This window comes from Trachemys scripta, chromosome 12 (assembly GCF_013100865.1).
Source record: "Trachemys scripta elegans isolate TJP31775 chromosome 12, CAS_Tse_1.0, whole genome shotgun sequence".
NCBI lineage: Eukaryota > Metazoa > Chordata > Testudines > Emydidae > Trachemys > Trachemys scripta.
In genome coordinates this window covers 11,945,356-12,233,713 of record NC_048309.1, presented here as the reverse complement: position 1 = coordinate 12,233,713, position 288,358 = coordinate 11,945,356, and the positions used below count along the sequence as shown (strand labels likewise).

The window sequence follows — 288,358 nt, the reverse complement described above, 5'->3', positions numbered from 1 at the left end:
TGCAGTAACCTAAAATATCATTATTTTAGTTTCATTATCTTCATTATTTAAACGAGAGGTGTGCTGGTATTTTTAACAATAGCACTCTTTTCAAAGGTCTCTACAAACATTTGCTCTAATCCCCATGGTCCTCCTCTGAGGAGGGTAAATAAGTCTTGTCATCCACACAGTTTGTGTGTCTCAGGGTTTTATACTATCACCACAGTATCTGAGTGCCTTCTGTGGTAAATCAATAGCAAAGTCCCTAGTGGGCATAATAGAATCTCTTGGACTTCTTCCTTTTTGGGGTAAAAACTCTGCTTGGTGTAGTTTGTTTTTGGTTGGTTGATTTGTTCATGTTACCGTTTGTATTTCTGTGGTGGGGCAGGGAGTAGGTAGAGGGGGAGTCAATGTTATCACACTGAGTGTCATTTTTGCTGAAGTGGAAATGCTTTTTCCAAGAGGAAAATTTTGTACATTTCCTGAAAAAGATCAAGCTCTGGATTTGCCTAATCTCTTCTGGGAGTTTGTTACATAACCAGATCCCCTCAGTCAAGAACGCTTTGTCAACTGCATTGTCCCAGAGAAGTGTAACTATTCAGATAGCTTTTAATGTAGCTGGGCCTTCTCCATTAATTAGACCTATTAGCAGAGCTGGGTTTAGAATCTCTTGGCTTCTAGTACTCGCTCACCAGAAAACTCTGCATCCCCTCACTTTCATATCCTCCTCACAAACATGTGGCAAATTTTTGCCTCCTTTCAATTTGTCAGAATAATCCAACCCAGGCCTTCCTGCTTTAAATTACAGCCTTTTCCAACCAGCCGACTCTCAAAACTGGATTTTCTTTTAATCCCTCTTTAATTTTTTTTATATATCTTGTCATGACAAATTATGTTGTTTGATGTCATCTCAAACGATGTGGTGTAAAATTAAAAGAAAAACCACTTTGCAATGTATCAAAATGTTTAAAAAAAAAACACCAAATTTTTGTCATTTGTCTTGCTCACAAGTAATTCCAAGTGGCAACACGCTGTGAGGTTTTCTGTAAATGCATGTACAATAAGAGGCAACCACACACTTCGCTGACTCAACTGGCATGTTTTGAAATATTTATGACATGAGTGCAGAGACTTCTGTTTAGTCAGCCATCTTCATTAAGGGTGGAATTTTCTAGCGAAGTTAGGCACTGTTGCAATTGTTGTTATGGGTGTTCAAGTGACTTAGGATGGGATCCACAAAGGTACTTAGGCACCGCAGTCCCGTTTTTGGGCTCCACTGTGCTCCACAAAACTCCTCCTCAACTGTCACCTAACACTATAGGCACCTACATTCACTCGGTGCTATATTTCCGCCTCTATGCATGCATATTGCTGCCTCGCTCCAGGTGTCTGGGCGCCTATCTCGTGCGCAAGCCCCAGTGCAATCCATGAATTGGAGGAAGATAGGCCCTCATCCTCCCTTTTAACAGTTAGCCCAATGATTAGGGTACTGACCTGTTATGTGGGAAACCCCCAATTCAAGTCCCTCTCACGCCTGATGGGGGAAGGGATTTGAACACTGCTCAGGTGAGTGTCCTAACCACTAGGCTATAGTCATTGTAACTCTCAATCACCAATTAATATTTAATTATTCAATTAAAGTGGAACAACTTCAGTGGGACAGCTTGAGGGAGCACCACATCAGCATATTCCATACCCCAGTAGTTAGAGCACTCACCTCAAAGGTGGAAGTGCCCTATTCAGGTCCCTTCTCCTCATCAGGCAGAGTGGGGGACTTGAACTAGGATCTTCTGCATCCTGGGTGAGTACACTAACCACTAGGCTAAAGATTATAAGAGAAGGTCTTCTCCTCCAGCTGTTTTGTGTGGCATATCCCTATCAGATTGGGCCCCGCATGCAATTTAGGTAGAGGAGCACCTATCTTTCCCTGGTTTGTGGATCACTAGCAGAGCTCGGCACCTCCCTGTAACCGGGATTTAGGAGCCTATCTCAAAAGGGCGGGGCTTAGCATAAATACTCCATCTCCCATAGGCTGGCTTAATGGACTGCCCGTCTAGTGTGCTAGCTTTATGGATTGCAATTCTAAAATCTCTCCCCATTTGCTGAGCATCACAATGCCTTTTTGAATCTAAACCTTAGCACCCTCATTGAAAGTCAATGGCACTTAGGTTTCTAAGGCACTTAGGTGCTTTTGAAAGTTTTACTCCCAATTCTGATTGAAAAGTCAATGGAAGATGGGTACCTAACTCCCTTAACTGTGTTTTTTGATTTGGTTGGTTTAGTGTTTTTTTGTTTGTGTTTTGCTAAAAAAGCTCACCCTACTTGTTTCTGAACCCTCACCACTAGAAGGCAGTAAAACAACAACTATAGGTAATAACATCATATAGGTAACAACTATAGGTAATAACATCTGGAGCAGAGCAGCTCAGAACCTGGACATTTTCCCCCATGAATGAATCTTGAATGAAATATATGGTGGGAAAAGGTAAAAGGAAGGAGATAAAATGGGAGAGGAAGGGAGAATGTAAAGAACTTTGCACAAACACTTACTTTCCTTTTATTACTTTTCCCACAAAAACACTGTGAATTTTTTCACAGGAACATGTCAGTGTTTTGATCAATTCTAATCCAGGCTGTCATTACTTATATTTTAAGAGCTTAAACTAAATGAAAATGTTCGTTTCATTTCAAATGTTGTCATTCAAAAAAGAAGAGCTCTGCTGCTCTCAAACCAACTTACATCGGACTCCTCCAACTTCCTCATCTTCCCACAGTAGCTTCAAGTGTCATCTAAACTGTTTTTCCAACTGGAGCCAGACAGCTCTGGCATGTTCTTGTTATTAAGAAACTTGTGAAGGGAAAGCTTTGATCACTAAACGCTTTCAGGAGTGTTAATTTGTTGTCTGGAATAATGTCACAAAGCAAATGAATTCTGGAAAGTCGAAAAGTACATGGTAGCATCCAGAGGGATCAATGCAATGTTCCCAAAGATGTGCCATGTGATAAGACATTTCTTGTTAGCCATTGTGTTAGCTCTTTTCTCATGGCTAATGTACTTTGTTACCAATAGAATTCTTTGATTTATGCTAAGGGAAGAACCAATGTATAGAAGATGAATTATCTGCAAATTCCTTGGTGGAATTTCCTTGGTGTTTAGTTGATGATGCTAGAGCATTGTATTGTAGGCCACTTAACCTGATTGTGGATGTCCACCCCCAAGTCCACACCAGTTATAGTGCCTGGTTGTATGGAAAAATCATATTGTCAGAATTATGAAGACAGGGTGTAAATAAACTGGGTATACTGTGATATAAGTAGATGCTCGGATATGTCCTACCATGTTTTATCTGTGCTATTTAGAATTTTACTCTTATTATTAGTTTTGAATCTCCTGTCTTTGTCCTCAGCCCCAATTGCTCTAACCTCTCCTGGTGATGTTGCAGAATGATGTTGCAAGAGCGCAGGACATAACATCCATCACTCCTGTGTATTTGGCTCTTCAATGTTGATTTCCTCTGCAGTTTGGTCATGGTTGAATGTATGCAAAGGGAATGCTGAATAAAGACATGAAGGTGCCACAGAGGCTGCAGCAAGGGGGTTGTTTGTGAATTTAATTGGTCAAAAAAGGGCTACAGATATAATGAAGTCTCACGGATACCTCACTATTATGACAGAAGCTCCTTTGCAAACCTTCTGGAAATGCTCTGCAGCCCATAAGTAGCCAACCAACAATTGTTTGAGAACCACCATGTTGTAGGATGCTCCTAAATATTGCTATGCTAACGTGATTTTGGATTACAGTCCTCTCATTGGTGAGATTGCAGAGCTGTTTTGTTCTTGCTTTGTATTAATTACAGTATAGAACAATTGTGAATTACATTGATAAATAAAGGTGTTGAGAGAGGCATTTCTGATGTCAGAAGCCATCTTGCTGAAATAATGTGACATCCTTTGTGACAGTAGTAATACTTCATCCCAGTGGCATAGATCGTAAAATGCTTTTCCTCCTCTTTCATGCATAGTTATTAATCAGAAGCAGATTTGTACCATTTAACCAAAATGCAGTAGTTTAAGATGGAAAATGTATTTCTCTGATTATTGATCCATCCTTATATTAGGAGTGGAACTGGTTTGCATCTTCTTCTTCATTGAACTTAAAGCTTTGCAAACCTTTTATGATAAAAACTGAAACCTGGCAAAATTCATTACAATCTTGAACCTGAGACAAAACTTGGTGTGATGTGCAGATGAGTTGTAAGTGGGCCAGAAGCCTGAGTTTTAAGGGAAAGCCATGTGTGAATTATGTCTCTTTGTCATAATTTCACAGAAATTCAAGGGGCTTGAAAATTGGACTCAAAATGGGAAGCGGATTCAACCTCAGCAATGAATGCTTTGGGCCAGATTCTCTAATCGGGTCTGGCCCCTTTGTACCACTTACGGTATGTTTATATTGCAATCAAGGGGTGTGATTGCAGATCCAGTAAACATACCTGAGCTAGCTTGAATCTAGCCAACTCAGGTCCCGGAGCAGTGAAGCCGCAGCAATGCGCACTTCACCACAGATTGTACAAGCCTGCCCAGAACAATGGGTAATTACTCATATGGTTACCTCACACTGAAGTTACAGTACCCAGGCTAGCTAGCTTAAAGCTTGCTACACTTGCACCCTGTGATTGCAGTATAGAGAGGAGGTGGAAAGGGGATGGAAACTGGATAGCAGCAAATACCCCTGTCAGAGGGGAGTTCCCATCTTGCAGAAACATACGTATTCTGTGCCCATGCTCCGCAGTGTCCATTAAGGACATTAGAGCTCTTATCGAGGCAGGGAATTGGAACTGTCTCCCTGACCCCCATTCTCCGCATCAAATAGAGCTCAGGTGCAGGAGAGAATCAAACCCAGTGATTATCATCTGCCTTATTTCTCTGTGAGAAATCTAGTGCAAGGGCTAAGTATTATTTTTACCTAATCTGTGGATTTCTCTTATGCTCCTCTCTGTGCTATCTAAGCACTAAGGCCTGGAACTATGAAGGGACGTAGGCATTGCTGTTAGGTGAAAATCATAGGGAACACCATTGCGATGCACAAATCCTGAGTTAGGCACCAAAAGTCCCTGTACAATGAATGGGGAGTGATAGGCACCTTAGACGTGATCCACAAAAGCCAGCAGCACGCTAGGTGGGGAGCCACTTATGGCAACCCTGGGACATGCCAATGAGAGGGGTGTGAAGTTCAGGGCCGGCTCTAGGTTTTTTGCTGCCCCAAGCAAAACATTTTTTGGCTGTCCCCCACCCCAGCCCTGGGCTCTCCCCCTCCCAACTGCACCCTCCTGCTGCCCCAGCCCTGGGTCACTGGTAACTCGCTCCCAGAGCGGGTCATTCAGCAGGAATTTTGGATGTGCACAGAACACAGACAGGATTGGTTCCCATATGGTTACAGAACTGCAGTAAAGTGGAACAATTTTCAGCGTGTGTGACCGGAGGATATCTGGATGCACATTATAAGACTGTCCTACATAAATGAGGAAAAGTTGAGGTTCCTTTATTATTCTTTTGTTCCATTCTTTGTTTCTATGGGGAATGCACTATCACGGGCTTCCTTTTAAGCAAATAAAACTAAAACTTAAAAAAAAAAAAGCAATGGCTGTTGAAAATAGCAATTCCAGTCCTAATAACCACTGGGAAGCATTTCTTGCTCAATTTATTCTACTTTTTCTACAGCAAGTTACAGTGGATCAGATATTTGATTTGGGGAAATGAAGTAACAGCTGCCCAAACTGAGCTTGAGCACTCCTGAATTTTGAGGTGTTCAAATCTGGAAAGCAGGTGCTAGATTCCCTTTCTGAAGCTATATCTGGAGAGGAAAAGTCAATTTCTGCTTCCATGGCTCAGAACTGGAAATCCTCCTAAGTGCCTGGTACTGTATCTAAAGCTGCCCAGGTCCAGAGCCTCCCCTCCCTTACTTTTCATTTTAAATTCTAGTGGGATACATACCTCCCTTGCTAGGCTTCAGATAGAGAGGTGCACTGTCCATTTAGTCCCCCCAATTCCTTCTTTGGGGGAGAGCCCAGGGCTGGGGCGGCAGGAGGGTGCAGGTGGGGGCCAGAGCTGGGGCGGCAAGGGGTGCGGGGCGGGGGAAGAGCCCAGGGCTGGGGCAGCAGGAGTTGCGGGTGGGGGGAGAGCCCAGGGCTGGGGCAGCAGGGGAGTGCAGATTGGGGCCAGAGCTGGGGCAGCAGGGGGTGTGGGCGGGGGGCGGGAGCCCAGGGCGGGGGGGTGAGGGGGCGGCAAAAAACCTAGAGCTGGCTCTGTTCCTACCATTCACAGCAAGCTGCAGATTCTGATCCTGGTGCTCTCCTGAGAGGTGAGAGACCCCTGTTCAAATTCTTTCTCCCCCTCTGGCAGAAAGGGCAAACCAACCTGAGTCTCCCACATCCCAAATGAGTGCTGTAACCACTGGGCTAAAGTTATAAAGTGGTGGCTGCCTCCTCCAGACAGATTTTTAATTGGACCCTGAGAGGCATCCAGTGCACAACTGAGCATGCCTGCCAGATCAGGCTGTCCATATGACCTAGGTCAGTGGTCCCCAACCTTTTTCATCTGGCAGGTGCCAGATGATGAGCCACGGAGGAACGTGGAGCATCTGCCGAAATGCCACCGACAAGCGGCGTCATACAGAGGTGTCGCCGCTGAAAATCAGCGGCATTTCGGCAGATGCTTGTCCGCCGGCCAGTACGTGGGCACACTTGGACGCCCCAGTGGGCACCATGGCACCCGTGGGTACTGCGTTGGGGAACCCTGACCTAGATGGACAACTGCCTGTCCTCCCCAGTTCATGAATCGCTTTGGGACTTAGGCAGGAGATAGGTATCTGGATACCTACTGGGAAGCAGCAGTGTGCATGGCCAGAGACAGAAACATAGGTGCTCAGGGAACTTTTTCTCTGGAAATTTAGGTGGTGAGTGAGTTTAGATGCCTGCAGGGTTCAGCAGGAGTTTTGTGGATCGCAGTGGAGCCAAAACTGAGATTTAGGTGCATTAAGTACCTTTGTGAATCTAGCCCATATACACTTAACCTAACCTCCAGTGCTAGAGAGTCCCACAGTCTGTCATTTCAGTGATGTAATCCCAATGATACTTGGACAAAACTGGTTAATCCAAAGTACATGACCACTTGTGAACGTACCTGTACCACACCAGATTTTAGTTAACTCTCTCTCTCTCTCTCTCTCTCTCACACACACACACACACACACACACACACACACACACACACACACACACACACATACTTTCAGGCCTAATCTGATGGTATCTAGTTTGCAAATTAATTCCAGTTCTGCAGCTTCACGTTGGAGTCTGTTTTTGAAGTTTTGTTGTAGAAGAATTGCCACTTTTAGATCTGTTATTGAGTGTCCAGGGAGATTGAAGTATTCTCCTACTGGTTTTTGAATGTTATGATTCCTGATGTCAGATTTGTGTCATTTATTCTTTTGCATAGAGACTGTCCAGTTTGGCCAATGTACATGGCAGAGGGGCATTGCTGGCACATGATGGCATATATCACATTGGTAGATGTGCAGGTGAACGAGCCTCTGATGGTGTGACTGATGTGGTTAGGTCCTATGATGGTGTCCCTTGAATAGATATGTGGGCAGAATTGAATATTTTTTACTTCATACATCAGATGAACTGGGTTCTAGCCCACGAAAGCTTATGCCCAAATAAATTTGTTAGTCTCTTAGGTGTCACAAGGACTCCTCGGGTTTTTTTGCTGATACAGACTAACACGGCTACCACTGAAACCTCTCCCCAAAGAATTCATCCAGAGTTTTACACCAAGTCCAGTGCACGTTGGATCAGGACTTTAATCCATGCTGTATTTATAAAGTATTGATCTGAATTATGAAGATGGGACTCGTGGACCTCAATATATAGCCTCAGTGCCTTGATCTGAGGAGCCCCGAGCCAGAAGGAGTGTGACAAGTATTTGGAATCTGAGCCTCATAACTCATGCTATAGGTCCATCAAGCATTTGCAAACCAAATTTGTTTGATGGTAGTTGCTCTAAAGATGGTCAGGCCTGTTTTTTAATAAACAAGGGGCTTGGGAGGGCACATGCTGATCAGCCTGAAGCTTCTGTTTAAAGAAAAATTATCACAACAAATCATGAATTACGGTAATCCAGCCTTGAAGTAGTAAAAACCATGGATAACCCATTCAGGAGCAGAGGGGCGGTGGAGCAGGAAGGAAGGCAGCCTACCAATGTCCTTCAGACGATAAAAGGACATCTTAAGAGTTTTATATGCTTTTTAGAGGATAAAGTGGAGTCAAGCATAACTCCCACACATTTTACCACCAAAGCAGGGTCAATTTGATTTCCATCAAAGGAAATCACAAGCATTTAAAGGATTTCAGTCTCTAGTTAGAAGCAAGAATCAATCTCTCCATTTAGTTGGGATGAAGTTTGTGCAGACGTCTCCAGCGTTAAGGGTTTGGGGCTGACATTCATTGTCTCTGCATGAGGGAAGACAGGATTCCTCAAGGTGATGGCGTGAGGTGGAGTTAGAGTTCTTTCAAGTGTTTCCCTTCACCCCAGCAGCATCACATCAGCCTTGCCCAGGATTTGTCTTTAGCCAGCTACTTTCCATCGGGGTGCCATTTATGGCTAAGAATGAAAAGAGCTGGGAGATGGTGCTGTTTCCATTTGATGTAAAGGAGCAGTCAGACCAGGTCTGGTCTTTATCCATACCCTGTAATAGTGTAAAATATTCATGGGAATAAAGTGAACAAAACACATGTTTATTTTAAAAGTGTTGGGTGAGATCCTCACTTGCTGTATGTTGGATGGCTTCATCGACTTCAGTGGAATGACGTCAATTACAGCAGCTGAAGAAGTGGCCCATTATTCATAAGCAGAAGTGAGTGCTAAAAAACCTCACTGCTTGTTACCAGAAATTTACCCCACTCCATGTAGGTGACCCAGTCCCTGGTTCAAATTATCTGCCAAGACTACAGCAGCCACATTGTAATTGTTACTACATGGATCTGAATGGGATTGCTGGAATGTGTGATGAATTAGGAGAATAACTTGAATATGCATGAACATCTCATCCCTTGAGTGCATAATAATAGAGGTCCATCTGTTTCTATTAGGAAGACATATGTGTGGCTCCCACCACTGTCTTGTGCTGAATAAGTGCATCAGCTTTTCTTCATAGCTTGGGAGCTCTTTGGACACTCTTGGGCCTAAATTCAGCTCCCAAACCTAAAATCTGGGGTGCTGAATGCAAGAAAAATGAAATTTTTGAATCTATTAAAACGAGATTTGTAAGTAAGGTCATTTAAAATAATAATAATACCTAGCTCTTAGGACTTTTCATGAGTAGATTTCAAAGCACTTTACAAAGGAGGTCCATATAATTATTCCTATTTAACAGATGGGGAAACTGAGACATACAGCACATGTTGCCTAACGTCACTCAGATAGCCATGAATAGAATCTATGTTTCCTGAGTCCCACGCTAATTACTCTACCACTAGGTCACATGGCCTTGCCTCCAATAGTGGGAGGAAGTGGCTGCACATATTTAGGATGACCAGCATCTGTGGATCTTCTCTTTGTAACCTCTACAGGCTACCTCCATTTACTGGCAGCTTTGGAGCAAAGCTGTTTGTATGATATTCTAGACTGTAATAATGCAAAAGCATACAAATTTACTACTACACATTAGAAAGCAGAGTCAGTCCTATGGGTTTTTGTCATACAGCTTGAATCATGTTGTTCTACCACTCAAAGTCATGTTCACAGATGCCTATTACTTAGGATGAGGACCTAGGCGGCGGGACACCTGGGTTCTAATCCCATTTTTGCTATTCTTTCACTGTGTGTCTGTCTCTGGACAAGTTACTTAACCTCTCTCTGCCACAGTTTCATCATCTAGTAAGGAAGGGACTATATGACACACAAGGCAGCTTAGAAACTTACTTAATGTTCTTTGAAATCCTTTGATGAAAGGTGCTGTAAAAAAGCAAAGTCTAGCGCAGAACTTGCATTGCACAATGTGAGAGGGTAATTGAGTTGACAAAACGCATTAAAATGCTGCAGCGTTTTTATCATATTGTATAATCTGTAAAATATATAACTAATATTATGCAACATAAAATGTTGGCAAACCACCAAAACTTCATCCTATTTCAGTTACTGGAGAGTGTGACCTGGTAATAGGCTCATACTTGTTCAGCATCAAATAATCCAAGCGTGACACATTGAGAAATTCCCCATCATGTACCAAATGCCCAACCACTGCATTGACTGCTACACCTCACAGAGAGGCCGGGATAGGAGTGAGATTTCTACCATCATGGTCTCATTCTGTGATCAGTTCACACAGGGGCAAAGTTCTCATTAACTTCTATAGTGAAAGATCAAGCCCTTAGTGAAAGGAAAATGGGAACAGATTGACTAGGGTTAAGGTCATGCAATACAAACTCCACAGTTAGACAATCATTGGGGGACACCCCAGAGACATATTTGGATAATTTGAGGTTTGGGGTGATCACGGTCACTTTAAACATACCTAACATACCTTTGGAAGATATGACAATGTTTGGATTTTGTTTGTGTGGGAAGGAGGGGAGATAAGTGGATCATTAAGGTTATACTGTTGGTGGTGAAGGACTTCAAGAGAATTTAGCAAGCGCTTTGGAATTATGACCACATTTTGTAAATACGCCATGAAATTGAAAATTTTACTTTCCTGGGATATCATAAACCTTTCCTAAATTGCACTTCTGCGTAAGAGGTAGATAAAATGGCTGGTGCTAGATCTTGATATGCATGAGATTTTTTTTTCATAGTTTTGATGGAAAGCCCACTTTCAAATAAAAAATCCAATATTTTAGCAACATGTTCTATGTAAATGGATGTTTGAGGTCATAATGAAATGTAATGAACCCCGTTTTCAAGGGGTTTTGCTTTTCAGTTTTAACTATTGCGCTGGTCTCGTCTTAGCATTTCTGGAACACTGCACATCTTCACCGCTCTTGCAAACATTAACCCATACTAAAATACACTGGGAAGGCACAGCTGGAATTTTTAAATAATAGCTCATTGACAGAGAATTTTTTTATCTGAAAGATAATAGGGTGCCAAAGTGCTTAGCAGTTTATGGTCCCAATCCGATTGGATCCACAAAATCAGATCACTCATCCTGCATGGAGCTCAATTAACTTTAATGGGACTCCGGGTGAAAGGTTCTGTCTGTCTGGATTCCACTGAGGGATCAGAGTCTTAATACAGGAATCACTTCACCCACTACTGAAATGCAGCCACTTCTGGGGTGAAACACATCAACATTTTGATACAACTATTTCTGAAATTTCTTCTAATGCCAGGCCTGCACTACAAAAAGAAGAGTTTTAAACCTGGACCTGTTCTTTTTGGTACCAGACCTTGATCGCTGTACAATCTGATGCTGAATTTTGTGCTTTTCCCGAAATGCTTTTACTTTTATCACAAATATAACAGAGAATATGTGCTGTGTCCAAACATTGAGCACCCAACAAGAAAACTTTGACACACAGAGATTTTCTGTAGGAATTGATACATCCATGTTATTTTCTAACCAGCTTCTACAACGGCCACGGAGCCATTCTAACGGCCTCTGAAGAATATGTCCCAGTTCTAATTATAACCCTCTTGTTTTTCCCAAAATGTAATATGAATCCAAGAGTAACTTTGTTGAACTATAATGTGGGTCAACAATGTTTCGGAGGTCAAAAGGTCACATTGAAATCCCATCTGTTTTAGTTCTCCTTTGGAACCATGAAAGCACTTTAAACTTGAGATGTTCTGTAACATTCCTGAATTATCAGTAATGTGTAGTGACACCAAGAACTGCGGTCTAGAAATGCCACGTTTCTCTTTGTTTTGATTTAAATGGATGAAGCATCAGCTTTAGGAAATAAATTCAAATCAGCTGGACACAGGTCAGTGGTTGTACGCAGAAGGGAAGCGTATGGTAGGTGCCTCTGGCCCATAAAAAGCTTGTCCTACTGAGAGCTGGCTCCAGGGCTTATTAAATACCAGCCATTTTTTACTAGTAAAAGACCAAACAAAATGTGTTTTTTCCTCTTTGATGATTAAATTGGGTCTGAAGTGAGAGGGATCATTTATATAAACACTTACTTTTATGCATGTGCTGTCCTAAAGGATTAGCACATCTGCATGCTTATGTTTAAAGGCTAGGTTTCTGGGGACCGAAAATCCAACATGTACACTGAGTGGATGGCTAGGACTTTAGAGTGCACAGAATACACCTGAGCGATTTCACTTCGGCCAGGATTCAGCAATGACTTATTAGAATCTGTCCTGTAAGGGGCTTAGCACCCTCTATTCCCATTGACTTCATCACACTTCATGCTCAGATCCAAAGCGGCCGTAAGTACAGCAAAAACCTCATCACTCGCAGGAGTGCCTGGGTGCCCCGTTTCAGATCCGTTAATTTGGGGACATGGCAAGTGAGCAAACAAACTCACTTAAAAATATTTAGCTGTATAGCAGTGCTTAATTCATTTCTTTGGACAAGTGTAGCTGAGCTGTAATTATTACTGACCAGGCTTATTAATCTACTACAGTCCATTTTACATTCCAGGGTAGAAAGAGTATGGGCTGATTGATGCAAGCCTTCACTTGACCTCTCTGCTGTGAAATGTTAGCAGGGAAGTGCAATGAGGCTGTGGGGGAGAGGGGGAGAATTGTTTTGCTAATTAGCGGGAGGAGAACTGGTGCAATTTAACTTTCTCTGACCATAATTTTAAGATTTGCATTGTACTTCTAAAGGCATTGCAGCTTTAAGGGTTGCTGGGGAGGTAGTTGCAGGAAGAATTTCCCCTGAGGAGAGAGGAAGGCAGTATGCCTCTGGGTTCAGGCTTAAATACAGCAAATGCTACACCTTCAAAAAGGAGGAGGCAAGTGCTTCCCACAGTGCTGGTCTTCCCTGTAAGCTGGTACAAGAAGAGGGGGCAGTGTTATGGTTATGCACCCCCTCCGTGAAGGGGCTAATACTTCTGCTAGGACAACAATCTGTATCTTGCACTCAGGGAGCACAAGCACCAGCTGCTTCTGTAGATATTTACAAGGGAGTTGAAAGGGCTCCCTGTACCTGTTCCTCCTTCCAATTGGAATCTGGCCCCAATTGTTTATACTCAGGTCTCCTGCAAGATAGGTTTAGTGCAAGAGCATTTACTGTATGAGCATCCCATATGAATTATTCAGATGCATTGTTAGGGTCTCAATGTGTCCTTACTTTGTTTCTATGATGGTTTTTATTGTTGATTGTGCAAATGCCCTTGGTGACCTCCCTGTGTCACCTTTGACCTCTCTGCTGTATCTCCTCCCCCCCCCCCCTATCTCACTCATGTAAGAGAAAGAAGAGAACTAAACTCTAGACTACAGTGTGATAATTGAGTGGAGTCACGCTAGCTAAACAGAGACAAATCTGCAACTGATTATGAGCTTTTCTTCTCCATTAATTGTCAGAGGCAAAGAGATGTTTGATGTTTCATGTCTTTTATTTTCTCCTTAAACGGATCCTGTTTGCCGCAAGGTCTTGGATGCTGGAAAGGGACTGGGTGATACATTGTAAAGTCTCTCTGTGGAGCTGTCGGGGTGCTTAGACCTAATCTTTCAGGTGCTCATTTGCTATTCTGATGTCACATTACAGGTCCTTTGGTCTGGGGGAGGGGGGCTTTTCTCTATATCTGATTACAAGTTAAATCATTGTCACACTGACTGTGTCAGGTAATTTCCTTACCCCCCAGTTCAGAGTATCTAATGATAGTAACTATTACACAGTACACTGTGTAGGTGATATACTTTCTTTTCCGAGATCAGGAAAAATGGATTTAGCCGTTTGCTAACGCAGCATTCTCTGCTGATCAATTTGATGATATCAGTTGGCAGTGAGTGATATGAAGGTACAACATGACTTGCATCATAACCCCCTTTTTTCATAACATTCTAAAAACTTATTATGATTTGAAGCTTTCTGGGCTTGGTCCTAGCCCAGCAGTGAATATTTGTTAGGAGTTTTAGGAAAATCCCTTAAACTGTTTTTGAGTACGTGCAGAGTGGGGAAAAGGGGCAGGGAGCCGGAGGGAGTGTTAAAAGTGAGACCAAATGGGATATTTCCTACCAAGACTAAATGAAAAATTATAAAAGTTTTCATTAAAAATTCAAAACTTTGACCAAAATGAAAATTATTCTGTAAACAATTTTGGTTTTGTAAAACAATATATATATATGTTACAAAACCATATATACATATGTATATATATACATTTTTTAAAATCAAAAGAATATTTTGATAAATTGCAACCAGTTGTGGTTATTTTAAATCTAATAACAATATTAACTTTACACGTTCAAAGCTCTTTACAAATATTAACCCTCACAGCAGGGGCAGGTGAATTTTTAGATGGAAAAATTGATGCTGAGCAAGATTAAAGATCAATTTTCAAATACGTCTTCTGATTCCAGCAGCCTGACTTGAGACACCTTGAACATGTTTATCAGGGGCGGGGGGCGGGGAGCATCCATGGAGATTTGTGGGCGCTCAGAACATCTGAAAATTAGACCCCAGTGGGTAAACCCTGATTCCATTAAAGTCAATAGCAAATGTTTCATTTATTTTAGTGGGACCAGAATTTCAGCAACCTGGAGAACACAGAACCAGGGACCACTTTTGATAGATGTGGCCTAATGATTTGCTTAAGGCAATATGGCAAAATATTAGCAGAATCATGATTGGAATTCAGGAATTCCTGACTGCCAGTCCTATGCTCTCCCCACAGCTAGGACTGAAATGACTACAGAGACACTTTGTGAGGCTCATTATTATTATCTTAGATCTAACTAGGAAGTTTAAGGAAGATTTCCCGTGGACTAGGGCCATAACTAGCAGCTCTAATTAAAAAAAAATCTACACTAATAATTAGGAGATTGCACTAGGGAGCAAGAAAGTGAAACAGCTCATACTGTACTGTATTTTGTAAGTTACGAATTGCATCAATTATTTACTTAAGATAAATCTTCAACTCTAACTTGTTCTGTTTTAGCCGCTGCACGGAAACCATGTTAGGCTCAGAGAAGTAACAAGAACCAGATTTAAGGTATTGCATCTCACTTGTCAAATTTGTACAGTGAATCCCAGTAGAAATGGCACTTGGTTTAAATCCCACTTACGTCATTGCTTAGGTGGTGGTCGTTGTTAGTAGTAGTATTAGTATGGCCAATTTGAAGTATGGCAATGTCCCATAGCAATAAGTGTCTAAGCAGACAATTGCTGTTTCTGCTGCATGATGTCACATATAATAATTGGTCAGTTGTTACTCATTCCCTCGTTGCCCATTATTGTTACCATTCTTTTCAAGTGCTAGTCAACATCTGTCCTGTGACACAAATGTAAAACTTGGATAGGCATCTGGTTATTTTCATGTACATTTATGGCGATGGCAAACACAGTTGCAGCAATTGCATGTTCGCTGCACATACGTTTTTGTTCTGAAGATGAGGTCAGAAGACAGATCATGGGACCTCAGCCAGGTCTATAAATTTGCCTGGACAATTTTTCATGTTCAGTTATGTCCAATGTAGGCACAAATGTGAAAATCAGGTAGTTTGGTAGCTAATTGTTTAATTTGCATGCACAGTTGCTATTTGTGCACAAAATTTCAGGTTTGGGGGCATGCAAATAAGTTCATGTGCCGCATTTGTCTGGCTGGACTTTCTCATAGCACTTCAGCACTATTCAAACAGAAGTGCAGAGATCCATGACTATTAGAGGTAGGGCCTAGCCATCATGAACAAATTAAGCTATTTTAATTTGAATACAAAGGAATTGTTGTGATGCATAGTTAGCTAATATCCTGCTCCTCGCTGGTGTTGCCAATTCTTGTGATTTTTATCAGCAGTCTCTTCATAGTTGATGTTTTACTAAAACCCCAGGTCTTGGAATCTAGCGATTTCATGTGAAATCTCAGCCTCCATTTTTGTAATAAATAAATAAAGTTTCCAGCCCTCATGGTTGTAGAGAAAAGCTTGAAAGTATGACCTGAATGTACCTTTAAGGCTCAAAAACCAGAAAGCAAATTATTAGTTACAAATAATGAGATTTTATTTTTACGAGAACCTCATGATTTTGCAGTACCTGACCCATGGTTTTTGAACATTTTGGGTTGACGATCCTGCTTCACTATGGGGTCTAAGTGCCTTTCAGATGACTACCCCATAGGGCCCTCTCCATTCCCCTCAGGTACTCAATACTCCTATTCACTTCCAGGGAAGTTTTTCCTATAGTTCAAGAAGGGCAGCTCAGGAGCCATCCTGTCAAATTCAGTAGTGGCAAATTTGGGGGACAGATTTTACATTAATGAGTTCTCCCTCCCCTTTATATGCAGAAAGATTCACAAGATATTGAGTGAAATTATGCACAATGGAAATCCAAGGAGCATCAGCCTTGCCATTACTTTTCTGGAATCCAAAGGGGTATCATAAATATCATGGAGGGGCAAATCCGGCATTGCCTTCCCACTTACTTTCATCAGCCCATTGGCGTGTGCCCCGTAGTTAGCTGAGTTATGCCCCAGTGCTGTAAGTAGATGTGACACTTTACAGAAAGATTTAAGGAGGCAAAGGCCTAGATTCAGAAGAGTACTTAGGTGCCCAAATGCCAGATTTAGCTGCCTAAGTCCCAGTTTTAGGCTCAACTGTGATTCGCTAAACTCCTGCTGAACTCTGTAGGCACCTAAACTTGCATATGTTTTTGCAGTAAATAATTCCCTAGGCACCTGTGTTACTGCCTGGAGCATTCTGCTACCTCCCTAGGCATCCGGACACCTATCTCCTGCCTAAGCCCCAGAGTGATTCATGAATCAGGGGAAGTGTGAGGGATCCCAGGTCTGCAGCTCCCTAGACAATCCTCAGATCACAGTTGCTACCTGGCAGAATACTGGTACCAGCAGGGAGTGTGGGCTGATGGACCCTAGCTCACCACAAGCACTGCCCACGAAGCTCCCAATTGGAGCAGCTCACTATTTAAGCCAGAAGGAGGCACAGGAAGTTGTCTGAGCAACCAGGTGAATCTCTGGCTGGCAGCCTACTACATCAGACCCTGCCTTCTCACCAGACTCCTGAACCCTGCCTGGTTCTGCCATCCCGCCTTGTTACAGAGCCCTGCTTCTATGCCCGACCCCTGGCTATTGACCCCAGCTCTGACCCTTGCCTCAGTTCCTGACTGTCTCCACTGCTGATCTCCGGTTCCTGGCTTCTCATCACTGCTCTGACCATTAGGTATGACCACCCATTTCCCAGTCTATGACAGGAAGATTGGAATTCAGCTGTCTAACTTGCATGCATGGCCTGATCCAGTAGGTATGCTCAGAGGTTGCCTGCCAGACTGGGTCCCACAAAGCAGCTGAGGGAGGAGGTGTGAGGGCAAAGGAGATCCCTAATAACTTTTACCCCACTGGTTGGAGCATTCACCTGGCATGCAATTTGGGAGACCCCTCATTCAAGTACCCCTTCTGCCTGATGAGAAGGGATTTGAACAGGGGTCTGTCCCCTCTAGGAGAGTGCCCTCACCACTATGCTATGCAATATTCTGAGTGTCCTTCTACCACGCCTGTTGTAGCTGTTTCACTGTGGATAAATACTTAGTCACTGGAGCAGGAGAACTGGATTCTGGGTCTCCCACATCCAGGGTGAGTGCTCTAACCACCAGGCTATGGAGTCATTTTCATGCTTGTCTCCTTCTGGCTCAAATGACTTTTTAATTATTTATCCACAGTGAAACAGCTTCAGCAGGAGAGACTGAGGGAGGCCCCCTTCTCCCCCCACATCAGAATATCCCATAGCCCAGTGAATAGGGCACTCATATGAAAGGAGGCAGACTCCTGTTCAAATCCCTTCTCTCCTTCAGGCAGAGGGGAGATGTGAACCTGGGATCTAGCCCAAATCCTTTCTTTCTTTCTTTCTTTCTTTCTTACTTGTTGTGGGCCCTTGGGAGTATTTTAATACATAATCATATTGTCTGCTATTTACTTAGCAGCATCAATGTGCCCAGTGCCATCCTGGGAGAGCTTACTAGCTAAATTCGATACAATACAATGAAGCATGGAGATTAGTAATGGAACACTGTCAGACGGTGAAGTGTCCTTTTTGGTAGGGAAAAGGCAGGACTTTTTTGTAAAGAGAATGCCCTATTCAGGCTGCTGGAGTCTGACAGGCCCAGCAGTTCCCTAGCTGCTAGATGAAACACTTGCTGTGCCATCAAATGTCACTTCACAGCATCTCCCTCCCTCATGGCCTGGATTATACAGTCACAGAATGGACTTCTGGTGACACTGCATAAATCAGTGGGTTTGAAGGAGGAGTTTTAGGTCACTTCAGACACAGGAAGAGAAAGAAGAGGCAGAAAGCACAGATTTGGACTGTGCTTCTAAAACTGGAAGGAAGCTCTTACAACAGGTTACCAATGATTGTCAAAACGGACCCAGAGTTGAGCAGCAGTGCCCCCAAATTATTGTTGAGGTAATTTTCGATTCTAAAACTGCAGAGTGTTTTCTGGGAAGTTGGGTTTGGGAATCTATCACATAACTGGTAAATAAGGCCCCGATTCAGCATGGTACTCAACACCTGCCTAATTTTCATCACATAAGTTGTCCCATTGAAGTCAAGGGCAGGGGACTACACAGGCGCTTAACAGTAAGCATGTGCTTAAGTACTATAACTGAATCAAGGCTTAATTTACCCCTTTTTATCCAAGCTGTTAACCAACTTTCAGGGTCTAGCAGGGTGGTTCTCAAATTTTTGTACTCATGACCCCTTTCACATAGAAAGCCTCTGAGTGCGACCCCTTCTTATAAATTAAAAACACGTTTTATATATTTAACACCATTATAAATGCTGGAGGCAAAGCAGGATTTGGGGTGGAGGCTGACAGCTCGTGACTCCCCATGTAAGACCCTGTGACCCACTGAGGGGTCCCAACCCACAGTTTGAGAACCCCTGGTCTAGCAGGAGACAGTTTCTTTGCTCACAGTTGAAAGCCCTTTTCCAACCAGTGTTTAGCCCAAAACTCACTCCCTGGGCTTTTCTCAGGGCCATATGTGCAGTTCTTGTTCTGGCCATGTCCTTGGCTTTCTGCCATTTCTCTCTCTCTCCTTCTGTGGTGGTTCTTTCCACTGCTTTTCACACTCACACAGACAAACTCAACCCCACCAATCTATACCAATCATAAACCCCTCCGCCCACATACTTCAGATCCCTCAGTGGCCTTATACTGCCTTTGTTTTGGGCAGTGACTTGTCTGTGTTTGGGGTGGAGGCTCCTATCCTTTCAGCTATCTGGCTCCATAAAGGAGCTTAATTTATCTTGCATTCATGCTGAATGCAGGATGCCTATTATGCCCACCAGTTTCAATAAGGTTTAACCCAACTCATACCAATATCATAGCAAAAGATAGTGTTTTAGACATAGAAAGTCATTGAATAAAAATCGTAAAATGACATGCAAGAACAACACCCTCTGTAAGGTGTCTCAGGTCAGGCAATCAAAGCCTAAGGTGCCCCAAATTAGTAGCTGCTTTTTAAATACTTACCTATCTGTGTATCTTCAGTAAAGCTGCATCCCGAAAAGTTGGATTGCTGAGCCATATACCATTACTCACAGAGGTTCATGTAATTACAGTAATCCTTTTCATATGGCATCTTTCACAGCCAAAAACATAATTTGACTAAAATTGATACACCCAACCACACACCTTATTAAACTGCCCACTAATATTAACAGCAGCGACAAGAATGTGACCAGCTTTGCACAGCTTTCCTTTGCTTCCGATCATCTGATATGCCTCACAGGATTAGGCCTGCAACTTCATGTTAGCACTGGATTTGGTTTCTTGGGCTTTTCTCCTCATTCCATTCTAACGTTGGCTCTTGGGAGTTGAGGGCCAAATTCTGCTCTCAGTTACACACATGCCGTCCTGTTGACTTCCATGGATGCAAATGAGAACAAAATGTGGTTCATTGAGTCCAGCATGTTTGTATGTGGGTCTTTTCTTTACTATTGTGCAGTATTCAGATGTTTTTTGAAGGAGACAGAGGGAGCTTTGATACATTGATAGGACAGTTATTCTAAGCAATTGGGGCAATGTGAAAACAGGGTGATGTATGGAATGGGGGAAGAAGACAAGAGGGGAGTCGTCAGGAGAAGAAGTAAAATGAGGAGTAGCTTGAACTTAATATGTAAATAAGGAAAGCCAGTGCAGAGATCGATGAAGAGGGAAGACCAAGTGAGAGTGGTAAGGAAGGAAGACTATCTTGGTGGCTGGGTTTTGGTTAGACTGAAGGGTGCAGATGGGAATGCGGGAAGGTGGTGATGAGGAGGTTTCTGCAGTCAGAGTAGGAAATGAGCAGAGCAAGGGAATTCCTTGTTGTGTGGATGTGGGAAAAGTTCATTTCCTGACTGGCCAGTGTAGAACCAGATCCATTCTCCAGTCCAGGCCATTCCATTGAAGGCAGTAGTATTACCCAGATGAGTGGAAGCAGAATATGGCTCACGATGTCTCTGATGAGATGGTCACCAGGAAAGAGTGAACATTTATCAAGCATTATCCTACAGTGAGATACTGCAGTTATGTCCTATTCAGTTTCAGACCAATACTCTGTCCGATATCTCAGACTGCACTGCATGTTAAGTGTTGCAAAGGGTGACATTGCAGTGGCAGCCAATGTACTTTTGCTAGATGAAGGCAATAAAATAAAATTAAAAATCCTGCGTGAGAGAGAATTTTGTAACTGAAGCTCCTTGTTTATTACATGTTCATCAGTTATGTATATTTTAGCAACTGATGCGTATTAATATTTGGGAGATGCTAGGTCAGGGTTGTAGCTTTTTGTTCTTCCAAAGGAAATCTCTCTTTTAATCTCTCTAGTAGTGTAACTTTTTAAGAGTGGGTATAAATTTTACTTGATACACTCTTCCAATGCTGAATAGTTCTTGAGTGAACAGCGCCATGTTACTTTCAGAGACCAAGCTAACCAGCCTACACATGTAAGGAGGTGAAAGGAATTATTGTTTGGGAGAGAATGCAGAACATCCTGTTATAGTCCCAGCTGAGGTGGCCAGGAGCCAGAGTTAACATGAGGGATGTTCCTTCCTTTTTGTGGAATTATTGTTCAAATTGCTTTGCCTTTTGAATTTAAATTGCTTTTCATTTTATTCTGAAATATGAAACAAGCAAACAAAAAAGGTAGATGACCCACTGCAATTTAGACTCCTGTGAAATCTCTACTGACCCTTTGAAGAGGATGGTTAGCGTATGGAGAGCCAGCTAGCACTGTGTAAAATCTGTCACAGAACATTTGACAAACAGATAATTGCATTCTATATGCTAATAAACCATACTAATAACCAAGGTTCTTTCTTTTACTCTGTGTTTCTTCAGAACCTAATACATTGGGGCCACAATCTGAACTGAGCCTCTAGGTGCTACTGTAATACACATCATACTAATGTGGGGATTGATCATATGACACAGACCTGCCATAAGACTGGCCCATGTCTGCTCCTCACATACATGCAGTCATTTGTAGTTTCTCCTTGTAGCTGGCCAATATTATGTGAGCAATAGCAATAGATGGCATTACTTCTATTGACAAAAACGGGGCATGCTTTAATGTTAGGAATTAACCTCAAACAGTGTGGCACTTCATATGCTGAGTTCTGATGATTAAAGGAGAACTAAGGAACAAACTTTGACAATGAAGCATGAGCTCCCCCTGCATGCAACTGTCAGAAAAAGAAAATCCTTGGATTTTCCTGATTTGTTTCTCCTTATTCCTCAACAGTTTCCTCCCACAGTATTGCCCAGTGAAGAAAATTAGATTTTAATTATTACGCTGCGCCTATAGTTTGTTTTCAATAACCAAAATAAAATGGGTCATTTGGAATCTTTCATTAGACTGAGCCCTAATCCTGACTGAGCCCTGCACTGACTTTATTGGGTCTCATCCCAGGGGTATGCTCACATGGACCTAATTGCAAGATCAGGTCCCAAGTTTATACAGATTTTGTTCTGATCTTGCTGCCATTAAATTCAGTGGCAAAACACTCACCTAAATCAATGGGAGTAAGGAAAGAGACTTTTGCATGTGCTTTACTTGCTACAACTAGTTCCACTTAAATCACTGGGACTACTCACAATGCATAAAGCTAGGCAGGTGCATACGTCTTTGCCAGATCAGAGCCTAACTACTGACTCATCTGTTCTGCCTGAGAAACAATATTCTGTTAATATTACAACTGTGAGCAGCCTGTTGATCCGATTCCCAAGAGGCTGTTCTGTGAAAAAGCCCTTCAATAGTCCATGAAGCACATTATAAATAGAGCAGCCTAAATCAGGGGTTCTCAAACTGGGGGTCATGACCCCTCAGAGGGTGATGAGGCTATACGTGGGGGTTGCGAGCTGTCAGCCTCCACCCCAAACCCCGCATCACCTCCAGCATTTATAATAGTGTTAAATATTTTTTAAAAAAAAGTTTTTAATGTATATGGAGGGTCACACTCAGCTGTTTGCTGTGAGAAAGGAGTCACCAGTATAAAAGTTTGTGAACCACTGGCCTAAATGGTCCTACGTGATTAATGATTCTGGGTGCCCAACTTGCAATACCTTACAAAGGCCTGATTTTCAGAAAATGCCGTGCCACCTGGCCCAGGAAAATCAGGCTGCTTTAAGGTGTCCCAAGTTGGGCACCCAAAAGTAACTTGAAAATTTAGGCCACCAGCTTAACGTTTTAATAATATGCATTTTAATGAGGTGCTCCTGAACAGTGCCAGAGGGACAGCCCCTGAAACAGACTCCTCCCTTCAAAGCATATATGGATACCATCAATTGCTTTTGTATCTAGCTTTCCAGTGTGCTTTAGCTTTGCCCCCTAGATGCCAGGGGACTACACTTCCCCTGCTCAGTCAGCCCATGCCTCCATGTTGAAATGCCAACAAGAGTGGCAACAAGCATAAACATGTTGACATCTTTCTGCTAGAAAACTAATGAGACCAGCAGCTCAGTATTTGAAGTATTCAAGGTATTTCCTATTGTACATATAGGGAAGTACAAGGGAATTCTGCAGATACTGATGTATATATTTTTTCTTTTTTTGATGAAACAACCACATTTTAAAAGTAGCCAGCTGTTTTACCCCAGTGGTTTAGTCATTGGCTCTGGCTAATGCTTCTCTTTTGCATGATACCCAGTGTCTACCAAATTCAACCTAACATCAGTGCATAGTATGACTGGAACCCATCATTCCGTTCCAGTTAAGAAATTGACTAATAGTCTCGACTCCAGTGGTGTTTGTTGATATAGAAATGTCACAGACCTGCCTTGTGCTGCCTAACAGAAAAAGCTGGAAAAAATTATTGTAAGGACCCTATCAAATGTGCTTGGCTAAGTAGCTGAGCTATCTTAAGAATTGCCTCTCCCCTTGTGGGTTCCAGGACTAGCTGCTCCAAGAAGCAGTCATTAATGGTGTCTAGAAACTTTATTTCTGCATCACATCGCAAAGTGACATGTACGCAGTCAATATGGGCAGAACTGAAATCCCACATTACTTTATTTTATTTTTATTATAGATCTGGCATTTCTTATCCAGGTTCTTTCCTGAGGCTATCTGAGGAATTCTGAAATAGGATTTGGCTTTATAAACTTAAAATAAGAAAAAAATCCTGCCCTAACTTGCCCCCATGGTACTGCTGTTAAACAACTCAGAGATGATTGGACGTCCATGATGGGCTAAGTGAATTGAACCATGAACATTTAATAGACCTGGATTAACGCAGATTCTGTATTCTTCCCTCCTCTGTCCCACTACTGCTGGTAGGCTTTGCCCCCACCTTACTTTACTTTGTTGCCTTATGATGATTTGTTGTGCAAATTCTTGTGCACCTGCAGATGTTAGAATCTTTAACTTGTGGATGGACATGTTTGTACCTTTGAAGTGTGGGCAGAGGACCCGAGTATCAGCCATTAATGACCTTAAGGCGATTTTCTTAAGAATGGGGGGTTCGTCCCTATTTGTGGCCAAATTTCTCCTTCCCTACCTAATAATGTATAGACTACCATGTGGCTCTCTAATGGCCCCCATCCCAAATGTAACTGCATTTCTGTGTTGTTATATGTATATAATTTGTCAAACAGTTTAGGATCGATCCGGATAAATGGTGTTATATAATAGGAAATGTTGTTATTGCAGGCTTCCGTGAACATGTGTGTATTTCTCTTCTAGTCCACCTTGCGTTTGTCGGTATTGCAAGAAATGCAACTAAGCCCATGTTCTAAAAAAGGTTCTTGATTTAACTTTAAGAAGCACCGATTGCCAGCTGCTGAACTGTTCATTGTTCTTGTCGACCATCTGCTCTGCCCCAATAATTTAAATCACACGTTTGTATTTATTTTTAACTATACTATTTCAATAAGTCATCTTGGAATGATGGTAACATTTGAAAAGTGACAGTGTCTTAAAAAATTGGACAAAGAGTGGCAAATCTGGTGTTGAAATTCCAATGTTTTACTAGAAGACTCAAGTTTGTCACAACTTTTCTCTAAGGCAGAAGTGTTGTGCTGGATTGTTGTGGAAAACAATGGGCCAAATCCTCAGCTGGTAGTGTACGGCCTACCTCCATTGACATTGACTGAGGAGCTAGTTCCGTATTTGTAAAGGGAAATTACTCAGTGCACAATAAAGGCAGGTTTTATTCTAACTGAAATAGACAGAAAATACTCCTGCACAAGTTGTCATGCCTGCCCCAAAACCAGGAATCGACAGGGCTGGAAGGGTCTCCTGGCTTTAAATTCCATGGCGATACTGGCCTTGATCTCTCTGGTTTCAGAGTAGCAGCCGTGTTAGTCTGTATCCGCAAAAAGAACAGGAGTACTTGTGGTTCTCTAAGGTGCCACAAGTACTCCTGTTCTTCTTGATCTCTCTGCACCAAGGTTTTCTCCTTTTCTCACTTCACTTACATGGGATCCTCTCATTTGTTCTTTCTCACACTCTCTGCTCCCTCCCACTTCCTAGCTTAGGAGGCTTCCAAAATGCACAACTAAATCCAAGCTGGCTTTATACCTGAGTCTTTGACATTTTTACTTAGAGCAAGAACTTGGACCCATTCCATTCAAAACACCAGAGGCTCACTCTGTTCTAGTTGCTTTCTGAATCACTCTTCATTCATCATTACACATCGCAATTACAGTATATTTTATTGATCACATACCAATGTTGCCTCTCATTTCTCAGGATATCTTATGCCCGTTAATAAAAAGCCTCTTGGAAATCCCAGTTTCTCAGTTTGTAAGAAAAGCAATAGGGGGCCACCTTAATGAGACTATTAGAGTGAAGTTACAGTCTTAAGCTCAGCGATGGAATGCTCACTAGGAGTGGTGCAACTGCCCACAATCTGTTGTACTAGATACATATGTGAGTCTTTGTGCAGGAGTATTTTATGTCTATTCAGTTAGAATGTAAGTCTTTGTAGGATAAGGCCCTTTGCTCTTTGGGAGACATGGAACTAACCAAAATAATTCTTCTGGCACCATGATCTTCAAACTCTTGCCTTGATCCCGAATTCTTTATTCTGGTGTAAATCATATACTGAAATCAACGTGCCGCACTGGTTTAAGAGACGAGAATCCAGCTGTGAATGCCTAGTTGAGAAATAAATGATGTGAATTCTGACTTTGTGCTTATGGGCCAGATCATTTAACAGATTTTTCCCATCTTAAAAAAACTCAACGACCTTATGAATGATGATTATTCTTCTTGAGGGAGTAACAGAACCCAGTATTGGAACTCAGGGTGGAGATGCTGAAACTATGTAAGAAGTGATTGGCATTTTGTCTAGTGTTTGTTTATTTATCTTGTTTGTTCCGGCATCATTTTGTTCTTTAAAAAATGTCAGCAACAGTTAAATGGAAAAAAGTGATGTATCTGTCATTGATTTGGCTCCCTAGAGAACGCAATATCAGTAAGGGCCGATCTTCTCTCTGCCAGCAGAGGTCAGCAAGCTCACCTCCAATGTATCAGAAAGCAGCTCTAGGACATTGATGGAGTAAAGTGAATAAGCAAAGGAATAAGAATGATCTGAGAATGAAAGAATCCAGGTTCTTGTATTTCACTGGACTAGAAAGAAACCAACGAAGACATCTGAACATGTCCACATAGTTATTTATAAGGAAAGTCTGTTTTGTGGGAAAGTAGGGATCTTCACAGGAATGCTTAAAGTAATGTTGAAGTGGAAAATATATAGGGGTAGATCGTCAACTGGTGTAAATCAATGTTTCTCCATTGACTATAGTCTATTTTACTGCCAAGGGACTGGACTGTTAAGGGTCTGATCTACAGTTTTCAATTAATGTTTTATGAGACTATTTTAATAAAGGATCAAGGTAATAGGCTCTTCTTTCACCCAACATTCAGGTACTAGAACCAAACACCTGCTTTCCCATTGCAAGTGCTCAGAAATTACAGTGATGAGCATAGTGAAAATATCAAGACAGCGTAGAATGTATACATCAGATCTAACCTAGAGCTAACTGAGGATAGGTGTGTGTCATGACAGCAGTACCTAAAGAGGTTTTAGGGTTGTGCTTTAACTAAACATTAGAGCGGGTAGAAAAATTTTCAGTGGAAGGTTTTCCAACCAAAAATGCAGTTTTTGTCAAAATCAAAACATTTTGTGGGGGACGATCCAGTGGCTGGAAGCTGAAGGTAGACAAATTCAGACTGGAAACAAGGCACAAAATTTTGACCATAAGGGGAAACTAACCACTGGAACAATTTATTAAGGGTTATGGTGGATTCTCCATCACTGGCAAGGTTAATATCAAGATCGAATATTTTTCTAAAAAATATGTTCTAGTTCAAATGGATTCAAATTCAGGCAAGTCCTGTGGCCTGTGTTATGACATCAGATTTAGGTGATCACAGTGGTCACTTCTGACCTTAGCATATGAATCCATTTACTGAAACAAAACAATTTCACGTTATTGAAATGAAACATTTTGAGGGTCCCAAAGCAGGTGTTTTTTTAATTATTATTATTTTCATTTCATATGAAATTTTGGCATTTTGGTTTTTTATTCCAATTTGGGGTTTTTTCCCAAAAAAGTCAGAATTTCCCACATAAAGGAAATTCCAGTTCCCAACCAGCTTTACTAAGCACATAGTATAAAATTTTAGATTATCACTTACTTGCTGTGGCTCCTGTAATCAGGCAAACAAAGTTAACTTCTGAAAAGTTCACAGTATCTACAGGTATGGAGAAGAGATTTAAAGAGACATCAAAAAGAAGTCTAGGGGACTTGTTTGCTAAGCAATTTGTGCCTGCTTGCCTTATTGAAAAATAAAATGGGAATTAGTGTGGAAGATTAAGGAAAGTGCTTTCAAAGGGGAGTAAATACTGCTTTCCCTATGGGCATAGAGAAAAAGGAGGACTGTGGGTCTCCTTTGTTCCTTGTCATCTAGATCTCCCTCCAGCAGCAGGATATGGGCACGCATTCCATCAGATCTTCACACTAGCCGATGGAGAAGAGCTGAGGATACAGATGATCCTTGCTCTACCACAAAATAAGCTTCATTTTTAAATAACAATCAGGCCAAGTTCAGATGTCTTAGTGGGCCAGGTTTTGTCTCTCTTTATTCTTGCTAGGCTCTATCTTGGTCCCTTAGTCTATAGACACCGACTTCCTGATTTCCCGAGGGGTATTCGACCCCCGCTCCATCCTAGCTTGCCGGGGACTGTGACTGAGCGAGCCGGAAACGTGCTGGGGGGAGGAGGGCCCTGGCTTTCAGTCCCCCACACTGCACCTCTTCAGTCAGTGGAAGCGCTAACAGAAGGAGGGTAGTGTGGACATCAGCCTCCACTGTAATTAATATGGTGGCTGTGAGTCAACCTAACATAGGTCAACCCATCTTTGTAGTGTAGACGTAATCTAACTCTGAATGATAGCGTCCATACAGAGGTTTAATGTGGTTCAACTACTCCATGTTAAATTCACACCTTTAATTAATGCATATTAAATTTTTGTGATTGTCCCCTTGTAGACAAACTCTTAGGGACAAACAGTACTTACCCTAGAAGCCAAGATCTCCTGAGTTCTAATACTGGTCTTTCACTGACATGCTATGAAACTGGAATTCTGCTTGAAAGGGGAAAATGTAACTTCTTTTTTATTTGTAAAATTACAATGGCAAAATTTTATTTTGAAACAGGAAGCAAAATGAAAGGAAACTTTGGATAATACAACATGAAAAAGCCTATTTAGTTTTTACTGCAGTTGAGCCAAACCCTGAAGTTGTTATTCAGACAGATCTGTCACTGAAGTCATAGAAGTTTTGCTTGAATAAGGAAAGTAGAGGGCTAAGTTCTGGGCCAGGGTTCAAAAAAAGAACTAGATAAATTCATGGATGTTTGTCCTGCGTCCCGACCAATCTCTGGTCGGGACGCAATTTGTCCTGATATTTCGCTTCACCGGCAGCACTCGGCTTTTCTGTTTTGTTTTGTTTTTTGCTCTGCCGGCAGCACTAGTTTTTTTGAGTTTGTTTGGCTCCGCCGGCAGACCCCCCCGGTGTCCAGATATTTTGTTCCTCTCATCTGGTCACCCTAATCAATGGCTATTAGCCAGGATGGGCAGGGATGGTGTCCCTAGCCTCTGTTTGCCAGAAGCTGGGAATGAGCTACAGAGAATGGATCACTTGATGATTACCTGTTCATCCCCTCTGGGGCACCTGGCATTGGCCACTGTCGGAAGACAGGATACTGGGCTAGATGGACCTTTAGTCTGACCCAGTATGGCTGTTCTTATGGAGGTTCTCAAGCAAGCTGGTCAGATGCTATGTGCACATAACTGCATGATTAATTTGCATGCACATTTGTCATGACAGTGCATGCAGATCAGCTAATTGTACACAGAAGTAGCTAAGTGGACACTTTATGCCTTCAGTGATTCATGCACGTTATTGCAGTAAATGCACATGCAAATTACTCACACAGTTGCAGGCCTAAATTGATTGAAAACCTAACCTCTCTATCTAATGTAATAATTTTAAATAAGAACCTTAAAATGTTTTAAAGACAGAATGAAATAATAACAGGAGTGGGCAACGTCCATTGCTTCTATTATGCTTTCCGGTGCCTAGGGCTGCATTCCATTCTGTCTTTTGTTAGCAAGATCAGGGCTATCAGCAGGTCATTAGCATCACAGTCATCACTTCTTCAGCAGCCTGGCTGCTCCTTTCTTGCTAAGTCCCTTATCTTTCCCATTCTGCACCTGAGGCACTAGCACCAGGTTTATTTATGTATGACCTGTTCTGGGGCAACTAATATGCTTTAAACTGGTCATCTCCTTTCAAACTGACCTGTTCTTTTAATGCATATTTCTTTTAAAAGGAGACCGAGGCTGAGGTGGTGAGGACCCACAAAAAGCACATGGGGTGATCCGATCTGGTAGCTAATGGAGTCATGGCTCCCCAGGTGTGAGGGTGTGGTCAGGGATTTATAGAGTCAACTGTCTATAGTCCATGGATTTGGTGCTCTTTGTGGAAGTGGGGGAGGGAAGGCTGATTTCTGTTTCATCTAGGTGTACCCACAGCGGGGGAGAATACGTAATTAACACGTAACCCAACAATTGCCCCAATCTCAGTAGGCTTTTCCTTCCTGCTCCCCTTCTAAAACACCACAAAAAAGTGCATTGACATGTTATTTTTATTAGAAGAGCTTGAGAGATGTCCCTCTAAAACTTCTGAGGGCTATTATCCACTTGAGGAGATAAAATACCCTCAAAGCTTCTGGCAGCTCTTATTAAATCCCGAAATGACACAGAGGGAGTGCATTCCCCTATCACTCTGGCTCCTTCTTCAAAGACGTCTCCACAGCAGTCTCTCGCTCTCTTTTTAAAAGCTTCTGAAAACATCTGGGGCACCAGCTAGTGGAAAGGGTCCCCACTCACCATCAAAGCATTTCCATGTCCGGGGGAGTTGTGATCCAGAAGTCTTCCCACTCTGCACCATCTTCTGTCCTTTCTTCCCTCCTTACCCTCCACTTTGTGTCCCCAATTTAATTTGCAGCAGCAGCTATGAACTCTGAATACGGGCATGTGGCAAAGAACCATTATGACAGTTATTTATTTCAGCGGTGCCTAAAAGCCTAGCTAAGATCCTGAGTAAAAATGGGTGAAATAGTTTATTAGCCAAAAAATGTAGTTTGGGGTCAGCCAAAACTGTTCATGAATTCAGCACAAATTCATCAAATAGTTTTGGTTTAAAAAAAAAAAGGGGAGAGGCTAGATTCACAAGGAAACTTAGGTGCCAACAGCCCCGTGGTTGGGCACTCACCTGGAATGTGGGAGACCAAAGGTCAGATCATGACTCTGGAGTAGCAACTTGAACCTACGTCTCTCCTCTTCCAGGTAAGTGATCTAACCTGCTGCCTATTGAGATTTCTGGGCAGGGGGGTCTCTCAATCTCGCCTGTTGAAGCTGTTCCATTTTGTATGAAATACTTGAATAGCCATTGGGCCAGAGAGAGAGAAAGAGAGTCCCAATGATTCTATAGCTGGTGAATGCCCTAACTCCCCCAGTCTACTGGATCAAAAGGGCGTGGGGGCAGAGCAAATACCCACCTCCTTCCATGTTTTTTTTAATCTAGGCCTTCATTTTCTTGGCTTTTGTTAAAATGTCTGGAAATGTAATGTTTTGTTTCAGATCAAATAAAACACTGTGTTCTTAAAATTTTTTAACAAATACGTTTTAAATTTTGCTGTTTTTTTTTTTAATTCTTGTTTGTTTTTTGCTTTGGTTTTGTAGGTGAACTGAAAAATCAATTATTCACTCAGTCCTAGTGCTGAGCACTGTGTAGACGTAACAGACAGTCCCTGCTCTGAAGAGCTTAGAGCCATGCAAAGGTCCATCCCACAAGCTCTGAAAACCTGCCAGAGATAGGCCCAAGCTTTGTGGTTCAGACCTGGATTAGGATCTGCATCTGGACTTCCCCAAAGTCTGAGGTTTGGGGGGTCATTAAAGAGGTCTGGTCAATCCATGAAGCTTGGATCTGCATCCATATTTCTTCAAAGTTCAGGGTGTTTAGACCTGGGGTTTTACTTCAGGCTCATTTCTAGAATTCTCCATGCCAAGTCACTTGTGTTACCTGTGCACTTCCCAATTCCATGCCAGCTGAAAGCAGGAAGCACTGCAAATCTCAAGAGAAGTCCATTGTTGTTTGCAATGTAGTTGTAGCTGTGTTGGTCCCAGGATATTAGAGAGACAAGGTAGGTGAAGTAATATGTTATTGAACCAAATTCTGTCAGTGAAAAAGGCAAGCTTTCAAGCTACAGAAGGTTCACCAACAGAAGTTGGTCCACTAAAAGATATTACCTCACATGCTGTCTCTCTAAGAGAAATTCAGACAGCTTGGATAAGCAGCCAGATTTCTGATTCTTGGTGAAACCTAGTGTTCAGATCAATTGAGGAAATATGCACAAAAATGGAACTTAACAGAACTTAACTTCCCTTCCTGGTTCTGTCAGTTTGTGTAGGCTTGGCCAAGTCTCTTATCATATGTGAGCCAGATTCTCAGTTGGTGTAAATCAGAATCGTTCTGTTGACTTCTGCTGATTTACACCAAATGAGAATCTGGTCGCATTCTTATCTTTACCATGAGGATATTAAGTCTTCCCTTCTTCATGGGGTTGTTGTAAGAGTTAATGTAGTTATTGTGATTATTGATTGAATGTTATTAAAGACATAAACCCTGCTCCAATGAGTTTATAATCTAATATTTACACAGTGTTTTGCAATACTTAGATGAACGTAGCTATAAAATTGCTTAATAGTTATTTTTATTTTCTCTTTGCTAGTTAAAATTGGAAGTAACAGGGTAGTGAGCGTAGTACTGCATAGCCATGGAATAACATAAGCCTGCTTGCTTGCTCTGTCTCACACTCACAGGCTCTAATGAAATAAGTATTTAGTTATGATGCAAAGAACATTATTTCAGCGGTAAATATTAATGCTGTTCATTGTGAAATACCGATAAAAAAACATATACTGAAAATACATTTGGGGGAGCTGGGGAGGGAGGAACAGTTTGTCTGTTTAAAAAATGCCAGTAGAGATTAGCACATATATAGAGACAGAAAACAAACACAGACAAGAAAAAAACAAGGACAAACCAGAACAATTTTAGTGAGTAAGTACACACACTGCAACATGTGTCATATATCAAAGAGGCACAGATTGTAAACCTATGTCCTGAAGTTTGCGGTAAGTAGAAAGGCTGACAATAAAAGTCTGATCATCCCTCTTATTTTGTTTCACAAGCCATCCGGGGTATTGATTGCAGAATTGAGCTCTAAGCATCAAAAGAAGTTTGAGGTCATCCTAGAACATATTTGTAAGTTTCTCTGGTATCCAAGAGGCTGATTACACAGAGCGTTTTTCTAGGTGGGAGGTTCCTAGTCTATTTGAAAGACTATGCCTTTCCTTGCTACACGTACATACTTGATACTAATTGAGTGGGAGCCCTCTTCCATCCACTGAGTGAAAATTTATCCACTGGAGCAATTCTGCCAGATTCTCAGCATCTGTAATACAGTTCAGTTCCCATTTCCATTTCCCTCGTATTTTATCTTTATAGTAAGAAATAAGCCAATTAGTAACTGATGGAAACCTGAAGGAAAAGATAGAAGGACCTTCCTTAGTGGTGTAGGTAGTTTATATCTGTTTCGACTTGTTTTCTGTGTACTGCACCTTTCTATTGGAAGATTCTGTAGACAGCTCATTTGAGAGGCTGTTGAATGCAGCTTGTTCTACAGGAAATACACACGCTATGCTCTTTCATGGTGACTTTTATTATTTGAGTGGTCTCTAATAGAAAATAAAGGTTGTTTTTTTGTATAGAAAACATAAGCATCTTCAACACATTAGATTTACTCTCTCCTCTGCTATTATATAAAATGTAACAATAGAGATTGATCTGAATGAAACCCAAGGTCTGAACAACTACAAACACTGGGTTACTTTTAGTCTGGATCTGAACTTGTCACTCAGGCCTATCTCTATTTATTACTTAAAATGCTAATAATTTCCCCCTCTTTATACCTTCCATGTGAAGATCTCAAACAGCTGAAATAGATTGACTAATGCATCGTCACAGCCTGGGATAGAGCCCATGTGTCCTGGTCCTGGTTGTGTGTTCTAGCCATATTGACCAACCAACCTCTTCTGTTCAATTCTCTGGTTGCAAAATTTAGCTGTGTGGTGCATTCTGGAATACGCACCACAACCAAGGTCATGTAGCACTTTTTGTGTAATAGCAAAAGGTGTGGATATTTTGTACATGGTACTGTAAATGTAAACAGCATAACAGAATAAGGTCCAGGCCTGGATCTCAAAGAGCTTGCCATTTAAAGCAATAAGTGGTTCCATTATAGTGTTAAACAGTACAGACCAAAGAGTGTGCTTTTTGTGGATACATTATCATATCTATGTACACAAAATGGCATTCCCGCGTATGTGTCTGCATGCCCACGAGTTACAAGTTTAGCCTACTGTTGCCAGCAAGCAAGCCACACAAATGGGTTCAGTGGGTACAAATGCTGACAGTAGTGCACAGGGAGGCGGCCAGCCAGCCTTTTGAAATGCTGCTCAGTGTGGGAAGTAGAAGTGTGTGTCAAGTCCCATAGATCTGTCTGACTCCTTCCAAATCTCAGCTGATGGAAGTAGGGGCTTTAAGAAACTGTGGATACGTCTATTCGGCAATCACTGGGTGTGCTTACGGCTTGAGCAGACATACCTGAGCTGAGCAGTGAAGCCATGTCCGCATAAGCATCAGTGCAGGCTGTACAAAGCCTCCTGGACCGGCCTAGGCTGAAACCCAGGCTACTGCAGCTTCCCTGTTCTGGGACCCGAGCTAGCTAGATTAAAGCTAACTTGGGTCTGCAGTCACCCCCTGGGAATGCAGTATAGGTATACCCAGAGGTAATGTGACAGACCACCTGACCCACACAGCTGGCTCTCTGCACACACATTTGTTTGGAGGTATCTGGAGAGTTCAGGAAACGTGTTTCAACTAGTGCTAGAGCCTGATGAAATACTCTGTGGAAAATCTGAAACGGGACTGTAAAAGGCTGTCACCCCTCCACCACCTGTCTCCAGATGCTTGCCTATCATTGCACTAATATCTGGTGGCAGCGCTTTTTAACGGAGCAGCCGGGCACAGGCAGAAAGTGGCAGGCATCTTTTAAGAATTTTAATGTGCACTGCTGTTAATGCAGAGTTACTCCACTGAGGTCAGGATGTTAGATTACACTGGTGTAAACGAGAGTAGGATTTGACCCTGTACAAATTGCAATCCAAGGTCCGGATCCCCCAGAGCACTAAGACCCCTCAGCTCCCATCGACAGCAGTAGCAAAGTCAATCGCTTGCAGGCCTCGGCCTTCAAACCATAGGTGTGGCTTTGAAATAATCCAGGCTGCTCATTTTACCAGAGCACATCCAAACTAGCATCTAGCAAGGTACAATGCAGGATTTTTAAATGTGGGTTATTACAGGACACTTTTGCTGTGTAGTTATGAGCATTATTTTATTGCTGTCAGAGCCTCATTTCATTGCTGACTTGTTGGATGATCCCTGCTTGGAGGAAATTAAAGCCTTTTCTCCAGCATCTGACCCTTTGTCCCATAGCTGTGTTCCCTTCCCCCACCCCCTGACCAATGCGCTTACTGAGTGAATCCAACTATGTTGTCAAGGTCCCTGAGCTTCAGGTTTCAACTCCCTGCCCCTGGCTTTGAAAAGAGCTCAGATAAATACCTTCTGTGGCATGTTTTAAATTTAAATTATCTATTGTTTTCTGGAATATCCCCTTCGTGTGAACATGGGCCAGTGCAAAGAAGGAAACATTCAATGCGGCTCTTAACTGGGCTGAAATATACTAGCAAAAATTAGCCAAAATTTTTTGTGTTTCCTGCCAAAACTATTCAATGACAGGTTTGGGGGTTGAGCTTTTTTTTTTAGTTTCACACAAAGCTCAGTCTTTTAGGGTTAGCTGTCAACAAGCAGCTCTTTGTTTTCAGCCGAATTTAAGATTATTGCTGAGCTATAAAAGGGGAGAAAGGTGATACCAGAAGTCTCTGCAGCAGTAAATCCTGGATTATTCAGGGACATTTTTGTTGTTGGCAAACGCTAAGTGAGACATATCTTGCCAACAGGAAGGCCCAACATTGGTTAGATTACTCAGAGGAACCTGCAGCATGTCTCAGGTTTAGGTGGCATCATATACTTTTAAAGCGATATTTCCTGTCAGATAAAAAAAGAAGGCTAATATCCTTTCCAACGGGGGAATAAAGATGCTCCCCTTGTTAAATTTCCCAGGCTGGAGAGCTGCCGACTAGTGGAGGAAATCCAGGAGCATACGTCGCTGTGATAAAAGCCCATGATGACAAACAATACATTGTGGTGGCATCGGGATCTGTTTATCACACATTTCTGGGCTTCTTAGATTCTCTGAGTGCAGTTTTGTCACTTCCCCTGAGATCTCCTGTTTTGGCAGGACTGCGAGGATTGTAGGAACGGGCTCATATCTGTTCCAAGTTCCCTGTGCTGGTGCAGTGTGTCTTCCTAGAGTGTCAAGAAGTATAGTTGTTGTCAGTCTCTTTTACATGTTATCTCTAGGGGCAGGAAGCTTATTAGCTGTAATGATTTGCTTTTCCTTCCTCTTGTTACTTGGATTTGAGTCTCATGCCCCACATCTACCCCACATGAATAACAATGATGGCTTTGATTATGCATCCTTTATCACATTGGTTAATACTATGCAAAAGGTCTTAATGAGATAAACGGAGTTACTCAGGGTATGTCTACACTGGCCGAGTTACAGCACTGGCAGTTACAGCGCCGCTCAGAGAGCGCTGAAGGGAAACCGCTGTTGTGTGTTCACACTGTCAGCTGCCTGCGCAATAGCATGTTCACACTTGCGGCACTTGGAGCGGTATTTGGAACGGTGCACTCTGGGCAGCTATCCCACAGAGCATCTCTTCCTCTGTGTGAAGGCAGAGTGGGTCACGGGGCATCCTGGGTTACCCTTAATGGGGCAAGAAGCAAAGCAGCTCTGCAAAAGAACCTGCGGCAGCAGATTGCCCGGTATCTCCACGTGACGTGAGGGCATCAATCAACACCCTGTTCCGCTGCTCAGACTAGGCATGTGGTGGTACGCGCATCATACAGACAAGCCTGTTTTCTGCAACCCTCCTGCCCCCAACAACTCACTTCAGTGATTCCCAAAATCAAAGCCACTTACCAGGGGCCTCCTCTCCCATAGGCATTGACTCCAGGGCTGGACCACCAACGGGGAAAAAATTGTGGGTGCTCTGCACCCACCGGCAGCTTCCCACCACCCCACCTCAACTCGCCTCTGCCTCCTCCCCTGAGCACACTGCTGAGTCCTGCTTCTCCCCCCTCCCTCCCAGCACTTGCCCCGCAAAACAGCTGTTTCGTGCGGCAAGCCTGGGAGGGAGGCGGGAGGAGGGAGAATGCGGCGCGCTTGGAGGAGGAGGCGGGGCCGGAGCGGGGATTTGGAGAGGGATCCAATGGGGCAGGGAGGGGTGGAGTTGGGGCAGGGGTGGAGTCGGGGTGGGAGGGGGGTTGTGAGCACCCACCGGTGCCGAAAAAAGTTGGCGCCCGTGTCCTCTCCTGTTCGCGCTTTGCCAGGCTCTGACAGCTGTGACTGGCTAGCCTCCTCCGGGGTAGAGAAGAGCTCCTGGCTGCATGCATCTCTGACCTCCAAGTTGTCCTCTGCTTCTGGGTCCCCCTCCACATCCTCACCCAAGATTTCCTCCTCCTGGCTTGGTCCACTCTCGACTGACACGCGACCACTGAAGTATCCACAGTGGCCTTTGCAGTGGAGGTGGGATCGCCACCAAGTATCACGTCTAGCTCTTTGTAGAACTGACAGCTCATGGGCGCAGCACTGGAGCGGTGGTTTGCCTCCCGCACCTTGTGGTAGGCATTCCGCTGCTCCTTCACTTTGACTCTACACTGCAGTGTGTCCTGGTCATGGCCCCTTTCTGTCATGCATCATGAAATCTGTCCGTGGGTATCATAATTCCTACAGCTGAAGCGCAGCTGGGACTGGGACAGCCTCCTCTCCTCAAATGCTGATGAGGTCCAGTAGCTCGGGATTGCTCCAAGCAAGGGATCGCCTGGTGCGTGGAGCAGGAATGGTCACCTGGAAAGATGCTCTGAGACCACTGCACATGTCACCGAGCAAACAGGAAGGGGACTTTCAAAATTCCCAAGGAATTTAAGGGGTGGGGCTCATGGTTGTTCACTTGAGGGCAGGGCAGTAGAGTTCAAACCGATGACCAGAGAGGCGAGAACAGGCATTGTGGGACACCTCCCGGAGGCCAATCGCAGCGCTGTAATCAACCAGGGTGTCTACACTGGCACTGCGGCACTGTAGCCACGGTGCAGAAAGCTGTATGCCTCTCGTCGGGGTGGTTTTTTTACAGTGCTGCAACTGCGCACTAAGTGGCTTTGCTGTGTACACCTTGGGATTTGCAGCGCAGAAAGCTGCTTTACTGTGCAGAAACTTGCCAGTGTACACAAGGCCTCACATAAGTAAGTGCGATAGAAGGTTTGTAAAACTGGATCCAATACTATAAATATGGAAAACCGCACATGGTGGGGTAGCCTGATTTTCAGAAATGGCCTGTGATTTTACTCCTGCATCTCTTCACCTGTAAATTATTATGGGTGCCTTTTATATTCCTCAGATGTCTTAGTGCCTACTTTGTGGGCAAAGTTGGGTACTCAGCTGCCCAAGTGCTATGAAATGCACCTGCAATTTATATCCAGGTACAAAAATCACAGGTCAATTAGAAAAGTATGTCCATGACATGTAACTCTGAGTCTGAAAAGCACTTGAGCATATGCTTGATGTTAAGCATTGACCTCAGCGGGACTTAACTGTGCTCATAAGCACCCATCCTCCTGAGTCAAGTTTATAGTGAAACTCCATTTTCCCCAGTTGTTTCAAGGCTCTGCAATGTAACCAGTGCAATGCTGGTTATCATGAGCTCTGTGAATAATAAAGACTTCACTTTGTAATCATAACGTAGAATATCAATGACAGATACAGCCTGATGATCTGGTCCTGGCCCATTGTCCTAATGAAATAGTAGCTGTGTGGGTAGATAAGAGAAAAGGTAAATGTGGCTTCCATGTGAGAAAATGCCCACACTCCGCTCTCTGCACACACATCCATCAGAGAAGATAGATAATAATACTGTTTAATTTAGGAAAACAGCCACTTTTCTAGCACAGCAGTAATCCCCTTATAATTAGGGTTTGTGGTGGAAGTGTTAAGACACTCAGCGGCTGGACAGCACTGTTTACCAGGATAAGCTGTCTGTAGTTGTGTGCAACCTGATGATTTTCAAAGAAATGCCTGAGATTCTTCAGTGAGTGTGGTGCTGGTGAAAGGTAACAGAGTGACTGCTCTGGAGAAGGAAGTCTCCTATCCACAAAACTGGACTGCAGTGGAGCAAGCTGCCCTGTATCGAGTCCTGACAATATGCCTGAGTCCTTATCTGTAGTGGTGAGACAGGAATTCAGTCTCTGTGGCCCTTCTGCTGAGATTCCCTACTTGGGGGGCAACTTATAGTTGAGCTTTTGTGATGTGTACGCAGAGAACCAAACTGAAATTGACCAACTCATTTTACATTGGCCTCCAAATAGACATAAGCTGGAAATGACTTTGGGTAACTGGAATGGGCTTCATCTGGTATACATAGGGAGTTAACCATTCACTTCACTTCTCAACTTTTCCTGTTTACATTGAGTTGGAGGTGCCCCTCATTCTTTGCCATGATTTCCGGGTCATGGCATGGGTTTGTAGCTCTTGGTGTTCCAATGCTTTTCTCTTCAGACTTCTCTTAACCGAGTCTTTCCATGGTATCCTGGGTCTTGCATGTCCTTTCTTGTTGTCTTCTTCCTCCTGTGCTTTCTTTGCTGTTCGTTCTTCTCCCATTCTTATCATAGGTCCAGCCCACTTCAAATGTATGCTCTCCAGCCTATCACTGAAAGTCCCAAGTTTGTCTTCCCCCTTATTTCTTCCATGCACAATCTGTCTACCCTCCGCTTGCCTGCCATTCTCCTCAGTATATTATTTTCTACTTACCTGTATCTTCTTTTCCTCCCTCTCCATATGGCCCATTGTTTCCAAACCACAGAGTAGGCAGGGACAAACATACAAAGTATACCCTTTTCCTTTCAGTATGTTACTTAATTGCCAATCCCATGGTACTCTGGTCACCTTTTTCACTGCTGCTCATGCACATTGAGTAGTTCTTTCTAGTTCTCCAGATTTCTCTCTGATGGCACTAAGCGTATTTCCCAAATACGCACATATTTCTTCTGATTCAGCTTCTTTCCTGATATTTTAATCAATAGCTCTTCTTTCACCTGATCTACTTGCATAACTTCAGGTTTTTTGTGTTTACCTTCAACCACGATCTTCAGACACAGATGCCCACTCTGATATCGACAATTCATCTTTGCTGTCAGCCAAAAGGGCCAGACCATCAGCATCCATTAGTTTTCTCCGTGTCTCCACAGGCTTGGTTCTTTTACAAACTAACCCCATAACTAGGATGAAAAGAAGTGGACTCAGCACACCACATTGTCTCAATCTCATGGTCACCTCAAAATTCAATGTATTGTTGCCACCTTAGCTCTTGACCTTCAATACAGCTCCTTTATCATCTCCATTTCCTACAGTCCCCCTTCCATATGCCAAACACAAACTCCCATAGAATTATGTCAGCAGCTTTCTCAAAATCGGTAAATACTACATAGCAATTACACCCTCCATTCATCATCTTCATTAAGACTTTTGTCTCATTGCAAGTATTGCACCTATAGTACTCCTTCCCTTTCTACAGCCATGTTGCTCCTCTCCTATATTTTTCTCCAGCTTGCACCTCAGCCTAGCCTCCAAAACCCTCTCAAGGATTTTAAAAGAAGCTGACTTAACAGGATGTTGCTCCTAAAAGTACTGGAGGAGTTTGAGTAATGCCACTATTGCCTCAGCTCCCATGAAGGGAAAATCCCAACCGTAACGTCCACATGATAGAGGGTGGGAACGCTGACTGACAGAGGCAAATATGAATTTGGGGGCTGAGTGTTTGCCAGTATGAGCGATCAACCCCCAAAAGTGCTCATGGTTAACTGGGCAGCTTCCTAAGAGCAGGAAATGGCTCTCAAATTCAGGTGGATCAACCATGGAAGCTTTTGATGGGAACGGACTTAGGAGAGAGTAAACACCAAATGAAAACTGCTACAGGGGCAGCAAAGTGGGAGAGCTCCAGTGTCCTACTTAGCTCCCAAATTCTTTGTATATCGTGGATTTTTTGCACTTGAGCCATTTAGAATATACTACTGCATTCCGGGTAGTCTTTTGGGCAACAGCAACAAATTGGTAAAGACTTGGGAATTGTAACCTGGAACGTAGGTTTACTTACAGGTAGGTCAGGAGAATTAACCATATCTAAAATAATTAACAGCTCTGAAATGCACAAAGCCTAGAGATGGACCCAAAGTGCTGCATTCCCAGCACATATTATGGAGGCAGGTCTAAGCCACAGAGTTTGGATTCTAGGAAGCTTGGAAGAACTATTAGATCATCTAATCTGACCCACATAACACATACTGTAGAATTTCACCCTGCGGTGGAGGGAATTATTCTTCTCTACTATGGAAGCAAACACTATCAAGACCAATAATTTGTAATTGAGACAGAACTATTAAAATCTTAATTACAATGCAACTATCTCTAAAGTTGGGGGCTAGGAGGAGGGCCTCAGTTCTGGTTTTGCCCCATCTCTAATTAGAGCTTATGGTAACCACTAACCAGATCAAATACTCCATATGAAATTATCCTGCAAGGTACCATAGAAAATAGAAGCTTATCATAAGAAGGGGTTGGGCAAACCTTGTGAAGTTTGAAGCTTTGTGGAACCTTGGGAAATCTCTCCTGGGTTTGCAGATCTCACTACTCTGAGCTCACAACTCTCTCTTCTCCTGTAATTTAAAGCCATGCTTTTCTTTTTTTTCTAAGGATGATGCAGTTTAAAAAAATGTTGTTTTTGCCAAAGGGCCAATACTAAGATCAAAGAGCCCCTGCATACTAGGCTAGTACAAGTGACAGGGTCTGTATCTAGTTTGTCATTAGATTTTTTTTCTCTCTCTCTCTCTTCATTTTCCCCCTAAGCTTGAGCCAAATTTTTGAGCTTCTGTGTTCAGCTAGGTCCAAAATTAGGTGAGAGGATTTTGCCCATCTTTAATAATCAGAGAGCAGACCAAATTCATCTCTACTTTACCTCCACTGGAATAGGTGGAGTTACAGCAAGTATGAATTTGGGCTACTACAAATTTAATATCATTGGCCCTTTGATTTGCTGGTCTCTAACATGCAAAGGAGCTCTTCAAAGGTTTGTGGTGCAATATGACCTTAAGTTCAACCTTAGTTTTAATGACTGCTTGGAGGATGACAGACCACGCTCTTTGGGAGCGCTGCCTTACGGCGTGAAGCGTCAAAACCACTTGGCAAATGTTAGAGTATGGTAAGCCTGGGCAGCCTGTAGAGCTGCCGTGGCAGCTGTCAGATGCATACCAGAGAAAGCCACGCTCCTGGCTGAAGTTTGCAGGGTGGGGAGATTGCAGCACAACTTCAAGCAGAAATGTTCCTTTGATGAAGATCCAAAGCCAATGGCTGGTTCCTTTCAGGCTGTGCCTGCTGTGCTAAGGGGATGCTGAACATTAGCTTGAGGGGACAACATGGATGTTTGATGGGGAGACGAATCCCCACAGTGATGGCACTGGAAGTCATTTATTGGTTGACCCACTGGCAGTCTATGGCAGAAGGTCAGTTCAAACAGACTGTATCCCTCCTAGAGAAAAAGGCCAGTCATGGAATGGCAGGGACTGGATAGGGCTCGGGCCTTGTAGAATCATAGCAAAGAGTTGGAATTGACAGGCCATTTCTGCGGCTGGTATAAATCGAGATAGCTCCGTTGAAGCCAAGGCAGGGGTGGAGCTGGGATTGAGAATGTGACCCTTAATGTTGAAAAGTGTGTTTCTTGGAGTCCAGTTATCATTCCCTGTTCCCCCTCCCCCCAAAAAAGAGTACTGTGTATGGGACTTTTTCTGAGAACCATGACGGCCAAATGAGGCTCTAGAAAAACCCACAGAGTCTATAGCATGACTTTATGATGTGGGGATCTGATTTCAGAATGCATTATATACATTATATACAGGAGGACCCAGTGTAATAGCAACACCACAAATCACTCCTCTGGCGTCCACATTCAAATTCCAGTTCACTCTCAGTAGCGCACATTTTATTATAGGGCTGTGAGAATGTCACCACGCATGAAGGAAAGGGCAGGAGTGAAGGTTAAAGAGGAAAGGTGAAGGTTAAATTCAGATATTTGTGGGTTTATGGAGCAGCTTGCCCTCAAATCAAAGCCAGGCATTCATGTAGAGCTATGTAAACAGGCGTATAAAGGCTTAGGTGAAGCTTGCTAGGGAAGCAGAAGCTCTAAATGTGCTTGCCACTTTCAATTTGCTTTTGTTCTCTTAAAGCCTTGCACTTAGGTTGTGCATAGTTTCTTGTTATCCTGGACTACATGACACATCTAAAGGGAAAGGGAAAGAAGGATGTGAACCCTGGTTAGGACTAATAAACAAGCCCTAGAATTCTCTTTTGTCTATTGAAGTAGGTTCTTTCTCTTAGGGTACATCTACACTACAGGGGGGAGTCGATTTAAGATACGCAAATTCAGCTACGTGAACAGCGTAGCTGAATTCGACGTATCGCAGCCGACTTACCCCGTTGTGAGGACGGCGGCAAAATCGACTTCTGCGGCTTTCTGTTGGCGGCGCTTACTACCACCTCCGCTGGTGGAGTAAGAGCGCCGATTCGGGGATCGATTGTCGCGTCCCGATCCCCGAGAGGTCGATTTCTACCTGCCGATTCAGGCAGGTAGTATAGACCTAGCCTTAGACTCCATTTGGGCATTGGGGAGTTTAGGAGTGGCTCAACCTCCCCAGGTTTGGAGCTTCAATTCAGATAGGCAGCCAGGAGCTCACATCCATCTCTGAAGTTTCTATCCAAATTATTCTGAACTTCAGGAGAGTGAAAATTAAGCTGGGAATTTTGCAGAGAGAGTCGATGGTCTGAGCATGGGCTTAACTGAATTTAAATCCCCATTCTGACCCTTGCTATTTCCTCAGCCTTGGGCAAATCACTTCACTGCTCTATGCCTCGCTCTCCCATTGCTAAAATGGGGATAATAATACTCTACTTACTTATCTCTCTGGTGTGATTCAAGTGCTATATCAGTGACAGTTATTAATGCTACTTTTCTTTCTTATAGCTACTTTTCATCTGAGGACCTCAAACTGCAAAAAGGCATCACAGCATCCCTGTAGGGAAGGTATTTATTATTAAACTCTTTTTTTAGAGGCATTCAGACTTGGGGACAGAGGAGTTAACTGAATTGTCCAAGGTCACACTACAAATCTGTGACAGAGACAGGAATGGAACCCAGTTCTGCTGACACCAGCAGTCATGTACTAACCCACAAGGTCATGTTGTTGTAAGTCTGAAGATACCTGAAGTTGACAGAAATGTAGAGCTGGCAGGAACAAAATAGTGACAGGAAGTTGAATAACAATTTCTTCTGCACAATTCAGACATTATGTTAAAAAACTAAACCATAGTAACATTGCCGGTTTAGTGAGATTCATACATGGTGCTGCATTTGTACTGTTGATGCTGTAGATGGGGAAGGAGATTTTGAGAGACAAAAATAGTATAAAATCTCAATGGGTGTTAGGCACTTAAACTACTTTTTAGTGTGGCACAATTTGGATCTGCACTTTTGCATCTAAAATAAATAAATAAATGATCTGCATATGTATCTGAGTATTTGTCCTTTTGCCCACCAGATTTGCACGCACATTCGGGCAGGTAGAGATGTAAGTACGGTACTCAGATTTGTGAGTGCAAATTAGGGAGACCAGCCTTTTGAAAAGTCAATCCTCAAATTCGCTGGATCTAATTGGCCACTGGACTAAGTGGCCCCAGTTCCATTGACTTCAGTGGTGTGTTGGCCTACTTAGTCTAACAGCTTGTCCCTCAGTATCCACATCTATAAAATTGTGCAATATAACACCTACCTCTCGGGATTGTTGTGAGCTTCAGTTAATAAGTATTTACGCAGCACTCTGAGATCCTTAGATAAGAAGTTGAATCTAGATGCAAACTACTCAAAAACAATGGCAATACAACTGTATGCACAAATCCAGTAGTTCCATGTGCGATTATCTAAATAGACACACTTGTGTGCAGAACTCCCTAGTTAGCATACACAATCACCGTAACTGCAGGCACAATTGTGTCTCAAAATCCAGTTACCAAGGTCTCTGTATGTAAACAAGAGAAACAATATTTTGCCTTCTCCACTGTTCCAAAGTCACCAAAATTCTGGTCCATCCTGCTATAGATTAATGTCATATTATTAATTATGCTGCCCTGTGGGAGGGGCAGACGAAAGAGCTACTTGTTGATCAAGATGCTTCAGGCGTAGGAGAGGAAACAATATCAGACAACGCTACACTGTTTGAAATGACATGCTGCTCTGGGAACAGGCTTCGGCAGGCAGCACCCGGAGGAGGTAGCGCTTGCTGCAATTCCAAGATCAACCATTTCCAGCCAAGGGAAAATGTGTCTGAGCCTCTTTGGCTGGGAACAAGGGAGGGAAAGGGAGAGTGGGAGAAGGAGAAATGGTCACAAACCGATAGTGAAATTTTCAGTCATACCCATTATTTGAAATGGAATTGTGATTTTCATCAGCAAATGATTCTTGGTTTTACAAACCAAATAGTCCAGTGTTTCTCAGCTGTCAGGCTGTGACCCCCCCCTGGGCTCATGAGGCATTGAAAATCTCACTCCCCAGGCAGTCTAATACTCTGTCAATGTCTCAGAACACACATACAAATTGCATAAGGTATCATCGTTATCCGAGACATTTTTTACTTTTATCATATAGATAAGGCAGGGACTCAAGAACATTTTTGACTTTGAATAAGAAATCGCCAACCTAACAAGGCTGAGAAACACTGAAATGAACAATTTGAAATTTGCTGCCAGGGAATAGTAGAGAATTCAAGCTCAAAATTCACTTTTCACCAGTATTTTCACCAAAGCTCAAGCATTGGAATGTTCACAGAAAATGAACAAGATCAAATCAAAATTCAGTTTTCAATTTGGCCTGATGCCCATGGGCAGTTTGCCTAGCTCTGTGCTAAACAAAAGTGCTGGGTGACTGTTTCGGTTGTAGGTAAAAACTGAGGGCAATATTCATACGATGCAGAAAAATGCATTTATATCATTGCTGCTCTAGGAGCTTTTCCTGACTGGGTGCTCAAGAGTTTTGGAAGAATGCAAGGAGCTTTCTACCCTCCCTGCATGAGGCCAGTCACAAAATGATCCCTTGTGCACAGGGGATAGGTTAGCAATCAAAAGACAGGACATGCACATCTAACTGATTTGCAGGAATAATGGAAATAATTGCATCATATTGGAAATAAAACTGTACAAAAGGCTGATCCCTTGCCTGTGAGTCTAATGCTGCCTGTCGAGTTTTAAACCCTGGCCACCCTGCTCTTTAATACGGAGGTGCAGCCCACACAAACAACCCCTGCTAGCATACAGTGCTCCCGTGGTCTTTGCTTTGCTCCAGACCAGTGGTTCCCAAACTGGGGTTCGCGAACCCCTGGGGGTTCGCGAAATATTGCAGGGGGTTCTCGAAAAAAAATTCCCTAATGGCGGACAGAGCTGTCCCTAGGAACCCCGGGCAGCACAGGGTCAGCAGCCCGGAGCCCCTGGACTTCCAAGAGCTAAGCAGATCAAAGCAAGCATACCTATCACACTGAGGAGATTTAAACTTCAAGACTCCTTATAAGAAATGGGAAGGGAGGTGGATATTTTTTGCTGTTTTTAAAATTAAATAGGGAGCTAGTATTGTTTTTAAAATTATTATGACAAACAAGTTTAAGCTTTATTGTAACATGCTTTGTTTGCCTGGACTGCTCAAGACCTGAATGCTTGTGTAGGAGGAACTCTTTGAGTTGGCTTCTTAAATACTTTCATGCTGTTTCACATCTGATACTCCTTGATGAAACATAGGAAACATTTGTCTTCTAATAGGTTTATTCAAAGTGATACATGCTACGAAAGTGGGATCTCGAAAGAGTGTTGCCACTTTCATAATGTAATAAAAATACTGTAATGATAAATACGAACATAAAAACGGCCCTACTGGGTCAGACCAAGGGTCCATCTAGTCCAATATCCTGTCTTCCGACAGTGGCCAATGCCAGGTGCCCCAGAGGGAATGAACAGAACAGGTAATCATCAAGTGATCCATCCCCTGTCGCTCATTCCCAGCTTCTGGCAAACAGAGGCCAGGGACACTTAATAATAAATAGTGTGTAATAAGCATGTCATAAAAACAAATTTTATATTTCCAAGATCACTGCTTTTATAATTTATACTCAGGTAAAGGAGAAAATCCCTAGAAATATTCATTTTTAGGAGGGGGTTCGCAAGACCTGACATTTTAGTGAAAGGGGTTCACAGGTTGTTAAAGTTTGGGAACCACTGCTCCAGACGAAGTACTGGAGGCTAAGAACTGTACTTTTAATGAGTGGCTGCTCTACGTTTTAAGATGAGGGTGGCTGCAATGTGCTCCATTTTATATTGGTTAAGTGTTGCTCTGGGTCCTGCCAGTTTCCTAACTTGGCCTTCAGTTGGGAAAAGATCCAAAGACCAAACCACCAACAAAAATATTGATAAATCACCTTTTTTTTTCTTTTTACTTCACTCATCTCAGGGGGAAAAAGAGAGGTAGGAAAAAAACTGGATCAGGTGTCCTTCATTAGCGATTGTTAAAAAGAGTAAAACCAGAGGTCTCTGCAGTCACAATGGACATTCTCTTTTGCCACGGCAAGAAAAGCAAACATGTTTGTGACATGCCACCTCGTTATGTTCAATGTAGCCGACAGAGCAACACGACAGTAGCCAGAAATGAACTGTGATGGATTTACGATGCGTTTAACCAGGTGCCAGATCAGTATGAACTGAAACGCTAAAGAAAGAGTAATGTGGTTTACTAAATTCGGATATTAGCAGGGCACATTCTGGCCTCAGTGGAGGTGGCCAGCTACATCTGCCTGTTCTTTCACACCTTGGGGAGTTTTTAATTCACCATGCGGGGAGTGGGGGGGAGAAGTTAGCTGGGGGGAAAAAAAGAGAGAGCGAGAGAGAGAGAATTTATCTCAGATCTCCAGCTACCTTTTATTTACCAAACAAAAAAAACCTTCCCTGTGTGATACATTTCTTAAATTATAGGTTTACTGTTTCCTGGCATCCTAATAAAGTCGAGATGAATGATGAGAGAGTCTGCTGGGAGAATGAGTAAACATCTCCTACTGTCTGGAATGTAAGACAACTACTGTCTTATCCTTTGTTACAGGTTGTTAAGATAAAATTACCCTATATATCACCAGCACTGTCAATGAAATTAGAAAGAGCATTCTACCTCCCAGGTGGATTTTTTATTTTGTTGGTGGGGAGTGGAAGGGTGTTATTTCTCAGCTACAAAAGAGAAAACAAGAAAAATGTATGCTGGAGTGAAAACATATGGGATTGTCAATGGCAAATTTTGCTCCAACTCAGTTGGAGCAGTGGGGGGAAGTGACCAAAACCAGAGATGAGCTAAAGCAAGAAAAGTAGATCAGATCTGGCTCAGAATGTCACCAAAGCTTGGGTGAATGAACCCAGAGTTTTAGATTCAGCCCCTCGTGAACAAAAAACAGTCTTCAAATAAGCATCTCCTTTTCGGTTATCTTTAATGCTCATTCAACTGAGAGGACTCGCTATGGAGCAAAGTGTGCAGCCTTCGCTCATGCTGCTGGGCATTATCTCACACAAGCATTTCCACTGAGTATGAGGAAGGGTTGCACAATGTAACCCTAAGGAGTCTATTACATTCCTCCCTTCATTCTGTGGTGTTACACAGAAATACAGGGCCAGAATCTGCCATCCTTACAGTGGGTAGGACCTTACTGCACAGACAGTCCCACTAATTTCAATGAGTCGACACCTGAAGTAAAATGCTAATGAATGTGAGCGAAGGTGGCAGAATCAGGTCCATAGAAAGAGTTCAGTTAGATCCTGGATTGGAAGATTAGGAGGTGATGGATAGCATCAGGATGGGAAAAGGGCCAATGGCTCAGAGTTTCAGTTCAATTCAGTGCCCCACTGAAGCTTCATTTCTGAAGCGTGTTGGGTTGCAGGAAGCAGCAGTTTGAAAAACCATAGGTAGCTAGCTACACGATCTGCTTCAATATACATAATAGCAGTTAGCCACTGCCAAATAGGACAGGTTCAGAGTTTACACACTCTTCTAATTCCTCTGTCCATGGAAGGTATAATAGTCTCTCTCTCTCTACGGAAATCAATTTTTTCCCTTTACAAAATGGCTTTTTTGGGACAGTTTTCATGAAAGTTCAGGTCAGAGTGAATATTGTATCTGTTTTTACAGAGTTATCTTAGTAGCACTCCCTGAAGCTTTTAATGACACAGCCAAATCTAAGGTGCTCCCCTTACTGTGACCCAAAAGGTGTTTATGGTTCTCTTCAACTTTGCCTGTTAGGTTTATAGGCTACTAGAATATACAGAAATGAAGCAGAGGCACAAAGTGTCTGTCTGTCTTCTCAGCCAGCTACCAGTGTCCTTAGGGAGCAAAATCCTTAGAGTTTGTGTAGTTCTGTCTTACACACTGGGGAACGCAAATCCCCCAAGTGAGAATCCTGCCCAGGTGGGAAATTTAAAGAAGGAGACTTTATTTTTAAAAGGGTATAATGTCCTGATGCATAGAACTTTGATTAACTGACATTTCATGATAGGGGTTAGGGTTGGTTATGACAGAGAGGGGGCAGGAGAGGCAGAGGTTGGGACTCAGGGCGGGTTTCTGACATAGGCCAGGCAGGGGCAGTTTGGAGATCAGAGGTAAGGTGGCCCATATGCAATGCAGGTCTGGGCTTGGGCATGGTCTCCAGTGGCAGTGTGACAAGGGAAAGCAAGATGGGGTGAGGGTCAGTTTTAGACAGGAAGGTGAATCAGGAGGCTAGCAAAGGTTGGAGAATGGAAATATGTCCCTTGCACCAGGCTAGTGAATCACGTAAGCTGTTGTTTTTAAATGGAAATTCTTTGTGTGCAAGGATTTGAGTAGATTTAATGGAGGATCAAATTAATTGGTCCTGGATAATAAAGACACTCATTCTTTCAGCCCATTTCATAATTATATTAAAGGCCAGAAAATTGTCCAGATGAGCAAGGATCAGAATAACAATAATTGCAAATGAATTTGAATCGAAGTAAGCATAGCAAAAGAGGGAACAAAGAACAGCAGTAAATGGATCTGTAAAATTTGACTCAATAATCAACGTAACAAACAACAGGAGCTCTAATAACATCCCCTGTCAAAGATCTATGCATAAACATATTACGCAGAGTGAGAAAGGATGTAGAGATGAGGAGGGAAGAATAATATTTTATAAGAGTAGCATTTGGGGCCACAAATGGAAATTTCACCATGTTCCTGAAAACCCATGAGAGATCAGGAAAGAGGGATGGATGACACTTCTTACTGAACAGTGCCCCCTTCTGACTGTCTAAGGGAACAGCATCTACCTGAGTTTGGGGGTCCACCCTTGCGGGATTCTACTGGGGTCCACCCATGATGCCAGTGGAAGCAACAACAATAAGAATGGAGGTGAAGAGGGGTGGAGGACGGGATTCTCTGTGAATGAGCTGGGATGGTTTTTGCATGCAACAGAACAGGGGACGCACACATTTGGTGCATATGCGTGGGATGTCAGGAGTATTTTACAGTGGTGTGAAGATTGGAAAGACAGAAAGCAGACACTCCCCAGGGGCCGGAGCTCTGATTAGCAAAGCTGCTATGAACTGGACAGGGTTTCTCTTATGTATGACCTGGCCACTCCTCCCGGTGCCGTCAGCTATCCAGCCTCACAGGATCCGAGAGCATTTTGTAGCAGATCTGGAAATATGGATAGCACTGGCAGCTGTGGAAGATCACGTAGATGCTCAGATGGCTTTTGGGTTGGGAACAGGGTTTCCCATTGTGGCACGAGTCGTAGTGCGGCCTGCCAGGATCTTGTTCTGGGGCCTGCCTGACAGTAGTGTTCCTTCCCACACGCTGACTCACCCACCAAGACGTTAGCCAGGAACACGTAGCGCGCTCCACCCTTGCTTGCAGCTGTGAAGGTGTGAGCATCAGTGGCATCCACTGAGAAATAGCTCCCCTGGCAAAACTCAGAGCCCTGCTGAGCCAAGGGTGTGGGTCAAAGTTCATCCAGCAGACCATCAGAGTCTTTGGCATTCTGAGGCCCACAGAGCCCATGCTGGAGGGATGCCCAGGCTATGGTCTCTGACAGCACTTGTTCCCCAACATGTGTCTCAGCAAAGCTGCTTCTTCACCAAGCATGATGCTGATGCATGAGAATGGGTCTGCCACTTGAGCACTAGCTATAGGATTCATATACCAACTCTCTGACTGCAGCGTGATCTACAGGCCAGGATAGTAGTAATAGAATTCACGCTCCCAGCTCTTGGGTGCCACAGGAGCTACACCAGAGGGCCATAAAAACCAGTAGTCAAGTTCCCAATAACTGAGCACAGCATGTTTCACACCCCAGCGTCCTTATGTCCAGAATCCCACCCCCTGTGCTTGGATTCAGACTCTATGGGCCCAGGCCACAGATCTTACTCCTGATATCAATGATAATTTAGCTGCAAGATCGGGCTCCGTCGTGCGTCTGAGCAGAGTTGGAGACTCATTCTATTGCCCAAGGGTATTGACAGCAAGACTTTCCCTCACAGATTTTTTTGGGTCATTGGCAATTTCAAAATGTCAGAAAAAAATTGTTTTGGGTTAGACTGAAAATGCAATTTTTGGAATATCAAAAAGTGAAGAAAACATTGGGTTAAACTAAATGTTTTGTTTAGGAATGTTTTGGAAAAAATGTAAATTTTTGAAAATAAAATTAAAGGAAATATTGCAATGAAAAGGTGTTTCAAATTGAAAGATGGAAACATTTTGATTTTTTTCAGATTTTTTTTTTTGTGAGGCGTATGGGGTTTGACATGAATCATTTGGGAAAACTGACATAAATTTGCAAAAATTTCAGCCGAAAACTTTCACCCACTTCTCCTCATGCTCCCAGACTGGCCTCCTGCCCCACTGCTAGAATGTCTGCTCCTTCATTGACCTGCTGTATTTTTCCCACAGATACTCATGTATCCTGTAATTTGTCATCAGCAGCACTTCATCCTCCAGCATTGTGAAGTGAAAGAGGGAGTAGATACCATGGTATGCAGCTTCTGATGGTACCACCTCACACCCTGCATAGGTAGGTCCCACCCAGAGGTGAAAGTAATTTAAAGGACTTACCGGTACTCCGGAGTCCTTAGGAGGGGGTGGGGCCTCAACCGGAAGAGGTGGGGCCTTTAAATTCCAGGCACTTTAAATCAGGATTTAAAGGGCCCAGGGCTTGGGCTGTGGTAGCAGCAGCTGCAGAGGCTGGGAGCTCCGAGGGTGATTTAAAGGGCCTGGGGCTCCAGCCGCTGCTACCGCAGCGGAGCCCCAGGCCCTTTAAATCACCATCGGAGGGGGCCCCGGCCTCTGTCGGAGCTTTAAAGGGCCCGGGGCTCTGCTGCAGTAGCGGCAGCTGGGAGCCCCTGGCTCTTTAAATCACTGCCAGAGCCCCGCCGCCGCTACCCCAGGGCTCCAGCAGCAGGGCTGAGGTGGCAATTTAAATGGCCTCGGAGGGTAGCGGCAGTGGGAGCCCTGGGCCCTTTAAATCGCCACCTGAGCCGCGCTGCCGGAGCCCTGGGGTAGCAGCAGCAGCCGGGGGCTCGGGCGGTGATTTAAAGGTCCAGGGGCTCCGGCTGCCGCTACCACTCCTGGCCCTTTAAATCGTCCCCGGAGCCCTGGGATAGCGGAGGCGGCGCTCCGGCGGCAAGTTAAAGGGCCTGGGGCATACCGGGTTACTTTCACCTCTGGTCCTACCACCTGGATCCAGTTGGCAGGGCATGGGCCGCAGTGCCCCTCAACAGGATCCTGCCATGTGAGGGCAGAGGTTTCTGTCTCAGCACCATCCTAAAGAGAGAATGAGGGAGCACAGTGATTCTCTCCAGATGCTGATTAGATTCTGTTGGTCAAGCTGTCACCATGGAGTCATTTACATAAGAGGCAGGGCCATGAAAACAGGTGAGTGGAAGGCCGACACTGGATAGGGTACTTCTTCCCTGTCTCTTCTTTCCATTGCTTCAGATATCTGGGATGCACTGTGGAGCATTTCCCCTGGTGTTGGTACAGGCAGCTCTCTCACCTGTCTCAAAGGCAGTCCAGATTTGGTGGGAGACTGGCTGAGACCAGAGAGAGACACCCAGTTATGATTTTTTTATAGAGGAAAGCCAACTGCACCCCTACTATGTAGACATGCATGTGCTGTTGTCCAGTGGAACAACAACCTGGCCTAAGGTCAGGGAAAGTGTGGAACCCTTAACGAATGGGGGAGGCAACCTAATGACAGAGGTGGAAAAAGATGAAGTACTCAATGCTTTTTTTGCCTCGGTCTTCACAGACAAGGTCAGCTTCCACACTGCTGTCCTGGGCAACACAGTATGGGGAGGAGGTGAGCAGCACTCAGTGGTGAAAGAACAGGTTAAGGGCTATTTAGAAAAGCTGGACATGCACAAGTCCCTCGGTCCAGATCTAATGCATCCGAGGGCGCTGAGGGAGTTGGCTGATGTGATTTCAGAGCCATTGGCCATTATTTTTGAAAACTCGTGGCAATCGGGGGAGGTCCTGGACGACTGGAAAAAGGCAAATGTAGTGCCCATCTTTTAAAAAGGGAAGGAGGAGAACCTGGGGAACTACAGGCCAGTCAGCCTCACCTCAGTCCCTGGAAAAATCATGGAGCAGGTCCTCAAGGAAACCATTCTGAATCACTTGGAGGAGAGGAAAGTAATCAGAAACAGTCAACATGGATTCACCAAGGGCAAGCCATGCCTGACCAACCTGATTGCCTTCTATGATGAGATAACTGGCTCTGTGGATATGGGGAAAGCAGTGGACTTTTCCCAGTCATTTCTGCACCCAGTTCAGGTTGCAGATTTTGTGTGTGTGTGTGTGTGTGTGTGTAATTAAATAAAGACAAACATCAGTTTTATACTAGCCTGTATTGGCACATTACAGAAGGTTTAGGTAGTAGGATTGCGAAAATTAAATACTTTCTGTGGATATGGGGAAAGCAGTGATGTATCTACCTCTGCTCAAATCCTCCTACAGGCTCTCTCTCCTCTTGCCTTAACTACTGAAACCCCTTTCTCTGCAACCTCCCTAATTCCTGCCAAGTTTCCCAAACTGGGAGTTATGTGCATTCAAACCTCCCCTGCATGTAACACACCCCTTTTTTAAAAAAACAACCCCACAAAACAAAACAAAAACAGTCTGAGGATTCCCCTGAGCCTCATGCTGTCAAACCTCCTCAAATTTCTTCCACTGCCCTACAACCTCCTGCTGAGAGTGGCTGGCACAAGTAGCTCAGAGCTTCTCCATGGCTGGCTCTTCTGCACCATTCCCTACAGCACCTCCTGCTAGGAGATGCTGGGACTGGAGTAGCTAAGAGCTCCTTCATGGTTGGCCTTCATCCCTCTACACATACCAGTCCTGCAGTGGAACACCATTCCCCACTGTGCTCCCTCCTGGGATTCCCATTCTTGAAACCATTCTCCCATTCTGGACTTCAGGACTCACTTCTGCATGTTCTGCCCTGACTAAAGAATCCCAACCCTGCCCCTCAGAGGCCAAATTTTCCTGAGGGGGAAAGGAGAATGCAGAATTCACAATCATTCAACCCCAGACTTTTTCCTTCTCCTTTACCCTCACTTGTCCCCAAAATCCTGTTCCTCTGCTTGGACCCCAACCATGCATTGGAGGGAATCAAAACTGTGCTTTCTGTCTCAAAGTGTCATGCACTTGCCACTATTCCATACAAAGCTTCTTCATCCCAAACACCTACCACAGATGACTGGAGGTGAATTGGCCATTTTCTATGCAAGGCTCTCCTGCAGGGTGTTCCCATGGTTTCCTTTTGGTGAGGAAGAGGCTTTACTCGGGAAGCCAGAGAAGAGTCACCCGCTCCTCCAGCATTTAATGTCTGTTTCTTTCCATGTCTCTTTTAATATGAACATTCTACTGCATGAGTCAGGGGGCTTAGAACTCTGGGGTGTCCCCTCCTCCGCTTGGTGGGGTTTAATGAACATTCATGAAGGCAAAACTCCTCACGTGTTTTAAAGTTTTTCACTGGGCTAATGCCATCTGACCCTTGCCTCATTTCAGGTAGCCTATCTATTCTATCTGTGCTTTCTAATATAATCTATTTCCCCTCTCTCCTTCCTTTCCCATCACCACCACTGGAGGGTGACATCAGTGGGACCAGGATTTTTTAAATGTTTGCAGCAGCATTTCCACTTCTGTTTTGAAAATGGATTTTTTTTTTCAATTATGAAATCGGCAGATTTCAGAACTGTTTTGAAATCAGAACAATGATTCTGATTCTTATTTTATTTTTGAAATTGAAATATTATTTTTTGTAACTTATTCTGCAGAATATTTGGAAAATGAAAAAGGCAGTTACCAAATGTGGTGGGATGTAAAATGCTCTTGAGTTTGCAACACATTCTGCAGAAATGTTCTCATTTCTCCACCAGCTGTCAGGCTGCCCCCGCACCTGCCCATTGGTGTTAAAGTTAACGGAAGTTATCAATGTCAGTCACACACCCATAGCTGGGATAATGTGCTGTAACAAACTGTTGTTTTACAATTTTCTTGCCACAGAGTTTCCAATGCTTACCATGACAAGAAGAAAATAGCTCTGTTAATAAAATGCAGTTGGCCTCTTTCCTTGTGAATTTCATCTTCATTTGCATAGGCAAGGCATCAAGCATGCAGGCCTGCAGCTCATAAAACTTCTTTCTGGCTGCACTGGAGAAGGACCTCCCAGTACATGGCTTTAAAATGAACTAGCAAAGGAAAGAGAAAGCAGTTGGGATGGTTGTTACCAGGTATAAATTATGCATCTTTCCTTTAAATGCATCAGACAATTTTTCAAAGGAGAATGCTTGTGGTGTTGTAGGCAAAAGGACAATTCCATACCAGTTACAATGTTCTTCAGATCCAAAGCAGCATTAAGAAATTATAACTTGCCAGTGCATACTTTGCATCACTTGTGTCTGCACTTAGAGAGCAACCCTAATTAAAGGGAAAGCTCCTATGTCAGAATATGGTAAGTTAAAAGAAGAGTTACTTGGTGGACCTAGCTCCCAGGAAAACGCTGTAATAATGGGCATAGAAAGTATTTAATTTTTGCAATCCTACTACCTAAACCTTCTGTAATGTGCCAATACAGGCTAGTGTAAAACTGATGTTTGTCTTCATTTAATCTCTCTCTCTTTCTCTCTCTCACACACACACACACAAAATCTGCAACCTGAACTGGGTGCAGAAATGACTGGGAAAAGTGCAACCTGACCGCATAAGTATTATTTTATAAATAAGGTCCGTTTGTGGTAGTTAATTGGATACACATTTTGCTAGATTCATGGAACGTTAAAAACGATCATATCCAAATTGACTGAGTTCACATTACATCCCCCAAAGTACCAAGGGCCATTTGCCTTGCAATGTCAGACCTTGGGTTCAGAAATTTAGCTTGGGGGCCTTTTTTTAGTACATTGCTTTTTTGCCCCCCTAATAGAGATTGATTTAGTGTATGTTTAATGGTCCCATAAATCACTCAACATGCCCAACTCACATACAAATTCTTCCCCCCCTTCCAACCCCTCCCCCCCCCAAAAAAAAAAAGTTTTCAAGGAAGCAAATGCCTTGTTCTTGGAACCTATTTGCCTTGCTTGCAATGTATGTATGAAACCACCATTTCAAGATCTTCCTTATAAAAATGTTCTGCTCTCCCTGATTTGAATGTTGGTCATTTTCTCTGGGATTGCTTTCTTACTATGCCAAGTTAAACTAGAACTTTTCCCCCCTCTGTGCCCATTCTGTCCTAGTGCCTTGTAGATTTGTGATAAATAAATTCATTGTGGATGCCTGCAGTTCAACATTAAGGAAAAGAAAAAGCATAAATTAAATTGCATTCAGTCTTGTGAAGATCGATGTTGTGTAAAGCAGTGTGCTATCTAATGGCGTAGGTCATTTTTCATTACCCCACTGATGATGTAGCTCAAAGCAGAGGATTATAGAAACTCATTTCCTTTGGTTAAAAAAAAAAAGTTCACATTCAATAAACCCAAGAGCTATGATGCAACGTGGCCCTCAGAATCTTCAGAGTATAGCTGTTAATGGCTTCCTTTCCCAGGACGCGGTTTACCCCGCTCACTTATCAACTTTGATGCATTAGTAAAAGAAAGTATCAACCCCTCATAATTCTCAGAAATGATACAATACATCACTTGAAAGTAAGTGAGGATCAACACATTGTTAACTGTTTGATCTCTCAAGTCAAAATTAATGATAGGTGTTTTGCACAAAAACAAAAATGAATGTTAAAAGCCTATTTACGTTAACTAAAGACATCCATACAACATCAGGGTTGAATTGGAGGTGATTTCCTGCAGTGCAGCTGTTATAAGTTTATCAGTCTGCGGGTGGCAGTAACCAGTAATTATAACCAGATTGCAGGAGGGGGAGAAAGAACTTATTTTTAAATAGAAAATGTAACTGACCAACTAACTAGGAAAGCTGATGGTGAGTTAAGAGGGCACAGTAATACTTACTAGAACTTTGACAAGACTGGATGAAGCCAGGGTTCTGTATGTTTAAAGGAATGGGGCAACTCGGTAGATTTAACTGCTGGCCAGTGGGAAACCCAGGTTCATAATAATTAAGAGCAGATCTTTGCTCTCTTGCACTCTCTCAACATTTACACAATAATGATAGTTAATAAGTAAAGGCATTAAGAAATGACTTCAGCTTTCTCCATCAAGACATTGCCACAGGCTGTTGACGAACGTTTAGTTCATTCTCTTTTGACATGGGATGGAAATGTCTGAAAGTTGGCACATATTTTAAGCAGAAGAGTGATTGAAAAGATTCCAAGAAATATCTCTGAAGAACTAAAGTGAAGTGCTGTATTGCAAGATAATGCCCCTGGACAATCACAATCTGTTAGATTTTAATGCATCTTGAATTACTTCCATCCGCAGCTAATCTGACCACTGGAAACATTCATTTTTGCAGTACCCTCTAATTTTTTGGATCTGTGTGTGGGCAGTATCTGCTGGTACTAATATGAATGTTTCCTGGATGGAATTAGAGAAAACAAGACAAGTTTCAAAGCATTGTCAAGATTTTTGGACAAATAGGAATTTAGTAACATTCTGGGGTAGTAGGGAACTACCCTAGATCATGTAGGTCCATTCCAGATCAGTATCACAGAATGATGGAAAGGAGAGATGGAAAAGTCCTGTTAGGTCATCTAGTCCTGGGAGCCTATTCAACAGTCTATTAGATCTCCTTGTTCTTAAATTTTCCGGATACTCAGTACATCTTGTGCAGGGCTTCAGGCACTTGGAGTAAATCACAGTCCAAGTTGCATCTTACAGCAACAACTGGCTTCTCAGGTTCCATACCCTCCATTTTCAATTTCTTTGCCCTAGCCACACCTGATGGTTTATATAAATGAATAAATCAGGCCAAACCATTCAAATCAGTTTAATACCCAGCTAGAACTTTCTCCCATCCCCAAATTGAACCAAACATGGGGTAACATTTTTGATAAAATGTGTAAAGACAGCCTCCCTACTAATGTATCCACAGGCCCTGACCCCCAATCCACTTCTCCACCTTGCTATTTTTTGCTATCATTTTCTTATGTTCAAACCAAGCACCTGAAGCCTGAAGAAGTGGTGGATCTTTATGGTGTATTTTATGGCAAGCTGGTAGAAAAAACGTAAATTAGATTTCAGCAGGAAATTTTGGAAAAACAAAAATCGGGTATTTTTTCCAAAATTTCTCTTGAAAATTTTTGTTTCTGATTACAAAAACAAACCTAAAATCCTTATTTATTTTTTTAAACTATTTTTGGTTAAAACTATTGTTGAAAAAACAAAAAAAAATACATTTTTGCAGAAAACTGAACATTTTTACTGAAGCATTTTCAATTTCCATTTTTTTTCATTGAAAACAAATCAGAAAATGTTGACAAAATTGAACAAGTTCATTTTGGTCAGAAAACCATTTTTCATGGAAACAAATGTTTAAAAAAAAATAAAAATCAGCCAACTGTAATTTGCCACTCCCCAAATTCCACTCAGCAAAAAAGCCGCATTTCACTAAGCTCCAGATAAAACATACATTGTTAGCAATGCGTGGGCTAAATTCTACCCTGACATAAGTGAGAGCTACACCCAAGGTTTTCAAGGGAAGTTGATCTTGCTAGAGCTGAAGGAACTTTAACAGGGGTGTAACCAGGGGCGGCTCTATGTTTTTTGCCGCCCCAAGCACGGCAGTCAGGCGGCCTTCGGCAGCATGCTTGTGAGCAGTCCGCGATCATGTGGATTTGGCGGCGTTTCTGCAGGTGATCTGTCAGTCCCGCAGCTTCGGTGTACCCGCCGCTGATCTGCCGCCGAAACTGCGGGACCGGTGGACCTCCCGCAGGCATGCCGCCAAAGTCCGCCTGACTGCCGCCCTCACAGCGACCGGCAGGCCGCCACCTGCGGCTTGCCACCCCAGGCACGCGCTTGCTGCGCTGGTGCCTGGAGCCGCCCCTGGGTGTAACAGCAGAATAGCTGTACTCCTCCCTATGTCTCCACTCCATGAGCTCCACTCAAGAACGTAAAAGGCTAAGTGTCTCTCTGAGGCAAGAAGGAGTTAAAAGAAGGGACAAGACCACCTCAGGATAAGCAGGTCCAAATGGAGTTTGGAAGCTAAGGATTGTGTTTGTTTCCAGTTTTAGGATTTGTTACTTGAATTAAGAATAAAGGCAGATCCCTGAAAAAGGGGGGAAAGGAGAAGTTTGGACAATATCCACTTGTGTGCTGTGTTAGGAGTGGGATTTGGACACTGTCTGTTAGCACATCTGCTTAGTTCAGGGCTGAATTTGGTTCATTGTGTCCCAGGCATAAAGCAGCATTAGAATTCCATCCTACATGTGGGTTACTAAACTAATAAGGACTGGCCCCACTACAAGCCCAAAGGTAGCATAGGTGAAATTTCCACATTTGTTTAATATTTATACATGCCATGATATAGATACAAACCCTACAACCATTGCCCTGAAAAGACACATTCAACAAGGAAATCTCACCCGCTCAGTCAGCATAGCCATTCTCCATACTATGGGGTTGCACCAATTTGAATGATCATAAAGGGTCTTATTATCATTTATGCTATGGCCCCTTTACACCAATTTGGCAGCATAAAAAGACCCTACGGTAAATGAAGATCAAGTCTATTGTGGTCACCGTTTAAAAAGCTGCTATTCATTAATGTTTACTTACCCAGTGGTCTCTAAGATAACATATATTCCCCCATTCTTAGAATACAAATCATTGCAGTGGCTCTGACACCACAGCATGGTAACTGTTGGCAAATGTTGATTGAGCACGACCACTGTACCAGCTCCCTTTTCAATAAAACTAATAAAAATGAGAAGAGCCGTCACCTAATGGCCATCTCTACATTAAGGAAGCACTCTTGACTGAGCTTGCCAGGGTACAGAATGTGACACATTTCAAATATCTGGAGATAGCAATTACTCAATATAACACTTTAAATAAAAGAGAAAGCGTCCTCATTGGCTACTGAGGACCAGTGGGATTATGGGACTGCAGCCAAATGGTTTGGAATTTTTGAGCTTGTCTGATTTTTTCCTTCCAAATGCCACTGTTTATGTGACATATTCCAGGGAGTGAGGTTATCACTGTGAGATAACTGTAAGAATCAGGACCTACAGACAGGGGTGCTGGAACAATTTGTATAATGGGAGTGCTGAGAGCCATTGGACCAAACTGTAAACCCCATATATAATGGAAACCAGTTCAAGCCAGGGGGTGCAGCAGCATCCCCAGTTCCAGCACCAGTGCCTAGAGACACTTGACCCTGGACCTCCTGGCTAATTACTCACCAGATGGCTGTAATTATTTCTCACCAGGCTCCTGGCTTATTGGATGTTAGTCTTTCCTTCTTAAATGGCTTACAATGCTTTGGGTTCAGCAATTTCATACTCACAACAATACTGTCCAATAACTGCATGTTCTGACTTACTACACGCAGTACTAATGCTTTTGCACTTACAATAGCATCTTTCATCAGATAAACCCAAAGGGCTTTAAAACATTAATTAAATAGCATAGCCTCTAAACCTCCTTGTGAAATGGGAAAGTATTGTTACCTTCATTTTACAGAGGAGAAACTGAAGCACAGGGAGGCAATATGTCTTGCCCATACAGTGCATCAGTGAGAGAGTCAAGGCCAGAACCGGAGTCTTCCCTCTTGTCATGTCTTCTTGCTTAACCTATTGGATTCAGGTGAGGTGTTGCTTGGTACAACAGCAATTTGTATAAGAGCATTGGAAACACTCTTTCTATGGTATTCATTATCTGCTGAAGGGGCATCTGGGATTTTCACACAGTCTTTATACTCCCCAAACTATAATTTATAAAATAAAAAGCAGCTTCAGACTCTGGAAAAGCTGCTCTACCTAGGAGTAAGCCAGAAGAAAATCCATAGTGCACCATAAGATAGGCACTGGGAAACATGGTGAACAAATAGTTAAGCAGTTCATAACCAAAATACAACTGACACTCTATCCCCCTAGACCTCAAAGTACTGAACTCCTAAATGTGGAATCCAGATGCAAAAATGACAAAGACCTCATCAAAGTAACCCTAATCATACAAGCTATAGCTCTAAAGGAAAATGAGGAAGCACACAGTAGGCTGATATAGAAGTGGGTGAAAGATAATGCAGCCCACAATTATATTTTCCAAGAATATGAAAGAAAAGGACAGTGTGACTAGTGTTAGCTCCAGCTTTCCAAGGTGAGACCCCAATCCTACAAACACTTAACATGATGTTTAACCATGTGATTAGTCCCACTGCTCTCCTTGCAGGTTTGGACCTTAGCACTTATCAGAAAACTTGGCAGGTGAATATCTCAAGAACAATCCTGATCATAGGTCAGCAAAGGGATTGTAAGATTTGCCTTTACTAGTGGCAGGCAAACCAATTCTCATGGAATAACAGTGGCTCCCATTTACCTAGTGTCTTTTAGTAAAAAGTATCCCAAACGCATTACTAACCATACAAAGAGGAATTATTGCCGCCATCACTGAATGCACCGACAATGAAGATGAATTACAACAAGGGCCAGATTTTCAGGAGCTTAGGTATGCAATTGTGCCTGTTGAAAAGCATGTGCAATTCCACATAAAATTACCACAGAGATGAATGCAAATGGCTGAAATCTCCATTCACTCAATTGTTGCAAATTAAGCATACACAACCAGGTGTGCAATTGTAGATGCAACTACATGCTTAAACTCTGAAACTCTGGCACCAACTATTCAACAGTGCACAGCAATGTAGGACGGGGAGTAAAAAAGAAACTACATCCAACTAAAACTACAGAGTTAATTTTAAGTTGGGAAACTCTAATTACCCCAAGCGGAATTTAGCCAGAACACTGCGGCTGACATCCCTATTCTTGCAGAAACCTGGTGACCTCTTTAATGAGTTGGTCAGGGCCTCAATTTTATTGCTTTTTCCAAATATGAACTGATCCAAACCTGAACTGAAGCATTAGCAGGAGTGTTGTAAGCAAGACAAAAGAAATAATTCTTCCACTCTATTCAGTGCTGATAAGGCCTCAACTGGAGTATTGTGTCCAGTTCTGTGTGGACAAATTGGAGAAAGTCCATAGGAGAGCAACAAAAACAATTAAAGGTCTAGAAAACATGACCTATGAGGGGAAAAAATGGGTTTGTTTAGTCTGAAGAAAAGAAGACTGAGGGAGGACATAATAACAGTCTTCAATTATGTAAAAGGTTGTTATAAAGAGGAAGATGATAAATTGCTTCTCTTAACCACTGAGGACAGGATAAGGACTAATTGGCTTAAATTACAGCAAGGGAGATTTAGGTTAGACCTGAGGAAAAACTTCCTGTCAGGGTAGTTAAGCATTGGAACAAATTACCTAGGGAGGTTGTGGAATCTCCTTCATTGGTGGTTTTTAAGAACAGGTTAGCCAAACACCTGTCAGGGATTATCTAGATCATACTTAGTCCTACCTCAGTGCAGGGTATTGGACTAGATGACCTAGCAAGGTCCCTTCCAATCTGACATTCCTATGATTTTTGAGGTTCAAATCTCAGCTAGCATTTCTTTACCATGATATAAATTATTGCACTGCTGTGCACTTACTAGTACTCACCACCCTGTCAGGGGGCAAGCTGTACCTGGGAGGGCTAGCTCAGGGGTTTGAGCATTGGCCTGCTAAACCCAGTGTTATGAGTTCAATCCTTGAGAGGGACATTTAGGGATCTGGGTCAAAAATCTGTCTAGGGATTGGTCCTGCTTTGAGTAGGGGTTTAGACTAGATGACCTCCTGAGGTCCCTTCCAACCCTGATATTCTGTGAAGCTGTGACTCAGGTTCAATTCCCAGTTTAGACCTGTGCCTGATTTCTCCCACTCGCTCCAGATCACATGACTAAGGGCTAGGAGCAAAGCCTGCTGGGAAGAGGTAAACATGATAAAATGCAGATCCTGGCAGGATTAGTAGCAGAAGGAGATAACAGTGATGGTGGTTTTCTAGTGGCTGGGTAAGGACTGTTAGTGATATCTTGCAGTGAGGGAGCTGGAAAGATAGCCTGGGAAGACAGGAAGCTCTAGAGGCTGGTGTTTGGGCTAGGCCTGGTGCTGTTCCTTGCTGAGAGGGAACTTGGAAGGCAACATGTAAGGCCTGGGCTATATGCCTGCTGGCTGGCAAGGCAATGTAGGAAGTAGCCCTGGCAAAAAGTGCAGCGAATGGGAATCTGGAGGTGGGTGTGGATGGCTGTTTCATCAGTTTTCTCCTTGGGGTTAGGGCATGGGCTCCCTTATGTGTCAGCTGTGCCACCTGGAGGAAGTGAGCTGATAGTCACCAGTGAATGAGGGGCAAAGCACTGTTGTAAATCCCTGCCAGCTGGGGCTGAAGGTTGGGACCCTGAACAGAGGACTGTACTGAAGAACTTAGAGTCATGCACTGAGGAACAAATTACTACTGAATGGCTTAGCCTGTGGCGGGCAGAGGTTGATCAGTGGAGCCCTGTACTGTGGGATGAAGGCTGTGCTTTGTTGAGGGACAAAGATTTACTGCGTTGGACTTTATTTACCCCGGAAGTGGAAGGACTTTCCCTCTATCTGGAGGGCCAAACCGGTAAAATTATCCACCTGAATCATCCTACCATGCTGGGAAAGACTCTGTGAAGCTGAGACCGAGTAGGAAGAAGCTGAGGGATGGTTCTGCACCTGATGTTGGAGAGGTAAGCTTTATATTATATGCTCCCATTCTTTAAAAAAGCGACAGTATTTTAAAATAACTGCCTAAAACATCACAGTAGAGCTAAGTAGAAGTTACAATGCTTTAGGCCAGGGGTGGCCACCCTGAGCTTGAAAAGCAGCCAGAATTTACCAATGTACATTGCCAAAGAGCCACAGTAATATGTCAGCAGCCCACCCTCCCAGCGCCTTCCCCTCCCTCCAGTGTTTTGTGGTGTGCAGGAGGCTCTGGGGGGCGGAGAGGGAGGAGCGAAGGCATGGCAGACTCAGGGGAGGGGGTGGGAAGGGGTGGAGTGGGGGCAGGGCCTGTGGCAGAGCCAAGGGTTGAGCAGTAAGCACCTCCTAGCCCATTAGAAAGTTAGCACCTGTAGCTCCAGCCCCAGAGTCGGTGCCTAGACAAGGAGCCGCATATTAACTTCTGAAGAGCTGCCTGTGGCTCCGGAGCCACAGGTTGGCCACCCTGGCTTTAGGCTGTTCCTGTAAATTACAGCAGGAATGGTGTTACAAGACTGAAACCAGGAAGACAAGTGATGAAACATTGTGAGGACAGATGTTCTCATGGCACCTTCAGCTAACCAGCAGCAGGGTCTCCTGGATGAATTTCTGAGGCTCCTGTATCTAACTGGGGCTGTGACCCTACAATCTGATGTCTCTGTTCTGACCTGTCATGATCAACTTGCAGGATCAGGGCCTTGGGTTAAAATATCACAAGAAACAGGCTTTCTCTTGTGACTGTTAATCCAATTTTGCAGACCAGATAGACTCTTCAAGGCAATTAAAAACCGTAAGTGAATGACTCTGATGGAGGCAACTAATGCCTGCCCTGGAGAAGGGCTGTGAGGTGAAGCGCCATATACCAGGGGAAAGGCACAGAGAGGTGGAGCTGGTCAGGAAACTGTATTTTTTCCTATGGAGAAATGTTGAATGAAAACCTTAGGGGGGAAAAAAGTGTTCTTTGCTGAGAGGAAACTTCAGAACAAGCAATTTCATTTCAGATTGACCCTTTGGAACACATTTCACACTGTCAAAACAAGCTTTTTTTATTATTATTTGAAATTAAAATTTCAAATTTTGAGGAAATTGCCCTATTCCCATGAAAAATTCTGCCTGTGAAATTAGTTTTGGATCTGGAAAACTTCTGCATGAAAAATTCCAAGCAGCTATAAAAAGGACCACTGAGGGCCATTCTGGGCCAAACCACCAAGGCCTATGGGAGCCCTCTTACCACTGAATAACTCCTAATGGGCTGTTCCATGCAGATTGTCAGAAAGGTGGAAACTCTCAGCTAAGAACTGTGTGACATGGTCTCTATTGTTGTCTTTGCATGTTGTACCTTTCCTGAAGCTCATGAAGTTAGTGCCACTTCTGTTTCTCAGTCAAGGATACAGTGCATCTCTGCTAGTGATGGAGTTGAGTTGGAAAGACTGCCCAAAAAATGTCAGCTGAAAGCACAATGTATTGTGGGAGATACTATGGAAATAGCTTTTTTGCTGGTAGTCCAAGGTAGTCAAAGGTGATGAAAATGACTTCATACCCACGGCTTGGGCATGAGTAACTGATTCAGTGCACTTCCATGTCTGCCATTAATCTTCAGACGTAATGACTAGCATGGTATTTTCCATTTCCAGGTCTTGTTTGTACTGGCCCGGTTTAAAATACTTTGTGTAATTATAGTGGTTCCTACAGTCAAACTGCTAGGGCACTGTATGGTGTCTGGCTGTTTCTTCTTTAGCTAGCAATTTCAGTAATGACCATAATTCATATAATCTGTCCTTGTGGCATTGTGGTTTTCAGAAGTATAGGGGCTCTTTCTGTAATTTAGCCATATCTATATATAGCTCTGTGGCTATCTAGATATTCTAAATGCGTCGCTTAAAATAAACTCGACCGAGAAATTCCACTCCCGTCACCACAAGTGTTTTCTGATGGTACCTCTCTTTATGTAAATGCAATCAAGTAAATGGGTTAAGAAAATGAAAGGATCGGAAGGGTAAAAATCTCAGAAATTAGCCTGGTCTGTTACCTGAACTAGTTAGTTCTCTCCAGAGAAATCACTGGACTCGTTTCTTCAGGAGAACAAGAAGAAAATTCCCCTCCCTAAATGACCCATTTATTGCTCTGAGCGTTGTGGGCCTGTTTTTTTTCCCCCCAAAGCTCAGAAACACAGACAGAGGTGGGGGATATCAGAGCACCATCCTCATCTGGAGACTATGAAGTTTAAGTCCTGGAGAGGGCAGCTGTGGGTGTCTTGGGGAGAGAGGGGTTCTTTCTGGAGGAGACTGAACTTACAAGCAAACCTGTGGAGACTGGACCAATGTCAATCCCTGCAAAAAGGATACAGGATGGTTCATTCTGCCACGTGTATGTTAAGGAAGATTGGAGGGCAGGGTGCGGGGTTAGCAATCTTCCCTGAAAGATAGGGAACATAGCAATACAGAGGACTGACTCCATACGTGCAAGCCTACAACACTAGGCCCACAACTGTGCTGGATTGTAGGCAAAAATGGGCCAGCTTTCTAGATTCACAAGCCACTTCATATTGAATGTAACAAGTCCTTATTCAATTTTCAAAAGATATCTGGAGCGTGAAGCTGCTATCATGTGCACCAGGGTAAATTAGGAGATAATCCATTAACATCACCAAAGTTAACCCAGTGTAAAAGTGGTGACGAACTGGTCTTCTGTTTGCTTTGATTACAACCAAAGTGGACTGAAAGAAGCACTTAAGGTAGACACCGTAGTCATGGATTTAAAGTATGGGATTCACAACTACTGATGCAAAAAATCAAGGAATCTTCCCCCCCCCCCCCCCTTCTGTTTGAACTGGGAAAAACTGCAATTTAATCAGTTATTGATTTAGTAATGTGGAATCTCAAAGGTTTCTTCATGTGGGGAAAGGGCTTGTGATGTTACGGTAGGAGAAGATATTCAGTCAGTGTATCTGATGTGAAGGATGGCCTTGTGGGTAAGGGAGTGGCCTGGGATTTAGCAGATCTGGGGGTCTATGCCTGCCTCTGCCACAGACTTCCTTTGTGACCTTGGGCAAATCACTTAGGGTGGGATCCACAAAGGGATTTATGCAATGCTGAGTGTCATGGCACCTAGAAAATCACAGGAAGGACACTGCAATCCACAAAGCCTGAGTTAGATGCCTAGGTTCCCTATACAATGAATGGGGAGAGAGAGAGGCATCTTTGAACATGATCCACAAAAGCCAGCACGTTGGGTGAGGAGCTTCCTCAACATCTTCATTGGCTAGCTTAGAAGAGGGGTGAGTGCTAAACCCTGCCCCCCTCTCTCTCAGAGATAGGTGCCTAAGCCTGGGCTGCAGATAGGCACCTAACTCCACTAGGGATCCACAAACTGCCTGAAATCAGATGGCTTAGGTGCCTAAGGAGTTTTTAGCCTCCTCCACACAAAATAGGAGGAGGGGGGAAGGTGTTTGGTGGCAGTGCTCACCTTATACTTGTTAGTCCAGTGGTTAGAGCACTCACCTAGGATGAGGGAAACCCTGGTTCAGTTCCCCCTCCTCTCTGCCAGATGTGAGGTGAAAGAATTTGAACAGGGATTTGCCACATCTCAGCTGAGTGTTCTAACCATTGAGTTATGGGACATTCTGATGTTGGACTCCCTCAGTCCCTCCGGTTGCACTGTAAATAAATGAGAGCGATTGGAGCAGGGGGCTGGAGCGGACCCAGGGTGTCCCAACTCACAGGTGGCTGCCCTAACCACGGGGCTACATAGCCTGTTGCTGGCCATGGGACTGTTCCACTGTGGTTAGATATTAAAATAGTCATTGGGACAGAGGGAGAGAATAGGAATGACTCTAGTCCTGTCATTAGGACACCCACCTCTGAGATGGGAGACCCTTGGTCCAGTCCCCCTGTTCCAATTACTTGTTCATTAGTTATTCCAGTAAGGCAGTAAGACTTAATTGAAGGCTCTTGTAATTCTGAATCCATATATGGGAAAGGGCAATTTTAGGCACCAACAGGCTCACTTCCTGGTGATCTTGCATACAGCATTGTTCCTGATCCTTCTAGGAGTCCTGAAGGGTAAACGCAAACTGAAACAAAACCTCAGATCCTCACTTAATCACCTGACTGCAGAAGTTGGGGCTTTAAGGAAAACCTCAAATATTGCGAGACTCTCAATACAAGCAGAAGAGTTGTCAGTACTGGTGTGGGTTTGCATGCACCTGTATGTACAGGTGAATCTATGGATGTGTCCGTTTTGGGGGCTACTACTATTGACTGTAATGGGTTTTGTACCTGTATAACAAGTCCAGAACCTCACCAAGGTTAGTGGTGTTAACCCCCCTAAAAAAATGAAGCAGTTCTGCTCTGTACACAAACACAAAGTAAATATGCAGAAGGGTAGATTCCATCCAAGGCTACGCTAAGCGGTTATGTGGTTTTCCAAAGAAAGCGAACGGTCTGGCTCGCCTGCTCTCTGGGTAAGTGGTCAAGCCGCCACATTTTTAAAAGCGGCATGGCTACAAGTGTACTCAAACCACAGCAGTGGTTAGGACTTGCCACAGCACCCTAGGAGCTGGAAAACTCCTGGGCAGTGTCACGCGGAGATGAACGTGAAATTAGTGCTGGGCAAACAAACATCAAAAGGTTTGGAAGTTGACTTTGCTTTAGATAAGCACCAAGAGAGCTGGATGCATGCCTGGCTCTTTGAAGCTCCCTCCCTGATCTTCTCCTTGACCCTCCAATAGCTCCATTCTATTTTTTCCCCCCCTCATCTTGATGACCCTACACTAACCCCATGAGTCTCCTTCACTATTTACAACCCACCAGTGGTCTTTGCACTGTCTCAAGGTCCAGTATCTCTATCGACAGCTATGCTTGGCCATAGCTGCTCTTGTATTGAAGCATTTGGAAGCTTGGTGCCATATGGCTCAGAGTTGCTTGCACTCCCTGGAGCATATTAAGGTTCGTATCCAGCAGCCGGGCCGGCGCAACCCATTAGGCGACCTAGGCGGTCGCCTAGGGCGCTACAATTTGGGGGGCGGTGACTGCAGTGGTATTTCGGGGGCGGGACCTTCCGCCGCCTAGGGGCAGCAGAAAAGCTGGTGGCACTCCTGTCCAGCAGCCATCAAGGAGCAGAGAGGAAACTGTAAAAGCTAATGAGCCCTGCAATGGGATTGTGAAAGGGTGGAGGGTTGTGGAGTCAACTGACTCAAGATCATGCCACGGGGCTAAAAATGGAGTGTAGACATTTGGGCTCAGGCTGGAGCCTGGGGGCTGGAGCCTGGTGAGGGGGGGAAGGTCTTGGAGCCAGCTTCAGCCTGAGCCTGAACATCTACACTACCTTTTAGTGCCATAGCGTGAGCCCCATGAGCTGAAGTCTGTTGACCCGGGCCATGGTGTCTCGTTTTTTGTTTGCAGTGTAGATGTACCCTGAATGTATCCCCTACACTGGCAAACAACCTCCACACCATGCAGTTCTTGTGGAGATAACCTGCTGCCCCCTCCTTTACACTGGCTTGAGGAGCAGAAGCTGTGCACCAGGAGGAGAGAACTGTGATATCTTGAACAAGTCATTTACCCTCTCTGTGCCTCTGAAAGGGGGCATAATAGCAGTGCCCTACCTCAAGGGTTTGTGAGGATAAATCTGTTAAAGATTGTGAGGCACTTAGGTACTACAGTTAATGAGGGCTAAAGAAGTACCTGAGGTAGATCTGTACCATTGTCACGGACAGGGGAGAGTGCATCCCCCCCCATCTCAAGCACTCTGAGCAACTCTGAGCGTCTGTGCTGATGCAGTCTCATCTACTTCTCCACATCACCCCCTGCCTGAGGCTGTGTAGACCAGGCTCCCTACCAGTATTTATAGTTACATGTTCTGTGCATGGTATGTGTGTATAGTACTGCACCAGCTTTTACAGTTGACTTCTCAATAGTAGTGTGAACCAAAACTGCTGATAGGCTCTACCTGGAATTAGTGGTGCAACTGAATTTTTTTTTAATTTCAGAAATAAAACAGCCTTGCTGTTAGGAAAACCAGCTGTTAAAGTCAATCTAGTCCAGGGATCCGCAACCTTTGGCACGCAGTTCACCAGGGTAAGCACCCTGGCTGGCCGGGTCAGTTTGTTTACCTGCCCCGTCCACAGGTTCGGCCGATCACGGCTCCCACTGGCCGCGGTTCACCGCTCCAGGCCAATGGGGGCTGCAGGAAGGGTGGCCGGCACATCCCTCGGCCCGTGCAGCTTCCCGCCGCCTCCATTGGCCTGGAGCGGCAAACCGCGGCCAATGGGAGCCGCGATTGGCCAAACCTGTGGACGGGGCAGGTAAACAAACTGGCCCGGCCAGCCAGGGTGCTTACCCTGGTGAACTGCGTGCCAAAGGTTGCGGATCCCTGATCTAGTCAGTGGGACCAACATCTGCAAGAGAACTCTACTACCAATCAGGCACCAAACTAAGCTGCTGGATTTTTCAGAAGAGCTCATGATCTGACACATTGGTGGCAAATAATATAGGAATAAATCCACCAGCATTGAACCGTTTGCCTTCATTAATCGGGTTAAAGTTCATACCACTTTGTCATCTGCTGTATGTTGATACTCCCTGCTCTGAAGCTATCACCAGCACCATGTTTTCTCCCCTTTTTAAAAAGGGGAAAAAACGTGAACTCCAAACAAACAAATGCCTTCAGGCCCTACACCATCATATTCCCTTTCACAGTTAGGCTGACTATAGAAGTTGCATGTGCTGGACTAAAAAGGTAACAGAAACCCAACAGTCAGGGCTTGATTTAACTAAGTGCTGACAAAACCAAATATGACTGATGCGTTAATGCTCCCACAATCCCCACTTCCTTTAAGAGTTGCCTAAAATAAGACCATTAGTCCAGCATTCATGTTTTATCTAAGCTATGGAGAGCCTATTAACACTGAACAGTGGTGCGACTGCTTCTGTAATCACTTTACTTCCCAGATTGGAAATGGAGAAGGGCATGTTTCTGATTATATGGCAGTACACACACACAGTGATATACAGTCAAGCCCCCAAACTCCACCTCATCCAATCCAGCAGTAAATGCATTCCATATAGACACCCAAGCTGACTCTTCTGGGACCAGATTGATTTGAGCAAACCAATTGACAATAACAAAGGGCCTAATCCTTCAAGCAACTAAGCGTGTAACTCTGCTCATATGAATATTGCCATTGGCTTCCGTGGAACCACTTGTGAGCAAAATTAAGCACTTATTTAAAAGTTAGTAGGAAAGAGGGCTTGGGTTCATTTTTTTTTTTTCTTAAGATAAATTCTGCCCTAACTGATAATCCTCCATCTAGTCTCTGTATTTTACTTCCTTAAACATGTGACCATATTATGGTCCTCAGTGAAAGAAGGGACATTCATTAGATAGGATCTCATTAATTTTATTGATTCTAATGTCTGCATTAAGATAGCAAGGTACCAATACTCAAACTTTAAAATTCTAAACCACCTCACACTTACTGTCAGCAAATAAGAGACCCAGCAACAAATAAAGGAATGCAAATGACAGAACATAAGATAATGTGTGTATTGAAATAAACCTTCATGTTCTATTCTTTAAAATCTCTGAGGTTATTTAGGTGTCAGCTGACGAGCATAAGTAGAGTAGGGGAGTGGAAATAGCACACATTTTTTAGCAGTAGTTAAGTTTTATTTTTTTTTTCTTTAAATAAAACTCAACTCTTAAAGCAATCATCATGACCCACTTGTGGTTCTCTTTGTACCCTGGTAATGAATGGCCATAGTGTTAAGTTCCCATAGTTGTTGCCTCAAGCTCTTGTCAGTCATTACCTGATAAATAAAAACTTCAAACAGGCTTCTTTCTGCTTAATTGGGCTGACTTTCTCTCCAAGAGGAATAGCTAATATAGAGAGACTAAAGTGTCCATGGCAACAATGGAAGTTGTCAATAGAAGTAGTTGGACGAACATACTGTGGATGCAAATCGCTGACTCAAAAGCAGAGTATTTCTGGCTTTCTTCCATCCAAAAGTGTCTCTTCCAATTGCAGGCAAAGCTGAAAAGAGTGAAATGGAGAACTCTGGATGAAATTCTGAAATCCTTGGCAGCAACAGGGATGTTACCTGAGTAAGGATTGTAGCATCTTACCAGCCTAAGCACAATGACTGACTATAATGGAGCAGAACTAATGAATCTTCATGAAGTGAAAAATAACACCCCGGAAGCTCAGTCAGAAACGAACTTACAATAACTGACATTTAGAATAACGTTCTAAATGTGCTTTATAATGTCATTAATCAGACAAATCCAACAACTCTGAAGCCTGTGCTCAGTGGGGTTTTATGGCCAATGCCAGTTTATGGTAACATTCATATTTGTGTCAAGAATTCCCTTTCCAAAACAGTAGGTTCAGAGACAAAGCTGCAGTAGCACTGTGGACGGATGGGAGGCTAACAAACGGAGAAGTGGATTTTTGGCTCCCAGACAGGGCTTGCAGCTGCTGAGCATATCTAACAAGTCAGCGGTTCTCAAACTGTGGGTCGGGACCCCAAAGTGGGTCATGACCCTGTTTTAATGGGGTCACCAAAACTGGTGTTAGACGGCCTGGGGCCCAAGCCAAACTGCCCAGGGCCAAGCCAAACTGCCCTCAGGCTTCGGCCCCCTTTCCCTGGGGTAACAGGGCTTGGGTGGGCTCAAGCTTCGGTCCCCCCTCCTGGGGACATGCAGTAATTTTGTTAGCAGAAGTGGGTCACGGTGCAATGAAGTTTGAGAAATCCTGCTCTGTGTGTGTGTGTGTGGGGGGCAATGCTGAAGAAAAGTAGCATTTAAACATATAGGCTGGATCCTTCTCTCAATGAAGCCAATGGCAGAACTTCTAGTAGGGTCAGATTCTCCTTTACACTAGTTGTAAATGAAAAGAATCAGGCCCATATTGTGAACTAAGGAAAGAAAATGAAGAACCTCTTTCTAAATACGCTCTGGGTATTTAGGCCCGCTCCAAAGCCCACTGAAGTCCAAAGGAGTCCTTTCACTGAGCTTTGGATCAGGCCCTTAAACATTGAGGGGTTCCACTTTTTGTGTCTGTATCCACGTGAGACTCTTTGGAAGATGGTCGTTTATTTCAAGATCTTAGTGATTTCATCCAACAGGCCAGCAAAGGTATTTAGATAAGCTGGCATCATGCTGCACATAGTTCAAAGTAAACAAGAACCCAGTAACCTCCATTGCAATGCAGTGTGGTATCAATAGTAGGAAACCTCATGCCAGCAGCATCTCTGAAATATGCTAAAACAATCTCAATTAGAAAATGTCAGTTTCTTGGCTGATGGGTTTTTTTTCCCTTTCTTGTGCCTCTATAATTTTATTGGGATGACTAAACTCTGAACTATGTTAGCAGTAAACAGAACTAATTTACCCCCTGCTTCTTTGAAACAGCTGCTGACAGCTGCACTATAATTCAATCATGGATCTTTGCAATGCAGCCTGCAAAATATATTCATATTTTTGTTTTCCCCTCTACTGTATTTATACTTTGGCAGCTGCAGCAGATTTTGACCATGTGCCCATGATGCCAATGCACAGAAACTAGTGGACATGGAAGCACTGTTGCAGAATAGCTGACACGCACCATGAAATATTACTCGCAACAAAATACCCTTTAGATTTAGTGGGAATAATCACACATACACAAAGTTGTTGGAATATCTTTTGTAAAGTCACAATGATTTATTCAACTAGTTTGTACAAAATGCTTCTAACAACTGCTCTATGAAAAGAACCAGAAATGTGTACATGTATTTTGCCAACTGTTAATAAATATTTTCTTAAATAAGGAAACAAATGTGTTTAGAAGAGATGAGAATCAATTTCCTGAATGCGTGATTGAAAAGGAATTCAGAGATGGAAATAAATAAATTTTTTTCCCACTTTTGTGACAATTATTTACATAAAAATGTACAAAACAATGGAATTGATGTCTAGCCTAGCAACAGAGATCCTGTAGTCATGTTTAAAAAACAAACAAACAAAAAACCACCACAGGAGATATATATAATATATGGATCCAGTACAGAGAGAGAGGGTAGTCAGGACTGAACTGTAATATACCAGTACTTTGGGGCAGTAGTGGCAAACTCAACCTTGACTACATTACAAAATAATCAGCTCGGACCATCCAATCTTAACTTTATTGGTAGCACCTTAACTCCCTGTACAAGGTTCACAGACATCTAGAATATGTTGCATTGGTGGCTGATATACATACAACATTGAGTGGCATTTATGATTTGTAGGCCTTTATGCATCTCTCCTTTAAATCAATGGACACACTGAGGCAGTTGCAGCCCAACCATTTCTCTTTGACAGTTCATCTAAGGACGTCTCAGAAAAGGCTGAAAGAATATTTCAGCCACCATTTTGGAACGTGACGTAGTAAATATTGGGCCAGATCCAGATTTCAGTGAAATCTGGTGTAACAAGGGTTAGAGCCAAGTCAGACTCTTGATTCCCATTGTAGAGAAGTGTGATGCATTTGGTAATGCTGACTGGTGTTCAAGAGCCTGATCCAAGGCCCATGAGACTCCTCCTATTCCTTAACAGCCTAATCCTGCTGCTAGTGGAAATCCAGTGGTAAAACTCAGATCTACTACAATGGAATTAGACGTGGGTCCAAAGAAACAAGCTCCAATTCATTTCGTATCGAGCTTTTTGGCTGGCTTGTTTTGTGTTTTGCTGTGTGTTTTTCCTTTTAAAAAGAGGAAAGCATCCGGTCTGGATTTCAACTGGGATTTAAAAATAAAAGAGCAGTTATTTATTCATGGAGCCAAGCAGTTTTCTTACTACAGATGAAACTGACAGTAAGATAGGAGTCACCCAGAAAATACAGACCCAGGGAACCAGGCTTACAAATGTCATGGTTTCTTTTCCCTATTAAGGACTTGATCCTGCATAGTGCTGGGTGTTCATTCAGCACCATCCTTGGCTTTCATCTCCTCACCGGATCAAGCCTACAGACTTGCAAAATTCCAGGGCCTGATCTGCACCCATTGAAATCAATGGGTATTTTTCCTATGGGAGCAGGATTTTGAACTTCCTTTCATAACCTTGTAAGTGTTTTGAGATGTCCAAGTTGGGTTACAAAACTGTTTTGGGGCTTTATTCGCTATTATTTAAATTTTGCTTTTAGCTGTTTTAGTCCATACTAAATGCAAATTCTTGTTGGTAGTTGAAATAGATATTATCCCTGACATAGAAAATCTATATCAAGATAATCTTGTTCTTTTGGAGTTATTTTCTTCAATTCTTCCAATTCCAAAAGACATTTCTAGACTTACTTGTCCTTTTTAATTTGAGTCAATCCAGATACTTTTTGCTAGTGCAAAATTTAATACTGGAAGTGCATGTACTTAGTCTTTTTCTCCTGATTATGAAACTGGATAAAGCAAGGGTTGGAGGTAATTCTTTAACAAAATATATCTTTTTCCAGGCACATTTTATTGTGAACAAGTTATTACAGGAACCACAAATGTTTATTACTTTGTGCATAAACACACCAGATTCTCACCCTGGATGGATTTGTTTAAAAAAGATGTTCACAATCAGCACTGGTGAGTTAGCCATCTTCTGAAAGGCTCATTTGCAGAAGTAAGAGCAATTATTTTGGACGGGCTTGATTTTAAATGGTTCCTCTGGCTTGTTTCACTTTGCACCGGTTTGCAGACTCATGTCTATAATAAGCTAAAACAAACTTGATTCAAATGCCACTTGGAATCCAGAATTTGTTCCACCATCTCCTGTTAATTGTGCACCTTCAGAAGCATGGTCCCTACAAACTTTTTTTTTTTTTTTAAAGGCAGTCCAATGCAGGAGACTTAAATCTCTTTGCAAATCCATATAAAAACGCTCTTTACAGCCACTTCTTTTTCCCCCTTCCTGCAAACCTAATGGCAGCCACATGCCCGTACCACCATGTTCCTGTATTTTTTCAAGATAACATTGGAGCTGTCATCAAAATAGAGCACTGAGATGGCATTGAGTTGTGTAGGAGCACAGCATGGCTTCGGCACAGTCTCTGGGTTTATAAAGTGAACCTGGGGGAGGGGAAAGGAAACAATGTTAAGATTATTTTTCCCCCCCCTCTTTTTGGGCAAACCTTCCAACTTGCATGTGTGCTTTTGGCACACTGACTTGTGTACACAAATACCTCATTGTACGCACACAAGGTGAAATTCACAGGCACACTTGGGCATGCCTAAATCGGGAAGATCTGCTGCCTCTTGGTTTTTTTTCCTTGGAAGGGTGGTGCTGATGAAATCTAGTCAGCTGACAAGCCTAGTCACTGAAGTCATTTCTATGTCCAGCGAATAGTCGAGCACTGGATATAGGAAAGCCTTTAGTGCATGCTTCTTCCGTATTGCTGCAACCCTGTGCTGGAGAGGATAAACGGTAGTCGTAAGGGAGTGGGGGCAGAAGAGCCTATCACCAATAAATTTGGGAAAACTGATTAGTTTTAAAATAGCTCTCACCCCAAACTTGAATCAAACTCAGCCTTTTGTAGGGTCTTGGAGATGAGTTTCAACTAGAACTGGATGGGGGGAAGGGGAAGTGATGGGGGACTCTGCACATTTTTAACTTGTCTGAATGTTCCCCTTGCAAAAAAAACTTGGGCAAATTAAATTTATTAAAAAAAAAAAAAAAAAAAAAAAAAAAAAAAGCAAATCTCTAGTTTCAATTGCATTTCCAGCCAGTTAGACTCCTGGAGTCTTGTAGCTACGCAGCTAGGGAAGAGTAGTGAAGCTCTCATTTGTTACAAACAGGTGGAAGTTATCTAGGGTTGTGATACTTGATGGCACTGTTTATTTGCCAGTTTAAATCGGGAAGAGTTAAGATCCTGCAGCTATTCCTCTTCATCTACTCTTGGGACCTGGTCCAAAGCCTACTGAAGACAATGGAAAAAGACTCCCTTGGCTTCAATGGGCTTTAGAGCAGGTCCTTCATGCACTTTGTTGGGAATAGGCAAATGCGCCCACTAACTGGATATACTTGGGAGATCAAGGAATCCTCCATCCCACTCTACTCTCCATCCATATGGGAAAGAAAGCAGAAGTAGGGCTAATCTGTATTGTTACAGCTCTAGAGGCCCCTCCCTAATCCACTCCCTGCAGTTGTATGCAATGGATCTTCAGGGAATTTTGTGCAAGGGAGGCTGATCCCCTCCCCCCGACTTGGGGGGGCCCTCCATTCCTACTGTTCCCCTCCGGAGCAGTGGGACTGTGCCATTTGTGTTTACATCTAGGGCCCCTCTACACGCATGGAGCATGTTAATGCTTGCAACAAAGAGATTACTTCCAGGCCAACTGTTAATTCAGGCCATTCCGCTAGACCTGTTTAGCCAGATGCTGAAGGCATTATGAGCTAACACAGACCTTCCTTCTCTGGCTAGTTCTGAGGGTTTTGCTTGCACAAAATTATTTCAGTGAAGTACTGATCATCGTTAACAGCCTTCCTTATTCAACTTAAATTGCACCTACCAGTGTCTGTACAATAGCATGGTTTGTAGCATTCATGTAGGAGTTCAATGGGAAGGCACATTCTCCTTCACAGTAATATGCAGCATAGCCTTCTGGAGCAATTATCCAGTCCTGGATTAAATTGATGTTAAATCATGGAGAAAAGATGGATTTAATTTCATTGTACACTATTCAATCAATTCAAATACATGCAGGCAGTCAAAAAATCATGAAAAAGTCTCCTGTTAAACTAGCTGCTCTAATATGATCAATTCTTAACCTGTCTGCAGCACCTAGTTATCCTGAAGGATCCCACAGCACTTTACAAAGAGAATACTTTGTGTATAGCAGAAGGATAACTTCATCCACTATTGGAAGGCAGCTACCTCCAGTGTGAAAAGTAGGAGCTGTTTACCAGTGTCTAAAGGAATTATTCAGTAGAAAGTGAAGAATACTGTGTCCAGTTGAAACTACAGAAGGAGTTTATAGGGCCAGAAAGTAATGCTCTGAATTTAAAATTCGCCATAAAGCTGTGGGGATTATCAAATTTTCAGTCACTCTTAAACTAGCCTCCAATTTGCACACATTTTGTGCATGCAATCAGTTGTGCCAACACACAGGCAAACACCCCTTTTGTGTATGCAAAGGGCAGTGAATTAACGTGTGCATTCACCCACCCATTCTTGTAAGCACAGACATTTACACACACAATCAGAGGCTAAAAATGCATTCCATGAGTGAACGTTACTAGTAAATGACAAATGATTGAAAAGGCATCATGTCTCTCTTAAGCCTGAGCACAGAAACCTTACCTGCCAGCCAAGATCTCTGAAACTGACATAAAGTTCGTGTTTCTTGCAGGCTTGCCGCTGATCACTGCTGCTGTTTTCTGGGGGCGGGGGAGGGTGTAGGGGTGAAAAAAATGGAAACCATCAAGTGAGATTGTGTTGTCCAACTGGATGTTTCAGTGCAATTTTCAGCTGAAAGCAAGGCCCGTTAAGATTAATCCCTCAAAGTCTGAAGCTCCCCAGCACGGACACCTTTGGCAGCATTGCGATGGGGAATGTGGTGTGGCTCCCGTTCTGGAGCCATGCACTGCTTTACAGCACTTGTCACTTTCTTTTAGCTGTTTCAGTTTCTTGTATTTTAATAGTAAAAAAAAAAAAAAATGGCTGGATTCAATAAATATAAAATGCTCATCTGGTTTCTACGCAAAGCCAAGAAAGCCCTGGGAATTTTTTTTTTCAGGGCTAGTTTGCAAAACAAAATCTATTTTCATCATGCCTTTACTGTATGGCAAGAGAACACAGCGAGAGACCCCGGAAGGCACTCTCACATACACAGTGATAAGCTTGGTATTCGAACCTACAGAGAATAAGAATAGTAAAGTGAGTCTAAAGAGTGGCATCCTCTTAACATCTCTGTATTTTCTTTGAGTACTGTCTGCTGCTGACCTGTTAGTCCTGCAAAAGCAATAGAATCATGGGAGAATGAGCTGGAATCTATTATCCGATGCATCACAAGTTCTGACTGTTGACCCATTGGGCAGGGATCCACAAGGGTACTTAGGTACCTCATCCCCAGACTTAGACATATAAGTCCCATTTTCAGGTGCCATTGCAATTCTCAAAACTCTTACTCATCTGCTGCCTAACGCTGTCGGGGCATAAGCTCACTCGCCACCTAAGCTTTTGCATTAAAAGTTCCCTAGGTGCCTATGTTTCTGCTCCTGAGCACGCATGCTACAGCTGCCAACCTGGGGTCCAGACACCTGTCTTCCCCTCAAGCCCCAGAGGGATTCACAAACCAGGGGCACATGGGCATTCTTCTACAACTAGCATTTGTGGCCCAGTGTGGTAGGTGTGCGCAGAGGCTGCCAAGATCTACATAAAACAGCCAGGGAAGGAGGGGACCTCCCTGTAGCCCAGTGGTTGAGCACTCACCTGGGAGGCGGGAGACCCCCTGGTTGATGTTCCCTCTTTGCCTGTTGGGAAAGGATTTAAACGGGGATCTGCCATCTCTTAGGTGAGTATCGTAACCACTGGGCTATAGAGTGAGATGGACTTTTCATCCATATTTGTTCCACTTTAATTGACTTTCTCTGGCCAAATTAATATTTAATCTCAAAATTTTGAAAATCTAAAATTCGGTTCAGGTCAATTGAAACATTGTTTCTATTAAGAACATAAGAACAGCTGTACTGGGTCAGATCAAAGGTCCGTCCAGCCCAGTATCCTGTCTACCGACAGTGGCCAATGCCAGGTGTCCCAGAGGGAGTAGACCTAACAGGTAACGCTCAAGTGATCTCACTCCTGCCATCCATCTCCACCCTCTGACAAACAAATAGAGGCTAGGGACACCACTCCTTACCCATCCTGGCTAATAGCCATTAATGGACTTAACCTCCATGAATTTATCCAGTTCTCTTTTAAATGCTCTTATAGTCCTAGCCTTCACAACCTCCTCAAGCAAGGAGTTCCACAAGTTGACTGTGCACTGTGTGAAGAAGAACTTCCTTTTATTTGTTTTAAACTTGCTGCCCATTAATTTCATTTGGTGGCCCCTAGTTCTTATATTATGGGAATAAGTAAATAAGAAAAAGTTATCTACTTTCTCTATCACTCATGATTTTATATACCTCTATCATATCCCCCCTTAGTCTCCTCTTTTCCAAGCTGAAAAGTCCTAGCCTATTTAATCTCTCCTCATATGGGACCTGTTCCAAACCCCTAATCATTTTAGTTGCCCTTCTCTGAACCTTTTCTAATGCCAGTATATCTTTTTTGAGATGAGGAGACCACATCTGAACGCAGTATTCAAGATGTGGGCATACCATCGATTTATATAAGGGTAATAAGATAGTCTCCATCTTATTCTCTATCCCCTTTTTAATGATTCCTAACATCCTGTTTGCTTTTTTGACCACCTCTGCACACTGCGTGGACATCTTTAGAGAACTATCTACAATGACTCCAAGATCTTTTTCCTGATCTGTTGTAGCTAAATTAGCCCCCATCATATTGTATTTTGACCATGGTTTGTTTGTTTTATTTTTACTATAACTAGCCTATTTCAAAAATAGTTTGAGTCAAGAAATTTGTGAAAACTGACCTTTTCCTACAAAAAAAATTTGGTTATGACCAATCAGCATTTTTCCAAGAAACATTTAGTTAAAAAAAAAAAAAAAAAAAAAATTCTAGTCTTTAAGCCACTGACAGACAAACATTTGGATGATGCTGAATTTACAAGAGAAAAAGAGAGCCTATTGCTTGAGCACAATATTGTTTCATTCTAGTCTCTACAAAACAATACAGAATTATCCAGTACCCAGAAAAATTGACTTCGCAGCCTTCACCGTACCTGCAATGTTAGACACCCGAAAGGCTTCCTGGTTTTTTGGTGTTTTCGATCGATTCTGGCTCCTTTGTTTGCCTCCCGTGGAACGAATACTGCGGAGATGCACTTCTGTGGCTTTGAAGAATGCTACCGTGAAAGGCTGCTTATTTTGTGGGCCATGTCTTCCAATAAGACCAGCCAGTTTGGGATTGATGCTTTGACCTTAACAGAAATATCAACAACACAATTAGCCCGTAAGAGGAATTGCTATAACTTTCCATTTCCACCAGCAATATTGAAGACAACGTGATTGAGACCACTGTCTATGTCCCACATATAAAATTCCCATTGAGGCCCATATGCCTGGATCAACTGATGGAGTGGGCCTAAAATTAACAAGCAAATCCACTTTTGAAAGGAATATCTCAGTACAACTAACTTCATTTTATATTTGAATGTAAAAGTTAAATAAAATGCTCCTACAAATAATTATTTTACCCTAAATCAGCTTTGCATTAGATTTTCCTGCATTCTTTAGAGGGGTTTCTTTAAGTTCACCAACCTATAACTTGAAGTGATCCCATAAAAGGAACCATAAAACTCAGCCCATAGGAACACTAAATTCCCATTGGAAGGTTATTAACTTAAAATAAAAATGCCTTGTATTAAATGTTGACACAGTTCCAGATATATTGCATTTGAAAGTAACAAATAGTTCAGATATTTAGCAACATTTTATTTATTGCCACATCTGTCACACACAAAAGCAGTACTGAATTAGTAACCTGGTTATAGATACATTATGATTATTGCTCATTCCTTTTCTGATGCAGGATTTTTAAATTAACTTTAGTTTTGGACAAAGATGCCTGATTGATAGTCCAGGAGACTGAAGTCAACTATTTACAAAGATAAGGCATGGATAGTGGCTGTACAGATTTGCCCCCACATCCACCCCCTACTCCACTGTGTCTCAATTGTGTTGTGAAGGGACCAGTTCTGGAGACCACCTCAGTCTCTATAACCAACCAACCTTAGGACTCTGGTAGTGATGATAAGTCACACCAGTGTTGATAGTGGATTTTGTGATGTTTGTTAGGAACTGAACTAGGACTTGCCAAGTAAGTCGAAGAACAGCTGATGCTAGTTTTAGCCTGGTCTACATTATTCCTGTCGATATAGCTATTGCCTCGCGGGGAGGTGGGGTAGTTATGCTGATGGGAGAAGCTCTCCGTCAGCGTAGGTAGCGGCTTTACTAAGTGCAGCAGTGACACAGCTGCACTAGTACAGCTTCACCGCACTAAGTATAGACAAGCCCTCAGTCACAAGCTGAACCACACTGGCACTGGCATTGTGGAAGTGAAAGGATCTGTATTTCCATTAGCAATCCACTGAGTCCTTTGGTCCTCTGATTTCTAAGTGCAATATGAAAAAAAAAGGCAACAAAAGACCCTCGTTTTCTAAGATTCATTTCCATAACTACGGTTTTCAAGGCATTTGTTCCGTAACAAGGGAACGGCCCACACCAATATCTCAAGGACCACGGTCTCTATTAGATCTTTTCATCCCTTCATGTTTAGCAGCTTTTTGAGTGCATACAAATATTAAGATGGAAAAGAACTGCCCATGATCACAGCTCAAGGCTAACAATGGCAATTTACATTTGCTTCTCTCACTCTTAATTTGTCTTAAATAATTCACAACACAAAAGGACAAATTCTTTCCCTGTGCAAAGCTGGTGTACATGGGATTTGCACAGAGAATCATAGTGGTTTTTTTTTTTAATATATGAGCATGACAGCTTGGCAACTAAGCATGACCTACATCTCATGGCTACAACCCCTTAGGGTTCCCTATGTGGGGAGGCGATAGGTTTAGACCTGTAGATATGCTAAATGGGATTAAGCAAAATTTATCTCCTAAGGATAAGACACTGGGTCAAGCTTTCCATGAATGAGGCCTAAATTGTATATTGTTCATCAGTGAAATGTGCTGATTCATATAAATACCTATTTACATATGCAAAGGTGTGTGTTTTGGTGGGCATGAGCACCTCCACCTGACTGTATCATTTCATCCTCCGTTTAGGCCCTGTAAATTTGGCCACATAGTCTATTTTACACAGCTAGGCTGCTCCCAAAAAACACTTAAGCATGTGTGTAGCTCTAAGTACATAAGTAGTCCTACTGAAGTACCTGGAACTATTCGTGGTCTTAAAAGCTACACATATGCTTTTCTGGATCAGGGCCTTATTCCATTTTTCAAGAACAAGTTTAGCCAAAAATGAGTCAGAATTCATCTAGTACAGTATTGATTTCCCTCCCACCCTCCATTATCAGCATGAAACTTTTTCTGATTGCACTGCCATTTAAAAAGGCCATGGTTTTGAGAGACTAAATTTATTTTTAGTTGTATCATCTCACTAACAAGAACCTCAGCAGCTTGCTGGTAGTGACCCTAGATCAGTGGTTCTCAACCTCTGGCCCGCGGGCCGCTTGTGGCCCTATCAGCACGGAGCTGTGGCCCATGTGACATCCTCAGGGCCATACACCTAGTACTGGACGCGGCCCACATAACACATTGTGGGCTGCATATGCGGCCCACAATGGTAAATAGGTTGAGAACCACTGCCCTAGATCACTCCTAGTTGATTCGATGGGTTTACATGAGGGTAACGGAGAGCAGAATTTGGCCAATGCATCAATTTAGGGAGAGGCTTGAGTTTTTTGATGACAGAAAGAAAGTGACTTTTGCTGTAGCAAATCTCTCTCTCTCTCTCTCTCTCTGAGTACAACTTTTTTGCTTTATGCCCTATTTAAAAAAATTTGTTTTAAATGTTCTGAGTAAGACCCATACCAGAGAGCTATTGTGTTCCTCATGCATTAAACTTGTGGGGAGAACCCCCTCCCCCTCCCCCCACACACACTTAAGTGACTAGAACTAAATATTTCAACCTCCACCTACAGCCAGGAACCAGATTTCAAGGAAAAAAATGTTTAAGATATCTGTCTATTCCTAATTAACCAATTATGTACTTATCTAACACAAAATAGAGCTGTACTCTCAAATCCGAGAATGCAGACTATTTGTCTTTAAGAAGCTACTTTAAAAAAAAAAAAAAAAAACTGAGGGAAAAAAGGGGTATGAAGCAATAAGTAATAGGCTAAGTAAACCTAAATAGTCAACTGTTGTTCCTATGTATTATGAGGGCGTGAAGCATTTCAAAGTTTAGGGTGACAGGATGCCTAAGGCTAATGAATCATGTTAGTGTTTCTCTAGCTTGTTGTTTGAGCTTATCCCAACTTTCTAAGCATAAACAAACATCCTTTAATTCCCCACAAGTTGCTATTGTTGATGGACTTATCTGGCATGATAGTAAAGGAATATGAAGAGCAGATAAATGAACTCATCTGTTTTGTATCTTTCTATCTGGACAGTACTTTTGACTCTTCCCTTCTATCCTGGTTGCATTTTATTCACGTATAGAGAGACTCACACAAAATAACTGGTACAAATTCTAGACAAAACTTGCAAGGTTTTCAGTTTCATTACACACTTTAAACTCAGACCATATCCACTGAAAGGTTTGCTACTTCAAAAATCTATAGTTTTGCATCAAAGTCATGCTATGTTTGCTAGTCTTCAGAATTGTGACATGACAACCAGGTGAAACTGCAGCTTTGCTAGGAGTGCACAGTTTGTTTGAACCCCAAATTAAACTTGGGCTTGGTGGGACTTACCCTTGCAGCTCAAAATGGAAGAAAATGTTTGCTTGAATTCTGGTGAAGTGAGACTGCGAAGATTTGTGCCACTTATAGGTTTAATTTTTAAAATGCCAGCAGCCAGATTCAGTCCTGGAGTTACTTTGTGTGTGTGTGTTTAAACCAAAAACAAGCCTATTTGAAAAATCTCTCCCTTTGTTTACAAAAACACAACTGGCATTTAGGTGTCTAACTCTCATTGAAAGTTGATGGGAGTTAGGCCCCTACATTGTCATTCTAGGCCTTTGAAAATACTCTCCCCAAGCTTTTTCTCTGACAGGTTTGTATAAGGGCGCAGTTCTAACGGTCTTCCTACCTGCTTTGTCTGAGCAATTACCATAAATGCATGCACAGTTGTGGCACTCTTTTGCATTCAGGATTCTGAAAGTCTGGGCAAGATGTCCTAATCATCTGTTCCCTTACTGCAGCTGCTATGATCTTATCTGCTGTTTATTCCATAGGCCTAAGTGCATAATATCTGTTTATAAAATGCTATGCACATTTCTAGTGTTTAAGGCAATAAGTTGTTACTGTAAATAATTTAGTTATACTATATTCAGACTTATTGCTTACACAGTCACAACTTATGTAAGTCCTAATACTCCCTTGTATGCTCACTCTACCAAGGTTTTATTACTTCCTATAGCCATGATTTACTCCAAATGGAATACACACAGAGCCCGGAAAATATTTCTAGACTGCAACGGCTAAGCACCTAGCAACATAATCAGAAGATAAAGACAAAGTGATCCATCCTGCCCCAGGATACAGGGCTTGTATTTTCTAGTATCACAGGCATTCATGGTAACTTAAGCAACTGAAATCTTTTAAATTTCTGGTTGGATTAATTCTCCCTGTTCATAGAGAGCAAAGATTTTTGAGACTCAAGCTAACTATGAAAGCTGATTGAGAAGGAGGTCACAGTCAATTGTACCAAATGAACAAAGACATTGCCATATTAGATCAGATACAAAACTGGTCTGACCTTGGATTTCTGATACTCACACCCCATTTCTAACTCTCATGGGCTTGCATCACAAGCTGGCTGAAGAACTTGGAGTACATAGTGTGTCAAGCCATTCCTCACGTTTCACTGTTAAAAACTGATTGGACTGTTTATGTGAAAGCATTTTCTTCTCAGCAGACTAGACATGCAAATCTAGAGATGTGTTGCGGGGAGGGAGAGGAGGCGGAAAAGAGACAGCACAGAGCCCAGGAAAAAAGGCCTGGGTAGGGAGGAGCCACATAGAGAGGACCAGGGAGGAAGATGTGTGCCGAATAACTTCCTTTGATTCACTTGACTGCTTGCTACAGTCACCACGACCAGCATTTCAGATGCTCCAGTTTGGGACTGTTGCAGCTAGGGAGAGAGAGCGAAAATCATTTGCTGAATGGAAGAGGACAATGGTGTCTCTGTGGGTGGGGAAGGAGGCCATGCCTTAATGATTCCTACCTAGTGTTAAAGAGAAAACATGGACTAGATCCATCAGCTGAGGATTTAGCCTGTACAGTTTTTTTTTTTCACTTTCTAATGTAATATAATTGGAGAAACTCAGCAATTAAGACTTTCCTGACATTTCCTTCCCCACCCATAGAGACACCATTGGAAAAAGTATTTACTAAATTGTGGGGGGGATGGGGAGAAAAGTCAAAGAAAACCCAATCAATTTTAAACAGTGAACCACTAGGGCCAGAGTATTTATAAGTTTGGTTGAGCCAAAAGAATGGCCAATTTTTATGTGTAGTTTTGCAGGACTTCAAGTACAAATAAAGTAAATACATGTGCATATTAGTCATGTGCATAGTTACTAGATTGTACAAATCATGGTAAATGTTTGTGTGCAAATTAGGGCTCAGATCCACTAAAGCAGATGCTTAACTTTGAGCTTCTTAATAGTTTCTTTTGAGATGCTTAAAGCTAAGTATGTGCTTATGTTTTTACTGGATTCGGACACAGATGTATGACTGTCTTGAAATCAGGTGGTGATTATTTAGATATGTTCAAATCTAGCGTGATGGGCTAATATTGTAATTTTGTAATACTTTTCCAATATCTGCAGCTTAAGAAAATTCAAGACAATCTTGAGAAATCCCACTCAGATGAATGACTACTGGTTGCATTCAGACTAATCCTGACTGGATTCCTACAGCCAGAATTGAGACTTTTTGATGACATTTACTCTCTGAAACTTACCATCTATACTCTCAACTGATAGCTGCAGGCCGAGATTGTGTTGTGGGTTTACCACCCAGTGATTACTGGTTGCTGTAATATCAAACACCAGCCAACCTTCCTCTGCAGCCCAGATTATTCGAGTGTCAAGTAGGAACAAATCTGAATCCCTGAAGGAAAAAAGAAACAGTTACTTGGATTTTCAGATGGAAATAACTTAATGTAAATAGCCATTCAAGTTAGTACTTTAAGCAACACAATTGGTAGCCTTTATCACAATACACAAGTTATGTCACAGATAGACAATGCCAACCTAACTGCCTTTTTTCCTGAACAATGGGAGGATGGATTAAAGTAGCATTAATGTGGTTTGGAGCGTACATATTGCTGTACTATTACAGCTAATCCTACTATTGTAATTTTAAAAATGTTTTCCAGGCAAATATGTGAACAGTTATTGTGTTTGCATATGAAACTTGGTAATTGGGCATGCAAATACACCTAATTATCCTTTTCCATGCATAATATTTCCATGTTGGAAATAATCATGGCAATGGTGCAAGCAAATTGGAGCATGGTTGTGTGCCTTTTGCAAACACTAACGTATATAAAGTCTTTAAAAATCTGCTCTGTTGAGGCTACATACAATTGAATAAGGATCACAACGCAGCACTACCCCCTTTCAATCTATTGTTTAAAAGCTAAATAAACAGACACACTCTGATTATTTTGGACCAGAAATTGAGAACAAAAAATCAAAACTAATCAGAATCGGAGAATACTTCAAGGTCTCAGATGGGGCTGTGGTAATCATTCTGGGTCTTCAACAATTTACCACTGAGATGAGCTGCAACTGAAAATCTGGTAAATTACAAGGATTACAAAGGTTCTAAAAAGGAATGATCTCTTTCATCAGAAGCCAATGCAAAGAAGTAACTTGGATGATAACAAGAAAATTGGGTTATGGTTTAGCTACCTCCAAAAGGAAAAAGTCTTTCTTTACAAGAAAGATGGAGACAGCAAGGTGGTGTCTGGACAAGCCCTGTAGGAGATTCTTTCATATTTTGCAATGTGCAGATGTTGGAGAGTAACTATAGCTTTTTGAGTATAGAAAAACCTTGTAAAGGGATAAGGAAAGTTCTTTTATTGTGTCCCATAAGCCTGGGGAGGGCCAGATTAATCTGTTTTATAGACTTGTCAGTACAAAGTTTTTTTTAATGTCTTTAGTTCACTCAGGGCCCCTTGTTTGCCTGGAACATCATGTGATACAAAAATCTAAAATGAGAGGATTTATATGGCCCCCAAAGCCTCAAAAAAGTATATGAATTTTGCCACTGTGTGGTAGGAAAATAATATTATCCTTCATGTTTTACAATTGGGAAACTGAGGTATCAAAAAATGCAATGACTTGCCCCAGATAAGAGTCTAGCAGAGCAGGAAATTGAACCTCATTCACTTGAGTCCCGTTCCAGTGTCTTGACCACATGGCTCTCCTTCCAACCTAGATCGGTCAAGCTATACAATAATAGCTTTAATCTAAGTCACTGGTGTGAATAATAGAAGTGTCTGTAGTTACTACCTCATAGCTGTTTAGTAGCTTATATGAAATTAAATATCCAATTCCAGTCCGGAAGGACAAATGACCACATCACCAAATGCCTATGGAAGTACAATTTCATATTTTCCCCCCACAAACACACAACACTCTTAACCTCTGCATGTGCTAATGTGGAATATTTACAAATGTTGCTGAGGCTTTCACTAATATTACATATTATATGTGAGGGAGATCTTATCAGCAGGAGGCAGAAGGAAATTCCTTGTGAAGATGCAGAGTCTTTTGCTCCCCGTGGATGTGTGCTGCTTGTAGGTATTGGGTGCAGTTCGGATATATCCCATAACTTGGCATTTCCTTGCCGTTGAGGGCTGGCAAGGGGTAGGGGAAGGGAATTGGGAAGATGTCACCTAAACAACCTTTTGTTCTTTTAAACAACATTTTTGCTTATGGAAAATCCTGGCTTTAGGCTCCGTCCGTACATCACAATCTAACTTGTTAGGGGACTGTGCTACAAAGCTGTTTCTTGCCTGTGTAGAAGGGATCACAATATGTGTAAATCAATTACACAAATGTGAGACTGCCTTAGGGTGTAAGTAATATCAAAGTTAAGACACAACATGTTCCACAGGCAGGAGCAGCGCCAGGGTTTTTGGCACCCTAGGCGGGGGTCCTTCTGCACTCCCGGTCGGCGGCGGCAATTCTGTGGCAGGGGAGTCCTTCCTGTCTTCGGGGCACTTCGGCACCAGATCCCGGAGCGAATGAAGGACCCGCTGCAGAATTGTCGCCGAAGACTCAGAGCGCGGAAGGACCCCCCCGCTGCCGAATTGTCGCCAAGGTTGGCAAAATGCTGCCCCCCCAAATCCTGGTGCCCTAGTCGCCTAAAGGGAAGCACCGGCCCTGTCCACAGGAAACACAGATGAGAGAACGCTACACTTGTGTTCACTTGTGACGTAGGCCAATACTGATTCTAAGGTTCCAGAGGTACAAGGCTTTTATGTTAACACACCGCGTGATTTAACAATGCCTCCTGCCTCCAGCCTATGATTCACAAATGGTTTACTTAATAGCTATGTAGCTTGCTTGATTTTTCTCTTTTGTGGGTTGCAGGTTGAAGATAATGGCAATAATAATAAGTTACTGCTGTCCTGCAATATTATTACTCAGAAAAACCAGCCTTTAAGCTTCCCATGCTGATGTGATGCAATCAGAGTAACCAGACAACATGACGCATCAAGTGCAGGGGTGAGTCAGTCTGGGAAATTGTCTAAAGTATTTGTTTGCCTGTAGTTACAGCAATGTGCAAACAATAGGCCTGGAGGGGAAATCCTCAGTAAGAGAGATCAAAGGGACATGCTGAAGGGAATTGTCCTTCCCACACACAATTGGAACGCTGAGACCCAAAAAGGGCTTGTGTCAAATATTCTCTGGAGAGGTTCACAGTATTAATGGGTTAGTGCTTTTCATTCTAGCCTGCGACCAATGGAGAAAAATGGGTTGCAAACCTGAATAGTGTTGCAAGCGGACTATCCGGGCTCAAGAGTGCAGAGCTTGTTCTAATTAAAAGAAACCTCTTGTTCTTTTTAAAAGAACTGCCCTTTAAATAAAATGGCCTGCTTACCAAAGACACACAGCAAAATAAAATCAGAGCAGCAACTAGCAGACGGCAAGGCAAGCTCTTTAAACACAATCGTTAGACAAGTTACAGGTATATTAAAATACAGAAGTGGTTTCACTCTGCATCACAGCAAGCATTAACAGTTTGCACTCTGAGACACCAATTCTGTGTGCTTCCTGAACTTGCCCTTTCCTTTCGGGGGTGGGGGCTTTACTTAACATACTCCAACAGGAAGTGTTATCACATGATTTAGCACCAGTTCAATGTAACCTCAGCTCCACAGTTCACGCATTAAGAGCTGCACAGAGGTAACCATTGGCTGAACACTAAAAGTTTTATCAGTCCTGCAAACCCCAGTAATTCTGCTACATATTCTTGAGTGCCATCTCCTGAAACCTTGTCTACTAACTATAAACAGCTCTAGAATACTCTCGCAATGTTGTGAACTAAGCTTCTACAGTCAGGACTGAAAGAAATTGCTCATGTTCTCTGCACTGCTACAGCTATGCTTATCTGAGAATTTAAAAGGGCCTTACAAATCACCACCCCCTAAAGATCAGGAAGTAGGATCTGTGCCCCAATTCATCTTTTTGAAACTTGGGGCCAGAGTTACGGACTAGATTTTTTTTTTTTTCCAGAGATGCTGAACACCCACAACTCCAAATGAAGTCAATGGGAGTGGCAAGCACATAGCAACTCTAAAACACAGGACCTGTAGCTGGCAAGTGACTAGTGACTTTAGGTGCTACCATGCTGAGGGGCCTAGTTCTGAGAGAGTGGAAGCTCAGCGCTTGCAGAAAACTGGGCCATTTTAAGGCATCTCAGGCTGGACACCAGAAAGCTGAGGCATCCAAAATGAGAAAGCACTCTTGAAAATCTGGCTGCAGGTGACTTGCCCTAAGACCTGGATGGTTGCCTGGTAGTCCAGGAAATTCCCTTAGGCCTGGTCTATACTACCCGCCTGAATCGGCGGGTAGAAATCGACCTCTCGGGGATCGATTTATCGCGTCCCGTCGGGACGCGACAATCGATCCCCGAATCGGCGCTCTAACTCCACCAGCGGAGGTGGTAGTAAGCGCCGCCGACAAAAAGCGGCAGAAGTCGATTTTGCCGCCGTCCTCACAACGGGGTAAGTCGGCTGTAATACGTCGAATTCAGCTACGCTATTCACGTAGCTGAATTTGCGTATCTTAAATCGACTCCCCGCTGTAGTGTAGATGTACCCTTAGTAGGTCTGTCATTTTCTGGACTTTAGGGCTTGCTTGTGCTGACTAGCACAATTGCCATCCTCCTGCCGCATGTTGCTGCAAGAGTGAGGGAGCCCTATATGAGGCACTAGAAGAATAGATACATCTGAGGAGGGGTAGATGTTGGTGAACAAATGGATGAGGATGTGGGAGGACTGTGAGTGACCTAGGATGCAGATGGATGGATAGGTGAGAGATTGAGGGGTACATTAGAAGAGAAAAGAAGAAGATGGGCAGGAGTGAGATTGGAGGGGAAAGTGGGAGACAAAAATATAGGGAAATAGGGAGAGCGCGCAATGTCAGGATAGAACTCACATGGCTAAGGGAAGGAAAAAGGCAGAAAACAGGCAGAAAAAATATACCATGGTCTATGACCAAATAGAAAAAAAGCAGAAAGTGGAGTGAGAAGACAAGTGTAAGAAAAACAAAGGAAACGAGCACATTTCATTTTAAAGTATTATTATTAATGAGAAATTCAATTGCCAATATGTTGCTATTAAATACAATATATGTGAATAATGTTGGATTCTGCTTGCCTTTGGAATGCACCAAACGGCATGTCTCTTCAAAGTACTTCACCTAAAACTGTAACCGAGATTCCCCCACTCTGGCAAGTAACTTAGGAGAAGATTTTCAAAGGCACAAAGGCAACTCCCACCCTTATTATGTTTTGACTGCTCAAAGCTTTTGCCAATGTTGCTTGCAACAGGTCATACAGAAAAATCGCAGTGGTGCAGTGAACACACCTCAGAACATGACTCATTCCCATTTTCTAACCACCAGACAATGCATTCTCCCTTTTCCTCAAGCTTTCACGTTGCTCTTGATATTGGTGTCTTCAACACCTAAACAAACGCAGCAAAGGAATTAGTCTCTTGGGTCACAGGCAACTGTCTAAAAATGTTACCTCTTGGATACATGTCATCAGTATTGCCAATGCCAAGAATTCAAAGATCATGAAACTGGCTTAAAAAATCATTTATTTATTTGAAATAGTAAGTTTGGGGTTTTTTTCTTCTTCTTTCTTTTGAACTTTTAGGGTACACTTAGGCCATGTTTTCCAGCTTTTCTCAGCAAGCATGAATGTTAGGAACTTATTTTTGAATAAAATGAAAGCTCATACTGTCACATAATCACTTGGTTCTGTGAGCTGGGACTCTGAGAAGAACATGAATGGTTGAGAGACTCTCAGTGAAATGGTGAGTTGGCAGCACTGCAACAGCAAGGCTGAATACTATATAAAAATCTTACAATTATAGAGTCAAATGCTATAAAATATAGGGATAGCCCTAAATTATACTGAATACTGCCTCTTTCTTTGCCTCCTTTCAACCTCCCCCCATCCCTGTCTTTCTTCGTCATAGTTACTTTCAAGATGCATGTTAATGAACACTAATGAGCATTTCCAAATTGAACAAAAGAATGGACAAGAGGCTGAATGGACAAGTGAAAGAGGGAGCAGGAAGGAAACAAGGAGTGGCGTTAGATTTCAGTACGGTGTGAGGCCAAAGGTGACCGGTGTAACTGGCTGAAATTCGGTCCCTTTGGTGATCTAGGGGTCCTGACCACTCACCTGAACATCTTCTGACAGTAACAGACTCCAAGCAAGGGCAAACAAATACTGCTGCACACAGCACCAATAGGTTTTGAGCAAAAGCTGGCTCGTCTGAAGAGCACCAGTGATGATAATGTGTGACAGCTCTAGTATTACATTTTCCAGTCTTTAACTGATCGTCCAGAGAATGTCCCACCACAGATATAATGGCATTTACTATGGCCTTAGAGATAAGCGGGAATTCAAATAGTACAATAACAAAGCCTTGCAATTCTGTAGCATCTTCAGATCACTTTACAAATATGGATCAAGCCTTTCAATTTCCCTGTAAAACAGGTTGTTAAGCCCATTGTATAAAGGGGGAAATGAGGTACAGGTAAGTTAAATTACTACATACAGTTCAGCTGGTGAGTCAGCAACAGAGTCAGGACTGAAACCTCAGTCTCCTGACTCGCGCTCCGCCCACTAGACATGCTACCAAAATATGTATGCTTAAATGTATTTCCTGAGGCTAGAGAGCTGGGCTGCAAATCACATAGCAATATTGCAAAGAGACCTTTTTTCTGATACGACTTTCTAGCCTTTCCTGGTGTTTCAGCCAGGTAGACTCAGCCTGAGTCAGCAAGTGCAGAAATGCACAAAAAATGAAAAGGGTGTGGGGGGGTAGTGGTTAGTTGTTTTTTACCCAGCTTGCCAAACTTCTTAGTGCCTCAGAAAAAGTTCCAGTTCAGATTTCAGCAGGTTCCAATTTTATCTAACCTACTGCTAAGTGATAGCTCCTTTTGCATTCAGTGTTTATGAAAGTGATATGGATATCACAAAATCTGGGTTCCAAAAACGCAACTTAAACTTTGGCAGCAGTTATCTTGTTGTGGAGAGGCACAACGTATTTTCCAGACACACAGTAGGAATAGTGCAGGGAAAATACTGTATAAAAAGCTAATGTTTTAAATGCAGAATCTGCTGTTCACCAATGGAGTTTGTGGATCACTTTTTCATTAGTGCATCGTTTGGCTGCGTAGGAACCTCTCTGATACGCAAAATGTTTCCTGCAACTAGTCAAATGCCTCTGATGAGCCTTACCTGGCTAAGTGACACCAAGATTTGTCATGGGTTTACAAATGGACTGAGATCCTCCTTTTGAGCCTTATTTGCTGATTCAGTCTTGACCCCAATTTACTTGGGAGAGTGGCTTTATATGAAAACATTTCCCATTTTAGTTTCTATAATAAACTATCTTCGGCACCTCTTATTCACTCTTATGCGTTTTACCGGTGCATACTCTCTAGCACTCAGAGATTAAAGGAGTTACTATATTTTCCTTTGATGCCGACAAAGAGCTAGAACTGTGCTTGTACAATCAGGGATACCCTGGTTGTAAACTTTAGTTTCCACTAGCACTGTTTGTGCAACCAGAAATAGGGACTTTAGGTCATGCTGCATGGCATGTTACTTGATCCAATTTCTTGCATTTGCAAAACTCCTTCCCAAGTTCTTAGGTGAGTGAACCATGAAGACCAAATGGGAGTTGGACACGAATCACTGGACACTAAATTATGCCCAAGGAAACTGTGAGACATTGTTATATCAGTCAAAGGGTCAACTGCTTTCACAGTGTTTATGAAATTCAAGACATTGCTTCAGGGTAGTGCCTGATGTTTTGAGACTGAAGAACATTTTATATACTTTTGTAGAGGGAATTGTGCCAACATTGAAACTGCAACTTGCAATGAATTATTAGATTCATAGAGTTTAAGGCCAGAAGGGACCATTAGATCATCCAATCTGACCTCCTGTATATCACAGGTCATTAAATTTCACCCAGTTACCTCTGTCTTGAGCCCAATAACTTGTGTTTTACTAAATCATAACTTATGTTTGGCTAAAGCATAACTTCCAGAAAGGCATCCAACCTTGATCCAAAGAATATAGCTGTGATCTCATTTTCACTGATATGGTTGCTTTATGCACATTATACAGTGTATAGTACATTCAAAGTTAATAATATTACGGAGGCCCAGAATTTCAGATATGGGTTCTAGTTTGTGGGTGCAGATATGTATGGCCAGAAAGAACTATGCCTTTATTTTGCACCCACAATGAAGTAAAAGTACAGATATTACTAACTAGATATCTATCAACCTATCTGAGCTTACAAAGCAAGTAATTAATTGCTCAACTACTAGTATTTACCCACGCTCTGGGTGTCCTTAAGTCTCTGACTGCCAGATGCTGGCACAGAACGACAGGGGATGGATCATTCAATAATTGCCCTGTTCTGTTCATTCCCTCTGAAGTATCTGACATTGGCCACTGTCAGGAGATGGGATTCTGGGCTAGATGAACCATTGGTCTGACCCAGTAATGCCATTCTTATGATTAATCTGCATTGTGGGTGAACAAATACAGGGTGAAAAACTGCATCCATAAAAATGGATGTTGGGTCATAGATGAAAACCAAGCCTTTGGCATACATACAGTACTCTTCAAAGGAGAAATGTTTATGGGGCCTCAACCCAGGTCTTTGGGGTAAATCCTGTTTCTGCAGCTGTGGAGGCTTCTTTGATCGTTGAACTGGTGTCATTCCACTGTATTAGAAAGGTGACAGGATGCTGTAGGCCAGTGGTTCTCAACCTATATGTGGCTCACAATGTGTTATGTAGGCTGCATCCAATAGTATCTCTATGGCCCTGAGGATGTCACATGGGACACAGCTCTGTGCTGATTGGGCCGCAAGCAGCCCGTGAGCCACAGGTTGAGAACCGCTGTAGATTCTGTATAATATGGAGGTGAGATCCTGTGCACTAGTAAACACGAGGCAAGTCATAAGAGGAACAATCCTGGAGAATCTGCTGTTAGATGGCCCTTCTCGTTCACACTCACATCCTTATGTAATGGTCAAGTTGGCATTATGGAGACTCCAGCAGTATTAGAAGAGAAAATGGCCAGTTCATCTTTGCATTTAACTTTAAAAGGACACTGTACTTGTTGTGCTCTCAGTAAAAGAACCTTTGCTTATATGTCTAGATTTTCTTAGGGTTTTTTTAATGCTAATTACATTAGACTGGTATAGTCCTCTAACCTGGTTAGAAGGACGGAAACAAACAACCAAGGAAAAAAGGTGTAAGTGTTTATAGGTCAACATTGGAGAGAGTTTGCTTTCTCTCTCCACCTGCCCTGAGACACAATAACCTGATAGCCTGGACTGTTTATACAGCTTTAATCTGATTGGAGGGTCATAAACAGAGCTGGTTGGAAAACTTTAGCTGAAATATAGTTTCAATGCAAAGCAGAGAACATTTTCACCAATTTTTGTGAAAATATTTGTGGTTTTTTTGGCCACCTCTACTCAAGAAAAGTCAACAGGAAATGCTCTCCAGCAGAAACAGACAGTTCAAGATCCACGGCTGCCTATGTCTCAAGTATCCCAAAGATTTTTATGGAGCCCTTGTAAATACTAGCTAAAGAGCCAGATGTTCAGCTAGAAAAACAGATCTTGCAGCTACCCATGTCAGTCACATGTCCTCCATGCGTATCGACTGTGGCTAAAAAAAGCTGATCTTGTTGAAACAGGAGATAAAAGAGAAAGCCCAAGCTGCAGATCATCAGCCCTGTGAGCAGCATGAGAAAATGGGACATGGAATGTAGAATTTCCAGCTCAGATGCGTACATGTTCTGTACTTACAAATCTGCCTCCAAAAAGATGTACAAAATAGTGCTTTTCGAAACATCTAAAGCCAATTTCCATCCAGTTCTAAGTAGGCATGTTCTATTGACTTCCATGGAGATGCACCCACTTTCACCTGGACTGAGTTTAGCCATTGATCATCACCCTTAATCCTCACAAAACCCCTGGAGAGAGTGGGTACCCCAGTGTGCCTGCTCATCTTATGTATTGTAGCTTATGTATTACAGTAGTGGTATGTGCTAATCACAAGTTCATCTAGCTTTCATTCTATGCATCTGAAGAAGTGAGGTTTTTACCCACGAAAGCTTATGCCCAAATAAATCTGTTAGTCTTTAAGGTGCCACCAGACTCCTTGTTGTTTTTGTAGATACAGACTAACACTGCTACCCCCTGATAATTTTCTTCCCAAACACGTCTTCCCTACCTAATGGATTCATATATAGGCAGTGCATCCACTCTCTCACATACTTTGCTTATAGGAGTAAGAATAACTTGTGCAAGGGATGGTTTGCAAGAACCATTGCTCAGTCCAACTAGCTGCATATGGGTAAATGCATGTACATGTGAACCATCCCCAATTCACATGGTCACGTCTAGTTACACCCCTCTGCAAAGTTAGTCGCAAAGAACCTTTGGAGATGCCATTCTTCAAGCCTTGTGTGACTGAGTAGGGTAACCAGAATTGGGGCAATAAACATATCCTCCAACTTTTTGGTTTGTACATTGCAAGCAAGAATTTGAAAGAACTTCTGTGTGTAGAATAAATTTGAAATGAACATTTACTTAGACAGCAAATTTCTTTGTTTTATTTTCCCCTGAATTTTTGACCATCTGCAATAAATAGTTAAATACAAAGCAAGCATTCTCATTGGACTATTTTTTTGTTCATCTTGTTTTGAGATCTGTTGTTTGGCTGTGTAATAGCTCTATTTCAGGTACATGTAATGTTATTGGTACATGTAAAGTAGTTGTGGAGAATAACTTTCTGACCAATATTTGTGAAGTACTTTATGTGCATAACTGCAGGAAGGATTTTGCTACTGTCAATGGGATTCATGTGTAAAAGAGACATGTGCAAATGCATCTAAGTGTTACCGATAAATGGTTTTGAGGTTGCTGATTAATTGGGACTAAAAACAGATGAGAAAATTAAACGTGTTCTTGTTCAAGTTTCCTGAAGAATTTGTCAGGGAGCATGGCGTAAATTAATAATTGCTTGATATGGATTAAATAGCTCATTTTCTAGTTTTGTGCACACAAAACCAATCAGTTGATATGAAGAGCATGGTGTCATCTGTCTGTGTTAATTAGGGATCTCAAATGACTCTTGTAATAAAGATTAGTAAATAAGAGACCCTAGGGTTAGAGAGGAAGTATTCAGATGTGGTTTTTGCCACCCCAGAATCCATAAGCAGCAGGAGGAAGAGGGCAGTTCTTTCTAAAATTTTACAATACTTTGTCTATGATCCAATTTCTCTCCTCCGACCTTCCCCTCCCAGTACAGACACATACATGCAGTGCCTCTCTCCCATCTCTGCTTTACTGCTCCATGGCTAGTAGACAGTCCAGACATGGCAAAAACTTCCTGAAGGGATATGCTGTACTTACATTCTACCGAATTTTCACACTGCAATTAATGTCACCACAGGAAGCTTTATAACCTCTGAGTAGGTACCACACATGGCAATCAAAGGATTAACAGAGTACTGAGTGGTGTCAGGCTGTAGACCATTAAGATTTGTTGGCATTCAAGCATAATGAATGATCTCTAAACCAAACTATAAAATTATATAAATATACTTTTTCTGAAGCTCTGGCACTTCCAATCTCTAAAATGGAACAAACTATACTTACTTACTTCCTAAACGAACCAAATTCTGCTCATGGTTACCTCACTATATTAATCCAGAGTTACTTCACTGAATCTGGATTTACACTGGTATTAATTTAGGGTTACTAGGCATCTGGTTTTCGACCAGAATACCCGGTCGAAAAGGGACCCTGGCAGCTCCAGTCAGCACCGCTGACCAGGCCGTTTAAAGTCCAGTCGGCGGCGCTGAGGGGCTAAGGCAGGCCCCTGGCTCTGCTGCACAGCTCCCCAGAAGTGGCCGTGAACCGCTGCCAATGGGAGCTGTGGGGGCGGGGCGCAGGCAGCAAGCACCGCGTAGAGCTGCCTGGCCTTGCCTCTAGCCACGGGGCTGGACATGCTGGCAGCTTCCAGGAGCAGTGCAGAGCCAGGGCAGGCAGGGATCCTGCCTTAGGCCTGCTGTGCCACCAACCAGGAGCCACCTGAGGTAAGCGCCGCCCAGTCTAAACCCATACCCCGAGCCCCCTACCCCAGGTTGGAACCCCCTCCCACACCCTAATTCCCTCCCAGACCCCTCACCCCCTCCCACACCCGAACTTTCAACCCCAGTCATGAGTCCTCTCTTGCACCCTGAGCCCCTCATTTCTGGCCTCATCCCAGAGCCCACACCCCCGGCTGGAACCCTTACCCCTTCCCACACTCCAGTCCCCTGGCTCTGCCCAGTGAAAATGAGTGAGGGTGGGGGAGAGTGAGCGATGGAAGGAGGTGGGCTGGAGTGAGTGGGGGGGGGGCAAGGCCTCGGGGAAGGGGTGGGGCAGAGTGAGGGGCAAGGTGTTCAGTTTTGTACGATTAGAAAGTTGGCAACCCTACATTAACTAGGAGCAGTAGAACCTAGCCCTGTATTTTCACTGACAGTTATACAATATACTCAGTATGCTCTTTTCCAGTCACTCACCTTCCTGGGTGCTCCTGCAATACCTGGTAGACACTTATCTGGAATGTTTCATTATCAAACCGTTCTCGGATGTAATCCTTATATATCCTGAACTCGGCAGCAGTCACTGCTTCCCCCTCTGGGATTCTGGAGAGATCAAACCTGAACTCCCGATGGTGATAGCGTTGATGATGGAACTCTCTGTCATGCTCCACTGAAACAGAAAAACAGCCTATTAGCCACCAGCTTTTGTTTAGTTTCTCTATCAAGTAGCTTGCAAGTAGCCCCATCAGAGGACGGCATGAATATTTGACTCCCTCACTGCATTCTGCTGTTAAATTTCTTACTAGTTTTAGTACACGTGCAATATGAAACTAGTGATTGCATTGTCTCTGAAACAGTTATCATCAGGCAGTGCATTGAGTGATGCTGACTTTTGTCTTGTAATGATTTTTGGCAGAGCGCTGCTTGATAACTCTTTCTGGGCATTTGCCACTACCAATGTACAAGCTGCAGTGTGAAGGATCTAAAAGTGAAGGGTGGGATTTTTCAGAAGCACTGACTGTTGAAACAATGGGAACAGAGTCAGACGAGAACTGAGTACTTCTGGAAATCCCAGCAGAAGATGTTCCAGTTCTTACAACCTTTCTCCTGCTAGTACCCAATGTTCTGTGCCAGTAGAATTTGTTATGGAATCAATGAAGTTACTGAATTCTGTTCCACAATGTCTTAAGCTTTCATTTGTAATCAATTCTAGCCCTTAAAGGCTGTGACAAAAACCCTTCAATGTGAGTGCCTTCCTAAGTCTGCAAATTGACAACCTGTGACAATAGCTTTGAGATGTGTAAAGCATCAAATTCATCATCAGGGTGTTAACTCTGAAGTGTAAAGATTTCAGGCTTCTCCCCCCAACAAGTCTTTTAAGTCACCTCCATCTCGGCCAGCAAAGGGGAGGAAAAGAGGAAACCTGGCCCCTTCCCTGTGGTAAAACCTCTGCCTCTGGCGTGCCAATAATGCAAATTACTTCCCAGCCATCCTGGATGTCAAATGCCCCATTTCGCACTACTTCACTGTCAAAACTTCTAGCTTCCTTGTAGCCGCTCTTACATTGCAATTAGGGGGTTGTAATGTGTGGCACATTGCAGACTGAATATGTGAGGGCAGCATAAAGTGAATTTAATTTCAAAATGTCTTTTTTTTTTTTCTTTTCTTTTCTTTTACTGTACTTGGGGCTGCTGAAGAACTTGCCACTAGAGAATAAAAGCAGGATCCTTTCTGCAGAACTTAGGTCCAACTTGGTACATCGTACATAGGACCACAGCTGCTAATCCCTTACAATGTACACTGTGTCTGATATAGCAATAGTAATGGCAAATATTTATTATTTGTAGTATGGTGATGTCTAGAGGTTCTGACTGAGAGAAGGACTCCACTTCAAACAGGGTAAGAGGCACTCCGTATTCTGAAGAACTTACATCTAAATAGACAAGACAGTCAAAGGTTGGGGAAAAGGGGAGGGATAGCTCAGTGGTTTGAGCATTGGCCTGCTAAACCCATGGTTGTGAGTTCAATCTTTGAGGGGGCCGTTTAGGGATCTGGGGCAAAAATCTGTCTGGGGATTGGTCCTGTTTTGAGCAGGGGGTTGGATTAGATGATCTCCTGAGGTCCCGTCCGACCCTGATATTCTATGATTCTATGGCACAAGGAGATGAAGTGACTTGCCAAAGCTCACAGAGCATGTCAGTGGGAGAGCTGAGATTAGAACCAGGGTCTCCTAGGTATTAGTCCAGTGCTCTGTCCACTAGACCTCATTGCTTCTAAATGCACAACTCAGGTAATTTAACTTTAAGATTTTCTTGGCAATGATGGTCTTTTTCTATGGGCCAGATTCTTTCCTGACATCAGTTTTTATACTGATGTAAATCTATTGACTTCAACTGAATTATTCCTGATTTACACCAAAGTGAGAGATCCATTCATCAGTGTATAAAGTGCTATTTAAATTTACACTGCTATAGTGTACATATGTTTAATAATATTACAGTTACTGATGAAGCACCAGTGAGGCACTCCTTTGCAGTGGAATGGACTGTGGATAGTCTTGTGGAATCAAATAATAAATCCAACCATATCCACAGAAGTGGGCCCAATACTATTTTACAGTTGGCTTTACATTCCTCTTCAACTCATACATTTTGTGGTTCTCAATTTACGGCTGTATGGTAGCTTTAAAGGGACACACCATTACAGTTGACAGTAATAATTGGGATTCATCTTAATGCAGGCTTTTATGTATCTACCCCTCACTCCCGCTAACCTCTCCAAGACAGAGGCAATCAATTTTAGTAAATGCTTTAGCCTGTTGGGCATTCTAAGCGTGCATTGAATGAACACAGTTATTGCTCCAAAACCACTCATTCTAATCCTATCTCTGCTGCTGATGCCCAATATAGGTCTTATATAGGTCTTATATAGCCTTATATAGGCCACTTAGTCTCCCTATATCTGAACACGGGGTGTGGTGTGAGAATTCATTAACAATCTAAAACTCTTTGAAGATGAAAAGTGCCACATGAGTGCTAAGTACAAGATTATTAAAAATGCCTTGTCTGGTTTCCTCGAAACTATTCCCAGCAAAATAAAGTTCACTGTTAAACTGGCAGAGTATCATTTGAGCCCCAAAGGAATTTATCTGTGCATAAATTATAAGGGAGTTTTTTTAAAAAAAAAAGAGGAGTGTGAGAGAGAGATATGTTAGAACAGAATGAATCCTGTACCCACAACTATTGAGTCACTGATATTATATTGGGTGTTTTTAATTATATTTCTGGATAACCTCACTGGTGGTAGGGTGTCTTTCAGAGAGTTCCAACAGCAGGATATACAGATATACCTACTTCCAAAAACACTTATGGATGAATTTTCAAAGGAAGAGGCAATAGGTGTTTTTAAGTATGAGTGCTATACATCTCACATATGCACCTTTTGAATATACATGTGTGATGGTCACCATCTTAGCCAACACTTTAGAGAGTGAATTGGAGAGTCTGGATCCGAAAGCATTGGCCTCTACAACTTGAGCTAAAGAGCCAGGATCTGTAGCTAGGGGCTATAACAAACAACTATCCTCTGTGAATTGGGTTTGGGGGTCAGAGTGATCTCTCACACAGTGAGCAGCGGGCTACTTACTTTCTCTGCCCAGAGCAAGCTTGTCCTGAATGTTTGAGGCACACAGCTGTTCAAAGCCTGGGACATCTCGTACCCTACATTTGGATGCAAAAATTGCTGTTTGATGCCTGACCCACTGGGTACATATGAAAAGGAAAATTCTTATGACTGCAACTAAAGGACGCATTTCAGTAAGCTCCATTGTTGAGTCGTATGATAATTACATCCCACTACTATGAAAAATCAATGGCCCAGAGTCATGAAGTTAAGATCCCCAAACTTTGAACTTTCCCAGACTTTGGGGATGTTTGGATATAGGGTTTTGGTATGGGCCATCTCTAGTGTTAAGAGAAACATTCCTATGGCTATATAGTCATTAAAACCATGAAAATATGTGGATATGTAACTGAAGAAAGAATCCCAAGAAACCCTTCAACTCAGTGTTTGTTTTCCCTCTTTTCCTTTGCACTCTGGATGTATTTGCTGACCCAGAAGTAACAAATCCTTTCAGAACTAATTTATGAGAAACACTGACCCTGAATCAACATCTGTTAGATGACTGCAGTAAATCTTATTACATAATTAAACACCAAAATCTATGCTAAAATAATTCTAAGGGTTTGACCTTGTTCTCATAAGAGCAAGATACTTCATAATGAAGGCTGAAATCCTATCCTTAATTCATGCTGCTGTGCTTTGATATTTGTGCACATATGGTACAGTATAGAAGAGCAGGCACTGTTTGTTAGACCTCAGCAATACCTTAAGCACAACAGCATGAGGTGAGCAGGAGAGTTTTGAATTTCCTATTTTTGGTGGGTGTTAGTTAGACCTTTGACAATACTGCAATATGGCTGTTTCTGATTAATTGCCTGAGAAGTATTAGCTGGAGGTATTTTCAATAAGAAAGAAAAAATGGTCTGATTCTATTTGAAAGGTGTTCACTGTTACAGTGAGACAATAGAATTGTGATAGCTCTCGGAATGTGACTGTAGTTTCTCTTTTAGGCCCATAAAAATGTCAGTGATCCCTGCTGACACAACAGACCATCATGAGAACCTCTGAGTCATTCTGAGGGGATTTAATCAAAGAGGTTCATGAGCCATTATATATTTCAGTGACTCTCTTGGAAGTCATGGTGGCCTACCGTGTCTATGGAAATTTGTGGGATATATAATGAATGAAATACAGGCTTTCCCCTACAGATTTAGAGTTCACATTCATCCGAGGTCAGTTGTGAGTGAAAATCATTACTATCCAACCGCTGTTTAGCTGATGCTCTCAGTCCACTTCCTAATGGACAAGTGCCCAATCGTAACTGTTGGCCCCCTTGTTGGAAACCTCAGCAGAGACGCAGATGATGAAACTGCCATGACACATTGGCAGGGCAGTATGAGAGGAAGCTGGCATTGCCACGCTCCTTGCTGCACCTGCTGTGGGTCAAATAGAGGACATAAAATAAGAAGAGGACACAACACACATAAAAGTAAATGGGAGAATGTACCCTAGTAACTATCTGCCTTTAAAAAAGAAAACCATCCAGTATGACTTGCCATTACATACATTTGGGACCAGATTTTAAAACAAGTTAAGTGCACAGTAAGCTTGGCAAAATTGTGCACAAAATTATTCATTACATTCAGGTAACTGCATATATAAATGCAACTCTCTCTCCATTTGCATGTGCGTATACTCAGTTTATGTAAAATGTGTGTGCAAGTGAGAGAGTTGGTTAAATGTAGGGCTCAAAATCCACTCATCCACAGTCAGTTGAACAGGTGGGCTAATAAGAACCCCATGTGCCTGTCTTGTAATTACTTCAAGAATACACATGTTGCAAGTTCATGGCAGCAACATTAGGTGATGAGCTTCTAGCAATTCTTTACTCCTTTGACATGTGCCTTTGTCTGAGTGGGAAAGGAGATGCTGAGGAACAGATGAAATCCTAGCAGCAATGAGCAGTGGGTCATGACAGAAGGAGCAGGACACAAGTTTTTAAGTGTTTGGGGTGGGGGGGAGCAGAACAGAGCAGCAGGCTGAGTTGTCATAGTAGCAGGTAAATATGGGGGTCCCAGGGGCATAATTTCAGAAAAAATTGAGGGTGACGGGGAGTGGCAAAGTTGTGTCCGCATATCAATCGATATTATGATTATGTTCTATTCTGCAATGTCTGGGGATAAAAAGTGGAGCATATGAAAAGTTGGGGGGTGGCCAGAAACTCTCCCCTCCCCCCCCTTGTCCCATAGCAAATGATGCTCCTAGTCGGGCCTTGGTTGGAAACACAGAAGTAAATCTAGTTTGTTTGAAAATCTGGCCTCATTTTCTATCAACAATTTGAATAAAAGCTTGTCTGACTAGCCAGTATAGAAAGGGCCTGTGTTCTCTGTGAAGTCTTGATGATTTATGTTCCTTCAGACCTGCTATGTTGCTGCATTGCAGTGATGCAAGGTGAGGTAATGTGGCATAACATGAAATGATAGTGAACAGTTAAAAGAAAACACACTGGATAGTTCTGTTCAGTCGTAATGGTGACTGAGCACCTGATCCAAATGTATGGGAATACTGAAGATAGGAATACTAAAGAATCCATGGCAATTGAAATCTGCACAATCTGTTTGACAGATTCATATTATTTCTAAGTGTTTTGACACAGTCCTAAATTTATTCCTTGAGACCAGGGGTGGGCAAACTTTTTAGCCCGAGGCCACATCTGGGTATGGAAATTGTATGGAGGGCCATGAATGTTCACGAAATTGGGGGTTGGCGTGCGGGAGGGATGAGGGCTCCGGCTGGGGGTGCGAGCTCTTTTAGGGTGGGGCCATAAATGAGGAATTCAGGGTGCGGAAGAGGGTTGGGGTGTGGGCTCCAGCTGGGGATGCGGGCTCTGGGGTGCAGGAGGGTGCTCTGGGCTGGGACCGAGGGGTTCGGAGGGCAGGACAAGGATCAGGGCTAGGGCAGGGGTTTGGGGCGTGGGAGGGGGCCTGGGGTGCAGACTTCAGGTGGCGCTTACCTCAAGCAGCTCCTAGAAGCAGCAGCCAATGGGAGCTGCGGGGGCGGCGTGGGGAGCCCCTGGCTGCCCCTCCACATAGGAGCTGGAAGGGGGACATGCTGCTGCTTCCGGGAGCCATGGCATGCATGGAGCGGGGCAAGCCCCCAACTCTGCTCATTGGCTGGAGCGCCAGAGCAGGGCAAGCCCCAGACCCTGCTCCCCGGCAGGAGCTCGAGGGCCGCATTAAAACCTCTGAAGGGCCGGATGCGGCCCCCGCGACATAGTTTGCCCCACCCCGCTTTAGACATAACACTCGTAACACCAAAATACATTCATTTTAACAGAGCTTGAAAATAACCCTGATCAAACATTCAGAACTCTAGGTGTTACACCTCAAGCTAAATAAGCAGGTCTAGACTGAGAAACCAATGGCCACATTTTAATGTCTGATATCTCCCAGTGTCTAGGATAAAATGTACCTCATTGGAAAGCTAGGAATCTTAACTTGTTTCCAGGCCTAGAGGTTTTCTAGCTATAGGACATTAAGGCTGGGATTAAGCATACCAATTCCCACTGAATTCCAAAGGAACTGAGTGCCTAACTCTTTTAGGCTCCCTTGAAATCACAGTTAAAAATCACACCATTGTAATTACCATTATATCTTTTTTTCCCTCTATTTTGATTCTGATCCGATTTTAGTGTTTACTGCCTTGAAAATCATTAGAACTAGAGCCTATGCTGTAACTCAAGCAGCTCACAAGAACATAATCAGCTATAATAATGTCAGAATTGAAGGCAGGGAAGGGATAAACAAGACATCAACATTTGTTTTATTAATTATCTATATAAAACTTTCAAAGTTGTACCTCCTCTATAGCTCTGTCTCTCAACAAGGTCAGAGAAGCTATTTAGCTCATGCACTGCTCTCTCTCATTGGAAGCCATTTTTTTTCTGTGTTCAAGAGGACATACAATGGCCCAATTACATGAGGAGAAGAAAAGAGCAAGTCTGATACATGTTTGCAGGATCATGGCCTAAGTTAAGAGGAGAAAATAGCAGACTTCACTCCTTTCTTCACCTCAGCATTAACAAACATGTTAGCAGAGATTGAGCACAGTTTTCTTGATTAGTGTGTAGAGAGATTTTTTTTTTCCTTACAACGGTGCTATAGATTCCATCCTTCTACGTGGTATGAACACTTAAAAATCTGCCATGTTTGACTTCATGTTTCAAAACACTGCTCCCTTTGACCGCATTCACCCATGTGAAAAATGACTGTCCCACTCATATAGACAGAGCCAACCATGCTCAAAACTAGTTGTCACAAAGCACGGTCACCCTGTTATACCCAATCATGCTTTGTTACAATGGAAACTGAACTCTGTTGACTCTGACATCAGCAGGACAACTTGTTTGATTATACGGACGATGGGGATCCATGCTTGATACCTGATGTCAAGTAGGCCAGAGTTTTAAGTGTGGACACAGCCATAGCATATAAGTTATTTAGCAGAAGGAAACTGTGCTAAAACCCTGCTAGGACAAACAGGATAGCACTATTTCAACTGTAGTGTTGACAAGTTCAATATGTAAGTCAAAGGTACCATGAATCAGAGGAATAATTTTGCAACAATTCATATGAACTTAAAAAAAAAAAAAAAAAAAAAAAGGCATTCAAAGGCATTAAGGGTCTGATTCCAAGCCCATTGGAGCCAACTGGAGTCTTTCCATTAACTTCCATAGCTTTGAATCAGACCCTAATTCAGCACTGCTAAATTCTGCTCACCTAAGGAAAGTAATAATTTTTATGCACAAGTAAAATGTATGAGTTTATCATAATCATCAATGTAAAGTGTTATGTCAGAGCTAGGTATTATTATAATTATTAGTAGTAGTAGTGGTAAAGAATGGGTGAGCAGATTTTTTGCATGGGTTGGTAAATCCATACTTTAATCTTCCTGGAATGTTTTCATGGTGCATTTGGAAAATATTTTGAATATTTAAACATACATGACAAAATTATCGCTAGAAAATTTGTTTATTTTTGTATAAGGCATTTTATTAAAGTCTCTAAACTCTTACTGATCTCTAAATATAATGATGACTTTCTATTATATGGAAAAATTAGAGTATTGCTTGTTTCCAATTCACAAAGTTTAAAAAAAAAAAAAGTGGCAAAAGGAATGTGCAGTAGAATGCCTGTAACTTCTTTTATCCCAAAAAAGGCCATGAGGGATTTGTGAAGGACTTTAATCTCAAATAGATTAAAGGTCCTGAATTCCTGAGGCTGAAAGATAAGTCAAAGGAAAATAGATTCCAAAAGACACCACCACCCCACCAGCAGCTTATAAGACATGTAATAGTCTCAGCTCCAAAGTCGTCAACCCAGTTGCCTGTGAAACCCACCAGGGATTCAGACACAGGCCAATGAAAAAATCTGCCACATCTTGGCATCAAACATCTTGCTTAATATCTTTTCATATACCATGTATGCCTATGGCCGTTGACTCCGCTGACAGAAGTAGTATAGATTGAAATGGGAAGGAGAAATTTTTTCTTTTAGATCTATGAGAAATAGAAATTGTTTCTTAGGTGATCACTATAGCTAAGATTTTCAAACCATTTTGGTACATATTTGCCTGCCTTATCTGTGCAAGCATTTAGGGTGACTGAGGGCACAAACTAGCTAACTGCACATGCAATCAGATAATTTTGCATACATCAATACATCTATTTGATTTTTGCATGCACAATTTTTTGCACACTTCCAAAATTTTAATATCAAAAAAATCTAATCAACAAAATACTGTGAACTTAGCAGAATCTTTCTTGCATTAAGTTCATTTTAAAAAAAGATCAGAGGCTTGCATTTTCAAAAGTGATTGGTTTGGGTGCCTCCGTTTCCGAATGCTCAACTTGAGACCTTCACGGGGCCTGATTTTCAGAAGTTGGGTGTTCTTTCTGGAAATCAGAATCCTTTTAAAGTATCTCAACCTGGGCACCCAAAATCACTAGTCACTTTTAAAAATGTTGGCCCCTTCTCTTTAAGTTAGTGAGATCTAAGGTTGAAGAAAGCAAACTGTGGGCCAGATTCGTTATTCTTTGCATACCCAAAACTTCCAATGAAGCCAATGGGAATCTTGGCTGAGCAAGGAGTGCTGAATCAGTCCCTATATTCATCTAAGCAGAAGAGAGAGTATAAAGGGGATTGCAATCATCATATTCCAAGCCACAGTCTACTAAAGGCACATGGTTCCCTCTACACGGAGCTTTACAGCAAGAATTACAGGGCTGTTGTGGTAAATTTACAGTGGCAAGAATTTGGATCTGTGATTGGTTTTAATTCATTCAGTCCTCTTGGCTAAAAGATTAACATACTGAGATTAGGGAGCTGGAACAGCAGTTAAAGAAATACCCTACATTGGGAATTCTGGAAACTGAGTAGATAAAATGCCCTAGATTGTGAATAATTGATGTGAAATGTCTCTCTTTTTTATAACCGTGCTAATACAGTATTTGGAGGATGCTGTCAAATCAGTCCTCAGCTCCTTTTTCCAGGGCCTGGCTCTGATTTGCCCTTGCATGAGTGAGCAAGGAGAGAGGGTTTCCACAAGGAGCCTCCCTTTCTCCTTGAGCAGCATGCACAGGGCAGATCATAACAGTAGTGCCTGCACCTTCTGGGAGAGCATAGCACCTAAAAAGAAGTAGGAGGAGTGCTGTCATGTGCCCCTTCTGCATTAACCCCTGGGCTAGGGTGGCCAGCACTACAGCAGAGCACCATCTTAATGAAGAGAATAACCCCTGTGCAAACTGACCAGTCACAGAAAGTGATTGTGACTCCTGAGGCATGTTCTCTCCTGATGCTCCCTCCGGGACAGTGCAATACTGCCCTTTGCAGAAGGGTGTGTGCTGAGCTCATCATATGCCAGTACCCAATTACTCTATGGAATGGAACCATTTTAAGACGAATAATTTGTGCTCTCATCTTAGAATCTCAAAATGTATTGCAACAATTAAGCATCATAATACCCCTTCGAGGAGAGTCGTTATTGTTACATCCATTATACAGATGGATAAAGTGAGGTACTGAGAGGTGACTTATCTGACTTATCTGTGTGTAAGTAAGTGACTTATCTGAAATCGTACAGTAAATCAGTGGCACAGATGAGCATGGAAACCAGGGGCCTGATTCAGCTCTCACTTACTGGTGTAACTCAATAGCATAAAATAAGATTGGAACAAACAGACCCTTTCCCCCAAGTCCTGATTTCCAGCCCCAAGAGTCACCATTTAGAAACAGGAGGTTGAGAAGTACTTAGTACTTATTGCTGTGAACTCATGAAGTTCAGTATTTGTGCTACAGGGAAACAAACCTCTGGAGTTAATGTTTTGCCCTTAACCATAACTTCATTTTTTCAACTTTTCATCATAAAAATAGTGTTGCCAATAACATCACCTAGCTGACAACCAAGCGGGGAGCTTCCAAAAGTCTTCCAAAACACTGACTCCTTGTTATAAATTCAAGATTGCTAATGGCAATGGTGCATATCACATCTGTACTAGGCTTCAGGACTGGAAAGAAGCAACCTCCCTACTGCCGGATGGAATTGGGAAAGATGTTTTCAGTCTGCACATGCATCAGCATTAGCCATTTCTTTGTCAACAAATCCCTTAAAACAGACTATTTCTATTATGTACAGATGTCCAAGAAATAATGGAATACTGTACTACAAGATTAAACACTTTAATGTCAGCATATGTGCTGCAGGACTCTGAACAATGGTGTCATTGTACATGTACGAAAAGGGAGGGCTGAGGGAAGATGGGTTTAATTATGTCTAGAGCAGCAGCAAATTCTTCCCAAATGGAGTTGAACTCCAGCAAACAAGGATGCATAGACTGGAGACTGATATTAAAACAAAGCGTTTGTGCCCTTTCTCATATTCACCCATTAGGCTTGAAATGGCAAACCTAGTCTTACCTGTCTGATTTCATAAGAATGGTGTTGAACCACCTGGCTTCCTAGAACTGCTGCGGCAACAGGAAGTGATGAGATCAGATGATACTGGAAACCACCACATCCTGTCATCCCACATGTTACCCAGGAGTTTTTGAACATTAACATTAGGATGGCAGAGGAAAGAAAATGGTGTAGGAGTTTGTACAGTTGAAGAATGCCTCAAGCTGGGACCTGAACTCAAGATCTTCAACTTATATATGAAGCACCTCTGCTTCTGAGTGTATGCTAATTCATTAAATTGTTCCCCCTTTAACAAACCAGGGAGACAGTAGGAATTATGAAAATATGGCATTGAAATTTCTGGAAGGTTTATGAAATCCTGAAATCAAGTCCCATGAAAATGAAGGTTACTAACTGGAATCCTTCAAGAGGAGCTTCTGCCCATTCACACGTGTGGAGTCAAGATGCCTGTGCCACAAGGTTCCAAAATTTTCAGGAGGGCAAGTGTACTTTTCAACCACTCACCTTCAGTAGCTGGAAGGAACTGAGGGATCGCTGGGACCACTCCCCTTGCTATACCGTCAGAAACCCAAGCATTGCAATGCGATCACGGTTCTCTGCAATGTGTTCATTGCCTGTCTGATGGAATGTCATTAAGCTGCGTTGCCCTGTTGTAATAGCTAAGTTGGGACAAAGTCCAAAAGTTGCAAATTCATTGGATGGTTAGATATTGTTCAAACTAACTAGCCTGACCTAGCAGTCTTTGCAAAGGTGCTGCTCAAGTTTACTGCTGTGTTTACAGTATACAAAAGAGAATGACTTGTTTGAATGTACCATTTGCCACGTAAGGAAAGTGGTCATTCTCCATTAGAGCGTATAAAGCTTCTAGCCACTAAAGTTTGCAACTATTAGATATTTTGCTACTGACAAATACTAAAACATAAACTCATGGCAACTTGGGATCATTACACTTGAAAGAACACTATGCCTTGGGACCATCTCTCCCTTCTGTATTTTACTATTGGACCAACCGGAGAGAACATTGTTTTCAGACCTATGATTTTTTAATTTCTTTTCCATTCTTCTTGCTGAGCATGAAGAAATTAAAAAAAAAAAAAAAAACTTTACTCACAAGGTAGTGGTTTTCAAGCTCATATACCTCTAATTATCTTTCCACTAGAAGTAGATTATTTTTTTTCAAACAGCCTTCTGTTCCTTATTACTATGTGTATATTATTATATAGCATAAAGTTACCTAGTACAGCAAGCAAAAACATTTGCAAAACTGGTATAGAAAGGAGGACTGGATTCTGGACTGGTACAGCTGGTTTAAGGTATTTTAGAAGTAAATGAAATCAAATGAGAATTTATAATCCTTCCTGAGGTCTGGATTCCATCAGACTAAACTCATTAGGCATTAAGGTGCAGGTGCAGCTAAATAAAGGATTGTTCTGCTTTCTTTAATACCATAGATTCACATCATGAGTTCAAAATAAAAGTCTTTTAAAAGCACACATATATATTTTGTATATCTATTGGCAAGCCTTAAAAGAGAGTTGATGGAACCTTCATATGCCTCATTTCTGTCAATGGAATATGCCCATTTCTGCACTGATATTGACTAAGTACTGTATTGGAGAATTGTGTGGAAATAGACCTCTTTATGTTGAAATGTTTAATTTCATTTTCGTATGTTTTCCTTTCATCTTCCGAACACCTGCCCAGATAAATAACACAGATCTAATTCCTCCTTAAATGTTTTATTGTCATTGCAATTGGAGTATACCCAACATTATACTAAATCTTGGGCCCAACCCCACAAACCTTTTGGGAGGAGCACAGAGGGCATCCAAGCACTGAGGATTTGCAGGATTGGGACCTTTTGATGGGTTATGGTTATACAAAAAAAAAAATCCAAGAATCAGTTTGCCAGGTTTTAAATCATACAGGTTTCCTAGCTTGGATCCCAAATTCCTGTGTTGTTGAGAATGTAGTTCCTGTGACATTACAAAATAAGCAGGAGAGATCAGATATGTGACTGATGCGAATCTCAGCCCTTGATTGTAATCAATAGAATTTACAGCTTGGAATGTATACATTCTGAGTTATGCTATGATACAGTAATAGATTAGACCTTTTGAGCCTCTCTGTGCAGCAACAAATATCTGCACCTTTCTAGGTCAAGCAGTTTCTGGAAGATTACAGTCCTTGGTGTGCCAGGGGGATTGCAAACTATTCAGGGGAAAGGTATAGCTACCCTGGAGGTGAAAGCTCAGTAAGAGTAAAGATCTTCTTTTGGACCCATATTGTGGAGTTCTACTGCATATTTCTCTGCAATTTCTCTGTTGGGATCAAATGTAGAATACTGGATACCGTGATGCATTATGCACAGAAGATCTTAAAAATGCTGTTTTGAGAGCAGAATTTCATCTTAGTTATTCCAGACAGAGGGGTCAGCCACTTTCACTACTGCAAGTAGTGCTCAGTGACCCATTTCACATTTTATTTTGAGACCCCACTCTTCTTGTGTGCCACCAAGCCAATTCAGATCAACTGGGCTGCTCCTGCTCACAGCTTTCTGGATTTGAAAGTTTGGGAGCTGAAGAGTCAGCAGATCTTCACTATTCAGTCTAAGACCCATGTATTCTCTCAGACTTTTGCCTGAGATGGTACCTGGGCATATTCATACAGCTTATTCCTTTGTGGGAGGGGAAGCTAAAATAAAGATTAATTATTTTCATTGACAAAGAGCAATGAATTATGTGCTATTTAGTATATGCGCTCAGGAATTTTGAGATGGGTGAATTAAGAATACAAACATATGCATAAGTCTTCTGGGGCATTGTGTATGGAATGATGGTGGTTTCCCACGCTCAGGGCCATTTTGGGGGTTTTACTTCAGAAATACTTTTAGGCCATGTGTCCTTTAGAGTTCAGATTTTTTTTGGCCTACTCTCCATTACTAAGGTCATCTGGGAATAGGGAGAGACACATTTGCTAGCAGTTTAACATAATATAGGAGATAGAGGCTCTCACTAACATTAGACCAAAGTGGTCTCCTGGAGTCAATCCTTAACAAATAGCAATTTTTTTCAGATAATTTTTTTTTGATTGCAGTACTTTTGTATGAGATTAGCTGCTGTAGTACTCTAGTTTCCCCAAGTCAATTTGATATGAGTGAATGAATGAATGAAATGAATGTATGAATGCAACATAATTCACACTCTATTGTATTGCATTATTCAAAACAGTGCACGAATAAGGCCATGGGATTTACACACAAGGGGAGTTAAGTGTCCCTCATAGGACCAGAACACAAAGCATTCTCCACCAGTTTGGTCTATTGCCAACATGTCACATTCAAGTGCTGTACTACTTTGCCTTAGGACTTTAACTGCCAATTATCACTACAGAAGGGGGGGGGGGGAATCACAAAAACTTTGGACACACTGACTTAAATAATGCAGTCATGTATACTACGTCATTTATAGTGAAATGGATTTATCAGCAAAACAAAGGCTACTGATACCTAAAAGAGATTTGGGCCTGCTGGAGTATTTTTGATTCTGGATTCTTTAATACATGCCTGATTCTTCATTCCTTGGGTTGGCCTTAATGTGGCACAATCATTGACTGGTTTCTGTGGGTCATGTAGTCTAAAATTCCTGCAGTTTTTATTATAATGCATGCTACTGTGTTGAAAGAGTTATTGTAGTCAGTTACCAAAATCCCCTTCACTTAAATGGGAACAGGATCTGACCGTATGTGTGATTAGCATCCCTTTTTCACCTGTCTCAGTAGGCAGACTGTTTCACCATGTAGGATAACAGATTCCACTTGGGCCCAAGTATGGAAAAATCTTGATCTTCTAGTGACCCTGTCCTAGAATTAAATGGCTGTTTAGTCAAAAGCTTCTCTTTCCACTGTCAAGGATGGTGAGATCAATAGTGATTATTTTCAGTATTCCTTACTGAAGCTTAGTGCAAGTATATTTGTGTCATTAGGGGGCCTAGTGGTAAAGCAGTTAAAATACAAGTGGGCACGTTTATTGTTTCCTCTAGAAGGAAACAACCAACCACCAGCAGCCCTGGATTTTCCCGGTTTCAAATAAACATTTATTGCTTCATGTAGCTAACAGACTGTGAGGCTAACGTTACATTTTTTTCTTAAAACAACAACAAAAACCCTCCGTTCTCTTAACAATTGCTGAATTTTTAAGTCTATGTTCAGAAAGGGGAACTTAAACCCAGCAGAATGTTTATAGCACCACACAAGGTTCAGGAAAAGTGATGGACAGTATTCTTTATTAATCTCTAGAGAGGCCCCATAGAGTTATAATTATTGCATAGTAATAAATAAATAAATAAAAGTAGCAAGACTGAAATGTTCAGAGTCTTTTGAATGGTACCAGCAATTAGTTTTAAACTTCTTGAAAACTGGTTGGTTTGTTTTGTTAGCTTCCTGCATGCCAGCTTAATGGGTATGGGTGATCAATTCTTGCTAGTTATGAATATTTGCCATTTGGGATTTTATAGATAATAGACATATGCTAAGAAAAAAAAAACATGTTAAAATAATCATTCAAATCCTAATAAGTTGTAAGAAACAGAAGTCATTATTTATAATTTTTAGCTCTTATATAGTGCTATTAAAATGATAGACCAGATCTTGCATCCCTACTCGGAAGCAAAGCTCCCATTGTCAATTGGAGTTTCAGGCATGAATTAGGCCCCAAGTAAAATAAATTTACCTCTTAACTTAAATTACTACTCACAAATATTGATGCTGTGTTATTTTACAAGTATTTTTGGTACTTTCTTCCAGGTCCTTTATTTATTTACTTCACTGCCACTGAGCTGTAGAGACCACAAGTTGGTAAAATGTTAGGATGTGCACAATCCCACTGACTCCAAGAAGATGCGATAACTGGAGGCAGAATTTAGCCCAATGGCTGCATTCATGGAGTTAAATCATGCCCTGACTTACAACCCCATCAAACATGATGAAGGTGCTGTGCCAGATCCTCAGCTGTTGTCAACTGTTTTGACTCCATTGCCTTCAATGGAGCTATTCCAGTTGAACTGAGGATCTTGGCCTGATTACATTGACAGGGTTGCATGGAGGTGTAATTCAGAGCAGAATCTGATTTAAAAATCTGTTAAGACCAAGGCTAAAGAAAGGAAACTTTTTTCCTACTTGAAAGCAATCATGCATGGGCAGACAACTTTTTTTTTTTTTTAAACAACCCCTGGAATGATAATTGGCTTGGTCTATGTGAAGTTGTTCCCTCATTAGGAACATAGTCAAATGAGGATCATGCTAATTTTAAAAACAGAGGATGGCAGTGTATGGTTTTTAAGAGCTTCCCATGAAGATATAAGTAAAAGGATTTTCTCTACTACAAAGCCTGCATAGTTTCCCAGGCCAGGTGGACCTGATAGTACTGGCTGCATGCTGAAATATCTCATCCCCACCCTTCAGGCACTTTAACTGTAAGCCTTTCCAGACACACTGACTAAACACTTTCAAGATGAACCTAGAAAAGGGTGGTGGTGGTTGTTGTTTTAGTCATAAGCTAAGTATGAGCTTGTTGATCTAATTGCAAAATGAGCTTTTACAAACTTTGAGGAATATTTGTATCATCTTTAAAAGGGCAGAATCAGCAAAACTCAAAATCCGAACATTGAAAATTCACAGCTCTTCTATTTTCAAAACAAGGCAGAGTTTTTACTCAGCATAAAATTTAATTCAACGTGACAACAAAAGAATCTAACTTGGAAGCAGTTCCAGGAAGATAAAGATGGTAAAGAATAACATGTGACCTCAGAGATGCAACAGAAACTTAATACTCTATGGATAAATTTTTCAGACAGTTTGGAAATAGTTGAAGGTAATTTATGAGAAGACTTGAGTGACAAAGCACATTACTTGAAGTGCCTTTCCTTCACTAGGCACTTTCTAAATTCTTTCTCTTTCATTTCTTTATTCTCAGGAGACTTTTAAATCCACTGAACCAAAACAACACTTTGTTTGTTGGTATAATGCAACACTGGCACAGATGGTAAAACACTGCACCTGTTCCAATAAAATGGGAAATTTGTGAGATTCAAAAACATAGCACTCATTAACAGAAGTGTACTGAAACATGGACAGTTTGTACTTCTCGAATACCTTCCTGGAAAGGAAAAAAAACCCTCTGTTTTTATCATGTTAAATTTAAAATAAAATAGATGCATTTAATCAAAATTATGTCTCTCTTTTGTGTAAGAGACAACACATGTTGTTAAAGTAAATATGAGTACCTCTGATTTAATTTTTTTTTAAAGAAAATAATTTGGTTTATGTACTCCTATATTTCTTGGTATTTTTAATCAAATTGACAATATAAATATACAGCCAAATTCTGTCATCCTTATTCATGCTGAGCAGTACCTCACTGGCTAGTCTCAGAGAAATAAATGGGGCTACTCAAGGAGTAAGGTATTATTATTGCAAGTACAGGTGACAGAATCTGTATAATAATGATCAGATAACAAAAATGTCAGTTTTAAGCTGCCAATAAATAAAAGCATGCTGGGAATAATTGCATCCACAAAATCACTCTTGATAGCTATCAGCGAAATTCACTATGTAAGGGTTATCTTTGGCGCACAAGTAATATGCTGTATAACATTTGACAGAAAGAAAAACTGGATCCTAAGTGAGAAGGAACGTTAACTGATAGCTAAACAAAATATAAATCACTTCAAACATTTCTCCCAATGATCGGTTGCTATTGTTCAACAACCCATACATCTCTCTCTCACGCACGCGCGCACACACACACACACACACACACACACACACACACTCAGTACAAAATGTCATGAAAATTCCTAAGTATCATTTAATTTTGGCAGCTCTGCACTGTAAAGCCATTTATATAAAACTGTGGTTGGCAGCTCTCACTCTTCCATGGGAACAAATTAACATTGGCATTCCAAACACAGGAAAGTAAGGAAATTAGAAACACAGTTTATATTTGGCCAGCACTTTGAAATACTGTACCATGCTACTGATGTCAATTAATGAAAAGCAGAATTTTGCGGAGAGGGTCTGGTTTTGAGACATATTAACACACGTTAAATATGTTTGCACAGGAACTAGATTGTAAGCATCTTGGTTGCAAAACAATAAAGCAATTACACTAAAACTTGTAGTCTCAGAGTTGCCATTAATTCAATCCACTCAATCTGGATCTCTAACGGATTTTCACTGCACTCAACATGTAGCTAACACAAATGTTTAAAAGAATGAGAATGTTACTCTGGGGCCCAATTCTGTATTCTTACTCACAGGAATTCTTGTAGAAGCCAACAGACCTGATTCTGATTTCAGTGCAAATCTGGAGTAACTCTACTTAAATTAATGGAGTTTCACTGATTTTTACACCAATGTAAGTCAGATCAGCATCACATCCTGAATATAGTCCTGAAGCTCTATTCATGAGAGTATGGACTTCAAAAATAAGCACCTGAATTTTCATAAATATGTCATGATATGTATTATTTTTGAAAGATATTGACAAAATCATAAAGCCTCTTGTTTTTATATTTATACAAAAAAAATCTAGGTGGCAGATAATCGGATGGCATAACTCTATTGACTTCAATGGAGTTATGCCAACAGATAATTTGGCTCTACAATCTTTACACCATATTGTTTATTTGTGCTGAGGTTCAGATATTTTGATACCAGTAATCTTTCATCACTGAGGGTTCTCCATATGAAACATGTCTTGTATTAAGATATATCACATTTTTGTCAAACAAAATATTTGTTAAATTCTGCTTGTTACAAAGACAGGAATTCAGTGGTAGTTCAACAACCTGGATTCAAATAATCATGATAAGCAGTGACTAATAGGATCTGGTTCGTGTTTTGATTATTTGCAGTAAGGGAAACCTTTTCTCTAAACAACTACTTTCTAAGATTAGGAAAGAAAACTATTTGAAGCCCGAAAATAAAATACTGCTTGCTGATTATTTCTGTATAGGGACACTTGACCAGATTCAGAATTCAGTTATCCTGGTGTAAATCTGGAGTGAGTTTAATGTAGTTACACTCATTTACACCAATGTAAATCTAAAGTAAGGGGGCAGATCCAATGGAGCTACGCCAATTTACATGGCTGAAGATCTAGCCAAAAATCTGCTCCTAGGCCCCAATCATATAAACATTTATGCTTGTCATTAACTTTATCCATGTGAGTTGTCCTATTGAGTAGTCCCACTGACTTCAGATGTTTACAAGATCAGAATCTTAGTTCTGAAACTAACTTTTAAACATACAGGCCACTAATTTCTTTTAAAAAGTGATACTTTTTACAATTCATAACTTAAAAATATATATTTATCTAACTGAATATTTTGACTCTGGCTTGGAAGAAGTTGACTGTATTTGGAAGGGAATTAAAAATACTATGTCCTCCTAGTGCTGTATATCATCAGGTAACCTCTCTATCTGGCCACTATTAATATTTCCTTAACTTAGTCAGTCACTCAGATGACTTCATCCATCATCTCAGTGTTTCTCTGGTATTCATCAACTTAGAATAACTTAGATATGTAAAACTAAATGTGTTACATTTTAACCACATATTAGCAGTTTCTACACAAATATTAGCATTTCTTCACTTGGTCCAAGGATAGAAACCATATTAGCACTACCAACATATTTGATTTAACTTAACTAAAAACAGAGGCTCTTGCAATTTAATATATTGATTTTACCAGTGGGACTTAAATCTTTTATAATAAGTGTACACAGCTGCACCGCTCACCCTCTGCCACTTTTAAACCTAATCCCCACATTCCTCCTGACAATAACATGACAGGATCCACACATCCTTGTATTAGCCTTAACCCCGGTGACACTGCCAGAATGTATTAAACTAAAGCATAGCAATGTCCTATTTAAAAGAAGCCTGTCGACAGCCCTGACTAGGCTTTAATAGTTAATCTTTTTTTTTTAATTAATGTTTCCAACCACTCGTGCAACCTTCCCCACCCACAAAAGTGTTCCAAACTGTACACAAGCTTACTTACAAAAGAAAACTTAAAGATTGATTTTCATGATGTATGCCAACAGGCTGTTAAACTTAGTCTGAAGAGACAATAGTAGAGACAATTCTGACACAAGCAAAAGGGAGGGTTTTAAGAGAGGGGTAGCATATCCTAAACCAGGGGTAGGCAACCTATGGCACGCGTGCCAACGGCGGTACGCGAGCTGATTTTCAGTGGCACTCACACTGCCTGGGTCCTGGCCACCGGTCCGGGGGGCTCTGCATTTTAATTTAATTTTAAATGAAGCTTCTTAAACATTTTAAAAACCTTATTTACTTTACACAACAAGAGTTTAGTTAGATATTATAGACTTATAGAAAGAGACCTTCTAAAAATGTTAAAATGTACTACCGGCACGCGAAACCTTAAATTAGAGTGCATAAATGAAGACTCCGCACACCACTTCTGAAAGGTTGCCGACCCCTGTCCTAAACCAATGGTTAATAATACAGTGTTTACCACTTCTATAAAGCAAGGCACTGTAGTCGTTACTTGGGGGTGGGGTGTGGGGGAAACACCTCTCACTGTGGGATTGCAAGATCTGGTCCTAAGGGCTTGTTTTCTTCAAATTACCTTACCTTACATTGTGGCTGTTTTAAACTACAGGTCCTGTTAAGGGCTTCAGCTTCCAGGGATAATATGCCTGGGAGCAATGAAGAGAGTATACCGCTGTGGCCAAAGTTACATCCTTTGACAAGAAGCAGACAGAATGGACCAGCCCTCCAGTCCTATCCAGGCCTGCTTGCCAATGTAGCCATTGGAAGAGCAAGGATTGGGACTGGGACTATGTCCTGCACAGAAGTACAAGGGAATGAGAGGCCTTCATGTTCCCTTTCCTACCCCCTTCACGGGGTCAGCTACAGTCTGTACCCTAAATAATGAGTCAGTCTGCGCAACTCCTGTGTGAGGCAGGTAACTAACTCCTAGTCTCATTTCCCATTTTACAGATAAAGAAGCGAGAATGAAATTCAGTGTTTTCCTGTAGGATTGGTCTGTACATTCCAAGAATACTGGATAGCTCCTTGCTACACAGACACAATATTTCATTATTTTTGTCGTTTGCTACAAACTTTTCCCCATAAGCTAATTCCACGCCACCTAAGCATTGGTGGATCCATACTGTCTGAAACTATCACAGGGCATATCTGTTCAGGCTTGAGAACTGTAACAGGACTAGAGGGCAGTGGTGGAGGGGAGGGGGGAATCTGATGGTTTGGCCTAATATATGGGCCAAATCATCTGATCATGAGCAGACATTCAGGGCCAAGATATAATCTGCTTTGTTTCAAGTGGGAGATACGTGAAGATCAAAAGTTCAAATCCAGGTCAAATATCCTTGAAAATCTTTGATTTATATAAGCAGGAAAATGAGGTTTAAAAGAAGTGATTATGAAAGGGTTACTAAAAACACAGCTGTACACGTACTCTTATATCTAAGACTCTCTAAAGCAAAACCGTGTGACATCTATATTAACCTTTGGCTGTACACCAGTGAAGGCCTGTAGTGAGCTGGAATGCAAGGCAGCCCCTTCCAAATTTTAACACAAGCCAGGTTACAGCTGCAAATGCCTGCAGCCCGTGCTCACTTTATAAAGTATTCCCCAGAGGAAATTTTTTAACTGTTATAGAATCTTTTTCTAATACCCTACAGTGTTAAAGCCTGTTATTAAAGGGCAAAGAGATGGTTCTCTATGCCAAACACTTGTCAACAAAAAGGATAGCCAGATGGTATGAAATAAAATGAAACTTAGGGGCTCTTCAGCTTCTTGATTTACATTAACAAAAGCCACTTTCACATGCTTCTTCTAAGAATGACTAATTTTCTGGGGTTTTTTAATCTCTTTTATTCAAGGATTAAACAATTTTATCCATTTTATAATCAGCTATGAGACAAATTAACTGATTGCACATCACCCATGCTGGGTCTTTAAAAAAAAAAAAGTCAAGGAAGAACTATTTACCAAGTCAAGACTATTAACATAAAGACAATCCAATTATTTTTTAGAAAAAAAGCTCTCTGCAGCCTAGATGTTTTCTCGTTAGTTGCTGTTTATGAATTTTAAAATTAAGGTTGTGCAAGAGAACACTTTTTCTTTTAAATGAAATCCAGAGGAATAAAATTTATAGTAATAAATACCCTTATAAGCCTGGTCATTATTTATTTGAATTAGGTATTCAGACCTATGTGGCCTAATTCTGCTTTTGTTTACATCCAAGCCTATTCCTGACACAGCCCCATTCCTCATCCATCTCAGTACTGGTGTAACTGAGAACAGAAACTGGCCCATGAGTTAACTGGCTCTAGTGCTATATCTAGTTAATTAGCAAGCTATTATAATAATGCTACTTGCTCAATATAAACTTAGTTTGTTTCAAGCTACCCTTGAAATAAAGTACCTGTATTCTGATTCCTACCACTAAGGTCAAATGTAAACTCTTTGAGCAAATTCAGCCCTGATTTAACTCCACAGAAGTCAATGAATTTATCTCCTCTTTTATAACTTGTAATTTATTATCATATGTAAAGCCTTTTAAGCCCAACAAAAACTGTCTTTCTAGATGGATGAAGAAACATGTTCAAAGAGAGAAAGTATATCAGTAGACTAACCTTCTGGAAGTCGCACAGATCTGCAATAACATAGCTTGTTTACTGAAGCTTAGATTTAGTAATGACTTCTCTACTTACTCTCACTTCCCTCATTACTAAGATGCACATTTTATTATGCTGTGACACTTCCTCATTGTGCTGGCTTTAGAATGTAATAAAAACCTACCTGTGAAATACAATGCCCACGGAGTATCTCTTACAAAACTAGGACACAGTTTAATACTGACTGCATTTAGCAATTCAGCTCTGATTTAAATGGAATCATTGTAGAAAGCTTAAAAAAAAAAAACAGTCTACAATAGATCTAATTTTCACTGTATGCCATAGAAAACTGTTCATACTAGAGCAGGTGTTGTGTTTGACTATAAATGTGAGTTAGGAGCTAGTCTGATTCATTAAAAAGTCCATAAACAAGCCAGGCTTTGTCCGATACAGATGAAAGAACGATGACTATAATGGGATGAAAGGTGTGCACAGTGATGAAGAAAGCTATTGCAGATCTATGTCCTTTTTAAACTTGTCCTGGCATGCACTGTTGACAGGGGAACAAAACAGTACAGATAAACCTCTCAAAAGTGCCTTGTTGGTAATAATTCCACCTGTCTATATAAAACCATTGACTATTGCCTACCTTCTGACTAATGACTGGCCATCCTGACAGCAATTAAATAAAACTATAATGGATCATTTTGCTTGAAGAATACTTGAATGCTTTCTAAACTAACTACAAAAGCCAAGAATTGTGATGGAGTGCATAATAATCTTAGGGTTACATTTTGTAACTTCTGTTTACATATATGCAATCACTCTGTGTTCTGTGATACTCCTATAGAACAAGAGCTATCCAAAAATTGTTCTATATTGTATAATATGTTGACTAATTTCACTATAATCACACGTTGGGCTAAAATGTTTGTGTGCAATATAATCTACTTTAGGGCCTGAACCTTAATATGTTTTATACAAAACTGCCATGGACGTCAAAGATGATCTTTCCTTACATAATGAGTATGAGACTGGGTTCCTAGACCTGTACTTATGAAAGCTACATTGGAAATAACTTTGCTTTTTATAAAGGATATAATTATTCCCCTGGCGATAAATGTTTCTTTATCTGGAGTTGACTCATATTAATTATTTATCCCTTTCACAAAATCCTCCTTTTACAATATAAAAAGAAAAGTGTGAATTTTAGTTTCATTATTTCAACATCTTTTGTTTTCTGTTAGAGCTTATTGAGTGTCCCGGCATTCTCAGCCTTAGATTGTACTTTATACTTAAAACTAAGGTACCAGCAAGCACAGTGTTAACGTGATCTCTTATCTTTAAACTCTAATATTTAACCACCAACTGTAATTTTGGATTTTAGAAGGTATTATTGATGATTGGTTTAAATATCTGAAAGAGATTAGACAAGCATTATAATTCTAAATGGAACCTATTATCACTTTCAGAAAAGTGTAGACCCTGGCCAAATGTAGCTCATAGAGCCCTCCTGTGAGGCTCATGGTATTTAATATGGATGTGTGACTCATGGAAACTGGAAGTCTAGCATAGAATACTCCATCTTCAGGTATCACCAAGATTGCAATGGAATGGTAACTGTATATAATCATAACTATTCAACTGTGTGGCATAGAGCTTATACTGCTACTAGTGAGTCTCCTTTAGGTTAAGTGCCAGAAGAAGGATTATGGTTCAGTTTCTGTTGCCACCAGGAAGTTCTAGGTGGCGATGGTGTGAACCATAGTGCCAACCCTTAAGTCCTAGACAATGATGGATTTTTTTACAGTATTAAAGATAAGGGTGCTTGCAATCTGTACCAGTTTATTATTTTTATGCATCAGGTGTATCCCTCTTGCATCTCATTAAGGCAACGTTTGAGTTGATCCTGTTTTGAAACTACGGTTCAGATTTGGTCTTGAAATTGTAGGCACCCAATCTGTACATTCGGTGGTTTCAGAGCCACACATAATGAGTGCTAAAACTGGATACAGCAAACTCCGACCTATAATTATATATTTAAAATAGAATGCTGGCCATGACAGCCTTTTACTCAAATCCTGACCAGTTAGTCCAAAAGGCCCTACACTCTACAGCAGACAAACAGAACTCAGCTTGGACCATGGCATCCAATTAGGGGCCTAGCGAGCTGCATTCAAAGGTGACAACTTTCACGTCATTTGCATAAACCCATCCACAGACATGTGCTTGTGAAAGAAGGCAAATTAGCTGCCTAGAACTGCGGTCAATAGAAGGAGCCGCAGGAGTAAAGAAGGATTTACCACGGAATCCCTCTCAGCCAATGGAGAAAACAGACTCTCAGCAGCTTGGCCCTTTCCGTTTAGTTAATGCCGTCTTCCCTGCTCCACTGGACTCCATCCATTTACAGCCGCTCGAGTGCCATTGTGATCGTTTACATGACTCCAAGCCCAGGGCTGTGAACTACGCGGCAGCTCGTGGTCTTGTGCTGGTTTCCCATCTTCCTTGGAGGTTCACTATGCAGGCCAGAGCCGCTCGTGATTCTTGTAAAGACCCGCACCGGAGAACCCCACCTCTGGGACAGGCAAAATAACCAGTGGCAGGGGTAGGAGGAAGAATTCGCACGTGGGATGAGAGCTGATTCAACACAAGACATGAGCTTGTAAAGATCCTAATGATGTGAACTAGGGCCTGAGCCCTGCCCAGCTGAATTTCAATATTACTGCCATTTACGTATCACATAAAAAAGTAGTTTTTCCTCGGGCTACTTCTTTTCCCTGCCCTGCCACCGGAGCCACCTGCCACCTGTGCCCACCATTAGAGACACTTGGCCCTACAGTGCCATCAGATTCTTGTCCTCCCTTTGCCCACAGGAGAGATCTGCCCCATCTCGCCCCCAGGCACTAATCCCAATCTCAGGCACACCCTCCCCCGCAAAAAAAAAAAAAAAAAAGTCTCATCCCAGAGCTCCCCGGGACGGGGGTTAGAGACTCACCCAGATTCACGAAGCTCATAACCATGTCTGCCTCGGTGAGGAAGTTGCTGTCCTGTAGGCTGGCCAGGGGTGGCCCCTGGGTGCTGAAGATGGGCTTGTAAGGGTAGGAGAATCCCTCTCCCTCCTCCCCTGCGGCTCCTGCCGTCTCCTCCTCCACCGACATGGCATTGTAGAGATCCAGCATGAACATGGGGGCAGAGTTCTGCTTGCCGTGCAGATGGGGCCGGGGCCGGTGGGGCAAACCCAGGATGGAGAGGATCTCCCGCTGAATCTCCCGGCGCTCCTGGCTTCGCAGCCTCCTGTGGATGAAACTCGAGTGCACCTCATTGTCCAAGGTGAAATCAGCCAGGATGCAGAAGGGAGCAGCAGCCCACAGGACCAGCAGCCAGGAGGCAGGCTGCCTGAGCCACACCACATGCATCTCTCTCCTCTCCTCCTTCACGCAGCTCCCTGTGGAGGGGAGATAAAGAGATCCAGTGGGCTGGGGAGCAGGAATAAATACTTTACCATTAAAGACAGCTGGTGCCTGCCCCTCAAAGTTCTGATCACTTGGGTAGACAGGGGAGATCCAGCTTCAGCGCTCTCATGATCAAAGTCTGGCTCTGGGGGAAGTTGTGTAGTTTGTAAAATCCATATGATAGGAAAGAGATAAATGGAAAAGATAAATCCTGAGTGTTACTTTCCACCCTCTTCCTTTAGGGTCTGATCTCTTTCCCTCTTTCTCTTCACTTCTCACAGGCTAAGTCTAAGTACGTTTGAAATGCTGCTTTGCAGACAGCACAGGCAGCAGGAGGTTGTATCTTGTGGGAGGAGCAGGCAGCAAAACTCAACACACACTCTCTCTCTCTCCCCCTGTCCCTCCCTCTCTCTCCAAACTGCTTAGAAAAGAAAATCCATGTTACTGCCTAGAGCAGAAACATCTGATCAGGTTGCTTTTCAGGATGTTTATGGAAGCTGCTGGATTAGAAGAAAGGGTGAGCCATTTCTAAGTAGTTAAATTAATGTAAGCATGATTAAAGAGAAAGCACCCAAGGGGGAAGGGGTGGTTTATGTACAGGGAAGGGAGGGGGAGATACTTGGAGAGAATTTGTATATATAAATAATAACACTGTCCAGAAGGGGGAAAACAATAAATGCATACATTTAAAATTTAATGATGTAAATATAATAGGCAGAGAGACCAGGGTCAATTTTTCCACAGGTAGATGGGGAGCAGGGGAGGGGAGTAGTAAGGAAGTGTCAAGGAAGATTGGGGGACTATGGGATGATAGAGAAACTTTAAAATACTAACAATTAATAATATTTAAAAGATTTTGAACCATCAGCTTCTGCACGTTGCTAGGTTATGTCACTATATTATCTTACTACTCTCCCGTCACCTCTTCCCATTCTATTGTCTGTGACACTCACTTGTTGAATCTTGGCTTGAACTGGATTATCAAGTGTTAAAAGCAGGGAGTTGCAACTGTCTTTTACTACCTGTCTGTACAGCCTCTAGCACATTGGGGCCCAAGATTGGGCCCTTTGGGATCTACTGTGATATAAAAAAAATTAATAAGAGTTAGTCACCAACTTTAACTACTGCTTCCCAACAGTTACTTGAAAAGAGAGGAGTGAAAATAATTCACAGTATATGCTGACTTTCAAATTCAGTCTTGGGAAGGAAGGGGGAATGAAGAAAGTGGGTCAGTCACACTAATTTTGACAGCATATGCCTTTGATGTTTCCTGATGATTCTACCGTACTCGAAAGTCTCAATACTTGATCCTGAACACCTTCTTCACCTACAAACACTTCTATAGGTCTGTGTATTGAAAGCATCATATAAGCAGTAACTAGCGATTTTTCATAAGAAGCCTATGAAAAGGGGATAGCCTGAATCGAAGAGGAAACTTAAGGCATATAATTGAAGTAAATCACCCTAAGGCCACCTACTGAGTAAGTGATAGAACCAGAATTAAGATTCCTAGCTCCCAGCCCTGTGCTCCTTCCTCTGGACCATATTGCTTCTCAAAGCTCCTAAATCAATGAGAGTTTTGGGTCCCCAATGGAGGCAACAAGAATGAGCTCTCAAAATCTTTTATACTCCCTGAGAAGCACTACCAACCAGCTGTCAAGCAGTGGGAAGGAGTAGGTAATTTACATCAAGTTTGTCTCTTGCTTCTGATCTTCCAGAATCCCTTCACTTTGGCTTAGCTCTGTGATTTCAACTGCCTGCAATACTATACACAATTTTATTTTGTGTAACAACTTTTATACAAATCTTGGGCTTGATCCCAAGAAGTGCTGAGTACCTACAACACCTCTGAGAATCAGGCCCTTTCTGTGTGAAAATGCTTGCCAAGTGTATAACTGAAATAGAATTGACAAAGTGTTTTTTGTTTTTGTTTTTCATTTTGTTTCCTATGTGCATTTGACGGCACCATGTCACTTCCACTGTCTTATATAGCCAGTTGGTTCCCATCTTGTTTGTGTGTGGATCTTTCACTCAGCAACAGGGGGAAGAAAAACATCTTAAAAATAGGAAAACATGATAGTCAAACCATCAAAATTGTCAAAGGGGACTCAAGAATGGGTGTAGTATCTAAAACTACTTGTAACTCACTTTTTGAAACTGACTACTTTTCAAGTTGATAGTGTCCCTTTAACTTTTCCTTTTTGGGGAAGCAAAGAAAAGTAGTTGTATATTGGGAGTTGGAAGGTGTTTTGCCAGGAAACTGGTTGCTGAGACTTAGTTTATCATTTTTATGGGAGATGAATTTTAAAACTTGGTGAGTTTTTAGGGTTGCCTCAGAGGTCATTTATTTCTCTTTGTTTTTCCTATATATTCAGCTGTTTAGGTTCCCTAGTTTTGACTCTAAGCAAGTGTATCAGTTTAATATTGGATATGTCCTTTCTTGAGGAGTGGGGAACATTGGGAGTATATGCTGCTACACTTGCATGGGAACAAATCAGATGATTTAATGAGTTTATTAATTAAATTATATAATTGTATTGCTTTCTTCTATGGTCCTATTCTTCATTTCCTGTCTAAATTGCAAAGCAAGGTACATGGTGTAGCAGAGATTAAGAATGAAGTAGAGAGATGACGTTGTGGACAAGCAATTGGGCTTTTATGAGAGGGGATTATTATAAGAATCAGTGAACCAAACTCTTTCTTTGAAGCAGCTGTGGGTAATGCCTCCACACTCTACCCTCTCCCCCGCACACCCTCCCAAAATGTCTGATTTGTGATTGTAAACTAGTAAGTACAATACAATAGATGTATGACAGATATATATAATAGACCACATGCCACTGCATCTTTACCTGTAGCACATGATGCTAGGGGGATTCTTTATGTGTGTGGGTTAAGAAAGGGAATCTATTAGAGAATTCTTCTCACATCACATGCCTAATCCCTCATTGACATCAGTGGGGTTATGGGTTGTAAACAAGAGCAGAATTTGTCCCAGTATGTTCAATAAAGGATAATTCTGTATAGACTGAAATGGGCTCAAACGTTAATATTAGGATCCAGTTTTGGGTTCCAAACACTCACCAATCTATATAGATTATAGTCTGTACCATCATTATTATGGATTCCATCTTTTTCCCCCATCATACATTGCATACTGTTTAAACTCATTTCATCTGCTCCCTGCAAGCTGGCTCCCAAGCTCTGCAGGCATATTGCTGGAAATATTGGCAGTCCATATCATCATCCTCTTTCTCCTCCTTCTTCCCAGGTCAATTAAGAAACCAGTTTTTCCTCTTACGGCTCTCTTCTCCCTTTCTCCTCCTCCTCCTCGTTAGAGAGGGAGAGCTAAATGCTCATGATGAAGCAATACCTGCATGTTGGCAGTTGTTGTTTCAGATCATTTCTTTAGATAAAAAAATTCCAACCGATTGCCTCTTTCTTGAGGGTTACATATGTTACCAGATTAGCTACTTTTTGGTCTCATCATGAATTGAATGTTTTTATCTGTTTTGTGTATTAGCTACTGCTCTTTTTGTTTGTGCGGGCAACTGCACACTCTTGATGGGTGGAAGAGACAACTTTAGAAATAAAGGGCCCTATTTTAAAAAAAATTAAGCACCCAAAATGCACGTGCAATTGCATGTGCCTAGTTTGCATGCACTATTCAGGGCCGGCTCTAGGCACCAGCAAACCAAGCACGTGCTTGGGGCGGCACATTTTCAGGGGCGGCTTTCCAGACAGTCTTTTTTTTTTTTTTTTCTTCTTTGCGCTTGGGGCGGCAAAAGCCTAGAGCCGGCCTTGACAGCAGCAGCGCACCCTGCACGAGGGGTGCCCTGGGGCCTCTGTGGTTCACGTCGGGGAGCAGCACCCACACCTTATCGCCGGGCGGGCTCAGAGCGTGGGACACTCAGGCTGGGGGCCACCCCGTGGGGCGCACAGAGCTGCCTGCGGGTGCCGCAGGGTGGCCGCCCCCCAGCGCCGCAGCCGGGGCTGGGCAAAGCAGGGAGCCCAGGGCTGGGGTGTGGGGCAGCCAAAAATTTTTTTGCTTGGGGCGGCAAAAAACCTAGAGCCGGCCCTGGCACTATTGCCATGATCATAAATGCAAATGGGGCAAATGCCTGCCAATGGCTCATTCTGGTCATTTTCACGAAAAGTTCCCCTAAATAAAGTAACTGTACACTCAGATTAGGCAAACATTTTCACACCTAACTTGTTTAAAGATCAGGCCCAAAATATATTAATTTCCTTCCTCCTATTTTTTTAAATCAAGTTCAAGCTCTACATCCTTACAGCTCAATGCCCTCCTCCTAACCATTTCTATTTCCTACCCATTTCCCCATTCTGAAAGCTTTGCACCTTCCCATCTCTTATGCCTGGAACAAATTCCTCTTCCTAAACACTGAGCATCTTTTCTTTCTTCCTCCAAATGCTTCTACTAAAATAAATGTCTTTTGGGAATCTTGGCTGATAGTATCAGCAGGATACTCTGTACATCCTCTGTTTCCCTTTCCTGATCCCTCCATACATGTGATTCAGATTCTAACAATAAAAAAAACAGTATTGTTTTTATAAGATTACATAAACAGCTTGAATACTGCATTACGCCACATTGGATTATACTTATCAAAGTTTCTATTCATTCCCCTTAACACCATTATCGCAAATGTATTCCTCAACATGAAAGTAATCACATTATGGATAAGCCACACGTTAGCACTGTTCTAAGAATTTGAACTAATCTGGTTCTGGACTGAGCTAATCACGTTATATTAATTAAGCCATAGTTCTCGTTGCCCTGAGCTCTACTGATCAGAGAAGATACAGTGATGGAAGCGTTGCACACAGGTTTGAAGGGGACTGTTACTCCTGTGGGAAAGCCTTGTAATAATTTTTAAAAAGAAATAATTTTGGAACAGTAGGGACCTTTGAATTCTAAAATTTAAATGGTATCATGAGACTGAATCCTGAGAAGTGCCGAGTGCTTGAATAAGGCAACTAAATTTTAGCCCTCAATTTATAAAGTTGGTCTAAATCTCCATAGACTTCCCTGGAGTTACTGTTGATTTACACCAGACACTAGATATAGACCATTTTAGGATCAAGCCCCCGTAGTAAAATATATTATTGTGGTTCTTATAAGTTAACCACAATAATATATTTTTAAACACAATTTACCATACAACCACTTTGAGGTCCAGATTTTCCAAAGAAGCGTCTACAATTTATTCTCTAATTTTGCACTCTCAGATTATTGTGTGAACACTGTTTTGGAGGTAATTTTTTGGCATAATGCAGGAAATTTTCCTTATGGGCAAAAATATGCTCTGTGCATCTAAAACCTTAGGTTCACACTTGTGAAAAAAATGTGTAGGCAACACTGTTATATGCCATATTGTAAGTGCAGTCTTTTAGTCTGTGTTGTGCTCCCTTTGACAATTTGACTCTGAAAGTCTCTTGCTTTATCATGCATTTCTATAATAAACTGCAATCATTTCATCCTAACTCTTCATCATCAGGCTGTCAAGATTCCTGTTTGATTGTTAATTACTCTTTTTAGTTATAGTGAAGTCATTTTATATTTTTTTAAAAAATTCTTTTTAGTCATTTACACTTTGTAATTACTGCAAATGTAGTAATTATCGTATTTTTACAGTCAGTTATGTGCAGGTTTCCTTTGAAATATGACCTTTGTTCTCAGGAGTTTACAGCAATAACTGTCTTTAACATGCAACATACAACCAGCCAAATATTGAATGCCTTCGCTTTTGCTCTTTAGGCTGGTGCAAAACAATACCTCAAAAGAACCATTATTTTGTGCCTTTATTCTGACTGGTACTTGCATAACCCCTGCACAGCTGCTGCACAAACTACTTGTGCCACGAGCATTAGTAACCCGAGCGGGGAGGTTGCCTGGAAAATTGGGGTATGTAAGCAAAACCATATGGATCATGCCCCCGAACTGTACAACCCTCTGTTACTAGAGCTAGGGAACTGTGGAGGTTGTGGACTTTGAGGGTTTGTGGGGAGGCGAGATTAGGTGCAACAGTTGTACTCTAAAGTTTCTCTTCTAATTGAGGCTTATCTTGCTCATGCATATGAGTAAGCAAAAGCCAGAATTTGGCCGCAATGTTATCTTAATTCAGTATTAATTTCTGTTTTATTTATGTATCAGAGGGGTAGCCGTGTTAGTCTGAATCTGTAAAAAGCAACAGAGGGTCCTGTGGCACCTTTAAGACTAATGGAAGACTACTTCTGTTAGTCTTAAAGGTGCCACAGGACCCTCTGTTGCTGTTTTATTTATGTTTCATTTCTATAGAAACAATTATTTTAACAGTTTATTTTGAATACATATTAAAACTACTCTAATTGGCAACACATTCTGAGCTGCCAACTTTTTGTGCAGTGTGGGGTTAGAGAGCTAAAGAGGTGTAATGTGCATTTTTGACTCTGATCCTGTCTCTAAAAAACTCTCTTCCTATATATAATGATTTCTATAAAAGTCTGTGAACTGATGTGGAAGGAGACTGAAGCTGAGAATTCATTTGACTTGCCAAAGCTCTGGCCACAAAAATCCCCTCCAGAATTACACAAACAATTACACTTTGGGACCAATTCTCCATGGTTTAAGGAACGTTCCAGCTCTCTGTCTGATTGAGGAAGGGGGTTTGCCACATTGCAAGTGCCTGCATCAAGCAATCTCCTAGAGTTTCAGCAGCAGAAAACCATTAACAACCAGGCTTATGCTGGAGGCTTTTAAAATAAAGTTAAGGGGCCAGATCTACCACTGATGTAAATTGGCATATTTCCATTCAAGTAAACGAGTTACACTGATTTATACCAGCTGAGGATCTAACCTACGCTATCTACTTATCAAAATACAGAAGCAGACTATCTTACTATTAGAGTAATATCTTACAAAGTGTGTGCCTTTTAGGGGATGCTGCAATCATAAATGCAGAAAAATAATCACATACAGTCATGAGATCAAAGCTATAGTTACTGGTGGGGATTTTCCTGCAGATTTTTTCATAGGAAACATTTGTGCTAGCTAAATGGTGTTCAGCATGCACTCAGTTTGCACCGTAAATTATCTCTTTTCAGCAGTCATCCAGAATCTCTTTTACAATTGTCTGAACCCCATAGGCAAATATATATTGTTAGACAATTAAGATAATTTTTCAGTTAAGATGTCAAACTGCAAGGAGAACAATGGAAACAAACCCCCTTTTGTTCTGACTAAACTGTTCCTAATGATTCCCTCTATAAACAGTGGCACCAGCGGAGGTTTCAACAAGGCACCTCATTGAGACCCCTTTCAAAAGGACAAGCAGAGCAGAACATGGGGCTGAAACTCTCAGAGAGTCAGGGCACTTCACTCTGCTTTGGTGGTTTGACCACAAGAGAGAATCTGTTGTTTTTGTTTATTGTTTAAGGTACCCCAAAAACATATAAAAACATGAATTTCCTCAAACAGTATCCTGTAAAGAGTTCTAAATGTTTGGTATGTCAAGATGTTTGTTTGTTTGTTTATCTAGTTTAAACCGATGGACTGTAAAATAGATTCTGTATAAATTCTAAATAAGCAATGGGGGAGGTGAATGCAGTCCACCTGCTATGTTGATGCAAGTGTTAGTGCCAAGGGAGCGAAGATTTTGGAGACTCAGAAAGATCCTCACTTTTCCTTTTGGAATAAAAATCTCCCTTGGGGCATAATGTTCACAGTCCAATGAGCTGGGGGAAAGTTTGCAACAGAGCTCCCAGGTTTCTGCTATTTAACAACTGAAGAAATTCAAGACCTGATGATGAATGTAACCACAAAAGGCCAAACACATATTCTTGTAGGATGTTCCATATGGATGTCAATTCCATAATCAGTGTGCTTTCACACAAGGGTTATGGAGGTTATAAATCACTTTGTGATGGGTCACTTCTCTATTTCGAAGTCCTGCATATGTCTGAACAATAGAACAGAAGATCTGCCGTTGAAACAAAAACCTATTTACAGAGCTTCTCGGGTTGTATGTAATTAGGAGGCGATGATAGGTCAGACAGTACAAGCCCATAATTTGGATGATTTTGGACTGACACTGATTAAATTTGCCAGTAGAGCTGCCAAGCTTTTCTGAAAGAGTCTGGAGTTTTGTGTACTCTATCATCTGATTTACTAGGGTAACTGCTAACTTATATAAATAAAACATGGGTATGTACATACATTAAGTATTCCTGGAAACAGCTAGTAAGAGACCATGAAAGAGGAAACAGCAATAGGCCTTGCCATTATATATATATATATCTGAGACAGGAACTAAATAATTTCAACTCCAGGAGCTAATCCCTCCCACAAGATGTGGACCACCTTCAATTCCCACTGTGGTTAGTGAGAGCTGAGCGTGCTCAGAAGCTGGTAGGAAGTCCTTGGAAGCTCACAGGATTGGGTTGTCAGAGGATTGACAGTGCAATGATTGAGTAGTCATGGATCCACTGGCCACACCTCCTCTTATATAATGTTAGAATGGAAGGTTTGTGTGTGTATGTTTTGTGGAAGAGATGAGTCTTTAGGAGGAATTTGAATGAGGGGAGGATGAAGGCCTGGTATACTGGGTTTGGGAGTTTTTTCCACTTGGAGGGGGCAATGTGGAAGAAGACATAAAGACACTAGTGGTGAAAGGATGTAAAAGTGGCTGTAAATCTGGTATTGTTAGCAAAGCTAAGGGGATCAATGTGGACACAATATGAAATGAGCTCTGATATGTGGGTTGGGCTGAGTTGTGCAGGCCCTTGAAGGCAAAATCAAGAAATTGAACTTGATATGGTGAGCAAGGGAGAGCCACTGCAGGAATTTAAAGCAGTTAATGCTGTAGTAGAACTGACAGGCAATGGAAAATATTATTACGTGCTATATTTTGGAATATTATAGGGGAGTAGTATGGGAATCAGGAAAGCCAATTGGTTGCGAAGTCCTGTTTGCACCTAACTATTGTAAACTGCATTTTTGGACCATGACTGAAGAATACTAGAGTACTTTCATGTAAGGGATAATTTTGAAATAGAACATCATCGAACTGATTGGGCCTTTGATGCAAACTGCTGTTTTTCACTATTGTGATATATGCTAAATACTGTTGTGTTCCATTAATTTCATGTTTTACATGTGTGTGTGTGCGTGCATGCGCGCACAGTCTATATGGCTCCTGAGGGGTCTGGGTTTCAGGATGAAATATGCTAATTATGCATTGTATTAATACTACTGTATACTATTAAATTATGTCACGTTGTCTCTGTTTCTTCAAAAGTCTAAACTCAAAGTGTGCTGTTTGCAGTGAAGTTTTCTGATAAATGGTTGACAACAACTGCCTGCAATTTGCTGGCTACAACTTCAAAGAGTTTCTGCTTGGGAATTCCAGACAGATAAATTGCTAAAACACCTTACTCTCTGAACCCACCTACAGCAGCTTGGGGGAATTAATTTATCCAGAACACAATGAACAGATGCTTTTGTAACTGTATTTAATGTCAGCTAAAATATATTTAATTTAATTATTTGATCATGTTTAGAGGTCACATGAAAATATAACTGACTATACTGTTTGGTTTTTTCAACATCTTTTCTTTTATCAAATACTTTCTAAATGTGTCATTTTTCTAGTTTTCCTGTGTATATTTTGTGTGGTGCAAGCCATGTATTAATTTTAATCCCTTAAACTAGGGAGTTCTTAAACAGAGACACTATACAGCAGGGGTGGGCAAACTTTTTGGCCCTAGGGCCACATCTGGGTATGGAAATTGTATGGCGGGCCATGAATGCTCACAAAATTGGGGGGTGGGAGGGCTCTGGCTGGTGGTGCGGGCTCTGGGGTGGGGCTGGGGATGAGGGGTTGGGGGTGCAGGAGGGTACTCCTCTCGGGGATCAAGGGGTTCAGAGGGTGGGAGGGGAATCAGGGCTGGAGCAGGGCGTTGGGGCGTGGGAGGGGGTCAGGGAGTCAGGCTCCGGGCAGCGCTTACCTTAAGCAGCTCCCAGAAACAGCGGCATGTCCCCCCTCTAGCTCCTACACAGAGGTGCAGCCAGGCGGTTCTGCGTGCTGCCCTGTCCGCAGGCGCCGCCCCTGCAGCTCCCATTGATGCTGAATGTGATACTGAGTTCCATTCCAAGTGTATTTACAGTGATTTATGATGTTTTCACTTGTAAGTCACTCTTTAACGAATAGCGTTAGGAGGTGTTGTGCCCTTTGTGGTTCTGTATTTTAGATGAAATATAAAACCAAGGTTCTGATCACTCATGGCCATTAAATATCCCATAATGCTTTTTTTGTAAGTATACATATCATAGCTCTGGAATCCTGGGCAAATTTCAACTTAAATTCTAATATTTTGCATCCTTAAACTCCCACTGTCAATTCAGCTGACTAGATGGTATTCTTCCTCACTGTTATGCCCTGAGACTCTGTGCTGTTATTTGACCTGAAAAGACTGTTTCTGATACCTTTATTTTATGTGTGTTTAATAAAGTTGTGGCCTTCTTAACCATAATTCATGACTGTCATTCTCATTCTTCAATGGTGGAACCAGCAATCTGACATTCCGATGACACCAGTTCAAAGAGTAGGCTGCAAGACGCAAACAGATTCCTAAGCATTTTAAATTTTATTATACCTTTCCTTCAATGTTTCTCTGTTGGAAAGATAAGCGCTTTAGCTGAAAAAATGAAAAGTACAAAGCATCCATAGACCTTGTTATGTAAAATGTAAAAAGCGATGATCTTATCTACAGAAAGTGGGTGTTAGATTATATCAGCACACATTTAGCATAAAACATTTCCTATGGTAATGCCTCTCACTTTCCCAGACTTTTACAGGCACCAAGTGGCACACAGGCCGCAGACCTCTTTGTAATGTTAATGAATCATCTTAATGGACTGTTTTAGCAGAAACATTCATCACCTTTTGTACCATAATGATTTTTTTTTGTTATACTTAAATGGTTAAGTAGGCAATAAATGCCTATCAGACCAACCACTATAGGCTAGTAATCCATCTAACTATAAATCATTGGTGGATTATTATTGTCCTGTTTAATTAACACTCTAAGGGATTCTGTCATTAGACAGACTTTAACCTTCCACTAAGGAGGCTTTGACATTTCAAATAAGAAAAAGTGTGTTTATGTGAAAAGTTAATTTGCGTGACCTGGAACTGGCAATGGTGTCAGGGGTGAGAGGGTGGGGGTGTCATGATGACTGCTCAGTCAGTTTTTCACAGGAAACTAAAAATCAGAAAGGACTAAGGGCCCAATCCATCTCCCATTGAAGTCACAGGGAATCTTTCTACTCATTTAAATGGCAGTGCAATCAAGCCCTAAATGAACTTGATATAGTTGCATATAGCAGTTTTTAAGTTTCTGGCCCCTAAATTGATAAGATGGCAGCTTAGTGAACTTTGTGTGTGTGTGTGTGTCTATGCTTGTCTGTTTTGTGTTTCAACCTGAAGTGTTCTAAGCAGAGCTTGTCATGGGCAAACCCTTTTATTTTCCCTCAACAAAGCGGGGGAAGGGAAGGCTAATCCCGTTGCCTCTCTGTGAACTCTTTTCACACTTCAAGAATCAGCCAAGCACCAAGAGCTTCTGGGAAAGGCAGGGAGTTCATAGGCTCATACAGTATAATTCTTCTGTAGAACCAGTTCTGTAGTCCTATTAAACAAAATTTCCGTAACTGAACTTACGTCTGGTGTAAGATGAGGTTCGACATTGTACAAAGGTGAAACATTTGTGTATTTGATGTACCTGGAAGTTGCTTTTTCGACCCATGGCAAAGTGGCAAGATGGTAGCTTCTTTTTTCTTTAGTAATGTTTATTTTATTTAATAATTGTTGCTCCCCATTTCTTCAACCGGTAAATGCTACTTGTGAGAAAAATGGCTCACGTTAATACATTTATTTCCATCTATGAAATCAGATCTTTTTTTCTGGACCAACAATTTATTGTCTGTTTGGTTGAATAGTTGGTTGGTTTTTGGCGCAGCAGTATTGATAATACTAGCAGTGCACTTATAATCTTCTATATGTTTTGCAAATATTCAGTAATTAAAGCTCAGAACAGCCCTCCCAGATAAAGATTAATAAAAGTATTAACATCTCCATTTTATAGATGTAGAGGTTTGAACACAGAGACTAAGGCTATGTCTACACCAGTGGTTCTCAAACTAGGGCCGCCGCTTGTTCAGGGAAAGCCCCTGGCAGGCCAGGCCGGTTTGTTTACTTGCCGTGTCTGCAGGTTCGGCCGATCGTGGCTCCCACTGGCCATGGTTCGCCACTCCAGGCCAATGGGGGCTGCAGGAAGGGCGGCCAGCACATCCCTCGGCCCGCGCCGCTTCCTGCAAGCCCCCATTGGTCTGGAGCAGCGAACCGCGGCCAGTGGCAGCCGTGATCGGCCGAACCTGTGGACGCGGCAGGTAAACAAACTGGCCCGGCTTGCCAGCGGCCTTCCCTGAACAAGCGGTGACCCTAGTTTGAGAACCACTGGTCTACACTTCACACCTTTTAGCAACACAACTGTGCTGCTACAGCCGTGCTGCTAAAAGGCAGGAAGTGTAGCCGCTGTTCGTCTGTGGGAGAGAACTCTCCCACCGACAAAAAACTTCCACCCCCAACGAGCGGCTCTCCTGCAGACAAAGCACTGTTCACACCGACGCTTTTCATCGGCAAAACTTTTGTTGTTCGGCGAGGTGGGTGTTTTTTCACACCCGTCCTCTGAACGGCAAAAGTTTTGTTGTTCAGGTTCCAGTGTAGACAAAGCCTTAGTATCTGAGCCATAGGTATACCTCAAGAGTGTTTGTTTTCTAGTTCTGTGCACAAACTTCTAGAATGCACTTTCCTCTCCTTTTTGTATTTGTATGTGGGGATCTTTTGCATTATTTTCCTAGTATGTGCCCAAGTCATCTTCTTATTTACTCTTGTTAAAAAAAAGAACAAATAAAAAATTTACATGGGGAAAAAAATCCCCAATCTTCCCACTTAAAAGCTCTTGTGCAGCTCTTTTATTTTTTCATTAAGATTTTAAGATCTTATTGATTTAAAATTCTTTTGCCAGGTAAATGTCTGAAGGTGTATCATCTCATTTTCTATGCTGACCCAGGACAAAAACAGCATTAGCATTTTAAATAACCATTTCAATTACAATTACACATTCATCTGCCAGTTTCTATCCTGTAATGATTCATAACCAAAAAATGTGGAAATAAGTTTGCTTGAGTGAAACAGTACAAGACACCAAAGCAAATATAATAAAATAAGAAATAAAAGTACAGTACTTCCGCAGAAATTATTGCCTGCATGAGTGAGTTTTTGCTGCAACAGTTTCTAAGAGAAGAGGTTTCTGCATTCCCTATAGACCCATCCCATAAATTAAATTTGTCGTTGCCTGGCACAAAGCCCCAGGCTTCAAGCTTTTTTACAGCAAGCACTGTGCCAACCAACATTTTATCTTATACAAGATGGACAGCCAAACTTCATGTCTGTGAACATAGTAGGATTCCTAGGCAGGATTTCCCACAGATTTTCCCCATCCCAATCCGATATATTTTGGAGATTGGTTCCAATTTAATATTCAAGGTTTGAAATAAATAGATAACATTTCAATGGCCATTTCAGATTATTTTCTTGTGTACCAATGCTATATCCTTCATGAAGTGGAGGACTAAATTCTAATAAAGTCACTGCATCTCTCCTCCATGTAGCTGCCCATGAGACATTCCAGAAGAATGGGTTCTGAATGGCTTCTACAATCCAGCCAAGTTTTATCAGAGCAGGTCATCAACCAGTAGGCTGTACAAATCTGTTCTATTGCTTCCCCTGTGATTAAATATCCAGAGAAATTTACATATAGCTCAAATTCTCTATGATCTGTTTCATCTTAATCATACCCAAGCTATTTTTCAAGCTGGGGCAAAAAGGTTCCCTCCGACAGTGTAAGTGAAATGATGAGACATCTACTTATTTATTTCTCTACTTTGTTTGAACATCCTAGGGGCCAAATTCTCACCTCAGATCCCATGCACTGAAGTTAATGGCATTGCACAGGAAGTAAATTAAGGTAAAATTTGGCCATATCTGTCCATATTTTAATGAATTTAAGAATCTGATTTCCAGTCTTGGTACAGAGGCAGAGCTGAACTGTGTGTGGATGGGGGAAAGACTTAGTTCCCTCCGCACAGCAACCTCTTCTTTTCCTCATATGGACTTCATTCCCAGCCCTCTATCCACTCTTATACTATTATGTCAACCTAAGTTATGTCGACATACAGCCATCCCAGTTATAAAATTGCTTGTGTGCATGCACACTTGGCTCCTTGTGTTGGCAGTGTGCAACCTCACCAGGAGCGATTGTATTGTTAGTGTGCGGCATTGTGGGACAGCTCCTGAAAGCCAGTCACAGTCGATGTAAGCAATGCTGTGTCTACGCTGACACGGCATCAACCTAATTACATCGATTGTGACTCTACATTGCTCAGGAAGGTGGTGTTACCAAACCGGAGGAGAGAGGCATTTATGTCAGTGGGAGCCAGATTTAAGTGAAGAAACTTCCACAGCTAGGTCAACTCAAGGCAGCTTATATTGACATAACCCTGTGGTGTAGACCAGGCCTTACCCGCTACCTCAAAGAACAATCTTCCATGGATCCCAGGCAACAGATCCTCTTCTCCCTTGCCCTAGGCCCTTAAGCGGTCGTGCCCCTGCTCCTGTCTATCTCTCTGTGTGCCTCCTTTCTTGTTCACTGTTCTGGGATAGCAATTGGCATGGAGAGCAATAAGAGGGGGGGAAAAGGAGAACAAAAGACTACGAAGCCCCAGGTGGCCAGAGGGCAAACTGTAGGGATAAAAGTTATATTTTTTCTCTTATTCCTCCGTCTCAACAGAAACGTGTTTCTGAGTCCCATTGCCTTGCTGCCCTGAACAGTTAATACATAAACTCCTCTCTTCTAAGAAAGGCACAGGAAACTCATCTCATTAAACCTTGTGCTTTAGGACCTACTATTAGAGTTCAGGATGAGACTTAATGTGTGGGTGGGGGGGAGGGGGTAGATTATCCCATGACTGCCCATTGCAGAGCTCTTATTCTTTACTCTGAAACATCTAGTACTGGCCAGCGTTGGAGACAGGACATTGGATTACATGGACCTCAGTTCTGACCCAATAGGGCTATACCTATGTTCTGATGTTCCTAACTCAGCTGGGGGACTGGCCCAGGTACAAAAAATAAGAGACAGAAAGGATGGTTTTGCAGGGCTCGACCCATACAGAGTGCCATTTTCCAGTGCATTTAATTTTTTGGAGGAATCCAGCCTCCTTTGTTGTCCCTGAATCTAATAGCAATGGAATAAGTACATTGGTCCAGATTCACAAACCAAGAGTCATCATTCTCTCCCTGGTCTGCCTGGGACAGTGCAGGTACATGCCTCCCCTTTTACACACCAGACTGTATTTACAATCTAGCCCTAAATTAGAAATGATACCAAAGAACACAAAGAAATGAGAGGTAGGCAAACACAGCAAATGTGTTGTTAAATTCTATATCATCTCTGTCTAGGGTATGTAGATACTTTATGTACTACCATGATGGCATATCAGTTTAGTTAACTGGCCTTTTGGGGTTTGATTAAAATTTTCAATCATGCCATCAGATTGTGAAATGTTATATTAGTTCTTTTAACGTTCCAACAAAGTACAGAGGTATTTCATTAGGTCAGACTGAAACTGATTACTTTAGTATCTGGAGATGAACTCCCAGGAATGCCATACCAGGAAAATAAATGTTCAAACATTAGGATGACGTCATAAAACATAGATCAATATAAATATATCACGAAACAGTCCTTTTACGATGACTATCACTTACTGCATGTAGAAGACAGCATGTCTAATGATTAGAGCAGAGCAAGACGAGCTCTGTCCTTCCTAGTCCAAATCTGTGAATCTGTGTCCAATTTTCATTGTGATTTTAGGCAATTTTATTTCCAGCCAATTATCCTCAATCTGGCTTTAAGGGTTTGGGGCCTGATTGAAAGCAATGGGTGTTTTGGTCCAAATAATGTTTGAAGGGTTGGATTCTATATTCATTAACAGAAAAGTTAAATAATATTTGATGCAATATTATTGTTAGATTTGTTTTTTTTAAATATTTTGAAGCCTTCGGGTAAATGAGAAATGAATGCAAATATATTTTTCTTCTGATGAGTTTAGCATATTTATTTTACCGGTGGCTAACATGCATGACATCAATGTATTGCTGAATATATTTATTACAAAGATATCAGATATCACATTTAAACAAACACCTATTTTCAAAGAACTCAAAGATTCCCCTTTGTTTAAATATTGGTTTCAACATGACACTGAATGAGCTGCAAAGTAGGGGGGAAAAAATAGAATTTTGTATTTAATTTCCCTGTCAGATGAATAGGAAAGGAAGGAGAATCAGAACATATGTTCTGCAAGCTCCTCTTTTACTGAGACAAGCACTACTTAATTTATGAAATGTGAAGTTTTCTTTCACATGGCAATAAAGGCTCAACTCTCCTGCCAATTTCATCCCCCCCATAAATATTGACTTTGGGCATCATTCAAATACTTGATTTTTTTTTCAAATTACACAAAATCAGTGACCGAAACCATCTTATGGCCTCTGTTCTCTGGCCAACACTGGTAGGAACAGTATTAATTCCCTCCACCCCATGGAATTAAGTGAAGTGCAGATGTGGCAAGGGTCTCCCAAGAAAGACATGTTCCTAGATTAAAAGGAGGACTTGGAAAGCAATTTGAAAGCCCTGGAATCTTTGAGACATGGACTCCACTGATTTTCTTTCTTGCTTGCTCGCATTCTTTCTTTCCAAAAATAAGGCAAGAACAGAAAAAAGAAAAAAAAAAAGTAAAAAATGGGAAGGGAGGAGAAGAAAGGCATAGAGGGAAAGGAGAGTGACATTTTTAAGGTTGTGTCCTCAGCCTAAAGTGGCTAGTTTAAAACACACATACACAAAGGCACATCACCATTTCCCCTCATACTCTGTCCAGCATAGGACACTCATTGCTCATTGTCCCTCCCACTCATTTCAACACTTCCCTTATTTCAGGCTTCCCGTCTTCTCTGTCTGCCAATCTCTAGACTTTGTCCTCCTACTTTGATTTTTCTCCTGCTTCATTTTTTCACCTTGCCCTTTGCTCCTCACCCTCTTCTGATTCCCTCCAGCCTAGCAGTGACATGAAAGGACTTAGGCACCAATCCTGTAAGTGTCTGTGCGTATGTGAAGCCCCATTTCTCCTCTCTCAGTACTCCTTGCCCCACCATTTCTCCCACAGAGTTTCTCTCCGTGAGGAGATCCTCAGAGTTTTTCTCTCCCTTAGCCCCTGCGACCATTAGTTTTATCCATGGGAGGGGGCAATCTGGCCCCATGATTCTATAAGCTGTAATGCCCGCAGAATAGTTCTTTACTGCCTTTTCGAAGAAAGAGTTGTGTAGTGTTACTGGAGCGGAATTACTTTCACATTTCATGCCAGAGGTTGCCGCATTTCAGTGGTGCATGAGTGATCCAAGTTTATAAAACACTTCAGAAACCTTCCAGATAAAAGATGTGGTATAATTTTCTTACTACTCAGAATTATTCTAATTATCATTTTATTTTATTATGTGTATGTGTAAATCTAACATTTACTTTTTTATAGTAACTAATAACATTGCTTTCAGTGTTTCAAAATGCTTTTTAAAACCATGTAAAATGCTCTTTCTCCCTCTCTCTCTCTTAGTTGCTAATTTATTTTCATTTATATGTATATTTTTCTTTTTATTTCACTGTTTAGCACCCAAAATCCTCTGAGCACATCACAATGTGCAGGTCTTTATGTAGTGTAGATGTAGCCATGTTGTTCCCAGGATATTAGAGAGACAAGGTGGATGAGGTAATGAAGTTGCTAATAAAATATATTACCTCACCCACCTTGTCTTTCTGCAAGTCTTTATAACATTCTTAGCCATGCTTGCTTTTGGGGGGGTGGGGTGGGGTATGATTAATCTATCTTCCAGCTTTCCTGTACATACCAGTAACTCAATACTGATACTTTTGGGAGGTCTTCCTAACCAAGTGTAATCCTTCCTTCAGGTGTTCTGGAGAGGGATGGGTATTGGATCTTGACAGAAGGATACTCATTAAGTTCCGAAGTTGGGTGCAAACAAATTATGTAAAGACAAAGAAGTTGGTGTGCTGAACATATTGCCATTTTGATCCATGGCAGGAGATCAGAGAAGAGCATGGATAATGATTTGTGTCAACATGCAGGACACAGCCTTCTTACAAAGTTAATCAAATACAGTGTATATATATATATAAGAGCACTGCAGTTTGGGGAGGCAGGCATATTTGTTTCAGAGAGGGAGCCTACACCAAAGAGATTTTTTAAAAGAAATGCAGGCAGTTTTGAAAGACAGGGGATATACTGGAATATTATCTCTGCCTGGAAGGAAGAAATAAACTTTGTGCATATGTAGCAATTTCATATGTATGAAACTGTAAAAAAAACAAGAATATGGGAATGTGTCGATTTCAAGAAAATTTTCACAGGAAAAGTTTCTAAATTATTCAAAATCAAAATAGAATATTTTGATTTGACTTTCTTGCTTTGTTTTATTTCATTTGGGCATACATTATAATGTTTTTTGAGGAAGAGCTCTGTGAAGCTCAAAACTTGCCCCTACTACCAACAGAAGTTGGTCCAATAAAAGGTATTAGCTCGCCTTCTTTTCTCTGTATTATAAGGTTTTGACATCTAAATGAAATATATCATAATTATTGAAATGAAACATTTTGACACTATCAAAATCATTTGTTTTGGTAAAGGTATTTCAGTGTTTCCAAATACAAATATTTTGGAATTTCCATTCCATGAAATATTTCAAGATTTTGATTTTTCATCCTGATTTGGGACAAAAACAACTTTCAAAATGTCATAATTTTTCCCAGAATGGAAATTCCAGTTTCTGAGCAGCTCTATTAAAAATGTTCTTACCTTGGTTGCTAATCATGCAGACATTTAGGCAAGGCCTGCACATAGTTTTGGTACCAGTATAACTATGTTGGTTAGGAGTGTGATTTTTTTACACTATTTTTTAAACTATGTTTTTGAAATAGTTATAGTGTTATCACCCTAATGTAGAGATGGTTTTACCAGTTTAAAGGTGTTAATACCAGTATAGAATTTTCCCATAAAGTATACCAGTATTAGACACCTTTATAGTGGTATAACTGCATCCACATTGACCCATTGAAGTCAATGGGGCTATTCACAGTAATAAAGTTAACCATGTACAAGTGTTTGCAGCCTTAATGTGGAAACTGGTGCTAATGTGTTGTAGAACATCAGGGGTTTCAACTTCAGAAAGTCACACAGAGATACTGCAGCAAGCCACTGTGAGCTGGATTCCAATTTAGGCCCTTCATCATACTTTTTTTAGTACGAATTATGGAAAGCATCAAGGTCTAGTGGACAGAGCACTGAACAAGGGAGTTGAGAGCTGGATTCTATTCTAGCTCTGAAATTGGCTCAGAGTGACTATGGAAAAGTTGTTATGAGAGTTGTTTTTATGTACTTCAAATGGCTTCCTGTGTGCAACTCTTAGCACAAGTCACTTAGCTTCTCTGTGCCTCACTGTTACAGCGTGCTTAAAGATATTCAGATAAAAATACTATACAAATGGTATTTACATACATTTTGAATATAAATAAATTATATAAATTATTACACCATTATTAAACCATCATTCAAGATTCACCAATCTTCTAGAGCACTCTGCTTTAAATTTGTAATGTGTTGGAATCAGAAGTGCCTACTGAACACTTTCAGCAATGAGCTGTAGAATCATAATTTGTTTCCTACCTATATTGTTTAATGAGAATGAAGACCCATTAACTCAATTATGGAGAAGCATTTAGAAACCTAGTTTGAAGAACAACAAACTAATAGTATGACTGCAACAGAAATCTAGAAAATCAACTGTATTTAAATTTCAATGAACTATTCCTTCCTGTTCCAATCTCATAAAACGGAACAACTTATGTAGTGTAATAATGACTGGTAGGCAACGGCTATTATTTGTTTTTGTTACATCACTAACATGAGGCAACCTGAAGTTAAAATGAGAGGGTTAGGAATTCGCTTCCCTGCTTCACTTCTGAGAGTTCTATAATTTTGCTGAGACCATGATCTCATCTCATCCAGCTCTCCACAGAGGGGAATCTGGATTGGCTGATGGGGATGTTTGTTATCCTTTTGGTGGGACATCAAACTTTATTAAGTGACTTGAAGAAAAGCTGCAGTCTGATTAGTTGGAGAGGGTGCTGAATATATGATTATCTAAGAACTAATGCACATAGTGGCATTATATAGCATTTTCACCAACCCCATCACTGCCCCAATTATTTCTGACTTCTCTTTGCTATGCCAGGGTCCCAGTCTGGCATTCCAAGCACACTCAGAACTTTCAGTGAAGGAATGATCCAGATTTGGAAACATTCCAGCACAAACAAATGAGGGAAGCTTTAAAGATACACAGAAGAATGTCTGCAGAAAACAAAGGGAATGACTTATAATAAATTAATGTGTGCTATCAGATTCTTAAGAAAGCATTCATGATGTGGGCACTAGAACCACCCACTGCTTATCGACTTTGCCTATGGCACAAATGAATATTCTTATACTGGAAGAGGTATTTTTGATGGCATATATCAATTTATTATAACACATTTTTGTTGCCAGCTTCTGGTTCATTTTCTGTAAGGCTACAAAGAACTGACTGACTCTGCCTGATTTTCCAAGCATCTGTCTGTTTACAAACTGTTAACTGTTGATAGTTATTCCAAAATAACTATAGACTGTATACAACACAGTACTACTTAGACCATGTGGTTTGTCTTAACATAGGTTACACCATATTCAGTTAAATCTTGTGTCTCTTTTAAACACAGAAGAAGTTAGGCTTTTGCAGCAACATGGCATTAACGTGTATTTATTTGACACCATATTCCTAACAGCTTGTGTGAGGTAATCCTGAAACTGGCTGCTGAGATGTGAGATCCTTCAGTCAGAGGCTGCATTACAAATCTTATTCTCTTTACTGGATTGTCAACACACAGCTTTTGTACTGATTTAACTAAATCATTAGAAAAAATATTTAGTAAAATTGGTGTAATCTCCTAATGTGAATACAGCTATACTGGTATAAAGGTGTTCACACCAGTATAAAGGTCTTTACACCAATATAATTGCTTTCAGTACATTATACTGTTATAGCTTGTTTTAGTAAATTCAATAAAGGGCCTTGACCAGCTACACATCAAGGTAAGACTACTACCTCCCTGCCTACTCTAGGATTTTATAATGTATTAGCTATCATCTGTTAGTTATTTCATTGTAAAAACATATATTTTTCCTAGTGTAGACATGGCCCCTATGCACTTGTCTACATGGGAAACTGAATACCTATTAGAATAAGCTATTTCACAACAGCTATTCCAGAACAGCTCCCCATATGGACACTCTGTTATGGAATAATAGTTACTTTATTCTAGAACAATTAATGCGCTTTGTGCGTAAACAAATTATTCCAGAATAAAATTATTTTTATTCCAGACTAGAGTGTTTACAGGGAGACACATAGAGAATTATTGTGGAATACCTTATTCCACAATAGCTATTCCCATCAATTTCCCTGTGTAGACAAGTACTTAGTCCACAGTCTTCCAAACTTGGACCAAAGCGCTTTGTCCTTAGAGAGAATAGTAAGTACATTTTATTCAAACATTTGAAACCCTAACATGGGGCTGAGCTCTCTTCTGGATGACTGATGGTACCTGAGGTCAGCTAAAGAGAGTTCTATATACTAGTAATTTGCCTTTATCTTCCCTGGTACTGTAATTTTATTTACAGAATATTTATTTAACACCTTCCCATAACTATGAGCTGTATGCTCTTTTTGGCTGCAGGGTGCCCTCCGGGCTTCTCTGGCTTGATACCTTTCAGAGCCCAGTCCAGATCCAGGAGCCAAAACGTTGTTTGAAAGCAGACCCACGGAGCCACGAATCAAATTAATTAGCAGTCCACATTGCCAAATGAGAAGTAAAAGTTATATCTTCCTCCATGCTCAAATATGGAAGATGGCTCACAACTGTACATCCATTTGACTCATCTGGGTTTGTTCTGAGCCCACAAAGAAGAGTGACCTACACACACATAAGAGGTCTATGAAAAAGTTTCAAGGAACTTAGAATTCATCATAGCAGGGAAATGTAGAAAACCCATCAGAGATTAATTTTAAAAGCTTGTTAATGTTAACCAACTCACTAGAACCTGAACATTTACAAAACAAGTTGGTTAACCATGCTTTGGGATGAATTCCTTCTTAAATGTGAATGAAGTTGTTTTCTCTCCTCCCCTAACCCACTCCCACACACTCTCTCTCTCCTAATCTTTTATTTTACATCACTTTTATTTCAGCCCTAGGACTCTTTAAGCAAAGCTTGCCATTTGTCCAAAAGCAGTTTTGTAGTGTGGTTTTGTAGTGTGGACTAATTGACATTAGAAACTAGGCTAAAATTGCCAAATGCATTTTAAATGGTGAATAAAACTGATTTGAGTCTAGATTTCCAGGGATGAAAGGCTAGTCTATTAATCAACTGCCCCACCTAGCTCATTATTTGTAAGACTCATAGTGCCCAATGTCAGTGTAGGCTGCTACATCATCCTTTTACTTCACTTCCCCTAGGCATTATTAGGTGACTAATAACCAGGATCTAAATTCCATCCTGAGTTATACCTGTTACTGTCAATTGGGTCACACCCATGACTTCAGTGGGGTGGCATGAGCATAATTGAGAGCAGATTTTGGCCCAAAGAATCTATAATACACAGCACCTGGCACTGTGGGTTCAAAGAGAAAAATCACACTTGAGCTGGCATGTTTTTTAGGATTTGGCCAACATAAGGAATAGCAAAGGAGCAAAATATTTTAGACGTTTTGAAGTCAGACTAAAATGATGCAGCTGTTGTTGGGGATAGGCTCAATCACTGATCATTAGATTCAAGTTGTGACATGAACAAGGTATAAAAGACATTCTGAATATTTTTACAGCATTTAATGCCTGATTCAAAGGCTATTGAAAAATTTCCACTGTTGATTTAAAGGGGTTTGGATCCAGCCTTTACTGTGCAGACAACTGTAGAAGCCATTTGGTGAGGAGGGGGGAGATTGCTTGCCTGTAATTAATCCATAATCCCTTTGATGCCAGAGCCCATTTTATTATTTATTAAACTAATATACAGGTATTTATTGAACAGCCCCTGCGAGAATGAACATTAGCCACATCATTTGGATTATCCAAGTGTTATATGCTTTTTAACGCTTATCAATGCAACCAGCATACAGGTAGGAGAAGACACAATTTAGTGTCTTGTCCAGAGGATATCTGGATCATTTTTCATATTTACATGTCAGAAAAATGTCAGTTCAACTGCAAAACAGACTCTTTGCTGTGCTTTCATCATAATGTGGAGCAGGGGCGCCACCAGCTTTTCTGCCGCCCTAGGCGGTGGAAGGTTCCGCCCCAAAATGCCGCCCCCCACAGAGGCGGCGGAAGGTCCCGCCACTGAAATATCGCCGCGGTCGCCGCCCCCCAAATTGTAGTGCCCTAGGTGACCGCCTAGGTCGCCTAATGGGTTGCACCAGCCCTGATGTGGAGACTTGAAGTATTTATTAGAAGTGCTGACTTTATTGGTATTCTTTAAACCCTCACAACAATATAGTCTTAAAAAAAAAAAAGTAGTAATTATAGCTGAGGCTGATAGCACTGCCTATTATTAAGGTTACCCAACATTTCCCATTATAAGACCTTGTTGCTTACAACTTTGCCAAACTTTAACCATTTGGGAAGAAATTTTTCATACCAGATGTCTGCTTCAGGCTGATTTTTTGGGGAAATGTTCAGTTAAAATAGTTCCCCATTTCCAAGAATGAGGTAAAGGAAAAATATTCATTTGCCTATGTTAACAAATTCTTGCAACGTTTTCTTTGAGAAGCACCCCATTCTTAGCATCAGAGACTTGAAGTTTGGCAGGGGGTGGCCCTTGTGTCAGGGATGTGCCATCTCCATGAAAATTTGCCTACATTTGTCCAGGTTATAAAACCTTTGAAAAATCATACTTTGCACATGCTCAGTAGAGAGTTTTGGAACTAAATTTCCAAAGGATTCCATCTGCACTGGGCATGCTTCACCACAGGGCTGAGTAGGACTTTCACTGTTGGGCCAGCTCTAGGCACCAGAACTGAAAGCAGGGAGCCTCTCTCTCCTATGCTCCACCCCACTCTGCTAGCCCCAGTAGCTGGGCAAGGACACTGGGAGCTGGGGCAGACTTGGACTGGAAGGATGAGTCCAGATGGGTAAAAGTAGGACAGCCTAGGTAAACAAACTGGAACTGGGATGAGAAGTCCGTGGAGTGGAAATGGGACTGACTAGTTGAGGAGAAAGTGACCAAGATGAGCAGGGCTGGCTTTAACTTTTTGCCGCCCCAAGCAAAAAAAAAAAGGGCGCCGCCCCACCGTAACAAATCCCCCTCCCGAGTGCCGCCATGCCGAACCAAAAAAAAAACCCCAACCCCAAGTGCCGCCCGCCCCCCCCAAAAAACCCCGAACGCCGTCCTGCCGAAACAAAACAAACAAACAAAAACCCCCTGAGCGCCGCCCCGCCACCCCAAGATTGGCTGCCCCTTACAAGATGCCACCCCAAGCATGTGTTTGGTCGGCTGGTGCCTGGAGCCAGCCCTGAAGATGAGGAGCAAAGAAGGGAGAGGGATGGGACAGGAATAGGTTAGGGGGGACAGGGTAACATGGGGAAATGGGCAAAAGAATCTGTGCCCACTAGGAAACACTCCCATCTAGAGCCTGCAATGGAACATCTCCAGACCCTGAGTCTCACCTTCCTCTGCTGTCAGCAAATATCTGTGAAACCCACTGGCAAAGTGTTCCATCCCCCTCTAGAGCTGGTCCACTTAGAGGATGACAGCCTACTATTGCCGGCAGTTTCTCCATTAGCTCAAGAAGCAGATACCTGTATGGTGGATGTAAAGGTTCCACCCTTGTGGTGACCCATGTGGGTGTCAATATGATGTGACATGATGGAATTTTTTTTTTCCAGTTTGCTTTTTGGTGGTGGTGGCGGTAGTGGTGGAAGGCGGGTGTTTGTTGGTGTGAATGACTGCATCATAATGCATATGCACCAAGGGACAAATTAAGGTTTCTGAGACAGGAAATACCAGAATTAAGGCTATCTTTTGAATGCTTGACTGTGCAACCTTAATAATGTTCTTTTAACATATTTTAACATATCAATACACCCATGTTGAAATAATGCCACTACAGTCTGAATACTAAATAGATCAAATACAATTTTCTGCCTTAAAACTGTGACACATGTAAGTATGTGGCACGATGAGTGGGCCTGAAGAAAGAGTCAGGTTTCAGGAGTACCCTAGTTTGCTGTCACACCTGGAGCTCAGGAATGGGAGTTGGTGGCAAGGGTGATACTGGGCGAGTACTGATTTCTCAGCATATTATATGTGCTTCTATGCATGCTCAATAAAGATCTTTTCCCTACTTCTCTGCCAGCCTGCTGCTCACTTATTGTGAACAAAACAAAGTGTACACAACATTCATACTGTAAGAGATAAGGAACATTTTGTTGATACTACGTTGTCAGTCTTGCTTTTTCTCCATTACCCTTCTTGCCCTCCCTCCCCTCACCCCCTAAAAACAGTATTAACATCTCTAAAGGCATTAGGAAATGTTAGTTCTGAAAATCACTGTGACAGAGATTAGATGCAAGCTTCCTTTCCACAAAAGACAAGACCTGTCAGAATTTATATATAGCTAAATGATTCAAGACAAAGAAAAGGGTCAGAAACTAAAATCCTCCTATTATAGACTTGGCTAACTGGATACTAAATGATTTGCAGGTGTTTCTCACTCAGATGTTAGGTAAGATAAAACATGTATTAGATTTTCTTTTTTATCAAATCATGTCAAATAGAAAGGGATATACCATTTGTAAACTGTTAGCGGTGCGTGACTTTTCATCTCCTATTTCCCTGGGCTTTGTTCATGTAAATGGTAGGTGAGGGATTTGGCTCCCCTCCTCCATTAACTTGTTCACAGTAAAATCTGCTAGTTCACGCAGAAGGTCTATGTTCCAAGTTTTGTCCAAATCATAATTTTAGGAAGCTGAAAAGAGAAGGAAACTTACTAGCTGCACTCCCAGGAAGCTCTTACATGACTTCTGTGGAAATTTTCTGGTTTTGTTGTTGTTGTTTTTTAAAGTATCACTAAGCAGAAACAACTGGTATGCCAGCTTCCACCAACCTACTAAGCATTCCTAACTGGCCCACATATTTATCATTGTACCTGGTTTCATGCTGTCACAGACGAAAAGAGTTCTCCCTTCTATGAGATCAAGGGCAATATGTTTCCCAATGTGATAAGTGTACATGGGAATATAAGGATGGCAGAACTAAGCCAAGCAGTTTTGCTTGTACGCTGCTGCATGACATTTTATAGACCTCTCCCTCTGTCTAGGATTGATTACTTAGAATTGATTTTCACACACAGTTTGAAAATAACTGACTTGATTTCTCAATGCCACTACTATGGCTACTGGTCCATTAAAGTAATTAATTATGGCCTCGTTAGTGAGTGAGGAGTATCATCACAATCATGGAAAAATCACTGTAGGAAAGAGACTGATCATACCAAAAAAAAAAAAAAAAATCATCTTCAGATAAAATATGCCATGAACAGAAAAAAAGCAAGTAAAGCCCACATACTTTGATATATTAGTCTATGGAGTACTTTGCTTGATACAGCTGTTAATATAGGAATAACTTGTAGGTCTGGGGTCAGTTAAAAATGTGGCATTCAGCTAAATATGCACTTTAATTTAATGTAATACTTTTTTCTTTTGACTGGACCCACAAATCCAACCAGAAAAGTCTCTTCAGTCATTTACAGAAATGATTTTAAAATTTGATAGACCATGTTACGGTATAATGACCTTTAAAAATATCCTTAAATAAAGCATACATTTGTAAAAACAGACAAAACTTAATGTTTGGAACTTTTTGGCACAAGGATATTTTTTTAATTGTGCTGACAAATACAAATGTATCTCATTATCTACCTTGTGCAGTTTTGTCAAGGACTAGTGCAGCTATAGGTTAAAACCTGAAGCAATTAGTTTTTCTTATGTCGGCCATCTGTGGTGTCCTCTACTGCTCATGTGCTTACAGACACACAGCGAATGTTAAGGCAATGGCGTCACGTATGCCTCTTTTGCTCCCTCTTTCTCTTTCCATTTCAGCAGCTAATATAATGGATCGTTATTTGTTCTTTCAGTCATTTTTTCATCTCATATACGTGGAAAACATTGAGTCAATACTTGGGGCTCTAACTCATTTTTTATTGAGATCTAGCAGAGTTTGCCAAGTAAAAAATGAATTAAGACCTCAGGAAATAGCCCAGTGTTTGTAGATTAACTGATAATTTTCTGGATGCTAGTTTTATGTGGGCTTTTTGTTTGTTTTGAATAAAGATTGAGACATAGAGGGTTTTTATTATTTATTATTATTATTTTATTGTTGTTGTTTATTGCTCTCAATTCCTGCTTACACTTAGCTAACACTGGACGAGGCATTCAGTATTTGGGTCATGCTTTTTTAAATTGAGGTTTACTGCTTTGCTGGAAGAAATAAGTCATTAAAATACCTCCCTGCAAGTTCACATATGCAGTTTTATTTGAAATCTGTTGCTAAGGGCATTGTATAATTTTGTCAGTTCTATATCAAACAAAACTCTGCGACTCTGTTGATTTTGACATGGAGTTACTGAAAAGAGCTACGGGGGTTTTGCATAAATATTTCCTGAGTGATCTGAAGATACCTAAAGGCCAAAGAGTCAAGATTAAAGATCTGAGAATTTCAAGGATTTATTAATTCCCTCTTCTTTTGTATGCCTCTGATAATTGCAGCACTTTGTTTTCATGTTATCATAGCCTGAGGTTTTCCTTGAATGAATACGTTTGTGGATTTGTTACTACCAACCCAGGCTGGATTTGGGCTGCTTACTCCAACAAGTATAGGGAGCAAGGGTTCATTGATGGTAGCAACACTGGGAACGCCACTGAAGACCAGCTTCTAGTGGTTACCAACTTTTTAAGCACCATGACATCAAGTCCTCCTAGGACAAGTCTAAACAACACTGTTAGATGTTAGGCAGCCCACAACATTGCTAACTACAGTGCAGCAAAACTGGTGTTAGTAACAGTGGAAATTTTTTCCAAAAATGTAGACATCTTCAATGTGCATATTCCCCAACTTACCCCCTAACCAAGTGTCTAAACCACCACTTTCAGCCTGACAATTATTATGATGCTGTTATGAGTTGACAATACAAAAATCTTTGGTATATCAAAAACTGTAAAGGTGAAGACAGCGTAAAATAAATTCTCCAACTTTGCTTTTTCTTCTGCAGTTGGGCTCCTCCCCAAAAGAAAGGAATAATCTTGCCACAACAACCACTATTAACGAAACAGAGGACAGATTGCTACTAACATACTCATGCAACACCAATAGGGCTCAATGGGAACTGTGATCAGATTGCACTAGTGTGAAAGCAGAAATTGGCACTTGCAGTGTTGCAGACCCTAGGTTTTCAGAAGTTCTTCTTAAGCCAGGACATCTCTTTTTAAAGGTGGCATGAAAAGAAAGTCTGTTTGTTTTTTAAAGAGAGAGAGAACTAAAAGTCTTACTAACAGGAAGAAACAGTATATGGAACACTTGAATATGATAAAAACTTAAATCTATTGTATTTATTCCTGCAAGTGCACAGAGTTCCCCACTTCCAGCACCCTGGCATCCCACTTGGAGTGACACTGCAGGATGCTCTCTGGCTAAGGATATCCCACATCAACTCCCATGATTTTATCATGCAATAATTAGTGGGGTTTTTTTTCAAAAAGCCCAAGCTTTCCAGTGGAATCCAGTGATCCAGAACCTCAGTTTTCAGTTTTTTAAAAAGTAAGTTTCTAGCCCTCCTGTTTGTAGAGAGAAACTTGAAAACATGACTCAGGTGTACACTGAAGTCTCAAACAGAAGACAAATAAAAAGACAAAACATTTATTATTTTTCAAAATCCAATCATTTTAAGTGGGGGGGGGGGAGGGACTCATGATTTTTTGAATACTTGGGGTTGGTAAAATATTGCACTGCAGTTTTCAGCATCCTCTCTTTGTCCCCCGTACTTTGCACTTCCCCTTTTCTCTTCTCTAATAACCCAGCCATCTGAAGACCTCTCCTAGCCCCTTCCCTTCTCCTGCTTGTTGTACTCTGTCTGGAAAACAGGGTATGGATACTCTTCATTGCCTTGTACTTCTAATACCTCTGGGTAGCTTTCATTGGTCAGACACAGACTTAGGCTGCCTGGCACAGACCTGGGTACCTGCCCCTAAACTTTCCTCTCGGCTTCTCAACACCTTTGCCAGCCTTGCGCCCCTGCAGCCCCTCACTCTTTTCCTCAGCCTAGAACACCTTTCACTCCCACTCCTTGCTTGCAGGCGCACACCTGGGCCACTATACAACCCTTTGTCCCTGCCTAGGAGCCACTTATTCCCTCCACATGTGGTGCTCTTCCTACATGGCAGCTATTATCATGCTGTTTAAAAAGTCCACCTCGCCTCTTGTTAGCCACCTGACTGCGCTAGTAGGGATCGAGATTGAGCAATCAAGGCTCAGTCAGTGCATGCTTTCGGGAAAGTCATTAGTCATTAAGGGTGTGTGAAAAGCCATTGGTCTGTCAGAAAGGGCGGGGAAAGTGGTGTCAGTCTGAAAGGGCGGGAAAAGCCATTGGTCAGCCAGAAAGGGCGGGGAAAGTGGTGTCAGTCAGAGAGGGTGGGAAAAGTCATTGGTCAGCCAGAAAGGGCGGGAAAAGCCATTGGTCAGCCAGAAAGGGCGGGAAAAGAGGTGCCAGTCAGTAAGGGCAGGAAAAGTCATTGGTCAGTCAGAAAGGGCGGGAAAAGCCGTTGGTCAGCCAGAAAGGGCGGGAACAGAGGTGTCAGTCAGAAAGGGTAGGAAAAGTCATTGGTCAGCCAGAAAGGGCGGGAAAAGCCGTTGGTCAGTCAGAAAGGGTGGGAAAAAAGGTGTCAGTCAAAAAGGGTGGCAAAAGCCATTGGTCTCACACTGCTGCTTCTTCAGGAGTCTCCTACTCCTCCTCACTGACTGGCCCTTTGCTGCCCCTATTATTGGGTTGGGGAGGTTAGGAAGTTGATGTTTGATGCTCATAATAGCCCATTTTAATCCCTTTGCTGAGGGTTTCACCTCTTCTACAGAATGTCTTTGTCCCTCCCTGGGGAGACAGACTGGTCTGCATTCACCTTATTGGATCACCACAGGATTTCCCTGCTGCGTTCCATCAAGGAGGCAGCCAGAGAAGAGACCAGAATTGTGGAAACTGGCCCCTCCAATAACATTTGCCAAATCACTAGGTAAATCTTGACAGGGTGAAGTCTCAAAGGGTGCTCACACAATCTTCCACTGGTGTGGGTGTAGCAGGTCCCTGCACCATTGCACACACAAACAGCGTCTCAGTTCTTCCATGTCAAGGCAAGACACAAGTTCCCCTATAAAAATATGCTATTGACACAGACAAAAAGGGTAGCTGTGACACTGCACATACATGGTGCTATAATTCACTCATGCCAGTGTGGAAAATAACAATCCTCCCCAAAGCCTATTAGCATAGGCAAAAACAGGTCCCTGCACCATTGCACACAGTGCCCTGATCACTCATGCTAATGTGAAAGGCTGATGCCCCCCAAAATACCCCATTGGCTTCAGCAAAATAGGTATCTGTGCCACTATACAGATATAGTGTACTGATGGAACCATACCAGCCCCGTATGGAGGATGTGACCTAAAGTCCCCCATTGTCAGAAATGTCACAGCACACACACAGCATCAGGTTTCACCTATGCAACCACATACCTACTCTAAATAATAGAGTTTAATATCAATTTTTTCAAAACCATAATTTGTAATCTATTGCTTAAATTGAGAATGAAGATAAATAAAATTAAATATTTTTATTTATCTTCATTCCCAGTTTAAACTACAAACTCAGATTAAAATTTAGTTATAAAATTATTAGTCTCATAAACTGCAGATTTGCATTTGGAATAGTTTTCCTCTTGTCTACATATCATTGTTTGCTAAAAGTACTATAAGATTAATTCTTTAACAGTTTTTTCTTTTATGACATAATTATTTAAGTGCATTCCATGTACTATGCCAAACTACTAAATGTTCATGTGTGACCTGTTAGAAATGAGCTAACAGGCTGTATCCTGATGTAAGATCTATAGTGCCTAGCACGGCTTAGCCCAGATTTCATTATTATTAACCCAAAGTGCATTTTAAATAGGCATAGTCGGCCAGCACTGTGTGCTTACTAAAACTGAGTTCATCTCTTGAAAAGGAGATGGAACAGAGTAAAGAATATATGTAAGTTGGTAGAACTTTGCAGCCCTCCCAGCTTCTGATGGCCCAGAAAGCAAGAAATCAGGATAGGAAATGAAGCTTGGACCTTCCATTTGACAGTGTAGAGCAGACCATGCATTTTATTACAGAAATGGGAAGATACCTGGCAAAACAGTCTGAGGCAAACTTCAAGATGCATATGAAACATAAAAGATAACTATGGTATCTAAAGAAATAGAGTCAGAAGAGCCTAATGATAAAAGTAAATATAAGGGACATGTCAATGCCAAAATTTGGATGATCTATCTATCTATCTACCATTCTATCCTAAGTATTTATATGTCCCGCATCACCATAGTATTTGAGTATACATCTTACTTGCATAATAGCCCTATTCAGCTTTGCTTTTCTATTTTACTCTACCCCTTCTCTACACTTTACAGTGTTTCACCTTTTGCCCATTTTCTCTGCACTCATTAGAATCTTTTTTAGAAGTCATTAAGTTTTATGAAGTAGAGTATATGTCTGAAGGTTAAGAGATAGGGGACTCAATTATGCAGCTGCTTCATAATGGCAAGTGAACTTATGCAGGGGCTGTATGATCAAGCCTTTTTATTTGTATTGACTTTGCAACTATGTTGCTATTTGACCTTAGTCAGCAACAAAATTGGGTTGCAGGTAGAACATTGGGCTAAAATATATTTAATACACTTTCTAGTGCTTACCAAGCTTTATACTGGCACACTGTGCACTTGTAACTTTAAGGACAGTTCAGAGGTTGGAATCAGATTGCTTATGAAAATAAAAGGCATCAGTCACAACACTTGGACCAATCTCTTATTTTGCTATAAGGGATTTGCTGCATGGTTAGTTTGTCTGCTTAGGTGAAAAACATAGATTTTGTCCTTTTCACTGTGCATCTTTTGAGACAAATCCTTCATATAATTAAAACCTCAACAGTTCGTTCAGGGCAGCAGATCAAAAGGTTAATGTGATATGATACAACAGGAATTATTTGTACTCTTGAATATTTTTGCAATTTACAGCATTTAAAAACAAGTTAACCCAAATCACAGCCAAAACCAATATTACATCATTTAAACTAAAACATTAATCATCTGTCTCAAACCAACCAGTTGGTCTGAAAGTTCAGCTGGTTGAAAATCTGATGGTATGAGGAGTGGCTGGAAATGTATTTTTAACTTGTGCAACTCAGTCATGCATGTGGAATGGCAAATCAAGGATTCTAGGGAAACTAAGCAAGACAAAGTTCAGGAAAGTAGTAGTGGGAGAATGTAGTGTTATCCATCTTTAAAATCAATACATAAATTGTAACAATTAAGATTTTAAATATTTGTTGTAGATTTTAGGGGAGGGAATCAATGGTAAGAATTGACAGTGAATTATGGTTAATCATACAAAACTTTAATTAATATTTGTTGTTTCAGTTCTGAGATCCTTGGAGCAATAGAAAATGTTATACAAGATATAGTTACAAGTCTAGCCAGAAACAAAGCACCTGTTCTCACCTTGGTTAACAGATCAGATTGGGGAAATATACAGTAGGTATTACTAGTATGTGTGTTTGATTATTATAAATACCACAAATGGATGTTATTTGTCTTCATTAAATATTTTCAAATGAGTCCACCTTATGAAATCCCATGTACAACAGAATCAATAAATGACTTCATGCTTCATGGCTTCAGCCAATCAACTCTAGGAGTCAGGAATGACATTTTTTCCTCAATGTATTCTGGGTTTTGGGGTGTGGGTTTGTCTTCTTCCTCTGAAGCACCAGCAATTGCCACAGCTGGAGTTGGGACACTGCTTAATGTAGACCAATGCTGTGAGGTGGTTCTGAAATTCACAGGTGCTTGGCTCCTGGTCTTGCCCACATCTCAAGATCTTATTGATCACCAGCCATATGTGGGGCCAGGGAAGAATTTTCACTCAGGTCAGATTGACAGTGACCTTTGGGAGATGGAGTTCACTTTCCTCTGCAGCATGGAATATGGGTGGCTTGCTGAGTGCTAGGGCCTGTGATGTTCAGGAGGTCCCTTCTGATCTTAAACCCTATGACTATAACTTTATTTGTTAAAAAACAAAAAGCAACCAACCTTAGAAGCTATTTTTTTTAAAAAGTGATCTTTAATAATCATTATGCACAAAGAGTCATTAGAGGCCACAACAGAGGAACACAATGTGGAGGGGAGAGTGACACCACTGTAAAAGGAGAAGAAAGTGGAGAAGGTCATACAGAGGATATTAGACTATCCTTTTCTGGTGGGAAGAGAAAACAGATAATGGGTTGCATATGATTGAGAAACCTGGTTCAGGCTGGATCTATTTCTCCAATTTATTCTCTCTGTTTTCTCAATTTCTTCTCTCTGTTCTCCCTCATGTTATCTCCTCATCTCAAGCTCTGCTTCTTTCATCTACTTTGTGATGTTTAGGCTTCTACCCTTTTTGCTATTCTCTCTCCTTTCTGTCCCCTTATTTTAGTGTCTTTCCTCCCCTGCATACTGTTTCTTTGTTGCTCTATTCTGAGTGCACTTGCGGGGAAAATTATTATATAAGGAATTCTTATATAATGAGAATAAGAAACTTCTCTCAAAAGATATTCAGTTAACCAAAGGGCTTTGTATGGTCCAGTGGATTTAATGGTTTATGTCCTGATAGTTTCAAAAAATGTTTTTCTTATATGGCAATAAAATTAAAATAGTATAACAATCTTTGGCAATGTTAAGGGCGCTGACATTCCAGGCTAAGAGAACAAATATGAGATATTGTATGCCATCAGATCACATAGGAAGAAAAAAAAGTGTTCAAATAAAAAAAAGTGAATACCATAGTGTTAAAATAAGGTGTTAGCAATTAAATAAAAATAATTACATCCTTATTTATGATGGGCCAAATTCCAATCTCAGAGATGTTGTTCCTAAGTAAGGCACCTATATTCCACTTTGCCCTGAAACCTAGAAGAGAGCAAATAAAAATAAGTAGGAGCAGAATGCTTCAAAGGCACTATGTGTGGGGTGGCAGTAAAGTCAGTGGGGCATATTCCCCTTTTCCCTCGGAGCCTTTCCATTTCAAACCTGCAGGGCTGGAGCTCTGCAGAGCAGGAAGGGGTGGAACTAGGGAACAGCTCCATACATAGTATGTGCCTTATAAACACCGGTAGGTATCCAGTTGGATATCTGTCTGAAAATAAGTAGTACTGGTCCCTATGGTAGTACCATTAGTTTCCACTATCCAATTATACCTCCTTCAAAAAGGAAAGTATTGTAAAATCACGGAGAGGAGAATCAATAGGGAATTCTTTTGCTAGAGCAGGTAGCACTGCTTGAGCTCTCACATAATGCAAGGTTGGAGCTTCCTTTACCCCAAGTGTCTCTGAGAGCCACAGTGATAGTCTCTAAGGTGCCACAAGTACTCCTGTTCTTTTTGCGGATACACGGCTGCTACTCTGAAGCCTGTGTTTACAGCTTATTCTCAGTATTTCCCTGCAGAGTTCAGCATACTGCTCCCTAAAGGGAACACTTCTCACATACAGCATGAAGTCAGCCTAACAGAGTGTCTTGGGCCCTCTGTTCCCTTTTCATGAATTTTACAATGGGTAGGTACACTATAGGGTGCATCCAACTGAAAAGCAGGAACACCTCTCTGCAGTGTTGCAGTCCAAGAGCAAAAAGTCATTCCAAAATAAAAAGCCAAATAAAATGGATTTGAGAGAAGATTTTAATTGCTGTTCGTTTTTCTCATACATATTGTCTATAAAGCACCATATACAGTTATGGTGCTATTATACTCAATAAAATAATTATTATTACCATCACCCTAAGTCTGATAGTTTTGAAAAGTGTCATCATTCTATGTTGCATCAGATTTGAAGATGATGCTTGTAACATTTGTCAAAATACTCCAATTTAGCTTTGATATTACAAAATAACAATGAACAAAAACCTTGTTGCTCTAATATCTCTTCAGATATGCAGTTTTTCTCTTATTTATTTAGGTGTGCTTGTCCATTGTGACACCCTGCACATTCTCATGCTGTGTGGTGTGTTCTGCCACCTAAAGGATGCATGAGGCAATACATGTGACAAGTAAAGAAATAGAGAAGTGTTATGTTAGTGTATTAAAAACTATTATTGTAATTTTAATATTGATACTTTTAAAAAGATCAGTTATTAAAAAACAGGATAAATACATGCAGAACTCTTGTGGGAACATTGTGCTTTAGAACAAAAATTATCTATAACAACAATAATAATTATAGAAATCATTCTTACCTAATAAGAAATGGCACTAGGAAAAATTTTGTTCTGGTTGTACCTTTCAATAATCTTGTGACTGTTAATCCTGCAACTGTGAAATTGACGAAAAGAAATTTTGATGAATCCATTTTTGAGGCAATAGGGAACATAAGATGTTTGATCCACAAAGTGTTAGAGACGGAGTTGAGGCACTTTGCTAAAATTGTCAAGGGCATCTAAAATAAATATTGTTAGTATTTTGGTAATATGGAGTACTTGGATGGAAATATAAACACCTTATTGTTCCAGGAGGTGGTATAGTATAGAAACAGCATAGTGGATCCCCAGGTAGCTAGTAACACTGGCTTTCCAGATGGGTTCAGCCACCCCACTGATGTTAATGGGGTTCTGCCTGGGTCTTGGAAACTGCACTAGCAGTTCTCACTGCAGGAATACAGGCTTAGTGTGAACTACCTGGCACAGAATAACTAATTGTACTTTCCCTTCATCAGCTTTTTTATTTTATTTGTTCACAAAATGTCAGGTTTAAAGATTCTGTAGGTCTACAGATGATCTCTCATTATACCACAAGAAAAATAAAAAGTGACTGTCCCAAATCAGCACCAAAATTTGGTAAGCTAAAAATATAGCAACAGAGTTCTCTATTAGTTTTGTCTTTTGTTTTAGGTTTGTTTATCATACTGCAGTATTCGGTAGAAGAAATAAAACATACTTTGTGTCATTAGAAGTATATAAATAAAACAAAACTCAGATCTATCTTCTAAGCCCCAGTCCTAACCCAGTCTTTCCCATCTCTGTTAAATTATAATGTTAATTGCCATGGAAATAGTTAATAATTAATATAGAACCTTTCTGATTGATACAGTAGAAATTAGTTTCTGTGGCTGCTGACCTATGTATACAACCGCACCACGAAGCAAAACACCTGTCTCCCACTCTCTCTCTCTCCCCCCACTGGGATCTGGCATCCAAACCCCTGCTTAACAAGGTCAGTTCAGGGTGACCAGTGCTTAATTTGCAATGAAAAAGATTCCGGGGCTCAAGTAAGTTTTTTATATTCATTGCTGATGTGACAAGCCAACAGGTACTGGGGCTATTAACTGCCAGGCCTAGAGGTGCCAGGGCTCAGCCTGGGCAAGCCCTGGCACAAATTAAGCACTGAGGGTGACCCCCTCATCAGGACAAGCTAAGTACAGTTCTGCTGCCCTTTCCTCACACAATAACAATATTTAATTATCCCCGCATTCAATACTAAAGTGATTAGTAACCCAACACCAGCCAAAATTGATCACTTGGACAACACAGCTGTATCTGCTGGATACCTAGGCAGAGTAGGTGTGTGCATGTAAATACAGTCTGGTCCTGAACAGTGTTCCCTCTAATTTTTTCCCACCCATGTATGGAATGAATTTTGTTATGTGCACCAATATGGAGGTGCTGTGGGCCGAGGGGTTTGGAGTGTGGGAGGGGGCTCAGGGCTGGGGCAGAGGGTTGGGATGTGGAGGGGTGAGGGCTCTGGCTGGGGGTGTGGGCTCTGGGGTGGGGCTAGGGATGAGGGGTTTGGGGTGCAGTGGGGCTCCCCAGGGCTACAGTGGGGAGAGAGGGCTCGCCCCCAGCTCTCTCTCCTTGCAGCAGCACCTAGGCTGGAGGAGAGCTCATTCAGACCTTGCTTACAAATCATAATTTGAAATTATAAGGTTGGCCAACATCACCAAAACGGAAAAAACAACAATCGTGTGAGGAAGCTAGTCTTTGTTCATACTTTTCAAACCTATTATGCTTTTTCAGGTACAAGTATTTTATCATATACTGTATATGCTTTTAAAGCATGCATTTTTGTTTCGATTTCAATTCAAATTTCCAACCAATGACTACATTTGCAACACTGCATGTAACTAGTTGATTGGGGGATTGTATGTTGGGGAAATCCAGGAGGGATGTACACACACTCCCGGGGTGGGGGGGAGGGTGGCAGGGGAGGGTGTAGGGAAATCCCTGTTGCACACACATTTCTGCAAACACAGTTTTGAAAATGTGGGATAGAACTGTTAAATTGTTAAAAATAAACGGGTTACTTTGCAAAAAATAACTAAGCTCCTATGCCATTGTTTTCATGTATAATATAATTTAGTTTATTTATTCTATAGCTTTATACTGGCTAAGTTTAAAATATGATTTTATTTTCCAGCTCTAATTCTTAAAATATTATCTGTGATCTACAAGATGGTGCAAAACAATACATATGCAACCAAAAGGTAATAGACTGCATTTCTCTAACTGCAAATCGAAAATATATTTTAAGAATTTTATATAGATAAAGTAAGAACCTAGCTATTAAGCTTGTCAAATATCATAACACATTTTTATATGTAAAATGTTTGAAACTGATTTAATTATTCATGCTGTCATTAAAATGTTCTTTTACAATCTCAGAATCCTATGATTCAATCAGTATTGTATTAAAATTAGTTTATTTTTACAAATACAATATTTTATCTTGATAGAGATATATATTACAGTGATACACTACTATTTGGTAGCCAGAGTGTTGTGGACAATATAGTCAATGACATTTCCTGCATGCTTAAGATACCTAGGAGAAGTCTACATATAGTAAGTAGTTGCTTATGGTTATTATTATTATTATTTATTAAATCATATATATTGCATTATATGAACAACTGAAAAAGTAAGAAAATGATTGGTAGGAAGTATGTATGTAGCAAAAATTAAAAATTGTAATTTTGTTAAATAAAATACACTCTTTATTTATTATTTTTATAACGCTCACAGATGTACTAGAGCTGGAGGTAAAATGCTGGCTCTTTTGAAGCTGATGGGAGTTTTACCATTGACTTCAATTAAACCAGGATTTCAGCCTTAGAATCTAAGGCCTTGATTCAGTAATTTGTGCTTGAGTGGTTTGCTGATTTGGGGTCTAAATGAGGGTTTAACATATCTAACAAAGGAACATGGCATCCTTTCAGATTTTATATTTGTTTCATGCCTTGACATTTGTAACATTTTTTTCTCTGTAAACACAATTAATAGCATATGTTAAGTTATGTAGGATGAATAAACTAAAAAAAAAATCTGTATTTCATGATGATAATAATGATCAGTAACAGCTTATTTCTGGTCAGAAGTCTTTTGTAGCTGACTCAACTTTTCCTATCCAATGTACAAAATTTACTATACAAAATTTGAGTTACTGCTATTTTTCCCCCCAGCTGTCTACAACTAAGGGTTGCATTGCTGGTAACTTAAGTTATACTGAGGAAGATGGTACGAAAGTGAATTGTACATGCAGTGCAACAGTATGTATTACTAATATTAACATTTTTATGTCCAAGTTTGTGTGATTTCCTATATTTGTTGTGACCTAATTTATTAATGTATGTACATTTGTGCCTGTGGCAAACTTAGACATTACTTAAACTCTCACTACTAATGCCCACTTCCTACAAATGTTATACATTCAAAATTCTTAAGGAATGCAGCAAAAGTTTTGCATGACAAAGGACTGTAAGATCAGAGCCTCCATATACTTTTGAATGTAATCTCTGTGCGCTTTATATATTGTAAATTTGGGGGTCAGCTATAGAATCAACAGAAGCACTTACCTCTTGGGAAGAGCAAACTATGTTTACATTACCTTCAGGGTCGGCACTAGGTTTTTTGCCACCCCAAATTGCAAGAACTGTCCAGGCAAAAAAAAAAAAAAGAAAAATGGCCGGAATGCTGTCCCTGGAATTGCCACGTGCTTGCTTTGCTGGTGCCTAGAGCCAGTCCTGATTACCTTCCATATTGGAAGTTCTGCAGAGGAAGACATTTAATTTGTGGTTGAGGCTCTCTATGACATTGATCTGTCTATGTTGTGCTCTGAATTTGAGTGTCCTGGGCACATGAACACACACAATTTTTGGCCATGTGCGTTTCTGGCAGAGTTGGAGAACAATCCCTTTGCAGTACTCTGACCCTGTCCTCTGGGTGCACCTTTCACTGCAATGGGCATGCCACTAGGATCTGTGTGAGTAAAAGTACATACAGTGAATAAAGCCATATATTCAGAGCCAGGAATTTATTTATGGACCTGATTCTCTTCTCACTTACACAAGTTTTACACCAATAAAAACCCACTGAGTTCAGTGGAGGCACTCGTGACTTCCATCAGTGTAAGTAAAAGTCTTCAACTCATTCGTATCCAAGTATTGCGCCACATTATGGCTTATAACAATAGGGTCTCACATATTAGAAAGAGCTATTTATAACTCTTATATTATATTTACAGACATCAGAAAGAGTTCTGTCATCAACCTCATACAGATGAGAAAACTGAGGTAAAGAGAAGTTAAGAGTCAGATTTTCAAATGCTCAACACCAATAGTTGGGCTGAGATTTTGAAAATCCATGCACTGCTTTAAATGGGAGCTGAGTTCTTTTGAAAGTCTAAGCCTAACAGATTTGCCCAACGTCATGCTGCTAATGAGTAGAAAGCAGGAAATAAAACTGATTTTCTGACTTCCGCTATCATTCCCTGGACAATGTTTCTATTCTAAGCACAAGTGAATGATTTAAAAATGGAAAGAAAACCTTATCTATCTTTACTTTGTTTTTCCTCTAAATCAGAACTGTAAAGATCTCCATTATCCATGCTCCTCTACAGGGCCTCACATTTCTATTTATGGAGTTGGTCCACATTGGCACCTGCGATGATACAGCAGTAAGAAATTAAAACAGACCACACATGTCAATATATACAGACTATTTTGCCAAGATCTTCTTCCATTTCCTGCTATTTCATCCATATGTTTGCCAGACTGAGCCAAATCCTAATCTGAGATGTGAAGTAAGCATTACCATCTCAAATTATCTGTTACAAAACAGTTAGAAATATAAAACAAACTCCAAATAGAGGTTATCAAAAGCTGGAGTTTAAAGGTCTTTTGTAAAGATCTTTAACAAGCATCCAATTACGTTTTTAAACTTGCTTTAAACTTGCAGTCTCACACCCAGTGGTTTTTTCCTGGCTAAAACACAAAGGAAAATGGGGAGCTGCATCACCATGTAGTGATCATGTGATGGGTGATCCTGCATGCAAGTAGCATCATATATTTTTGAAAGATGCCTTATGGTAGTAGTAGGATCCCTATACATCCTTGCTTCACAGCAGGATGTATAGGATAGAATATGCCTATAAAGCAGTGACGGTGTCAAGAGCAATGCTGTATATAAAAAGATGAATGGTCGTTTCAGGATGTAATTTTGACCTTCATTACCTAATGTCGTTGTTTTAAAATACATCATTTTCTCTATTTAAAATTATTAATTTCATTTTTGTTGTTTTAGGCAGTTGTGCCATCTAATGTTCAAGGAATTAGAAGTATCCTTTAAGGAAGAAGTCTAATTGTAGACTAAAAAAAAAAAAAAAAAAGTATAAACAAAGAATACTCCAAGTTAAACAATGTTTTTTATGATTTTTTTCTCTACTTCTTGGCTCTGAAACTGAGTTATGAGCACTGCCTTTGGCTTGAAAACAAGTATATTAGAGCATTCATTTTGTAGTTGATTAATATAATACAATGCTACAGATTTCGTTTTATATGTAGCTAGCCTTAATATCAAAGATGTGATCACAGATGCAAAATTTATACTGATTGTAGAAAAAGATGCAACTTTTCAGAGGCTCCTGGATGATGACTTCTGCAATAAATTGTCTCCATGCATAATGATTACGGTATGCATCTGACATTTACATTCCACCTCTAGAACTAAGGGTTTTAATAATATAGTAACAGTGTGGTGATTTCCAAAAATAGCTTCAAATATATTGAAATTAAAATAAGAAATGTTTAACTCCAACATTTTCCTCCATTTTTATTAAAATAATACCATAAAAATTAGTATTTTTTTATTAAAATAATAAATGAATGTTTATTATTTTTATTAAAATAATACCATAAAAATGGAGAAAAACTGAATTATATTTAAGGCAGAAAGGTACTTTCTGTTCTTATACATATTTACAAATACACATTTTATAATCTTCTTTTCCAAAAACGTTTCAAATAAGGTTGTAATTAGTACTCTTAATTCTGCCATATAACAGAATGAAATGTGGAATATGTAACTTAGTATTTTTTAAAAAACATGTAAACAACATATAACATGATATACTGTGTTTAAAAACGGTATTACAATTGGTTAAATTAATAATCCATGGATTAAGGGGTTTTTTGAGATTGCACAAATCAAGTAAAGAGAATAGCTCCTGAAATCAAATTATTGTGAAGATTTCCTAAATGTAGAGGAGCACGAATGGAACAGATCGTAGTGGTTGTTGTTGAGGGGTTTTTTTTGTTTGTTTCTTTTGATTTGTAATGAAAGAACAAAGGGGAAAATTCTGGCTACTGTAAGGAAAGTAGCTTACCTCACCCCATCCCTCAGAAACACACACAATACTACTTTTGAAGTATATATATATGTGTGCCCAAATCCAGGTGAAGTCCACCCATATTTACAGCCACCTTACATATTCTTTTTGTGCCATTAATATGAAAAAAAGCACAGGTTTTTTTTATAGTGAGCATGGCTTGATACAGACATCTGATTATGCCTGTGTGCATACCTGTTACGCCGTTCTTCCCGCTCCCATACCCATGGTGGCTATCATACAGGACATCTGCCATGCTGCTTTGTAACTTTTCTTGGAGCTACAATACAGGCAACCATCTTCTCCCTACACAATAACTGCAGGACAAATGTTCCTGCTGTTTTTTTATGACATACCTAAGCACGTGTCTAGTCAGACTTTGTTTTAGTTAATTCCAAAACTTATGATTTTATTTTATTTTCCCTTAGGGAAAAGGAGTACCAGATCTGAACACAAGACTTCTAGTCAGAAAGTTGTGGGATACATGTCATATTCCTATTTTCACCCTCATGGATGCAGATCCACATGGTAATTGCATGCTAACAGCAGAATAGAACCTTATTTATTTGACTTTTAAGACCCGAGCTCATGTTATGGGTATGTGAATGGAGGTTCCCATCAAAGCTGAAATTTCTAAACTCAACCAGAATGCCTGCAGGAGTACTGAGGAGTACTGTGACATCTATGCTGGCCTTCCTCCACTGTTTAATGCAGAACTGGGGCATTCCTCACCCTCTGGGGTGACGAACACAGCTGTTGGCTCTAGGCAATCCTGGACCTTGTGCCTAAGGAGTGAAAGGACTTTCCATAGAACTTGTGAGTCAAAGTCACTTAAGATCAGATTTTTAAAGGTACTTGTGCACCTAAAGATACAAATAGGCACCTCATGGGATTTTCAAGAGTGCCTAGGCGCCTAACTCATTTACATCAAAGGAACTTAAGTGCCTTGGGGCTATTGAAAAGCCCATTAGGTGCCTATCTGCGTCTTTAAGCACCTAAGTACCTTTGAAAATCTGGCCGTTAGGCATTTTTGAATAGTCCACCCTTAGACTATAGCTGCTCCTTGGCAGGTATATGGGAGGATGGAATAGGGCTTTTTGCATCCTTTTCCCAATTTGGGACTAGAGGAAAGCTAGCCACATACTCTCAGCAGAACTTTATATATACTGTGATGCATACACTTCTCAGTCAAGGCCCAAATGGGAGGCAAATGCAAAATAACAGACATGAAAAAAATAGTACAAGATGATTTCAACGTGATTTTTTTTTAATTTGATTTAGGGTAACCAACATTCTTTATAGCTCCACCCTCATAATCCAACACTTGTAATGTCAGTAAATTACCATTCTGAAAGCTAAATACTACAAACTTGATGTTGGTTAGAGCCAATTTTAGTCTAAAATGAGGGGCATGCCTTTTAATGCAGGATCACTTAGAGCTGCCAGTATGATGACCCATTTCATAATGGTGCTTTGGATATTGTTCCATTGGAAAAAGCAAAAACAGGAAATATTTTAAAATGTCACAGTTTTGTTTTCTTCTAATAGACAAACAGTTATGTACTGCAGGTCCAATCCTCCAGTCGCAACTCATGCAAAATTCCCATTGACTCTAATGGGAGTTTTGTCAAATTAAGGCGTACTGGATTTAGCCCTAAGAAAGTAGTATGATGTGTTCTAAGTAAAATAAAAATGTATCTTACTGTGTTCTACAGCTAAAATTTGAATCCTGAATATAGATTTATTCACAAGTTTATAACTTTTTCCTGGTGAAAGTGTATGTTTTTTGTTGTTTCTCTTTTAAATTTTCACTATACTTTGATAGAGACATCATGGACAATGACATTTTGCCTCTTCAGTTTTGCAAAGAATATTGGGGATGGAGCATGAGGAATTATTCCAGTTGCCATCACAGGCGCTACAATCTTTCTCCCACCATTATGTGGGAGGCAGGAGAGTCAGACCTAATGGATGACAGAATCTTTGCTGTCTCCATATTTCTGTGACAATGATGTGGGGGAAAGCAATGAAGCTGAGAGCTGGTGGAAGGTAACTCATTGCTGGAGTGGGAAGCACGCTTTAAGAAGCTGATGATTCAACTACAGAACATGCTTCTTGATGTGTAGTTTTGTAATTACTCTTTGAAATATGACTTTTTCTAAACTAATGTATAGCTTTGTTTAACGAATTTATGACTAAGGATAGTTAGAATGCTGATCGTTAAAACTTAAAATGAGGTACAATGGAAAGACGGGTAAAAACTGAGACATTGAAGAAGAGCTTGACACCCTCCATGTTGACTGGGCTTTTGCTCAGAACTAGGTGTGGTCATGGAATCCCATTTTTAAAAATCTATAAATTAGTAGCTGTTAATATGCATTTTAATTAAGTAGTAGTCTCCATTACCAATTAATAATACAATATAATTAACTGGAATTTGAACCAAAAACAAGATGGAATGTAAATTAAGGTCAATTTTCTCTCAGCGGTGCTTTCAGTGAAAAAGACATTTGATTAAAACATGACATTAAAATGTTTAGTAATACTGAATAATTTAAATAATATTTTGCCAGTGTTTAATGTCATATATTAATGTTATGATTAGCAGAGCAACTCAGTTTATGATGAAAAACAAAAAATGCTGAACTCTAAACAACCCAGTTTAGCTTCAAACCTGATTTACTGAATCAGAAAGGAAATCAGATGGGCAGGATTTCATTTCACTCAAAATGTTCTGACTGCCACTAGTTAAATAACAGAAAATAAACACTAGAACAGTAGTGTTTTATTCTGTAGTGAAGGAAATTCAGTAAATATTCCTTAGGACAATAAAGAACCAAATTTATTAAGCATGCTTGAGACTGACAGTTGACTGTTTAGAGAATGATCTAAATTTAAAATATGATTTAGTAGGAAAAAGTTTTTCTTAGCCATCTATATATCGTATTTTAACATAGCCTGACTGCATAGCTGTATAGTTCTGTTTTGGAAGAACATAGAACAGTTTTCATGTATTCCCACAGACAATGGGTGAAATCTTTGCCCTGCTGAACTCAGTGGCATATTTGCAATTGACTTTAATGGCATCAGGATTTCATCCATTGACTGTAAAATAGGAGATGCTCATTTGAACTGTTATATCTTTCTTTTTGAGAGCTGGTTGGTTCTTACTATTGTCTGAGGAAGACAAGGTGGGTGAAGTAGTACTGTATCTTTTATTGGACTAAGTTCTATTGGTGGAAAAGATAAGCTTGTGCGCTTCACAGAACTCTTCCTAAAGTCTGGAAATCATAACCAGAGTCTCACAAATAAATATATGGTGGAACAGATTGCCAAGCCTAAGAGCTTGTCTACACTTACATTTTATAGCGGTCTAACTTGCTGGCACAGGGGTGTGAAAAATCACCCCCCTGAGCACAGCAAGTCTGAGCACTTTAAAGCGCTAGTGTAGACAGGCTCCAAGCGCTGGGAGCCACGCTCCCAGCACTCGGAGCTAAACCCCTCATGTAGGTGGATTACCAGGAGCGCTGGGAGAGACCACATTCGCACTTCAAAGCGCTGCCACGGGAGCATTCCCACGGCAGCGCTTTGAAGTTTCCAGTGTAGACATATCCTAAGAGTTAACACACGTAAGAAATCTATTAACACCTCTACAGTTATAGGACAAAGGCAGATTAGTAGTTACAAATAGTTGTAATGAGCCGGAAAACCATTCTCCGTTGAGACCATGATTTTTAGTGTCTAGCAGAGTTACAAATTTAAGTTCCCATGCTTGCCTTTGGAAGGTGTTATGCAGGTTGCCTTTGAGGATGAGGACTGATAGGTAAGCTATGGAGTGATTGCTTTGTGAAAAGTATTTGCCCATGGGTGATGGGTTTGTTTTTGTTTTTGTTTTGGTCTTTTATCATTTTTCATTCAAGAGCATAGTGAGTGTCTAGTTTCACACATATCATGGTTTTCTGAGCATTTGATGCACTGGATGAGGTACACCACAAGTTGTGATAGGCATGTGTAAAACCCATAGATCTTGAAAGATGTATTGTGGCAGGTATTGATCATTATAGTGGTGGAGATACGTCTGCAGGTTTTGCATCTTTTGTTCTGGAGGGTGTGGTGCCAATTTGAGTTGTTGTTTCCTGGTCTGTGGGGAGTTTACTTCTGATGATGAGCTTGGCAAGGTTGGGGGGTTGTTTGAAGGATAGAAGTTGGGGTCCAGGAAAGATTTCTTTCAGGATGGGGTCCTCATCAAGTATGGGTTGTTTCACAATACCCTGTATGGGTTCCAGTGTGGGATGGAAGTGACAGCAAGGGGTGTGTGGTTGGTGCAGGTTCTTTTCCTGTATTGAAGCAGGTTCTCTGAAGGTATTTGGGTGGCCCATTCAATGATGTGATCTACTTCTCTGATGGAGTGTCCTTGTTTGATGAAGATGGTCTTAAGTGTGTTAAGGTGTATATCCCACATGTTCTTCCCAGAGCATATTCTGTGGTATTTGAGTGCCTGGCTGTAGATAATGGATTTCTTCGTGTCTGGGATAGTATTGGATCTGTGGTGATCCCTGTAACCTACTAACCCTCTTTTGTCCTATGATCGTAGAGGTGTTAATTGCCCACTTCACTCTAAGGGTACGTCTACACTACCCACCGGATCGGGTAGCAATCGATCTATCGGGGATCGATTTATCGCGTGTACTGTAGATGCGATAAATTGATCCCCGATGGCTCTCCCGTCGACTGCTGAACTCCAGCTCGGCAAGAGGCAGAAGCAAAGTCGACGGGGGAGCCGCAGCGCGCCGCGAGGACGCAAAGTAAGTAATTTTAATTTGATCTAAGATAGGCTATTCTCGTAGCTGAAGTTGCGTATCTTAGATCGATCCCCCCAGTGTAGACCAGGCCTAAGTGGCTTCTTGCAATATGTGTTAACACCTTATGGTTAACAACCTGTCCCACCTTGTATTGAGCTATGAGACTCTGGTTATGTATTCCAGACCTAAAGAAGAGCTTAAAAGCTTGTCCCTTCCACCAACAGAAATTGATCCAATAAAAGATATTACTTCACCCACCTTGTCTCTCTCAGATTCTGGGTCCAATATGGATACAACATTGCAAACAACAATGGAAGATATTATCTGAGAGGCAGTTATCAAAATGTTGTTTCTTAAGGGGACAGTAAGGGCAGGTCTACTCTTAAAATGCTGCATCAGCACAGCTGCAGTGCTGTGCCGCTGTAGTGCTTTAATGAAGACGCTCTACGCTGATGCGGTAGCTACGTCGATGGGAGAGGCTCTTCTCCCGGCATAGCACTGTCTACACCAGGGGTTTAGATTGGGATAACTGTGTCGCTCAAGGGTGTGGATTTTTCACACTCCTGAGCGACATAGTTATACTGATAGAGGCCGATAGCATAGACCAGACCTAAGAGGTAAAACTGTAGACCTGAAAACACTGATAATGTTCCTTTATCAGACCGTGAAAGGAAAAATGCTAATAAATTATCTGAACAATTAGCACATAAAATAATTAAAATATTAAGACTGTCAAATGAAAAGTATGAAAATTTAGAATAATTGATTAAACCATCAATGTTGAATTCTATTAAGTTGCCGTAGGACAAAGTAAGAGATGCTGTTTTTTTGTGACAGACATGGTATAATATGTAAAAAAACAAGATTCAGGTGTCCATTACTTTTGTATGATGCCTAAGCATAACAGGTATGAAATATTAAATATATTGAGGTAAGTGTCACATTATCAAAAATGTTGATTGTATATGACAATATGCTGTAAAGCTAATTGTAAAACATAAAGGGCCTGATTCATCAGTCCAGTTTTACACCAATGTAACTCAAATGGGCTTACATAAGCATGAAACTAACACAATGGTGAATCACGCCCAAAATGTAGACAAATAGATATGTGACATTTGGTATTCTGTAAATTAGGTATAGAAATAATGTGCATCTACAAGTATGGATCTGTGGTGAGTACAGTTGTTTTCCACTTCAGGTTTACTTAATTATTTTATCATCCGGCCTTGGAGCTGGAATGTGAAAACTGTTAAAGTGTGTTTCGGATGGGTGTTTTCTTTTTTTTTTAACACTAAGAAACAACGTTGGGTCCGAGGGTGCTTTTTTTTTTAAACAAGTTTTTTTCAGTTGCAAAAAGTTGGCTTTTGCCATAACAAAAATAAATTGTGTGAAAATGGCAGATTTTTCATTTTTTTTAAATTTAACAAAATGTGAAGTTTTGCCTGCTATACAAAATTGTCCCTATTATTATTATGTATTATTTGTGGTACAGTAGTGGTCAGGGGGCCCCAAGTGAGATCTGTGCTGCACTGTTCTAGGCAATGTAGTCCATATAGTAAGTCACAGTCCTTGCCCTAAAGAGAGCTTACAGTCTATATAGACAAGACCGATATAGAATGAAGGGAGGAGATATAACATAAGCAGAGTGAACAATGTGATAGTTTGCAAACAGCATGTTATGTTCCCAGATTTTTGATTGTTTATTATTATTAATATTTACTATTATTTATTAATTTTGAGAGGTTTTGTTGGGAAGGGGTTACCTAACACAGAGAGAAAAGAAAGGAGAGGGTACATTATACTGCAAGGAGTGGGGGTAAGAAGGAAAGAGAGAGAGGAAAAGTATGGAGGGCAAGTAGAATTAGGCAAAGACACGCTGACGGAGGAGGGGGAAGTGAATTAGACAGAAAATCCGCAGAGGGGAGAAAATGTCCACAGTAAAAACTATCAGGTCACCTGTCCAAATATATGCTATAGCTGCTTGTCTCTGCTCCAGCTGACTTGAGTTTCTGACTGGCTCTACTCGAGCTCTCATGGCTAAGGGGGGCAGACTGTCCTCTGCACAGTTCTCTGGGAGTGGGTGCAGGCCCCCCGGGGCCCCAGCTGGATTTTAATTTCCCCCCTTTCACTTCCTGTGTTTTGATTTACCTACTTCAGCCACTTGTCCCAATTTCTACAAGCCTGAGTTTCATAAAGAGTTCTGCTTGTGAACAGAGTTAGCTTCATTTTTACAAAACTTGACCCCGTCCTAAAAAAAGCATAAATATTTTCTCAAAGACGAACATAAATAATTCAAATTAAAGGGACACTGAACATAATATATGACATTTCATATTGTAGTCAATGTCTTTTGAAGCCCATCATCTCACAGTTCCAGCTATAAGATGGCTTGGTCTCCTTCCATCTGATATTGAAAGGTTAGTTATTTTCTAGAAGAAATCTAATTATCCCTCTATTCTATCACAAAAAGTATATGTAACATTAAGTCTGATTTAAATCCACAAAAGAAAAGACAATTAACTGTTGATTCTGCTCTCAATAAACTTATAGGTTTTTTTATAGAGCATTTTGATGATTGGAAATAGTAATTTAAGTTGGAAACGATATGTAGTTTAAAAAAAATATTAATTAGGCTAAAACTTTTATCCATTTTTTCAGATTAAATATACGCAAAGATGCATTGATTCCACTTACTAAACAAGATCAAAATAAACTCGCCAGTATGCAGAAGAGACCTTATGTGGCTTGCCAACCAATGTGGAAAAAAGAAGTATGAAGAAATTATATTGTTTTCTGTTTCTTAATCCCTAAAGAACAAATCCTATCTACCCCAATGCCATCCCTCCTGGCTATGGTGAGCTCTGAACATAGCAGAACCAATAAGGTTTTGCTGCACTCCACCTGGAGTGGTCAGGATTGAGAGCCATGCAGGCTGTCTCTGTACCAATGTGCCTGATAGTTCCATCCCCAACAAAGAACTAGCAGCATGATAGGCTTTGCTCCCATTGGCCATCTGATGAGCATATGTTTTAGAGGGGGTTTACTACAGTTCTAAATATCACAGAATAAATTACATCTCTTGAAGAGAGGGAACATGCCATGTGGAACAATTACTTAACCTCCACCTCTGGCTTGGTCTGCATAATTCAGAATACAAAGCACAGTTCATGCAGATATAATATATAGTGGTTACATAGTGGGAAAACATACTGTTTGCTTTCCCCATCTGTTTACACTGCCCTGTTGTATGAATTGCTATGATTTTGCTATGTGCTGCACAATAGAGAGCACATCTCTTTATGATAAATATTAATCAAATCTAATGTAATTTAAACATTTAATTACATCACCCTCTGGGTCAGGCCATTCTCAACAGTACATTAATTTGCAATTTTTTCTTTTTCAGATGGAAATTATGGCAGCATCTAAAATGAAGGCTGAAATTCAAGCTTTGACTTCTCTTTCATCAGATTACCTTTCCAGGGTGTATCTACCAAGCAAATTGCAATTTGGTGGATGGATCTGAATATTTGTTTGTAGATCAACTGTTTCCTGATGTGGATTTGTTTTGGAGCTATTATAATATAAGCCACTATTTACAAAAATTGCATAACATTGCATTATTTCTGGCAATTGTTCTACATATTCAGTGAGGAGATGTAGAGGTTTGCCTCAGCTCCTTATTACATTTTTTTTAATTATGTCAATAGTTTAATTTCTTTACAATTTTGCTTGTTTTTCCCTAGTGTACCTTAAGGACATGAACATATTTTAAATACCATTTTTTCTTTCCATTTTGTGGCTATTGTACATAACTGTAGCAATAATTCCAACTGTAAAAGTATTCTCCTTAAAAAGATATTGAAATGTATTTGAGGGGAGAAATTAAAAAGTTATATTTGTTTAAATTTGTGTCAGTTAATTCACAGTCTACTTTAAAGCACAATCAAACTAAATCTGTGTCTTCTGATATGTTTTACTTTTGAAGACAGGGAAGTAATTTAAATTACTGTAATATTTTTAAGGTACAATCTTCTGAAAAGTTACTATAAACATGGCATTTCATGTTCCTCATAAATGAATCCATAACAAATGTGCTTAGCTTGCAGATAAAAGAGATGAATATTCTAACTGCTAACTCCATAAACCCAAGCTGAGATCAGAAAGTCAAGATGGGTTCTTTCATTCTTGCGCAACAGTAATAAGGTTCTGCAGGCCAAATTATGCCTCAGTTACTACACCCCCATTGCAATCCACAAGTGAGCAAGCATTTTTTTACTGATTAGAATTTAGTAAACAATTCTGTTAATGATGTATAGGACAATAGAATCCATAGACCACTTACCGTATATACTCGCTCATAAGCCGAATTTTTTTAGCAAAAAAGGGAAGCACCAGAGAAGGGGGTCGGCTTCTGAACGGGTATACAGAGGGAGAGGTGGGACACAGACAGGCCCTCCCCCCAACAGAGGGAGCAAGGAGAGGCAGCACAACCAGCAGAACCAGAAGGGAAGAGGCGGGGCCGAGTCTCTCCACTTCTGGCCACGCTGCTCTCCCCCCAGCCCCTGAAGCAGCTGCAGCTCCGGGGCTGGCCGGCTGCAGACGTGCCGCTTGGCCCCGCCCCCCAGACCAGGCTGTGACAGCGCCACCAGAGCACGCTGCGGCCGTGCTGCCCGGCCCAGCCCGCTGGAACATGCTGCGGCTGCACCACCCGGTCTGGACCACTGGAGCAGGCTGCGGCTGTGCTGCCCAGCCTGCTGGAATAGTTCCAGCCAGGCCAGAGACATCCTCCCCTGGCCCTCCCCAGATAAGATGGGAAGGGATGGGATAGGGAGAGTGTGGGGGTCCCAGGCTAGAGGTGGGGTCATGTGGGGGGTGGTCACAGGGGTTACTCCCCTGACTCCCAGCTTCTCCCCCCAAAAAAATTTCCCCACCAGTTGCTGTCCTGGCCCGTCAGGGTAAGCAGCTGGTGTGCTGGGACACTTTGTTTACTTAGGTTTACCTCCGTGCCTGCAGACGTGCGAGGTAAACAAACCACCTTGGCCCACCAGAGGCTTATCCTGATGGCCCGGGAGCCAAAGTTTACTGACCCCTGAATTATAGTCGGTTTATGAACGGGTTATAAATTTTTTCCATTTTTACTTATCCATCTTGGGGGGGTCAGCTTATAAATGAACCGGCTTATGATCAAGTATATACGGTAGTTTTGTTGGTGCTAAAATGCTGACAGGAATAAAAAGTGACAAAAAATAAGTTAAGTAATTATATACAACTGAATGCAGAGAGAGTGTCTCTACTGGATGCTTTTCTAAAAGATATGATCTAGGAATTTTTATGTGGAAGTTCTATGGTCCGTGTTATACAGGCGGTCAGGTTAAAGGATCACAGTGGTCCCTTCTGGCCTTGGAATCCATGAATTTATGAATAAGAACGTGCTGTTTCTACAGTTTCTTTTCATAGAACTGCAATTTAAGGTACAGTACATCAAATTAGTACCTGACAAGGAAAAAAGTCTGTAGACTATATCACTTGTTCTTTTATTTAAAAGAGAATCACTTTTTTTTTCTACCTACTGTACAGTACCCTAGTTCTGCTGCATTGTGGCACTCTGTCATTTGCATCACTTCAAGCGTCTAGCTACAAAAATAGCCTAGACCGGAAAATTAATGCACTGGTGTCTTGTTTAATCAGTAGCTGTAATAAATTCTTACGATCATTAAAATTCCACTTTTCTCGGCTGGTAACTGATGTGGGACATTTCCTGTCCTATATTACTTGATATAACCATCACAACTCAGTTGGTCCTATTCCACCATCCCAACATAGTATAAGGTTACATGTCTATTCTTCTTAAGAAGGTGTTAATTATGTAAGTACGTTCTCATTAAGTATGTTTCCATGTAATCTTTAAAGGTTTGTTTAGCCTTTTGGCAAAAGAATTTAAGTGATCAGATGCACCTTTTTCTCTGGTGCCACCCTATTGTCTTTGGGCCTCCTGCCTCAAGTTGTTATGAATAATTAACTACAGGATAACAGTTTTCCTTCTTGATGGGGAAAAACAGCAGAGTTGCCCACGGGCCCTAAGCAATATGCACCCTGGGCCTTGCTAACACAGCTCTGCCACCCGCAACACCATAGGCCGGCGCGTGCACAAGTGTGCAATGCCCTGGTCACATGACCCCGTTCCTGTCCCATTATCCCCCGTCCGGCAGCACTCCCGCGCTCCGAGTCAGCCCCGCCCCTTTTCCCTCTGTGAGCTCGCCCCCTGGTGGCGCATGCGCAGTGGAAAGCGGCCTGTTCCGGCTCGGCCGTGTGTGAGCCGGTGGTGCTGTCCCGCCCTCCTCGCCTCACGCTCCCTCAGAAGCAGGCTCGTAGCCCGGCTCTTGGGTAAGTGCGGAGTGTCCCTCACCGGGGCAGGCCGAGTCCAGTGTCTGCGCCCAACATCTCCCCGGAGACTCCCGCTCCCGTGTCCTCTCAGCGCCTCCCTCCCTGGCAGTAGCACCCCTTCCTTCCCTCCGGTCCGCCTCTGGCCCGCTCTCCGCTGGAGAGCTCCCGAGGGGCACCCGGCGCCGCGCCCCGTCTCCCTGCTGCCCCCCCCCCCCCCCCCCCCCCCCCCCCCCCCCCCCCCCCCCCCCCCCCCCCGCAACTGGCCCAGCTCTGTCCTGTCAGCCAGCCGCTGCCTCCATCCTCCAGCAACCGGCCCAAGTGTCTCCTGTCCCCCAGCAACTGGCCCAGCTCTCTCCTGTCACCCGCCCCCCTTCCATCCCCCAGCAATGGGCCCTGTCCCTCAGCAACTGCCCCAGCTCTCTCCTGTCAGGTAGCCACTGCCCCCATCCCCCAGCAACTGCCCCAGCTCTCTCCTGTCAGTCAGCAACTGCTCCTTCCTCCCCACCCTACAGCCCCTATTTCCCCTCCTAATGCTCCCTGCTTCAGTGTAAACTGCTCCCCAGACATGTAAACTCATTGAAACAATTAATTTTACACCCCTCATCCGTTGACCTGTCAATGTTTATTATACAGTTTCTCCCTCCCCCACCAAATGGTCCTACCTGATTAGAAAGTATCCTTTTCCCTCTCTCTGTGTACCCTTCCCCAGTGTAATAGCTTTTATTTATGAAGTTTCTTCTCTGTTTCCAAAGGGTGTTTGGAGGGTTGCATAGCACAACTACTGTTGAGCAAAAATACTGTTATTAAATAATAAGAAAGACAAAGGCAGCAATGTTTTCCAAAGCTCTCGGGGCTTGTGCAGAGACATAGCCAATGAGATTAAGGTGAACTGTGGTTATTGCTCATTGAAGGAATTGTTGACCCTCCAAAATCAGATTTTCTGGGGAAAATGAGGCTGAGGCCGAGGCCAAGGCCAACACTTGAGTTGAATAAACATTGCAGAAACTTGCGCGCACACAAACACACGCACAAAGTTAAATCTCTGACAGGGGTAAGAAGAAACATATTTTGTGAGCAGGTTATTTTATAATTGTCCACTATGTTGTTTATTCTCCCCCCACCTTCCTCTAGACCATCTGGTACTGGCTGTTAGAGAAAGGATACTGAACTAGATGGACCACTCTGATCTAGTACAACACTTCCTATGTCCCCAAGTAAAGGTCTGTTGCTTTTAATGGGCATTCTTGTCATTTGCAGGGCCAAGATGAGTTTGTTTGGATCAACCTCAGGGTTTGGAGCTGGTGGTACCAGCATGTTTGGAAATACAGCAACAGATAATCACAACCCCATGAAGGTACTTGTATTAACCTATATGTAAACAGTGGGTATCAGGCGATCTCCTTTCCAGGAATCAGGAGTGAACATGAGCATGTATTTATTTACTTTCTCTCTCTTTCCCCAAATTCATTCTTCCTAAGTATTGAGAAGTTTCAGGGTTTGTTACCAAATGCAGTTACGAATATCCCTCTCCTTACTTCCCAAGGAAGAAGATTTAGGCCCGAACCACACTGTGGTTTGTAACTGTTTGAGATGGTTGTCAAACATGGTTACAACCTAACATGGTTTGCAATTGAATTTGACCCAGAAACGGTGCTATGGACTATATGAGGCAGGGGCATAGTCTGTATAACAGTCTTGGCTAACACGCCTTACAATGAAGAATGGTGATAATACCCTGTACGCTGTCAGGAAACTGTGCTATCAATGGCAGTATTGAAAAATAGTTCACAAGCACACTTCTAGCATGGATCAAGCAATGGTTTTGCCATTGCATATCTGTGTTCGTTAAACTGGTTAGAGGATTCTAGCAATCTAATAGAACAGAATGTTATTTCAATGAACTTAGTGGGCCTGATTTTCAAACAAGTTTGGTACAGTTTTGTGTACAGTTACCTTGATTGTGTGTGTAATTCTGATGATTATAGGTGTTATAAAGGTACAGTCTTTTAGAAACTTGCCAAACTTAGATCCACAGGACCTTGAAGTTAAAGGCAAAGAATAATGGTGAACTACAAAAGAAATAAATTGTACTATAACAGTCTAGCTATTCTACATGCAAATGATTTCTTCCCTACTTATTATATCAGCAGTAAACTTATTAGTTTATTATAAATTATAATTTAAACAACATTTGTCAAAATAAATAAAGTACCACTTCTGATTCATTATTGTTGCCTTTTTAATATTTTTTTCACATACTATCTATTTTGCAAAACTCAGAACTTTGTTACTTTACTCTGACTAGAAGACACATTATTAAGTTCTATGACGTATGAATATTTGTAATTTTTTTGGTCTTTACAGGATATTGAAGTTACATCTCCACCTGATGACAGCATTGGTTGTTTAGCTTTCAGTCCACTAGCATTGCCGGGTAACTTCCTTATTGCAGGATCCTGGGCAAATGATGTAAGTATTTAATGAGCATGCTCTGTAAAAAGGACAGTTTAAATCTCTTTAGCTTGATACATACTTACCTACTCTTGTTACGAGTTAGGCCTAAGATTGCTGTAGTTTAAAGATTGGAGGAAAAGAGCCACTTTTCCCCCTTTCCTTACTTTATTTAATTGACAGAAGTTTGCCTAAAACAAGTTTTGTTGTTTCATCTGAAAAGTCAGTTTTTTTCCCTTATTTTCTTTGTGTCTTTGTATAGCTCTAGGGCACAGAAAATAACTTTTAAAAACCAGAAATATGGTTCTGTAAACATAAAAATCAGCAAGCGGCAGGCATAGTACCCAAAATTACTTTTAATAAATTTGTTGAAATTGACAGCATTTCAAGCTGACAATATCATTTAAATTTCAGCTCAAGGAAATGACTTTTACTACTTGATTCTGTGCTTTATAACAGCTAGTCCAATTTGTATATCTGTAGAGAGGACTAACACATGTATTTGTTGCATTTGTTACATTTGTCTGCTACTTTCACTATACAGAAGAAAAAGAATCCCCTCCTCTCCATATCCGTTCCTCATACAGTTGTTGTATGATATGCAGATATAGGTTATGATTCAGAGTATTGTTGTAAGAGATTGGAATTTCAGCAGATGCACAGTTCCCCAAACTGTGGTATGTGGACAGCCAATGGTCCACAGTGGGTTAGTCTCAGTGCTGGCTCTCAGCCTAAATACTTCCCTAATATTCATCTTCAAAGTGAAAAGTTGGTGTAGTTTATGTATGGGTGCTATTTGATTTCCAGTAGGAGGTGAGGTGGTCTGTGCAATTATGAATGGGAGGCCACATGGTCTACAAGTCAATCTCCCTGTTAAGATGTAGTTCACGCTATTAAAAGATTGGGGTCTCCTGGACTAGAAAAAGTTCAGTCCAGTATCAAAGATCTTGCAGTTCCCAGGTTAATTTAGCTTAAACAACAAGTATTGAGCGAAGGGAATTAATGATTTTCCAGAACATTGTCAGTAATTAAAAAAAATCATGAATCTCTATAGCATTTGAATTCTTAATAGGTGCTCCTATTTATCCTTCTTTTCTCATAATACAAAAGCAATGGGATATTCAGTGAAATTGTAAAGGTAAAAGAAACTGATAGGAAACATTCCTTTACATAGGGCTTAATCTGGGAAACTCGTTGCCACAAGACATCATTTAAGCCAAAAGCTTGGTAGAATTTGAAAAAGGATTATCCACTTATGTGGATAATAAGATATCCATAGTTAAATGTACACCCCTAAATATAGGGAATGCTCCGTGTTGCTGACATCAAAGGCAAAGGGTTATGAGTGGCAATTGTATGATTGTAACTATTGTCTTTCCTCTTCCCTTCTTCCCCTCCATCTAAATTCAGTGTGTTAAATAAGGATAAGTTCTTCAAGGCAGAGGCAGTGCCTTGTTTCTGAGAGACACCTAGCACATTCCTGGGTATTCAAACAATAGTAGTATATTACTAAATTGATATGTGCATCTTTTCTCATAGGTTCGGTGTTGGGAAGTTCAAGATAATGGACAAACTATTCCGAAAGCTCAGCAGATGCACACAGGGCCTGTGCTAGATGTGTGTTGGAGTGATGTATGTTCCTTTGTTTCAAAAAGTATTTTCAAGGAAATCGATTTTTATCCAGAAAACAAATATCCTTATTTCTAGTTTCAAAACACACACAGACTTAAAATGTAGATACATCCTATGATTGTAGCATAGACTTTTGTCATCTAAATCCATGGTTGGTTTGTTTTAATAAACTAGACTACTACTTGGGTGTGCAGATGCAATGGCGGGAGGTTGTTTTAAGCTGTTAATAGCTAGTCAGTTTTCATTAATTTGTGATAGTACAAAAAGCCTTGCATAAGTCTTGTGTACTGGAGTGAATTTCACCCTAGAATATTACAATTTTAAGCATAATTGCAGAATTTGTTTTGTTTCATTATCATTCATAGTTTAAATTTTGTACTATTTTAATTTAAAATTACTTTTAGGGTTTTGTTTAAATTAATATGTGAGACTTCCTTAGACAAGAGTAGACTATTGTGGCAGTTTGAAACTACATGGTTATGATTTGACCAATCAAAACACTTGTCATAAGTTAGTAAATACCAGTATCAGTACATTCCTCTGTACAATATTTTGTAAATATTGGAAAAAGGAAAACAGTAGAATATTGGCATATTGTTCGCTATCATCTTTTTTATAAAAAAATGCCATTCTTTTGAGATCTAAGATGCTTCTCAGTTTTTTGGGACATCTTCTCTTGTGTGTGCACTGTTTGATTAGAAGAAGCATTGCATATTTATAAGACTGTAGAAAACAATTAGGAGAAAGGTTTGAAGTAGAATTTTGGACTGCAGTTAAGCAATAGAACAGGGCAATACATGTTCTACTCAGCTGGCTAGCAGTCTCAACGTGTTTGTTAGTTCAGATAAATGTAGTGATATACAGTACATAACAGTTGAGATAGTGATTCAGATAATTAACATTAGGCAAAATGCTGTTTTGTATGATTGTTTTGTGGGCAATTGGCCTGATTCTCCATTACACTTACTCCTGAGGGCATTCCGCGCCAAAAAATTCAAAATTCTGCGCACAATATTTTAAAATTCTGCAGTATTCTGCAAGTTTTATTTGTCAATAAATAAATGCAGAGTCTCCAGCATTGCAGTGGGGAGCACAGGCCACAGGCTGCACGAATGTGAGAGATCAACATGCAGCCCCCCCACCTCTGGGACACAGATTCAGTGGTGACGCTGTACCCAACCCTGACACAGCACAAGGCCTGGGCCTGCCCCAGAAATGCCCTGGGGCCCTGTCCCTCTGTGCCAGGTACACCGGGTGTGGGGTAGGCAGGTTTAACCAGGCAGGAGCCAAGTGTGGCCGGGCTCAGCATGGGGGGGATCCAGGTGTGGGGTGAGAGAATTCTGTGTGGGACAATCTGGGTGCAGGCAGCTCAGTAGGGGGTCTTGGTGTGGGGGGGATCTGGATTCACAGAGGCTCATTGAGGGGTGGGGTTGAAGGTGCAGGGGCAATGGGATTCTGCAGGGCCTTCCAGGTAAAAGTGGTTGGGGCTCAGCGGAGAGGTCTGGGTGTGGGAGTCTCAGCAGAGGGGTCTGGGTTCTGGGGGAGTGGGGCATGGTGGGGTGGGGGTCTGGGTGCAGCTAGTTCGGGATCAATGGTGTGGGTGCTCAGGGTGGTGCAGGAGGGTGGGTCTCGATGTGGGGCCTCAGGGTGGTGCAGAGAGGTGGGGCTCACCAGGGTGGGAGTTTGAGTGTAGGGAGTTCAGTGAGGGGTGGTCTGGGTGCAGGGGGCTCCAGATGCAGGGGTTGAGGTTCAATGGGGAACTGTTCAGTTATGGAGAGCTAAGAGGGTTCTGGGTGTACAGGGTGAGACTTGGGGGTGTCTGGGTATGGGAGGTCCGGATGCATGGGTTTTGGGCAGATGGGGAGCAGCTCCCTGTATGGTCACCGCTCCCCCCACAGCTGAGGAGCGATGGGGGCAGGAAGCAGGGGAGGATGGGGAGGTTTCTGGGGGTGGGTCTGACACGGCCCCAGCCACTCCATTCAGGGAAAGAGGAAGTCCTGTCCTCTCCTGCCTCCAGCCCAACCGGGACTAGCAGCTGATCCTAACTCGGAGTAGGAGCCACTGGCTGGGGTGTCCCGAGCCACTGGCTGGGGTGTCCCGAGCCACTGGCTGGGGTGTCCCCAGCCCTGCAGTGATTTACCTCTCCCACTGGCTGCTCCAGGTGCCTGAAACAATGTACCTGTGCAGCTAGGGAGTGGTGCATGACTGCTCTTGCTTCTTCCCTTTGCTTCCATGTCAGAAAGTCATTTTTCTGCAGGGGACATGAATTCCCCCAGGAGTAGGTTACATTGCACCAAATATAGTCACTTACTCCTATGCAAATACTCTTAGAATAGTATTATTTTACATACCTATTTTATTAAATGACTGCACAAGTACTAGGCAGTGAAGAATCAGGCCCAGAAATTCTTTAATGGGTACTGGATATTACAGACATAAAATTACATGTACTGTGGTGCAGTTAATATTTCATCTTTTAAAATTATGAAACTAAATGGTTTTTCTCTCATTTTTAGGACGGGAGTAAAGTATTTACTGCCTCTTGTGATAAAACTGCCAAAATGTGGGATCTCAACAGTAACCAGGCCATACAAATTGCACAGGTAAGTAACTCCAAAGTTCTTTCCCTCAAGAAAAAAAAGGAATCTTTACTAGCCAATTTAAAATAACACTCAACATTTTCCAATTAGATGCTGTTATATGAAGAATAGTGTGAGGAAAGTGCCTGTCAAATTACTAGCTAAATTTTAAGGTGGAGGTAACTGATGATTACTGGGACTTAGATAATGCAAATCTTAGGCAAAAGCCCTGAGTGCCCCCCCAAAGAGATTTCCCTTCCCTTATGGCCTTACTGTAGCACCCAGCTGCAGACTGATTCCTCCTTCCATTACCCAGTGTTGCTTCTCCACCCCATTTTGGCTCCACTTTGCTTTCTTTGTTTCGGTTACCCAGTCCTTTGTGCTGCTTTCTTGCTCTGTTTCACTGATAGTTTGTTCTGCTCTCCAATCTTTTTCACATAGATTTTTGGATGAGTACTAAGATTGTAGGAAAACAGAGTTTACATGTAATTGTTGAGTTCTTTTTCGTGAGGGTATTGACTTCATAAGTGGACTGTTAATAGACTCTATCTACAGTCAACTTCAATGCACATTTTTACTCTAATATGAAACACTTATTTCTGTTGCTTAATGTAAAGTTTCTACGATATGTGAAATTAAATATGTGAAAATGTTCACTCTTTTCTTATAGTTTAGTTGTGGTGAAGCATACAAATTTTGGTTGTAGTGATGATTTAATAAACATTTATATCCTGCCTTTGTACCATTCTTTTGCTATACACAACCAAAAAGTGATACAGGCTTTTATTTAAAAAAATGTATATGCATTGTTCTTGGTTGTTTTCCTTCAGCATGAAGCCCCTGTTAAGACTGTCCATTGGATTAAAGCACCAAACTATAGCTGTGTGATGACCGGAAGTTGGGATAAAACTTTGAAGGTATGAAAATTGTACCTGATAAATGGGTTTATACTACGCTAATATATGTAAAACTGGAAATGTTTGCTATAAATTTTGCTGAAATATACTAATTTAAAATCCAGAGGTCATTTTTTTTGGTGATCATTTCTAGCCCTAAGAAACTGAGTGTTTTATCCCGGGGTTAAACAACTTGAAATGAAAATGTGGCCAGGCTCATTTGTGCTAAAGTAATCAGTTGCAATATTTCCTAGTACTTATATGGTATATTTGATGGCAAAAGAAATTCTTCAAGTCTTTTAAATCCATTGATTTTCTTTTTTTGTTAGTTCTGGGATACACGATCACCAACTCCTATGATGACATTACAACTGCCTGAAAGATGCTACTGTGCTGATGTGGTAAGCCAATAAACTCCTGTTTCATAAAAATGAAATTTGTGGGAATTAGATGACTCAGAGGATTAATGGATTCACAGCCCATGATACCTAGGTCATCTGAAACCAGCCCAGGTTACTATTAAATGAAAGTTACTCTTTGATGGCTGTTTGGTCTCAGTCTACTTCCTGGTGGATAGACATTCCCTTCCTATGAAGCACTGTTAGTAGCCTTGTTGGCATTAAGAGGAGAGGGGCCAAAAATAGAATTGACACTGAAACTGAACTGCCCTCGCTTCCTTGCCCATATCAGAATTTATGCTTCATGTTGGAAGAAGCCTGTGCTACTATTGCCCTTGCTGTACCTATTCTGCGGATAAAATTTTCAGTCTATGGGTCACCTTCTACCAGAACGAACACTCTTGCTCCTTTGAGTTGACTTTTTGAGGGGCTTTGGTGAAATAAGTAACTTGAAGGAGTTAGAATTCTCTGTTGTGAAATTAACATAGCCTAGTCTCTTCCAACCTGTCCCTCTCATCCTCATTCAGGTGCATCCCATGGCAGTTGTCGCCACTGCAGAAAGAGGTTTGATAGTATACCAGTTAGAGAATCAGCCTTCTGAATTTAGAAGAATAGACTCTCCACTGAAACACCAGGTAAATAATTAATTATTATTTATTACAAGTTTATTAATGCAGCACATAAAATGGTAGTTCAGATTCTTTATCAAAAAAATATTTTAAAACTACATTCTCTTCACTCGGTATAGTTTCTGCCCCTGAGTACACTTAGACTTTCAATGTGGTGCATATTCTGCAACTCTGTTGTACATATCTCCTTCCAAGTGGATGACTTCAGTTGAAAAAGGTTTCTTGAAAACACGTGGTATTAAGAAATGTATTAAGATTTACTTCACCTGAAGTTATTTGGCTGGCTTTCTTTATAGGAATAAGGAACAGTGAAAGACTATGCATTACAATATTTTAATGAAATATATCTGAATATTTACAACTATTTTAGTTACATACTAAAAACTTTACAGTTCAGCTTAATGGGACAGATCCTGCATGCACATTTTGGCACCTATGGAGAGAGGACGACTTGCAGGAGTAGGCTCACAGTTCAATTATTTTACTGTTTTTAATTTTGGTCCAAAATGTCAGTCTCCCTTCTTCCTGTTTGTTCTTAACAAGACTGCAATACAGTGCTGTATTGTATAATGGGTAATTCTTCCAGAGAAGCAGGATTGATGGTATTTTGCTAGAATCTAGTAATTTTTCCTCACTATATTAATGTACAGTTTGGGACACGGAATTTTGAGAAATCTTTCAAATTCAGTCATGTCACCTAATATGCAAAAGATTTTTGAATGTTTAATTCCTTGGTGAAGGAAGAAAACTGTTGTGTTCATTTTGAGGAAATGTCTGCTGCTGATTCCCAAGTGAATTCAGAAATGTAGATATTCAGGTCCAAATTTTCACAGGGACTTTGACCCATTTTCTAATGCTGTACGTACTTTTCTCTGTGCAGTGTTAGTACATGCAGTGAGTTGTGCCCCCATAGAGAGGCAATGTTTAGAAAATCTGGCCCTTAAGCTGCTGTCTAAAATGCTCTATATCTTTCTCAAATTTAGCATCGCTGTGTTGCTATTTTTAAAGACAAAGTGAACAAACCTACTGGATTTGCCCTTGGAAGTATTGAAGGAAGGGTAGCAATTCACTATATCAACCCACCAAATCCGTAAGTGTGATTTTAAAACACTCTGCATTATCTTATTCATTTTGAAATTAAGAAAATGTGAAGGAATATCTTTTTTTTTTTTTTTTTTCCAGAGCCAAAGATAACTTCACTTTTAAATGTCATCGCTCCAATGGAACGAACACATCAGCACCTCAGGATATCTATGCTGTAAGTATTCAGCACATACCATTACATCATTTTTGTAGTGCAATTAGAAGCTACATACACATAATATAAAATTTTGTATGAAATCTACCATTAATTCTCTGTTCTCTGACCTTTTCTTATGCCTAAAGAGTTCTTTTGCTTATGCTTAGAGGAAAAATTATCATATGCAAATATTAAAATAGGAGCATGCAAAGTATTCTGCTCTTCATTATAAACAACCAAAAGACCCACAACTTGGCTGACTTTCTATTAAGACTTATTAGGACAATTCTATACCCATGTTTTTGTTTATGGAAAAACATACTGCTCATTAAGCCTCTGCTTAAGAATCTGTTCAACACCGAGGGAATTACTGTGTTCTCTAATGGGAACTTGTATTTAAATTATAGCTGGTCAGGAAGAACAAATGATTTTGGGCAAAGACTAAAATGCAACTAGTCTTAATTTAAATTAGGTAAATCTGCACATAATATATTTACACTCACTGAGTACAGTGTATGCCTTGTGAAACTCCATCTTGTCTATATTGTTGGTTGTTTTATGTGATGGCTTGTATAACTGCAGGTAAATGGGATAGCATTTCATCCTGCCCATGGCACCCTTGCGACTGTAGGATCTGATGGTAGATTCAGCTTTTGGGATAAAGATGCACGAACAAAGCTAAAAACATCAGAACAGCTTGACCAGCCAATATCTGCCTGTTGTTTTAACCACAATGGGAATATTTTTGCATATGCTTCCAGTTACGACTGGTCCAAGGTAAGAAGGATTAACATTTAAATTTCGTATCAATGGTTGTGAATTAAGATGACAATATTTCAATAGTCCTTTTCATCTGAGAGTCTCAAAGTTCTTTACAGGTATTAATAAAGTCTTCCAAACACACCTGGGAGATTGGGAAAAGGTTGATTAGGGATCACGTTAGCCACCTTTCAGATGAAACATAGCGCAGAATAAGTACATAATTGTTTAGGCCAAGAAACAGAGAATATTTTACCCAACTGAATATAGGCTGAACATAGTTATCTGATTTTTGAAAATTGTTCCAAATGTGAATGCTAAACACACCTACTCCTGGGAAGAGTACCCTGGGATCATACCATAAGTAAAATTGATGTTGCATCTCTTCCAAAGAGCACACCTAGAGCACTGCTAAAAAGCTTGCTGGGACATGGTTACTTTTATTAAACAAGTAGGTGAGTGCCATGTATTTAATTTCCAATACCACTTTCTGCAGCTCCTTTGTGATGGTTTAAGGTCTTTCTTCCCAGTGTGCACTCAGGGCTAAGATATTGAGACCTGATAGAATCGCAGCATGAGATAATACAATTAGTAGTTTGAAAAAGGGAAGGTTGGTTAGATTTCAATCTAGGTTGTTTACAGTAGCATTATTCTTTCTATTATATCTTTAAATTTGATGAAGTATCTTTCATTTCCTGTTGTAAACTGTTTGAAGATTTGCTGTTCATTCTTGAACAGTGGCATGTCACATCTCGGGAGTTCATTTGTAGATAAAGTGATCTCTATATGTAGTTAAATTTACTAATGTGCTTTATGGTCCTGCTGGATGGGAAACACTATAATTTTACTTTTATTGTTACAGTCCAAGATATAAGCCTTTTACTTTCATGAATGGGACATGTTGGCTTATATGAACTAACTGGTCTTTCAGATCTGTAGATTATGAACCGATATTTAGTAGTGAAACTTGAGTTGGTAGGCAATAAGTCTCCTTTCTAGATTCCATTTTTCTATCAAGTGAATGGAAGTCCATAACTTAACTATTACAACCCAATGCATAATTTTAATGACAGGTGTCTGAATAAAGAAAACCAAGGAAATTCAGATGCCAAAAAAGAGAACTAGATTTTCAAAGAGACCTAAGGTCTTATGTGCCTTTTAACACATGAATTATTCATGATGTTATTGCAATGGGTGTGCGCACTGGGCACTTGTATATGCAAATAAGTATTGACAGTTATTCATTTTCACACGCAGAATACTAGATTTATATTCACAATTGATGAACAAAAATAACTATATAATTGTGTGTGGACCCTGCACTTCACTATATGAAAATTTGTCCTTCTTTCGTTTGGCTCAAAAGACAGAATGTACAATAAGGCTGTAATACCTTTATAACAGAAGTGGCCAACATGAGCCTGAGAAGGAGGCAGAATTTACCAATGTACGTTGCCAAAGAGCCACAGCCCCCTGATTAGCTCCCCCCGCTCCCAGCGCCTCCTGCCCACCGGCAGCCCCGCCAATCAGCGCCTCCCCCCTCCCCCCCGCATCTCCTGATCAACTGTTTTGTGGCACGCAGGAGGCTTTGGGGTGGAGGAGCGAGGGCATAGCAGGCTCAGGGGAAGGGGTGGTGTGGGGGCAGAGCCAGGGGTTGAGCAGTGAGCACCCTCCGGCACATTGGAAAGTTGGTACCTGTGACACCAACCCCGGAGTCGGTGCCTATACAAGGAGCCGCACGTGACTCTGGAGCCACAGGTTGGCCACCCCTGCTTTATAACGTCCCCTCTTCATTCTTCTCCCTGTCTAGAACAATCTTTTTACTTCCCTTAACTCTCAAACTACTTGAATTTTGCATGTAAAGCAAAAGTTTAAGGAATGTTCACTCACTCTAAGCTTAAAAAAGACCTGTTTTGAAAGTTGCCTTGCATAGTGAATTGTTTCTAATTATAGGGCACACCCACCAATATTTCCCTTGGGTTGCATAGTAAGTCTGATCTTTAAAAGTCCATATTTTTAAATTGTAAAGTCTCACTAAATCGAATTGACGGAATGTTCAGCTTCTTGTATTTCAAGATTAGGTTGATACTTTGAATGAGATAAATATAGCTAACTTTTTCTCTTTTTCAGGGTCATGAATTTTATAATCCACAAAAGAAAAACTACATTTTTCTGCGTAATGCAGCAGAAGAGTTAAAGCCCAGGAATAAAAAGTAGGGAGTATAATTCTGACTGGTGTTACAGCAGTACTTTTCTGCCACTGGACTCCCTTGCAGTTGTCAATTTTGGATCGCTAACATTTAGCAGGAAACCCTATAAATAATACCAAAGTGTATTCTGACTTGCTGGAGAACATCATTCAAATTATGTATTCTGATGTGTACTTGAGTGTCTGATATTTGCAGGATGACTTACCATACATCTATTCCTCTGCAGTAACTGCTGTAAAATCTCTAAATTCAAGACTGGTATTACTTTACTGTTTAGAAATGCAAATATGTCTCTGCCAATATTTTACCGTTACTACAATAAAATATGTGCATTTACAATAGTTGTGGAAAAATTGTACAGATACTGTTTCTTTTAACTATTTGGGGAATTATGAATAACTTGTCTCAAAGGGGGCTGGTCATTCTGATTTTAATATAGAAGCATTAGCGACTATAGCAGAAAGAAAGCTTTGCAAATTTGGTTTTCCTCAGGGTTTGGATTAATTTGGTATTTATGTATGTGACGAAGACCCAACGTAGAACAGAGAGGCCTTGTGCAAACTCCCCTTTTCTCTTTCCATGTACTCCAACAGTGCACTTCAGTCCTAACTTGCAGTGCCTTTCCTTATCCCAGTCCTAAGTAGAAACCACCAGTTGCATCAAGTGGTATAGTTCAGTAGCATTGACAGACAGCTAATGGTTAAGATGTGACCACCAAACTGATTTTCATTTGTGGCCTAAACTGTTTGATCACCCAGATGTCTCCAGAATTGAAAGGCTGTTCTTTTAACTCAGTGTGCCACCAATTTCCCCAGTACATTTTTGTCAGGCTGAAATAAGTTTGATCACTTTAATACTGGATAGTTTATAGTGCAGGTGGGTTTCATCCCTGACTAAACAGTGCTGTGAAGTTAAGCAAAAATTATGTGAGTTTTTTCTGACTCAAATCTGCTACCGTTTATTTTTATTAACTAAATGTTGTACACATGCCAAAGTTTTCTTTCTTGTGCTGACTGCTTATTCCTTTTGATTATTATTTGTGGAAAAAAATGGGGCCCGCATGTAAACAAAGATGTGTCTTATTGTAAAAATCTCTGTAAAAATATAATTGTAATACTTGTGATTACTGATTCATAGCTACATTTAAAATAAAATTTTTACTAAATGCTTTTGAGTATTCAGTAGTTCTAAAGCTCCTTTAATAATATGGACAGAACGCATCAGGCCAGCATGTTTGTGCTACATTTCCAAATGTGGCTTCTTGGCCTTTCATTGCAATTTCAGGTTTTTCTTCTAAAACTAACGCAACAGCTAAATGCAGTTGCACAAAAAATGTCCTGAGTTGGAAATCTACTTCATTTGCCACTTGCCATTTCATTATAAATCATTCCTGTGGTTTTTGTCTCAACGCTACTCCTCTTAGTTCATTAAATATAAAGGTCTTTTGTTTAATGGAATTAATCAAGTTCCTTGATATCTCAACAGCCAGCCACCTGACAGCATGATTCATTTGTACCAAAAACAAGCTATCATCAAAATCTCTTGCTCTATGGTGCTCCTCTGTTTGCAGTGTTGATTTAACAGCTGTTAGTTACATGTTTGAGGAATAATCATGCAATATGCCACTATTTCTCAGAGGTGCTCTTTATTATGTTTAATTACCCAAGATAGGTTTCTACACCATACTGCTATGTTTGTCTGGTTTTAGTTTTCAAATGCAGAGAATGGAGTAGTTTCCCATTCTTTTTGTAATAGAGATGAGAATTTCCAACTGTTTTAGCAGTGACTGGTTGTTTGCTTGAGCAGTTTTTATTATTTTGCTGAATGTCATTTTTGAAATTTGCATATGTTTTCTGAAAGAAAAACAATATTGCAATCTTTTGTGCTAAGCATATTTCCAGTTTCTACAGTTGAATTAATATTATGAATGCCAACAAGCACTGAGCAGGCTAAAGGTCAACTTAATCCAATGTTGAGAAAAAAATTGCATTAACTGTGTTGTGGGGGACTTTGTCCCCCAAATGCATTCAGAAACTAACAACAATTCTTTATTGTTTTAGGCAACCAAAAAAAAAAAGTTAGTTAGCAAATTGAAAGAGCTAGCAGGAGTCTTATTAAGTGTAAGCCTATATGCAGTTTTCACATATCAGCATCAATGTGGAGTGGTCAGCACATACAAATTCATTCCCCACATTGCTTGTGGCTCTTCTAGTCAGCTGACCTTGGACAAATATGGCAGTGTCCATTGTCGAGTTTTCTAGATGCTCCCATGGTAGCTGGTTTTTTATAGAAGGCAAGGAATGAGAGTGTTGCTTTGATGGGCATGGTGAGATGACAGGTATCAAGGATTCTTCTCTTTATATGCATATCTACAAGTTCTAGATTGACAAGAACAAGCACCTTCTTTGTCTTGGGTAAGCGTGTTGCCAAGCAGGACTCTTGCTGACCCAAATGATGAAACTTGCAATGCCAGCAATATCAAGCATGTTGAAGAAAAGAACCATTGGCCACCTATTTATCTTGCACCTGCAGGAGTACATTCTTGCAAGGTGATCCACATTATCAACACCACTTTTAGTGTCATTGTAGTGGAGAATTAGGTGGGGTTTCTTTTTGTCTCCTCCAACAGTCTTGTCTTGATACATCATTACTGACTTGTCCTTCTTTGGAGCGTAGGAAACCAGGGTGAGTAGCCCAGCAAACCCGAACAGTGATGATAATTTTTCTCTGTTGCTATATGGATGCATCTCATTGGGTATATCTATCTTGTTTCATCGGATTGTTCCAGCATAGGTCAAATTTTTGTTAAGTAGATCTTCAGTAAGCTTGAATACTGGTGAAGAAGGTATCCCCCCACTACATTTCATCCGATCTTGTACCAGGGCTGAACACAAGATCCTCATTGGCCGAAGACTAACTGATAAACAATCAACGGAAATATGGTCTTCCTTCTCAGAGTAACTGTCAACACAATCTGGCGCAAAGGCACTATCACCTAATATGTGGTCATCTCATGACAACTTGCATTCAGAGTTGCAGATCATTTTTATATGGTCAGAATATGTGCTCTTCATTTGCCGTCTTGAATAGTGCAACACACCCAAGTCCCCTCAAGAATCTCTGAGTCTGCAGTATTTGAAGGGCCACGATACCTAGATTAAAAACTCCCCACAAGAATGTTAGGCAAAGAGAGCCAGCATTATTCTGCTTTGTGTTGGGGATACCCAACAAACCTGGATTTGAAAGGACAAACCTCCCTGGAGTACCTTCTACTTTAGGATAACTATATGCAGCACCGCTGTTAGTGCAATGCATTGTCAGTTAGCAAATGCTAACTCTTACGCTACAAGAGTCTCACTTGAAGCAAACATGTACATAAAACTACTAAAAAGACAAGATAACTATGCAACACATTTGGAGTACATTTGTACCCCACATATTTTTAATATAGAAAAAATGTTTTTATGCTAAATTAATTTTTTTGCTCAATTGTGTACGTGTGTAGGGGAGTCTCCTAAAACAGCATAGTTGGAGAGCAACTTGTTCATGAGTTATTGCAACATATGTGCTTATGGGATACAACATTACCCCATGAATGTGGATGAAGGTTAAGTGTAACAGTTGATGGCAAAAAAATTTATTCTGACCTGTGTGTGCAACTCCCACTGGCACCATTGGGGGGTAGGGGGAAAGCTGAATGTACTGTCTTTAGTTAAGAGTTTAAAAATCTGATTCCTTGTTCAAATATCCACATTTTAATAAATTAATTTGTCACTGGCTAAGCAGGTGCAACTCCACTAGCTTAAATAGAATTGTGACTGCTTATGTGAGTGCTGAATTTGGCCAAGTTATTTTCATTATGGTGTGCGGAACCAACAGTGATACTCCCTTTGCTTTGCAGTTTAGCTGCATGTTAATGTGTTGAAAACTGATTCCTGTAGGAATTCATGTCTTCTGCCCATCAGCAAAGGTTCAAAAATATTTTTGAACTAAAGCTATCACATTTACGGTTGTTCAGGTTAAGTTTAGAAAGAAATATTTTTCAATCGCTTTCCTATGCACTTTGGTATACTGGATATATCCAACTATGAGGACAAAGTCAGGATCCTAACTTGACTTTTCCCTTTACCAAGGCTAGAAAAATGCCTTGGCAATGTTACTATGGCTTGAGGTGCTGTGGGATCATCATCTAAAATACACACAGCTGAATCCATACTCCATCCAAGTTCACACATGTAGGAAGACGGTATTCACATACAACTCAGTGTTACATATGGAAACTTACCCATTCACAGCATACTATGGCATTTATTTCTGGCAAATATATATAAGGTAAGTGGGGTGTATCTAAAGTTAAACATATATGTATTTTTATATATAAAATATGTTGTATATTAATTTTATAGATCAATACCTAGTTTAAATTTCTAAAAAAAGAAGAACAGGAGTACTTGTGGCACCTTAGAGACTAACAAATTTATTAGAGCATAAGCTTTCGTGGACTACAGCCCACTTCTTCGGATGCATATAGAATGGAACATATAATGAGGAGATATATATACACACATACAGAGAGCATAAACAGGTGGGAGTTGTCTTACCAACTCTGAGAGGCCAATTAATTAAGAGAAAAAAAACTTTTGAAGTGATAATCAAGCTAGCCGTACCGACAGTGTGATAAGAAGTGTGAGAGTACTTACAAGGGGAGATAGTCAACGTTTGTAATGGCTCAGCCATTCCCAGTCCTTATTCAAACCGGAGTTGATTGTGTCTAGTTTGCATATCAATTCTAGCTCTGCAGTCTCTCTTTGCAGTCTGTTTTTGAAGTTTTTCTGTTGTAATATAGCCACCCGCAGGTCTGTCACTGAATGACCAGACAGGTTAAAGTGTTCTCCCACTGGTTTTTTGAGTATTTTGATTCCTGATGTCAGATTTGTGTCCATTAATTCTTTTGCGTAGAGACTGTCCGGTTTGGCCAATGTACATGGCAGAGGGGCATTGCTGGCACATGATGGCATATATCACATTGGTAGATGTGCAGGTGAACGAGCCCCTGATGGTATGGCTGATGTGATTAGGTCCTATGATGATGTCACTTGAATAGATATGTGGACAGAGTTGGCATCGGGGTTTGTTACAAGGATAGGTTCCTGGGTTAGTGGTTTTGTTCAGTGATGTGTGGTTGCTGGTGAGTATTTGCTTTAGGTTGGGGGGTTGTCTGTAAGCGAGGACAGGTCTGTCTCCCACTTTTATGACTATATTGCTCAAATTCTAAGGAGAGCAGAAGAAATATATCTAGGAACATACACCAACTCTGTTAATCAGCAAGCCAAGGAAGTGATATGAGTGTGTGGAGAAAAACCTTTACAAAAACGACCAGATCAACTATCTAGGCTAGGGAATTGAACTTTTGCCATTCAAGGATGTTAATTAATAAAGTAGGTTTAGAAAACTAAAACAGTTGGCATAAGAACATGACCAGATTTGCTTACTCTTTTGTGTGTTTATTTGTGCCTAATTACCATATGCAATGGCTATGTTTGTGCACACAAATCTGGTAATTAGGCACATGGAAGCTGAGAAGCTACATATATTTAAATGTGAAATCATAGCATCTGTGTCCAAATTAGTCCATGTATTTTTCATGTGCAGTTGTGTGCCAAAAGTATATTTTTAAAAAAATCTTATAAAGTTTGATTTTGGTGGGGGTGGCATGTAGCCAATCCACTTGTAATAGTCTTGATATTTAAAGGACATCATGAGCCATCCTTAAATATTAGACTTCCAGTATTGACACTCCTGTGTAATTATTGGGTCTAATCTTGCTTTTATAGTCCTGTAATACAGCGTGCCCCTATCTAATCATGGGATTAGAATGGCAGGACTTGTTAGAGTGGAACAACAGAAGAAATATTCCTGTATGTCATACAGAGGCCAAGTTAATGGTATCAAACGTGCAGACTGATGTATTTATCTGACTCTCATTTGGGTTTATGATTGCACTGCATGATGACTCACTACCAGGAACAGTAACTGAAACAGTGCCTCTTAGCTTTGCATTAGAGCTGGTCTAAAAATGCTAATTAAATTTCTCATGAGAATTTCTGGTCTTTAAATCAAAAAAGGAAAACTTCACTGAGACCCAAACACTTCTAACAAGAAAAAAAAAAATCTTCAAAATTTGTTACTGTTTTGAAAACAAAACTGACTAGCTCTACTTTGCATGGAGTTGCCTGACAAGGAAAAATGACTAGGACTGAGCGATCTTGGGTCCCAAACCTGCCATTTCTTATGCAGAGTTCTTTTAAAAAGTTGTTACTATAAGACACGCTCTTGCTGAAATTTCCCCCATTACTAGCATTGGTTCAGATTCAGCAGTGGCAGTGATGGGAAGAAGGCGAGTGTAGACAATGCCCCAGGTAGTCATTGTCTTTTTTTATTTTAAGGCTCTTTGTCAACTCCTGCTCAAAAAGTCTACACTGCATGGTGCTTAAAATGACTACAGCTATTTGCACCTCGTGTATTTTTGTTGTCCCAGTATTGGTATTGTTGGTAGAGCTGAATTAGTGCTAACGGTAAGAAATCTTAGGGAAAATAGACGAGAGGGATAGACAAGTCCTTTTTTTGCTGCTGGATGTGAAGTAGAACTCTAGATGTAAATGGTAAAGGGATACAAAGTCCATCTCCAACCATCCGGTTCCCCAGCTTTTTCTATTATAAGGGGCAAACATGAAATTTTTTTTATAACAAACATACCTTGTTAATTATATGATTAATTATGTGATTATCATTAAGGTGATGCTCTGTTTTTCTGTCTAATCTTTTTTCCAAATGTGCTAGGATTGACACTAATCTTGACCTGGATTTATATTAAAGTCCCAGTAAAAATGATTGTTTTGCACTGATTTTTTTTGTATCACAAATGTAGTACTTTAGGCTCTGATTCAGGAAACCATCTCAATTCAGGAAGAACACTTTAAGCATGTGCATTAGTCTCATCAACTTCAGTGAGACTTAAGCACATGTTTTTAAAGTTAATCATGTGCTCTCCTGAACCCGGGCCTCAGTTTGAGTTATTTTGAATTCATGGACTAAAAGGATGTAACCAGATGAAGATAACAAATCTGCTTGTTCTTTCTTCTAAGGCAATTTATTATTCTAATTGTCTGTTGTATTAGTCCTACTTCCAGATTACTCAAACGCAACATAATTGATACTTCCTTTGGATACATAACCGTTGGGATGGAAGGTGCTTGTGATGGCTGAGGATGAGGGAACCAATGGCTTTGTTTACTTAATCCATGGCTGAAATTTCACTTGTATCATAAGATGTACTTTCTCAAAATTTACAAATTACAAATCCTTTCTTTATTTTAAAGGAGTGAACTGTTTTGGTGTTTAACCAGGAAGCTAGCTAATCTTTCTATCCATTTGGGAACCCCCATTGTTAATGCTGCATCATAAAGTATTTACCCCATGGATATGAGCACATATTTTGCCAATTCTGACTGGTTATGTTATGATGAATAAATGCTCTGTACTTCAACTGAAGAGTTCCTTCAATTTAAACTTGCTGTTGTAAATCTCTGTTTATACCAGAAGGTGGCACCATTGATGGTGTCTTCCAGGCAATCTTTAAATAGAGTAATGGATGACTGTCATATACAAACCCCCACTGTACCTAGGGTGACCAGATGTCCCGATTTTATAGGGACAGTCCTGATATTTGGGGCTTTTTCTTATATAGGTGCCAATTACCCCTCACCCCCTGCCCTGATTTTTCACACTTACTAGCTGGTCACCCTAACTGTACCTTAAAGCTTCTGTAGGAAATTACAAGTTTAAATATGTATCTGCTATATTTCTAATGCAGAAGTGGATGAAGCTGAGGCCTTTGAAGAGTCCAGTTTTTTTCTATTGTAAATAAAGTAATAGGGGTTTTTTGTCTGATCAACTCTATACAATATGAAGTAGCCAAAACTGCACTTGAGGCCTTCAGGATTTTTATTGTGTGTAAGGAGCTGTAGCAGCCAAGGCAATATGCCTCTAAGTGCTATATCCTAACACTAAAAGTTTGACAACTCTTAAGAGATAAAGATCATTCTTGGTCTTTACAAACTTATATGCTACATTCCATAAAAGCAGATATATTAATTCATAAACAACTAATTACAGTCTGCTGCTATACTACTTTAGGCTGTGAACGAACACATTTAAGCAGAAGAAGGAAAAGTCGGCTTTGCTAGGTGTGCAAGATACCTTGGGGGCCTGGGTGATGGTCCTGAACATGTTCTTAAACCAGACTCCTGCAGCAAGTGGTGAATGTGAATCACCAAGTGATAACACATCCTTTTTAGTCCAAACAGAATCAGACCTGCAGCATAGTGGGATGGGACAGGGTGCTTTCCTTTCCAATGAAATATAAAGCTTATGTTTTGTTCATTCAAATCTGGAAGCAGGAAGAGGATGGGGGGCCTTAGTCCTGCAGTCTTGGCCAGATTTCAATTTGAGTAACTACATTCTTGCTGCTGTTTTAATTGGTTTCAGTATTTATTGCCTATCCCAGGCTTTTATGTAGTGCAGGGGTTGGCAACCTCTGGCATGCAGCTCACCAGGGTAAGCACCCTGGCAGTCCAGGCCAGTTTGTTTACCTGCCACGTCGGCAGGTTCGGCCGATCACGGCTCCCACTGGCTGTGGTTCGCCGTCCCAGGCCAATGGGGGCTGCGGGAAGCGGCGCGGGCGAGAGATGTGTTGGCTGCGGCTTCCCACCGCCCCCATTGGCCTGGGACGGTGAACCGCAGCCAGTGGGAGCCGTGATCGGCCGAACCTGCGGACACGGCAGGTAAACAAACTGGCCTGGATCTCCATGGTGCTTACCCTGGCGAGCTGCGTGCCACAGGTTACCAACCCCTGATCTAAATGGTGCTTTGAGAGTACATTGATAACCCATGCTTTTTTAAAAGTGCCAAACCTCTTGCTGGTATATTTGGAATTAATATCAGGGGGGAAAGTGTTATTCAGGGGGCTGTGGTAGTGAATAGCCTCCGGAGGGTCACTTGCATCATAAAAGTGGCCAGGACAAAGCACTGGAGAATAATATACAGTAAGGAACAATCCCAGTAAAAAGGATTCTCAAGATCAGGTCTGTGGCACTTCCTATATATTCCCACAGTTGGGCTTTGTATGTGACTTTCCTGCATCTTTTGGGTTCTATCCCTGTCTCCAAATACTGTTAAATCATTCCTGTCAGGGTTGGCTTTTAGCTCTTGATCCTGAAGACATTTCTGGAGTGTAATTTAATTTTTATGCCTTCGGAGTGCACTAGGTTGCACCAAAGAGAAGGTATTTTTGTTTTAAATGCCCAGAGGAGGATGTCTTCTATTTTCTATCCAAAAGATTTATTTTCCCCTGTTGCAAATTAGTCAGTATCTTGGAGTGGAATGAGCTTACTTAGGCCACTTCATGGCTGTCCAAAAAAGGCCATTAGAGCCTGAACCCCTATATAGAGGGAGCAAAACTGTGACTGCAATTACTTAGCATATACTAAAGGGCTCACAAAGCTCGGAGGGGAAAAATGATCCCCGGCCTTTAAGGAGTTTGACAAACACTGGACTAGATGAGAGCATCCTTCAGCACTACCAGAAAATGGATGTTCAGTTAAAGGTGAAGGGTGTTTGAATTTTGAACAAAGCTGGTTTTCTCCGACGTGTTTCTCAACTGGTTGTGTTAAATACAAATTAAAAATATTCATGAAACCACTCTTTATTAATCAGGTTTCACTTATATGGCATCTCTGATGTCACGGTCCCACCATTTCCCCTCTCAATCACTCTCTTCCAAATAAAAATCTAATGTCTCTCTCCCCTCCCTCCCCCCAAAAAGGCAGAATTTAAGAAGGAATTTCCAATGTGTAAAACAAAACAAAACACACACACTTGCCAGGCTTTTTATATCATAAAGATGTAAAAAGAGAAGCTCAAAAAATTCCCCAACCCAATTATTTCTTCCTCTGCAGGCAACCTTCAGCATTTTCCTATTACTATAACTAGCAGAATCCCGGACCTTTACTCATATGTACTTTATGTATACAAAGCAGCTGTAATCTCTCCCTACTTATAGCTAGAGTTACCTCTATCTTTTATCTGTTCTTACGTGGTGTTTGATGCAGGAGCTACACCAAAGCACTTCCTTGCATATACAAACCAGAGATTAAGTTTCACCTGATTTAAGAGACTGTCAACCAGACAAAAGCTCCTAGGTTACCTGCCCACTCCTACTAAATTATTGAAGTGTCTCTTGTAGCTGAATGTATACATGGAGTAATTAGTCAGGAGGGGAGCACCTTTCCCTTTAGAAAGCTGACACTGATGAATATTGCATCTCTTTTCTGTTTTAAAGAAATCTGTTTATACAACCAATACAGAGTAAACATTTGGAGTTACTGTGGCCATCAGCTAGGAAATATTCTAGGCTTATTTTGAATATGATTGTATTTATCATACTTAGCACTCATAGGGCTTTACAAGCAAGTCCACACCCCTGGGTAATTTACCATAGGTAGATAGCATTATCTCCAATTTACACATGGGCAAACTGAAGCACAGAAATCGGGGCTTGCTTGAAGGTGCTGGGAGTCAGTGACGAAGTTGGAAGTAGCATCCTGTCTTCCAGTTTTATGCTCTAATTCAGTGATACTCAGACTGAGGCTCGGGAGCCGTGAATAGCTCTTTAATGTGTCTCCTCTGGCTCTTTTCAGCACGTTATATTAAAGTTAGTAACCAGTCAGGATGCTTTTACTATGTTATCACCAATTCAGTTATCAACTTGGGCTAAGTTATGAACTTATTTGCTGTGAAGCTAATACGTATATATAAAAACTAAATATTTCCTGTCATACTGTTTAAATATGAATAGTGCTATTGTTTTATTTACTATGAATTCACACTACTGTAGCTCTTGGGTAACTCTGGTTGCTAATTTGGCTCCTGAACCACTAAGGTCTGAGTATCACTGCTCTAATTATTGGTCTCCACTGCCTATTGGAGCTGGGCCTACTCTGTCAGTGCAGCTGCTTTGGTGCACTATAACCTGTAATGCTTGTAGCCATATATTCGATAATGTGCATGATGTGCTGCAATGTTTAACTCTAAATGTGGCTATTTTATACTGATCCTGTTTCCCAAGTGCCTTGGCTTCATTCCCCAGGAGCTTAGAACCTTTGCTTTGCTTATCCATATATGGAAGGTGACCCACATTAATGTCAGCAGGCTATTAGCAACTGATAGTCAAAACCATTACAACCAACTGACCTTCCTTCATTTTTTTGATCTTGGCAGGGGAAGTGCAGTAGCCGCTTCCATTATTGTAATGGCTGCTAAGTTCCCCTTTGCTGGAGCGAACAGCAATAGCATTGCCCTGGATTGGATTATGCACAAATGGGGTTTATCTAGAAATGAGACGCCATGCTTTTTCAGCTCCTCTTTTGATCTGCAGTAGGACAGAGGGATACACTCCACTCTGCTAACCTCTCTCACAGTTGGTGTGTACAAAGATGACATTCTGTCATCTTGGATATCACTATGGGCACAGTTTCAAAGCCTACATAAGTAGAAAAATTATGTGGTGGAAACAAGCATTTATTTACCTGTTATGTAATAATTATTAAACATGAGCTTTTAAAATCTAAAATATGTCTCAATTATTTCTGTCTTTCTTTATTCTGCATATTTCGCAGCTCACATAATGAAAATCAGTGGAGGTAGAATTTCTAGCACTGGATGGAAATGTTAACTTGTCTTCAAATAACTGTTTCCACTGTTTTTTTGTTTGTGTTGGGGTTGATTTTATTTTGGGCTTGGGGTTTTTTTTTAAGGTGGAAACATTTATGTTATTTTCAGTGTTTTATAAAAGTTTGGGTTACAAAATCTAAATGTTTGGCTGTTAGTTTACAGCCTCCTTTTAATATAAAATAGGAAAACTAGGAAAGCTGCTAGGGAGCAGAGCAAGGCAGTTTGGGTAAAATAAGATGTGGCTCAGAGAGCTAAATTCACCAGTTACATCTGCAGAGAAGTCAGTGGAATTACACTACCAGAGAATTTGACCCTAAATCTGAACCCTCAAATGCCAGTTAACCCCCTCAACTCTCCATCCCAAACTTATTTTCAAATCCTTAAGCTTCTGGCCGCAAAATTTGACAAACCATCATTGACAATAAAGCTACCTGCAACTTTCTGTGTAAGCATAAGAATCCCTAATTGTCATACCAAAACTTGAACCAAACCATTATCTTTTCATTCCAACATAAATTCCAGAACGTTAAGATAGAATGCAGACCCCCAGAACTGAACCAGACCTACAAATACAGATCTTTCTTGGGACAGCTAAAGCAGTTTAGCTCATTCAAAAGAGGGACTTGATATACACGAATTATATATGCACAGTGCTTCATAATATAATGTACATCTCTGTATATCTAATTCTTGAAATATAAAAGAAATGAAGGAGAGATGGCAGATAAGAAAGACAACGATTATGTATAGGGATCAATAGAGAGAATTGCTTAAGAAAATCTGTTTCATTGGAGCCTTCTACTAAGTCCTGGTTGGCCTGGGGTCCTTGAGAGGCTATTAAGACACTTGGTCCATATGACAGTCTGAGTCACAACCAAGACTGACATAGGTCCATCATCACAATGGTCTGGTCTAGCTTATCCACCTCACTACCTGGGCACCTTTCTTTGGTGCTGCTGTTGCCATGACCAGCACCATTGGGAAGACAAGAGTAAAGATGGTGTACTAACCCCTGCCAACTCTTTTTCTAACTATGATTCTGCTAGGAGAGAAGATTCCCAATAGCTGCCTTTCCATCAGTGAGTCCTACCAGAATGTACTAGCTACCATCCTACTCTTGTTGGGGCTCCTTGCCTTACTGGATAATGCCATCAAAAATGCACTCCTGGTAAGCAAGCAATGTTGTGGATGGGGAGGGTTGCTTCTTCTATTAGGCTCATGACATTTCTCTTTGAGTCATTACTAACCACAGGGCCCTAGCTAGGTGCTCCTCTCCTGAATCATTACTGACCCGTGTCCAAGCATTTTATTTATCTACTGGAATTAAGAAAAATATTTTTAGGGGTTCATCCCATGCTCTGGGTGCTTATCTCATGGCTTAAAAACAGAGTGGTAAGCAGATCTGTGTTGGAGGGAGTGGCGTGGGTTACTAATTAGGGAGCATTCTCTCCTCTGAGTCAGTATTGATGCCACTGCCACATTGTGAGGTTAGGGGGCACTGTATTGCAGTGGGTGATTCACTGGGCATTTCTGCCATTCCGTAGTGATAGCTTGGTGCTAGGGGGAGCTGTGCTGCATGGATTGCTGTGGGTGACTCAGTGTGAGCATTCTTCCCTGGGTCACAATTAATCTACTGCCCTGATATGGCACTAGGTGGTGCTGTGCGGATTGAACCTTCTGGATAAGACAGAAAAGGTCTTCTGAGCACTTATGATCCTTTAAGATCATATGGCAATTTATGTAAAAGACAAGAGTTTAATCGTGTCTTGCTCAAATTCCAGTCTCAGTGACTGCTGATTCTCTCCTCTCTCAGTACCAATTGCATATAGTCTTTATTTCCTATCCTAAAGTGGTCATCCCTGGTCAGCTGCCACAATCCACCCCACAGCTGGCTGCCCCTCTGCAGTGAATGATCCCTGTTCATTTGTTGTATTGAAAAAGGAGGCTAGATAACTTTATGGCTAATAACATTTGTAGTTATGCCCTCTGAGAGAAGGGTAATGAGCTGTTATGCTGATCTCCTGCAGCAGGGAGCTAAAGGGCATTTCCTCCCCCTGAATGGCATTCCACGGTTGGCTAGCTGTATTAGGAATTTTAACACTTTCTTCTAAAGGCATTGGTCACTCTGGATGAGAGAGATCAAATTAGCTGGACTAGTGATCTGATCTGATATGTCAGGAACTGGGATTCTAGACCACTTGGACCTGTGGCCTGATTTAATATAGCAGGTTGGGGGAGAAGGAAATATAGAATTGAGTGGAGCAGTGGTGTGGGATACAGGATAGATATGGGTGTCTGATCCACTATTACATCTCGGTTATGAGTTCAATCCTTGAGGGGGCCACTTAGGATCTGGGGCAAAATCAGTACTTGGTCCTGCTAGTGAAGGCAGGGGTCTGGACTTCATGACCTTTCAAGGTCCCTTCCAGCTCTATGAGATAGGTATATCTCCACATATAATATATTATATTAATATATTCCTATTCTGAATACAGTTCTGTTCTATTGCTGTTAATAATGTCCACAGAGGTATGACTGCCCAAATATCCCCCATGTGATACTAGGGCCAAGGCAGCTTGAAGATTGTGAGGGTTTTGTTTTTTTGTTTTGCAACAAGAATGGGTGGGCAATTCCTAGCTAGTTTGCCCTGCAATTTCAGTGTGATTACATTACAAGTTTGCTCAGTGGATACTAAATTTTTTGAAGGCTCTTACACTTGTGGTTCAGGTACAACTAGGTCAAGAATTTTTTAACTAATGTTTTTTCATCAAAAAATGCCAATTCATTGGAACTGAAGCTGTTTGTAGGAAAGAGTTGATTACAATGAACTGACAGTTTTTAAATGGAAGGTTCTATTTTTATTTCAAAATATAAGTTTAATTATAGTTTAAAAAAGCCAAAACCAAAATGAAAAGTTTTGATTGACCCGAACCAAATTTTTTTTCTTCAGATTTTTGGTTTGTGAAAAAATTTGAGATTGACTTTTTGTCCCAGTTCAAAATGGGGAAATGCTTCAAAATCTTGAAAATTCTCATGGTTTTCTCTCCTTCTTCCCTTCTTTCAGATCTGGATTTACCTGTGTCAGTTTCTGAAGAGAATCTTCCACTATTTCACCACCAAAGGTAAATTGGGGAAGATGAGGAAACGTTCAATTTTGTTTGTTCTAAACTGGTTTTGGCCAGTTCTTATTAGATGATACAGTGCTCTAAATGCTAGTGTCTACAGGAACCCTGTCTACACTAGGGCTCCCACTCACCATTACTACCACCAGCAGAGCTGCACCAGGATTAGCAGCACTGGGAAATTTGAGAACAAAACCTTTAGTGTAGATGTAGCCTGTCTGTGTCTCTTTCACTCCCCTTTCCTTTCTCTCTTTCTGTTTCTGTCCTTTACCTTCCCTCTCTGGCTCTTCCATTGTCAATGTGCAGGCAGGTCTGGGGAAGATGAAAGAAAGGAACCAGACATTGTCTGGCCAGGGATTACATGAATTTACTATAATAGGTTAGCCACCACATGGACACTGTACTTCTGTTAATTCATTTCTTCATTTTTTATTCTTCCTCTTCATTCCTCTGAAGCATACGGATGGATCAAGGCACTAACAGCCATTTCCTGCAGCAAGAAATCCAGCGGTTCAAAGGAGCTGGTGCTGACCAAAGGCCAGAGAAATATCTCCGTGTTGCGCTTCCACTGCACTCTGGATCCTCTGAGGCTAACCGTGAACATGAACAACCTAAATGGGCTGAAAAGCCATTGTCCCCAGGGTCACAAGAAGGGCAAAGGTTACCATGGTTCTTGGCCAACCCATCAAGACACTGATGATGAGAAAGCCAGTTGGTATGGGCACCAGCAGCAACACCGTCAGGCGAACAACCGGCCTAAGCTAGGTCAACGTTACCGTGACTGGGAGAGCCAGTCCAGCTCCCGTCACTCAGACAGTGACAGTCCTCAGCCAGTGTGCCCGGCCGGATCCACTGTGTCATCAGTGCGTTTTCGCACCAGCTCCCCAAAGCAGATTGTCAAGGCCAGAGGCAGCTTGGCTGACTGGGGCATTTACATACACAACCCACAGAGGGTCACTGGAGATAAAGAGCTCGGCCTTGACAGTGCAGGAGAAACTATGCAACGGCAGAGTTTCCTGCATCAATCTGCTGTTCCAAACACAGAGGAACCCATCGGCCTCCATTCAGAGTGCTCTGCTGTGCACATTCACCCCCAAGTCAATGAGGCACACTTCATACCCAGCCCAATCTTCCCAGGCCCTAAGCGGGTAGTGTACTCTGCCCTGGCTCCCGCCCCAGAATCCAGAACCTGTCTCAACAATGATTACCACCACTCAATGTCCCAGGCATATCATCAGAGGAGTCCTGAGCACCATCCTGGGACTGAATTTCACCAAAGCTTGCCACTGGTCCAGCGAGCCGAAGTCTACATCTATCTTGTCAACCCATCGCCTTCCAGCCCAGAGCACACCGCTGAACAGTCCACCCGCCCCTTTTCAGCATCTCGCACCATCTTGGTCAAGGACACATTGGCAAACCGGGTATCTGTTGGCCACACCTGGGAAAGTTCCAACCAAGGCCCCACAGGGCAGATTATCTGTGACACCCACACACAACGCAAGAGCATATGGGAGAGAAAGCACCAAGCTAGCACTCTGCAGTTTAGCCCAGACTATGAGAAGCTGGCAGGAAGCAGTGATGGTGCCAACCTGATCCACAACCCATCTCTCCTGGCAGACACGACAAGAGGAGCTTCTGAAACAGCACCACCCAACATTAGCAATTGAAGGTACCATACAACTGGATTTACCACTCAGCTGACTTCAATTCCTGGCATGGATGAGATTCTGATGTCTGATGAACCCTGGGGGATCTGAACTAGGTGGGTGGGAATAGTACAAATGGCATTCTCTGCTATTTTGTGGTGCTGTCAGGACGTGCTGGGTTCAATAAATAGCAAAGCACAAAGCTCCTAGTTATGCAGATTCTCTGTAGTGACAGCTGGGGGTGTGGGAAGAGCCCAGGTGGCATGGCTTCTTCATATAAGAAGCAGCACTTCACTTGTACATTTTGACCCCACCCAGGTTTCCTAGCTATGCATTGCAATTCAATCTCTGTGGCAGGAATGCTCAAGTGAGTATGAGCTCCGTGATTTCTCCTCTAAACGGGTATTAATTTGGGGCACATAATTGTCAGTAGGTGTAATAAAATGTGTCTCTGGTCTTGGCACAAATGAGAAACTCTGCAGACCATCTTGGGGGCAAGAAGGGAAATAGCCATTCTGATGAAGACTCCAGTTCTCACCCCCATCCCATACCATCCTGGGAAACTGATGCAGGCATGCTCATGGGGTATCAGTTTGAGAAGCATGCCTCCCATGTGCCCTTCCTATCTAGGGACGTCACTCCTGTCAGTCCCAAAGTTACCTACATTCCACACAAATTTCATGTCCCCTTACTTTTTATTGATGAAAATTATTTACATCATTAAAAATAAGCAATCATGGAACTCAGATGAAAAGCTGTTTACACTACATTGATCCTGCAGCATTTTAAGTTTTATGTATGTATAATTTTTGTGCCCCTCTTTGAAGGTCTTTATTATCCATTGCATCCAATATTTGGGCCTTGGCAGGCTGAGAGCTTTGGTGAGAGGAGCCTGGCTTGCTGTGGAAGCATTTTGTATGACCTGCCATTGCAGTTTGAACTCAGGGGATCCTTTGCAATACCTGCTCTAAATGGTCTGCAAGCAGAGTACTGCTGTAGTCTAACAAGTGGTCACAAGAGCTGGGCTTGGCACATCTTAATGAGTTTGCAAGAGAGGGCATGCCTCCCAGCCCAGGTAGCCAGATACGCACTCGCTCTGCTTCAGCTAGCATGCTAAAAATAGCTGTGGGGCTGTTGCAGCACCAGCGGCATCACAGGGTAGCCGTCCGAGTACAAGCCCACCTGAACCCCTGGGTCTGTACTCAGGTTGATAGCCCATGCCTCAGCATAGAATCATAGGACTGGAAGGGACATTGAGAGGTCATCTAGTCCAGTCCCCAGCACTCACGGCAGGACTAAGCATTATCTAGACCAGGGGTGGGCAAACTACGGCCTGCGGGCAACATCTGGCCCATGGGACCGTCCTGCCCAGCCCCCAAGCTCCTGGCCTGGGAGGCTAGCCCCTGGCCTGCTGTCCCCCTGCCCCTGCAGCCTCAGCTCGCTCGCTCCGCCGCCGGCGCAATGCTCTGGGCAGTGGGGCTGCGAGCTCCTGGGGCAACACAGCTGCAGAGCCCAGCCTGACCCAGTGCTCTGTGCTGCATGGTGGTGGTGGTGGCGGCGGCAGCATGGCCTGGCTCCAGCTGAGCGGTGCAGCTGTAGTGCCGCCGGCCACCGGTGCTCCAGGCAGCACGGTAAGGGGGCAGGGAGCAAGGGAGGGGGGTGGATAGAGGGCAGGGGAGTTTGGGATGGTGGTCGGGAGCGGGGGTGTGGATGGTGGTCGGGGGGAAACGGGGTTGAATGGGGGCAGGAGAGGTCTCGGGGCAGTCAGGAAGGAGGGAGGTTGGATGGGGCAGCAGAGGGCAGTCAGGGGCAGGGATCCTGGGGGGCCCGTCAGGAATGAGAGGCGGGGTTGGATGGGGTGGCGGGGGTCCGGGGGCAGTCAGGGGACAGGGAGTCGGGGTGTGTGGATGGGGCAGGGGTCCCAGAGAGGCCATCAGGAAACAGCGCGGGTTGGATGGGGCAGGAGTCCCGGGGGGGGGGGGGGGGCAGATAGGGGGTGGGGGTCAGGCCACGACCCCCTCCCCTAACCGGCCCTCCATACAATTTAAGAAACCTGATGTGGCCCTCAGACCAAAAAGTTTGCCCGCCCCTGATCTAGACCATCCCTGACAGGTGTTTGTCTAACCTGCTTTTAAAAACCTCCAATGATGGAGATTCCACAACCTCCCTAAGCAATTTATTCCACTGCTTAACCACTCTGACAGTTAGGAAGTTTTTACTAATGTCCAGCCTAAACCTTCTTTGCTGCAATTTAAGTCCATTTCTTCTTCTCCTATCATCAGAAGTTAAGGAGAACAATTTTTCTAACTTCTTCTTGTAACAACCTTTTATGTACTTGAAAACTGTAAAGGCCTCTCTCAGTCTTCTCTTTTCCAGACTAAACAAACACAATTTTTTCAATCTTCCCTCATAGGTCATGTTTTCGACTTTTAATCATTTTTGTTGCTCTTCTCTGGACATTCTCCAATTTGTCCACATCTTTCCTGAAATGTGGTGCCAGAATGGGACACAATACTCCAGTTGAGGCCTAATCAGCGTGGAGTAGAGCAGAAGAATTACTTCTCATGTCCTGGTTACAATGCTCCTGCGAATACATCCCAGAATGATGTTTGGTTTTTTTGCAACAGTGTTACACTATTGACTCATCTTTAGCTTGTGGTCCTCTATGACCTCCACTATGACCCATCCACACTGCTATTATTAGAGCGCTAGCTGGAGCAGAGCTAGCTCATGTCTGTCTACCCAAGATGGGAGGCACGCTCCCAGTAGCAGTGTAGACATACCCTGCGAGGCCTTAACTATGGTAGGACAAGAGATTGTGATTGGCCCCATGCTGCCTAGCACATCGACTACCAAGACTTTGCCTGTAGTGTAGACAGCTATTAAACTATATGCTCATTGTTCTGTGTTTGTACAGCACCTAGAACATGACTCAGGACATTAATTAACCATCGGAACAACTTACCAAGGATCGTGGTGGATTCTCCATCACTAACCATTTTAAAATCAAGATGGGATGTTTTTCTAAAAGATAAGCTGCGCTAGGAATTATTTTGGGGAAGTTCCCTGGCCTGTGTTATCATCTAGTCTGACCTGTATCAGAATGGTCCCTGCTGGCTCTGGAATCTATGACTGGGGGTCCTACTTGTTAGCACAGTGGAAATAATAATAATGAATAATTTAAATAAATAAATAAATAGCTGGTCATGATAGACTCTAGTGGGGAGCTTACCTAACAGCATCAACCATGGCCTCTTTTCCTAGTGTTATCAATGGCCTAAGAGTCACATTCTGCTGCCAACCGACATTCTGTGGAAGGTAAAAGTAAGCTGTAACAAATTAACTCCGTGGAGATGTGAGAGTGTTGGAGAATACAGAATCTGGCCTAATACCTATTTTCAAAGCACTGTGCAATGTCTGTTGGGAATTCCCAATTCTGAAATAACTCAGAAGATTAAGCTGTTCCCATCAAAAGACTCCAACTGAAGCAACACACATGGGCAAGGGAGAGGTCCTCTGTTTGAATGTTCCATTAAAAGTGACCCACAAAGGATTATAAAAGCAGGTCTGTTGTAGCAGCTGCACAGAGATGAGCAAAGGTCACCATGCATTCAGGCCACCAAAACTAAGAGAAAGAGAAAGGGCTGGAGAATGTATTTCCTCCTACAAAACAAACCAAATGTGATTCAGTGCAACTTCCCCCCAGGATGTCTCAACCCTCCTGCCACTCTCAGCCTGGACAGTGGCCAGCATCCAGATTAAGCATTAGTAAAACTAACAAGCTGAACAATTCCCACAGTATATTTCTTATTCTTTGGATAACTAACTTAACCACAGAGCGTCCAAAAGGGATGTCCCATTCAAGGTTGCTGCAGTAACCAACAAGCAAGGTCTCCATAGCAAATCCAAGTGCAAAGCCCTTCGAGCCTGGCAGAAAGCAGCAGCATTAACTGAAATAGGTCAACGCTCCACAGTAGCTCTGCTCAGTTTTAAAAATAGTAATAATCAGTTCCCTGTGATGGGGCCTGATCCAAAGCCCCCTGAAAGGAGGGCATTCAATGGCCGTTGGATCAGACTCATGGTATGCACATGCTTCACAGTCCTCTCCCAAGGAGAAACCAGAGAGAGATGGGGAATTGCTTGGAAAAGCTCACAGGGGAGTCCTTCCTCAGCAGCCCTAGAACTGGGAGGAAGTCCAGTCACCCTAATGGGCTCTGACTAGTCTGTCTCCCTCATTCTCAACTCCCATACCGGTAGCCTCGCCCACTTTATTTTCATCATATTTACTCGTTCCCTCTGGTATGATCACTGGTAGTCAGGACTCTTTTGGCTGGGGTCGTAACACCTACATGATGGGGCAACGCAGTTCTCTTACTACAGTCCTGTGTTCTGGGACATGGCTCAGCCAGGTCACACCAGCAGCTGAGACCGCTTCTGCGAAGTAACTGGGAAGTCAAAGTAAACAGAGGTTCACCATATTTTTAATCCCGTTCTGGACGTACTCTACTGGTGCTGCCTGCCTGGCTGCAAGGAGAAAGAGGAACTGGAGTTCAGACATGTCATAGAGCTGCTGTGTTTGTGCTCAGTGGAGAAAGCAGGTGATATTGTTCTCTACACACATTTCCTGCTGGCTGACGTGGGTAAGCATTTGTTTAGCTCTCAAAAGAGGGTAGAGGTATTAGCCGTCTGTTCTTGTGCAGGAGCAGGGAATCTGTTATGAGCCTGATCCTGCACCACTTAGATGAAGTGGAGATTTGCTATTGCCATCAATTGGAGCAGTATGAAGAACTAGGGAAAGAGGGTAAGTGAAATCAATGAGTTTTGTAATTAGCCGTTAGTAATCCAAGAAGGAGCCCACACATCTCTAATGGCAGAAATAAGGTAGGTGTCAGTGGTATGAATCAATGATCATGAAGACTCTAGGCCTAGGAATACTAAGAATTGGTCATATAGCAGGGAAAATGTGTGACCAACCACAGGCTGTCTGCACTATACATTGTGGAAGGTAGGCACTGGCTTGTGACTCCACCAACACATGTATGTCACAAAACAAAGCACAAGATTACATCAGGCATGCAATTTTTCAAACATTGACTCTCTTTATTGCAAAGTGGCATGAGCTTCTCATTCATGCAGTTATGCTGGGAGATACTCAGCCAGCACTATTAAGATGGGGCCTGATCCTGCCTCATTGTAGTCAATGTGGCCTTGAAGGGGAATATGACACTTTGAGAAACAGGAAGGTGGACTGCTCAGTGCTTCCTCCTTAATCATTCACGAAGTCTATAATGTGTGGAGCAATAGAATCAATGCAACCAAACATATAAATGGACAACTGTGGAGTTCAGATTTCAAAAAAAAATTTGCCTTAAAACAACTGGCTTTTTGTTTGGGGGCTTTTATAAAAGAAAAATATCTTTAGAAAACTCTAGTCCAAATCTGTTTTTCCCAAGTGTTCATCCTACAAAGGCAAGACAGACCAAGAAGGTTTTTTTTTATTCTGGACAGACTTCTACCTCTTGTAATGGGCCCTGGTACAGAACCCTCTCCTTCCCAGCCATACACACAAAAGGTAAATTCTGTTTGCTTCATTTACTTCCACAAGCAATATGATCAAGTAAGCAGCAGGACAGATTCCTAAAAGAGGATGGCTGAAGAACTATCATACCAGAGTCAAGAACATGTTTGGGAAGATGTGGGTATAAAACACTAAATCAAAGTAAAATGGCCACATGACTTGTCCTGTGTTGCCAGTTCTTCAACTTTCTTATGTTTCACCATGATAATAGGAAAAAATCAGATATAGATTTTTTCTTGTCAAATTAACTTTTAAGTACTATGTAGAATGAGACCAGTTACTCTTCTATGTGCACTGGAGGAAAGTAACATTTTGGAAAAGAATCTAATTGATGAAACAGTATTACAGATTTGCAACAATAGCTATGTTTAATGCCCACTTTCTGTTCTTTCAATTCTTTGTTAAAAGCAGGGCTGGGGTTCAGCTGGTATGCAATAGTATGGCATACTGACAGCGCGCTGAAATTCCGGGCTTGTTTTCCACACAGTCAGTTTTCATTTCAAAAGAGCAGCAACAACAACAATAACAAAGTCTCTGGGTTGTCATGGTTGTGATGATAACTTCAGAACTGTGAACCGGGTCTAAGAGATGCAGAGATGGCTATGGGTATGTCTACACAGCAGCGGGGCGGTGTAAAGTCCCACATAGGCAGACATATATGCCACCCAAGGACATACCTGTGAGGTTGGGCAGGGCAGCTCGGCAGAGCTGTCACGCCACACTGCTATTTTTAGCTGCTAGCCTGAGCAGAATTAGCTGGTGTATGGGGAATTACACATCTTATTTGCTGGGTAGACATACCCTATGGGAGTCTGCAGAGAGCTTGGGACATTATCTCTGAGAGGTTTGAACTGCCCCATTCATCTATGTCAGGGGTTCTCAAATTGGGGATCGGGACCCCTCAGGAGGTCACGAGGTTATTACAGGGGGGGTGTCAACCTCCATCCCAAACCCCGTTTTGCTCCAGCATTTATAATGGTGTTAAATATATTTAAAAGTGTTTTTAATTTATAGGGGGGGGGGTTGCTATGTGAAAGGGGTCACCAGTAAAAAAAGTTTGAGCCACTGATCTATGTGAAGTGTCAACTCTGATGCCTAGTGATGATAATGTAAATACTGTTAACTATTTCACTGCTGATGTAAGAAAGCAGAGGGAGATTCACAGCACCATATAATTCACTGAGTCATGTGTCCTTTTGGTGCCACAAGTGGCTCATCTTTGGGAGCTGCCATCACTTACTTCTCTGCCATCATGAAGGGGCAAGCTAAAGGAGCTTAGCAAAGCCCAGGGGCATATCCAATGTCTCACCCAAGGAGAGTCAACCTCAAGGAGTCCAATGAAGCTCAGAGAACTCATATTATCATATTTTAAACATCTGCACAATCTACTGTGAACACTCTCATTTTGGCAACTTATGTGGGTGGAGTTTATTTTGTGGGCGGAACGTGCAAGAGTAGGACTAGTATCATTTTCCCTTCAAGTCAACCCCCGCTTAAAACACACTTTTCCGACAAAGCCTTTTAACAATAACGCACCAATGAAAGAACATTGTCTGTCTGTCCCGCTTTGAGAAAGAGCCCTAATGTAGACTGTGTACTGTTTGTCTAATTCAGACTGTACACACCTGACCTTGTCTGCTCTGGCTTTTCTTTTAAAAACTTCCAACTTTTGCAGCTCCATTTGTGGTAGCAGAGGTGGAAGTGCTAGTGTAGATCAGCTGCCAGTGTTTTAACTGCTGTGTCATCTGCAGTGCTGCACAGGGGGAATTACAGTTGTGGGAGATTTTAAGAAAAATGGCAGTGTAACCACAGTCCTTGGGGCAGTGTAGCACCCATGTATTTCTCTGCGTTCATGTACATTGAAGGTGCTCCTTACAAAATAGCAATACATTAAAAGAGACACGTCAAATCGCTTATCTGAAAAACAAAAGATTGAGGGCATAACCAGAAGTGTGTGAGCTGAGGAGGAACTGCTAGTGGCTCATTTAGTGCATCCCTGAGTAGGGAGGCAGAACAGATTTCCTCACCATCTAATCCATCTCTGGATAGGCCTTGAATCTCACCAGAGGAGTGGGCTCTCACAGTCTCCTTTGTGGTGTTGCCCAAATTGTCCTTAGTTATAGGGCAAAACCACAGGTTTGTCTCCCGTGGGGAGGCGGGGCCGGAGCCCGGCTGTGGGGCGGAGGGAGAGGATGGTACAAAAAATGGGCCAACCAAAAGAATCCCTTTGTCATACAGTACGGGAAAACCTATGGGATTTAAGAACATAGGAGACAGGCAAAGAACCACCCAGGATAGACAGGGATGGTGGAGCCTCATTTGTGCCCTAGGTGACAGCTGATGGTACAGGAAGCATTCAGACTCAGATACAGGGTGCCTAAACTGTACCCAAAAAACACGTGCATGTGCCTAATGTGCACGCTCTGTGTTTGCATGCTCAAATGCCTGCTTTGCACATGCAAACATCTGTTCATACATGCACCAAGTGTACAGGTGCAATGTAGAAGGGCCAGTTTAGAAATGGGGTTGATAAAGGCACCCAGCTCCTCATCTCTATATTTATTTTTTCCAGCGCTTGAGCTAAAACCTTAGGCCTGCCCCTTGTACTACGTAATAAGAGAACAAGTTGTCCCAGCCTTCTCCTTCTAGCACCCCTTTGTGGTCTAGTGCAGCCCCAAAGCACAAAGTGAGCCAGCCAGGCGAGGCACGCAAGCCCTTTGATTAATTTATCGGAGTGCCTGAAAATGTAACAGTGATTAAATATTTGCAGTTACGATTGCTGCAAAGTTTAAAAAAAAAAAAACCACCTCGTTTTAAGCGGCTTTTACTGGCGGGCTCCTGGGCACAAACATTTGCTTTGCAAACATATGTTTCCTACTCAAATTCAGTGCTGCCTGCTCTGCTCGCCCTCTCACTCCACCCTATTCAGCTTGCCTCTCTCCTGCTGCTGATTTGCATGCAGCTTTCACCCAGCAGAAGGCTCCCGCTGAGGCTGCTGGGACTTGTAGTCTACATCAAAAAGAAGCAGGCGTTTGGGAGATTTTCATGGGAATTTTAAAGACTCTTCCAGGAGGTGCCGCCAGACTCAGGTACCAAGGTACATACAAAGAGTAGTAGGCCCCTAACCATGTGTGCATTAGATTCCCAGGGAAACCTCAATCTAGAAGTAGATTAGAAAAATTAAGAGATGCAGAGCACTGCCCATTTATTTGGCCTTTTCAGTGCATGAAAATATATATTCCCCTTGCACTTACATAGGCAGTTCTAGCTGGAGGAGTGGAGACATCCCTAGCTACAGAGATATTGCGAGATTTAGAGCCAGTGCAGGGCATTAACCAGGAAAGAAGCTAGACTTAGCAATTGGCAAGCCAGAAAGGGTTTATTTACTTTTATGTTGTATCCCATCCCGTATCCGTTGTCTGGTTAGACTGTAAACCCTTCGAAGCAGGGATTGTTTCCTTTCTGTATTTGTACAGCACCAGCACAGTGGGTCCCCAAGCCCAAATGGGGCATTTGGGTACCACCATAATATAAATACTAACAATAACCATTACAGGGTTACCCTTTTTTAATTAAAAAGAAGAACAGGAGTACTTGTGGCACCTTAGAGACTAACAAATTTATTAGTCTCTAAGGTGCCACAAGTACTCCTGTTCTTCTTTTTGCGGATACAGACTAACACGGCTGCTACTCTGAAACCTTTTTTAATTGCCTTTTTGGATGTGTCACACACACACACAAAGTCTCTCTCTCATCATACACACACACAGAGAGAGAGAGAGAGAGAGAGAGAGAGAGAGTCTCAGCTAAACAAGCAAATTTAGCCGAAATCCAAAGACGTGGAAAAATAAGTATTTCCCAGTTTCTCCACGTCTCTCTCTAGCTACAGTTACAGCTCTAGGCAATCACTTAGTAGCTCGCTTTGGCAAAACACGTTGAGACAAAACGATGCATCATCCCAATGCGTGTCTAAAATGGAGTAGCTGCGAGGTGACCAGATGTCCCGATTTTATAGGGACACCCCCTATATTTGGGGCTTTGTCTGATCTGGGCATTACCCCCATCCCTTGTCCCGATTTTTTCACACTTGCTGCCTGGCCACCGGGCTGGAGACAGATGTGTCCCTCTCTCCAGCTGACACGCTCGGTGGCCTTGGTTAATGTCAGCCGCGGCGCGGTTTGCAGCCCGCTCAGTTCCCTTTGGCTCCTGCCTCCCGTTGTTATTTCAGCGGCGGCTGCTTCATGGCAGCCCCGGCTCCCCGCCCCGCCCCCAATCGACCCTCCCCGCCGCGGGTGGGAACTACAAGCCCCGGGGGCCTTTGCGCCTCCGGGGTTTGTCTCCCGTGGGGAGGCGGGGCCGGAGCCCGGCTGTGGGGCGGAGGGAGAGGATGGTACAAAGCCCGGCGCGGCGGCTGGCAGGCAGCGGCCGCTTCTGTTCCCCGGCGCCCTGCGGGAGGTCATTGCACAAGAGGGGCTGGAGCCAGGGCTCTTCGCAGGCAGCGGTTCCCGGTGCATGGGGGACAAAGCGACAGCTGCTGCTCCCGCTGCCTGCTGCTGCGTGGGGGCGGCCCCGCCTACCTCTGCCCCCAGCTGCGTGTGGTGAGGAGGAGGATGACGACCCCGGCCCAGGGTGTCTCACGCCTCTTCTGAGCCCCTGAGCCGTTTGCTCCCGGCCGCCCGTGGCATTTTGGATGCTTTTTGCAGCGGCCGCCGCCCCGCGCCCGCAGCGCCATGCACACCGTGCAGAAGGACACTACCTTCACCAAGATCTTCGTCGGGGGGCTGCCCTACCACACCACCGACTCCTCCCTGAGGAAGTACTTCGAGGTGTTCGGGGACATCGAGGAAGCGGTGGTGATCACCGACCGGCAGACGGGCAAATCCCGGGGATATGGTTTTGTAAGTGCGCCCCCTCCCCCCCCCAGTCCAGGCAGGTGCCGCGGTGATGGGCGCGGAGTGAAAGGCGGGCGTTAGCCGGGGCTGGTGCCCTGGTCGCTTCCTCGTGTTGGTCCTGGTAGCCCGGCTCAGGCATGTCCCAGAGGAGCCCGGTCTCTGAAGCTGGGGGAGTTGGTGATTGTAACTTGCTTTGTGTCGGGTAAAGAGTTTGTGAGCCTGGGATCCCCCCTCTCCCAGGGAAGAGAGCCCCTACCCCGGGGAAACACCGTCCTCCCCTCCCCACTGTATCCCATTAGCCTCCTCTAGTTGTCAAGGGTGGTTCCTTGCGGCCCTTTCTTCCCCTGGATTCTCTCTAACGCAGGGGAGAATCTCTCTGTATGCCCCCCACGCTCTCCATGGGCAAGACCTCCCCCTTCATTGCTCTGCTCTTGCACTAGCTAGCGTGGGGCTTATACAAGGCTGGGTGGTTTGGAGGTCTCTTCTGTGCAGAGCCACCCTCTGCTAGAAAGTTGTTTCCCCCTTCTTCATCGCTCAGATCTGTTTTTCTTCCTCCAGGACAGACTGCTGAACGCAGGAGAGCTCGGGTGTGGGGGTGAGGCAGAGAGTAACTCCCCCACCCCCAAGACAAAGGCCCTTGATTGAGAGCATTGGGATAAGAACCTCCGGTGCTGGCTGTTCTGTAGTTCATTTCAACACCCCTTCCCCCACGCGTTGCTGGCTTGTTTCTTTAGAGCGCTTCAGTGAAGCACATTCTGTACAGCCTCAATTTCTGCATCTTCTGTATGATTCATGAGTGTGTCCTTTGCTTCAAGTTTCCTTGAGCAGCCTCTGCTTTAGGGAGTGTTGGGTGGGAGGGGTTAAGTTACTCTACCAACTTGTGTGTGCTAGAGTGGAAAAAAAATTGCTGGCAGATCCCCAGGAGAGAAACTTGTTGGTGCTTTCTGTTTTCACCCGAGTGCACAGGACCCATTCTTGTCCCTCTGAGTCTTCTCCCTCCCCCGCAAACTGAGATTTCAAGAAAGCAAATTTAACTCCTCACCCAAAATAAGCCAACTTCATCAAGCCCCACTCAGTGTAGGTTTTGTGGACAACCATTGCTACAAAACAGGTTGTGCTTAACTCCAGGTGACCATGGCAGACAGAGCTGCAGCTGAGAGAGCGTGCAAAGATCCCAACCCCATCATTGATGGCAGAAAAGCAAATGTGAACCTGGCATATCTGGGAGCAAAACCAAGGAGTATTCAAACTGGTGAGTTCTCAGCTCTCTCTGTTCGAAGAAGCCTTCGTTGCAAAATGGGAAATGTGTTGGTAATTGATCTGAAAAGCCACACTGGCCCCTCAGTTTTGCCTCTTTAGTGCACTATGTAATTCAGCTTTCTCTGCTCCCAGTTTCCTTACTTGAACTTTCTATGCCAAAATTGTGTGTGTGTGTGTGTGTGTGTGTGTGTGTGTGCGCGCGCGCGCGCACACCCAGCCTCACATAGTTGGGATAAGGATATTGTCCCTGGAAGCTAGTGCATTTATATTCTTTTTCTTACAACTGCTATAGTATAATTGTTTCTACCACTCCACGTTTTGGGTTTATTGCATGTTGTAGAAAATGAGTGCTTGTCTCTTTGTACGAGTGAGTTTTCTGTGTTCAGAATTCCAGTCTGGTCTGTGTGCATGTTACAGGAGTATATTTAAAATAATTGTACCTCTAAAAAGTATTCTGTTAGGGAGTTTAAAATGTTCTCTCTCTCTCTCTCTCTCTCACACACACACACACACACTTGTAGTTGTGCATGTATGCATTATAATATCTACACACTGTAGTGAATGCTTTTGTTTAATACTAATGCTTTCCCCCTACTTTTTCAGGTTTTACTATAGGTGTGCAGCAGCTACATCCAGCCTTTATTCAGCGACCATATGGGTAAGTGGAAGTATTTTTTTTTATGTAGTTAACTTCAGTCAGTTTGAAGTCAAATGCTTGAATCAACTTCCTCATTTTTAAAATGTGTGAGAACTCTAAGTCATAAAGAGGAATACAGCTTCAGCAGCAGTAATTCAACTTCATAGTACTTTTTCTTTTAGGCAAGCATTGGAAAAGTTTTGTGTAGCATTTTATTTTTTTTTAATTTTCAGTTTTCATATGACTCCTAAAGATCCTCTTTTCAGCATCAGCAAATCTGTCTTCATAAATCACGAGAGGTTTGTTTTGTAATATGTTTTCTTGCTTCTTTGGCAATTCAAAGAATGCAGAAGAATCCAAATAAGTGGCATGTATTTTTCTTGTCATAATATTATTTAAGGTGTCAAAACAGTCAAGAAAATAACATGTTCCATAGCATGCTTTTTGCACAAGATCTACTCTCTCCATCTTGTTTCCCATGGAATCACACTTGGGGTACCATTTTAGTCAGGGAAACAAACTGAACTGGAAACAAAGTCTAATACTTAATGAAAGTAACATTAGGTCAAAAATTGATTCTGGACAGATGTTATACACGGCTTGAATAGTCTGTAAAAGTGGGCTTTTGTCTGCTGTTTTCAATAGCTTATACCATCCCGACTCAGTCCGAGAAGTCCTCCTTTTTATACATCTAATAGGATCTGGCAGCTGCTCTGGAAAATACAAGTGTGCTTCAGGAGAACAATAGCTACTGTCATACTGCCTTCATTTAACTGTTTAATGATTGATGCCGTTCTTTTTCACATCATTTCAGAAAGTGAATCTTGATAGTGGGTTTTTGTTTAGAGCATCAAAAAAGTGCACCCATTTTCTTAAAGTTCTTGAGCACTGCCATTTTGTAACTTTATATGACAATATACCTCGTTTTTATTTAAACAATATTTCATTCCTTCCCTGTCCTTAATTCATAGTCTCCTTCTTTCATTCCTGTCCCCTCACACCTATAGGCCCACAATGGTCTTGGTATTATCTTTCCAGCGAGTGTATGGATGTAAGAGGCGGTGTTGCCATAATAGTGCTCACACCATATGCTGAGTGTGTATTGTTAAAACATGCTAGGTTTCATAAATAGTTAAGTCTGTGCTGGAAGGACTGGAGTAACATCTGTTGTGAAAAGAAGTCTTTCGTCTGAGGTGCGAAGAGCAGAAATGTTTCAGTATTTTTGGGTCTTGTCTTTTTAAAGCTTTGTTTGCATGTGAAATACAACAGCTTTCTCAGCTGATGAGACAACTAGTAACCTTGGTATTTCTGGCACATGCACGCTAGAGGCTTTTCTAAAGGGTGCACAAGCACATAATTAATGTGGATCTTAAAAACTGCCCTTAACAAGACTCTCCCCATGTGAAGTGTAAAGAGAAGAATAATGCAGTGAAACAAACTAAGCTCCCACTGACTTCAGTCGGCTTTGGATCAGGCCCTAACTCATGCAAACATTCTCTTGTCATTTCTGTCCCTGACACCCTGCACAGCCATTTCAGCCATATAGGCGGGGCAAACAAAAGGCTCTTTTTTGCAGAGGTTTTTATAACTTCCTTTTAGCTTCACGTATTAAGAAGTGTGAGACTGAATGTGTTCATTGTGATCTACAGTTAGTGTTCCATTTCTTAGGCCTCAGTTTCATCATTAAAACCAACGGGGATACATTTAGTACATATGACAATGAGCACTACAAATTATTTATCAGTTGCCAAGAGATGGAGGAAGAGGGAGGGGGATTATAGATCTCATTTGCAAGCATCAGTAAACAAGAATTTCACTGCATTCTTCTCTGGCAATAATTTAATCACAGGAAACGTGCATTGGCAAAAAAGTCATACAGTTTACCTTGGTGCCATGAATTGTACTATGTTGCCAAAGTCAGGTGTTCATTTGAGCAACAAAGTCTGTCCGTTCTGATTTTTGTCCTTTCAAAGCAATCAGCAAAGTAAAAGCCAGTCTAGGGTCTAATCCTGCATTTCTTGATCATCCAAAACTTCATCTGACGCCAGTGGGATTTTTGGATCTATTACGCTTCTAGAATCAGGCCGCAGTTTGTTTCATTTTAAGTTTAATTTAGTCATCTCCCACCCTCTTTGGTAATTGGCTTGTCTACTATTCAGTGACTTACAAATATTACCTAAATAAGTAACCTGCTTCTAAGCTACCTACATACTTGGTACAGGGGCAAAACACCCTTCCAATGCTGTGCCACTCACAAACATCCCTATTAAAGTGTCCATGTTCCAATAATGGAATGCTGGGATTTAGAGACTGCTGCTACGGTCCTCTGCATCTCAGATGCTGCCGCAGAACACGGCAATGAAGTGGTTAATGAATAATTTATTAAATGCTACACAAAGAACTACTTTTTTTTAAAAAACTAACTTCAGAATCCTGCTGAAGAGAACGCTGAGTAGCGAAGGCCCAAAATGCAGACTGACGGGGGGGGGCAGGAGCTTATTGAACTTAAAATGAATAGGTGTTTTCATGCAGGTTAAAAACCCTAAATAACCGTGAAAGGTATTCTTTTTGGTAGCTTTAAATTTAAACCTTTCCCGGCACTGCTGGGGACCCAAATGCAGCTGCAGCATTAGGCTAGTGCATACAAAACAGAAAGTGAAACTAAATCAGCTTCTCTGCTCTTCACTCTGTTGAAGCAGCGAAGCTAATCAATAAATAAACAACACAAAGGGGAAAAGCAAACTTAGATTGTTTTTTTTTTTTTTTTTTTTTTGAATGTCCAAATTCTAATCTAAGATTTCAATAACACAAGCACAGTAGTATTTTCCTAATTTTTGAGAGACACTCTAAATTTATGGGCACAATTTTGCACCCACTGATTGTTCCTGCAACTAACAGGCTTAGTGTGTAGAATTGACACAATTGGCTATCTTGTTTGTGGAAAGTCGGGAAGCTAAATGTCTGAGTTCCACGAATTTGTGTCTGCAGTTATCTGTGGGCATGATTACTTGAAGACATAAAATTGCACCCAGATGATCAGAACATGTGGTGAGGCAACAATCGGAGCTGTTTTTGTTGCTATAGTGTCCCTTTAAAATTTTCCCCAAGAACATCTGAGACTTTATAAAAAGCAATGAGGGGCAACTGTGTAGATTGTTTGACAAGAAACCTTTGGGGCAGCTGCAGTGTGGTGTATGCAAAGCTGGCTTTAAGTCATCCTTTGTACCCCTCTGATCTAGGGGCTGCTGTGCATCAGCCTGTCATTTGGCATAAACTAGAACAGGGCCTAGGGAATCCCTGGCTACATCCTCTATCCCCAGCCAGGCCTCATGCTCTGGTCAGCAGCAGTATGTGGCATAGGCACTGCTACAGCTGTTCTACCCCACCTATGGAGCCCTCTATGGGGGGGGGGGATCTTTATTTGGCTGAGTAAGCTGGCTTTAGGGCTGCTTTCTGCACTGTTGGACTATTACAAAGGTGGTTTAATGCAGCAGGATGTGGCCCACTGAGTAAAATACCTGTCCGAAGTGGGTCTGGTGCCAGGTATTGAGCCTGATTCTCCATTGCCCTGCACCTTGTGTAAGTCGCTTATATCAATGCAAAGTGGGTGTAAAATGTTACCAAACCAGATTGGCTTGCACTCCTGTAAGTGACTACACAAGGTAGAGGCTAATGGAAAAAGTACACCGCATCCAGTTGTGTTGGGCCTGCTTGCTCCAGGTCAGCGTGTGGCCGCTGTCACTTTTGCCTTGAAATAGTTAAATCTTTTCGGTTTCTTTCACAATCTGCTGCTACAACCAGGAAGTGAAGAAAGTCCCTTGGTAGTTGTTATCCTTAATGCCATTCAATTGGGGTGCAAATAAAAATAAATTTTCTTCTCTTCCCTGTGGTTTTGCTATTTTAAAAGTCACACACATTCCTTACTGTGGTGCCTCCCCATGCTCTGGCTTCCTGTTGTACGACTCATCAAAAAACACCCTGCTGCAAGACCCCAGGCTGCTCTGTCAGTCACAAGCGGCTCCTGTGGGGTGGCTCTCGCAGCACCTGTTGTCTGTCTGTGCCAGTAACATGAAAGCTTTTTGGGAGATTTCCAAAGAAATAGTCAAATCCAAGTGGCTTCAGCTGTTAAGTCTCAAGCATGGCGGACGCACAGGCCAAACAACTGCCAGTCAGAAAGGCTCCTCTTGAACTGAATGCCTGTAAATACACACCTACACTGTACTGCTTTACCGCTTTGTCTGAGACCTGGGTATGAAAGGAACAAAGATTCAGAGTGCAGTCAAGAGCGCCATTCTGTTCTGTTGGGCCCAATTCATCATTGCCCTGCATCTTGTGTGGTTGCTTTCACTAGTGCAAAGTGAATGTGTAAATACTGCCCTTCTCATCTGATAGCATCTTGTGCTTATTTTGCACGGGGGTAAATGACTGCTCAAAGCACAAGGCAATGTCTGGCCTGTTTCATGAGCCAAATTCTTTATTCCACTACACTCTGAGCTACTCCACTAAGTCACTGTAAGAGTCAGTCTAATCCAGAATATAAATTCTGCCCCCACTCTTAAATGTGAGAGTAGGGGCTGGTCTCCTCATACTGACGTAATGGCTTCAGTGGAATTACTCTTGATTCTCACCAGCGTGAGAGCAGTCTTTAGCAGTGGAGAACTGAGCCCTCCCACCTTGTGTAGAGGCTTACACCTGGGCTAAGTGGGTGCAAGATGCAACCATTCTGATGTAGTATTTACACTGGGTGCAAGGCACCCAGGGTGTCTTCAGTATTGTGCCCTGAACACTTGCTCAAAGCAGGTACTGAAAGTGTGATGAATGCAGCCCTAATAAATTCATGCTGAGGATACCAATAGGGGTATCTAATTAGCAGCCCTGGTAGTGATTTTTGGAGCAAGGACAGCTCTTCACTCCTGAATTATACTCAGATCAAGAACTTGTTTTTTCCAGAGGCCGTCAGACTTGGCAATGACTTTTTTTTGATCACTACATAGTTGGGCTGGATTTAATCTCTTAAACTAGAGATGAAAGGCTCAGGACTGCATGGTTAACCCCTGAGCCATCCATTCCGCACTCCCTCAAATCTGACAGCTGGATCCTGGATGACCCTAGCGAGCCCTCTGGAGCTGCCTTTACACGTTCCAGCACTCCTGAAACACAAATGTACTGAACCTCCACCTGTTCTACGTCTCTGGCAGTGTTTGCATGCAAGTTGTGCAAGACTCACTGTATACACAGATGCAGCCAGGAGGCTTTGGAATAAATGGAAACATGGTGTAAAGGGAGGCATTCTACCACCTGGTCCTTCACAGTAGGTTTTGGAAGCAGGAAGAAAGTGTCTTGGATAGTTGAGGTCAAGGAGGTTTGGAAGTAGAACTGACCAAAATCTTTTGAATGTAAACTTTTTTTTCTCTGAAACATTTTGAGAAAAAGGGTAATTTAACTTTTTTGAGAAGTTTCATCTCTCTTTTGTTGGTACCAAAAAAAACCAACAACCTTTTATCCCCAGCCCTCCCTCCCAAAATCTAACCACTCAAACAGTGTTTTATCAAAATCTTTAATTTACCAAAAATGTTTTGGTAAATTAAAGATTTTGATTAAAAAAAAAGTTAATGATGACTTTTTGATTAAAGGTGGAAACATGCAAAATTTAAAAAGGTCAATTTTGATCCCTTCTGAAACAATATTTCTAAATATTTTGCAACTTTTTCCCCCCAACCAGCGCTACCTGGAGGTCTTAGGAGGATTTAAAGAGACTTCTTCAGGCTCTGGCCTTCTTTCAGTTGCAGTGGAGGGTTGGAAGTATTCAGCAAAAGGCAGCATTCTTGTGAACCCGAAAGTGGACTTCTTTATGCTTCTGTTTTTCTATCTGTAATTTGAAGATAATATTTACCTCATGGGGTGTTCTAAGACTTAATGTTTCTAGCACTCGCACTCCTTTGGTATATAGATATACAAAGTAGTACATTATTTCTTTACCATCAGTATATTCTGTTGTATCTGTGTTACATTGGAAGACAAGAGATTGCTGTATACCTGAGATCTCATGGTGAGACTTCCAAGTTTGAGAGTTTTTCTTTGTCTTCACTGTGATGTGATTCTTGTTTTGTCCAGATGTTTCCGTCAGCTCTGTTGCTTGAGTATTTTTAAGCCTGCTTGTCCAGAACGATTTCTTGTCCTTTAGAGCGTCTCTTTGGGGGGTTTTCTTGGGTGTGGAGGAAGCAAGATGTAGAGGATAAGGCTGTGGTCATGTTCAGCCTGGCACAACTGGGTTTTGATCTCGCATTGTGGGTTGAGCTGAGAGAGGAGGATTAGATCTTTGTTAGGGGATGTGCGCACCACGTGTTTGTCACCTCTTTCATACCTCTGCACTAGCTGCACATCCTGGGAGCAGGTGTGGGTGGCGTCTCCTGTCTCTTTTTCCACCTGTTGCATTCTGTGGGATCTGTTTTCCTGGATCTTACTGAGGGTTTTTTCTCCTCTACTACAATCAATTTTCTAGCGGGTGTTGTGTTTTTTTTTTTTTTTTTTTTTTTAATCATCATAAGATAACCAAGCTGTTGCATCTTTATGTTGTCAGCCTCATAAAGTAATGACGTATTGCTGAGCCATATGGTTTAATGTTCCCCCACTCCTAAATTGCCTAGCCTTTCAAAATTAGGTTAAGTGGGAAATCCATTGATCTCTTTGATTTAACCACTTCTCATTCTCTCCAGTGGTAGCCTTTTGTGCCACTTCTGTGGCCAGCAGTAATAGCCTCAAGTCCTATTGTGTACATGTTTTCCACTCCTCTCCCCATCCCAGTCAGTGATGCTGGCATGTAGCCCTTACTAAACTGCTAAAGATAGTTAAGTCCAAAGCAGACTGTGAAGAACTTCAAAAAGATCTCACAAAACTAAGTGATTGGGCAACAAAATGGCAAATGAAATTTAATGTGGATAAATGTAAAGTAATGCACATTGGAAAAAATAACCCCAACTATACATACAATGTGATGGGGGCTAATTTAGCTACAACAAGTCAGGAAAAAGATCTTGGAGTCATCGCAGATAGTTCTCTGAAAATGTCCATGCAGTGTGCAGAGGCGGTCAAAAAAGCAAACAGGATTTTAGGAATCATTAAAAAGGGGATAGAGAATAAGACTGAGAATATATTATTGCCCTTATATAACTCGATGGTACGCCCTCATCTCGAATACTGCGTACAGATGTGGTCTCCTCATCTCAAAAAAGATATACTGGCACTAGAAAAGGTTCAGAAAAGGGCAACTAAAATGACTAAGGGTTTGGAACGGGTCCCATATGAGGAGAGATTAAAGAGGCTAGGACTCTTCAGCTTGGAAAAGAGGAGACTAAGGGGGGATATGATAGAGGTATATAAAATCATGAGTGATGTGGAGAAAGTGTATAAGGAAAAATTATTTACTTATTCCCATAATACAAGAACTAGGGGTCATCAAATGAAATTAATAGGCAGCAGGTTTAAAACAAATAAAAGGAAGTTCTTCACACAGCGCACAGTCAACTTGTGGAACTCCTTACCTGAGAAGGTTGTGAAGGCTAAGACTATAACAGAGTTTAAAAGAGAACTGGATAAATTCATGATGGTTAAGTCCATTAATGGCTATTAGCCAGGACGGGTAAGGAATGGTGTCCCTAGCCTCCCTCTGTCAGAGGATGGAGATGGATGGCAGGAGAGAGAAGCCTGTTAAGTTCACTCCCTCTGGGGCACCTGGCATTGGTCACTGTCAGTAGACAGGATACTGGGCTAGATGGACCTTTGGTCTGACCCGGTACGGCCTTTCTTATGTTTCCTGGTTTTCTCCCAGAGTGTTTACTGCTTCCTTGTTGGGATTATGCTGTCAACACAGTTACTGACATGTTGAGCTTGCTTTGATTGCTGTGTAAATCTTCTTGCTAAACCTAAGAGGAAGAGCGTAAGACAGAAGAGGAAGCCAGAGGGAGTTTTCCTAAGATGCGCCTTGATTTTGTTAAAGGCAAATGAGTTGCAATGAAACACCTGCTAATCTTTAAGGCCGCCTAGAGGGCACCTAAGGCAAATCATATACATGTAAGGAGAGAATTATTGTTGAAGCATTTGTAGAATATCTATCTCTGTTTGGATCTCACTTGGAAAGGGCAAAAATAACCAGTTAGTGGCACAGAAGACGTTGAAGTAAGAGCGGTCCTAGACTTCCTTTCTCAGTGCTAACTTTAACAAACTTTATGTAGGAGACTAGAGGGTTCAGAAGTGTGGTGTCAGGTCACCGATTCCAATCCAACCCACAACAGTAGAGATGAATTGGTTGTTACCATCTGAAGATTGTTCTGGTGGCCTATGTGGAATGAGGTTGCTGGTCAATGTCGAAGTCCTGGTGGACAGATGCCTACAAAATCTCCGCTGAAGTTGGAAATCCTTGGCAATCACAACAGAGAAACCAGAGACTAAAGTATATCTGAACTGTGCTTCACCCTGAAGATGTTTGTTTTTGTTTTTCCCAGCTCCATGTCGGAGAGGAGGGACGATTTTGTCCCACTGAACTAGGACTCCTGATATGTGAGTTCAATTCCTAGCTCCAACAGTCTTCCTGTGTGGCCTTGAGTGAGGCACATAGGCCCCCCATCCTGCAAATGTTTGCACACATGCTTTACTTTAACCCTGGGAGTAGTCCCATTTACATGAGTGCTTGATGGTCCAGGGCCTATATTTCGGTCTTCCATTTATACAATAGGAATTATACAGTCTTTAAAAGCTGTAAACTTTTAAAGCAGGGACTGTTCTTTGCTAGGTATTCATACAGCACCTAGTGCAGTGTGGTGATCTCAGTGGAGGTGTCTATTGCTACTAAAAGTATGAGGCCTATTGGCATCCCAGAGCCAGGGGATGGCACGGGTATGGGATGACAGGGGATCCTTCAGTACTGTTTAGAACAATGACTTCAGTCTGCAGGGTGCTCAGACTAGCACCTTTCAACGCACTGAACCCAAAGGGATTTATCCTTTAAACATATCTCTTAGCTGCTGAGCAGCCGGAATGAAAATAGAGAGACCCAGTTCCAGTGGCCAGATGTCTTATGCTTGCACTTGTTGGCAAACACCAAGGGCTCTGTTTTTCCTTTTTCTTCAAGAAATAAGGAGGCTGTTTGGCCAGTATCACTCATGTGCTGATCTTGCTGCCAGGCACTCTGTACGTGGTGTACTCAAGCAATAGGCAACTTGGCATTTCTGTGCTAAACCTCCAAAGCAGGCTCGTGCCTCTGACGTGATCTTCGCACATACTGCTGATTCTTTCAATGCTTTGGCAGCACTGTTGTCCACCCCACAGGATGGGGGATTTGTCTTATTTATAGGGATGTTGTCAAGGTCGAACAGGAGGCCCACTGTATGGCCTACCTTTTTATTTCTGGTCTGTGTACAAAGGGCTGTGTGGCAAGGCTGTTCCTAGAGAAGGGCGAGGATGGTGAAAAACAGCAGTCGGGCTACCCTCTTCCTAAAGCAACCAAGCAAAGCCCAACTTCATGGCTTCTTTGGGAGCTAGAGCTGAGCAGGATGTGGGAGTAAAAGAGCCACCCATCTTCCTCACTGCTTCCCCCTAAGCCCGTCTCCTCTACTCTTAAATCTGTGCAGCACACCGAATGGCCCTGTAGCAATCCTGCTGCGTGGCTGGTGGCAGTGGGACTGCGAGGGTTTAGAAGAGTCCTGCCTGCTTGCTGTTGGGAAGGGAGAGAGTCCTTGGCAGCACACAACGTAGTCAGCACTCTTCCCTAGCAGCATGAGCGGCTAGTCACCTAGCTGTCTTGCCTCCTTCCTGGATGACCCTCAGAATGCCACCATCAGCTAGCTGCCTAACACAAACCCAACCTACAGTATTCTGAGCACTGCATCCTACAGTAGCAATGCTAACAGGGTGCGTGGGTGTGACTATAAGTGCTCTCAGGGAGAATCCAGCAACTGGAGTTCTTAAAGGTAAGCCTCATAAAGGCCAAATGACCCAGTCAGCACATTCTGTGTAGGGTTGTTTTTTGTTTTTAAAGCCTGTTTTGAATGTATTGGAAGCTGCATCTTTACTCTGTTCAAACAAATGTATCTTACATTTAAGCCAGCCCTAAAATGTTCAAATATATAAAGTGTTTCCAGCATGAACTGAATTGCAAACAAGCTATATTCATCCTGTTATTTTTATTCTGCAAAATATAATATCAAAAGCTAAGTCTGTGTGTCCTCCTCCGATGGCTCTATAACCGTATCTCATTGTCTTTTAATTTTGGCTATTGGGGCAGGTGTGGCGTCGTGCCACATAGTTAGGAACGTTGGGTTAGCGCCTTGATCCTGATCGCCAGCCATCTCACGCTGCCTTTGGCCAAAGGCACAAAGCAAAGCCCTTGATGAGTCTCTCCAGCAGGCACCAATGATTCTAATTTTAGGTTTGACCATGTTGTTCATTGTGTTCTCCAAGTGTTTGTGGCCTCTACCAATGATTAATCATAATACTCTGAAGCATCTCGTATTGTTGCTATTCACAGGATGACTTTGATGTGTGATGACAATTGCTGATCACTTGACATTTTGTAATCACACGGTGTATTCTGGATGAAGTTCTCTTCTGGCTTTCAGAACTTCTGGGGAGGCCCTAGAGTCTGATTGAAAAATATAGGTCAAAACTACATTGACATACCCAGATGACAGAATTCCACAGCAGGAGAATAAGAATCTTAAAATACCACTTCAAAATGTAATTAAATTATCCAAAAAGGCTTTTGATGAACTACACAGTTTGTTCCATTTTTACCAGGATCATGGACGGTTGCTACTTGCAGAAAAGATGAACGGCAAATGCAAATTGCGTTCAGCAAAGCTTTAAAAGGCTTATGAACAGTCTTCCTTAAAAATCTGGAAATACAGTTTCAGACCACTTGTCAGCAGATAACTTCATCACATTGCACTTGATTTTGTTGTGTTTTCTTTGTAGTTGCTAGTAATCAAAGCTGACCTTACCTGGGTTTGTAAGTGGGTTTTTTAATCAATAAATGAGTTGCTGTCTGCTCAGCCAATTAAAGTCCAATTGGCATAAACCCTGATTGAAATGTCTAGCTGCAATTAAAAACTGCCAGTGGTCCCTTTAAATAGAACTGGATCCTGGAGTTGCTGTGTGTGATTTTTGAACATAATAAAAGAAGGTGTTTAGCATGTGTTAGTACATGTGCTGGGCTGGGGCTTGGCTTTGGAAATGAAGTGCAGAAGTACATGCTACTCGGGTCTTAATACTGTTTGTTCTACAATGTCCTATTTGAGAGAAGCAAATACTAAGAGGAAGAAAATAGTCCAAAAGTTAGTGTCATAAACTGGTCAATAAACCGATCTAGCTTGTCAACTACAATTAAAGAAATACACTTTAAAAAAAAAAAAGTTTAGTGTTCTGTAGCTAAGTGATCAGAGAAAATAAAGCTGTTTGAGGTTTGTGGGGCGTTTAAGTCCAGTCCTGCCAGATATTGCCTTCAGCTCCCACCAAAGTTATTGGGAGTTGTGGGCTCAATGCCTTGCAGGGTCCCTTTCTCTTAGGAAAGTGCACGTGTATCCAGCCAAATGGCCAGGAAATAGATGTGGAGGGGGTGTGTGTGTGTGTGTGCGCACACACACAGCATGCAGTTCTGCGGTATGAAAGACTGTTCTCCTGCACCTCTGTTAGTTCTGAATGCAGCAAAGAGAATTGATGTCTGGGGACAAATATTTTCATGTCACCCATAGATATCCATAAGGCATTTCAAAGGTTTCTATCCCACTCCGCATCTTTATGCTTTTCAGTGAGTTTATATGTTGGAATGGGGACAGTTAGGTCTCAGTGGGAGATGTCAGAAGCTTGGCCGAGAGTTCTGCATGTGAGTTACTAGGTGCCTGGGAGAGCTGTTTTGAGCATTTGGCCATAAATATTCTCTTGTTAAAAAGGGCCTCAACCCACAGCCTCTAGGTGCGCACTTGTAAATTTGCATGTGTGGGTAAGAATGTGCACAGAATTGTGAGTGCAAACACAAGGCCTGTTGGTGGGGGGGGGAGGAGTTGGGTTTGGTATGGACTGTTTGTTGCACTTGTAACAGTTAGGATTATTCAATTACTTACAGGCATTCACTTTATTAAAAAAAAAAAATCATACCAAGCCCTTTCCCTAGAGACAGTGGGAATACTTTATTAGATGGACCATAACTTGGATGGGTAGGGAAGAGGGTTGGTTACAGGTCACCCTCTCATCTGGAAGGAGCACGTCTTCGAAAGCAAACTTTTTAAAGAGGACTCCTCGATAGAAGAATGTTAGATTTAGGGAGATGATCTGACCCTCTCTTCTTTAACTTTGTCAGATAGGCTAGTAAAGGGGAGAGCAACTGTTTAATTCTTTACGGGGTTTGGGGAAGATTAATATTGATATAAAGAGCTATTTAAAAAAGTACTTTTTGAACCCAGAGATAGGCCAGCACCAGAACCCTGCCTCTGGGTTAGATTCAAATCTTCCAATCTGAACCCACCTTTATGGTTCTAGATTAGGTTCAGATCTAGAAAAGGCCTTGTTCCTGGTTCTGAGCTGGGTACAGCTGAAACCTTGCAAGAGCTTGTGAGATTTCAACACCATTGTATGTGAATTTGCCTTTAGCCCTGACTTAGCCTGAAACTCCATCCTAACCCTAATTCAGATCCGAATTAAAACCAACAAAAAGACACAGGCCTTGGCTGCACTCGCGGATTCACAGCATTGCCGCGGCAGCGCTGTGAAGCGCGAGTGTAGTCGCGCCGCCAGCGCTGCGAGAGCTCTCACAGCGCTGCAAGTACTCCACCTCTCCGAGGGGAATAGTGCTGATTACACTGGCGCTTTACAGCACTGCACTCGCTGCGCTCAGGGCGGGGTGTTTTTTCACACCCCGAGCGCAGCAAGTGCAGCGCTGTGAATTGCCAGTGTAGCCAAGGCCACAGGAAATTTCTAGCAGGTTCTTGTTTTATTCTATTTGGTTAGATGAGTGCTGACCTCTAGAGACACCCTATGGATAAAGACATTCATGGACGTAAAGGCCATGAGGTTGTTGCTTCATGCAGTAGATCTAGGAGTGGGTTGACCGCTGGATTTGTGACTGCCCCTAGCCCTGCAGAGATTTGAGGTAATAGTCTCGAGTCTGCCTCTCCGCTCTCTTCAAGGGGTAGTGCTGTTTCTGAATTGCTTTGCTGATAACTATAGCGCCTGAGGCAGCTGTTGCTGGGGGGCCTCTGCAATGGTGGTATGAGCCATTCACGTTCTGAGCCAGGGATCTAGCTTGGAAACAATGAAGTGTTGGCCTGAGAATCCTGCTTAGATGAGCCCTTGCTTACAGGAGATTCCTGAACTGGGCCTCAGGTATGGAAAAGGCTCTGCCATGTTCTAATGGTCAGAATGACCAACAGGAGCATGCACTGAATAATTAGATAGATAGGAGGAGAGTTTACAGCAATCCCCGTTGTTCTATATAGATTCCAGTATAGTGGTGTTACAGAACTGTGTAGTGGGTACTGAAGAGTGCCCAGTACAAGCAAGATCATTGGTTTGTGTCAGTTCCTCTGAATTGTTGTTCACAAATCCTGATGAAACATCTTCTTGCAGGGGACTGTGTCCTGTCCTCGCAGCAGAATGGGTTAGATTGTTTGATGGGTCTTTTCCACCTCTAACTGTGATGATTCAGTGACTTATTGGCCAAGGGTAACATTTTTGACCGTCCCATTTTTAAAAGTGGTTTAGGTACTTGGGCTCCTAAGTTTAATTGGATCAATGGGAGACTTTGGAAAATAGGACTTATGCTCCTAAGTCATTTAAGCACTTCTGAACATTTTTACCCCAGATCTCTCTGGCAGAATTTAAACACTGCATTTTTTTTGAATGACTTAGTGGGGTTTTTTTTTGTTATCCTTATTGGCTTATTTAAATATGTCGGTGCAACAGAAGAGGGTATTTCCATGTAACAAGTTTAGTGTAATGACAGTTTTTTGGTGTAACAAAAACTCATCTTGGCTTTTATTTTTTCCAAGGGTCATCTTTTCTGCAGACAGTTTTGGGCATGCAGAGAAATGCACTGGGCCAACAATTTCTCAAGCAGCCTCTGAAACTGCAGCCATCTTGTGCACTGAAGTGTTTTTACATGCAAAATCAGGAATTGTCTAGACCCGTGGTCTCCAAACTTTTTTGATCGCACACTCCTATCAGTAAAATATTTTGAGTATGCACCCCCTGCCGCGCCAGCTCTACCAAAAACAAACAAAAAAAGCCACTCGGACTCCTGCCTGAACTGACTAAGCAAAAAAAAAAAAAAAAAAACAGTCCTCTTGCACACCCCTTGGGGTCCTCTTGTGCACTTGGGAGACCACTGGTCTAGACCAACGTCACTTGTACCTGCAGATTCTTGGACATCTTACATCCCTTGTGTGGGCCAGTTCAGTTTGCATGTTCAGATTTCTTTTCAGGTTTGCGCAATCTTGCCCACAGTTTGAGACCCAGCATTTTCCGCTTTTTTTTTTTTTTTTTGGCTTCTTTGTAGTCAGCAGCTTTTAGCTCACCAATAGGAGCTCCTGTATGAATAATCTCAGATTATTTTCATCCCAAAGGGTCTTAGGAGAGCATCACTAAATTCTGCTTAGCAATACAGCCACGTCCAGGATGTGACAGATGAGCTGTTTAACAGTAGACAGCAGCACCACAATTTAGGACAGGAAGTGAAGAATACAGTATCCAATTGAAAGTGCAGAGTGAATACATAGGGACTGAGCTGGTTGAGTAGGCAGCTAGGTGGTGATACGAGGTTCAGTCTGAAGTTTGGATTCCCATTCACAGTAAAAGACCTTAGCTGTCTTATGTAAGTGGGGCCCAGCACTGATCATGAAATGGAGCCTTAAGTCCAGTCCAGGGAATGGTTTTCCCGCAGCAGGGAGTCTGTTTTTCCAAGGGAGGTTAGCACTGTGTAAAGCTAGGCAGCTCCTCTTTGTCATCTGTGCTCTTGTGTTTGAAGATCCAGTTAGGTACACCATTATCAGAAAGAGAAGCAGCAGAAAGGTCACAAATCCTGAAAATAACGCAAGTCACAGCTTGTTTTTGGGGGGCAGCAGGTTGTTGACATGGTAACTGCTGGGAAGTATTACTCAAAGGAAAGCAAACAGAATTACGTTTCATGTTTTACGATACTCACCACGTAGCTGTTCGCCCAAGCAATCTGGCATTGTGGAAACACCAGTGTAAATATATTGTAAATGATAAGCTGGCATGTTAAACCTGGAAGCCCTTTACTCTGATTATATCCTGGAGATATTGGTCCTTGTGTAGTAAAACCATCCTGATAGGCGCTTAGGGGTGAATAGCCTCACATCCCTGTTTATAGAGGAATTCCCCAGGAAGAGGAGATCATGCCATTTTAATGGTGTCTTGGGAAGTGCAGTGGTGGGGAAAGCGCAGAGGGATTAGGAAGTCAGAAGCTGGGCTGTGGTTTTTAACGTGAGTTGGCAACAAGCCAGCATGCCATCCTGGAGTCGGATGCACTCGCTGGGTGGAGAAGGTTTGTGAGTCACCAGCATAGAGGAGAGAGTAGAGGCCATGAGAGTAGATGAGATCACCCTGGGAGAGGAGGCAGTGACCAAGAATATGGCTCTGAGGACACCAGGGGGAGGAGCTGCTGAAGGAGACAGCAACACAGTGGAGGGGAAGTTCAGAGAAGTGAGAGAAAGCAAGGTGATGGGGCAGACGGAAAACATTAGAGAGGTCCCAAGACTTCTTCAGGGAGAAGCCGGCGAGAACCGTTTCAGTGGAGCGGAGGGATTTTCTCCCTAGAGAACTCCAAGCCCGGTTTCTTTCCCCTGTCATTGAGATTCAGTGGAGGATACTGTAGCGGAAGGGGCATGAGTCAAGATTAGAGGAGCAGAGATAAGGGAGGATAAGGATCAGCTAAGTACCCACAGTATAAGCTTCACCTTGTGCTACTTCTAACCTTCAGGATTTGCCTTTCTTTAATTGTGCCCACCTTTTAATTATGCTGGCACCACACCTGGATGGTGTTGGCAGGCAACACTTCTCTGTTATCAGTGCACTTAGTTTATTTTTGGTGGGGGGAACCTGACTGACTTTCTATCTGTTTGACTCCACAGGCTCACCCCTCACTATATTTACCCTCAAGCTATCGTTCAGCCTAGCGTGGTCATCCCCACCCCCGTGCAGTCTATCACATCTCCCTACATAGACTACACCTCTGCGAGCCAAGCCTACTCCCAGTACACCACCGCTGCCTACGACCAGTACCCCTACGCCGCCTCTCCTGCTGCTGGGTTTGTGGGATACGGCTACACGAGCGCAGTTCAGCAGCCCATCACAGCTAGCAATCCGGCGGCGCACACCACGGCTTTTGTTCAGTATCAGCCCCAACAGCTGCAGCCTGACCGAATGCAGTAAGGGCCCTGCCCATGCGTTCGCCATGTAGAACAATCTTTTACAGTGGAAGGATACAAACAAAAAAAGCAGAAAACAAAACCACCCAACCTTACTAGGTGCATACGAATACCTAAGCTATTTATAGTGTTAAGGACGAACCTAAACCCTTGCTGTCTGACTACGCTCATGGAAAAGGACTTCCGGTAAGTTTTCTTTCAGTCAGGGCAAATATTGTCTTGAAGATGGACTTAAATTGACTGAAATGTTAAAAGGAAAACTACAATTTCTTGCACACTTAGTGATCTGCTTCCATTACCTGTCATCTTCTCACTCCCCCTCCTTCTCCCTTGCCCCATCCATCAGTTGTTTCCTACTCCCCTTCCCCTCCCGAAATCAGATCTGCAATCCTCTCATTTACTGTTGAGGTATACAAGGTACTCGGAGAACATGGATAAAAAGCAATCGTATTTTTTGGTTGTACAAAAACTTTGTAATACTCAGAGATGCCTTACAGAAAAAAGAAGAAAACTATTTTTTAATATTTATTGCGATTTTATGCGCATGAGCTGTGAATTGCAGACAGAAGAATAGTAGTAAGTATCTGCCTTGTTTAATTCTCATTTTACTAAATTATTGTACGTAGGTAAAAGTTCCTAAGTAATTGCTGAATCACTTCAACATGCAAAAGGGAATATTGGCTTTAAGGAAAGCAGAATATTCCTTTAGTCAACGCACTGTAATATTTTCTTATTGTAATTCTTACTCTTAAGATTATCTCAGACTTAGGTATATTTTTAAAATGCAAAAAAAAAAAAATAATCAAAAACAAAGCCCCCCCCACCTCAAATACTGAACATATTGTCTACTATGATAGATCTTTTGTTATAATGCTGCAACTTATGGAGAAATGGACAGTATTTATGTCAAAGTTAGACAGAGTTTTCAGGCTGTTGGCTGGCAAAGTTTAGGAGAATGTCAGGAATGGATTAAAACTTTTTTTTACATATTTGAACAAATGAGTAAATGTAACCTTTTTATGCCTATGGTACAACAGCCAAATAAAGAGACAACAGACCACATAGGATAAGTGCATTTTTACAAGGAGGAGCAATAAACTTTTTTTAAACCACTCAATACTATGTTGTATGCTCCAGCCAAATAAATATGGTATTAAAGACACAGCTGAAATTGACTTGAATTGGATACACTGGGCCTTACCCTGCAGCTGTTGTGGACTTGATCCTGAGCGGTTCTGAGCCACCTTCAAGTCTCCTGGACCCCTCTCTGCATTCAAACTACAGTTTCCAGCAACTCCCATTGGAGTCACATGCCTGGAAGGCACCTGGCCCTTAGTTGCCCTGTAGGTTGTGTTGTCCATTGAGTCCAGTGTCAAGTGGGTCTTTAGTGCTCCCTTTCTAAGCTGGTAGCATTTTCGCCGACAATACGCTGATGTAAATGATGACCAAGGTGCTAGGCAATGGAGACTCACAAGGAGTGCAGTATCAGTATTGTCCTGAGGGGGTTTGCATGGTATCGCAAAGAAACCACATGCTTCTTCTAATGGAAGTTTGCACAATTGATTCCATCCAAAATTCTGTCTTATGTAAGGGCTGGGTTTCTGAGAGCCTCTTCAATCAGACATGCTGGGATTGGTATGTGCCCTCAGGCAAGGTGGCTCTAGGGCCCTGAGCCTTCCTCAGGTTGGCCACATGGTTCCATTTTATTTTCCCCTTGAATTTCCTTTAGTAATTTGGTTTTCAACTTTTGACCCTCAAAAAAACTGTTTTTAAAGTAAATAAAATGAATCTATTTAAACATGTTTAATTTTCCTTTTATTTCACCTCTATAAACATCTACAAAACTTTTTTTTTTTCTTTTCTTATCTCGACTTTTTCTTCTATTACTGGTCACTGAAAAAGTGAGACTTAAGCCATCCTTGTGTTTTAGCACTACCACATGCTGCTGCTAAGAAGATTCTGATACATAAAATCATTAGTGGGAGTGTGTCAGTTTAGGGGCAAAAGAAGTGGTGATACTCTACCCCCAATCCCAGCTCCCACCCATTATCCTAGACTAGCTGGATGGTTTTTGCTCTACATTTTCAGCAGTAAAATAGGTAACAATATTGACACTTATAGGGTTGTTATTATTATGCTTCAGACTAAACACCCCCTTTTAGACTAGTAGACATTGATTTACTCTAGTCACTGCTGTTGTTTCAGGCTGCAGATACATTTCATACAGCGTTGCTCCAGCTCACTCGGGGTAGAGGGCAGGGGAGAGAAGCATAAAACTAGAACTTTTTTTGTGTAAGTAATTAGGTTCTTGGCTGCCCCAGGACTTTTATGTGGTAGTGACAGCGCAGCACCCCAATGAATACTGTCTCAATATGATTCTACGCTGGGGGGAGGATCATGGTCTGAGAAGTCACTAGTTTAGAAATACTAGAAGGGCAACAGATTATTTAGCAATATTTTTCTCCCTCAAGCCTTTTTTGTTCAAGGGTTTTGGTGGTCACAAAACCCAAATCTGTTGATGTGTAAGTGCCTCTTTTTCTCCCTGCACCTCTTGTCAGCATTCCTTGTTCTTCACTAAAGCAAAGCTCCTTTGAATTCAGTATGCAGAGTGCTAAATGTAGTCTGTCTTCCCCCAGGATCTTCACCTAGCTCCCCCTGAAGCCAATAGGAAGACTAATTTGTGAATGAAAAAGCTGTACTACAGTGTACCTTTTGCTTAATAAAAGATTTTTCCCATTACCTCCAACTTCCTAACAGGTGCCCAAAACAGGAAGCAATAGTTACAAGGGAAAACCGACCCAGATGTCTCCCTTTCAATAAATATTCAGCCCCTTATAGAAATAGATTGCTGGATCCAGATCAGTTTTGCCCCAGGCTTATTTCTAGAAAAAGCCACATCAAAACAATTGTCTAAGCTGCCAGCTCCCTGTTTGTGAAAACCCAGCGGTGGCTTGGTGGAATAACAATGAACCACCCTGTAGAGCTTTCCAGGTGGAAACGGAGTAGTGACCCACACCATGGAAAGTGAAATGTTTAGCCTTTATCAAGACAATAAAACATTTCCCTCATCCAGTGCCAGGCTAGAACCCCAAAAGCCCCCTTAGATCCATCCCTCTGTTGGAGGGGCCGGTTCAAAATGCGATCTGCTAATGCTGATGTAGGAATAAGAGGTTTCAGCCTCTGGATTGTTACAGGGTCCTGTACAGGAAACGTCTACACACCTGCCAAGCTCCTAGAACATTCCCAGTCTCTAATGTAACTCTCATTTGGAGTTACACCAAAAGAATGACTTTCCCTCTTCTCCTGTCCTTTGGGATGAAACCTAGAACCAATGTATCTGAAGGGGCTCATGAATAAGGGCTGAAACTGGGCAGTAGCTTCCTCTCTCTGAGGCAAGTTGTACTTGGTGTAGCCTGTTCAACTAAAGCTCGCTTGCTCCAGCTGTAGATGAACAAGGGCATCTAGCATATCCAAGAGTAGCTAGGAGCAATGTGTGCAGGACTGACAGGGGGTGTATCTGTTTACCAGGTACTGAACTGCTGTTTGACATTGTAAAGCGCTGAGAGGAGTCTGATGCAATATCCTAGGTGTGTATTTGCACGCTGGCTTACTAATGGGAATTGGAGGCATACCACTAAGTACTATAGGAGTTTTAAAATGGGGGATGGGGAGGGCCCACAAGACTGCAGGGGTGGAGGGTGCATGGAGAAGACAATGCTAGGAAGAAGCTGCAGTGGCGGCTACTTTCAAGTGGAGCTAATGGGCTACCCCACTTGGTCAAGGCTGCTTGGGGAAGTTTACGAGCCCTAGTTTATGCTCAGGGTTGACAAGTGTTGCTGGATGCTGAGAATTAAAGTACACTTGATGGTTGCACTAAGATTTTTTTTTCTCATATTTGCCTTTATCAAGAGAACAAAACATTCCCCTCACCCAGTGACAGGCTAGAACCCCAAAAGCCCCTTAGATCCCTCTGTTAGAGGGAGGGCCTCCTGCACTCTTTTTTTTCTGTGCTCCCTCCCTACTTTGACCCCTAGCAGTTCTCCTTTCTCACCAGGGTCAAGGTCAGAATGTCACATGCCTGAGAATTTACATGAAAGATCCCTGGTGTAAACGGCTAGGAACTAGCGACTTCAGAGGGGTGAGCTTTGAGCCGTGTGGGTACAAATGGCTGGAGCTCTGACTTTTAAGGGGAGCGGGAGAGGGGCAGGATTACCTGATGGAATTTTCAGTCATAAAAACTCGTTGAACCTAGGATTCAACAAAATGATCCAGGAGTTCAAATGAGACCATGCTCATGGACTGTGGTAACGTGCACTGTGTGTATGAGAGGAGGACTAACAGCGCAGTGTTTGCAGCAGGTCAGGGGCCTACGGGCCAGGCCAGTTCGAAGCTTTGGGTTGAACAGCACCAAACTCTCACTGTGATATTTCGGTCCCAGCTGCTGCATACTGTGGGAGCTCAGTTGTTCTCATGAGATTTCTCCCAGCGGTAGGCTGGCATCCCCCTCAAGACTCAAATCCCACTGGAGTTTCTCCTTTACTAAAGAAAGATGCACCCCTCCCGATTTAACATGTGAGGTCAAAGGGGGCTGACCCAACAACCCGTTTACTGCCATTAAGTCTCATTTTAAAACATTTGCTGCTCTTGATAAACTGCCTGGTGAAGGCAGTGGCCTGAAGTCACTACAGTCACCGGCCAGCGTGTTTTATCGGGTTCAGACACTTGTGGAGACTGAATGTTTCCTGCTGGAGGCCTGGGGTTTGCATATCAGCCTAGCAACATTTAGAGGACTGCTGCAACTAAATGAATAGCTTTCCTCACTCCTTGGTGTATTAGCAATCCCTAGAGAAAGGGGCAGAGTCACATTAACCCATTCCCTGGTCTCTTGTGAACTCGGGAGACCAAGAAAACCAGGCTGAGGTTTGGGAGAAGCCCTGATGTGCTGTGGAGAAGTGTCAGCAATGGTGGGGGTTAGTTAAATGTGAAATCAGTCAGCAGCCACATCAGCCAATTTGTTCCATTTGCCCACAGTGTTCTAGTTGCTAGGGGCTTGATCGGGCGAGGTACTGAGTAGGTCCTGGAGCTGCTAAGTGCCCTTGACTCCCATGGTGTCACCCCAAGAGAAATAGATGCAATTTCTTTCATAAGACCAGAGCCTAGACAAAGGGACTGAAGAGATGTGGAATAGCAGCTGGGGTAAGGTGGTATATAATCTTATCACTAGAACAAGCAACTGGGAGTCAGGTCTCTTGAGTTCACATAACCTTTCTGGGACCCCATTAATTTCTCCGTAGATGAGGTATACCGCCACTTACGTCAGAAAGAGGAGGCATCCCTTTTGCCTGCAGCCACCCATATTTGCACAAGCAGGTGGAAGGTTTGGTCTTTATCTAAAATGCTTTGCCCACAGATCAACCAGAGCCTGCTGAGAAGTGTAACACAATAGCATTTTAACTTTACATAGTTTAGGGCAGGAAGTGAATCAGAGTATCAGGGCCAGATGGAATGAATGGGGGTGGGATGCTAGCTTAAGTACCATGGGATCCTTGATGAGTGCAAAAAGCCAAGGACCTGGGTTATCAATTTCATTGAAAAACACAAGATGGTGCCTGTTTTCATCTGGCTGGAACCAGGGTCCAGGATTGATTCCATAGGAAGAGGAGTGCCCCCCTACTGCATCTCCACCTCATTTTCCACAGCGCAATGAATCTTTCTCAGACGTCTCCCAGGCAAGCAGAGAGAACAGCCAACCTTGCTTAGCTTATGAGACCAGTGCCCAAAGGGGTGAGGCCTAGAGGGGAAAAGGATGAGCATTTATTTGCACATTAACTGAGATAACTGGGCTTTTGCTGCAGTTTACCCGTTAGGCTTGAGTGCATGGTAATGTTTTCACCCCCATGACACATACAAAGAATGCTAACACCATCTGTTTCATTTTCTGGCTGGAACTAGCGTTCCCGTCCTTTGTGCCTCCCTCAATCCTGCCAACGTAGAGATTCCCTTGTTTAAATAAAAAAAAAGCCTGGATTAAAAACCATCCCTAAAATAGGTTGAATAACAAAGTCAACTGACTCTGTTGCATCGTGCCCAGTGAATGGCTGCCATATATCAGGATATAGTCAAGGGGGGGTGGAGGGGGGCAGTCATGTGTTTTACTAGATGGTTCCTGGAAAAGTTTCTGTTCAGCCTGATAGAATGGCTGGCTGCTGTTATCTCTGCACTTGCACTTAAATGGATGTGCTGTGTCTGCTCGCCAGCTATGGCGGTGGTGGAAAATTTCCTAAACTTAAAAAAAAAAAAATCCTCCTGTGATACAATAGAAATTGGTTCTTCCTGTGACCTGAATAATAAACAACTATAAATGGTAATCTAGGCTGTGCAAGTTTTCAAATCCTTGTAGTACACACGTTTAGAATGATGATATGAGCATTACTTGGCAGGGGGCGAGGGGGGCGGGAAGCCTGCCTTGTTATTGAAAACAGAGCTGAAGGGCTGAGCCCTCCTATCTGGGAAACACTGCAGGCGAGGATTACACCTCTCTTCTCATGCCAGCTTCGCCCACCTTTTATTTTTTATTTATTGACATGGAACTTTTCAGCCTTTCTTCCAGTGGTTACAATACTAATCAACGAGGATGGGCGCAAATGATGTAATTGGCCTTGGGGAGAGGGAGCATGGAGGAGGGGAGGAATTGGAAATCTGAATTTCACAAACGACCCTTCTGTTATTACAGAGAGCTGAATCCACACAGCAGATCCCAAACTGGGGGTGTTTGACATTTGCATCTGGCTCAAGATCTGAATTTGGTGCTTGAGTCTATTGGTAACAACACCACCTCCAATAATAATATCAAAATAGATCTATGCACTCAAAGGAACTAGAGCAGGGGTAGCTCTGGCAAAGGGAAGCGTCTGTCTCAGATAAGGAGAAAGAGTATGGGAAGGAGATTGAGGCCCACACTTGTTAGAAATGTGCATCCAATTGTGTGCCTAATTTTCACGCAAACCTGCACTCACAGTTATGATGATTGTGCACACAGCTGTAAATGCAGGAGCCTGACCAGTTGGATGGTTAAAATCCTGTGTTCACTAGAGCTCCTGCCATTGCTCTCATTGGGAGTCGCACCTGGGATAATGCACAGATGGAATCTTCAGAAGAAAAGTCCAGGTTAGGCCAGAGCTATGTAGGAGCCAGCTGTGAACAACGGAGCGGCTTATTTAGCTGTGAATGGTTGGTTGAGTTGTGGTTTCTCATGGCAGCAGAGTGAAGGAAAACCTCCACATCCCAGTTTCTATGGGGAGCCCTTACACGTCACAATGGAGTCCCGGATGTGGTTTATATGAAGTGTATGTGGCGCTCTCTTTGCATTGCTGCACAGGAAAGGTTTTTGACAGCCCGGTGATGATTAAAATAAATATGAAACTAGAATGTGCAACGGGGCAATAAAGCCACAGCAGGCCCTTCTTAACCTAAACGCCCACTGCAGTCAATAGAAATGTGGACTGAGCAAGGCTCCCAGGATGTGGCCCAATTAGTTTTCTCGCTGCTATTCCCCTGAAAAGTAACTTGCCTTTAAATTGCTGCAACCAATTCACAGGATGGATAAAAGAAAAAGCCAAAGCAGAGGGGTTGGTTCAAAGAGATTAGTATTATACCTTCAGCCAAAGATTTAATGAATTCAGGGACTTTCCAGGAGCACGTCTCTCATTCTGCACTCCCCCTCACCCCCTTTGCTCCACTCCTTTTGCTATTCAGATGCAGAACGATGCCAGTTCAAATGCAGAAGACAGTCTCAAGGCATGGGGCGCAAGTAATCATTTCTCGGACAAAGGCGCTAAGCAAGCCGTGTCAAACATCCTTCTCACTTCCTACGGCCCTGAGAGCAAAAGCTTGCCTGAAACTGCAGAGCGCAGAGGGACAGTGCTGGTGTGTGCAGTGGGGGTGGGGGGCAGTCCAGGCGACTGGCAAACAGTAAGCATAGTCCAATTCATTCTGTGCCTTGCAGGCTGAAACCAAACTTAGGGCAGAGTCACAAACAAATCAGTGGTAACAAAAAGGCATTGAGCCCCGAATAAATGAGACTCGCAGTGTTGAGGTTTCACGTGCACTCTCGTTTTGCTGACACATGGCACAGGCATTTGGTCTGCTTGTCACCCGGGTCCTAACTACAGCCAACAATACAAACCACATATAGAAACCAGCTCTGCATTAACCCTGACGTGCCACACCTCACACTAAAGAACATCAGCTACACATTCACAAGAGGCAGCCGCCCATTCTTGGGCTATGCCCTGGTAGCCTGTGGATGTCAGCCTGGGCCTCAGTGAGGGATCACTGTCTTGCCCAATGCCCTGGTTTGTGCTGGTGCCACATTAAAACCTGCCTTCCATAACGTGCTGCAGAATGCAGTCTGGCAATTCTTCAATACCCATTGCAAAAGAGCCAGTCGCTTCCAGCAGTTGGAGGCTGGTTTGGAGTTGTGCTTTGCTGTGAAAATTCTTTGCGTTTTTGCAATCGATATAGGAGAGTAATATTCCTTATAAAAATGACACGCTTAAACCATCATGATCAGCCATTTACAAACTACTGTTTGGCCTCTGCTTTCAAGCTCTTTTACACACACCTTTAACTTAACATTTCAATAATAAGTTAAAGAGACTGAGGTCAAATTTTCCCCAACCCCTAAATGGCACAGGTGCCTTTCAGTATGACAGTGCTTTACCGTATGAACAATTAGTGCTCAACAAGTTGGGATGTAAATCTACCTTGCGGTACCATGCTGTGCACTAACGCCTCATATAGACCATGCTGCTGCATGCTACAACTGCCCTAGTGGGTGTTGCTAGCATTAGGACACTTTTAGTGTGGCATAGCAGGGCTTGGCCATCCCTGGTCACCAGTAGGAAGGGGGACCTCAGGCTGGCCCTTTGTAGGCAGGCGGGCTTGGGCGACCCCGCATGGGGGGGGGGGAAGGTGGGGGGGACTGGGGTCAGCCCAGGGGGAGGGGGAACCTCAGCCCAGCCCTGTGCCAACCGGAGTCAGGGAGGTCTTGGGCCAGCCCCACATGGGAGGGGGGGTGCTCAGGCGGTGCCCTGTGGGTGTCCCGTTTTCCCTTTGGGAAAATATGGTCACCCTAAGCAGGGGCGATATGGACAGTTAATGCAAGGTAGATTTACACCCATCCTGCTGCATACTAACTGTTCATCTTAAGAAACCCTTAAGTGCCTAGGAACAGATTTTTAATGATATTTAGACAACTAAAATTGTAATAGGTGCTTAGAGGGATTTTTCCAAAGCCCATAGGCACCTAACTCCCAGTGAGGTCAATAGCATCAACATACATATTAAAAAAAAAAAAATCTGGCCCTTCGCCACTTCAAAATTTTAACCTTACCTCTATATTTATAGATATCACTTGCTACTGGGCTAGGTAGATTTTTTTTCCCCATTCTTGAGTCACTAATAACACAAAACTATTTAAAGGTGATTTTAGATTGGGAAAACTAAAACCACACATAAAAATGAACTAGAGCCAACCCCCTTTATTAATGCTGAGGTCAGGCCTGAACTTTTGAGTAGCACCCAGTGTTTTAAACATGCGCAAGTGTGTTAAAATCCACCCCCTCAACAATCCAGTTTAGCGTTCATCATTTATGCTGCTTTTTATTTCCCACAGCGTCATGTGATGCCGTAATTTCAGTTTCTGTTGCTCATCAACGTCACATGCTCTAGCCACTGTTGTAAACAGGCTTCAGGTACTGCCAGGGCTTGGTTATATATGTATGTTAGATTAAGTGTAGGAAGGCTCACAATATTATACAGATGGGCTGGATTTGCAGGGATTCAGCCATCGCTAGACAGCAATGAGTAAAGCGCCCATCCTCTGTAGTCAGCATGGGAATAGTTTCAGTCATGCAGGTTGAAAACGGTCAAGACTGGAAGGTTCCTTTTTTGGCAAAATGGAAGCAAGTTCTGTTCTCGTGCTTAGCCCACAGTAAAAGCAGCAAATGGTGCTTACAAAGGCTTTGCAGCACTATAATAGTGTTATATAGTGCTGACTGTACTGAAATGGGCATGGCAGACTAGCTGTATTAACGAAGATTTGGCCTTGCCATGGTAATGATGCAGTGGCTTATGTTTATAATAATGCCTTTCAGCCTAAGCACTATACAATATATTGGGCAGCATCACTTCACTATTATTATTTAATATTGCTATGGAGGAGAGGGTAAAACCTAGAGGCCCCAATCAGGGATTAGAGTTCCACTGTGCCAGGCACTGCATACACCTATGACGAAACGGCGCCATCCCAGCAGCCCTGAAATGCAGCCACTCTGGTGTGGCACACAGCAAAGGATGAACACGCATTGCAAGACTAAATAACAGTTTAAGACCCACATACTTCCAGGAGGTTTTTTTTTACATAATGCTTCCAACTTTCTAACCTCAGCAGCGAGGTGTTCTGTGACAGCCCATAGTACAGCACAATTGTTGGGAGGAAAAAGGGTAGCGTGTGTGTGTGTGTAAAAGTAGGACACCACTCGATGAAAAAAAAAACAACTATTTTAAAAAAAGGAGGATAAAAATTTCAAGCGTCTGAATTCCATCTTCAAAAGTGACTTTGGCACTTCGGCGCATCAGTGAGATTTGACTGTAAAGCACTTTTGTAAATGAAGCTTAGGCACATTTAAACATTTTCCCCATAGCCTATAGGGCAGTTAATTCTCAGTGAAGTAAACTGGTCACCTCTGATTTGCCATTAAAGGTCACCATTCTGGATGTGAGAAACCTAGGGTAGTTTCGAAAGCTGCTCTAAGGACTCAGTTTGGTCTAGTGGTATAATATACATTTAGGCAGTTCTTTGGCTATGTATATTGCTGGGTCCCATGAAACATATACTCTGGCCTGTCAATAAACAGCTATCTGCAACGTGCCTGAAGGTGCCAATCCTGCTGAGAACTCTGTACAGGCACAGTGTTAGCACACGTGGAAAAAGCCCATATGAAAATTGTTTAAATACGGTGGCTGCGTTTGCAGAGTATTTTGAAGGAGAGAAGCCACCTATATAAATCATGTTGGTGCATTTAGGTTTGCCGGACTTGGCCAAGAGGTAGATGCTTGCTGAATAGTGAAGCCACTTGTGGTCAAACCAGAGGTTCTCAGTAATGGGTGACTAACAACAGCTGCAATATACTGCCATAGAGAGCCATAGAGCCAGATTTTTCAAGTGCTCAGTACCCACCGTTGGTGCAGGTTCCTAGACCTGCTGAAAATTCTAGCCATAGCTTTTATGATAACTGATGAGCTAATAAATGCCAAATTCCAACTGAACAAATGTGTTGATCTCACCGGCTTTCAAATGGCCAGAGACTGATTATGTGCCTTTAAAGCGATGTGATGACTACACGTTTCTGTAACGCTTCCTATGCGCTCTGTTTCCGGAGTCAGCATTTCTGTGGGCGACAAAGAGGAAAAAGCAAGGCGCTAAGCCCAGGTTTTGTGGCAGAATGGAAGGAGCAGCAGGTGAGTGAGCAGATTGCTTTTTCAAAGCCTTCTGCAAATAAGCAGGGGTCCAGCAACGCCTGCCTAGCAAGAACTACAGCACGAACCTGGACGGCATTGTTCCACTAGGGCCCAAATAATTAACAGCCACTGTCCGTGCTGCAAGGAGGCCCCTGTCTGCTCTGAAATAAAAGAAACTGCAAACTCCCTGACTTTGGAGGGTTTTTTTGCACCCAGGGTAGTTACACTGATAGCACTGCTCTTGCACAACTGCTAGCAATGACGTGCTGCACTGCTGTAAAAAGTGACTTTTACCAATGTAGCTGTGGGTACAAGCAGCCTACAGTCTCCCTGAGGCTTTCTATAGCATCCTGGTGTCCAAGAGTCAACCAAGCTGTCCGAAGCACAGCAGCTCAGGACAAAAGGTGTTGTCTGCTCTCTTCTTTGTTTTAGATAACTTTGCACAACAAATACAGGAGGGTTGGAGTCCCACCACACTATGCTCGGTGAGGAGGAGTCTGGTCCGACTCTTGGGCGTCACAGTTCCTGGGTTCTCAGCCTCGCTTTGCCACTGACTCACTATATGAACATAGACAATGCACTTCCAGCTCTTTGAAGACCTCAATTTTTTCACCTGTTGAATGGGTCTATCGATAAGGTGGACTATAAACAGTCCCTAATTCACAACGTTAGTTTGGGGGTTAAGTATATTTTGCAAAGTGCTTTGAATGAAAGCAAAAAAAAAAAAAGGACCAAGTTCTGGGTGGACTTACTATTATAATACAATAAAAATACTGGCAGCAGAGTCGAGAGGACTGGAACTCAGGGACCTTGGAGTGTATTCTGGGTTCTGCCACAGAGTAGCTGTGTGACCCTGGGCGGGCTGCAGCACCTGAGTTTCCTCTTGCACCTCATTTGTTTAGCTCTCTGTGACAGGGACTGTTTCTTATTATGTGGTCAGACAACACCCAGCTCAGTGGTTGGAGACCTTCTGGTGGTACCCTAAGACCAGGACTGGCTCTAGGCACCAGCACACCAAGCACTGCTGGGGCGGCACAAAACCAAAAGGGTTTTTTTTGTTTGTTTTTTTGTGCTTCGGCAGTTGCACTCTCAGAGGTTTTTTTTTTTTTTTTGTGGCTTGGGGCGGCAAAAAACCTGGAGCCAGCCCTGACTAAGACAAATAATAAACAACAGCAAACGATTTGTTTTGTAATTTGCAGCCTATGAACATAGAGTTTTAAGGGTTTACAATTTCTTTGTTTAAGTCACTGCAGCTCCCCGCAGACCGTTGAAAATTCGGACCCCAGATTCACACGGACAGCATCCTCCTTCCAACCATAACTGCTATCAGTAGGGATGTGTAATAGATGAAATGCCAGAGAGAAATGATTTCATGCTGCCTCGCTCCTGCATCGACTGCCATGCGTCGTTACAGGGCAGAGTCCTGGCTTGGTACATGGTAAGGGTTGCATGCTAAGCTGATTTAAAAAAAATGAAACGTTCTTCAGTCACCATCTGGTCACAAAAAGAGAACTGACACTTACTCATTTCTGCAGTGAGGAAAAGTGAGCTACAGCACCCTACTGCCATTTACTCATGGTGCAACTTTAAAGACCACAAACCTACTCGCTCGTAGGCTCTTCCAACTGCAAAGTGAAAGGCTGCTGGGTCTGGGTTGTAGAGCTGCCAGGATGATAAGAACCAGCTTCCTAATCTCGACTCCAGCAGCTGACAGGATGACACGGATAATAAACATTACCCTCTACTGCCATAGGGGGATGGCATGTTTTTAGATACTTTCAGACTGGCCTGTTTGTAAACTTGCTCTCACGTCAGCAGGAGTCTTAGGCAGGAGAAGTGGGGGGAAAAGTCTCAGTGGAACCGAGGTGGGAGCACAATACAGCTAGCTGGCTGTAAGCAGTCCAACCCTTCGGGAAAGGGGTGACTTTAGTAATATTGGGCAGAGCAGTGGTGCCTACCTGGCCATATTAGAGGTGACATAGGAGGGCTTTGGAAAGTCAGGGGGAGTTGGATGGGTTGCATATCCTTACAGATCAATTCTTAGGACAGCCCTGAGAATGATCCCAGAAAAGATCTTAAGTGGGTTCCATGCTTTTCCCTCTGAGTCAACAATGGCAGAATGGGCTACAGGGAGGGCTGGGGGTAGGGAGGGGCAGACGGTTGAGGATATGAAAGCCAGGAAAGCTAAAAGCCCCTGGATCTCATGTGTCCCCAGTATATACCGGGATCAAGGGCAGTGAGGTGGAGTCAGGCTCCAGTTTCTAGGGCGTGGGTGGAACGAGGGAACCACAAAACAAGACAGAGTATGAAACCAGATTAATGGATTGGGAAATAAAGCCATGGCAGTAGTGATCGTACTTCCCCCAAATCTCCTATCAACCATACGCTGGAGCAATGCTGAACCTCAAGGGTGGGACAAAGGGATTAGGGGTTTCCACAGGGTGACACTGCTAAGGACTCAGCCACTCCATCTGTCACCATAGCCTTGATGACATTGCAGGAGCAGAACATACAATTCATAGGTGAGAAACCTAAGCAGCACGTATACAATATTAGTGGGGCTTACGGGCTAGGTGGTTCCAAGTGCTGGATGTCAGGATTCCTGGATTCCTTTCTGCTATCAGTCACTTCCCAGGTGACTTGGGCCTCTCAGAGACACTGCAAAGCATAATGTGTTGTGGTCTGCAGATTGTGAATGCTACGAATGAGGAAATCTTTATTTTATATCATTAAACTGCAGTGTTAAAATGCACCAAACTGCAGCTTCCTAAACATGTTACATTAGAAAAGGCTCCAGTAGTGTTGGGCAGAGACCCAGAGCATTCCCTACCTCCATGATCAGATATTGATAATCCCTAGAAGCCCCCATGAGAATGATCAAGTGGATTTAAGCAAGTTCTGCTGGAGGAGGAACCTTGCAAGGGAATATGAAATCATAGAATCATACAAGATTAGGGTTGGAAGAGACCTCAGGAGGTCATCTAGTCCAACCCTCTGCTCAAAGCAGGACCAATCCCAACTAAATCATCCCAGCCAGGGCTTTGTCAAACCCAGCCTTAAAAAACTCTAACGATGGAGATTCCACCACCTCCCTAGGTAACCCATTCCAGTGCTTCACTACCCTCCTAGTGAAATAGTGTTTCCTAATATCCAACCTAGACCTCCCCCACTGCAACTTGAGACCATTGCTCCTTGTTCTGTCATCTGCCACCGCTGAGAACAGCCTATCTCCATCCTCTTTGAAACCCCGCTTCAGGTAGTTGAAGGCTGAATGGTTGGTTAGAGCTCCTGGAAAAATATCACACCAGGGCTTTCCTGTTGCTGAAATGAGGAATGAGCCACGCTTTAGGGGTTGAGGACTTTTCTTCTAGTTGGCTTGTCTCTTCCATGCAATCTGAGCAAAGGAGGAGTTTGAGATCTACAGGCAGGAATGTGCCAGAAATTAGTACTATGAATGTTTTCCTATGTGGTGGTGAGGCTCTTCTCTGGTTAACAAAGTGCTTTACAAGCATTGTACAGGTAGGGCAGCTGAAGCACAGAGAGGAAACGTGACTTGCAGCAATCCAGAGAGGTGAAGGTCATGCAGCAAACCAGTGATATAGCTCAGGGATATCCTGTCTCCTGCTCAATCCACTAGATCTCAGCTGAGTTTGTCATTTATGTTCTGATGTACCATGCAGTCGAGTGGGTGAAGATTAAATGGAAGTAGTACAACGGGATGGAGAGGGGGAGAAGAAGGTGAAGGGAATATTTGGCCATTAAAAAAAAGTTGTATTAATTTTTCTAAAAGAGAAAATATACATTTTAGTGACTACAATCATACCCCAGTGTATATTTACACTGCAAATAAAAGGTATGTTCTTAACTTGGGTGCTAACCTGTGCTAGCAAACTCATGTTAAAATGCCAGTGAAGACACAGCATTTCTGCTTTTAACTTGGGTTAGCAGCTGCCCAACAGCCTTTCATTCAAGCCACTAACCTGAGTTAAAAGTCAAGCTGCTGCGTCATCACTACTATTTTAACCTGAATGATCTAATCCAAGGCAAGAACACGCTTTTTTTTTTTGCAGTGTAGACATACCCCCATGAACGGTATGTACAATGCAAAAAGAGAGATAGCATTCAGCAAATGTGAAAAACGAAATCATGCAACAAATATGAGTAAAAAAGAGAGGAAGTCAAGAACAGTGGAAAATACAGACAAGCGGGTGGGAAGAAGTAAAGAACAGGTGTTGAAGTGAGTAAAATGACATACGTTTTCAGTGTAAGACAAGAAATATACCCATGTATAATCAAGATGTCTTCATGATTTAGTAATCTATATGCATTACTCTCCCACAGTGCATGTGTGTATATCATAAGAATTATCTAAAGAAGTAGACAGCTCTTTAAATTAGCAGAATTTTTTTTTTACGACCTGGGACAGACACCATAAACAAGAGAATTGCCATACGGTCTTTGGCTTCTCTGTTGAAACTACCAGTTAGGAGGCCAGTTAGTACAAAACGGCTTTGTGTTTTGTTGTGACGTGGACATCCACCCGCTAGGTTGAAACTCATTTCTCAAGGACACCCAGTCAGTAAATCACCACTGAGCTGAGCTGAATCTGGATTTTTGGAGAACTGAAGGACCGCAAGGCTCTCATTGGGACTCAGTCCCCAGGTCAGTCAGTCCCACGGGAAAACTTCAGCTGTGATTTTGGCTGAGACATGTGGTTTCACCTACTACTTGTGAGACTTGGCTTACGCCAATATGTTGCGATGGCCATAATGGTTTATTTAGCCTAGAATCCAGACTCCAGCAGTGGCCAGTATCAGATGCTTCAGAGGAAGGTATAACCTCCCTACCCTGAAGAATTATAATTATGGACTAGTATACCCAAAGGAGAAGTGTCTTCCTAGCCCCCAGCAGCTCAGAGATAAAAAACCATGGTTACAAAATCCACCTCTCCCATCACCAGACTTCCATGGATAAACCTCAATGGACTTCAAAGGGTCTGATCTGAAGTGTGGCTTCTTTCCAGTGTAGTGAGATAAGTCATAAAATAGCTCTTACTGCTAGTGGTGTTTGCTCGTGTCCATGTTGTTACATTTTCCACATGCTGCCACCCTCCCAGCACAACTTTGGGCATAACAAGGCTCATCCTAGCGGGACCACATTTTATTTTTACAATTAAAAAAAAAAAGTATTATTAGTGTGCCGAGTCAGGTATGTCACAGCGCGTCACGTATGCCGAGCGGCACAGCACTGAATGATGCCTGCGTCTGCAGCTTCTGAAGACAAAAACCCTGCCTCTGTTTGGTGGGTTGTTTTTTCCCCCCACATTCCCCCACTTCTCCACACACTGGCCCCCTACCTCCTCCAGACCTGAGCTCACCAGACTTGGCCAAAGGGGTGTTCTCATGCTGCTGAAGACGGCAGAACACAGAATGTGTTTGTACCTGGGAGCCTCAGGCACTGCAGAGTGGGCATGTGCCAAAGAGAACACTGGATTCTGTTTTCCGTGTCTGTTTTGGCTACTGCATAATGTCATTTGGCCAATTCCACTGAAACAGAACAAAAGCAGAGAATACCAGATGAGAGCGAGCCAATGGCAGGGAGCCGTGGGGGCCGGGGGAGGGAAGGAGAGGGCCTGTTGTTTAAAGAGCTTTTCAGCAATGGTAAAAAGCTACATTACATAAAAGTTAAAATCACGGCCCTCCACAAACACACACATGCCCTTTCTTAGTGGTAGAGTTTCTTTATGTTAGCGTGAATGGTGCCTAATTTGCTGGTCCCATCAGTTACATTGCAGATGCTGGATGCCAGCTGAGAAGAATGTGGACGAAAGAAGCCAGCATCCCTCTTTGAAAGGCCAGCTCCACGCTGCTTGGAATTAGCAGCATATTTTTAACCTCTTTGCTACCAACTGAACAAATTATTAGTTTTTTGCTTTTTTAAAATCAGAAGTTGTAAGTGATCACAATAATTAACAGAGCTTGGCAATTTGTATCTCAAAGCCCTGTATTAGTCAAACAACTAATTATCCACAGTTTTCTGACAATCATATAAGTTGTATTTAAAGGAAAAGTGTCAAATTTGGCCCAGTATTTGAAAAGAAGAGGGGGAACACTTTAAAAACTTAGGTCTCATAGAAATGTTTTAATGATTAAAAAATAAAAAACAAACAAAAAAAAAGCGCCCATGGAAACAACTGTTCTTAAACAACTCAATATTTGCCAGAAGAATCTGCAACCCAATTATTGCAGCATTAAGAACCTGAAAGTTACTGTTACAAAAATGTAACTGATCTCATTAAGTGTCATTGACCAAAATGAAAGAAATGGCACAAGTAAACAGTCTAAAGAGCAAAAGTTAAATTGGACTTTAAAATCCCTCTCCGTTTGATACTTAGAGCAGCCACCTCTGAGGTAGCATATAACAGCTGTGCAAAACTACATGTGCCAAGAGATTAGGCCAGGCCGTTGGGTACGGCATGTGGACATAGGGGTAAAGGAAAACCTCAGCTCATGGAATGTTGTGAGGAGGGTCGGTCAGCACATGCCCTGGGATCTGGAAAGTGTCACAGACACTCTTTTGCAGTGTGTTACACAGAACTAACTCACCAGGTCATGTAAAATTCTAGGCAGCAGCAGGGAGCCAGGAAGCCTCAAATGCTAATTCTGGATCTACATGATGTGGTTTTAGGTAAGATACTTAGGGCCTGATTTTCAGAGGTTCTGAGCACCCACAGCTCCCAGTGACTTCAGCTGTATGTTCTTGGCATGTTCTTGGCAACCTGTCTGACTCAGTTTCCCCTGTGTAAAAATGAGAGCATTATGATCACTAATTATTGTTTGTTAAAGCAGAATGCTATATAAATGCTAAACATTCTCCTTAGGAGGAGCTCTGTGGAATATTCCTTGAGGTTCCTTAGCTGTATCATTCCACACAGTTCATGTGAAACAGTTCATTGGCTCTGGGATTCTTCCTTCTTTCCACTCAAGAGGAAAGAGCTCATATTTTGATGAACTTTGGTCAAAGCGTGATTTTTGTAATACCAGAATTTGAATTGCCCTTCATTCAAAGTGTCTTTATTTTGCAATTGTACTTCCATTGAGGTCAATGCACTCCTTGGCCCAGACTCTGGTGCAAATCTGGACTAATTCCATTAGTCACAATAGAATTATACCATGTCAACAATGAGATAGGAGTCCGACCCACTTACTAGTGGTGGTGCTATCATGTATGGGATGCTCCATTTACTTTGTCATGTATTTACCGAAGGTCACAAACGTGCAATTAAACAATAATTCTCAGCATTATCTGCAGAGAGCGGCAAGTTATCTGCCAGGCAGGTGCTCACTAATATCTGGGGGCTTGGCTCCTTCTGTGAGAGGGCACAGATACCACCCACAAAATCTAGTTAGTGGAGGCTGGATTGTTTTCCAGCTGTGAGACTGCCAGTATCTACACACGGCGTACCTCTCCCCACACAGTGCTGTCATTCCCCAGAGCACTGCCTTATGCTAGAGGGGTGGAGATGCTGATTCTGGGAAGTCTGTTACAATGATTTAGTTCTCACATGCTAACTGCAGGTGAGAGCCAGACACCCCCCCACCCCACCCCACTCCTGACACAACACACAACACAATGGAGGTGCCCAAACACTCCTCCACTTCCAGGGGCAAGACAGGACTTACAAACATATGCCTTGTACCCTTGTGTATGTAGATGAGGAATTCTCCCTGCAGGCCATACTGACCTTTCCTTTGGCTCTGTCTTACCTCAGAGAAACTCCCAGCCTTTCATGGTCCTGAATTGATATGAGGATACTCACGTTGTCTGGAAACCAGGCTGAGTCAGCAAAATCGCTCCCTGCACCTGCAAACTGGGATCTGCGGTCTGAATCCTCCAGTGCAAGAGAGAATCATTTCACTCGAATGCTAACAACAAGACAGCCGGAGCCTATTCTGAGCCCGTGGAGCCATCTGGTTCGTTTGCATACCTGCAGAAATTTTCCTAAAGACCAGGCCAGCTGAGCAAAGTTCTGAGCATCAGGAAAAAAAGATGGGATGCTTTTTATTCTACCATTTAGCTCCCTGTAACAGAAAGCATTGGAGTCAGTGGAGTCTTGACCCCTGCCACATGACATTACTTCCTGGCCCCAGCCAAAAGCAAATGCAACCAGTCTCCCTTGCCAGCACTCCTGTGTGTCACATCTTCATTATACCCAAAACCTGCTTGATGAAACAGCCCCAGAAAAGGACAATGGAACAGACCTGGGGCTGATTAAACTGGGCTTAGCTCTTCCACATAATGAATGAAAATCGTTGGACTTTATCTCCTTCCTATAATTAGAAGTGGACATACTGAATTAACCCCCCAAGTCTGGTATGTTTTGATACCCTTCCATTGCGCTCCTTCGTTGTTACTTCCTGCTGATTCATGGATACTTAATAATGATTTTAATATTGAGTGTTGGTGAAAAGTGCTGCATTAGCACCCCTGGAGCCTCAAGGCCACTGTCTATGGACTCACTTCTGCCTTGATGCCCAAAAGACATGGAAACAAATCACACAGAATCCATCACTCCAAGTTCCTCCTGCCGCTGGTCTTCCCAATGTCCATCTTCTCAGTTTGTAAATTTGAGACTGTGCACATTCTGGGGCAGGAGCAACCTTCATTTTGTGCCACGTAAGCTCCAAGTATATTGCCAGTGCTTAAAAACAATAAGTGAGAGTACCTAGTGGGTATAGCACACAGTACAAACTTCATCTTGTTCTCCATGGCACCTCTCCCTCAGCCTTCAGAGGCAACCTCTAGACATGAGGAAGGTAGTTCAGACTCTGTTCCCATTCAGTCTTTGGCCTCTCTGCTGACACTGCCAAATAGTACAAACCATGGTGATAGCCATTGTGAAGCCACCAAACCAGTTCTGCCTGGGGCACTGTATTGCCACCAGATTGTGACAACATTCAGTTACTACCAACCCAGGCTGGATTCCAATCCAGGGCTGCCCGGGGGGGGGGGGGCAAGTGGGGGCAATTTGCCCCAGGCCCCGGGCCCCACAGGCCTGGGGGTGGTCCGGGTCTTCGGCATTTTTCAGCGGCGGGGGTCCTTCAGTGCTGCCGAGGATGTGGAGCAACTGAAGGGCCCCGCGCCACCGAAATGCCGCCGAAGACCTGGACCGCCGCCGGGTGAGTACAAGCGCTGCAGCTCCCCCGCTTTGCCCCAGGCCCCCTGTTCCAATCGGTGAGCTGCAGGTGGAAGGCTTGGTATTCCATTTCCAATCGCACTAATCTGGCCTGGCCAGCCATCAAAAGAAGAAGAACTACTGAGCATTTCATATGTGCTTTTTGGAGGGGGAAGTAGGAGTGGGGAAGTGGTGTCTTCCTTTTCCCACCTGTCTGCACCTGTTGACAGCAAGGATATTAAGTCCAGTGGCCAATATATCAGGTGCCTCAATTTTTGGGATGCCTGACCTAAGACATTGCCAAACGGCTTGATTTCCAGTGGGTGAGTGCTTGACGCAGGCTGAAAATTTGGTCCCTGTATGGTATCTAAAGTTCAGCATCCAAATATTTAGGCACTCACAATCATTAGTTGCTTTAAAAAAAATCTTGTCCATGCATATCTATAGACAATACATTTCTATCCCACATAACAGAACAGAGACCAAGCCATCAGCATTAACCTCTGTATGACTACTTGCAGCCAGGGCAAGACGCAGGAAGTATGGGTCATGGTGAACATGAATTATGTCTCTTTATTCAAGTGAGTTTAGCATTCAAAAAAGAAAGCCAGATCATCAGCATTGAACACTGGAGCTTTTGCTTAGCCACACAGCAAGTTTCCCCAATGCAGCCCCTCCAATGGGCTCATCCTATAACGTGTGGAGGGCCCTCCAGAGGGAGGTTAGTGACTGATAGAATAAAGCTAAGGTGGGTGCTAATGATTATCTCATGATCTAGAGCTCTGGGCCTCTTATTGATCCTCTCATCTGTCTAGCCTCTCAAATGAATTGACTCCTCATTTGACACTAGCTCTTTTGCCTTCTACTAATGGTGCATCTATACGGCGGCTGGGGGCATGAATGGCAGCTGATGTAGACGTACCAGTGCCAGCTTTAATCTGACTCGCTCAATAAAAAATAGCAGCACAAGCTTCAGTGCGCGTTGCACAACCCCATCTACCCCTCCCCCGCCCCCAGGCCTGTACTTGCTGGTGCAGCCCATGGCACGACGCCCTCACTGCTATTTTTAGTGAGCGAGCTACAGTACAGCTAGTGTGAGTACGTCTGCACAAACTGCAGCTCAAACCTAGGGCTGCCATGGAGACGTACTCGAAGGCATTTTCATACTACGTGCTTAAAATGCATGCAGATGAACCGTCAGCTGTGACTGCACCCTGAGTTCTGTTCTCCACGTTAGCGAGTAGGGGACTTACAGCAGCCTGATACAGCCTGAACACTGTGGCCACCTTCCAGAAATAAAGGCAGCTTCAGGAAGCAGTTCCTTTTAGCCTTCATGTCATCTCACTGCCCCATAGCAAATAATCCCTGTCCTATTATTGGGCACCAGGTTTGATGGTGCACCGGGCACCAGGATGTAATTAAAATCATACACTCATATTACCTATGGTGGGTTATAATCTAATACACAATAGATTTTTAATTGGAGAGGGTCAGATCCTCATCTCTCACCAGATGTATTGTGCAGATTTACTCCTCATTTTCCCCAGTACAACATGAGGTCAGAATCAGATTCTTTTTTCCAGTGAACTTCAGAAAGGGGGTTCTAACTGAACTGGTCTTTGGTTCAAGCAATGGCTTTTGAAACTGCTCTCTCCCCACTGACTCACAAGATGGGACAGTGCTCTGAAGTGAGCGGGGCACTCCAGATGGGGTTTGCCCCGAGCAGAATTTATGACATTTAAATATCGCCAATGACGACTGGAAGCGGCCAGCTCATATCTATAATAAGGCTAGTCACTGAACCTGGAGCGTACAAATGAAGCGCTGTGTTTGCACTCTGGTTTTGCATAAAGCCTAGTGCCGCTCTGAAAGGTGACTTTGCAAAAATGCTCCATGCTCACTATGTCTCACTGTCCTTCCTTGGGAGAGGGATAGCTCATTGGTTTGAGCATTGGCCTGCTAACTCTAGGGTGGTTGTAAGTTCAGTCCTTAAAGGAGCCACTTAGGGAACTGGGGTAAAAATTTGTCTGGGGATTGGTTCTGCTTTGAGCAGGGGGTTGGACTAGATGACCTCCTGAGGTCCCTTCCAACCCTGATATTCTATTATTTCAATTGTGCTCAGTTTAAAGTAAGAAAATGTTTCTTTGAAAGTCAGGCTGGTTTCTTTCATCCCACACACCATCACCCAGGCCAAAGGTTCAAAAAGTGCTCAGGGACAACTGTGCACCCCCATTGTCCTCAAAGGATGTCTCGTGATATCTGTGCAGTCCCATTGCCTTTGCTGGGTTTACACAGGTCTGGATGATTGGAACTTGGCAAACATTTGTGTTGACGGTGCATGAGATGGAATAGACTCCTGCGTTTTATCTGTGCTGGCTCTGCAGGGCTAGCAGGTCTGAGACTCAGCCATCATGAGCTTCAGCGGCTGTGACCCTGAAGAAGCAAATGGAACAGATCTGCCGAGTAAGGCGGTACCATTTTTTCCACCGTCACTTTTCAGAGTGGTAATGTACTTCAAATGCTTTGTCTGCGGATCTGGTAGACACTGCAGAACTCTGTGAAGAACATGGCTAAGAAACTGGTCGAGACACTTTAGTACATGGAACACTGCTGCTCTCCCCACCTGTAGCCTTCATGGGGCTTTAGAAATCACTCACTCAATCTTTGCTGGATTAGGTTGAAGCCTTCATGTCAAGTAAGCACTTCAGCGCTGGTGTCCAGACGAGTCTTCTGTGCCTGAAACATGTGAATGGGAAACAGTGGCTCATACTGGTTGCATTCCATTAGCTGCTGGGATTGCTAATGTGGATGTCATGGGTAAAAACCTCACTTCCGTGGGCCGTGGGTAGCTTACCCACGAAAGCTTATGCCCAAATAAATCTGTTAGTCTTTAAGGTGCCACCAGACTCCTTGTTGTTTTTGTAGATACAGACTAACACCGCTACCCCCTGATACTTAATGTGGATGTGAACCATAAATCCAAAAGAGTTAGATTTAGTTTGACTGTAAATAATTTAAGGCCTAAGTCTCCTAGCTGATGATTGCCATTTCTTTGTCCTTTCTCTAGAGGGTTTACAAGGGTTTAATTCCATGTCATGGCTGCCAGGACACCATGTCATGTTTTAACATAGCCCGTGAGCTCAAGCAAGGACATGCTTTTCTGTGTTCGGGAATAAAACCTCTAGCTCAAGGTGTGTCGGTCCCAGGTCCACTTCTGGCCATGTATATTTCTGCCTTTGTCTGGGAATTAGTTTGAGGTTATCCCGTCCCCAAAGGGCTCTGCGTCTAAGGGCCAGCTCTAAAGCCCATTGAAATCAGTGGACAGACTCCCATTGACTCAGTGGGCTTTGGATAAAATACCAAAGCCACTTGTCTGCCATGTGATACGTGCTGTCACTCATGTTCATGAATGTCTGGGAGTCCATTCTCACCCTACAAACTTTATCTTTAATCTCCACCATTAGCTGCACTATTTATATGATGTGAGACAGAAACAGAGAGACAGACTTGTGGGAGGGAACACGGGGGAAGAGATCAATGTGTGTGTCTCTTTTGATAACTACAGGCAGTGTCAAATGATACTTCAACAGGATTGCACCTCTCTGAATGTGAGGGAGCATTGCTGTGATCATTCGAATGTATTTCAAGAGCTGCACATAGAGCTTCTGACCCATGCCAGTCTCCTGACAGTCATTTTTAGCACTATACATCCTGAAAAACACATTTAAGTAAAGATACAAATAGCCATGGGCTGGCTTAGCTAGCCCTGGATATACACAAATCATTTCCCAGAGACTTCTCGGGAACCAGCAGAGCCTGGACAGACTGTGTGAGCGACTCAGGGAAGAAGAGCTATTTGTGAAGCATCAGCTATGCTTATGTTGCTATATAAACAGCAACTGTAATTGAACCCAGAGAGGGCAAAGCCTGAGAATAACTAGAAAGGTGTGGCTAGTCCTCAGCACCCGCAAGTGAGGGCAGATCTTCTTCTGAAGAACTCAGCATTTTGGGTATTAGCTGCTTTGAAAATCTGGGAATAAGTCACAATGAGTCCTGTTGTAAATCGGATCCTTCCATGGGTTTCTCAGCTAGGTGATGGGCTCTTATGAAAATTCTGGCTTTAAAGCTTCTATATTGCAATATGTAGACCAGTGGCCTCCAACCTTTTTACGCCCAAGATTACTTTTTGAATTTAAGGGCAGGAGTGGCGCCAGGGTTTTTGGCGCCCTAGGCAGGGGTCCTTCCGCGCTCCCGGTCGTCGTCGGCAATTCTGCGGCGGGAGGGTCCTTCTGCGCTCCCGGTCTTCGGGGCACTTCGGTGGCGGGTCCCGGAGCGAGTGAAGGACCCGCCGCAGAATTGCTGCCGAAGACCCGGAGCGCGGAAGGACCCCCCCTGCCACCGAATTGCCGCCCTCCCAAATCCTGGTGCCCTAGGTGACCGCCTAGGTCTGTTTAAGGGCAACACTGGATCTACTCAACCCCTTCCCCAAAGCACCACCCCACTCACTCCATCACCCCTTCTCTCCGTCACTCGCTCTCCCCCACCCTCACTCACTTTCCCCGGGAGGGGGCTGGGGTTCGGGAGGGGGTGCGGACTCTGGGCTGGAGCCGAAGGGTTCGCAGTGTGGGAAGGGGCTCTGGGCCGAGCCTGGGGCAAGGGGTTGGGGTGAGGAGGGGTAAGAGGTGTAAGTTCTGGGAGGGAGTTTGGGTGCAGGAGGGGGCTCCGGTCTGGGGCAGAGTGTTGGGGTGCAGGAGGGGGTACAGGGTGCTGGCTCTGGGAGGGGGGTCAGGGCTGGGGCAGAGTGTTGGGGTGCAGGAGGGGATAGGGGTGCTGGCTCTGGGAGGGGGTCAGCACTGGAGTTTGGGGTGCAGGAGGAGGCTTGGGGTGTTGGCTCTGGGAGGGGGCTCAGAGCTGGTTTGGGGTGCTGGCTCTGGGAGGAGGCTCAGGGCTGGGGCTTGGGGTGCAGGAGGGGATTTGGGGTGCTGGCTCCGGGAGAGGGCTCAGGGCTGGGGATTGGGTGTGGCCTCCCGCCAGGCAGCACTTCCCTCTGGTGGCTCCCGGTTGGTGGTGCAGTGTGGCTGCCGCTAAGGCAGGCTCCCTGCCGACCCCTGCCCCACGCCCCTCCCGGAAGGCGCCAACACGCCCCTGCGGCCCCTGGGGTGGGGTGGGCAGCACATGGCTCCGCGCGCTGCCCTCTCTGCAAGCACCACCCCCGCAGCTCCCATTGGCCACAGCTCCCCATTACCAGCCAATGGGAGCTGCGGGGACTGTGCTTGCAGGCAGAAGCAGTGCGCAGGGGGAGACCCCTGGCTCCCTCACCTCCAGGGCCACGCTGGCTGCTTCCGGGAATGGCATGGGGTCAGGGCAGCCAGGGAGCCTGTCTTAGCGGCAGCCCCTCTGTGCCGCTGGAGATCACGATCGACTGGGAGTTCCTCTAGGATCGACCAGTTGGTGACCACTGATGTAGACAAACTTCTACCTGTACCAGAGGAAGCTACACCAGCACCTTGGTATATTACTAACACAATGCACTCCATATTTTTGAAACTGATGTACTGGGACTCGCTTATTACACCAGCCTTACAGCTTCGTATCTGTACCATGGGAGGCACTAATAATGAGGGGGAATTATAGTGGTGAATGGTAACATCACCCAGTATACGGTAGCATCACACCAGACACATTGGCTGCAATGGGCTGAAAGAGCTTACTGTTCTGTCAGTTATTAGAGCAATCTCTCGAATTTATTTTAATAAAAATGAAAAATATTTTCATATTGTTTCAATTATCTCACATTAGCTGCAATGAGTCTTTTCATTCTTAGTTGCCTTAAGTATTATTATGCAGGATCTTTTCTAAGACTCTTCCCAGGGCCGGCTCTAGGCTTTTTGCCGCCCCAAGCAAAAAAAACAACAACAAAAACCAACCTCCGAGCGCGCCCGGAATGCCGCCCCTGGAATTGTGCTGCCCCAAGCACGTGCTTGGTTTGCTGGTGCCTAGAGCTGGTCCTGACTCTTCCTAAAGCATACACAAACAACACTGCTGAGCGATTATGCAAAAGGCCAGGGAATGTGCCTAGTGGTTACAGCATACAACTGGGAATTAGAAATCCTGGGGTGCTAGACCCCACTCTGCCACTGACTTGTTGAGGGATCTTGGGCTGGTCAGTTATTCCCTCAGCTTCTTCATATGTCATAGTCAGATAATCAAATAAAAACAGCCATATAATAATACTTCTCTGCCTCTTTAGTTAACAAAAAGTGTGTGATCCTTGAACACAAAGAGCTACGTATTATGTGCGGTGCCGTGGCCTAGCTGAGAGTGCACTGGACTGGAACTCAGTATACCTGTGTTCTACACCTCTCTCTTTGTGGTTTGCCTATGAGCATCACCCTCTGTGTGCCTCAGTTTCCCCCCCCTCCATAAAATGGGGATAACGAGATTGACTGCTGTTGTGATCTGTCAATGAAAAGCACCATATAAGAACTAGCTTGTGTTATTATTATACCACCTCCCATTTAAGAGTCCGAAGGAGATTTTCTGCAATTCTGTACAAGGCCCAGATAGCTGGACTTTCTGTGGGTCTCCTGCCAGGGGGTTGTGGAAATGAAATCCATGCAACAACTCACAGGTAACCCCTGGGCCTGCAGTCCAGTCCCTCAGTGCCCTTCCTTATTTGCTACTCGTCCCTGCAAGTAGCAGCATTTCCCATTTCACAGCAGAGGCAGCAGCAGCTCCACCACTAGCCCTGTGCTCTCCCCGGCACTCTGCACATGCATTCCTATTCAGAGCTGGCATGAAGTGCTACTCCCTAGCACACAGGACGTTAGTAGGCCCTTCTGGGTGGCTGCTGCTCATGCCCTCATCATGGTGAGAAATACTGCAGCGCTCAGTGTCATGGGGCAGGGCTTCTGCCCAGCTTCCAGGCATACTCTGCCCCCCCGCAAGCCACCTTTAAATGGGCTTTCTGTCCAAACATCAGCAAAACAAACACAGCTCACCCTTAGTCAGCCAGTTCTGCTCTCCGCTGGTTCTGTTATGCTTCTGGAAGAGCAGGTCTTGGGTACCTGGCCTCTTGCTACAGCCCCCCCCCACAGGTGTTAGCGCCACTCCTTCGTGGCTCCACTCCCCAGGCACAGCCTGTACTGATAACGCTGCCTCCTGCCCTCTGACAGCCCTTGCTAACCCCAGGTGTAGCCTGGCCCCCTTTAATTGGGCCAACCTGCTCTGACACAGGAGTGTTGGGCCTAGTCTACTCATAGCTACCCTGTGATACTCCCCCTCGCAGGGGTCCCGCACCCAGGGGGTGAATTTCACGACTAAGGAACTCCCCTAAGGTAAGCACAATGGGTTTGCCCAGTTGTTCTGTCTAATCACTCTGTTGCATATTTTCTGGGGGGGGGAAATTGCAGCCCATAGACACATCCTCCCCATGAAACATGGGCTGGAACCCCCTCTTCCCACTGTCTGCACTCCCAGGGTGGCATGTGCGCTTCAGGATTCGCATGGAGATGGAGCCCACTGACACTGAAATTCATCTAAACTGTGAGCGAAAGGCTGTATCTGTTCTAAAGAGACCTGAGATACAGAGCCTGTAGGATGTGACAAGGGTGTCCTTCTCCTGGGCCATGACATGAGAACATCGCTTTCACCAAACAAACGAGAGTCAGTTACTCCGCTGGATGGATGGATGGGAGGGAAGGGACTCTCAGGCCTAGATCCTCGAAGATATTTTAAGCAATGGGAGTGAGGAGCCTAAAATACTGTTTAGAATCTGAGCCTCGGTCTCTCTGAAGATTGTTTCTGGCAAAGAAATGGACAAAGCTGCTGCTTTATTTCCAGCTGTGCCTGGACAGTGAAAAGTCCCTAATTTTGGTGCTGTGAATTTCCTGAAAGTTCCATTATTCTAGGTCTTGGCTTTGGGACTAGTGATTTAGAAACAGCTTCAAAAGACATGGCCAGTACCTCACACCAGCCAGTGCATCCTAGGCCAATGTTTTAGTGACAAGTCGGTTCTAGCCATCCAGCCAGCACTGACACTACCAGTTCTTTACTTCTAAAGGGAGTTTTAGGCTCCATCTATTCCTGTCTCACAGGCACATTTAAGAAGTGTGTTTAAATGTTCCCCACGGAGCCATGCTGTAGGGTGGTTTGGCCAGCTGGTGCTCTAGCCTACACTAGAACATGCTTTTAAAAACGGGGCTTAGCGAAAGCTGTTTCAGTTCTCTGAATTTTGAAAGGGTGACAAAAAACTAAAAAAAGAGAAATTTTTTAAGTTGTGATTTAAAAAACCCAAAACTCCTCCCCCATCCAAGAAATAAACTAGGTTGATGAAATTTTTGCAAATGTCAACCAGCTCTAATCTTGACAAGGTTTGGCCCATCCATGCAGGCTGCTACCAGCAATCAGGCCTGGAGTGCAGCACAAAATGTTACCCTGTCGGCATATGGTAAGCTCATTGGGGTGGGGGGTCTTTTTGTTATGTGTTTGTACAGCATCTAGCACAGTGGGGTCCTGGTCCATGATTGGGGCTGTTCAGCACTACTGTAATAATCAATAATTTATTATTAATTATTAATTATTATTATTATGGATGTTGAGCACAAGTTTGTGGTCAGCAGAAACTAAATTCAGCATCATGCCAACTAACATAAGCATTCAGACCCGGTACAATTTTACAGTGTAAAACAGGCCACTTTGTTAGAAATTGGTTGAGCAGAAACCACAGTTCAAATTTGGTTGTTAATCAAGGCTGGGAGGCTGGCGTGGACAGTTTCCACCGACTGACTGGCCTTATTTACACCATTGGACATCTGTAATAAAATAAGCAGCGCTCCTAATGTTCCTCCCCACTGTGCAAAGCTGTGGAATTCTGCTGGGCAGTGGCTGTCCCGCTGAGATTCAATGGGCTGCCTATGTAGTTCTGCACATGCAGTGCAAGCGCCAAGAGGCATGACTGGACTGTGAGAAAACGAGGCACAGGAATTTCCAGAAAGGGCTACGCGTATAACACCCGTCATATAGAAAAAGTGAGGCTTTCCCCTTTTAGCCTGCAACTCTGTACAAAGGGAATTCAGCGAGATGCTGGCTCATGACAGCATAAATTTAACTTGGGAGTGCAGCCAAAGACATTAATAAAGACCATTCCTGCTACATCCACATTTGGTGCGTGGCTGTAAAAACAAGATGCTTATCTGACGAAGGGGAAACACTTTCTACAAAAGAGGCTTAAATGGGTGGGCAGGGAAAAATCTCATTTTTGCCTTAACTTTACCTACCTGGTGGCCTACAAGCTGGGAAGGTGTTTTTGCACTTAACCACCAAGATAGGAGAGATTGATTTCCCCCCTCATCTCCAGATAGTGAGTTCTTTGCACTTCTAAGCACCTTGCAGCCAAGGGTCTCAAACATTAATTAATTAAGCCTCACACCATCCCAGCAACCAAATCCTGATCTCTGTTCTGCTGGTGTAATTGAGATAAGGATCTGTCCCAGGGATTTTTGCCACAACTCACAGCAGGAGCTCTGTACCTCTGTTTCCTCCATTTGCACATGGAAATAATAATTCTTACCAACCACCCAGAGGGTTGTGAAGCTGAATTCATTAATGAGCCTTCGGACAGTGTTAATACAGGGAAAAGAAGTCCTGGTCCCCCATTGCAGATATCTATTTAAAAGATTATTTCCCCCCCATTTTATTATTACTCCACAAGCTCTGCTGGGAGAACAGGCCAAAAGGACAGCTGCTTAGCCCCGCCCCCACTCTGAAATGCCCTGGAGTGCATAGGGCAGGAAATCTCAAGGGAATATGCTCTCTCATGAGAATTGTAGGCTTTCAGGCTTCCAGTCAGGCCAGAAGTACGCTGAGGACTGACAGCCTCTCTCCCCTAGGCCAAGGAAGGGCAAAGGTAGGCAGAATGCCGGGGAGAACACACATGAGAGCAGCCATTGCTGTACCCTTTACCACTGCCACACCTTGAACTAGCCTGAGAGCCGGCTCTGGGCTGAGCGTGCCAGGTGGAGGAGCAGGGTATGTCTTCACTGCTGAGTTAACTCAGATGCTCAGCACCCGGGTGGGAGCCTAGCCTGGACATGAGCAGCCACACAGCAAAGCCCTACCTGTGATACCGTGTGCTCCCTGGTGCTGCACTCCTCCACGTGTGCTACTAGGACGTCTGGGGACATATCCTGTGGTCCTTTGTGCTGCAGTAGGCTGAGCTGCTCGACGAGTATTTCCCCGTGAATGGTGGGATAATTTATCTGTCCTTCTGGGCATGCAGGGGGAATTGTGGGAAGGCACTGGAGGACTATCAGCATTTGAGTGACTGACATCCTCACTGCAAAGTGAATGGGTGGGTTACCCACCTGAGTGAAAGCAGCACCCGGGCTTTAACCCAACCCCCCAGCCGTGCCAGGTGGCCTGGATTGAAAGCACCACTGAACTTGTGTGACAGAGATTTGTGCCTGGACGGGAGGGGGACAGGGACAACACCCAGGTAAGAGCCTGGGCTAACTCTGCAATGAAGACATGCTCTAAGGGGTGGCTATGTCTCTTTGTATCCTGCCCCTTCCCCACACCTTGCTCACCCAGGCAAGAGTGACCAGAGTCTAGCTGTAATGAATCTCCAAGGGGGATATTGTTATTCCTGTTTTGCGGATGTGGAAGTGAAGATGTGGAAGATGAAGAACGGCATTACTGCTGACCCCTAACTTGCCCGAGTCAGCAGCAGAACTGAGAACAGAGCCCTGGAGTTCTCTGACTGAATCATAAGACCGTCCTTCTCTACTTCCTCCAAACCAGTTCATCCAGTCCTAAACTTCACAGCCAACGCCGAGGCAACAAAGTGCAAAGTACAAATAAAACGGGTGCAGCCCAGTTGGAAGCTGGGTGATGATGAGAAAACCAGAAAACACCATGTAATATTTAAATCAAACAGGTCACTCAAAGCCTATGGACCCTTGCTGAGCTTGAGGGGAATTCTAGGCTCTTCCATCTTTCCCTCCTATGCCCCCCCAAGCTGCAGAAATGAAGGTTATTCACTTGAAACCAGAGGTCTTTGAAATACTCTCTACCATCAGCGTCCCAAGAGTGTGAATGTGCAGAGCGCCTCTCGAAGGAGAACAGGACTTTCTGAGGGGCTATTACACAGACATAAACTGAGCTGCATACATGTGCCATGAGGAACAGCAGAATGGGTTAGGATTAGGGTGACCAGATAGCAAGTGTGAAAAATCGGGACAGGGGATGGGGGATAATAGGTGCCTATATAAGAAAAAGCCCCCAAAATCGGGACTGTCCCTATAAAATTGGGACATCTGGTCACCCTAGTTAGGATTGAATCTAGAGCACTCAGGCTGTGTCTAAGTTGGTCTTTATTTTCTTAGTTCTCCACCGTTGCAGCAATTTATGGGTTCAGTGGTGGGAACACTGGACCATCCAGGGCCGTTTCTGCTGTTCTAACCACCATGCCCTGAAATACTGCTCAAACCAAGTCTAGACATCCCAGTGGATGAAAGGGCTAGTGTGGATACAGCTTGAGGAACGGGTTACTTGGAAAACATGCTATGGCATTTGTCATATAAACCATCACTGATGAAATGATGAGTTCTTACCACTGACCTGCAGCCTCTGATGATGACTTTGCCTCATTTATTAGAGTCCTTTTGTAAACAGCTGTAGCTCTGCTCTTGAGTCTAATTGGGAGCGGGATCAGGCCCACACCTTGTAAGCTGTTCCAAAAGGGAAAGACGTCAGTTTTAGACGCCATGCACCGTCATCACACTATATGAATAGCAGTAACAACGTACAACCATGGCACCCATAAACCACTCATCTGCATGTTCAAACCAGGAGTTTACTGGGGCAGAAGGGAGCTTCTGGACAAAAGAACGGAACTCAGGCACTCAAATTTCTGTCCTGCCTGTTTGCAAATGGGCCCTTTGTGGGTGCAACATGCAAACGTGGATAGTTGGCAGCTGTGAGGCTGCAAGGCTGGAACATTTAGTCCAGTGCTTTTCATTCGTCCAAACTAACCTCTCCCCATCGCCCTGAGAGCCTCATTTCAAACAAGAAGCAAACTGGGAAACATTCAGGTGGGTATACAGTGCATGTGCAGTCAGGAAGTGACTGTCTTCCTGTTAGCACTGGAATAGCCCTTTAAAGAAACACCGATCTGCCCCAGCACAATCCTGGAGATAAAGCTAAAGGATGATAAGTTTGTGCTGCCATTATAAAAAAGAAACCCAGACCACCTCCAATACATTTTTTTAATTGTTCTATTTTTCAACTGCTTGTGTATCTCTGGCTGTACAGACTCTTGCCAGGAAAGCAGAGGGCTTTTCATTTTCAGATGGTTCACACAGCTCGAGCTTTCTTTTTTTTATTATTATTTTGTTTGTTCAAGGATCCAAGATGATAGGGGAGGGGAAAGAACTTTTGTCCTTTGCTTAAAATAATTCAAAGAGCTTTCCACTGCACATGCCAGGCGCAAGTAGACATTTGCATAACAAATGAGCCTTCCTCACTTTTTAGCAGGGTACAGCAGGCATACTTAACTGACTGTTGCAGCTCCTGCTACAGCTCTGTATCCAATCCCAACATGTCACGTACAGACTTCTCTCCCATCCTGGCTGCCAGCTCATTGATAACTCGACCTGACTGGAAAAGTTTTTTGTGGGGTTTGAACTTTCACAGCATTTTACATTTTTTGGGGGGGAGGGGAGTGGGTTACATTTTTTTCATACTTTATGTACTCTACGTTTTTATTAAAAATGATATTAAAATGTTCATTTATGAAAAAATCCAGTTTGGGATGAACTAAAAGTTGTAACAACTCTTTCATTTCTGATAAAAATGGTTGCAAATATTTTGTGGGGGGAAAACTGATGAATTCTTTTTTATTTAAACCCCTCCCCCCTAGTGCTGTTGCAAACGGTTATTAAAAAAATATGGACTAGCTCTATTGTTAATTGATGGTAGCAGAAGAGGGTGAAAGCTTTTGTTTTGTTCTGTGGGTATGTCTACATTGTAGCCAGAAGATGTAATTTCCAGCTCAGGTAGACATACCTGTGTTAGCTCTGATTAAGAAAGGGATAGATAAAACAGAAACTATCCTAATATCCTAATCCTTCTATATAAAACCATGATACGCCCACAACTTGACTACTGCATGCAGTTCTGGTTGCCCCATCTAAAAAATGGTATATTAGAATTAAAAAAGGTACAGAGGAGGATAACAAAAATGATTAAGGGTATAGAACAGCCTCCATATGAAGAGAGGTTAAAAAGACTAGGTCTGTTCAGTTTGGAAAAGAGACAACTGAAGGGAGACATGATAGAGGCCGATAAAATTATGAATGGTGTGGAGAAGATCAATAAGCAAGTGTTATTAACTCCTTCACACAACACAAGAACCAAGGGTCACACAATGAAATAAATAGGCAGAAGGTTTAAAACAAACGTAAGGAAGTACTTCTTCACACAACGCACAGTCAACCTGTGGAACTCATTGCTTGGGGACTCCAAAACTATAATGGAGTTCACAATAGAATTAGATAAATTCATGGAAAATAGGTCCATCAATGGCTGTTAGCCAAGAGGTTCATGGATGCAACTCCATGCTCTGGGACCGGATGACAGGGGATGGATCACTCCATGATTGCCAGTTCTATTCATTCCCTCTGAAGCACCTGGCATTGGTCACTGTCACTGAGGATACTGGCATTGATCTGACCCAGTATGGCCATTCTTATGTGCTAAAAATAGCAATGTTGTGATGACTGCATGTGCTGTGGGATGGGCTAGCTACCCTGAGTACAATCCTGTCTGAAGGTACATACACAGGGCAGCTAGCCCCTCCGATTGCCCACATAGTCATAGCCGCACAGCTATTTTTACTGTGGTTCCTAGCACAATGGCATCCTGGGCTATGACTGGTGCTCAATAATAAAGCTAATCAAGCCCCTAATAGATTTACAGAGAGGACTGTTGCTTTTCCTCAAGCCAGCTAAACACCTTTATTACTTTGAATGTATATATTTTTTTCCCAGTAAAAAGGAAAAACCATTTTGCTTTCGTTACTAAATAGCCTCTGCTTAAATAGCAAGTCCCAGATTTTTCAGCACAGGGCACGTTTGCCTTCATTGCAGGTAGTACCATATTCCTCCGTTACTCTGGTCAGCCACTGGAGGGTGGGGCCAAATTTCTGCACATTTTGAATGTGTTCTATTGGGACTGCGGGCCAAGACATTCGAGGTATCAGCTGCACTTTTTGAGCTGGGCTCTAGGATTTGCCTGGAAAGGCAGAACAGAATTGTGTAACTCATCACCTCCGATTTCTTCCTACTTTACAACTGCACAGCAGTGTCAGCACTGTAAGATCCAGGTCCAAGACCAGAGGTAGAATTGAACCTCTGAAATTATGAGCGGCGGGGCAATGCTGAGTTTCTCACGCAACCTAGAAGGCCAATATTTTCAACCATGGCACTGGTTTAAATACTGGACTAGAGCTGGCTGGACCATTTTTGACGCTGTTTCATGGAGAGGTACCGATTTTGATGACATTTTCATCTGCATGGTTTTTGAGCAAGCCTTTCACTCTCTGGAGCCTGGTGGATAGGGCGCTAGCCTGGGATATGGGAGACCCACATTCAAGTCCCTGCTCCACCTGATTCAGAGCTGAACTTTTCATCCCAAATCGCACAGCAAGGACTTGAACCTGGGTCTCCTAGGCTCCAGCACACACACTTCCTGAATCAAAAAGCTCAGGTTTTGACCCAAAAACAGACATTTTGACACAATTCTATGTGGATAAAAATGTTCCAAATGTTCTGTTTTTGTTCCAGTATGGAAGGAAAACAACTCTCAAAAACTTGAAAGTTGCTGCAAAAGAGAATTGTCATCCTCCCGCCAGCTCTGCACTGGCATCTGCAGAACTTTGGGGGCCACCTTGGAGCTGCTCTGAGCACACCTTGGAGTTCTTCCTGAGGCAAGTTCTGCATGCAATGCGGCTGCAGGAGCAGACATGCTATCCTCCAGTGCAGCGTCAACCCACAGAATTGCGGCTCTACAGCTTATTGGGGTTCTTAAACTTCATCGCACTGCAACCCGCTTCTGACAACAAAAATTACTGCACGACCCCAGGAGGGGGGACTGAAAGCTAAGCCTGCCTAAGCCCCACCTCCCCATGCAGGGGAGGGGGGTGGGGGTGGCCTGTAACCTGAGCCCCACCACCCAGGGCTGAAGCCCTTGGACCTGGGTAGTGGGGCTTGGCCTTCGGCCCTGGGCCCCAGCAAGTCTAACGCAGCCCCGGTGACCCCATTAAAATGAGGTTGCGCCCCACTCTGGTGTCCCGACCCACTGTTTGAGAACCGCATCTGATAGCTACATCTATAAATAACAAACATAAATGTTAAATAACTGCAGGAAGGTCCCTCCGGTAAGCGCTCCATTGTTTTCCGTTTGTAAGTCATGCATCGTTTCCCCTTGCCACTTCTTCATTTTTGTGGTTTATTGAAATATTCTCTTTTAAACAGCCCCGCAGTTCCAGCACTGGAGCCAGTGTTCTTGTCAGTCATCTATATTTTCTACAGCATGTACCTCCCCTCTAGCACAACAAATTAGGCTGGGGGTAAAATTTTCACAAGTGCCAGAGTGATTTAGGAGCCTAAGTTCCATTTTCAAAAGTAACTTAGGAACCTAAATCCCATTGACATTCAATAAGAGTTAGGCGCCTAAGGCATGCAGCCACTTGTGAAAATGTTGCCCTAGGTCTACACTAGTTTCATTCCTATTTCCCACCATTGTACTGCTGGTTTCATTCAGGGGTGTTAGTGTAAACAATACATCACAGCCATGGGTGCTTTAGTTTGACTGAGAGTTCCAAAGTAGCCTAGGGGCATTAGGTGCCCAAGTCTCACTGAAAATCCCAGCGTTAGCCATCGTGGCTTCTAATCCTCCTCAGAGATAGCTCCCTTGTAGCGATGGATTAACCCAAACAGTGTAGATAGGTTAGCTTCATATGGTACCAGCATTCCAGCCATCACCCCGCAGCCACCATTCTATTATCTCCAAGTGTGTTCAGACACAGGTGTTGACAGCTGGGTTCTAGGACTCACTCCGGAGAATTTTCTAGTTTCTCCCCCCTTCAAGAACCACCTTATAACAATGGTATAAAGCCTAAGGAGGGGTAGATTCTGCCGCAAAGTCTGGCTCACATTGTACGCAGAGTAAACAATCCCTATAGACAGGGCAACAGCGAGAGAGCCCTGCTAGCAGCAACCATGTTTGAAGTCAGTCGGAGAGAGCACAGTTTTGATCTGTGGGTGGGCAAATACGAGAGCCACCACTGTGGTATAGCTGTGTCTTCTTTACAGAGGCGTCAAAAGCTATATCATTTGGACCCAGAAGACCCAATCCTCAGCTGCTCCAGAGCTTAGGAGAACATAATAGCCTCTGAGGGAGGGGTAATTATGCTGGCTGGGGTTTGCCTTCACCTGCCCTGTCAGACCTCCTTTGCCAGAGGGGTGACACAGAGCTGGCTGTATGCCAGCCAGCCATTGCCCCCTACTAGGGAAATACTCCGCTGCATGTTTAGAGCCTGGGCAAGGATCTTTTGCAGAAGGTGGTGCAAAGTGGCCCTAGTATGGGCCAGGATCCATGCCCAGGAACCTGATTCTCCTAGGGCTGGTTTGACACCAATGTAATCCCATTGATGATAGGGGAATTGCTTCTGAGTTACAGTGGGGTGAGATCAGACTCCACACCAGAAACTCTCCTCGCTCAATAGCTGCTATCATTTTACCTTGCTCGCTCTCACATTTTTGTGCCTGGCCCCAGCCTTTGGAAAATCAGGACCTCTGTACGTAGCATTGACACTAGACATGGTCCAAAATGCCAGATCCAATCACAGCCCAGCAATGGGGGACGTTAAGATCCAGAGCCCAGGCCCGGCCCATCCCTAATCAAACAGGATTCTGCCATTAGCACCTGATTTCTATCCGGTCCACAGTCTGAAAAGCCAAACTGTCTTTGCTGCTGCTATCTGCATCTGGCAGCTTAGCTCTTTTTAGGATGCCCCCTTGCAAGATGGGGATTGTTTTAAGAAGGGTCTGAAGTGAGTCCAATGTTTTAATAATAGACACCACTTCCTTTAACTGAAAAAAACTCGTTTCCCCCTATATTTAGAAGCTTGTTTCACTGCTCTGCCCTGGGGAGCTCATGTTGTCATAATGGCCTCAGTGTCGTGCTTCTGTCTTATTTTTGACTTGTTGCAGCAACTGTCTGAATCAGATGGAGCCCAAAGCAGCTGCAGACTTACACTAAGGATGTCCCCCTGCTGTTTCCTAAAGCTTGGAGGGTTGAAACGGAACTACACTCAGGCAAGTCACTGGGGTTTTTCTGGGTGGTTTTTTTTTTGGTTGGTTTTATTTGGTTTTTTGTAATGGCAGCATCTGAGGTCACCATAAGACCACAGCCTAGGGAAGTTTACTTGCTCTCATTACACAGGCTCATTTGTCCTTGAGTTAGAGCTGCACAATTCAGATCCAGAGCTCCCCAAAGTCCTGGGGCATTTTGTTCTGCCCTGGGACAGAGGTGAGGGCCAGCTGCAAAATTCCTATTCAGGCTTTGAACCAGAAGTTTGTGTGTGTGTGTGTGTGTGGGGGGGGGGGGGTGATAGTGCTGGGTTTGGGGTTTCGGTTTGGAGCCTTTTCCAGTTTATGCCATACTAAAATTTTTACCTTCTGTAAATCATGCTGAAAGACAACAAGAGCTGTGCAGGGCCTGCATGGGCTTCATAAGAACCTTTCACAGCTGAAGTGTCATTCAAAGTCTGGGGTTAAATTGTCCCCCTCCCAAAATTCAAAGCCAGAATCATTTACAAACCAGCACCTATGGGGAAGAATGGGACTCACACAGAAACCAGCATCAGCTCTGCACAAAACTGAGGCTAGCCAGCACTGAGGGGCACCCAGGCAAGCTCCTGGTTCTCCTTCGCGTCCCTGACTTCTCCTCGGAGGAGGCGCTCTCTGCAGAAGAAACTGAACATTTGGGCTGATTGTTTTCACACAAAGGGTGGTGACTATCTTTCAAGCACCAGGAAAGGGCAGCAGGAGAATCCACTAGCAAATAGGGCAGCTGGGTTCAGACTCAAGTTTCTTATCCCCCGGCTGAACAAGGTAAGGTCCTGTGTTCTGATGTCTGCATCCAGCCATTTTAGTGAAGTGAATGAGAAACAGAACTGGTCAAGAATGGAGAATGTTGTCCATGAAAACTTTCGAAGTCAATTTTGTTCCACAAATTTTAAAAAGTATCAAATTTGTATTTATTCAATTTTTGTCAGGAAATTGTGTATAGATAATTTTCAGTTGCAACCCCCACCCCGCACACGCACACACACACAGTTTTTGGTGTTTCAGTTTTCCTTTTGATGCCTTTTTCCATTTTGCCACTGAAGAAGAGGTGGGAGGGAGGAAAGAAGGGGGGGGGGGGAAGAGAGGAAAAAATGATAAATCCCCTTCCAACCCCCCCAACCCCTAAATGTTTTCATTTTCCAGTTTTGTTGAAAAAATGTAAAAACGCTGATTTTAAATAAAGGCCTTTTTTTGATGAAAAATATTTCCTTTGAAAAATTTTGTCCAGCTCCATTGACGAACTGTCTCCACCTTGTGAAATGTTTCCTTCATTGTGAGCACTAGGAGCCCCATTTGCCTCTCATTTAGGTCTCAGCCCTGCAAACACACATGCCTTGCTTTGCTACTGTGACAACAATGGGACTTCTGGTAGTAAAGCGAAGCACGTGCATAAAGGTTTGCAATATCGGGACCTTGCACGGGTGTGACTCAGGGTAGCTCCGTCAGCGTCAATAGAGGTACCCCGGTGTAAAATGACATGTGAGTGAAGCAGGTCAGAGCGAAACCTGGGAGGCAGTTGCTTTGTGTTTCCATGCCAAGAATATGTCATTCCTGAATGTTGCAATCAAGTTTGGTTCCTTTTATTTATTTGTTTTTAAGTACACTCTGGCTCTTTCTAAACAGACAGGCACATTTATTTCCCCTGCATTAACAAATACACACAGAGCACTAGCCCACTCTTCATGGACATGCCCCAGCCTGCTTGCCCAACCATAAGTCATCGCTGTAAAGAGATTTTCTCTTTGTGCACCTTGTCTGTTATGCGTTTGACATTTACATTCGATAAACAAAGGTAATACTGGTGACAATGAGGAACCACTCTGCATATTTGCCCAGGAACAGAGTCAAGACATTTTTTTAATAGAAATTGAGCAATTTAACTGATGACCGTTTAAACGGTTACATCTACCTGTTGTGTAGCTGCAGATTAATCTGTATTGCAGGACCCAGGCCTGCTGTGTACTCTCACATTGAGAGTCCTCTGCACCCTGCAGGATTGGGCCTAGCTGATTATAAATTTCCTGTTGAACTGAAGTACCAAATTAAAGCAGAGGTCCCTGGGATCAGGTGTCCTGCCTCCAGCATTGCATCAGCCTTATGTTTGAAAGGAAGGCAAACACCTATAAATAAATAGCACCTAAACCAACCCATCATGCACCTGGACGATGCTTAAATACTATCCATGCCACATGATCCTAAGACGACTGACATCAATGAGAGTCCATTGATTGAAATGGGCTTTGGATCAAGCACAAAAGGAACATCGGAATTCTTCCTTCCTGAACCTATAGGTGATGAGTCTAAGCAGCGAAACATGAGATTTAGTTTCTTTTATTTCAGCCTATCTTTACAATTAAACTACAGACCCAGATTCCCGGCTGCACCTCCTTCCGGCACAGCTGAAAAGGGAACTGCAATGAATGGAGCTGGTGGAAGCTTGCTGATCCTGGGGTCAGATCTATGGTAGCCCTGGCCCCAGTTAGAACATCCTAGATGCTGCACTAGTTGATGCTGGCTGGCTCTGGCAGAGGCCATGTGCTAGCTGGAGATAACTGGATTAAGAGCTGGAGTTTGAACACTCCGGATTTAAGGACACTTGGGTCCAGAGTCGGGGTTCAACCCATCATAAATACACTGGTAGCGGATCTAAAAATGTTGAATCTGATCTTGCTCTCATTTAAATCTGTGTAAATCAGGACTGACTGTTCTGAAGTTAACAATAGACACTATTCAAGATGCCACTTTTACTTTGTTGTGAGATCCGAATTGGGCCCGGTGTTTAGAAAACAGTGCGCTGAACGCATTACCCTTATAATGACATATGTCTGTAGATATTTTCTGCGCCATTTGTATTATGGTATTGCAAGCTGTAAGCCACATTTTACTCTCAGTAACACCAGTGTATTCCAGAGTAACTCCACTGCAGAATTGGTCCTACACGCAATGAAATTGCCCAGAAAACTTAATATTGCCTCATTGGAAAGATTAACCCTTACATCAAATTAAAAGTTCATGCTTCTGGAAGACAGGCAGTTCGTTAGTATTACTTTAATGAGGCACTAAACTCACTCGAATGCTTTTATTAATGCTCCTTGCTTACTAAGTGCCAATTGTTTGGCTCCTTTCCTCCAGCCCAGCTAGTCTACAAATGCTAATATTTTAGGGGCCTTTGATGTAAAATGTTAGTGCATTACGCCCAGGATCAAGAGGAGTGACAGTTGGTGAGATGAGACAAACTGAAACTCAGCAGATGGTGTCCAGCATTAGAGTGGCGGCTATTGTAAGAGATGGGGGGAAGTAGCGTGGAAGGAAAGAAGGTGTGAGAATGGGGTCCTGCTCCCACTGAAGTCAGTGGCGCACCTCCTGTTGATTTCAGTAGGGGCAGGATCAGGCCCAGAGAAAGGAGCATTGTAGGACAATCAACAGACAATGCGATGGAGAGTTAATGGAACAGGAAGACGTCGAGTGTCCCAGGAAAGAATGTTATGATGATGAGTAGCTGCAAAAAATACAAAGGGACCTTATTGCTTCCGTCAAGCATTGTTCAGACATGTGAGACCCTGGGCTCAATCATCAATTGCAGCTGAGCTGTGCCTGGTGGACCAAAGATCTGCCTACCGCACCTTGCACACTGTGCTGGGAATAGATGGGCTGCTCCCCACAGTCTCTGCCCAGAGGAGTTTACAGCCTATTATTATGAGCTAGATTGTGCCAGTTAGCCACACCCCGTAGGACCCCTGGTGTGGAGCTGCACTGCCCTAGGGGAACTCAGGGAGAGGTTGTGCTTGAGAGAGGCTGGTGTCTGGGGGGACTCCTTGCCACACTCACTGGAGCAGTGCGCAGAAGAGTTTGTGAGCTCTCAGTTTATAACTGCCTGTGGCTCTTCTGCGGGGTGCGAGGGTTTTTGTCCCCTCCCCTCTGCATTCCCCCATGAGGGACAGGCACCATGTGGCCCTCCCCTTTGTACCGTACTATAGCTATCATCCCCACATACCGCTCTGACCTGGATGCATAGGAGAGTAACCCTGAGCAGCTGCGAGGACAGAGCAGTTTGTGAGTCCTGGGAGGTGGCGGGGAGGGGGGGGAAACACAGACCATATGTTCCGCCTCCTGCTCTACGGAGCAGTGTGAAAAGAGGGATTAAAAATTGTTGTCCACCACAGCCCGAACAATCAGGCTAAGGCACCAAGACAGGCGGATGTTCCAGCACAGCGTGTATGGCTCTGGCTGGGAGCAGGTGGGGATGCCTCATGTTATCTGGCTTCCATGATGAACAAGCGAGGGAACAGCTTATGCAAGAGCCTTCAGAAGCTTACATGGCTCAGTTAAGTGGGACATCGCTGGCAGAGTTATCCCTCAATAGGAACCTCTTCATACAATGCACATTTTGTTGTGTCCCGGCTTTCATCTGGCCCACAACCAAAGCCATCAGAAACCAGGGTATGTACAAACCTACAACCAGTTCGTCTCTCAGAAAGCTTCCATCTAGATTAGGCCTGGCTTTAGTCAAAGAGCTTCATCAACCCAAAAGGTGAGCAAAGCAAAACAAGAATTTAACCTGGATCTGCCTCAACGTAGTATCCAAGATCTGGCCCGGAAAAACCTATTTCTATGTATATTCTTACAGCCCTATTTCCTGTGTATCACAGTGACTGTACACGTCAGCCTCATGCTGTTTATGAGTATAGGCCAGGGGTGGCCAAACTGCAGCTCATGAGTTAAAGTGTGGCTCTCGGAGCCCACCATGCCCCTCCCATTCTCTACCTACCAGACTGTTTGGGGGGGCTTGGGGCTTCTGCCCTGTGGCAGGGTAGTGGAGCTTAGGGCTTCTGCCCAGCAGGGAGGGGGGGGTCTCAGGGCTTTAGCCCTACAGAAGGCACCTGGTGGGGGTCAGGGCAGGAGCAGGACTGAAGCCCTAAGCCCCGGCAGGCATGCCCTGGGGGGCTGATGCCCCGAGACCCCCGACCCCGCAGGGCAGAAGCCCCTAGCCCCCCATTCCACCACAGGACTGAAGCCCCGAGCCCCGGCAGATGTGCCCCGGCTCTTGAACTGCTGAAGATTGTAATATACAGCTCAGAGGGCCAGTAAGTTTGGCCACCCCTGGCAAATGCTCATATAGACAAATGATTGTGTATAATCATCTGCAATGCTGCATCTCATTTGGTGTCATGGCTCAGAGTCAAGCTGCTTGTCTGTGGCCTACAGTTACCTTCAGCCCTGGGAATGACTTCAGAGATAACAGACAAATCATGCACAAAGAATGAGTCAGCTCAGCTGACATCATAATTTTGATTTTCTCCATGACTGAATTAGATTCTTTTAGCGTCTCGTGTGCAAATAAAACGCAGGAAAAAATGGAACAGCAAAAAGAAGATGAAAAGGCATGTGGCGCTGGGGATATGTGGTTCAATGGGCAGGGAGTTACAGGGCTGACTGTACTGGAGGGGACAGGAAATGGTTGGGGAAAGAAACTGTCTTCCTTCTACAGATTTTGCTGGCGTTGTGCAAAATATGAACAACAAATTGCAAAGCTACTATACTTGAAATTCAAAGATTTCCCATTTCCCGCTCAACTTAAAACCAGGCCCATTTTCACAGGAAATTTCACCAACATATGTATGTGCATTTCTCTAGTTTAGCGAAAATAGATATTATTGCTCGTGAAACTAGGTCTGTTTTGGAACAAAAAATGCAGTTAATCCCAAGTAAAATAAAGTGAAGGGCACCTATATTTCAGCTAGAAATCATTGTCACTGTGAATATGTGAAAACTCACTTTTTCACAACTTCTAGATACAAAAAGATGAATTTTGTTCATATTGGGAATATGGGGGATGGGGAAAGATCAGATGAACTGCAATGGCAAAAAACAGAACGCAAATTTCACCTGGTTCTAATTTTCACTTTCCTGATTCTCTCTCGATTACTATTTATTAGTTGTACTCTAGCAGTGGCTAGAGGCCCCTAACTGAGATTGGCATCCCATTGCCGTCACACTGATATACACATAGCAAGAATATGGTCCCTGCCCTAACAGGTGTATAATTTAATGGCCTGATCCAAAGCCCACTGAAGTCAATGAGAGTATTTTTATTGACACAGGAGCAGGTCTTATAGGTACATGTTTAACTTTAAGCACATCAATGTCTCCAATGAGATTATTCTTACAGGCTAGAGTTCACCTTTCACATTGTCAGTGGTTAAGAAGGCAGGTATATGCCACTCACCATCTGAGATGGGACTTCGTTATTGGCATACACTGGGAGTGCATTGTTACCATCACGTACAGGAAAACACACAACATACAGTACAACTGTAAACAAGGTGCATACTGGCACATTTTGATCATACTGGCAAGAATTCTCTCTTACAAGTTGACTCAAGGTAGAGCTGGGAGGATCTGGAAGGATCAGAGTAATGGCTTACTTCCCCAGTTTGTCACATAACACTAAGCAGTTGATAAAAGCTTCCTTTGAAGAGGTGCCAAGTTACTCCTTGCTTTGCAATAATGATATGATATTCCACTCACTGAAGGGAGGTTTCTGACTGTGTAAAGAATTTACAAGAGAGACACAGAAATAGAGAGGTAGTAGAAAGAGTTCCTACTCAGAGAAAGAGATGAGAGACTTGGGTATATTGGTAATTAATTACTGGGGTTTGCTTCTTTATTCTTCCCTGGCAGTAGTACAAATAAAATTCCAATTGTGTTCCCTATAATAAAAACCCAAAGTTACTACGACTATCCTGACTGTATTTATCAGCATTGCCCACTTCAAGCATTGAAAGATAACGCTGGGTCCCCCCCAAGATCATGAGGTTGACTTTAAAAGTACAAGATTTTAAATATAATAAACATTGGGCCAGGGGGCTGGAACAATTTGCGTAGTGGGGGTGCTGAAGGCCAAGGAACAAAACTGAGAACACTGTATAGGATGGAAGCTATGCATTTGGTATCTATTATTACCTCAAGCCAGGGGCTGCTGCCACACCCCCAGATCCCTAGTTCCCATGCTCCTGTGTTGGGTGCTGGTATTTGCCTTCTGTTTTTAGCTTTAAGAGTCACATTGTCAAGCTTTTCTCTATTAGAAACTTTCCTGTTTTATTAAGTGAAATTCTCTGGTGATTCTGTCTGACTCCAGATCTTCAATTTCACAGAGAAGTGGCTGTCTTTAAGGTGTGGGATAATTTTCACCTGGTGAATCTGACTTTTGTTTTCTGAAGAATCAGTAAAAAAAACCCTAAACCCACCCAGAGCAGATAACTCAGGCCACGGGTGCGTTGGCATGCGCATATATGTCTAGCTGGAACAGCTAAAATATGTTACCATTTCCCTTACTTTCTAGTTCAAAGAGCATGACTCTTGTTTCCTCATTGGCACCCACAGCTGTGAGGTCCTCCGGATAGTCTACAATGTCCCTAAAACTAGTCATGCTTGAACCTTCTCTGGGGCCAGTCTAATGACCTTGTGGTTTAGTGGTTTGCAACACCACATGAACCACATGGTTCTCAGACCTGCCCTCCGGATCCCCAAGCCTGGTGGGGCTGAGGATACTGTGGGAACTGTATTGCTCAGCCACTTGTAGGGGAATCAGCCTCATATCACCATGCAGCAACTTCTCAAGGGGGAGTGCAGATGTCAGTGAAGGAAGGAGATCACTAAGCCATCCACTCCCACAGAGCCTGAATGCTCCACTGCTTTTCTGTGTGCTCTCTCTCTCTCTCATCTTCTTTCTCTGCAGGGGATGCTTCTGCCCTTCTTTCTCAGTGTACATTGCCCGAGAATCTCACCCCCAGGTCCTGTGAAAGGCACCAGCATTAGGATACAGGGCAGTAGGTTTGTTTTCCTACACGCGGTGCAGTTCTCTGCTGCGCCAGGCTGGAGGGGGCACTGATTACAATGGAAGGAATTCACCTCTTCCATAAGTTTACAGGATTTTTTTGGTCCTCAGTGATCTACTGAGAATAAAGGTGGGACTGAATGAAATACCTCCCACACTGTAGAAGGTACCCTGTAAATGGTCTAGGGTAACCTCACTCTCAGGGATTGAGGCCCATTGTCAGGGCAGAGTGAAAGGAGCTTGGCCTGCTGCCGCCCGTGCTGCTATTATATGATTTGTACTCTGTATAATCGAGCGGCCCCAACCAAGATCAGGGCTGCACTCTTCTAGGCATAGCACAAACTGAGAACCAGCCCCTGCTCCAGAGAACTTATGATCTAAATAGACAAGGCAGTGGAAGGAAGGATTGTTATCCCTAGTTTATGAACGGGGCATGGAGCGATCAGACACCTTGGCCAAGATCACGCAGAGACGGTACGTGAACCCACATCTCCCGGGTCCCACTCCAGTGCCTTAATCACAAGCACATCTCTGCTGCACCCGTACTAGACTCCACGGGTCTCAGCCTGGCCCCTTTCAGGAGCACAACATTCACACTGGTTTTTGAAAACATGAGTGGCAGCTCCCTCCTGCCTCTCCCAGGTGACCCGTCCCACCGATTAATGTCTGCACAAACAATCTCTGCCCGCCATGCTTCGCTCTCTTTGTTTAGCCAGCCGCTTTGCTTTTAGTTCCTTCTGAGCAGGTGTTGTTTGCTCTCTCGACTCAGCGTTTGTTCCTCAGTGAAACTGACTACAAAGCCTATGGAGTTGTTGCTATTTATTTTCTGCCCTGGCCTGCTTTGTTAATGGTGACCAGGCGGTTGGTTCTCCCAGTCATTTGTTACTGGATGGGAGATGTTAAATATTTGCATTAATAGGTTTGGGCTGCTGTTCTTTTTACAATTCAAAAAAGCCCACGAAGGGGAAAGCAACACCCAGACTTGGTAGGCTCCAAGACTCCGGCTAACTCCCTGCTCTCCATGCATGCCTGACTTCCGCAAATGATCTGATAGAGAAAAAGCAAAACAGAAGCCCTATGATTCCATTGCTTTGTCAGAGTTTATTTTACAGTGCAAGGAATTAAAGGATATTATGGGTTTGTCTCTCATTTAGAGGGAAGGAGCCTGGTATTCTGAAGCCCTTCAGAGGCCGATTTTTTAGCAGTATTTCTCCCCTCTTTCTTCTCTCCCAGGGATGACAAGAAGCTGTTTGCAGCTTTCAGGAAAAGAATTACAGTAACACCAGTGTAAATCTGGAGTAACTCCAGGGAAGTTAATAGGATTATTTTTGATTGACGCAGGTGTCACAGAGCAGAATTTGGCCCTTTATATCATCTGACCAATAGAGTTTCAGGAACCATGGAAGTGATGTGCTATTACGCACAAGTCATGGGTTTACTCCATTAGCATCCTACACAGCAGGGTCTGGACATCAAACCAGCCTATATATCACTTTGGGGAAGCATGTTTTGTCCTTCATAGGAGACCTTGGTGCTGGGGAGAGGAGGTGAAAACTCCAGTTGTGCTTAGGCATTGGTTGTTGCATGGAGTTTAATAGTGAAGCGAAGTGACAGATGAAGAATCTTTGGTTCTTTCTTCCCACATCCCATCTTGGCCAGTGCCTTGTTTCCAGCATCATGACTAATGTAGTGTCAGGACCTGTTACATCACTGTTCAAACTGCAGAGTAAAGTCAAAACAACTCTGTCAGCCAATGCACTGCATGGAGTAAAAAGTGCTATATTAGAAGTTTGTGAGGCAAAGGCAAGACATATTTTACAATAGTAAGGTCATTTCAAAACGTTTTAAATAGTTCCAGCACACAACAAACACTGGCTGGAGCACTCATTTGCTTGGTGAAAGCTCTCTGTTGTATTGTACCCTTTGAGCAAGAGATGAGATAAACTGGAAACATTTTTCTAGCCCCCCCACCCCCATTAAACATAGCAGGGTCAGCTAAATATAGAATGTATTATACAATTTTAAATTAAGCAAACTCACTTAAATTAAATACCAGTTTTTATGGTACTTAAAATAGGTAGCATGACCTCATACCTCTATAATAAATACCCATCGAATTGAAGAAAAATATAGTGATATACCTCAAAAAACAAAACCCCAGAAAATAAACAAACAAAAGCTGCAAACAAGCAAGCCATAGAGTCATAGAACCATAGGGTTAGAAGGGACTGGAACTACCCTTTGTTGCAATTCTATTTTTAAAATAAATCTTGTCTTTGGGTGGGATGCGCTTTATGAAAACATCCTAACAAATATATGGTAACGATCCTACATTGGTGTAGCACCTTTCAATCTAGGTGTAAAGAATTCAAGAGAAGGACCATGTGACTGTATGTGGACAGTGCCTAGTGTGATGGCAGCTATCTTGGCTCACCCGCCTGAAACTGAGTTGTGGACCTCTGCAGCTGAGAGCATAAATCTCTATAGCTTGAGCTAACCAGCCAGGATCAGTAGATGGAGGCTAAAACAGACTCACGTGCTCATTGCAGCTTGGGCACAGGGGGGGAGGCATTACACTCACTGAATTACATATTGACTCTGGCCAGCGGAAGCTCATCTCAACCCTCTGAGGCCCACAGCAGCAGTTTGAATCCTAGATAAGCCTCCATGTATATCACAGCCTCCATTCAGGAGTGAATGGGAACTGTGACAGACCCAGACCAGTGGGGTACAGGAGTCTGGTAGAGGGCAAATATACTGGTCACTGGATGAGTAGTTTTCTGTTCCCGGAGTGACCAGAGCAGGGGCTGCACTAGAGTAATCAGGAACCTGCTAGAACCAGTTAAGGCAGGCAGGCTAATTAGGACACCTGGAACCAATTAAGAAGAAACTGCTAGAATCAATTAAGGCAGGCTAATCAGGGCATCTGGGCTTTAAAAAGGAGCTCACTTCAGTTTGTGGTGTGAGTGTGAGGAGCTGGGAGCAAGAGGTGCAAGGAGCTGAGAGGGTGTGCTGTTGGAGGACTGAGGAGCACAAGTGTTATCAGACACCAGGAGGATGGTCCTGTGGTGAGAATAAGGAAGGTGTTTGGAGGAGGCCATGGGGAAGTAGCCCAGGGAGTTGTAGCTGTCATGCAGCTGTTACAGGAGGCACTATAGACAGCTGCAGTCCACAGGGCCCTGGCCTGGAACCCGGAGTAGAGGGCAGGCCCAGGTTCCCCCCCAAACCTCCCAACTGACCTGGACTGTGGGTTCTTCCAGAGGGGAAGGTCTCTGGGCTGTTCCCCAACCCACACGGTGAATCTCTGAGGCAAGAAAATCCGCCAATAAGCGCAGGACCCACCAAGATAGAGGAGGAACTTTGTCACAGAACCTTCAGAGCTGGAAGCCTGTATTGCTACAGCTTGAGCTGCAGAGTCATGCTCTCAGGTGGAGGCCTGTAACGGAGTCCCATACTTCATGGCTCAGGCACAGAGAGGGACACAGTGAACTCTGACCAGCGGGTTACACATGCACAGTGGGCAGCCGTGTTCCTGATTTGGGCCTTTGGATGCTACTGCACTCGAAATAGTAAATAGGCCTAATAATAGTTATGTGCTTTACAACAGTGACCAATGGCTTGAAAACTATATGCAGAGATCCAGCATTGGAATGCAGCTACCTCTTGGGTGAAACATGGCAGCTGTTTAACCAGTGCACAACAATATTAGAATAGCAGCTATCTGTGGGAGTCCTTTCCATTTTTTTTTCCAACAGAGAAAGTCTGTAGTCCCATGTTGTAGTTCAGTGGATCCTAATCTGCTGATTTGAGCAATATTAATCTCTGCTGAAGCTCCCACTTCCTCCTGAGTGACTGCTGACTGGCAAAGCTTTGAATTCAGGACCACCAATGACTGATACTCTCATTCCCACATGCCTACTGTATGAGGTAGTGCTAAGTGTCCTTTCTCCTATGTTCCAAACAGACCGAGTGTGCACTTGGCACTGCATGTGCTGTGGTTTCAAACGCTCTCTTCTTTCCCCCTCTCTCTTTCTTTCTTGTAAAGCCTTTGGTTTGTCAGACGCTGTCAAACAACTTCTTGTGCCAGGTTTTTACAAGAATCCTACTTGATGCCCACTGCCACATGCCCTCTTTAAACAATACGCAGTGAGGTACTGCATGCCATATATAGCCAAAAGCTAGGGATTTCCCAGGCCCAGAGGAGTGCTTGCAGAACAGAGAATGCCTCATTTCACCACCTTAGCTCAACAGAAGTGGGCATGGGAGCCAGGCATATGGCACGGTCTTTTTATTGATTCCATACTCCAGTGGATGGGCATACATTTTTTTTTTTTTTAAAAAGGCAATGAAACAAGGGAACCTGACCCCAGACACATGCTGAGCCCTAATGGATACATTCCCAAAGAGACCCAAACCGAAGCAGCAATAACACAAACACACAAAAACCACAGTGACACAGGATCTGAATGCAAAGTTAGCAATAGTCAGGACACGACCAAATAAGGCCCTTATTGCTTTGGCCAAATGTAAACAAATAGCTGGATTACACAGAGTTGCAGCCTGAGTTTTGACAAAGATGTTCATGTAATATTTGGCAATTCCTCGGGCCCTCGTTAGCTGTGCTAACAGTCAGAACGCTGGATTTTTATGGGGCAAAGGAAAATGTCAATACTGTGCAACGAGACAAGGTGGGTGAGGTAATATCTTTTTTCGGACCAACTTCTGTTTGAGAGAGAGCTACAGAGCTCTGATTCCGACCTGGGAGAATGTGAAAAGCAACATGTGAAATAATCACAGAGACAAGCTTTTGAGCCACACGGGGCTCTTCTTCCAGCTCTGTGGCTGGAAAGCACGTCTCTCTCTCTCTCTCTCACCAACAAAAGTTGGTCCAATAAAAGATATTACTTCACCCGCCTGGTCTCTCTAATATCCTGGGACCAACACTACACTGCAGGCAATATCGTACAGACACATGCATTTCAACACGTGGAGGACACGAGAGCAGCAAGAATACAACACAAGCCCTGTGATTATTTCACGTTGCTTTCCCCATTCTCCCATTCAATCCCGCAAACAGGAGTGTGAGAGCTCTTTACTGGCTGAGCAAAAGTCAATGGCGCCGCCATTCTATTTGGAGTGGCTAATGAGGATCCACATTCCAAAGAGCTCTGCTAATCTCTTTCTCAGTGACACTTGCCAGCCTTCCAGCATCACTCCAGTCTCTGTGTTCAGACTCCTTCCCGTCCTTTTGTTCGGAGCGTCCAGACTCCCAGGTTTGCTGACATGTGGCTCATCTCCTTGCTGCCAAGTCTTCTGGGACAGGATGTCAGCCCTACAGGATCCAAACAGAAGCCTTCCCTGGAGTAACTGTTGGAAAACCTTTACATAAAGGCTGGTGCTTCGCCCTCTCCTCAGATTGCTAAAAATGTTCATTCATCCTGCATTAAAATGAAGCCCTTTCTCGCAGAACAGAGACT

The 288,358-nt window shown here is 42.6% G+C and overlaps 4 protein-coding genes across 16 annotated transcripts; 3 read left to right on the top strand and 1 right to left on the bottom strand.

Annotated features, from left to right (window-relative positions):
* Positions 1–71,306: 71,306 nt before the first annotated feature.
* On the bottom strand, positions 71,307–125,574 carry BMP7 (bone morphogenetic protein 7). Of its 6 annotated transcripts, none has more exons than XR_004647844.1 (8): positions 124,819–125,574; positions 99,034–99,226; positions 86,630–86,778; positions 80,699–80,896; positions 78,151–78,227; positions 77,360–77,470; positions 76,033–76,304; positions 75,828–75,919 (listed from the first exon to the last, which is right to left on the bottom strand). XR_004647844.1 is itself a non-coding variant. In XM_034787201.1 (7 exons), the coding sequence occupies exons 1-7, from the start codon at positions 125,237–125,239 to the stop codon at positions 71,824–71,826; spliced, it is 1,212 nt and encodes a 403-aa protein (XP_034643092.1). In that variant the 5' UTR covers positions 125,240–125,573; the 3' UTR covers positions 71,309–71,823. The 6 variants fall into 6 exon arrangements, 3 of the variants coding, with proteins under 3 accessions (XP_034643093.1, XP_034643092.1, XP_034643090.1); XR_004647846.1 differs by having other exon boundaries at positions 76,033–76,258; positions 124,819–125,573; XR_004647845.1 differs by having other exon boundaries at positions 75,830–75,919; positions 76,047–76,304.
* Positions 125,575–125,605: 31 nt separating this feature from the next.
* SPO11 (SPO11 initiator of meiotic double stranded breaks) lies at positions 125,606–176,304 on the top strand. Of its 5 annotated transcripts, none has more exons than XM_034787205.1 (14): positions 125,606–125,792; positions 154,367–154,424; positions 158,327–158,440; positions 161,682–161,770; positions 163,347–163,413; positions 163,663–163,771; positions 164,389–164,475; positions 166,508–166,541; positions 166,786–166,895; positions 168,020–168,119; positions 173,531–173,568; positions 174,737–174,813; positions 175,055–175,166; positions 175,803–176,304. In XM_034787205.1, exons 1-14 carry the CDS (start codon positions 125,714–125,716, stop codon positions 175,920–175,922), a joined length of 1,194 nt encoding a protein of 397 aa, XP_034643096.1. In that variant the 5' UTR covers positions 125,606–125,713; the 3' UTR covers positions 175,923–176,304. The 5 variants fall into 5 exon arrangements, with proteins under 5 accessions (XP_034643096.1, XP_034643095.1, XP_034643094.1 ...); XM_034787204.1 differs by lacking the exon at positions 154,367–154,424 and adding an exon at positions 155,732–155,887 and having other exon boundaries at positions 125,713–125,792; positions 166,798–166,895; XM_034787203.1 differs by lacking the exon at positions 154,367–154,424 and adding an exon at positions 155,732–155,887 and having other exon boundaries at positions 125,713–125,792.
* A 2,361-nt stretch (positions 176,305–178,665) lies between these two features.
* Positions 178,666–192,742, top strand: RAE1 (ribonucleic acid export 1). The gene is made up of 12 exons (XM_034787714.1): positions 178,666–178,783; positions 180,041–180,137; positions 181,148–181,252; positions 182,774–182,866; positions 185,383–185,469; positions 186,276–186,362; positions 186,671–186,742; positions 187,267–187,374; positions 188,352–188,458; positions 188,551–188,626; positions 189,191–189,385; positions 191,498–192,742. The coding sequence occupies exons 2-12, from the start codon at positions 180,048–180,050 to the stop codon at positions 191,582–191,584; spliced, it is 1,107 nt and encodes a 368-aa protein (XP_034643605.1). The 5' UTR covers positions 178,666–178,783; positions 180,041–180,047; the 3' UTR covers positions 191,585–192,742.
* A 25,354-nt stretch (positions 192,743–218,096) lies between these two features.
* Positions 218,097–257,483, top strand: RBM38 (RNA binding motif protein 38). Of its 4 annotated transcripts, XR_004647819.1 has the most exons (6): positions 218,099–218,611; positions 219,734–219,857; positions 220,469–220,523; positions 236,639–237,511; positions 249,703–249,896; positions 256,230–257,483. XR_004647819.1 is itself a non-coding variant. In XM_034787114.1 (4 exons), the coding sequence occupies exons 1-4, from the start codon at positions 218,444–218,446 to the stop codon at positions 229,044–229,046; spliced, it is 390 nt and encodes a 129-aa protein (XP_034643005.1). In that variant the 5' UTR covers positions 218,097–218,443; the 3' UTR covers positions 229,047–229,061. The 4 variants fall into 4 exon arrangements, 2 of the variants coding, with proteins under 2 accessions (XP_034643005.1, XP_034643004.1); XR_004647820.1 differs by lacking the exon at positions 249,703–249,896 and having other exon boundaries at positions 256,230–257,482; XM_034787114.1 differs by lacking the exons at positions 236,639–237,511; positions 249,703–249,896; positions 256,230–257,483 and adding an exon at positions 229,004–229,061 and having other exon boundaries at positions 218,097–218,611.
* The last annotated feature ends 30,875 nt before the right edge of the window (positions 257,484–288,358 follow it).

Bases quoted from the DNA above. Each gene is read 5' to 3' on its own strand.
- BMP7 (XM_034787199.1), bottom strand. From the start codon at position 125,239: ATGCATGTGGTGTGGCTCAGGCAGCCTGCCTCCTGGCTGCTGGTCCTG. The intron at 78,228-80,698 runs GTACGGTGAAGG...CCCCGCCCCCAG, and splicing joins TCGGGTGTCTAACATTGCAG to AAAACAGCAGCAGTGATCAG. The intron at 77,471-78,150 runs GTAAGGTTTCTG...AATTTAATCCAG, and splicing joins TCAGAGATCTTGGCTGGCAG to GACTGGATAATTGCTCCAGA.
- SPO11 (XM_034787203.1), top strand. From the start codon at position 155,733: ATGTCTTTGTCCCTCCCTGGGGAGACAGACTGGTCTGCATTCACCTTA. The intron at 161,771-163,346 runs GTAAGCTAAAAA...TTTATTTTCCAG, and splicing joins CAAATCAGCACCAAAATTTG to CTCTAATTCTTAAAATATTA. The intron at 163,414-163,662 runs GTAATAGACTGC...TTATCTTGATAG, and splicing joins AATACATATGCAACCAAAAG to AGATATATATTACAGTGATA.
- RAE1 (XM_034787714.1), top strand. From the start codon at position 180,048: ATGAGTTTGTTTGGATCAACCTCAGGGTTTGGAGCTGGTGGTACCAGC. The intron at 181,253-182,773 runs GTAAGTATTTAA...CTTTTCTCATAG, and splicing joins CAGGATCCTGGGCAAATGAT to GTTCGGTGTTGGGAAGTTCA. The intron at 186,363-186,670 runs GTATGAAAATTG...TTTTTTTGTTAG, and splicing joins GTTGGGATAAAACTTTGAAG to TTCTGGGATACACGATCACC.
- RBM38 (XM_034787113.1), top strand. From the start codon at position 218,444: ATGCACACCGTGCAGAAGGACACTACCTTCACCAAGATCTTCGTCGGG. The intron at 218,612-219,733 runs GTAAGTGCGCCC...GCTTAACTCCAG, and splicing joins AATCCCGGGGATATGGTTTT to GTGACCATGGCAGACAGAGC. The intron at 220,524-236,638 runs GTAAGTGGAAGT...TTGACTCCACAG, and splicing joins TTTATTCAGCGACCATATGG to GCTCACCCCTCACTATATTT.